The sequence below is a fragment of the Chiloscyllium plagiosum genome, unplaced genomic scaffold (genome assembly GCF_037043375.1).
Source record: "Chiloscyllium plagiosum isolate Xiang-an unplaced genomic scaffold, Cpla_swu_hap1 HiC_scaffold_7, whole genome shotgun sequence".
NCBI lineage: Eukaryota > Metazoa > Chordata > Chondrichthyes > Orectolobiformes > Hemiscylliidae > Chiloscyllium > Chiloscyllium plagiosum.
In genome coordinates this window covers 49,140,741-49,429,098 of record NW_028270145.1, presented here as the reverse complement: position 1 = coordinate 49,429,098, position 288,358 = coordinate 49,140,741, and the positions used below count along the sequence as shown (strand labels likewise).

General features: G+C 40.7%; 3 protein-coding genes and 3 non-coding genes across 13 annotated transcripts in view; 3 read left to right on the top strand and 3 right to left on the bottom strand.

Moving 5' to 3' along the window:
• hnrnpa3 (heterogeneous nuclear ribonucleoprotein A3) overlaps positions 1-21,622 on the top strand; it is a 41,507-nt gene extending 19,885 nt beyond the window's left edge. For 3 of the 5 annotated variants that reach the window (XR_006310950.2, XR_006310947.2, XM_087988996.1), the window contains one exon: positions 1-5,940. This exon is cut by the window's left edge. The gene's annotated coding sequence lies outside the window, so the exon portion shown is untranslated. Of the gene's footprint in view, positions 5,941-19,105 lie in introns of those variants that run through there. The other 2 variants (XR_015757664.1, XM_087988995.1) reach the window with 1 other exon arrangement.
• nfe2l2a (nfe2 like bZIP transcription factor 2a) lies at positions 21,566-76,339 on the bottom strand. Of its 3 annotated transcripts, none has more exons than XM_087988994.1 (5): positions 76,220-76,339; positions 25,473-25,742; positions 25,237-25,332; positions 24,597-24,773; positions 21,566-23,296 (listed from the first exon to the last, which is right to left on the bottom strand). In XM_087988994.1, exons 1-5 carry the CDS (start codon positions 76,232-76,234, stop codon positions 22,064-22,066), a joined length of 1,791 nt encoding a protein of 596 aa, XP_087845120.1. In that variant the 5' UTR covers positions 76,235-76,339; the 3' UTR covers positions 21,566-22,063. The 3 variants fall into 3 exon arrangements, with proteins under 3 accessions (XP_087845120.1, XP_087845119.1, XP_087845118.1); XM_087988993.1 differs by lacking the exon at positions 76,220-76,339 and adding an exon at positions 64,474-64,564; XM_087988992.1 differs by lacking the exon at positions 76,220-76,339 and adding an exon at positions 29,219-29,270.
• A 2,344-nt stretch (positions 76,340-78,683) lies between these two features.
• Positions 78,684-78,755, bottom strand: trnaa-cgc (transfer RNA alanine (anticodon CGC)). The gene has a single exon. It is a non-coding gene; the product is annotated as a tRNA-Ala (tRNA).
• A 434-nt stretch (positions 78,756-79,189) lies between these two features.
• On the bottom strand, positions 79,190-79,261 carry trnaa-ugc (transfer RNA alanine (anticodon UGC)). The gene has a single exon. It is a non-coding gene; the product is annotated as a tRNA-Ala (tRNA).
• A 55,049-nt stretch (positions 79,262-134,310) lies between these two features.
• Positions 134,311-288,057, top strand: agps (alkylglycerone phosphate synthase). Of its 2 annotated transcripts, XM_043693534.2 has the most exons (20): positions 134,311-134,513; positions 168,278-168,367; positions 173,808-173,898; positions 174,276-174,396; positions 174,484-174,558; positions 174,819-174,890; positions 192,219-192,298; positions 205,456-205,536; positions 214,884-215,009; positions 216,673-216,781; positions 222,025-222,152; positions 226,309-226,360; positions 238,612-238,688; positions 248,004-248,116; positions 253,396-253,465; positions 255,111-255,172; positions 257,933-258,022; positions 261,352-261,451; positions 270,069-270,126; positions 285,940-288,057. In XM_043693534.2, the coding sequence occupies exons 1-20, from the start codon at positions 134,326-134,328 to the stop codon at positions 286,059-286,061; spliced, it is 1,905 nt and encodes a 634-aa protein (XP_043549469.2). In that variant the 5' UTR covers positions 134,311-134,325; the 3' UTR covers positions 286,062-288,057. The 2 variants fall into 2 exon arrangements, with proteins under 2 accessions (XP_043549469.2, XP_043549470.1); XM_043693535.2 differs by lacking the exons at positions 134,311-134,513; positions 168,278-168,367 and adding an exon at positions 170,281-170,495.
• trnaa-ugc (transfer RNA alanine (anticodon UGC)) lies at positions 150,689-150,760 on the top strand. Its single transcript has one exon. It is a non-coding gene; the product is annotated as a tRNA-Ala (tRNA).
• Positions 288,058-288,358: the final 301 nt, after the last annotated feature.

The window sequence follows — 288,358 nt, the reverse complement described above, 5'->3', positions numbered from 1 at the left end:
ATGGCATTTGAGGTTGACTGTCACACCATAAATAAGGAGTGGGAGCAAAGACAAGATCTTCTGTTAGCAGTAACTGTCTGCTAAGGGTTCAGTTCATTGTTTTTTATTCCCTGAATTTTAACTTGTTTATTGCTACAGTGATTTTGTTTTGTTGAGAGTTTATTAAAGATTTTTATGTAACTGGCCTTTGTTTATCCCACTGCAAAGTATTCAGGCTTTCACGATGTAGTGTTAAACTTCAATTCCAGAATTATTTAATGAATTTGTTCATGTGTATGAACTAAAATGTTACTAAATTCAGCTGTGCACTTATTTAAGATAGTCTAGGAAGTAATTAAAACATCTTCTTTGATTTTAGTTATAAAATTCATTAAATAATTGCTTTCTTAGATTTTTGTCTCGACTAACTATATTTGCATACCTTTTTCTAGCTTTGAAAGATTACAGCCTTTTTTGGTCTAGTATAACAATTGTAAACTAATTACTTTTTCGTATTGCTGCAACAGAATGACTAAACATTTAAAGCAAAAGGGGACACTTTTGGAAATGAAAAAAATTTATTAAACTCAGCCTGAATATGTAGACAATTATTTTGTACAATATTCCTCCATGAAACATTTGTTTTAGTTGTTTGCAGGCAATGGCATTGTGGTAATGCTATTGGATTATTAATCCAAAGTTAATTAGTTCAGTCTCACTGTGGCAACTGGAAGAATTTAATTTCAATTAGTTAAAGTATGGAATAAAACATAGTGGAAACTACTGGATAGGGATTTAAATTACCTAGTTAACTATCCTCCTTACAGGGAGGAAATCTGCTCTTGTCCAGTCTGACCTGAATGAATCTTCCAACTTGTTAATTGGTTGGTGCTGCAATATTCATCTGTGTATGATTATATTTGTCATCGCTGAGCCTCTGCACTGTTCTGGTGATGGTGGATGAGTAACGCAGGCAGTTCACTCTTAGAATTAAAAGAAAAGGTTGATCTAAGTTCAAATTTTAATTGAGAACATGTGGTTGGAGAGAGAACATGAGTTGGCTCATTTTTAAGCAGTATACATTACTTTATTTGAATGTTGGAAAGAACTGGTGTTTAGGCAGATATCATCTACTGGTCCAAAGTATTTTGCAACCATAGAGTTACTTTGTCAACTTCATAAAGTAGGCTCAGTATTGAGGTAGGGTTAAATGTTGGTGGGAATCACTGAAGTTTCCCATTATTCATAGCAAATGGTGAATTGGATCTTTTGCATGAGTCCGTGGACTTTTTGGGTAGGGGGTTAGTCTCCTCTGAAAAATTGCGGATCCTGACAAAACCCCTTGTCCAGTATTGATATTAGCTAAGCTTGTGCATCCAGAGTGAGGCTTGACCCTATCCTTCGCTGTGCCTAGTGTTGAGATGTAAGTGACATCCAGGATTCAAATCGATTGAATTCTACGTTATGAAATGTGTTCTAATTTTCCTTCCATTTATCACCTGCATTATTTCAAATTCGGTGCTGTATACACTTTTGCTGGAAAGCTGTATTTCCAATTGAAAAGCAAGGTCAGGTTGTAGCAGTTCAAAAAAAAAGTAGCACATCACCACCACTTCAACAGCAAGTAGATGTGCTGAATAAATGCTGGCCAGGCCTGCAAAACCCACATCCTCTGACTGAATCAGAAAATCAATAATAGGGAGAATTCCCAATTTTCTAGGAATTGAATTAAATTTGGAACTTGGCATCATTAGCTGTTGTTCAGTCTGGTAATAAGCAATTGTGATATGTCCTATGATTAGCAGCCATCTGTTTAGGAATAAGATATAAAAGACAGGTATGTGATACACTGAATAGTAAAGACATTTAGTAATGTCACAGCTTTTAATGCATAGAATTTATTTTGTAGAAACAGACCATTCGTGAAATCTCTAGTCACAATGCTGTGCTCTTATTGAGTATGCTGCAAGGTTGATGGGCTGTCTGGTCTGTTTGTGCCCATCATAGGTTTGTGAGCCAGACAACAATATTCACAGTTCTATTTCCAATCTGTTGCTTCAACTTTATTGCATGAGAAGAGACTTTTGGGATCTAATGCATGTGAATAGCAATGTAGACCAATTGGGATGAGTTCTGATACTCTGCAGACGGTCGTGAACCCACTGATTTACTACTTGAATGCAGTTTTTATTGCTACTTCCACAAGTGTCCATTCCTCCTGTTTGATCATCATCCTCTCCCATTGTAGATGAGTAAGTATTCACCAGTCTACAGATCACTTTTTCCTTCATGATTTTGGACCTCTGTATTCACCAAAGGAAGTAGATTATGCAACATCTCTGAAAAAGTTTTAGTTTGCAGCATCACTGTCTTGAATAAATCTGCACTACTAGCGAAGCTTATGTGCTAAAGTGTCCAGAGTGTGTAGCTTTGACAAATCAGACTTGAACTGAGGAACCTTCCTTGGGTTGCTAAGTAAAACAACATGCATTCATAACATGGGTAGACTATAAGACTTCGGAGCAGAATCAAGCCGTTCATCTCATCAAAGCTGTTCTGCCAGTTGACCATGCCTAATATGCTTCTCAACCCCATTCTCCTGCCTTTTTCTTGTAACCCTTGATCATCTTACTAGTCAAGAAACTCTTTTAAAACTCAAGATTCTTAATGACTTGGCTTCCACGGCCGCCTTTGGCAATGAGTTCCACTCTGGCTGAAGGTGTTCCTCTTCATCTTTGTTCTGAAGGGTTGTCCTTTTACTCTGAGGCTATGGCCTCTGGCCTTAGTCTCTCCTACTAGCCATTACACCCTCCTTCAGGTATGGGTTCCAAAAGTGCTCACAATATTCCAAATCCAGATTCAGCAGTGCCTCAGCAGCATGTTCCATGCTCTTGTATTCTAGCCCTCTTGAAATGAATGCAAACATTGTATTTGCCTTTCTAACTGCCAACTGAACCTGCACGTTAACTAAGACTCCTTAATCCATTTGTGCTTCAGATTTCCAAAGTCTTTCCTTATTTAGAAAATTATCTTTGCCTTAGTTCATCCTATTTAAAGTGCATACTTTACACTTTTTCCCCCACATTGTATTCCATCAGCTACTTCTTTGCCCACTCTTGTTAGCCTGTCCTGCAGCCTCCCCACCACCTCAACAATACCTGACCCTCTGCCTATCTTTGTCACCTGCATACTTGGTAAAAATGCCCACCATACCTTTCTCCACATTTACTTCCAAATAAACCTATTGGACTATAACCTAGTGTTATGATTTTTAACTTTGTCCAGATTGTTAGTGTATAATGTGAATAGTTGTGATCCCAACACTGAACCCTGCAGCACTCCACGAGTCACTATCTGCCATCCTGAAAAAGATCCTATTCTGCCTTTAGCCAGTACCTTGCCCCTAACTGAGTTCTTGTTTAGCAGCCTCCTGTGCAACACCTTGTCAATGGCCTTTTAGAATTCAAGTAGATCACATCTGTTTTGTTTGTCTTACTTATTACCACTTGAGCCTAACAGATTCTATCCAGACTGACTTCCCTTGATAAAACTGTGCTGACTCGCCCTATTTACCATGCACTTCCAAGTGCTCATCTCCCTCATATTAGTTAATTATGACCACCTATTTCTGCATAAAATTTTGTTTCAGCATAATGCAAAATTGAAGAAAGACTATATAATCTGCATTGAGAACATTTTATGCTCTGTCATCATTTGTGGAGGAAACAAATATGCTTTTAAATTTGTCCCCCTCTCCTGAATTGGGTCACTTGCACAAAAGTCTGACATGTCGGGGTGTGGGTGTGGCTTAATGGTTTGCAGCTGAAATCAATGAAAATTCAAGAAAATTTTTGGTCATGTCAGTACATTACAATTACAACTTAATTCTGTTTGATCCAATGCTATGATCCATGGAACTGTTTATTTCCTAGGTATACTGATCATTTGGAGAAATTCAAAATTCTGTTTTAAATTTAGCATGGGGGTACGTTGTTGTCGTGAATGAAATTCAACTAATAATAGTTGAGTGTTAACCTGTCCCAAGATAACTACGTGATATGTAGACCTGGACTAGGCTACAAGAGATGCAATACCATATGTTGCTAATGCCTCTAAGGGAGTATGTTCAACTGACAAGGACACATGATAAATTTAATGCAACAGAATGAAGTTTAAAGATGTATTGCTAATTATATGATGGAGGAATTCATATGTGGATAACTGCAGTTTTCAGTTTGTGAACAGACTAGGGCAGGGCATGTGATCTTGATTTGCGCACACTATGAAGTATGGGTGTGACCTTTATAGTGCATGTATTGGTAAAGTAACCAGATTAAAATCTGAATTTTCTCTGTAGTTTGTTTACTTTGTTATAAAAATTCTGGACTTTGTCAGCATGAAATTATCAGTAGCATTGTTACAACAGCAAAATTCTGCAGATGCTGGAAATCTGAAATAATAAATTACTGGTACTACTCGGCCTGATTCTTCAGAGAAACAGGTAAAGTTGCAGGTCAACCATCCATCCAGTTATGCCTCAACTTTTGTATTGAGAGAATTACTGATCTGGGTCACTAGAAGTTAGTATTAATTGATTACTAGCAGTCACAATAGGGCATGAGAAGTACCACCCACCTATCTTCCAGACTACCGCATCTTGAGTATTATCAACAAATATGTTGATGTCCTGGATTCTCTTTTAAACCTTAAAGTTTCACCTAAGATGTACTGTGACTTTAAATTCATGCCAAATCTTGTAACTTATTTCTCCAAATAGGTATGGTCATTAAGTCTCACTTAACTCTGTATAGTGTGCATGTGTGCTTTTTTTTAATATTTGAATGTAGCCAAAATGATATCCCTGTACCTAATCAAGTAGTTTCTATTGGACATTGCTAAGAATACCTTAAAACATTGGGTTTCAGGCGCACAAGGTCTAATTTGTACATTTCTTAAATAAACATTTACACATTTAGATTGCTACATGATTATATATGACCAGTCCAGTGCAGAGAATCCAGGATTTTATCAATATCATGACTTTTGTGCCATAATTTTTAAAGTTTTGACATTATATTTTAAAGAGCAACAGTGCAAAGTTCAAACTATATTGTAATTTCCAAAGCTTTATAGATACTGTCAGTAGTTACATTGCGTACGTCTTTATCTCCTCCTTCCTATCCTGCCCATCTTTTTTTTTTTGCACAAGTTTTGGCACTTTTTTTTTAATCTTGGTCAGCCTAACCAGTGGTCCCAATATCATCCAGTATCTTACCAGCAATGGAACCTAGCTGTGTGCATTTTGAGCTCCTGGAGTTGCAGAGGTGAGATGACTTTTAATTGCTTTCCTTTTGAGGCACAGCAATGAACTAGACCAAGTTTGAACATTGAATTTCTTTCAACTAATAGCTGATTTTTTTCCTTTGATAACTATTTTAAGAAGCTACATAAAATACCTGTTTTGAAACTAGGTTTCCTGGTTGGAGACCACAAACTCAGTGACAAATGAATGGACTTGCACAGAACTGGTCATAGAAACTGGGCATTTCATAGAAGGTATCACTTGGGGAATATCAGCTGCAGGTGCAGTGTAATTTGCAGTTTTTAAAATTTGCATCACTTTTTATATTCCAGAATTTGTGTTCTCTGGATCTATAACCCCTCCTTTCATTGTTTTCTCCAGGACCGTTTTTGGAGGGGGTGGTGTGGAATAGCTTTTTTAACTTCCATTTTACATTTGTTTACAGTTTAGTTGTCAATAAGAGGGCTTTGCTAAATCGAATAGATTAGCTGATTTTACAAGTGGAGTACTTCTAAATCTGTAAGATTTTTGTTAAATGGACAAGTAAAATCCACATGGTGTCATATCTGCAGAAACTTACTTTATTTTATGGATTATTTATGCTGTAATCACTAGTGTACTTGTTTTTCATGCCTAATAAATGAAGTTGTAACATGAAATCTTCAGATGATTTAGTGTATTCTTTTCACTTCACTTATCCCTAATCTGCCTGTTTACTAAAAGTCTGAAAATTGTTAATCTGCAATTACCACCTCATAGCAATGAGCTTTTCCTTAAACAAGTGTTAAATCATCCTGTTATTCAGATGGTAATCAAGATTGAGGCATTTGTGATGAGAATGTTTTCACATTGAGTAGTTAGGGGTTTGGAGTGCATTGTTTGAAAGTTTGCTTGCTGACAAATTTGAGACTTCTAAATGCAGGGTTTAAGTAGCAAAAGCATGGGTATGGTAGTACGTTATCATTTTCATTCAGAGCAGGTACAATGAACCAAATGGCTGCTTGTGCTAATGATTCTGTACTGTGGGTAAGAATATTAGAAATATGAACTAAGATGCCATTATTTGACTTTTACATTGAGGGCACATAAATGAGTAAGGAAAGCAGTAGCACTTAATTTAACTGGGTTTGCGTAATATCAGATATTTTGACACACTGGAAGATTAAAGTACTGACACGTTGTAGAAAGGTAGTTTAATTCATGAGCAGGTGAGATACCCTGAGATCAGAAAGGTTAGTTGAACTATTCTAACTAAAGTAATATAATGCACAAGTATTTCAAGTTTGATCCAGGGTAATAGATATATCAACTTATTCAAGAAGTCACTAAGTGTGAGAAGCAAAATAATAAAATTATTTTCATTGAATATTTTGAAGTTGAAAATGAAAAGCAAAGCTCTTGCATTTGCAAGAAAACATTTTATTAATTTAATGATCATTGGCATCAACATTTGAAAAATGTTAAATGTTCGAGTCATAAGTTTGAAGTGATCATATTTGATTATTAATGTTGACAATTTTTAATCAACCTTTCTATTGTAGATTAAATACAGGTACTTGCTGAACATACAAAGTAGAAGCCGAAGTATATCACTTGTCCCATGGAGCCTGTTCCAACAGATCTGTGTGTTTTAACTGCACACTCTTCTACATTCAATAAGCTTATATTCTTGTTAGGCAAGGGAATAGTGCCTCAATTTTCAATGAACTTAGTATTAGATATTTTCTTTTGGTGATGTATTTGGTTTAGATCCTGATGTACACAAGACAATTTCAAAACTTGGAGGTATTGCAAGCAAGTTCTGAGACAGTTCCAAAATCTAAATTCTCTTGGGGTGGAGATTTCTGAACATGTCAAAGCACAACCCCTCTAAAACAATGTGCCCTAATTTTGGACTCTGAAAAAAGGAAATACCCTTTCTATATCTGGCTTTTAGGACTGTTCAGGAGTTTCAAGTCTTCCCTCAATCTAGATTGTAAACTTTAGTAGAAACAAACCCACTCTGCAACCACTTAAGGTAACCTGCTCATGCCAGGTGTCAATGTGGTAACTTTAACCTGCCTCGGATGTACTTAGATCCTGAAGGAAACCGAAAGTTAATAGTATTTGAGATATGGTTTTACCAATGCCCTGTATAACTGAAGCACAATATCCTTGCTATCTCTTAAAAAGGATAAACATTCTGCTCCTGTGTTAATTACTTGCTGTACCTGCATACAAACTGTCACTGAAGCATAACACCTAAATCCCTCTGCAACTCCAATTCTGCAGTTATACTGTTTTAAGTAACGCTGCCTTTATTCTTCCTATCAAAGTCAGCAACATCACGTTTTCCCACATTATACTTCTCATCTGCCAGACAGTTATAAGGTCCTGGAGAGTGTTGCTTAACAAAGAGACCTTGGAATGCAGGTTCATAGTTCCTTTAAATTGAGTTGTAGGTAGATAGGATAGCAAAGATGACATTTTGGTATGCTTCCCTTTATTGGTCCGTGCTTTTGAGTATAGGAGCTCAGAGGTCAAGGTGTGGCTATACAGGTTAGGCCACATTGTATTCCAAAATGTTTAATTCTGGTCTCCCAGGTATTGGAACGATGTGAACCTTAAGAGTTCAGAAAAAGGTTTTAGAAGTATATTGCCAGGGTTAGAGGGTTTGAGCTATAGACAGGCTGAATAGACTGTTTTCCCTAGAGCATCACAGGCTGAGGGATGACCTTTATAGAAGTTTGTAAAATTACAAGGGACATGGATAGGGTGAACAGCCAAGTTCTTTTCCCCAGAGAGGGGAGTCCAAAACTAGAGGGCATAAGTTTAAGATGAGCAGGGAAAAATTTAAGAAGGACTTAAGGGGCAACCTTTTCATGGAGAGGGTGGTGTGTATGGAATGGGCGGCCAGAGAAAGGGGTGGAGGCTGGTACAGTTACAACATCTAAAAGTCATCTGGATGGGTGCATGAATAGGAAGGATTCAGAGATTATGGGCCAAGTGCTGGTAAATGGGGCTAGATTTATTTAGGATATTTGGTCCTCATGGAAAAGTTGAACCCAATCTTCTATCCATACTTAGATTTACACCCTGCTCCCCTGCAATCCCTATTGTGTACAATCACTATTGTTGTGGAACCTTGTCAGATGCATTCTGGAAAACCAAGTACTATGCATCAATGTGCCTCCTTTGATTTATAGTGTATATTATTCCTCCAAAGATCTCCCAATGCATTAATTAATTGCTTACTTATAACATCATAGAGTCAGAGAGATGTACTGCATGGAAACAGACCCTTTGGTCCAACCTGTCCACGCTAACCACCTATTCCAACCCAATCTAGTCCCACCTGCCAGCATCCAGCCCATATCTCTTCCTATTCATATACCCATCCAAATGCCTCTTAAATGTTGCAATTGTACCAGCCTCCACCACTTCCTCTGACAGCTCATTCCATACACATACCACCCTCTGTGAAAAAGTTGCCACTTGGGTCTCTTTTATATCTTTCCCCTCTCACCCTACACCTATGCCCTCAAGTTCTGGACTCCCCGACCCCAGGGAAAAGACTTTGTCTATTTATCCTATCCATGTCCCTCGTAATTTTGTAAATCTCTATAAGGTCACTCCTCAGCCTACGACGCTCCAGGGAAAACAGCCCTCTCCCTATAGCTTAAATCCTCCAACCCTGGCAACATCCTTGTAAATCTTTTCTGAACCCTTTCAAGTTTCACAACATCTTTTTCCGATAATAAGGAGACCAGAATTGCACGCAATATTCCAATAGTGGCCTAACCAATGTCCTGTACAGCCACAACATGACCTCCCAACTCCTGTACTCATTAGTTGGACCAATAAAGGAAAGCATACCAAACGCCGCCTTCACTATTGTATCTACCTGCGACTCCACTTTCAAGGAGCTATGAACCTGCACTCCAAAATCTCTTCGGCAACACTCCCTAGGACCTTACCATTAAGTGTATAAGTCCTGCTAAGATTTGCTTTCCCAAAAATGCAGCACCTCACACTTATTTGAATTAAGTTCCATTTGTCACTTCTCAGCCATTGGCCCATCTGGTCAAGATCCAGTTGTAATCTGAGGTAACCCTCTTTGGTGTCCACTACACCTCCAATTTTGGTGTCATTTGCAAACTTACTAACTGTACCTCTTATGCTCGCATCCAAATCATTTATGTAAATGACAAAAAGTAGATGACTCAGCACCAGTCCTTGAGGCACTCCACTGGTCACAGGCCAACAGTTTGAAAAACAACCCTCCACCCCCAACACCTGTCTTATACCTTTGAGCAAGTTCTGTATCCAAATGGCTAGTTCTCCCTGGATTCCATGAGACCTAGGAGAAAGTGAGGACTGCAGATGCTGGAGATCAGAGCTGAAAATGTGTTGCTGGAAAAGCGCAGGAGAATCGACGTTTCGGGCATGAGCCCTTCTTCAGGAAAAGCCCTTCTTCCTGAAGAAGGGCTCATGCCTGAAACGTCTATTCTTCTGCCTCTTGGATGCTGCCTGACCTGCGCTTTTCCAGCAACACATTTTCAGCTTCCATGAGACCTAACCTTGCTAATCAATCACCCATGGGGAACCTTGTCAGAACGTCTTACTGATATCCATATAGATCACATCTACCGCTCTGCCCTCATCAATCGTCTTTGTTACTTCTTCAAAAAATCAAGTTTGTGAGCCATGATTTCGCCCACACACAGCCATGTTGACTATCCCTAATCAGTTCTTGCCTTTTCAAATACATGTACATCCTGTGCCTCACGATTCCCTCCAACAACTTGCTGACCACTGACGTCAGGCTCACTGGTCTATAGTTCCCTGGCTTGCCCTTGCTACCCCCCTTAAAGAGTGGCATCACGTTAGCCAACCTCCTGTGACTATCGATGGAACAAATATCTCAGCAAGAGGCATGTTGCGGCTGTACAGGACATTGGTTAGGTCACTATTGGTATACTGCGTGTAATTCTGGTGTTGTGAAACTTGAAAGGGTTCAGAAAAGATTTACAAGGATGTTGCCAGGGTTGGAGGATTTGAGCTGTAGGGAGAGGCTTCATGGACAGGTTGGACCGAAGGGCCTGTTTCAATGCTGTACACCTCTGACTCTCATAGTAGAATTGTACATACTCTGAAAATCCCTTAAAGGTTAGCTATGGTTTCCCTATTGATTTTAGTCTGTGGTCTAGTATGCAAGTTCACTTCAGCTTGCTCAGCTTTCATGCTTGCAATGTTGCCATTTAAGCTTGAAATGTAATTCATTGACCCATGCTTCTCCCTTTCAAAGAAGGTGTAGAATTCAGTCAACCTGTGGACACTGCTACTTAGGGCATTTTTTACATTTAAGATCACTAATCCTATCACATTTCACAACCCCCAGTCTAGTCACCAGTTTGAAGCTTTAGTGAGTGACTGTGATTGAGTTGGGGGTGAATGACTTGAGGAAGAACTGCAGTATCTGATGCCTGAGGCCACTCTGGAGAAAGAGGCTGGTCAGCTGGTTAGAAAGGTAGCAATAGTAGATTACTCTATTTCAAGGGGTAGACAGTCTAGTTTGTAGCCAAAATGTTGACTCCTTTTTAGTCTGTTGCCTCGTGACTGCAAGGTTTTGTGGAAAAAAAAATGAAACATCTGGATAACTTTCTGGAGAGGGAGGGTGATCAACTAGTGTTTCTGGTTCATGTGGGAATCAACAACATAGAGAGGTGTGGATTGGAGGACTTGTGGGATCAGTTTCAGCAGAAGCAGTTTAGGTAAAACACAGGACCTCCAGGGCAGTCACCTTAGAAATACAACCTGTGCCACAAATTTCTCCATTGGGCAAAGGCAGACCAGGGTGGTAAATGCATGGCTTGAGAGATGGTGTACAAGGGAGGGGGTTTAGATTTTTGGAACATTGGGATCACTTTTGGGAAAAGAAAACTGTTCAGAAGAAATGGACTTTATCTGAGCAGAAAAGAAATTAACGTATTTTTTACATAGTGTTGTGAGGGTGGATTTAACCTTGTGTGGCAGAGAGTGGTTGACAAATTGACCTAGACATGTGGAAGTACCAATGAGGGATAAAAGAGTAGATAGCGGAAAAGAAGTGAGGGAAGGCTTGAATGTTGACAATGAGCAAAGAAGTGTAACCTTCCAACAGACAAGAAAAAGATCCAGGCGTGTTAAATTTTATTTATGTAAATGCACTGAGTGTAGTAAACAAAACTGGTGAACTGGCAGCGGAAATTGCTCTGGGGAGATATGACCTGGTAGTATTAGAAATATGTTTCAAGCCAGACCAGGACAAAATGCTCAACATCCCAGGTTGGGGAACAACATAAGCTCAACGTAAGGCTATTCATAAAAAATAGGGTGGGTAAAAAGGAAAAGTGGTGTAGCAGTCTTGGTCAAAGATAGTTTAATTTGCCCCTGAGCGTGTTGCAGTTCCTGAATTAGAATCTGTGTGGTTGGAGGTGAGAAACTGGAAGGGAGCAGTGACCTTTATCGGATATATATTGTAGACCTCCAAATCATGGGGAAGAAGGAAAAGAGCATTTGCAGGCAAATGATGGAAATCCGCAGGCGCGTAGGATTATGATAGTTCATGATTTCAATTACACTAGGGGAAAAAAAATTGCGTGTGAAGCATGGAAGGGGAAAAATTCCTGCAGTGTGTGTTAGAGAGCTTTCTGGAACAATACATTTATTTAGAAGGGAGCTGGATGTGGTCCTAGAAAATGAGGTAGGCCAAGTAGAGGAAATCAGAGTGAGGGAATTGGGATATAGCAATCATAATAAGGTTTAATATAAAGTTGGAAGAAGATAACCCAGAGTGGAAAAGGGCAGATTTTAGGGGTCCCAACATTGACCTAGAGCAAGTTGATTGGAAAAGCATTTTTGTGGATAAAACTGGATGAAGGCGATTTACTAGAATAATACCAGGAATGAGGGATTTTAGATGCAAGGGAAAATTAGATAAATTGGGCTTATTCTCCTTGGAGCAGAGAAAGTTCAAAAAATAATTTTGTTGATGTGTTCAAAATTATTGATAATTTTGACAGGCTAAAGAATATTCTGTTTCCACTGATTGGAAAGTCAGTAAGTAGAGTCACAATTTCAAGATTGTCAGCAAGACAGCTAGGAGTGAGATAAGAAGCTAATTGTTACTCAATTGTTAGGATTTGGAAAGCACAGCCTGGGAGAGTGATGGAGGTGGATTCCATAGGAGACTTCAAAAGAGAGTGTATGTGTATATATATCTGATGAATTTAGAGGGCTACAGAGAATAGGACTAGCTGAGTAGCACTTTGAGAGCTGGTGAAAATACAATCAGTAGAATGGTCTCCTGGATTGTAAAGTTCTGTGATTCTAATGTAGTTTACTGTGGTTGGTTCCAGAATGTGCTGTTCTAAGAAATTATCTTAAAATCCTGAATTCCTCATCTCCGTTTCCATTATCAATTTGATTAAGTGCTACCCCTCCACCTCTCCTTGATGTTGAAGAAGAGGAAGTCATATATTGGTCAATATTCAACAGTCAATCCTTGTCATTATGAAGACACAGCTCTGTGATGACCTCCATTCATAATATTTGCTTAAATGTATGCTATCAATTGTTGGGAATGGTAAATTAATTCAGACATACAGCCTTCTAGGTTTTTTTGCTATCTTTTGTGATAACTAGTCTTATCCATTGGTGTATTCCTCTTTCTCTCTCTCTCTCTCGCCCTCTCTCTATCTCTTGCCTATCACATCAGCCAATCACATGATATAATGGAGTAGACTCAATGGGCTGAAATGTACACAACTAGACTAAGGTCTTAAAGGATAAAACACTAGATGCTGTGTATTTATGGTTGATCTACAAAACCTAAAACTAATCCTTTATTTGTACCTCTATACTTCTGTCAATATTTGAAGATGAAGTGTCTTTAAGTAGCTATTGCCATTTTTTTTTTTTGCTGTGTCTACTTCACTATCTCCAGGCATTCAAGATTGAACTGAACTATTTTACCCACATTTTAAGTTGGTACAATTGTTATTGCATTGAATAACTTCTCTTAAGCATTATTAACTGCCATAATTTAGTCATTGGAAGATTCACTTTGCATGTCTGTGTTCTATGGATATACTTCCCATCTGTAGGAAATCCAGGTTAATGAGAAGCTAGGACTTGAAAAATTTCTGAATGAGCCCTATCTCTCTCAGATTGCAGGAGAACTGTACTATGTGCAAATGCACGTACAATTTTTATGTCACACAAAAAAGAATAATGAAGCTTCATCCATCCATAATACTCTGGACTCCTGCATTCTATTTCAAGATATATGCTTGTGTTGCATTTAATTGGTTAATTAGTATTATCCTTACAATACTTGCCAAATTTCTCTGCTGCTTTTGCTTCTCAGTCAATCTTTTTTCAACATTTCCAAACTGTCTTGATTTTACTGCCTCCCACCTTGACATCAGTGGTCCTCGATTATGTTCCCTAACACTTAGAGAATTCAAAATCATGGAACTCTGATTCATGGCGAGAGACAGCATGGAAACAGACCCTTCGATCCAACCAGATATCCTAAATAAATCTGGTCCCGTTTGCCAGCACTTGGCTAATATCCCTGTAAACACTTCCTATTCATACCCATCCAGATGCCTTTAAAATGTTGTAATTGTACCAGACTCCACCACTTTCTCTGGCAGCTCATGCTATTCACTCAGCACCCTCTCTAAAAAAAGACTTAGCCCCTACATCCCTTTTAAATCTTTCTCCTCTCACCTTAAACCTATGCCCTCTAATTTTGGAGTCCCCTACCCTGGGAAAAAGATCTTGGCTGTTCACCCTATCCATGCCCCTCATGATTTTATAAGTCTCTGTAAACCTCAGCCTCTGACATTCTGAGGAAAATAGCCTCAACCTATGCAGCTTTTCCCAAGAGCTCAAACCCCCTCAGTCCCTGGCAATATTCTTGTAAATCTTTTCTGAACCCTGTTGTGGTTCTGTTCGCCGAGCTGGGAATTTGTGTTGCAGACGTTTCGTCCCCTGCTTAGATGACATCCTCAGTGTTTGGGAGCCTCCTGTGAAGCGCTTCTGTGATCGTTCCTCCGGCATTTGTAGTGGTTTGAATCTGTCGCTTCCGGTTGTCAGTTCCAGCTGTCCATTGCAGTGGCCGGTATATTGAGTCCAGATCGATGTGCTTATTGATTGAATCTGTGGATGAGTGCCATGCCTCTAGGAATTCCCTGGCTGTTCTCTGTTTGGCTTGTCCTATAACAGTAGTGTTGTCCCAGGAAGTTTTTCCTTTACACAGTGAGCAATCCGGAGAATGGATTTAAAAGTAGTAGAGGTAAAACTCTTGAACCATTTCACAACCAATTTAAAGCTGTAATGCATACAACATTATTGGTAGAAATTGGAACTTGTTCTTTTTTTATATAGGTGCCAACTGTGACTAATGAGAAATAATTGCAGAGTCTATTATCTTGCACCCTCCAGTAAGTGCAAGATTGTACAGAGTGCAAACCTAAAACAGGTGTTAGGCCCCTTGCATAAACTATCAAGTTGCTTTTGTACCCCACAGGTAAATTAAACAACAGAGTGAAGAAATCCTGACACCTGTTCTGGAGCAGCTAAACATGTGGTCATCACCAGAAACTAAGAGCTTTTTGAAAAATATTGATTATAGAGCTGGTTGGCCTTTGCAAACCTGTGATTAGACCATTGCATATTGTCCCCAGCCCCAACTAAGGCTTTCCTCTGGACAGCTGGTGGTGAAGTGAAGATGGAGCCATTGGTAGTTGGAAGCTATCATTTGGTACACCAAATAGGTAATAGCAGCTTACTCAAGTTCAGTCAAAATGTGTATTTCTCATTTAGGGTGTGCATTGTTTGTGGCATAATTACTCCTTTATGAAACCTGACAGATTACTGGTTGACTATTTTAACGATCATACAGCTGAGCCTTATCCTGTCCTTTTGCAATGCTGATATTCAACTTACAGCAGGAGTCGTGGACCATGGGCAGGACGAATCAAATCCCTTTTTCCAAAAATCAAAGCACAGAGACCAACTTTTTTTTTAATATTCATTCATAGGATGTGGGTGTAACACATATTGCCCATCCCTAATTGCTCCCAGGACAGTAAAGAGTTGGCTATGTTCCTGTGAGTCAAAAGCTGCAAGTAATGCAAGAATTAAAGCAGGATTACGCAATTCAGCTCCTTGAGCTTGCTTTGCCATTGAATACAATTATGGCTGATCTCACCTTGGCCTCAGCTCCTTTCCTGCCCACTCTCCATAATCCTTGAACCCATTTATTAAAAATCTGTCTAAGGATTGTGGAGAGTGGGCAGGAAAGTGGAGCTGAGGCCAAGATGAGATCAGCCATAATTGTATTCAAGAAAAGTAATTCCCCATCGTTTCCATTTTAAGTCTGTCTCTTTCTGCCCCCCCCCCCCCCCCCCCCAATCCTAAAACAATTATGCATTCTAGATTGCCCCACAAGGGGAAACATTACTCCACATTACTTTGCTAATCACCTTTAGCACCTGATTTGATTTATTTATTGTCATGTGTACCTAAGTACAGTGAAAAGCTTTGTTTATGAGCAGTACAGGTAGATCATAGTAAGCAAGGACATACAGATGAATGGATGAAAAAAAAACTAGACGGGCATACAGGTTGTGTTGCAAGATCAACATTAGCAAGACCAGCAATATTTGAAGCTAGAGTATCCATTCATCAGTCTGATAACGGCTAGGAAGAAGCTGTTCCTGAATGTACTAGTCCATGGGTTTAAGCCTCTGTATCCTCTATCTGATGAACAAGGTTGTAGGAAAGCATTACTGGGCTGCCTTGGGTCTTTGATGATATTGGCAGCCTTTCTGCAGCAACGTGGAGTCCATGGAGGGAAGGTTGGCTTCTGTGATGGTCTAGGCTCTGCAAACATCCTTTCCTTATTGTCTGGGTAGAAGAGTCAAACACATCAAATGGGTTTCCTGTTTTATCCTTCTAAACTCTAACAAGTGTAGGCCAAAACTGCTCAATCTCTCCTCATGTGACAAGTCTTTCATCTCTGGAATTAATCTAATGAACCTTCAATGCAGTCATATTCTTTCTCAAGGTGACGAAGTATTCCAAATGCAGTCCCACTAATAACTTGTATAATTGCAACAACACTTCCCTTATTTCATACTCTCTTCCTTCAGGAAGGTGTCAAAATTCCATGTTCCTTTCCTATCTACTGTATCTGCATGCTAGCTTTCAGCAAATTATGCACAAAGACACCCAGATTCCTCTGCACTGAAGCATTTTGAAATTTCAAGGCCATAAGAGGAAAGAATGGCAGATTTCCTTCCCTAAAGGAGATAAAGAGCTGAAAAGAACTAATTTACTATAGTCCAGCTTTAGAGCCTTGATCTCCTGCTTTGAAGTATAAGCAAAATACTCCGCTGACTCAGCAGGGTTGGTAGCATCAGTGGAGAAGGAAAATCGGGGCTAAATGTTTTGACTTGATCTTCGATGATCCTTCATTAGAACATACTCAGATCTAGAACATTAACCCCGAGTTTCTCGCTGCACAGGTGTGGCCTTATCTGAATGTTTACACTTCGGATCACCTGCAGATACTTTTTTTAAAACCTTTTCTGAGTGAGTCAACTTCTGACTTATTAAACACACTGACCAAAAAGGGGAGCAGAATTGTATTTTCATTTCGGAGTTGTGCAATGTAAATTTGTTTTCTTTCTAAAACATTGTAATAGGTCAATAAAATAGTATCTACTTTGATTGTGCCCACCCCACCCTCCTGTTTTTTATAGTGTTTACTTTGAGTTCTTGTCACCAAAATTGTTAGCTATCTGGCAATGTATTGCCTTTGTAATCAAGATAAAATATTTAAGAAACATACAAGTAAATAAGGAAATGAGTTTACTTTAGGTTTATTGACAATTAGATTAGATGAGCCAATATTTAAGTGAAATATTCTGTGCTGTTCCATTTACGTTTGCTTAATTGATACAATTATGTGCAAGAAAAGTTATACTGGAATCAAATTTAAAATTGCTAGTTACAATTTTGGAAATATCAAGGCCCAAAAAGGTCTGTGGTCCCAGTCTCCTATCTCAACACTGGCACAATATTGTTGCAAAAGCCAGTTGAGAGAGATCTCCATAGACTTCACAAGTCTCTTTTTCTCCTAAGGACAAATTCTCTGCCAAGGAGTTCTTCAAAAGGAATGCATGCTTCAAACTGGCTCTCTGTCAGCATCCTCTATCATTTGTTAGGAGGTAGTGTCGTGAAGGACATCGAGTGGCTGTATGGAATTTGGGCTCAGAAGTTGGGAGTGGAAATCTAGTAAGAGGTGTGGGAGGATATTTGGGAGAACTTAAGGAAGATTTGGATTTGTAACAGGATGCAGGTTATGCAATTGAAGGTACTCCACAGGGATTATTTGGCACCAGTGGCTTGCGGAATTTAAGACAGGAATGTCCCCGATATGCCCCAAATGTAAAATGGAACTCTTACTCACTGACCACAAGCTTTGTCAGTATTGAGGCGCTATAGCGAGTGTTTTGGAAGGGGTCTTGGGAACTGAAGTCAAGGTAGATCTGTTGTCTCTCCTCTTGGATTCGCTGAATCTTCCCTCTTTGGACACGCATGGGAAGAAATTGTTAATTATTCTTTCGTTTTGTGTGAGGAAGAACATTCTGATGAGCTGGGTGTCAGAAAATCCCTCAGAACTCTTCGGGTGGTGTGGGTTAGTTATGGAGCACGTCCCCCTGGACTTCCTTACAAATATGGTGCACCAGAAAACAGAACTTTTTCATAGGATGGGGACTTCTTGGCTATATTGGTTAAGGTCTTTGTGTAGCCTTGAGGGCAATATCTGGTTGCCTGGGGGCCCCTGGAGGAAGGAATCCTGAACAAATACAGGTTTGCCAACTGGTGCTCCCAGTGGTGGGGAGATTTGGTTGGATTGTGCTGTGCGGTAACTTAAGGTAATTTAATTTAATTTGTCTTGGTTCAGCTTGGTTTAATTTAGTTTCTTTTTGTTTTGATTTAGTTATTTATTGAATTGTAGTTTGTGTAGAGTTTTTTTTCTAAATTGTTTTGTGGAGTAGAGTACTTTGTTTACTGTTAATGTTATATTGCAAGATTGTTCTATTATTTTGTAGTAATTCTATATTTTTGTAAAAAATTCAATCTTAAAAATATTTATATTAAAAAACCTGGCATATTGAAGAAAAGTAAAGTCACTATAGTCCAAGCAAACCAACACTCTGCTCTCACATTTGAGAGAGATGACTGGTGGTGATTTGACCCAAGAGTCACCACACTTCAGGGAGAAGTTGATTAAACAGTTCTATGTGGTAATCTCAGATGGTGCAGGACTTGAACCCATACTTTTGGCATTACAAACCAGTCATCCAACTAACTGAGCTAAACAACTTACTTAAATTAATTGATGTATAAAAAAAACACAAAGGCTATTCGGATTCCTCAAGTAGGGTTCTTGTTTATTTCATAAAAAAAGTCAGTGGCTGGTGTTGGGCTATCGAGGAACAGGCAGCGAAGCACTGGTTTTTCCAATGGACATCAGCAACCAAGCACCAATGATTCACCCAAAGTGAAACTAGCACCTGCCTGCTTCATAGAAATGAGAGAATTTAGCACTGATCCTAACAAAAATCCTAATCAAGGAATTTCAAATTGAGAAATTAATCTGAAGGTTTTAATGTATTTTTTTCTTATTGACGGAATCTATTGCTGGCAATGTTTGAGTGCATAGGTGACTCCTTCTGTTTATTTCCTGTTTTCTTCTCTTTTGTCCACTTTTTCCCTTAGTGTTCTCTCCTGGAAACATGGAATGGAGTAGACTGGGGGCTTGAGTGGTGCTGGGAATCCAGTGGGCCCTGAGCAGAGTGGGGATGGCCAGCAGGCTGGGAGTCTGAGAGATGAGGACAACCAGGGAATGGACACCTGAGCAGAGCAGGGATAGCCACCAAGCCCAAGTGGAGCAGGACGGTTATTGGTCTGCCTGTGCTCACAAGCCACTGACCACCTGTGCTGGTTTCCAGTGTATGTATTGAAACTCCTGAAGGCCCTTTGTGGAAAGAGTGTGATGTCTATCTTTGTAACTTTATTCTCATTTTTCTAACTTATAGTTGTCATAGTATAACATTTTTCGTGTTTTGTTTCTAAGATTGTACCTAGGTACTTTGTACCGATGATGGCATCATATGGGTGACCTTGTAAATGTTTCACTGTACTCCTGTACATGAGTACATGTGACAATAAAGGAATTTCTATTCTAAAATAAAATGGTGCTGCACTGTTATTTGCCACTTAGCATGCATAGGCCTCAAGACTTCTGCTAATGGTTTTCAGTAAACTGTCATTACTAGGATGATGCAAATCCATGTTGTAAGTGAAACAATGTTACCCAGTGGCAGCAATACTTTTAGTTCTTGTACAAGTTCCTAATTGTTACATGGAGAAGTGCTATCTTTTGATATTTTATAACCAACCTGTTCAGAGATGCTATTACAGACCTGTGTCAGACAGCAGTCTAGTTTTATCCTCCCCCCTTTCTCACATTGACCATGTGGTATCTGCCTATCTTTTTCTCAAGGTGCTGTTGTTTTGATCTTTTTCCCCACCCCAAAGTTCCAAAATAATGCAACAGCTTATAAAACTGTAATTACCACTCCTGGAATTCAAGGAAATCCGCTCCAACATCTAAAATATTTCAAAAAAAAGGAGCAACTCTTAATTTTTTCCTGTCTTCAGTCTTTGATTACCCAGAATCCTTTTTAAAGTGTTATAATATATGCTTGTGCACAGCAACTCAAAAGGAAGTGTGACCATTAGAACATGGAAATGACTTGAGGTAATCATAGTTTGTGAACTTCAATGACCAATGTGATATTGTGATTAGGAACCAAGGTTTTTTTTGCAACTAATGACTTCTGTTCACCCATATGGGTGATCAAGTATTTATCCTTATATTTATCAATGGATACTGTTCCATGTAGGTTTTAAGGACTTTACACTATTTGGGACTTTGTTTTCAGTATGGAGTAGTGTACAAATTAATTTTTCCAAACATGCCTCTTTAATATATGAAACTATTCCATGCACTGTTTGCATCTAAGGAAACATTTCACTCCAACAAAATAGATTCATTCCAATCTGTCCCTGCACAGTGTACTCCTATTTAACCGCTGAACTGACACTAATTTACAGTAGTAGAGATCATTGCTAGGAATTGTCTCATCACTGATCCTAATTGACAATTCAGGTATGAGCAGGCAAGTTTCTTGCATCAAGAAACATCTCTCAAACATGAATGGGTTCAAACTATTTACATGGCTTTACAAGTGTCACTTGTAGTGTTTTACAAAATTAGTGGAAATTTAGGATCTAATTTCATTCATAACTTAAATTTCCCTCAACACTACTTGATGTTTTCTAAATTGAGTATTAAAACTTGCCTGATATTCATTCTCCCCTCTCAACCTGGTGAGAGAATGATTTTTATTGCTCACCCCTGTAAAATAGGCCCTACTTAGCTGGGTAAATGTTACCAGGCAAACAGCTTGCATCTTAGAATGGCTCCATGTGACAGGCTGTATCCCTGAAAGAGACAAAATTTCAGTGTACAAACTTTAAGATATCTTGGTCCAGACTAGGAAGTTTCAATCAACCTGTGCCTTTCATTTCTCCATGTAAATGGTGACAAGAGTTATCTTGTTACATTGTCATCTTAATCAAGGGAGTATAGGCTTGACTCAAATTACATTAGGAACTGCTGAAACTGGATTCACAATTTGCATTCATATCATGGGTGTTAACTCTTGTCTCATGATTAGGAGCATCAACTTCTCAATGGACCTATGCAGGTTCCCATCTTTTCTCCATCTCCCTGGGGTAGTGTGCGTTTTTAAACAGTTGAAATAAATGTCTCCCTTAAATACTAGAACTATACCTATGAATCTAGTGTTCTGTAGTTGCATTATTTTTCCCTTCAGTCACCTTATAGCATTTACACTTCCTATTAAGTGTGTTACATAGTTTATCAAGAATTATGGTGCAGTTGTGCTCTGCAGCACTACAGCAAATGATGCAGAGTCTCAAACATGGCAGACCAGAGAAGGAACTCAGATACTTGCAGGACTATTCATCTACAACAAATGGTATTCAGGAGTTCAGCTACTAATAGAAATTAACAAATAGATCATTTGTGTTGTATTATAGTTGTATAAATATTAAAGTTACATGCATAAAATCAACACTTGCACTGCATAAAGTGTTAAATTTTATTTTTCTATATATAAGCAAATAAAATGAAAAATCATGATACATTTCAATTCTCATTTATCCATTTCTAATAAAGTTATAAAACAAGTACTGTACTGCAACAGAAGAAACATTAGCTTACTAAAATACAATCTTTAATTCTATGAAATATTTTTATTAATAGCAAATGAGATCTGCATATATAAATAAAATGTGCAATATTTACAAATCTATACAGGCACACTAATAGAAAAAAGTGTGATAGGTATTAGAGAAATCATCAAAATAAAAGCACTGGCAAAATTAGGAGAATTTAGTCAATATGCAATCTTTGTCATTGTTTCACCTCTAAGCCACCAGTAGCAATTTAAAAAATAGCTTCAGTTAGTTTTCTTTTGCATAGGAAACTTAACATGAAAAAGGAAGATTCAATCTTGCAATTCGTAGCAGTTTGAGTTTCCGGTTTAAGAAAAAAAGTCCAACAAAAACAGATCCTTTGGAATTTCATTCTCTTTTTGTCTCAAGTTTCTTACTCCTGGGAACAAGGAATACACTGCCGTCACTAGTCTGCTGTAATGAGTATTCATTGGGAGAATACGAATTTCCATCTTCATCACGTATCATACTAAAAACCTCATGATATAGATTGTTCAGCTGTTGCTTGATCTGAAGCAGGTTTTTGGTATGTTCTCCCTTTTCTTGCAAAAGTTCCTCCTTCTCATCTTTAAGTTGATCCAAATCATGTTCGAGACCCACTATGTTATCTAGTTTGCGCTTGCGGCAATTCTGAGCAGCCACCTTGTTTTTGCCACGGCGACGGATGTCACGGATGAGAGCAAGCTGGGCCTCACCGAGCTGATACTTGGACACCATTTCATTGAAATCATCAACAGGAAGATTAACAATCTTTTTGACAGAGAAAGGAACATTCAATGCTTTAGCCCTCTGCTCATCTCGGCTGAGTCGTTTAGAATACTTGTCTTTGGTGAATGGGACTTTATTATGGCCAGGACTCACTGGCAGGTCATCCTTTGGTCCTTTGTTGTAAAGGTTCAGTCTAACATTTGTAAGACCGTGAAGAGAAGGTGCCTGATAGTTACAGTCATTTTGAAACTGCACTGGGTATAGCTCAGCAAACTCAGGTTGAACACTCGCAGAACAGCTTTCCATGTCATCTGTGTCAGAATCACTGTAACTATTAGAAGCATCTCCACAAAGAGAAGATTGCTTTGAATTACCTGGAGAGGCTCCACTAGGGCTTGAGCCCATAGACAAGCCAGAGTCAGAATCAGGAATCTCAGGCAAATTGTGTGGCAGTTTACAATCAAAATCTTTATTCACCTCCAACTGAGTGATGTTGATCTGTTCAAGAAGAGAATCATCTAGAATGCTAGTAAGTGAGTCATTCATATTGTTACTTTGGGAAATGTTGCCATTTCTCTGCATATTCAGAGATGTAGAGAAGAGGTTATTGAAATTATTATTGCTGAATGAAAGGTTCATGCTATCTGACAGATTTGTTTTGGGCTGAAAGAGCGTGGGGCTTTCAGATGGCATTACTTCCTCATATGGACTATCAAAGAGAGAGAGAAAACTGGTGTTGCTGCCTGAAACATGATCAGCTGGCAGAGTTGTACTGAGGCTGTAACTGTCATTTTGCATTTCAGAAGATTTACTCTTGGAAGAATATTCTGCAGATTCGATACTTGTAATATTGTCATTCTGCATGTACAAACACTGTTGAGAAAGAGCACAAAAATAAATACATTAGTACTTTTAGTTTTAAAAACAAAGTACTAAAGGGTCCAAGGGTTGAAAGGGTTAATAAGATAGACATGGAGAAACTTCCACGTAACCAAACCTTTTAGTTATGAATTCATCATTACTGTCTTGAATATAAGAGAAACTTCTTTACTGAGAGAGTTGGTAGATTATGCAACTCACATGGTTGAAAATGTAAATTGATGCAGAAGGTATACTGCATTAAAAGAAAGGAGAAAAGGCTAGATTTGCATCCTGATGGGGATGGAGGAAGAGTCATGGGAAGTAGCTCATAAGGAGCATTAAAATTATCACAGGACTGAATAACCTGTTTTTGTGCTGCCATTTCTATGCCAGATAGTGCAGAGAATGGTTTTAACTAGGTCAGGTTTTATTTATTCAAAATGTCAGCATTTGAAGGTTAATACATAGCCAGCTAAACTCAGTTCATGCAAAATGAAAACCTGATTAGCTCTTCATTTAAATGGTCATGCTAATTAAAAGCACCAGTGCAGTAAACAAAAACAAAATCATTCTCAAAAATTGCCCCATTAAAGATAGGAAGATACTGTGTTAAGACACGTGTTTGATGCTGTTGATGTAATGAAGGAGTGTAAAGTTTTCTACATAGTATGGTTTTTTTGACAGTGTATTTGCCAAGAAAAGAGCCTCTGAAAACTGGTGGCCAATGTTATTTTAGTGCTTGCAAATCACTTAACTATTGTAGAATTACCCAAGGACCCGCTTCTAACATTAGAAATTCATAAATTATGAAAGACTAAAAAATTCTGATAACATCTTACTTTCATACATTCCTTCCCTATAAGGAATTATACTTATTGTGCTGTCATTAACATGTATGACCTAGTCTATTTTCAAAATAAAATGTAGCTTCTGTAGATTAAAGAAAAATTTATATATAATTATTTCACTCCTACTCCTGCCCGCAACACATTATCTAAAATGCAATAATTGCACTCAAATAGTATGATATGCTATGATTAAATCCAGCAAATCAAATGCAGACACTCTGCAGGATGAAAGCTTTTATTGTTTAAAATATCCAGTTATCTGCATTTAAACACATGCACACACAAATTAAGGTCACATAATATGCATTTGAAGAAAAAAGTAAACGGAGTTGGATCTTGAATGTCAGATTAATATCCTGAGAGACAATGACCAGTTTGTTCTGTGAACAAATGGTAGTACAGGTCTGAATTCTTTGGGTGTTTGTTACATTCATGCTCCTTCTGAATTCAACTATTGTACTTACCTGAAGTTCTGGGATTGAGAGCAGCTCTTGCCAAGTTTGCTCCAAGTCCTCCAGAGGGTTTGATTCAGGTGCTGTGGATGGAAGGATTGCAGTAGTTCCTTGCTGTGGCTGCTGGGGAGACATTGGCTGTGGACTGGTCTGGGCTGGAACAGGAGGTTCAAGTGCAACCGGACGAGACTAAAAATAAATTTAAAACAAAATTTTTAAAAAAGAGCACTTTGCTGCTGCCTGGCCTTTACTGCATTTCCTGAGTTATGTTGCAAAAATCATAGAGAAACTGTTTAGGTCACCTGAATCAATATGGTCACATTTCCTTATAAAAGCTCCCGCTCTGCTTTTAGTTATGACAACTGAAACAGTTAACTATATGATAACACTGCCATTTATTCATGTTTTTAAACCATAAAACTAAGTCCTACATTTTTACAAAATCTAGATAGCCAAAATAGTAAATTTAACAAAATACAAATTGTAACTGAACATTTGTTCTTACAAGACATTGAAAACTCACGTGCCTCATAACTACAGGAAATGATATTTTCAAAATTTCAAATATAGTTTATAAATATTAGGAATCCAGCAAACAGTAACTTCCTAAGATTTTCAATTAGATGGTGGAACAAATAATAAAAGGGCTTACTTCTATATCATCTACAAATGGAAATGACTCTGCAAGAAGTTGCATGCATTCATCAAACGACAAAGCTCCATCATCTCTCTGGGCGGTCTTTACAGTCTACGTTGAAAATTGGTTGGCAACCAAATTTTTTGTAAAAAAAATTGGGAGAAAGAAGAGTAGATTTGTTAGTTTTCATAAAGCTTTAGCAGAACAGCAAAAAGTAGTTCCTCAGACTTCAGCTGTGCCTATCTTTGTACCTGTGTAGGCTCTGGAATTCTTCCTGGGATTTCAGCTTTACTGTGCTTTGCTGGCCGAAAGGCAACAAATTCACCCGTTTCTTCATCTAGCTGCAGCTGTGCCAGTAAAGCCTTCTCATGTTCTTTCTGCAACTGTTCCTGCTTTTCCTTCTCAAGTTTCTTCTGCTTCTCTAGCTCACATTCTTTTTGTCTGTAGTTATAATCAAAATCTTCACGGACAACACCAAGATCTACATCCTGCCTCCAGAGGATGTCAATTAAATCAATGTTCTGTTTTTAAAAAAAGCAAATTGCAAGTCAAATTAATAGCAAATATAAAATGTTAATAGTAATTTTTTTTTTTTACAAAGCATGTTGCCAGAAAAGGCGCCAATGCACTAGCAAAGATACAACACACAAATACACCAGGAGTTGGTTATAGAGATATCATTCTGATGGTTAGGTGGAAATGATTAACCACTTAATGTCACATCCACACTAAGTTCAAAATGCTACTAACAACTGTTTCAACTAAGGCAAGGAATTGGATGCTAGAAAAATTAAAAAACCTGAAAGTCTGTTATTTCTACCTGATAAAGTGCATTATTTTCAGCCTCAATCATCAATTCTGCACCAATACAGCTATTCACCTCCCATTCCCCGCACCCCCACCCCACCCTTCAAACTGCTGCACCAGGAAAGTCACAATTTGCTACTTATTGAAGTCATCAGAAAACTGCCACCCTATTTTCAAACATTTTAACAAGCCTGAAATTTTAATTCAGAATTCCACAACAAGGGCATACAGCACACTTTTGCCAGGAAAAAACCCCACTAATTTTAAGTTTCAATTGGAACAAGAAATCTCCATTCTTTTTGGGCAAAGAGATACATGCAATTGTGACAGCCACTGGAACTAATTGTTCTGCGCACAGAAACAAACTTGAAGGACCTTATAAACCTTCACATACATTTGTGAAGGTAACAGAAGGAAGTGGCATTTCACAAGATCTTGTATGTTTGAAGCATTATCTAATTTCTTCAGATGCTCAAGGCAACACACAGTCCGTCCGTCCCCCCCCACTAACATCAGTGACTGCAAGAAAACAACATTTCAAAGCTATTGGATTTCAAAACTGTCACAAACCAGACATAGTACCTGATTGCATAGATATTTACAGCAATTATTTACCCTTATTAAATATTAAGCAGCCACATTTTAGAAAAGAAAAGAAGCTAAGGCATATACAAAAGCTGCCTTTGTATTCTAAGAATGTTGTTGTCAGGTAGCTAAAAATACTCGTACTAAACAATCCTATGGGCACCGCAGTAATCAGTTCCGGTTTTAACTTCACTACAATGTATCAAAAATAAAGACCATCCTGTGTTGTGTCACATTGGAAATGTTAAAATGTGTATTAAATATAAATCTGGTATTTTAACATGAACAGAATCAAGCATATGAAAAACTCAAAATAGTTCACCTGCAAGTAATTCCTCATGAGGTAAGCTAATACTAATGCAAACTTTGCCATTTACAGTTAAAAGGAAACAGTAGACAATTCATGTATTATGAAAGCTTGAACAGAGGCATCTTCATTTCCTTGATTGCTCAATATATTGCATCATCTTACTGGAAGAGAAGCAGTGGTCTGACTGGATCTTAGTGAACTTGGGAAATTCCCACTCAACCCAGTAACCATAAAATTGCTTGATTTGCATACTGACCAGGAGGGAAGAATAAATGACAAAAACAAGCAAATACCTGTTCTGCACATCGCTGCTAACTCAAGCTGCAGCAATCAGGTTTGGGCTATTCCCGATTGAGCCGTTCCCTCTTGATTAAAGAGGTCAGGTGACCTTTCTCAGGGCCTCTAACATTGCAGTCTGTAAGCCAGTGTAAAATAGCAGATCCCAGGAAAACTGACCTCAAACTCGAGCACTGTCCCAGTGGGACAAAGAACCATGAAACAGCACAGATGTTTACAGTAACTTGTATTCCAGACAACTGTGTAAGGAGAACGTGAGGACTGCAGATGTTGGAGAGCAGAGTCAAAACGTGGGGTACTGGAAAAGCACAGCTGGTTAGGCAGCATCCGAGGAGCAGGAGTGTTGAAGTTTCGAGCGCTTATCAGGATGCGCTTATGTTTGAAACATGACTCTCTTGCCCTCAAATGCAGCCTGGCTGGCAGTGCTTTTCCAGCACCACTTGTTTTGACTCTGTTGTCCATAGAACATTAGTGCAGTACAGGCCCTTCGTACCTCGATGTTGTGCCGACTTGTCATACCAATCTGAAGCCTATCTAACCTACACTATTCCATGTACATCCATATGCTCGTCCAATGATGACTTAAATGCACTTAAAGTTGGCAAATCTACTACCGTTGCAGGCAAAGCATTCCATACCCTTACTACTCCGAGTAAAGAAACTACCTCTGACATCTGTCCTATATCTATCACCCCTCAATTTAAAGCTATGCCCCCTCATGCTCACTGTCACCATACTTGGAAAAACGTTCTCCCTATCCAACCCTCTGATTATCTTATGTCTCAATTAAGTCACCTCTCAACCTCCTTCTCTCCAATGAAAACAGCCTCAAGTCCCTCAGCCTTTCCTCTTAAGAACTTCCCTCCATACCAGGCAACATCCTAGTAAATCTTCTCTGCACCCTTTCCAAAGCTTCCACATCCTTCTTATAGGTGCAGTTCTGTACAGCTGTGGCATTACTTCAGGTTCTGGAACTCAATCCCTCTATTAATAAAAGCTAAAACACTGTATGCCTTCTTAACAACCCTGTCAACCTGGGTGACAACTTTCAATAATCTGTGTACCTGGACACAGAGATCTCTCTGCTCATCTACACTACCAAGAATCTTACCATTAGCCCAGTACTTTACATTCCGGTTACTCTGACCAAAGTGAATCACCTCACAGTTGTCCACATTAAGCTCCATTTGCCACCTCTCAGCCCAGCTCTGCAGCTTATCTATGTCTCTCTGTAACCTACAACTTCCTTCGTCACGATCCACAACTCCACCGACCTTAATGTCATCTGCAAATTTACTAACGCACCCTATGCCCTCATCCAGGTAGTTTATAAAAATGATGAACAGCAGTGGACCCAACACCGACCCTTGCGGTACACCACTAGTAACTGGACTCCAGGATTAACATTTCCCATTAACCACCACCCTCTGTCTTCTTTCAGCAAGCCAATTACTGATCTAAACTGCTATATCTCCCACAATCCCATTCCTCTGCATTTTGTACAATAGCCTACTGTGGGGAACCTTATCGAACGCCTTGCTGAAATCCATATACACCACAACCCGGTTTACTCTCATCTACCTGTTTGGCTACCTTCTCAAAGAACTCAATAAAGGTTTGTGAGGCACGACCTACCCTTCACAAAACCATGCTGACTATCCCTAAACAAATTATTCTTTTCTAGAGGATTATTAATCCTGTCTCTTATAACCTTTTCCAACACTTTACCAACAACTGAAGTAAGGCTCACTGGTCTATAATTACCAGGGTTGTCTCTACTCCCCTTCCTGAACAGGGGAACCACATTTGCTATCCTCCAGTCTTCTGGCACTATTCCTGTAGACAATGATGACTTAAAAATCAATGCCAAAGGCTCGGCAATCTCCTCCCTGGCTTCCCAGAGGATCCTAGGATAAATCCCATCTGGCCCTGGGGACTTACCTATTTTCAAACTCTGCAGGATTTCTAATACCTTTTCCTTGTGAACCTCAATCCTACCTCGTCTAGTAGCCTGTATCTCAGTATTCTCCTCGACAACATAGTATTCACTCTAGAAAATGACAGTAAAAAAAAAATGTTCATTTAGTGCTTCCCCGATCTCCTGACTCCACACACAACTTCCCACTACTATCCTTGATTGGCCCTAATCTTACTCTAGTCGTTCTTTTATTCCTTAAATACCTATCAAAAGCCTTAGGGTTTACCCTGATCCTATCCGCCAACAACTTCTCATGTCTCCTCCTGGCTCTTCTGAGCTCTCTTTAGGTCTTTCCTGGCTACCTTGTAACCCTCAAGCACCCTAACTGAGCCTTCACATCTCATCCTAACATAAGCCTTCTTCTTCCTCTTGGAGAGAGATTCCACTTCCTTCGTAAACCACGGCTCCCGCAGTCTACAGCTTCCTCCCTGCCTGACAGGTACATACTTATCTAGGACAGTCAGGAGCTTTTCCTCAAAAAAGCCCCACATTTCTAGTGTGTCCATCCCCTGCAGTTTCCTTCCCCATCCTATGCTTCCTAAATCTTGCCTAATCGCATCATAATTGCCTTTCCCCCAGCTGTAATTCTTGCCCAGTGGTATACACCTGTCCCTTTCTATTACGAAAGTAAACATAACAGAATTGTGATCGCTATCACCAAAGTGCTCACCTACTTCTAAGTCTAACACCTGGCCGGGCTCATTACCCAGTACCAAATCTAATGTAGCATTGCCCCTTGTTGGCCTGTCTACATACTATGTCAGGAAGTCTTCCTGCACACACTGGATAAAAACTGACCCATCTATAGTACTCGTACTATAGTGTTCCCAGTCAATATTTGGAAAGTTGAAGTCCCCCATGACAACTACCCGGTCTCTCACTCCTATCGAGAATCATCTTTGCTATCCTTTCCTCTACAGCTCTGGAACTATTCAGAGGCCTATAGAAAACTCCCAACAGGGTGACCTCTCCTTTCCCGTTTCTAACCTCAGCCCATACTACCTCAGTTGGTAAGTCCCCAAACATCCCTTCTGCAACTATAATACTGTCCTTGACCAACAATGCCACACCTCCCCCTCTTTTACCATCTTCTCTGTTCTTACTGAAACATCTAAATCCTGGAACCTGCAACAACCATTCCTGTCCCTGCTCTATCCATGTCTTCAAAATGACCACAACATCGAAGTTCATTTTTAAAAATGAAGAAATTATATATTACAAGTAACCACCCAAATAAGGCAGGAAATACCTGGGAATCATCCAATCCAATCCAGAGCAATTTAAATTCAAAACACCTGAAATTAAAAATTACAAGGAACAAAGAACATGTACAGCCCAGGGACAGGCCCTTCAGCCCTCCAAGCCTGATCAGGTCCAAATCCACTGTCTAAACCAGTCGCCCAATTCCTAAGCATCTGTATCCCTCTGCTCCCCACCAACTCATGCACCTGTGCAGATGCATCTTAAATGAATCTACCATGCCTGCCTCTACCACCTCTGCTGGCAATGTGTTCCAGGCACATACCACCCTACAGAAGATAACCATGAAAATTCAGGTTGGTTTTAGGAGTTCCAACTGGTTTACCACCAATTAATATCCTAATTGTACTCACTATCAATCATGCATTCATTGCTAAAGCCCCAAAATTCTGGAGTTTTTCCTAAACCTCACCTCCTTCAAAGATATTTTTAAAACCTACTTTGACCAAGTTTTGTCACCTAACTTAGTACCTTAGGATAGTTTATCAAAACATATAAAATGCCAATTATTGCAGTAATGTTGTTCAAGAGAATAATAGCTGCCATCCTTTGCTGTCCAGCTTAAATTGAACTCCACCTCCACACTATGGAGTTAGCTCCATGGCGAGACAGCAACTGGTAATGGGCAAAAAAACATGTAGAATCAGATGTACAGCACAGAAACAAACACTTCAGTCCAACTCGTCCATGCTTACCAGATATCTAGTCCTATTTGCCAGCACTTGGCCCATATTCCTCTAAACCCTTCCAATCCATACAACATTTAAAAGGCATCTGGATGGTTATAATTGTACCAGCCTCCATCACTTCCTCTGGCAGATCATCTATACACACGTGACCCTCTGCGTGAAAAAGTTGCCCCTTTAGATCTCAAATCTTTCCACTCTCACCCTAAACCTATGCCTTCTAGTTCTGGATTCCCCCACCCCAGGGAAAAGACCTTGTCTATTTACCTATCCATGCCCCTCATGATTTTACACCCCAGGAACAGGCCCTTCAGCCCTCCAAGCCTGAGCCAATCCAAATCCACTGTCTAAACCTATAAGGTCACCCCCTCAGCCTCAACGATCCAGGGAAAACAGCCCCAGCCCATTCAGCCTCTTCCCTAATAGCTCAAATCTTCCAACCCTGGCAACATTCCAGTAAATATTTTACGAACCCTTTCAAGTTTCACAACATCCTTCTGATAGGAGGGAGACCAGAACCATGAACAAATGCAATGATTTATTTACCTCTAATATTCATAGCAAACTTACTAAGCTAGTTTGTCTGAAATATGACATATCTTTCTTGCTCAATGTAAAAATTCAGATTTGGCCCCTGTATTGTCCTTTTCTAGATTCTGACATTGTTAACATTCAGATGGCAAGCTAACAACAGAACTTTAAACTAAGAAATGAGGAATTTCCAAGTGAAAACACTTGAATACTTTCATGGCATCTTTATAATCAAGCAACTGAATTTGCAAAAAGAATGGATTCAAAAGTAACAAAAAAAAAGCAATGAAAGCTTCCATCCAGTTTACTCAATTCACAGAAACATGAAAGGAAAAAAACTTGCATTGAAAAAAATGTTTTTCATATCTCAATGTGCTTTACAGCCAATGAAGAACTTTTGAAGTGCTGCCAATGCTATAATGTAGGAAATACTGGTCATCTGGCAAATAGCAAACTCAAAACAACAATATTTACCAACTTTTTTTTCTGCGATTTTGATTGCAGGATAAACATTGGCTAGGTTACCACGTTTAGCTTTCCCTATTCCCCAAAACAAGGCCAAGGGATCTTTTACATCTGAATAGACAGAAAGGGCCTCTGTTTAATGTCTCATTCCAAAATATGAGACCATAAATCAATGGAGCACTTCCCACTACTACATTGAAGTTTCTGCCCTTTTGTGTTCAAATCATGGAGAGGGAACTCAGAAGCAAACTTACCACGAATGTAAGCCAGGGTTGATACAGGTAAGGAAGAGCTTGCAAGTCCAGTAAAGTTTATCCTGTTTTCTGGGTGGACCAATCCTTGACCCTTGTCTTCCTCATCTGTATGCTGCACTTCATCATTGACACCATGAGTAGGGGATGTGGGGCAACCTAATTGTGTGTGCTGAAGACAGCCCAATATCCACAAACTTGCTTGGCTCATCCACTGTGTACTGTCAGACTCCTTGTCTGAACATTTTGGTTGAATTCTTCCCAGCTGAAGAGTGAGAAACAAAACCCAATGTCCTCAGCACTCATTACAAACGCTTTTCATGAGCATGTGAATTACTGATTTCTCTGGCTAAACCAGGCTACTCAACTGGTGTGTTCTGATGAGCTGTGTTTAAACCTCATTTTGGGCTGGGGAACATTTGCAATGGAATTCCTTAACAGTTAGTAATTGAATGCTTGGCTTGCCTGACATATACAAGTGACCTTGATCTTGGTGTGGGAAGTAATTTCAAACTTTGTGGATGATACAAAACCTGGGAGCATTCTAAACAACGAGGTGGGTGCTGTTTTGAGTTTACTATTTGCCAGATGACAAGTATTCAAAACGACAAAGACAATTGGTAGATGGGGCAGATGGGTGATAGATGAAGTTCAATGCAAAGAATTGTGAAGTAATGCACAAAGAACATGGACAGAGTATAAATCAAAGGGTAATAATCCTGGATACCTCATGATGTTACAACTTCAACATCTTAACTTTTCACTTTTAGGAAATCCAAAATCCTGGAATAAATACTAACTGGCCAACATTGAATAATCAAAATTTGCACAATAAATTCTATGGACTTTATCCAACTGTGTATTCTGATACCACATGGCCTGTTGTGCTGTAATTTATGATTTGATGATTGCTTTATACGATTTTGCCTTTCAATGCAATAGTCAGATCGCAAATGCAGAAACCTTTAATAATTATTGAAGGCTAAATCCCAGCTCAGAAAATCTTCCATGTTTCAAACAGAAGCAATGACAGAGATAGCAAAAGTAGTCATTTGGAGGATTGTTCATAGCAGGATCTGCCTCAATTGGAGAAGGCAAGCCAGAGTGATACAACAATTGAAATAGAGCAACAGGCAGCTGACCTTATGCGAACAGAAAATCACCCAAACACAACTCAAAGATGAGTAGCAGTAACAGGAACATATTATACTGTACATAATCTTTTAGAACAAAGTCTTTCTCCACTCAAACTCGGAAATGAGATTATTTAGAGGGTTTATTTTGACAAACTGATTATCTCAAAACTTAAACATTGGCCTTCAATTTAACAGCTCAAATTTGTCTCTTTTGAGACAGGAGTTCTCAACTGGAGTTAAACTGAGGTAAACAAACTATAATGATGTTCTACAATAATTGTACACAAGTTTCAGTCAACAGCACACAACTAGAACAAACATTTACAGATATCTTGGCTTAGTACTAGCTCACTTGTCTAAGTTCGAAGTTCGACAGTTCAAGACACTCCAGAGATCGACTGTAAGGTACTGTTATAAAATCATACAGCATGGAAACAGACCCTTTGATCCAAATTGTCCATGCTGACCAAGCTTCTCAAAACAAAAAACTGGTCTGCATTTGATCCATATCAATCTAAACCTTTGCTATTCACGTACCTGTCCAAATGTCTTTTAAATTTAACTGTACCTGCATCTACCACCACTTCGTCTGCTGATTCATTACACATACAAACCATTGAAAAGGTTACCTTTGAGATACCTTTTAAATCTTTTTCCTTAAAAATATGCAGCCTAGTTTTCAACTGCCCTACTTGAGGGAAAAGACCATTGCTATCCACCCTATTCATGCCCCTAGAAATCTAAGCTCACTCCTCAACCTCCTAAACTCCAGTGAAAATGTCCCAGCCTATCTACTTTCCCCTTATAACTCAAACCCTCCAGTCCTGGCAACATCCCAGTAAATCTATTCTGAATCCTTTCAATTTAATAAAATCCTTCCTATAGCAAGGGAACCTCAGTACCAGGGACCCAGGTTCAAATCAAGCCTTGGGTGACTAAGTTTGGACGTCATCCCGGTGTCTGCGTGGGTTTCCTCCCACAGTCCAAAGATGTGCAGGTCAGATGAATTGGCCATGCACCTAACAATATGGGTAATTTAGCATTAGTCAGAGGGAAATGGGTCTGGGTGGATTACTCAGAGGGTCAGCATGGACTTGTTGGGCTAAATGGCCTGTTTTCACACTGTAGGGAATCTAATCTAAAACAGTGCTCCAAAAGTGGCCTCAATGTCCCCTTTACAGCCTCAACATGATGTTCCAACTCAATGGTCTGAGCAATAAAGGCAGACATCTAAACGCCTGCTTAACCACCATGACAACTTTCAAAGAACTACGTATCTGGACCCCTAAGTCTCTGTTCAACAACACTACCTCCCAGGGCCCTATTAACTGCCCTTGTTCAATTTACCAAAACGCAACACCTCATTTATCCAAAAAGAATACCATCTGCCACTCCTCAGCTCATTAGCCCACTTAATCAAGATCCCTTTGTAATGTTAGATAACCTTATTTACTGTCAATTATACACCAATTTTGGTGACATCTGCAAACTTACTAAACATGCTTCCTAAATTATCATCCAAGTTGTTAATATAAAATGACGAACAATAGTAGACTGAGCACTGATCCCTGTAGAACACTGCTGGTCACAGGCCTTCAGTCTGAAAAACAGCTCACCATTACCACCTTCTAACTCCTACCATCAAACCAATTTTGAATTCAATTGACAAGCTCTCCCCAAATCCCATGCGACCTGACTTTAACTAGTATACCATACAGAACCTAGTCAGAGGCTTTACTCAAGTCAATGTGGACAATGTCTACTGTTCTACCAATCTTTTTGGTTACATCCTCAAAAAACTCAACTCAAGCTTGACAGACATGATGTTCCATGTACAAAGTTATGCTGACCATCCCTAATCAATCCCTGTCTCTACAAATGCTTGTAAATCCTACTTCTCAGAATCCCCTTTGACAACTTACCCACCACTGATGTCAGACTCACTGGTCTATCATTCCTTAGTACCATCTTTCAGATAGGATCAGTATTTAAAAGTGGGGAGGGGAGTTCTCCCAATGTCCCAAGTAATTTTCATCACTCAACCAAAACTAGCAAATAGTTTGGATTAATCAATCATCTTTAGGATTCTCCTGAGTAAATAGATTACTTTTTTTAAACATTCTAACACTGATGACATTTCAAAGATATACCATCCATGAAGCACTTTACATCATCCAGAGGGTACAAACGATGCAAGTTTTTTGCATAATCTGCAGTGACATCTGGCACATGAACAAATCATTGTACAAGAACAAAGCTAATGGTGTGGCCCACCTTCTATACCACGTGGTTGTGTAATGAGAAAACCACAATCACAAACACTCAGGGAAGATGATGGACCATGCATTTAAGATTATTCTGTAGTGCAAATATTCTTTTCAGGTTTAACATGGGATTGTCAGTTATTAAATGCCTTTGTAGACACGAATGAAAGGAATTACCACCCGAGTATAGCAGTCTTAAGACAAAGGAGACTTCTCTAGAAATACCTGGATGTGCACAGTGAGAATGATAAATGCAAACTCTCAATAACCCTCTCAGGTGACAGCAGTATATTAAACACTGCAGCTTGCAGGCAAGAAAAAAAAAAGTGTGCTGGACTGCTATTGAATATTTATTGTAAATCAGAAATAAACAGATACTCTCTCAGCTTAAACTTGCTGTGCAACTCAGAGCTGAAGGGACATAGGGAGTTCTTTTCATTCCCAGGAATAGATGGATTACTCAAGTGAAAAGCAAATGTATTTTAAATTTCAAATGCAACTCCAAACTCAGTCTGTTTGGTGCAAGTGACTGGCTGGCTCTCAGAAAAGGTGGATTGGACTTTAAATATGGCTAATGGAAAATGAGGCAGGTGTTTGGGGAGGGGGGGTGGGGTATAAGATTAGTGCAATGGGCAATTCTCTTTTTAGCACATTAATCCACCTTCCCTTTCTTTGTGGACTGTGGGAGGAAGCCAGAGCTCCCAGCGAAAACATATGCACAAACTGAGTGAACATGCAAACTCCAGGGGAGTTGCCCAAGACTGGAATTGAACCTGGATTCCCGGCATTGAAAGGCAACAATGCTAACCACCGGGCTACTCAAACAATCTGGCAGAGATATAGCTTGATACCATTCTCATTTACAATACCAGGACTCAGAGGTTACAACTAAGACAGACTGAACAAGTTGGTCTCTTTTCCTTACAAGAGATGGCCAGAGGTTAACCGAAGAGCAGCTTTTAAAAAATTATTTGCCAGTTTGACCAGGTCAATAAATCCAATAAAGGAATTCAGAAGTAACCTCTCTACCTGGAAGTTGGTTTGAAACTGGAATAGCAAGGATGGATTTAAGAGAAAGTAAAATAGGACATGAAATATTAAGTTATTACATAAATTAAGATGGGTAAAATTTACATGGAGGACTACCACTGATGCAGACCCTTTGGGCCAAACGTACTTCTGTGTTGTAGGTTCCATGTAATTTTATGTTTACAGTCACAGTTAGTGAAGATCATGTGTAATATACTATGTCTCTTCAAGATTATGCAAAAAAAGCTTCTACACTCAGAGCGTACGTCCACTGAAGTAAATATTTTCAAGTGAATTTCAGCTCAAGACAAATCATTTATTACAAAACTTGCCAAAGCCTGTCAAATTGAAACACCACACCTTACATTTAATAAAGATCAACTGCATACAAACGTTAGCTATGTAAAGCTAATTGAATCAGTAAAGCTGGTTGGACTCCAAATAGAGCCCAGAGACACAAATAGGACAGATGCAAAGATAAACATATTGCATGAGCCACACAACTTCATTCTAGAAACATGCAGGTCAATTGGTATCTACAATAACAGACAAATTAATTTTGTGGGTGGGGATCCTTGGTAAATTTAAACGGCATTACAGATAAACAGTGTAAAAACAGAATGAAAGGATGAGATAAAAAACACAGGAAAGAATAGTAAACAAGCTGTAAAATGTTACAAAGTAAAACAGGCTCCCTTTAAAATGGTTAACTGAGTTGTTTAAAAGAATAGGGTGCAAGGTCAGAAATTAAAAATTTGCAGTGAATTTTACAGGATAATTATAGGTAAAATAATCTATTTTTCATTTATTCCGAATTACCCTGGGTGGAGGTTAGGAGTCAGCCACATTGCTGAGAGTTTGGGAGCCACATGTGGACTAGACCAAGCAAGGACAACAGGAGGTTTTGATGACAATCAGCCATTATATTGCCACTACCTTAAAAAGGTGACTTTTTTTCCTCTCAGGTTTTTAATGATGCCATTAATCTGCCATTATGGCATCTGGTTCAATCATTATACTTAGAAGGAAATCTGCCCTCCTTATCCAGCCTGGCCTACATCTTGCTTCAGAACCACAGTAGTGTTTGTCTCAACCTCTGAAGTGACCTAACATGCCGCTCAGTTTAAGACCAATTAGGAATGGGCAACAAATGCTGTCCTTGCCAGGAAGGCTGATATCCAATAGAAAAACATCAAGTGTCAGGACAGGGATGAATGAGATTAACTAAGCCCATGCAAGCAAACAATAAGAAATCGGAATCTTCTTGGTTGCCAGGGCAGAGGAGGGGGTGTGGCCGCGTACAAAGTAATTAACTGCCAGATCTATTCCATAACTTGCCTTTGGGGATTTTCCCCTCCCAAAAATGTTGTGTTTCTCTTTAAAGGCATCTACTTTGAGGCAGCCAAGTTTCTTGTACAGTGGAGACATCCACATGGAGAAAGAACATTCAAGGCTCAACTACAGTTGTCTTAAATGCATTGTCAACCTGTAGGGTATTCCCACTTGCAATGTGAAAGACTTGAATCTTCTTGGCTGAGTTGGTTCTACTTAGCGCATAGATCAGCAAACCACCTATCATAAGATGACTAAGCTTGAAGAACCCATTCAAGCATGTACCTAGTTGACTAAAGTCTACCCAGCTCAGAGTGAGCAGTTGCTATCCAATGATACATAATCTTTTTCTCTTAAATGCAACCCCTGGTGCTCATATTGTAGACAAGCTGAATGAGGGCTTGTAACTAGCAACTGCTGCTCGAGTTGTGCCAAAAGTAGACCACATGGGCGGTGTCCTCCACAGGATCCAGGCCTGAACAAATGGTATAGAGGTCCTATATTGTTCAAGTATCTGGGTTCACATCTTTGTCTAATACTAAGAAAATTATGAAAATAATAATGCTCTGCTGCAGATGACAAAGCTGCATGATAATTGACTTTCCAAATCAAATCCAGGCTGGAGTCCTGAAGGATAGTCAGCATTTACTCCCTTAGCTTTTTCCCTCCACCAAGATACCCACAAGCAGACAATCTATTTACCACCAATTGGGGGGGGGGGGTCTGATTCACGAACACCAGGGTGTAACCACACACCAGCAGACTAAACGTGCCTTGTGCTCAGTTACAGCTCTAGATTTCTGCACCCATCTCTTTTCACAGTAGAGTAGTGTAGTACGATGGATCCTTACCACTGTTTAGCACATTGTACGAACTAGCTGGACACTTGGTTACCATAAGATAGGTTTGCAGGTACTATCCTTTGGGTTGGAATCAACAAAGTATGCTCTGTCAATCTCAAGTGTGTTGGAGGAATGCAACAAGGTGGACTAAAGACAGGCAGCTTTGGTCTTAAGATGTAGTTAATTACATAGAGAGAGAGTCATAGATTAGATTACTTACACAGTGTGGAAACAGGCCCTACGGCCCAACAAGTCCACACCGACCCGCAGAAGCACAACCCACCCAGACCCATTCCCCTACATTTACCCCTGCACCTAGCACTATAGGCAATTTAGCATGGCCAATTCACCTAACCTGCACATTTTGGGACTGTGGGAGGAAACCAGAGCACCCGGAGGAAACCCACGCAGACACGGGGAGAATGGGCAAACTCCACACAGTTGCCTGAGGCGGGAATTGAACAGGTGTCTCTGGTGCTGTGAGGAGCAGTGCTAACCACTGTGCCACCCACTGTGCTGTTCAGCATAGAAACAGACCCTTTGGTCCTACTTGTCCATGCTGACTGATATCCCAACCCAATCTAGTCCCACCTGCCAGCACCCAGCCCATATCCCTCCAAACCCTTCCTATTCATATACCCATCCAGATGCCTCTTAAATATTGCAATTGTACAGGCTCCACCACTTCCTCTGGTATCTCATCTATTAGGCACACATTTCATTGATATGATAGTTAGAATTTTAAGACTTGAAACCTACATGACAAAATCACCTTCTTTGAAATGCAGAGCTGTTTTTCCACCCAAATCATATGGCACCTTTTGGGTAAAGCTTAATAAAATTCCCAGCATTAGCCCTTTCAGAACTAAACAGCAGCCATCAGGAAACACTGAAAGCATGATGTGATGAACAGTTAATACTATCCTATGTTAACATGCTGGACATAAGACACTGAATTTGCTTCCAGTTGATGTGCTATAATTTTTCAAATTAGCTCAGGTTATCACCAATTGGTCATCTAACTAATTTGTTTTTCCACAACTATTCTTTCCCTGTGTTTGAACTATTAATATTTAGAAAACCAGTGTTAAATATCTAATTTACAGCTCTGATCAATGTTCATATCCGAAACATCTGCTCTCTCCAGAAAAGTGACCAACCTTTTTCTAGCACCTTCTCTTTTGACTGAATTTCTTGTATCTGTGGTACATCTTTATGGACAGGATACATCAGATTTTAGATGAATTAATTGCGAGCATAGTTTAAAAGAAAATAAGATTAAAATACATCTGCAAAGGTTTGGTTTTGTCAATGTCCTGAAATGTATGTATTATTCAAGTTAAAAAAATGAAGACAGTCCTGCAAGTGTAAATCCACTTTAGGATTTCAGACTGTATCAATCAAGTAATGCAATTCACACTGCTACCAGAGCATCTTGTTTTACATCAAAGTCTTTGTTTCTAAAATGAATCTGATTGTTATACAATCATGCATACACCATCAATGCACTGAGGTGGAAACCTTTCCTAATTGTTCATGAAGCTTTTCACGTGTTGTTCTATCTTATTTTGATGTCAAAGACAGTTCTTCAGCTGTGTTTTTAATTATCTCTGCATCTTGTGACATACTTACTAGCCAAATATTAAATAGGCTCTGCTACCAACGTGAATAAGATTGAGAACTACCAGAAGGAAAACTCCTGTGCAAGTCTAATCAACTGGTGGTGCCAGCAGTGACAGTTACTGTTCTCAGCAATCTTCTTAATCCTGAACGGTTGTGGTCAACTTGCACTCAAAAACAAATGCAAGGTGCTTCTCAGAAGTATTATAAAACAAAATTTGACACTATCATGCAAGGAGCTATTAGGGTAGATGCTTTCCAAATGTAAATATTTAATCTATATTTTTACAGAATGGATCTATTCCCATTCTCAGCATGAATTCAACTGATTTTTTAAAAATTCTTAGACCAACACCACTTGCAATGCCAACACAATGTCCAATCTCATTTATATAAATGTTTGGATGAGAACGTACAAAGCATGGTTAGTAAGTTTCTGGATGACAGCAAAACTGGTGGTATAGTGCACAGTGAAGGAAGTTGTCTAAGATTACAAAAGGATCGTGGTTAACTGGGCCAATGGGCCGAGGAGTGGCACAACACAATGCTGTGAAGAAACTGCGATATAGCTTCAAGTAAGGATACTGTTTGATTGACGTGGAAACCTGCAAGTATCGGTGTTCCTGTGCATTTGTTGTCCTCGTCTTTCATGGTGGTAGGGGTTGCAGGTTTGAAAAGGTGATATCAAAGAAGCTTTGGTGAATTGCTGAAGTCTGTCCTGTACACATGGGTTAAACTAATAATAATTTGCAACTAAGCCAATTTACAGACCAAGATCCATCTGCCGTTCATATGAAAGAGCAAAAGGCACTACAATTAAACTTCAATCTTACATTTAATAAAAACAGACAGTTTTCCCATAACCAGAGAGAATTTGCACCTTGTGAACTCAAGATGAGCACTGACCAACTTGTGACCAGGTAATGGCTCATTTTTTAATTTATTATTCTTGAAAAGAAAATTTAAAATTTTTTACAAAATTACAAAAGTAATACAAAGTATAAACATCAATGTAAAAAAAAAAAAACCAAAAAAGAAAAACCCAACTACCCATTAATCTATCCTACAAGCTAAAACATAAAATAGAATATCATTCATTAACTAGCAATAAACAAAATTATTAAATAACTATATACATGCTTTAAAATAGATTTACATCAAGTCATAATGAAACCTGTATTTATACGGAATTCCTCCTCCCGGGGGTCCTCGAACCAGCCTGAACCATTACCACAGCTAAACAAGAGCCCTGGACAGTATGGCCGAAATATCGGTGTCGATGTAGTTCAAAAAGGGCTGCCATGTTTTATAGAATAATTCCGTTTTTTGGCGCACCATATTTGTGAGGAAGTCAAGGAGGATATATTCCATGACTAACCTCTGCCACTTCGAAAATCCTGGAGGGCCTTCAGCTACTCAATTCATTAAACTTTTTTTCCTTGCACAGAAAGAAAGAATGGTAAATAATTTTCTCCCGTACACATCCAGGGAGGGAAAATCTGAAGAGCCCAAAATCAGGGACACTGGATCCAATCTAATCCCCGTAGCCAAGATCTCTGTCAAGGCATTCGCTACTCTGTCCCAATACCTACGGATCTTATGGAACATCCATAGACAATGCGTGAGTGTGCCAACTTCTATTTTACATTTAGGACACATTGGAAATGCTCTTACCTTGAATTTTGCAAGTCGTTCAGGTGCCACATTACCCCTATGAATATCTTTAATTGAATTGCCGGAGTTCCGTTACAGATAGAGATCTTTCGGGCATTTTCCCCAGATGTCCTCCCACATTTCTAATGAGACTTCCAGCCCTAATTCTTGATTCCAGGTTTTAAATAATCATTCATGTCCTTGGATACTTTATTATATAATGAGTGATAAAGAATACTAACCGAGGGGGGCCCCATTGGCCATAGCACTCTCCTTTCCCTATCAGATTTGTATGGGTTAATTATCAGTGTGGTCTTCTTTTGTATACAATCGCTTATTTGGAAATACCAAAAAAAGGTCCCTGATAGGCAGTCCAAACTTCTGGTGCAACTGCTCAAAGGACATCATAACCTCCCCATCGAACAGGTCTCCCAAGCAGGAGATACCTCTAGACTTCCAAGTTAAATGTAGCATCTGTCACCCCAGCTGAAATCCCGGTGCTCCCACTATAGGAGTATAAGGGGAGGTTTTTTTGAAGGTTACCCTCATCTTGCCACATTATCCTCCAGGCTTTAATTGTATTTAATACAATATGGTTTTTACAGTAGTCCATAATAGTTCTCATCTTGTCCATAAACAAAAGATTGATGAGGGGACATTTTGCTTGAGAGGTCTCAATATCTAACCAGATTGGGTCTCTTGTGACCCCCAATCAGCTACATAAGATAATAAGGAGCTCAATTGATACCTCGTAAAGTCTGGAAAGTCCAATCCTCCCCTTGCTTGAGGGAGCTGCAGCTTTTCTAATTTGATAAGGGGCAGTTTATGATTCCAAATAAAGGAGCCAAGCCAGCCATAATGCTAATGCAACGCCTGTCTCGGCAGCGTCAAGGGGAGCATTCTCATAGGATATAGAAGATAAAGTAGGACATTCATCTTAACTAGGCTACTTTGCCTAACCAGGATATTGGGAGATCTCCCCAGCGTTGAAGGTCCTGTCTTACTTTCTCTAATAAGTGCACAAAATTAGCTTTATACAGCTGACCAAATACTGGGGTGATAAAAATAATTAAGTACAGAAAACCTTTTTGTGACCACTGAAAGGGAAAGCAAGATCTGTCTGGTAAATTGGATACACTGACAAGACCTCCCAACGGCACATGCCTCAGATTTCACAAAATTAATTTTATAGCCCGAGAACATCCCAAATAAATTGATCACTTGGATTAGACGGGGCACCGTTATCAAAGGATCACTTAAGGGGAGGACGACATCATTGCATATAGAGTGATTTTATGTTTGCCCGATCCAACCCTCAGAGCTGCTACATTAGGGTCAGTTCGTATAGCTTCCTCCAGTGGTTCAATCGCTAGCGTGAACAATAATGGAGAAAGAAGAAATCCCTGCTGACAACTCCTGCTAACACTAAAACTATCCGAGCTTAAACCATTGGTGATCACCGCTGCTTTGGGATTATATAATACTGAAACCCATTTAGTAAATATCTCTCCAACACCGAACCTTTCCAGTGTATAGAAAAGATATGGCCATTCTACCCGATCAAATGCCTTCTCTGCATCCAAGGAGACAACTAAAGCCAGTATTGTTCCCTGTTGCAGGCTTGTATCATATTTAAGACACTTCTAGTGTTATTAGTTGACCTGCAGCCCTTTATAAACCCCGTCTGGTCCTCTTTTGATGTATGTTAAGACCCTCCCCAATCTTAATGCTAACATTTTGGAAAGAATTTTGAAATCCACATTTAGTAAGAATATGGGTCTATATGATGAGTAATCTTCTAGGGCCTTTCCCTTAAGAGTAAGAGGGGTGTTTGCTTCTCTCAACGAAGGCGGGAGACAGCCCTGACTGTGCGAGTAATTGTACATATTTATGAGTGACCCGGCCAGTTCCCCTATAAATTCTTTAAAAAACTCAACCTGGAATCCATCTGGTCCAGGCTCTTTGCCACTCTGAAGCTGCCTAATCGCATTGAATACCTCCTGGGTTGTCAGGGGGGCATTTAAGATCGACACCTGCTCAGAGGTTAAGCTTGGATGGGCCAAATTTTTAAAGAAGGATTCCATCTTCCCAGATCTATCCTCTCAGTCCTGTGATTTATATAGTTCAAAATAGAACTTTCTAAAGGCTGTATTGATCTTTTTATGATCACAAGTCAGAGTAACAGCACTTTCTCTAATGCACGTAATGGCTTGAAGAGCCTTTTTCTTTCTAGTAAGGTATGCTAGGTATCTGCCAGGCTTGTCGCCATATTCAAATAATCTCTGCTTTGCGAATAATGTTTCCCTCTTTGATGTTTGGTTAAGTGCGGTATTCAAGGCTGCCCTTAGGGCTGTGATCCTTTGTAGCTTAGTAATGGAGGACCTATCAACATACGCTGCCTTCAAGTGTGCCTTGAGCAGGTGCTGCTGCTTTCCTTTTGGTCTTTTCCAGGTCACAAAATATGAGATGACCAAACCTCACACATATGCCTTAGTGGTCTCCCACATCATCGATGGGTTACAGGCCATACCTGAATTAATTTCCCAGAAGGTTTTGAATTCCTGTGAAAAACACTTCATAAACTTGCTATCCTTCAATAAGAAGGGATCATTACGCCAATGTCAGGGGCCTATCCCATCATCCCTAATCTTGGCTTCCATATATACTGCAGCATGATCAGAAATAGCTATATTACCTATTTTACAAGACAGTATGGAATTCAAAAGGGTCAAGAGGTCAAGAAAACATCAATTCTGGTATGTTACTTGTGTGGGTTAGAGTAGAAAGTAAAGTCTTTGCCCTGGGGGTGAAGGCACCTCCGTACATCCACTAGCCCGAGCTCCTTATTCAGATCTGCCAGTTGTCTAGATGTCAAAGATATACCTGTCATGCTCTTAGGTATCCCATCTGTCTCAGTCCATAATATAGTTAAAATCTCCTCCTATAATTGTATGGCAGACTTCAAAAGTCATCAACTTAGAGAACGCTGTGTTACAAATTTAAAAGGGATGCACTGGGGGGCAATAAAGATTCAAAATTCCATATTCCTCTCCAAGAGGCATCTAGATGGCTATATGAATAGGAAGAGATTGGAAGGATATGGGCCGGGTGCTGTCAGGTGGGACTAGATTGGGTTGGGATATCTGGCTGGCATGGACGAGTTGGACTGAAGGGTCTGTTTCCATGCTGTGACTCTATGACTATGTATTAGGGCTTTGATCAAAATATTCCGTCCAGACTCATCTTTTATCTGGGTTAACATTTGGAAAGGAAGATTCTTCCGAATAAGAATGGCTACTCTCCTATTTTTTGAACTGAAAGATGAGAAAAAAGCCTGATCAAATCCACTCTGTTGTAGCTTTAAATGTTCTTTGTCAAGTAGATGTGTGTCCTGTAAGACCCTTTTTTTTTTTGAGACTTTATAATATATTTTTCCTTTTGATTGGTGAATTACTTCCCTTGACATTCCAGGTGCATCACCTAAGCAAATGGCTAGCCATGATCATCCAGGCAAGCCCAAGACTACCACTCAAAAAACCTTGAAGTAGGAAATTCACAAATACAAAAATTCTTTGTAACATTTAAACCAACATAACTAAAAGCTATTCCTAAGTAAAAAAAAACGCAAAACATATTTGGAAGGAGACTTTCAAATTATGGCATTGAAGAATCTAAAAGACATTCATTACAATTCACTATGTACAAACATTAATAAAAACATTGCTGGAAGAACTCAGGTCTGTCAGCATCTATGGAGAGAAAACAGGGTTAATGTTTGGGTCCACTGACCTTTCTTCAGAACTGACTGCAGCTAGGAAAAGTTTGGTGTGTATGCAGATGATGAGGTGGGGCAAGGGGAGGGAAGAAGAAATTATAAATTAAGATAGAGCCAGAGACCAGCAGTTGGACAGATAAGGGCCCTGCAGTCTTCAGGGCTCATTAGAGAGAGTTCAATTATTTAGGCACCTTCTCCCATCTCCTTACCTCAACCCTACACACTAGGTCTCATCATCACATGGGCTCCTAGCACAAGTGAAGTGCTAGGAGTTACAGCAGTTGGGATGTCATGTTGCAACTGTACAGGACATTGGTTAGGCCACTTTTAGAATACTGCGTTCATTTCTGGCCTCTGATGTAGGAAAGGTGTTGCGAAACTTGAAAGGGTTCAGAAAAGATTTACAAGGATTTTGGTGAGACTGGACGGTTTGACCTTTAAAGAGGCTGAATTGGTGGAGGCATTTTTCCCTGGAGTGAGGGCTGACCTTAAAGTTCGTAAATATTGAGGGGCACAGATAAGGTAAATAGCAACGGTCTTTCTCTCCCCCCTCAGGTAAGGGAGTCCAAAACTAGAGAGGGAAAAGATTTAAAGTAACTGAGGGATAACTTTTTCACACAAACAATTATGCACGTATGGAACAATCTGCCAGAGGTGGGGGTGGAGGTGATGATACGTACAATTACAACATTTAAAAGGCATTTGGATGGGTCCATGAATAAGGAGAAATATGGGCCAAATGCTGGCAAATGGGACTAGATAAGTTTAGGATAATTGGTCAGCATGGACGGGGTGGACCAAAGGGTCTGTTTCCATGTTGTCTCGCTGACTAGGACAGCCATTCATTGTCTGCCACAAATGGTCACAAATTCCCCAGGCTGAGGTTTACCTGGTCCTTTGTCTGCTAGCTGTTCTTGCTCTCTCTGGACTTCAATTCTATCTATTGTTTACTCTGCCCCAACCCTTTCCTAACTACAAATCAGTTAGGAAGAAAGATCACTGGATCCGAAACATTAACTTTGCTTTCTCCAAACCTGCTTAGTTTTCCTAGCAATTTCTGTATTGGTGTCTGATTTCCAGCATCCACAGTTCTGTGGCTTTTTATTATATTATTTTGCCACAAGTGTCTAGACTAACATTAAGCTATTAGGTTTCCATAGGAACTTCCAATAGAACACCGCACTTCAAGTGATCAGAGACAAGGTGGGATACAAAATCTGTGTTTACCTGTGGTATAGAGATGATATCACAAACGCAATTCGGATAATCACCTGTGAAAATATCCCTAACAGGCAGCCAACATCCACAGCATGAGGGAGGATGGAGAAGCTGAAAAAAAAAAATCCCTTGCAGTACAGTGATTTCCAGTATATTCCCTCATGCTGATTGTTGGATTGTACTAATGGAACTTTTGTCCCAACACTTTTGTTGTATGCTCATGATGAAAGAACAGACTCAGACTCAATATCTACTCCATGAGCAACATTTAGAACATAGAACATAGAAGAATACAGCGCAGTACAGGCCCTTTGGCCCTCGATGTTGCGCCGATCCAAGCCCACCTAACCTATACTAACCCACTATCCTCCATATACCTATCCAATGCCCGCTTAAATGCCCATAAAGAGGGAGAGTCCACCACTGCTACTGGCAGGGCATTCCATGAACTTACGACTCGCTGAGTGAAGAACCTACCCCTAACTTCAGTCCTATATCTACCCCCCCTTAATTTAAAGCTATTGCCCCTTGTAATACCCGACTCCATACGCGGGAAAAGGTTCACACTGTCAACCCTATCTAACCCCCTAATCATCTTGTACACCTCAATCAAGTCACCCCTAAACCTTCTTTTCTCTAATGAAAACAGCCCCAAGTGTCTCAGTCTTTCCTCATACGATCTTCCTTCCATACCAGGCAACATCCTGGTAAACCTCCTCTGCACCCGTTCCAGTGCCTCCACATCCTTCCTATAGTATGGCGACCAAAACTGCACACAATATTCCAGATGCGGCCGCACCAGAGTTTTATACAACTGCATCATGACCTCAGGACTCCGGAACTCAATTCCTCTACCAATAAAAGCCAGTACGCCATATGCCTTCCTCACCGCACTATTTACCTGGGTGGCAACTTTCAGAGATCTGTGTACATGGACACCAAGATCCCTCTGCTCATCCACACTACCAAGTATCCGACCATTAGCCCAGTACCCCATCTTTTTGTTATTCTTCCCAAAGTGAATCACCTCACATTTAGCTACATTGAATTCCATTTGCCACCTTTCTGCCCAGCTCTGCAGCTTCTCTATATCCTGCTGTAACCTGCCACATCCTTCCTCACTGTCAACAACTCCTCCGACTTTCGTATCATCCGCAAACTTGCTCACCCAACCTTCTAACCCCTCTTCCAGGTCATTTATAAAAATGACAAACAGCAATGGTCCCAAAACAGATCCTTGCGGAACACCGCTAGTGACGGCACTCCATGAAGAAACTTTGCCATCAACTACTACCCTCTGTCTTCTTCCATCCAGCCAATTCCTAATCCAAACCTCCAACTCACCCTCAATGCCATATCTCCGTATTTTCTGCAGTAGCCTACCATGGGGAACCTTATCAAACGCCTTACTAAAATCCATATATACCACATCTACCGCTTTCCCCTCATCAACCTCCTTCGTCACCTTTTCAAAGAATTCAATAAGGTTTGTGAGGCACGACCTGCCCTTCACAAAACCATGCTGACTATCCTTGATCACATTATTCCTATCCAGATGTGCATAAATCCTATCCCTTACAATCCTCTCTAAGACTTTGCCCACAACAGAAGTGAGACTCACCGGCCTATAGTTACTAGGGTTATCCCTACTCCCCTTTTTGAACAAGGGAACCACATTTGCTATCCTCCAGTCTTCTGGCACTACTCCTGTAGACAAAGAGGACATAAAAATCAAGGCCAATGGCTCTGCAATCTCCTCCCTTGCTTCCCAGAGAATCCTAGGATAAATGCCATCAGGCCCAGGGGACTTATCTATTTTCACCTTTTCCAGGATTTCCAACACCTCTTCTCTACATACCTCAAAGCCATCCATTCTACTTATTTGTGACTCAGTATTCACATCGACGACAATGCCCTGTTCCTGAGTAAATACTGAAGAAAAGTATTCATTCAGTGTCTCCCCAATCTCTTCCGCCTCCACACGCAACTTCCCACTACTATCCTTGACTGGACCTATTCCTACCCTAGTCATTCTTTTATTCCTAACATACCTATAGAAAGCCTTAGGGTTTTCCCTAATCCTACCGACTAAGGACCTTTCATGTCCCCTCCTTGCTGCTCTTAGCTCTCTCTTCAGGTCCTTCCTGGCTACCCTATAACTCTCAATCGCCCCAATTGAACCTTCACGTCTCATCTTGAGATAGGCCGCCCTCTTCCATTTAACAAGGGATTCCAATTCCTTATTAAACCACGGCTCCCTCGCACAACCCTTTCCTCCCTGCCTGACAGGTACATAATTATCAAGGACACTCAATAGTTGCTCCTTGAACAAGCTCCACATATCATTTACACTCTTGAAACTTTATTGCTGGAACAGCACAGCAGGTCAAGCAGCATCCAGGGAACAGGAGATTCGACGTTTCGGGCACAGGCCCTTCTTCAGGAATGAGCAGAGAGTGTTCAGCAGGAGAAGATAAAAGGTAGGGAGGAGGGACTTGGAGGAGGGGAGTTGGAAATGTGATAGGTGGAAAGAGGTCAAGGTGAGGGTGATAGGTCGGAGTAGGGTGGAGGCGGAGAGGTCAAGACGACGACTGCAGGTCAGGAAGGCGGTGCCGGGCTGGAAGGATCCGGCTGAGACAAGGTGGGGGGAGGGGGGATGAAGAAACTGGTGAAGTCCAAGTTCATCCCCTGCGGTTGGAGGGTTCCCAGTCGGAAGATAAGACGCTCCTCCTCCGACCGTCGGGTTGTTGTGGTTTGGCGGTGGATGAGTCCAATGACCTGCATATCCTCGGTGGAGTGGGGGGGGGGGGAGTTGAAATGCTGTGCCACAGGTTGGTTGGGTTGGTTCGTCCGGGTGGCCCAGAGGTGCTCCCTGAATCGCTCCGCAAGTAGGCGGCCTGTCTCCCCAATATAGAGGAGGCCACACCGGCTGCAGCGGATGCAGTAGATGATGTGGGTGGAGGTGCAGGTGAATCTGTGGCGGATATGGAAGTTTCCCTTGGGGCCTTGGAGAGAAGTGAGGGGGGAGGTGTGGGCGCAAGTGTTGCACCTCCTGCGGTTGCAAGGGAAGGTGCCGGGAGTGGTGGTTGGGTCGGTGGGGGGTGTGGATCTGACAAGGGAGTCGCGGAGGGAGTGGTCTCTACGGAAAGCTGATAGGGGAGGGGAGGTGCCACCACTCCCGGCACCTTCCCTTGCAACCGCAGGAGGTGCAACACTTGCGCCCACACCTCCCCCCTCACTTCTCTCCAAGGCCCCAAGGGAAACTTCCATATCCGCCACAGATTCACCTGCACCTCCACCCACATCATCTACTGCATCCGCTGCAGCCGGTGTGGCCTCCTCTATATTGGGGAGACAGGCCGCCTACTTGCGGAGCGATTCAGGGAGCACCTCTGGGCCACCCGGACGAACCAACCCAACCAACCTGTGGCACAGCATTTCAACTCCCCCCCCCACTCCACCGAGGATATGCAGGTCATTGGACTCATCCACCGCCAAACCACAACAACCCGACGGTCGGAGGAGGAGCGTCTTATCTTCCGACTGGGAACCCTCCAACCGCAGGGGATGAACTTGGACTTCACCAGTTTCTTCATCCCCCCTCCCCCCACCTTGTCTCAGCCGGATCCTTCCAGCCCGGCACCGCCTTCCTGACCTGCAGTCTTCTTCTTGACCTCTCCGCCTCCACCCTACTCCGACCTATCACCCTCACCTTGACCTCTTTCCACCTATCACATTTCCAACTCCCCTCCTCCAAGTCCCTCCTCCCTACCTTTTATCTTCTCCTGCTGAACACTCTCTGCTCATTCCTGAAGAAGGGCCTGTGCCCGAAACGTCGAATCTCCTGTTCCCTGGATGCTGCTTGACCTGCTGTGCTGTTCCAGCAATAAAGTTTCAACTTTGATCTCCAGCATCTGCAGACCTCACTTTCTCCTCATTTACACTCTTGCCTTGGAGTCTACTTTTCCAAGCCACACATCCTAAGTCATGCCTCACCGCATCATAATTTCCCTGACCCCAGCTATAACTGAATTTCTGAAATAACATCCTGAAAAACAGTAACATCTTGCTGATTGCAGGTGAGCTCCAATAGTTACATCAATGCCCATGGCTCTGATTATGAAAAATACGTTGCTATCAATGTACAGACTAAAGCTAAAAAAACAGATTTGTTTATAGGTGCACAGAAGCACTGAGAATAGTGAGCATAACAACAGAAATTAGCAAGTTTTTAAACTTTATTAAAAACAAAACATTTACCTAATACAGTCAAAAGTACTGCCATTAACATCCATATATTGTAGGAGGCACAAATGTTGCTTTTGGTCACCTTGAATTTCATACCTAATGGGTTCATGTGTATGACGATATCTGGCCTTCTATATTAGCATAATCTCTCTCAAACATACCATTGTCTGATTTGTCATATTTCTGACATCCAATCCTATGAGGCAAAATTTCTTCTGATTAAATATTAAGAGATTAGGAATCATTACTTTCAGCCTCTGCTCTATTCACTAGCTACCAATGACTCCATCCCTCTCCCTGGCTACTGTTTTAAGACTGTAACATTTTACTACATGCTGAGTGAAGCTTCCAACCTCAGATGGTTTATACCACAATAGGCTACTTCCACTTATGAAACATTACCGGCATTTAATCCTGGCCTCAACTGAGCTGCTATTGAAACCTTCATGGGAACTTGTTGTACACGGATTCAACTCCCTAACACTCTCCTGGCTAGACCTGCACAATAAACACTTGGGTATCCAAAATTCTGCTGCCAATTTCCTAATCACCAAGTCCTGTTTATCAATCACCCCTATACTGACTTACAATAGTTCCTGCTCTGGCTATGCTATTAAGCTTTCAAATACTACTAGGTCCTCATTCTCTCCCTACTTTTGTGACCTCCTTCAATGCTACAGCAACACTCGTATACACTTCTCCCTTCTTCCACACCCTTCATTCTCCTCTGTCCACCATTAGTGGCCGTGTTCAGCAGTCTAATCTCCCAAACCCCATTTTCCTTTCCTCTTGAAATGTTGTTAAAGCCTATGACCAATATTTCATGCGTCTCTGTTTATGACTAACTGTCCTTGTGAAGTTCAGAACTTTTGTCTAATTTAAAGTTGTTGGTTTACATTACACAGCGACAGCTCCCCATTTCACTAAAATCAAATAGATTCAGGTTCAACTATAGGTTTAAGCTTGTATAACTGCAATCCTTGTCTGCTTAGATGCATCTCTAAGGCAACCTACAAACAAACCCAGTCAGGTTTTGTGTACACAAAATCACTGAATTAAAAAAACGTTCCTTTCCGGTACAATGCGTTCTGCTCTATTTGCTGAGATTAGATACATGGTAAAGCACAGATAAGAACCATCCTAGCATTTCTTTGCCAAACAGTTAACTGGTCTAATATTTTCTGTATCTATTTAAGTTAAAACATCAGTTGGCATTTAGAAGTGGAGTTATATACACGAGTAAAACAAACCAGACAGTAAAACATTTTGAGCAGGCATCATGCAATTTCAGATGGAGCATGAAGCAGGCGACACCAGATTAGCCAACTGCTGAATACCCCTAAATGCCCTTCCTGTTGGAAAGGAATAGATCAGGTGGGACATGTAGCTGCTGCCATCTATTCCACACAGTCACTGGAATTGAACATAACCACCTGCACAATCAAACAAATGCCTCGAATCAAACAAGCTTTGAGAATGCGCTCTAAACATGGAGGATAGAGTAAGCATCTGCTTAAGGGATGGGATGAGACAAGTCAATACAAACAGCTGTTTGCAACCTGCCATCTGGAGTTCTCCATCATACATTAAACTAACCACATTTCTAATCCTAATTTTTAAAAAAAATTGCTTGCAAAAAACAACTAACAGCTTCATTGTGAAAAAGGCCAGGAGAGCAAAGCCCAAAACAAGTGCAAGTATTAGGTTATCAATTTAAGAGTTTGGCTAATAATTAAACTCACCTGAAAGCAAGCAAAGCAAACACCATTATCTCCACTGATTTCCCTACACCACATAAGATCTGTATGTTTCTTTCAATGAACTGGAACAGCTCATGTCGCAAGAATAACCTTCACTTGTATTCAATAGCTTGCAATAATACAAGAGATTTATAGCACGTTTAGCCTCAATATGCCAAGATTAGTACATGCAGAAACTTTATGCATGTATTCCTGGAAGCTTCCAATCATGAACATACTCTCATCATTCCAGCAACCTTTACTGGAGTCTAATGCAAATGTATTCTTTTCCCCTAAATGTGGATACCACTTCATATGTGGTCTCAAAAACCCTACAAATTTCTATCAAGATTTCTCTCCTGCTATGACGTTATAGCAGTTGTCTTCCTACTGGTTTGCTATACCTGCATTTCTAACTTTCACCATACCTTGTATACGTATACTCACATCTGAATTTCAACACAAGTTTCACATTTTTAAAACATTCTGCTTTTGTATTGTTCTCAGCAAGGCGAATAATCCATCCGCCATCATGTTGTCCACTTCCAAACAATGTAATATCTCCGTCATCCCCACAACTTACCTTCCCAACTGGGACATTAATGAATTGGTGAGAGCGTAATGTAGACCGTAAATGGCCAAGACACCAGCACTGACTCTTCACTACCTGCCAACTAGAAAATGCATGAAGTATGGTCATTCTGTTTCTGTCCATCAACCAATACTGTATTGTTCATAAATTACCTCAAACCCATGAGCTATTACCCTTCCTATTAACCTGTGTGGAATTTTATCAAATACTTTTTTTGGAAATCTTAGTACACATGTGACATCTACTTATTCCTGTTAACTGCTTTATTAGGTAAATCCTCAAAAAGTTGTCAAACAGGGCTTTTCTTTTAGTAAAACCACAGACTTACTTTAATTGCAGTTTTTTTTTTTAAGTGCATAAAAATTTCCTTAAATCGTTGCCATAATTTTCCCAATAATTAGTGTTAGGCTAACTGGCCTGTAGTTTCCAGTTTTGCTCAACGCCTCCTTTTCTGAAAAAAAAGCAACACCTTCCAACTTCCAAATCAATGGGACCACTCATGATTGTATCGACGTTTGGACCTCACTACTAGCACATCCACTATCAATGCATCTCAGAACCCTAGGATGGAGGTGTCAGGTCTCAACAGACTTGTTGGACAATATTCAAAACATGGTCAACATTGAAAAATGAAACTTCCTCCTGCTCACCACATATCCTCCCACACAGTTGACAAGCCACTTGGAAGTAAAAAAAAAAAGAGTTACAGAACATACTCTGGGTGGGAGGTAGCTAAATTGCACCACCCAGCCAGAAAGACTAATCTTCCAAACTGGGCCTGTGGCAAGGGAAAAACTTCACTGACCTCATTCTCACTGATCAACATCTTGCCAGGAGGGGAATTCCACACACATCTCCATCTTCAACACTGGCCAAGCCCAATAAGTGACAGAATGCTCAAATCATCCAATCTATTCTCAGCCAAAGTTGCTCAGTTGACTATATATATATATATCAGCCTCCTCCGGAGATTCCCGTTTAATCTTTTAACATTACAGTGGGAATCTCTGAACATGTAATATAATATTAAAAGGGTCAAACTGCACTGTCTGTCTTTGGGTAGGGACGACAATTATGAAGAATGCGGATGACCATCCATTATAATTTACACTTCATTTAGACAGTTACTTGCTATTACTCCCCTGCTACTGTCAAGTTAAACTATAATTCAATCTCTTCCATCCAGAAACGCTTTCTGGCCAGAGGTATGTTGCACCTGCATGGTCTTGAGGAATCACTGAGTCAGGAAATTGTCTGCATAACAATTCCCCAGAATTAGGGCATTAGCATTATCTCAGAAGATGATCGCATCCTGCCATAGTCACATGTTACTCTCTACCTGAGATAACTGGAGTGGCATGTGACTTGGGGGCATGGCCAGAGCATCTGTAGGCGCGGCCAACTGACCTGTATAAAAGGGATGTGTTTCCTTTGTTCAGGGCCTCAATTTGACTCAATCTCACATGCCTGTAATGTGGGGGGGTGGGTGGGTGGGTCAAAAGGGGTCACCTAACTTATACGAGCTTTAATAAACTAACTGTTCACAGAGGTTGGTGTGCCCGAAACCTTGAGAAAAATAAACCTAACACCCACCATCACCAACTTTTAAGTTAATTCATTCACTCCATCTAACATCAAGAAAAAGCTGAAAGCTCTGGATGCAGCAAAGATTATGGGCTCTGACAATACTCTAGTTTTAGTGCCTCAAAATGTATGCTCCGAAGTAGCAGTCCTTCAGGAAACATTCTCAATACAACTACAAGGCCAACTATAACAAATTAAAAGTCACCCAGGACTCAACTCCACAGAGGTATAAGGATGCATCTCAATTCTGCCCCAGGTTACACACCATCTGATTTGCAAGAAGGCAGAATGAGTCACTTTTTCAGAGGTCGTTGCGTGTATGGAATGAGCTGTTAGAAGTAGGGGAGGCTGGCATAATTACAACAACATTTGAAAGGCATCTGAAATGGGTATGTGAGTAGAAAGAGTTGAGAAAAACTGACCAACTGCTGACAAATGGGACTAGATTCATTTAGGATATTTGGTCAGCATGGACAAGTTGGACCAAAGGGTCTGTTTCCATGCTGTACATCTGTGATGAGCACTGTGCCAGCAATCTATTCTTTAAAAAAAGTGTCACCGATAGTGCTTCAAATACCACTTAACAAGAACCTGCTTTCTGAAAGTCAGTTTGGGTTCTGCTAGAACCGCTTGGTCCTAGACTGGATTGCAGCCTTAGTTTATGGACAAAAAGCCAGATTTCAGGTAATGTAAGGAAGAATGGCTGACCTTGACAAAGGTAACAGTTGACCATGTTTGCCTCCAAGGAGCCTTCTTAATAATGGCCAGGTTAGGGGAAATCACCCTTGTGCCTGGAGTTCACAGCTAGCAAAGATATTCTTGCTCTCCAAAAGCTATCACTGTACTGTTTGTCAGGACATTTATATAATAAAATTACCAGGTGATGACCATCTCCAACTAAACAATTTCCCCTTGATGTTCAATAGCATTATCAGATGTTAGGTGGCATTGATAAGTTGCCACTGACCAGAATTTAAAGTAGACCAACCACAGACATGCTGTTACCCTCAACAGCAGGCTGGGTATTCTGTGAGAAGTAACTCACTTCATGTCCTAAAAGCCTTTACACCATCCACAAGACCCAAGTCAGGAGTGTGATGGAAAACCCTCCATTTCCTAAATAGAGTACAGCTCCAATAAAACAGGGTTGACATAATCCAGGACAAACTAGTTTGATTGACACCTTAAACATCCACTCACTCCACAACCAGTGCACAATGGCTGCAGACTGTCCCAGTTTCAAGATGCACTGCAGAAAAATCACTCAGGCCATTTTAACAGCATCTTGTAAATCCACAACCAGCTTTCAATACGAGAATAGGGTAGGAGATGCACAAGCACCACTACCTCCTAGTTACCCTCCAAATCAGACCATCCAACATGGAAATATCACATCTTCATTTGTCAACAGAAGTAAATCTTGGAACACTATTCTAGCAGCACCATGGGAATAGCTTAACCACATGGACCGCAGGGGATCAAGAAGATAGTTCAGTGTCAAAAAGTTAGGAATGAGCAATAAAATGTCAGCTGAATGAACACCCACATCCCATTAATGAACTTTAAAAATGCAGGGTTGGAAGTGCTTGGAGAAACCAATAATTTTGAAACAATTATAATTTAAGGTGACATCTGGAACAGCTGGCAAGTGGTATAACATGCTCACAGGTATAAAAACATAGGAACGAGGAGCAAGGGGAGGTCATCTGGCCCCTCACCATTCAATAAGCTCATGGCTGATTTTTTCATGACCTCAGCTCCTCTTACTCACCCTCTAACCATAACCCTTAATTCCTTTCAGAATTAAGTTTGAACAAAAGCATTCGCCTCTCACCGTATCATGATCTTATTGTTGAAATGATTCTATATTAACGTAACTATTTGGCACAGTTACTTAAAAAATGTATAAGCTAACAATTTATTTTAAAGAAACACAATATCACAGCTTCTGCATTAAATCCCAACGGAAAACAAAAAGCACTGTTCTTAGGTCAGTCACCCATGTAATTAAACTGCATAACTTTATATCTTCGCAACCAATCTGTAGGTGAAAGTTGATAGTGCAACACAAAGTGATTACATGAAAAAATGTTAAATACAGAAAAGTAGCTAGCATTTAGAAATACTATTTTCAAATTAATTCATGGAATGTGGGCATTGCTTGCAAAGTGGTATTTGTTGATAATTCCTAATTACCTTTGAAGATGATGAGCTGCTTTCTGGAACAACTGTAGTCCATGCTGAAAATTAATTCATTCCTTTGGGAAATAATTTTTGTTCTTTCACAATTTGTTGGATTTTCCTGAAAATGTATCACCTACAAATGGCAAGGACTCTCTCCATCTGCCGCCCTTGACCTGCTAGGTGGTAAAGGTTGTGTTTAGAAAATGCAAATAAAACAACTTTAGTGAGTTGCTGTAGTGCATCTTGCAGATGGTATAAACTGTTGCCACTGTATTAGTGGAGGAAGCAATAAATTCCAAACATATTAGATGGGGTGCCATCAAGTAGGCTTTGTCCTTCATAGTGTCAAGCCTCTCAGATGCGGTTGGTCATTCAGACACGTAAACAGTATTCTTTCATACTTGACTTGTGCCTTATAGATGGTGGGCAGGTTTTTCCAAGTCAGGTGGTGTTTTAAAAAATTCTCAAGGTCAGGTTCGTAGGAGAGTAGTCTGACACAGAACAAACGACCAAGAGGCGAGTCTGCTAGAATATGAGCATTTTATTCCCCGCAGCGTCGCCACAACCAGGTCTCATACTTACAACGGGTCTGGCTTATACTCACTCTACATGTTACCGGAACTGGGAGCCGTCAGTTCTCGTAGAGCGGTTGCCAACAACCCACGCTCGGCGGTTAAACGCAACCCCGGAGCAGACTCACCGAACTGGAGACTTTTCCAGCTGATATACTCTTTTCCAGATATAAACATTCATGTGAACAGCAGAGCAAGGCTAAAAAACACATTCCATTCTGGTTACATACAGATAAGAAGATTCACACGGGGAGGTGTGTAATAAGATTCACACAGGACTAAGCAACACCTCCATTCCGGTTAGATTCACACATGTATTGGGACATAATTTTTAACCGTTTCACCACAGGTGGTAAGCTAAGCACTGCACAATTCCCAGCCTGACCCGATCTTGTAAAGATGGCATCTAAGTTTAGCCTAGTTCAGTTTCTAGTCAATGGTGACCCAGAAGATGTTGATATCCAGTGTATGACATCAAAATTAGATGACTGATTTAGCTGGCAAAGGTCTGTTTGCATGAAGATTGTCATTAACTTTGCGAGAACAGGTTCAGAACATGAATATTTTTCTTAATCATTTACAATGTATGGTCATAAATCTACCAGCATACTTCAACCATAAGTATTTTATCCACAAATTTCATACTTAATTTGATAAACTGATATGGTAATGAATGAAGAGGTTGAGTTTATTAAAAACATTAAAAGTGCAATGAAACAAAACCATATTCGTACAATCAGGATAGAAGCAAGGTGGTATAGCAATAATAGTAGTAACTGGCACAGTTCACAGACTCAGTACACACGCTTTCACTAGAGTTCACCAAGAATCACTTCACCACACTATAGATAATTTTATAATCAATTTCAAACATCAATCGAATTACAATGAATGTTAGCACACGGGAGTAGAACAAATACGTTGAATTGAAGGATATATCTTTCTAAATAGAAAGATAAATCTCTCATTTATGATGAATTGCAGAGTCAAGAAAAGTAAAATCTACAGTTCTAGACATCAAATAGAAGTGCAAGCAATAACACAGACAGCAGTAAATAGTTAACATTTCAAGTAGACCTTTCTTCAAAATTTTCAGTCACTTTCAAACCAGCCATTTCTTGTTTTTTAATCTTCTGTTTTCAATACTTAAATGCTTACTTTTACTAACTACATATCTTTGTTGCTCAGTAGTATTTCTAACAAAAATGTGTAGCTGAAGAAAATAATGAAAATAGGAAGCCAACTGTATTATACCAAAATGTTTTTATTCACTCCCCTGTTCTTTCCCTTAGCCTAGTATTTATTTTCCCACATTAAGCATTTATTCAATTCCATACAAAATATTTTGGACTCAGATTTCACCAAAGCTTCAGGCAGTGTACTCCAGTTCACAATATCTTCTATTTAAAAAAATTGTCAGATTCATTTTTTAATTACTTTAAACTGGTGTCTTCTGTTTATCAAGCCTCCTACTATTAGAAGCAGATTCTCATTTACTCTAATAAAATGCTTCAATGTTTTGTACACTTGAGTCTACCCTTAAATCTTCCAGAAAGAAGAATTCCTGGATCAATTTTATGGACAAATCCTATTAAATCTCATCATCGCCCTCCAAGGTCTTCAAAAGAAAACATGACATCCAGAATTGGCTATGATACTCCAGTTGGGCCCTCACCAGGGTTGATAAAGATTTTGCATAGCCTCCTTGTTGTGCTCCAAGTCTCTAATTAATTACAAGATTCCATATGTTTTTAACAAAGGCAAAGGCAGTCTTCTCAATTCATGCTATCACCTTTAAAAAGGCTTGCATACATTACTTCACAGGCCCTCTAATTGTGTTCGGTTTTTTAAAAAAATGTTCCACACTCTAGAAATAGATTATTTCATTTTCTTAATGACAGGAAACTGTAGACCAATTAGCCCAATGTCTACATTCAGTCTTCCTCCTTTTTTTTCCCTGAAGTGTATTACATTTGCTTTTTTCCACTCCACTAGTTTGCTAAATTCAAGCAAACACTAAGTTAAGAACAAATGAGTATTATATCTGTGTCCATTACAGAAGCAGTCCATAGGTCCAGGTACATATGTCCTACATTACTCTTGTCTGCCTTGTTATTTTTAAAGAACCCAAATTATTCAAAAATGATTTAAATTTAGCAAATGCTGGTTTTCATTTAAAACCCATATTTTTTCAAATACCAACTTTGTCCTGAATTAATCAGATTTTTCTGCAATTGATGTAGAGCTGATTGGTCTGCTTATCCTCAGCCCCATCCTTTTGATAAAAGGTTGTAATATTTGCAGCCTTCTGCACAGTTCCCATTTCTCAGGAGGATTAAAATACTGTAGCCATTGCTTACCTACTTTTACATTATTCTTTAACTTATGATGCATCTCAAGAGATTCCAAAGCATTTTTACTGCCAATTAAGTGCTTCTGACAATCATTGTCTTTATGTGCTCATTAACAAAACCTTAAGCACAGAAATGGGACATTCAGCCCATCTAGTCCAGGTGGACACCACTAGAGCAAGACAAAACCAGCTTGTCTTGTACTGCTTTGACTGGATGTTTGATGTCACGAAAGAGGCAAAGATACCTCAACCAGCCCCTGTGGCAAAGCACACAATTTCCAACATTCCTGCAGAGAAATATCCCTGGCCCTCTTGTCAAAGTTCTAAGTGTTGATCCTAGTAATTTCCACAAATGAAGCCTTTCCCCTACAAAACGTCACCCCAGATTCCTTGGTTATTTAAAATAAGGCTAGAGAAAGTTGGGAGAAAATTTAAATGAGTCTGTCACAACGCCTTAATTCTAGCCACAAGTGTAGTTTTCCATAGGTATAACTGACTTCAACGTGGTGCTTCTACGCTGTAACCTCTCCACAGATTAAGTTTGTGTAATGGGGTACCAAAAGTGCTTGGAGTAATCTAACATGTAACTATGGCCCAACTTAGCCTCATTCTGGTTATGAACTCCTTGCTTGTATCTTAGTCATAGCTGACCATGACAATTCCAGTGCTCCTTGGTCAACCTCACATTCCCCACAAATAGTAGAAAAAGTGAGGACTGCAGATACTGGAGATCAGAGTAGAGAGCACGGTGCAGGTTAGGCAGCATGCGAGGGGCAGGAGAATTGCATTTTGGACAGAAGCCCTTCATCCTGATGAGAAATGTCAATTCTCCTGGTCCTCAGATGCTGCCATTTCCCACAAATGTCAGTTGAACCAAAACTCTACAGTTCATTTCAACCCAATGTCTGCTCAATTATCTCTAGGCTCATTTCCCTATATTGGATCATGGTTCTGCACAGCTCAAATTTCAAATAGTTATCCTTGTGCTTAAAAGCCCTTTGACTTATCCCTTTCACAGTATTATGAAATCTTTCAGCTCCCTAAAAACATTACAATGTTCTCACCTAGGCTTCTTGTGCATTATCCCACTAGTGGAAGTGTAAAATGGGAAACATCCCTTTAACTGTGTGGAAGCTATTGCTCCAGTTCCCTCTTCAAACCGGTCCTTTCTCAGGTTCCTTAAAACCAGCTTTTTGACCAATCATTTAGTCACCACTTCTTGTGCTCATCAGGTGGCAGGTACTCGAATAATCAATTCTGAAAATAACAAAGGATTAGGATTTCAGCAGCAGTGGGACATTATAAGCAGGTAGTCTGTGTGATAGCAAGTATGAGAGATTTATTATCCATGTCAGGGTCAAGTGGAATACTGGCAAATTCTGATTCAGACAGAGCTAGCTGTCAGAATGGAATGAAGTTGGTAGCTAGGTGCAAATGCAATAGCTTTGTTCTTTCCAAATTTTAATTTGTGAGCATGTCAGATAAATAAATCAGACAATATGTAAAGATAGTGGTTAAGTGAAGAGAGTTGGTGGGAAGGTAAAGCCAGGTGTCATGATACATTTGGAATATGTTTACAACATATGTCAGCAAATGCAGCATCTACCTCAAAGAGAGTTGAGGGGATAAATCCTTGGCTAACTCCAGAATTCATTGATATGGAAATGGTCTTAGTGTTGATCCAACCATTCATTTGCATCAGCTTTAAAGGCAGCTGCATCAACTATCCTGCTGCTAGTTCAAAAATGTGATTGGCTTATGATTGGAATTATGAACGGATTTGCAGAGATTCACTCAGATGCAGATTCTTACAATGATAGGATGAACTAATGAGTGACTATGTGTTGTTAAGATTGTGGTTTCTCAGCCAAAAAGAAAAAAGCTACTACAATTTTGAAAGCTCGTGTATAAAGTTAAGGAACTCTAATAGACACTATCAATCCACTGGCAACAAATACAAATAGGTACTCAAGTCAACAAATCCAGATTTACCTCCAACTCTCTTTCCATTTCCAAGCAGACTATTGCTTTTGCCTTTTCATTGCCTTAACTGCCAGGCTCCAGTCACAGACTACAATTATTTAGCTGGCAGCCATCATGGCTAAAACTAGTGCACTACGTAAAACATGCAAGCTGGTCTTTTGCACATGTGAAGCAACAAAGTAAACTCTTATTCCACAAATCTCTGCTTCCTCAAAGAAAGACTTGAAATCTACATTTTTGACCAGGCAGTCATATGCCTGAATATCGCACATGGTTTAGTGTTGTTTGATAATGCTCCTATGAATCACCCAAAGATATTTTACCCCAAAAGATGCTATATAAAAATGTCAACTGTTAGTGATGCACAAGTGGACAAAGGAACTTTTGACACAACTAGGCACAGTTTTTTTAAGATGACTCTAGTAAACTGAGATTTTTTGTAATGTTCTTAATGCACCCCAATTTGAATACAGGATTTAAAGAAAACACGTCCTTAGAGGAGGAAACTAAACATTTAAAATAACAATTAAAGTATGAAACAATAGCTATGCAAAAGGCAATTAGATTTTAAGTAAAAACTTAGCAAAGGCACCCAGACGCAACAGCTTGACACAGCTGTGAACCTTTCAAATGATAAAATGAGGATGGTTGCAGATTTCAGAGAAATAGAAATTAAAATATTTCCTTATCAGAGCTCACTGTTCTTTAATTTTTTTATTGTTCACATATCTGTTTTTGTCCATTTTCATCCTTTAACTATATACAACACAGTCAGGAAATTGATTGTTATTAATCTGACCAGAATTTGATCCGAAATCTGTCGATCCAGCCGGAACAAACGGAGGGAGAAGAAACGACATGTGCTGCAACAATTGAGATTCTTTCTGCAGCTAATGACCTTCACCGTACAGTAAATATTTCACAACATCACGCAAAGCAGTCAAACCACCTATTAATCATTTACTACCAGAAGAAAAATGCTGTTCTACAATCGCTGTAACTCGTACTAAAGGTCAGGAATCCAGCCAAACACGAATGGAAGGCACGTGACAATACACCGAATTGAAATATCAGGACAAATAAAGGAGGAACAATCGATTTGGCAGGTTAGTGAGGAAAAGCAAGAGTTTAAAGTTTAGAGAAGAAACTATAGATTTTTTTCCCCTAATCCCCATGTTTGCTGAACGTCCGATAAACAGAGCCAAACCCTATAGGACCAGCTTGTCTTTCACCTGCCATTCAGTTACTGTAAAGGCTGGTGGGTGGGGACAAGATCACACCCCAGTATCAGCTGGAAAACTCAAGGGGTCAGACGACAACCGACCTCAACAGCTTTTGAGAAAAATCAAAAAGATTGGGAAACATTGCACTGGCTCACGCACGAAAGTTATCGTTATGGGGAGCAGCAAGATAACAGACAAACCTCCCTGTGGCCAACCTTTTTTTCAGACCCTTCCTTCAAGTACTATTCAGTACAATAGAATGACTTGGCACTGTGCAATAAGTTTGACGCAGAATCTGAAATAACGCTTTTGGCGAACGCCCAGGTTTCAACGTTTGCGCTTCATATCATCAGAAGCTTCGAAAATATGTCGTGGGAGTAGACGGATGAGGAAATCCAATCCAAAGATGAGCATTAAGACTGCGGGGTAAAAGGGAAAGGGAGCTGATGGACAAATGACCCGATCTTAAAGTAGTCACCCCAATTTACTTTAACCATAAGAACCTGCACATTTATACGTAAATAATTCTTCAGCACATTGAAAACGTTTTCGTGTCACACGCTCAGATAGAACTATCTTGAAAGTTGAACTAGTTTGCCTCCCTTTGCTAAATGTTTTCTCTACCCCCCTACCCCGGGTCGCCTGCGATCTAATTGCACCGAAACCTTACCCTGCTCTCTGCACCGAAACTGTCGCTGAGAGACAGAGAGAGGTAGTTACTACTGTTATCTGTACCTGCTGCTGTGCCAGTGGCGCCTCGATCTCCATCACCACTACCTATCGCCCTTCGATCACGCGCAACCACACTGACTCTTCCAGCTCTTGTGACGCACGCTGGCCAGAGCAGCGCGAGACACGGCTCGAGCCCCGCCCACAACCACCCGGACCACTCAACTGGCCGCGCAACCCTGTCAATCAAACTACACGTCCCGCCCCCACCGATACGATTCGCTCTCGTGCTGTCAATCATCATGCCGTCACACCCCGCCCTATCGTCATCGTCGGTCCGGTCTGCCGAACATGATGGGCCAGATATAATTTGATTGTCGGTAAAGGAGCGGTGCAGACCCGCACACTGAGTGTCATACATTGCACTAATAGGAATGTCTGACCTTTTCATTGATCTCCAATGTAAAGAGACTTCATAATCCCAGGATCAGCAGTGCCGTGTAAATGAGTGCAGTTTATTTCAAAAAATATTGTCATAGGAGCATATCCTCCCTGTATACATCTAAATATTTACATGTATTTAAAAAAGAATATAGGTTATTATAGACTTAAAGGATAAAGAAGGTATATTGACACTTAAAAGACGAATTGACCATGAACACGATCAGCCTCCATAATATGGCTTAAATCCCTCCTCCAGGAAGTTTGATACTTGCACCGTATTTATACTGAAATCACTGGATATAAGCATTTTTGAAAATAAGTTTAGAATTGGTCACGTATTTAATCGAAATACGATTAGAAAATATTTCTACTTTTAAAACTCTATATCGAAAAAAACCCTAAAATCAACAGAGTAAAGGCACTTCATTCAGGGTTAAAGTCTATATATATATATATATATACACACACACACAATTGTTCGAATTTGAAGCTGACATCAATATTTATTCAAAGAGCTTTTTCACAAACACTCACACGAAATACAATCCATCACAATGTCTGGCCCGCCTCCGCAGTTGGTCTCAGAACCTTCCTGAGGAACTGGAAAACATTCTCGGCAAAAAGTCCCCTTTTAAATGACGTCCCTGAAATTGCGCAATGGTGCTGCTTGCACCATAGAACAGCAGGGCCCCATGTGAGGCAATGTGTATTAAACGGCAACTAGACTTTTTAATTTCATTTAGTTTACACTGTTATTTTATAACTGTTTAGGTCTGTACTGTGCATTTTAAATCCGTGTGTGCATATTGTGCCTAAGGTGAAATAAATAGTTATACGAAGTTTTACCTATCTCTATGCACCGAAGTGAAACGTGTTTAACATCAAAGCCGATCAATAAAAGTGGAAATACTGTTTCACTCATATCAGTATAAAATACACAATGTGTTTAGGAAAATCTATCAAAATGTAAGATTTCGTGGTTATTTAGCCACAATTCCAGAACAATTAAACAAGAACTACTGTACTTTTTCCACTTACGTATCTTTTGAGGAAGTGAAATTACTGTACTTCAAAACTAAAACCAGAGAATACTGGAAATTCGCAGCAAATCGCAGAGAAAAGACTATCTTACCGACGGACACAGTACATTTTCTAAGTTTATTCTGTTTCAAACATTCAATGTTCCCTAACGCAAATTTGGATTTTTTTTAGTTCGGATAGTTATCAATGGGGAGGGACGGCAACATTGGTAGTCTGCTGATCTCCTGGGTACAAGTACAAAAAGATGGAGGTACGTACAGCCAACATTATTGTACAACACAAAGTCACACAGCACAAGAAACAAGCCCTTCAGTTCAATTGGTCTATGCCGACCAGTTTTCCCAGATTCAACAAGTTGCATTTGCCTGCATTTGGCCCATATCCCTCTCAACCTTTCCTGTCCATATGACTGTCCAAATGTCTTTTAAATACTGTAAGCTGTATGTGCACCCACCACTTCCTCATGGGAGACTGGTTAGCATGGTTAGATCACATGGAATACAGGGAGAACTAGTCATTTGGATGTAGAACTTCTCAAAGTAGAAGACAGAAGGTGATGGTGAGGGTTGCTTTTCAGGCTGCAGACCTGTGATCTGCAGTGTGTCACAAGAATCGGTGCTGGGTCCCCTGCTGTTTGTCATTTATATAAATGATTTAGATGTGAACATAGGGGGTATGGTTAATAAATTTGCAGATGACACCAAAAGGTGTAGTGGACAGCGAAGAAGGTTACCTCAGATTACAACAAGATCTTGATCAGATAGGTGCGGGGAGTGGGGTTGGGGGGCGGAGGGTGGAGTTGGACAGGGTTGGGGGCCGGGGCAGGGTTGTGGGGCGGTGTTGGATGGGGGCAGGGGCAGGCAGGGGCGGGGTTGGACTAGTTTCAGGGTGGGTTGGACGGACTGGGGGTGGGGTTTGAAGTTTTGGGGGGGCGGGGTTGGATGGGGCTGGGGGCAGTATTGGGCGGAATTGGGGGCGGGGGCTCACGTGTTGTGTGCAGCTGCAGTCTCCTGAACAGGGAGCATACTTTAAAAACTCCAAACCTCAGAGGAAAGGCATTTAATTGATTAACTGAATAATTGATTATCTGAACGAAATAGTGCCTGCCCATCTCATTCAGATAATTGAGGTTCCTCTGTAAATAGAAACAAGGATTTACCAGCAGTGCTTCGCCCGGAAGCCCACTGAAGATGTTACCTAGTAGGGTGACGAAACGTTTGGAAATGAACCTTGCAGCTCAGCGAGCAAACTTACATCCAGAGCCTCAACCTGAGCTACAAATCTTCTCAGAACTCGCTAAGATATCCCAACCCAATCTAGTCCAAACTGCCAGCCCCTGGCCCATAGGCCTCCAAACCCTTCCTATTCATATATCAATCCAGATGCCTTTTAAATGTTGCAATTTTACTAGCTTCCACCACTTCCTCTGGCAGCTCATTCCATAAACACACTACCCTCTGCATGAAAAAGTTGCCCTTAGGTCTTTTGTATATCTTTCTCCTCTCACCCCAAACCTATGCCCTCTAGTTCTGGACTCCCCCACCCCAGGGAAGAGACTTTGTCTATTTATCCTATCCATGCCCCTCATGATTTTATAAACCTCTATAAGGTCACCCCGCAGCCTCCGATGCTCCAGGAAAAATAGCTCTAGCCTATTCAACCTCTCCCTATAGCTCAAATCCTTCAACCCTGGCAACATCTTTGTAAATCTTTTCTGAACCCTTTCATGTTTCAGTACATCCTTCCATAGGAAGGAGACCAGAATTACACACAATATTCCAAAAGTGGCCTAACCTATGTCCTGTACAGCCGCAACATGATCTCCCAATTCCTGTACTCAATACTCTAACCAATAAAGGAAAGCATACCAAACACCACCTTCACTATTGTATCTACCTGCAACTCCACTTTCAAGGAGCTATGCACCTGCAGTCCAAGGTCTCTTTGTTCAGAAACATTCCCTAGGACCTTACCATTAAGTGTGTAAGTTCTGCTAAGATTTGCTTTCCCAAAATGCAGCACCTCACATTTATCTAAATTAAACTCCATCTGCCACCCCTCAGCCTATTGGCCCATTTGATCAAGTTCCTGTTGTAATCGGAGGTAACCTTCTTCACTGTCCACTACACCTCTGCAAACTTACAAACTCTTATGCTCACATCCAAATCATTTATATAAATGATGAAATGTAGTGGACCCAGCACTGATCCTTGTGGCACTCCACTGGTCACAGGCCTCCAGTCTGAAAAACAACCCTCCACCACTACCCTCGAGCAGTTCTGTATCCAAATGGCTAGTTCTCCCTGTATTCCATGAGATCTAACCTTGCTAACCAGTCTCCCATGGGGAACCTTGTCAAACGCCTTACTGAAGTCCATATAGATCACATCTACTGCCTCTGCCCTCATCAATCTTCTTTGTTACTTCTTCAAAAAACTCAATCAAGTTTGTGAGACATGATTTCCCATGTACAAAGCCATGTTGACTGTCCCTAATCAGTCCTTGCCTTTCCAAATACATGTACATCCTGTCCCTCAGGATTCCCTCCAAAAATGTACCTACCACCAATATTAGGATTGCTGGTCTATAGTCCCCAACCTTTCTTCAATAGGGACACCACGTTAGCCAACCTCCAGTCTTCCAGCACTAACCTGTGACTATCAATTATACAAATATCTCAGCAAGGGGCCCAGCAATCACTTCCCTAGCTTCCCACAGAGTTCTAGGATATACCTGATCAGGATGTGGGGATTTAATACCTGATCAGGTCCTGGGGATTTATCCACTTTTATGTGTTTCAAGACATCCAGCACTTCCTTCTCTGTAATATGGACATTTTTCAAAATGTCACCATCTATTTCCCTACATTCTATATCTTCCATGTCCTTCTCCACAGTAAACACTGATGCAAAATACTCGTTTAGTATCTCCCTCTTCTCCTGCGGCTCCACACAAAGGCCGCCTTCCTGATCTTTGAGGGGCCCTATTCTCTCCCTAGTTACCCTTTTGTCCTTAAACTTTTTGCAAAAATCCTTTGGATTCGCCTTAACCCTATTTGCCAAAGCTATCTCATGTCCCCTTTTTGCCCTTCTGATTTCCCTCTTAAACATACTCTTACTGCCTTTATACTCTAAGGATTCATTCGATCTATCCTGTCTATACCTGACATATGCTTCCTTCTTTTTCTTAACCAAACCCTCAATTTCTTTAGTCATGTAGCATTCTCTGTACATACCAGCCTTTCCTTTCACCCTGACTGCAATATACTGTCTCTGGACTCCTCATTATCTCAATTCTGAGGCTTCCCATTTTCCAGTCGTCCCTTTACCTTTGAACATCTGCCCCCAATCAGCTTTTGAAAGTTCTTGCCGAATACCATCAAAATTAGCCTTCCTCCAATTTAGAACTTCAACTTTTAGATCTGGTCTAACCTTTTCCATCACTATTTTAAAACTAATAGAATTATGGCCCCAAAGTGCTCCCCCACTGACACCTCAGTCACCTGCCCTGCCTTATTTCCCAAGAGTAGGCCAAGTTTTGCACTTCTCTAATAGGTACATGTTGAATCAAAAAAATTTCCTGTACACACTTAACAAATTCCTCTCCTCTCCCTTAGCACTATGGCAGTCCCAGTCTATGTTTGGAAAGTTAAAATCCCCTACCATAACCACTCTATTATTCTTACACATAACTGAGATCTCCTTACAAATTTGCTTCCCAATTTCCCTCTGACTATTAGGGGGTCTATAACACAATCCCAATAAGGAGATTATCCCTTTCTTATTTCTCAGTTCCACCCAAATAACTTCCCTGGATGTATTTCTGGGAATATCCTCCCTCAGTATAGCTGTAATGCAATCTCTTATCAAAATCAAACATATGATGCAGTTAGAGAAATTATTACTTTGGAGGAATAAAAAAATTCATTTCCTGAGGTAGTGAGAACTCATGTGGAAGAGCAGAGAGTGAAAGCGCCAAGATTAGCAGCTGAGATGGCTGATGGTTATGAGTTATTTCATAAACCAAAGTTAGGCTTCCGACATCAATTTCAATCGTGAGGGCGAGAAATTGGGGAAAAACAGAAATCCTGAGGTGGTAAGGGAAAAGTAGATCTCATTGAAGATAATAAAGATTGCTTCTCATATGTAAAAAGGAAACCCATGATGGAGAAATAGAAGTTAAAAGGCTCAGATGTTTTCACTACAATAAAGTAGGCCACATGACGTCACAATGTTGGTGGATTAGAAAAAGCACTGGGAAGGCAGATGTAGGAAAACAGAATAAACCTGTGAATTTTGTTAAAGTGGTAAGGGAAAGTACAGTGGAGGCTAAAAAGCTGCACCAGAATGCACAACTTTGTCAGAGTTTGGTTGAGAAGGGAATGCCAGATCTTTTTAAATCATTTACTTGCTGAAGTAAGGTGTACTCACATAGTCCAGAAGCAGCAGGTAAAGAAACAGGCTTAACAGCTATGGCATTATATCAATCTTTAATGTTGAGAAATGAGGAGATATGTGACTCAGAAGGACTATTGCCAGAAAAGGTTCTCGTATGTTGAATTCATGAAGAGACAAAAAGTGCTCCATTTTGTAGAGTGAGGTTGAAGTGTCCAGTGAAAAGTGGAGAAGTGGTGATAGGAGTACAGGAGAAACTCATGAATTCAGAAATACAATTTGTCCTTGGTAACAGTTTAGCTGGATCACAATAGAACTGCTGACCAGTGGTTAAAAAGCCAGTGGAGAATCAGCAACTGAGATATTACAGGACCTAAATTGAAAGGGCACTAATATACTGGCAGGGAAATTTGCTAGAGATGCTCAGGAGGATTTAAACTAGTAAGGTGGGGGGGGGGGGGGGAGGTGGTGGGACCCAGAGAGATAGTGAGGAAAGAGATCAATCTGAGACTGGTACAGTTGAGAACAGAAGCGAGTCAAACAGTTAGGGCAGACAGGGACAAGGTAGGACTAATAAATTAAACTGCATTTATTTCAAGGCAAGGGGCCTAACAGGGAAGGCAGATGAACTCAGGGCATGGTTAGGAACATGGGACTGGGATATCATAGCAACTACAGAAACATGGCTCATATTTGTATCATCGATAGTCACAGGTGAGGTGCCGGAAGACTGGAGGTTGGCAAATGTGGTGCCACTGTTTAAAAAGGGTAGTAAGGACAAGCCAGGAAACTATAGACCAGTGAACCTGACCTCGATGGTGGGCAAGTCGTTGGAGGGAATCCTGAAGGACAGGATGTACATGTATTTTGAAAGGCAAGGACTGATTAGGGATGGTCAACATGGCTTTGTGTGTGGGAAATCATGTCTCACAAACTTGATTGAAGAAGTAACAAAAAAGATTGATGAGGGCAGACCGGTAGATGTGATCTATATGGACTTCAGTAAGGCGTTTGACAAGGTTCCCCATGGGAGACTGGTTAGCAAGGTTAGATCTCATGAAATACAGGGAGAACTAGCCATTTGGATACAGAACTGGCTCAAAGATAGAAGACAGAGGGTGGTGGTGGAGGGTTGTTTTTCAGACTGGAGGCCTGTAACCACTGGAGTGCCACAAGGATAGGTGCTGGGTCCTCTACTTTTTGTCATTTACATAAATGATTTGGATGCGGGCATAAGAGGTACAGTTAGTAAGTTTGCAGATGACTCCAAAATTGGAGGTGTAGTGGACAGCGAAGAGGGTTACCTCAGATCACAACAGGATCTTGATCAGATGGGCCAATGGGCTGAGAAGAGACAGATGGAGTTTAATTCAGATAAATGCGAGGTGCTGCATTTTGGGAAAGCAAATCTTAGCAGGACTTATACACTTAATGGTAAGGTCCTAGGGAGTGTTGCTGAACAAAGAGACCTTGGAGTGCAGGTGCATAGCTCCTTGAATGTGGAGTCGCAGGTAGATAGGATAGTGAAGAAGGCGTTTGGTATGCTTTCTTTTATTGGTCAGAGTATTGAGTACAGGAGTTGGGAGGTCATGTACAGGACATTGGTTAGGCCATTTTTGGAATATTGCGTGCAATTCTGGTCTCCTTCCTATCGGAAAGATGTTGTGAAACTTGAAAGGGTTCAGAAAATACTTACAAGGATGTTGCCAGGGTTGGAGAATTTGAGCTATAGGGAGAGGCTGGATAGATTGGGACTGTTTTCCCTGGAGTGTCGGAGGCTGATGGGTGACCTTATAGAGGTTTACAAATTTTGAGGGGCATGGATAGGGTAAATAGGCAAAGTCTTTTCCCAGGGTTGGGGAGTCCAGAACTGGAGGGCATAGGTTTAGGGTGAGAGGGGAAAGATATAAAAGAGACCTAAGGGGCAGCTTTTACACACAGAGCATGGTACGGGTATGGAATGAGCTGCCAGAGGAAGTGGTGGAGGCTGGTACGATTGCAACATTTAAGAGGCATTTGGATGAGTATATGATAGGAAGGGTTTGGAGGGATATGAGCCAGGTGCTGGCAGGTGGGACTAGATTGGGTTGGGATATCTGGTCGGCATGGATGGATTGGACCGAAGGGTCTGTTTCCATGCTGTATATCTCTCTGACTCTATGACTCTAACAAGGGAGTTTGTCCTCCGCATCGTAACAGTACCACCCAGAATCGCAAAGAGCATTAGAAAGCTGGCATCGAACGTTAAAAACTATATTAAGATCATATAGTCAAGACTATCCAGAAAATTGAGATAAAGGAATTCTGTTTGTTCTTTTTGCCATTAGGAATGCACAAAATGAATTTATCAAATTCAGTCCATTTGAATTCATTTTTGGGCATGAGTGAGAGGACCACTGAAATAATTAAGGAGAAATTAGTGAATCAGAATTCAGAGATCCCATGCTTGGACTATGTATCAAATTTTAGGGAATGGTTCAATAGAATGGGGGTGTTGGCTAGACAGTGTTTAAAAATATCACAGCATATGATGAAACAGGAAGCAGGCAAAAAGTCAAGATCTCATAGTTTTGGTAATGAATATGACGTATTAGCGTTACATCCAGTGATAGGTGAATCTTTAAAAGCAAGGTTTAATGGACCTTATCAAATCGAAAGGAGATTGAACGAGATGAACTATTTGATAAGGACTCCAGATATAAAGAAATCTCATAGAGTGTGTCATGTGAATATGCTGAAATGGTATTTTGATAGGGAAGGAAAGCAAAAGGAGAATGTGTTACTGATTATAACAGTAAGAATCAGGTTAAGAGGATTCTGAATTCAAGATTCCTCAAATTAAATTGAACAGTGATGTAGGTCTCAAAAAATGGGATAAATTATTGAGTTACCTTCTAGAGGAAAATTAAAATGACCTGAAGGAGTTATTACTATTGCATGGGAGATATTTGGGAATAAGCTGGGAAGTACTAATCTAATTATGCATGACGAAGTGCAGAAAACTTCAATGAACGGAGAAATGTCAGAAAGCATTTGACAGATTAAAATCTGTGTTAACTGCTGTCCCAGTATGAGCCACACCTAATTATGCAAAGCCATTCAAGGTGGCTATGGGTATGAAAATGTGGATGTCAGTGCTATACTCTTACAAGAAGACCACAAGAAGATAGAATGGCCTATTGGATACTTCACCAGGAAATTGAATATTCATCAAGAGAAATATTCCAGAATTGAGAAGGAGACCGTGAGTTTGGTGTTGGTGTTTCAAAATTTTAACATCTATATTGCCCGTATTGTGTCTGAGACAATTGTAATACTGATCATAACCCATTAAAGTTTTTAGAGCAATTTAGGGAGAACAATTCCAGACTGTTTAGATGGAGCTTATTATTGCAGCCATTGAAAATTACACATATGGCCGGACAAGAAAATGTGATTGCCAATGTGTTGTCGAGATTTGGATGAAGAAAGATGGAAGCGTTCAGCGGTAGGAGTAAATGGACTGAAATAGAATGTAGTAGTGGATGTTTGCATGCTTACAGTCAATGTAATTTATATGTGAGGTAGTGTACTAAAGGCATAAGACTAAGGGGTTTAAAATGAAGCCGTCTTTGTATATTGACAGTTCACTTTTTTAATGAGGGGGAGGTGTGATGATGCTGTCATTTTAAAAAGGTTATTTTGTCCTTGATTTATTTGAAGAGAGGTCGTAAAGATAGGGGTGACAAAGAGTCTAGTTTAACAAAGGAAGGGGAGTGGCCAGTTCTCCCAGCTCAGGTTTTTTCCTAGTTTGTTTTAACTGTAGCAGTCACAAGATGTGAGAGTCCAGTCGATGCAAGCTTCAATAAATGATTCATCTGACTTTCTCTGAAATCTCTCTCTGGATGTTGTTCCCTCCTGCCTGTAAGGATCTGTGTTTGAATTTACCTTTTTGCCAAGGGGTGTGTTTATGGGAAGTTATTGTATTGGAACAGTTAATTAGTAATAGTTACTGTATCAGGTCCATTAAGTTTTCCAATCGTTAGTTATTCTAAATTCCACTTTCTTTTATTTGTGTTTCAACTGTAGTGTTTAAATAAATTCTGTTTTGCTTAAAGATGGGTGATTTGACCAGTTACATCTCACCCAGAATACCCACTTCACATTTGCCATTAAAATAAGAAAAAGTTAGAGTCTAGGCTACCTTCTTAAAATAATTTGAGGGGGTCTGGCCTGGTCCAGAACAATGTTGATCAAGAGGGATTCAGTGATGTAACACCATTGAATGTGAAGGGAGGGTGTTTAGATCGTCTCTTATTGGTGAAGGTCTAGCCTGGCATTTGTTACTTGAATGTTACTTGCCACTTGTCAGCCAAAGCTTGCATATTGTCTAGGTCTTGTTGCATTTGGACATGAGTTACTTCAGTGTCTGAGGAATCACAAATGGTGCTAAACATTGTGCAATAATCAGCAAACCTTCTTACCTTATGATGGAGGGAAGCAGCTGAAGGTGGTTGGACCTAGAACACTACCCTGATGAACTCCTCAGATTAATTTAGGATATCTGGTCAGCATGGACGAGTTGGACTGAACAATCTGTTTCTGTGCTGTACAACTCTATGACTCTATACAAACCATCTTCTGTTTGAAAAAAATTGCCAAAGTCTCTTTTAAATTTTTCACCTCATTCCTTAAAATTATACCCTCTAGTTTTGAGCTCTCCTGCCCTAAGGAAAAGACATTTGCTATTCACCTTATCTCTGCCCCTCATGGTTTGATAAAGCCCTATAAGGTCACCTTTCAACCTTCCGGGGAAAAAAAGAGTCCCAATTTCTATCCAGCCTCTCCTAACTATAACCCTCTAGTCCCTGTCACATCCTTCTAAATCTTTTCTGCACCCTCTCAAAATTAATAAGATACCTCCTATAACAGGGTGGACCAGAACCATACATAGTACTCCAGAAGTAGCGAAACCAATATCCTGTGCAACTGCAACATGACATCCCAATTCCGATACTTAATAGTATGAGCAATGAAGGAAAACAAGTCAAATGCCTTCTTTAGCACTTCAGGTTTCCTTATTATTATGGATATTTCTCCACTACTTTCCTCCAAGTTTCTTGCTTAACCACTCCCTCAGCTTTAGTCTCAATGTTTTTGTTCACTATAAATCCTAACTGGCATAAATCTGTTTAGGCCATTGGCTACTGACTAGACCACAGTTACAACTGCATAATCAACTGTACATTTCACAGCAGTACATGTTATAAATTGTCAACAATACACTGAAGATTTGGGATCATTCAAAGCTTTCAATTTAATATTCTCACCCTCATCCCTCATCCCTTCTCTCGACTCCTCTAATGCCCCAGAGCTCTCTCTTCCTCTGACTCTGGCTGCTTGAACATCCTCCATAAATTTAGCAGGTTGGCAGTGAGGGAAATTTGATTCAGGGAAATGATAAATTAACAAAAGTTATGACATTGGATCCTCAATTTTCTGGAGCATACACCTTCCTGTGGAGAGTCAAGGATTTAGGCAAAACCTCCAAAACTAACAAACTTATAAAGTAGAAATATGTGAGTGATGGAATAAATTCTAAACCAAGACAAAGATTTAGATGGCATTTGCTCCATTTCCATCAACAGAAAATGACTACAGAATGATTTAGTTTTGAATATCTATACTTTCTAAAGATTTCACAGTGGAAATTATTGTTCAAGAAATACTTTATAAAATGCATGACATTATGAGTCATTCAATTATTTGACAAAAAAAAATGAAAGATATAAAATATTAGAAAAGTCAAAAACAGGTAAAACTCAGTGTTTCATCCATACAATGTGAGGTGATTTATTTTGGTAGGGACAACCATGGAATGTTTATAGGAAAGAAAAAAAAGGCCACTTGGCTCATGCCAAGTGTCTGTGCCAATCAAAAATCAAAAAACCCACCTTAAACTTATTCATAGCTTCTTATTCATAGCTCTGCATTTACTGTACTCATGATGGTTATCCCAGACATCTTTGAAATGAGTCCAGTGTTTCTGCCTCTACTACCATTCCAGGAAGCCTCCATCCTGTGAATAAAAAAATACATTCCTATTCAGCCTTATAATCTTTCCACCAATCAGTTTAAGCATATGCTCCCTTATCTTTGACATATCTTAATTTTATAGACTTCAGAATGACCTTTGCCAGCATACGTGCTATCTGTGTTAACCTTTTATGCGACATTAGTTATAAGCAAGGCAGCGCTGTGGTCAACTCAAAGAATGTTTTGCAGTTTAGCTGTCTGTGATTCACCGAGGCATGCTGACTGTCCTGATTGCACTAATGTTGTTTGATATTAATTTTATTACATTTCAAATTCTCTATCTGTTAATTAATATTGCTGAATGATATAAAATTAAATTTATTTAAGACGGAAAAAAAATCTTTGACATATCTACCAAGACAAACCGGTCTTCTCCATAAGTCATTATTCAGGCCCCTAACAATTTTGGGCATCTCAATTAAATCTTCCCTCAACTTCTTCTGTTGCAAGGAGAACAAACACGGCCTACCTAATGTTCCTTTATAGCTAAAGTTTTTCAGTCCTGGCAACATTCACACATATCTCACCTATATCCTTTCTTGTCAAATTACATCCTTTCTGTAATGAACTGCACACAGAACTCAAGTTATAGTCTAACTAATAATTTATACACTTCCAACATCCACCCTGCTCTTAAACTCTATCCTGAGGAAAAGATTCCACATTCCTTCCTTTTTACTAATCAAGCTTTCCTGTTAGGATTTATGGACAATAATTCCAGAGTCCCTCACTTCATCTACTCTTTTTTTAGTATTCTCCCATGTATTGCATATTCTTTTGATCAGCTTAGTTAGTGTCCCCAAAATACATCACACTTCTTCATTTGCCTCTTCTCTGCCCATCCAACCAATCCATTGATATCTTAATTGATTAAGTCAGAAGTCACGTGACACCAGTTAATAGTCCAATAGGTTTATCTGAAACCACAAGTTTTCAGTTTGCTGCTCCTTCATCAGAGGATCATGGAAAATCAATACATATTAAAGAATACAACTTTAAAATGGAGCAGAGGGACCTGGGTGTATATTTATATATGTCATCAGCAGTGGAAGGAAATGTTGAGAACATAGTTAATAAAGCAAGCAGAGTACCAGGCATTCTTATCAAGGACACAGAGGACAAGAGAAGGAAGCTATGATGAATTTGTATATGACGCTAGTTTGACTTCAGCTGTAGTATTGCGTCCAGTTGTGGGTACCACAATTTAGGAAGGATGTGGAAGCGTTGTTACGACTACAGAAGACATTTACAAAAATAGTTCCAAGAATGAGGAACTTGGGTTGTGAAGATTAGAGAAGTTACTGTTTTCCTTAGATTAGAAGACGTAGGAAGGGATCAGATAGAACTTTCCAAAATCATGAAGATTTTGGACAGACTAAACAAAAAGAAACTGTTTTCTCTTGTGAAAGGATTGAGGACAAGTGACGTAAATTTAAAATAATCAGCAAAAGTCACAAAACAAAACTAAAAGAAAACAAAAATGATATGAGAAAGAAGCTTTTTCAGGTAGCTAGCCGTTAGTATCTGAAATTCACTGCCTGACAGTGTGAAAAGTAAGTTAAATGAATACATTTAAAAGAGAGTCGTCTAATTTGAAAAGAATAACGTGCAGGATTCCGATGAGCAGGCAGGGGAATGGTAGAAGTGAATGGTCATTTGGACAGCAAGTGCAGGCTTAATGGCCTCCCGCTGCGCTGTAAAAATTCTGTAATTCTGCGTCGTAATATTTCTATGATTCGATTATATCTCGCACCTTTTGCTTCTTTTTCAATTTCCAGCATCTGCAGCATTTTTACTTTCGTGTTGTGACGGAACAGCAGCTAGAGTGGCGATAGATAGAGGGTGAGTTGTTTGAAGAGGCCGGTGAGCCATTTCAAATGTAAAGGAGACAATAAACGAACCAACAAAGAAAAAACAATAACAGTGATATTGGTAAACAATAAGGGGATTATGACATAAGTACACTTGCAGAGAGCCTTTAACCCTCTTGTGTTAGTTCTGTCCAACAGATACTCTATTAAATCAACTAATATCCCGTATATCCAAAATATAAATATATTCGTTATTGTTTTAAGTAATTAGTAACTAAAAGAAACTCAACTCCACCTTGCAAAGGACTCATCAAAGATGTGAACTGTTTCCTTTCAATGTTTATACGTGTTAACCAATCACTATTTCCATTCCGAACTTAAAGATATCCCAAAGAGAAAGGTGTGTGTATTGGTCAGAATGAAGTAATAACTTTCACGTAACATCAGTCGTGAAATATCATTCTTCAACACAATATTGACTCAAGTGCTGCGGAATGGTAAGCAAAATCTGTGGAGATGCCGGGGATTGAACCCGGGACCTCATACATGCGAAGCATGCGCTCTACCACTGAGCTACATCCCCTCCTACTGTAGCGCTTCTGCAAACGCTTCTTTGAAAACTGCTTCCGGTCAAATTTTTAACTTTGTGAAAATGATGCTTTCTAAATTTTAGATATGATAACTTTAAACCGCTCTAGTTTGTAATAAGAAAAATACATTAGTGCTGACTGCAAAGGAAACGATGCTACCGCATACAGTGTGAAGTGGCTTCTTTCAGATTGCTCATTCAGATTGCTCCGGTTTCCTCTCACAGTCCAAAAATGTGCAGGTTAGGTGAATTGGCCATGCTAAATTGCCTATAGTGTTAGGTGCAGGGGTAAACGTAGGGGAATGGGTCTGGGTGAGTGCGCTTCGGCGGGTCGGTGTGGACTTGTTGGGCCGAAGGCCCTGTTTCCACACTGTAAGTAATCTAAATCTAATCTAAAAATGTTTCAACACAACCCACTGCAAATAAAATGGAGATGCCGGGGATTGAACCCGGGGCCTCATACATGCAAAGCATGCGCTCTACCACTGAGCTACATCCCCTACAAGTTGAAATGACGAACAGTTAATATTTCTCGGTGGTCATATGTGTTATATGAATTTTATGTATTCGTTCGATTTTGATTTAGTGCACATCGAGGACAATTAAAGGGCATCAAAAAGATCTTTGAATATTGTTCCAGAATGGGACAGGATTTTTTTCAGTCCCTCGGTTGAGAACGCTCCTACCAATGTAGGGTTATAACTTTGTTACTGGAATATGCCAATAGTCATGTGCCCAACTATCGAAGTAAGAAAGAAAATAACATAATTGGAAAAATTATGAATTGCGCGTAAAAGCAGAAAATGCGAGAAAAAAAACACTCAGAAAGTATTATCCTGCGAATTTTACTTGGTGTTTCCCTTGACTATTTCCTTTGAGCGGCTTGTAGTTGAAATGTTAGATCTGGGTAATAAAGTGAATTCTGTACGTGGCCAAATCTTGAATGTCCGAGGCTAAAATCAAGATCAGAGTGGTACTGGAAAAAAACAGCAGGTCAGGCATAATCCGAGGAGCAGAAAAATCAATATTTCGGGCAAAAGCCCTTCATCAGGAATGAAGCTGGGAGCTTCCAGGGTGGAGAGAGAAATGGGAGGGTGGGGCTGGGGAGAAGGTAGGCCAAGAGTCCAATAGGTGAATGGGGGTGGGGATGGAGGTAATAGGTCAGAGAGGAATGTGGAGCAAATAGGTGGGAAAGAAGATTGACAGGTGGGTCATGTCATGGGGATGGTGCTGAGCTGGACAGTTTAAAATCACATAACACCAGGTTATAGTCCAATAGGTTTATTCTGTGTCTTTCAATTGTGTCCTCCACAACCGATGAAGGAGCAGTGCTCCGAAAGCTAGTGCTTCCAATTAAACCAGGTTGACTATAACCTGGTGTTGTGTGATTTTTAACTTTGTACCACCCCAGTCCAACATCGGCATCTCCAAATCAGGTGCTGAGCTGGGACATTGGAACTGGGGTAAGGTGGGCGGAGGGGAAATGAGGAAACTGGTGAAGCCCATATTGATGCCTTGGGATTGAAGGGTCCCGAGGCGGAACATACTGCATTTTTCCTCCAGGTGTCAAGTGGTGAGGGAGTGGCAGTGGAAGAGGCCCAGGTCTTGCATGTCCTTGGCAGAGTGGGAGGGGGAATTGAAATGTTCGGCCACGGGGTGGTGGGGTTGATTGGAGCGGGTGTCCCAGAGATGTTCCCTAAAGCACTCTGCAAGAAGGCATCCAGTCTCCCCAATGTAACGGAGACCGCATCAGGAGCAACAGATACAATCAATGACATTTATGGAGGTGAAACCAGGGATATATTTCCCTCCCCATCCCTATCCATTTTCCAGAAAGACCGTTCCCTCCTGTTCAGGTCCACGCCCCCTAACAACCCACTCTCCCTTCCTGGCATCTTCCCCTGCCACCACAGGAATTGCAAAACCTGCGCCCACACCTCCCCCCTCACCTCCATCCAAGGCCCCAAAGAAGCCTTCTTTGGGGCCTTGGATGGAGGTGAGGGGGGAGGTGTGGGCGCAGGTTTTGCAATTCCTGTGGTGGCAGGGGAAGATGCCAGGAAGGGAGAGTGGGTTGTTAGGGGGCGTGGACCTGAACAGGAGGGAACGGTCTTTCTGGAAAATGGATAGGGATGGGGAGGGAAATATATCCCTGGTGGGGGGGTCCATTTGTAGGTGGTGGAAATGTTGGCAGATGATGTGGTTTGTTGCGGAGGTTGGTGGGGTGGAAAGTGAGGACCGGGGGTTCTGTCCATGTTGCGGTTGGACGGGTGGGGTTTCAGGGCAGAGGTGCGAGACATGGTTGAGATGCGTTGGAGGGCACCTTCAACCACGTAGAAGGGGAAATTAAGGTCTTTAAGGAAGGTAAAGGTTAAAGTTGAGAATGTAGTGCTGGAAATGCACAGCAAGTTAGGCAGCATCCGAGGAGCAGGAGAATCAACATTTCAGGAATGAGGCTTGTATGTCCAGGCTGAGAGATAAATGGGGGTGGGCAGGGTGGGTTGGAGGTAAGGTAGCTGGGAAAGCAATAGGTGGATGAAGATGGGGAAGAAGGTGATAAGTCAGAGAGGGGAGTGATGGACAGTTCCAGAGGGTGGTGCCAAGTTGGAGGCTTGGGACTGACATAATGTGGGGGGGGAGAGGAAATGAGGAAGCTGTTGAAATCCACATTTATCCCATGTGGTTGCAGGGTCCCAAGGCGAAATATGAGGCATTCCTCCACCAGGCGTCGGGTGGTAACAGTTCGGTGGCGGAGGAGGCCCAGGACCTGCATGTCCTTGACGGAGTGGGAGGGGGAGTTGAAGTGTTCAGTCGTGGCCGGTGGGGTTGGTGGGTCCCAGAGATGTTCTCTGAAACAATCAGCAAGAAGGTGTCCTCTCTCCCCGATTTAGAGGAACCGCACCAGGTGCAACGGATGCAGTAGATGATATTGGTAGAAGTACAAGTAAATTTCTGACGGATGTGGAAAGATCCCTCGGACAGAGGTGAGGGGAGTGGTGTCCCTGTCCATGACTAAATGAGTGTCATACATCTGATGAAGAGTCACCGGAATTGAAATGTTAAATCTGCTTTCTTCCCATAGGTGCTGTCTGAGTTTCCCCAGCAATTTCTGTTTTTGTGTCAGTTGTCAGTGGTGCCCTTCCAATATCAATAGGTGCAAATTATGGCCCCTCGGGTATGCTGTAAATATATCTGAATTGTTTGGATACGTCTCAAATTACTGATATAAACAGACTGTTTTCTTCCAAGTTAAAATTTGTATAAATGACAAGAAACACCTTTCTCAAACCCCCAGTCTGATAAAGTTCAAACAAAAGACGCCACTAAACTAACATGTGGGCCAGGAATGGATAGAAGAAAAATTACATAAGATTGCAGTAAGACAAAAATATTAAGTAATTACTTTGCTTCATTATTTGCCAGGGAGACAGCGAAATTTAGGATATGTGATTGGAAACAATACAGTATCACAGAATGGTTATAACATAGCAAGCCTATTGGCCCATGCCACCCTGCAAGGAAAATTCAGCTAGAACCATTCACCTGTCACCTTTCTGCAAATCTTTATGGAGTTAGAGAGTCAAGGAAATGTACAGCATGGAAACAGACCCTTTGGTCCAACTCATCCATGCCAATCAGATATCCCACCTGTCAGCACCTGGCCCATATCCCTCCAAACCCTTCCTATTCATATACCCATTCAGATGCCTTTTAAATGTTGCAATTGTACTAGCCTCCACCACTTTCTCTGGCAGCTCATTCCATACTCGTGCCACCCTCAGCGTGAAAATGTTGCCCCTTAGGTCTCTTTTATATCTTTCCTCTCTCAACCTAAACCTATGCCCTCTAATTCTGGACTCTCTGACCCCAGGGAAACGATTTTGTCTATTTATCCTATCCATGCCGCTCATGGTTTTATAAACCTCTATAAGGTCACCCCTCAGCATCCAACACTCCAGGGAAAACAGCCCTAGCCTATTCAGCATCTCCCTGTAGCTCAAATCCTCCAACCCTGTCAACATCCTCGTAAATCTTTTCTGAACCCTTTCAGGTTTCACAACATCTTTCCGATAGGAAGGAGACCTTATCTTCAGATTCTGCATCAGTGCTCAAATTAAATACAAGGATGGGAGGCTCGAAAAAACCCAAAAAATCTTGAAAATCTCAATGATGGGGTAGCAAATGAGATAAAGATCATCGTCATATGTGGGAAAGATAGAGTTACGACAGAGCCTGCATAAGGCCCAGCTTCCAGGAGATATGCTGGCAAACACCTCAAGCCTGACCTTGAGCCACCGTCATTATGTCCAGGAAGAAGTTACCATCATTGTTTTTTAACAATAGCCCTATTTTAATGCTGTCAACATGTTATCTGTGCTTACATTTGGTTTCATCATGGTTTGGATTAGGAACAGTATTCCCATGGGGACATATTCAGTTTCTTTGGTATTATTTTTCTTTTCTGAATAAGAAGACAATGTGTTCTGATCTCATTCTAGAGACTGTCTTTATTCACTCGTGTGACATGACTACTGCTGACTGGGCCCAACATATATTGCCTGTTCCTGACCTCCCCTTGAGAAGGTGGTGATGAGCCATGTTTTGAATTGCTGTCGTCCCATATGGTGTGGGAACACTCCAGTAGAGAGGGAACTCCAGAACTTTGACCCTAACAGCAATGAAGGAACAGTTGTTCCAAGTCAGGATGGTTTTGAGGACTCAAAGGGAAACTTGCAGGGGGTGGTGTTCCCCTTGCATCTGCAACACTTGTCCTTCCAGTTGGTAGAGGTCATGGGTTTGGAATTTACCATCTGACGAGTTTTAGTGAATTTTTGCAGTGCATCTTGTAGATAGTACACACTGCTGCTGTTGTGTTTCAGGTGAAGGGAGTGGACATTTGTGAATGTGGTGCCAACCATTTGGGCTGCTTTGTCCTGAATGTTGTTAAGCTTCAAACATTGGTGGAGCTGCACTCATATGCAGGCATGTGAAAAGTAATTCATCACAATCCTGACTTGTGCCTTGTCGATGGTGGACAGGCGTTGGGGAATTGAAAGTGAATTACTTGCTGCAGGATTCCCAGCCTCTGAACTGCTCATCACCTCAGTATTGATCTGATTGGTGTAGTTTGGTTTCCTCTGAAAAATCGCCTCCCACATCATCTTCCACCTTTGTCCATTTGGCTGATGTCTGCAGACAACAATCAATTCAACCTCCTGACTGTGTCTCAAATCCAGTATCCGCCAGGATCACCATCTGAAGCGGCCGTTTAGGTGGCTCTTTCTGGCTGTCCGTCATTTGGAATATATAATATCTAGGCTGGCAATACTGAGGGAGTTCAGCATTCCAAGAAATGTTTTCAGATGTGATATTGGAAAAGAAACCTCACCTAATTTCTCAATTGGACTTACATGATCTCAGAGCAGTTTTCAAGGTAGAGTATGGAACTTCTTCCAGTGTCCCAGCCAATATCCATCAATCAATATGTCTTTACAGTCTATGACACTTGTATTATCTATAGAACAAAATCCGAAATTCAAAATGAAATCACCAATAACACAGAAGTTAATGTGACTTCATGACTAATAAAAAAGAAAATATAGAAAAAGCCCCTAAAGTCCTTCAACCCAAAAGGTGGGCTTTGAGAAAATCTAAAAAAGTGTCTTTGAAAATTAAAACAAAATTTTTCCTATGTCACATGTTTTCCACTTTCTCAACCTACTCTGCCATCTTCAGTAATTTGTGCACATACATCCTGTAGGTCCATCTGCTGTTGTACCCCTTTCAGATCCATATCCTTTATGCTATATTACTGTTTCTAGTCCTCCCTATCAAAATGCATTTCTTCAGGCTTCTCTACATTCTCCATTTTTAATTTTAGATTAGCCTATGTCCTTTTCTAACCTAAATCTTATGACCAAAAGGATCATTTTTCCCTACAAGTTCTTTTACTGACACTTACTAACTTCAACATGCTTCAGAAAACTTTTTCAAAGATTAAAATTATGGATCAACTTCTTTTAGTTTCTTTAATAGCAGGCATGATTTGGAGATGCCGGTGTTGGACTCGGGTGTACAAAGTTAAAAATCACACAACAACAGGTTATAGTCCAACAGGTTTATTTTGAAGCGTTAGCTTTCGCAACACTCTACAACCACTTTGTCAGGTGGTTGTAGAGTATAAGATCATAAGACACAGAATTTATAGCAAAAGTTTACAGTGTGATGCAACTGAAATTATATATTAAAAAAGACCTGGATTGTTTGTTAAGTCTCTCCTCTTTTAGAATGGGCATGTTGGTTTCAGTTCTTTCCTATGTAAATACCAGAACTTTTTTAAAGTTACATTCTCAAGTGAACTTTAACAATTGGTGTCATGTCGGCCCAGATAATGCATTTAAGGTGTGATGTGCCTCTTGTGAGATTGTCTGTGCCATAATGTTCAGACTGGTTCTAATCTAAAAAACGGATTTACAGAATCTTAAATGGATTCGTGCAGTTTTTGAGTAAAATAAAATGGAATTCTGCAAGTGCAAATTCACTCCACAAACCTATGTGTGTGTGTGCATGTGGGTGTGTGTGTGGGCACGGGGTGATGAGTGTCTGTGAAAGATTATGTGTGTGTGTGTGAGTGTGAGTGTAAATGGGTGTAAAGTCTGTGAGAGGGTGCATGTGTGCATGTGATTGTGGGAATGTATGTGTGAACAAATGAGAGAGAGCTTGTGTATGAGAAAGGGTTTGCCTGTCCCAAAGTCCGCCTTGGAGGACGGTCAACCAAAGGTCCAAGATCAAATGTCCTGAAGTGTTGTCCGACTGAGAGGGAACACTCCTGTCTGTTGATTGATGAGCGATATCCATTCATCCAACGCTGTAGCCTGTGCTCAGTCTCACCAATGTACCATGCCTCAGGTCATCCTTGCCTACAGCATATGAGATAGACAACGTTGGCTGAATCACATGAGTACCTGCCATGTACATGGTGGGTGGTGTCCCCACGCGTATTGGTGGTATCCCTATTGACACTCTGACACGTCTTGCAGAATCCGCCATGACAAGGTTGTATGGTGTTGTCCTGAAAGCTGGGCAATTTGCTGTGAACAATGATCTGTTTGAGGTTTGGTGGTTGTTCAAAGGCGAGAAGTGGACATGTGGGGAAGGTCTTAGCGAGGTGCTCATCCTCATTGATAATGTGTTGCAAGCTGTGAAGAACATGGCATCATTTTTTTGGAAATACTGGACAATGAAGGGTACCCTGTCGGTTGCAGCTCGTGTCTGTCTCCTGAGGAGGTCATTACGATTTCTCGCTGTGGCACGTTGGAACTGGCGGTTGATGAGTTCAGCATTGTACCCCATTCTTATGAGGGCATCCTTGAGTACTTCCAGGTGCCTGTCACATTCCTCCTCATCTGAACAGATTCTATGTATGCGCAGGACTTGTCCAGAGGGGATGGGTTTTAATATGTTTCGGGTAGAAGCTGGAGATGTGTAGCGTCGTGAGGTTATCCGTGGGTTTGTGGTAGAGTGAGGTGCTGAGGTGCCCATCCTTGATGGAGATGCATGTATCCAAGAGTGAGACAGATAGTAGAGATAGTCTACGGTGAGTTTGATGGTGGGATGAAACTCATTGATATCATTATGCAGTTTTATTTCAGTGACTCCTCGCCATGGGTCCAGTGGAAGAAAATGTCATCAGCGTAGTATTGGTTGGAGGTCCTGTGTAGAGAAGAAGTCTTGTTCGAACTTGTGCATGAAAATGTTGGCATATTGGGGTACAAATGTGGTCCCCATGGCTGTTCTGTGTGTCTGGATGAAGAACTGTCTCAAGCAACTGTCTGTGTGGAGTTTGTACTTTCTCCCCGTGTCTGCATGGGTTTCCTCTGGGTGCTCCGGTTTCCTCCCACAGTCCAAAAAAAAATGTGCAGGTTAGGTGAATTGGCCATGCTAAATTGCCCGTAGTGTTAGGTGAAGGGGTAAATGTAGGGGAATGGGTGGGTTACGCTTAGGCAGGTCGGTGTGAACTTGTTGGGCCGAAGGGCCTGTTTCCACACTGTAAGTAATCTAATCTAATCTAAAAGTAATCTAATCTAATCTAAACTGGTTGTCAAAGGTGAAAATGTTGTGGTCGAGGATAAAGCAGATGAGTTGTAGGATGGTGCTCGGAGATTGGCAGTTGTTGGTGTTGAATACCAAGGTTGTTGCTGCAATGCCGTCATTGAGGGGGACGCTGGTGTAGAGTGCTGAAACGTTCATTGTGACGACAAAGGGTGCCGGTTTAACTGGTCTGTGGGTGCTGAGTTTCTGTAAGAAATCTGTGGTGTCGTGACAAAAGCTGGGGGTCCACTGTACAACGTCTTCGACATAGGCAGAGAGGGTCCCATTGCCTGATACGATGGGACGTTCTGGTGTATTGGCCTTGTGTATCTTCAGAAGGCAGTAGAAGTTGCCTACGCGAGAAGTATGTGGGATGAGGGTGCGTAGGCAACTCTGAAGAACTGGATCCAAAGTCCTGATCAATGTGTTTGTTCACAGGCATGCTCTTTGGCCCGGATCGGATGGTAGTTATTTGTAGTGTTCCTAGTTGTTCAGTTGCAGTAATCTGTTCTATTCTGAATGACAATGGCTCCTCATTTATCTGCTGGTTTGATGACAATGTTGATTGGTTTTAAGAGCACGGATGGCATTGCATTGTGATCGGGTGATGTTTCTCCCTATCTTGTGGGTGCGGCTGAAGAATCTGGCATTTATATATTTCCTGATGGTTTGAGCATACATGTCAAGGCCAGGGCAGCGGCTTGGGGTCCAAGTTGACTCTTTGTTTGGTCGCTCCTCGGAAGACCATCCTCCAAGGCAGACTTCAGGACAGGTAACAATGCAGAGGCTGATCGCCAAGTTCGGTGCCCATGGGGATGGCCTCAACTGGGACCTTGGGTTCACATCACACTACAGGTGACCCCACTGCACTACAAACACACACAGACATAGACACAGAGACAAAGACACAGATGCACACACACACAGACAGAAGCACACTCACAGACAGACAGAAACACACACATGCACAGACACTCCTACACATACACATTCCTGCAAACACACATATTCCTACAGACCCATACACTCACACAGACCCTCTCTCATATGCTCATACACACACACTCACACGCTCACACACACACATGCACCGTCTCACAGACCTATACTCCTTTACACTCACACTCATACACATACACACACTCTCTCACAGACACTCATAACCAGCTCTCTCTCACCCCCCACCCACACACAAATACATAAGTTTGTGGGGTGAATTTGTATTTGCAGAATTACATTTTATTTTGCTCAAAAACTGCATGAATCCATGTACGATTCTGTAAATCCCTTTTTTAGATTAGAATCAGTCTGAACATTGTGGCACCGAGTCTCACACAGGGCACCTCACACCTTCAATTCATTATCTCGGCTGACATGGCACCAATTGCTAAAGTTCACTTGAGAATGTAACTCCAAAGAAGTTCTACGGTTTACATATGAAAGAACTGAAACCAACATGTTCATTCTAAAAGATGAGAGACTTAACAAACAATCCAGGTCTTTTTCAATATATAATTTCAGTTACATCACACTATAAACTTTTGATATAAATTCTGAGTCCTATGATCTTATACTCCACAACCACCTGATGAAGGAGCAGTGCTCCAAAAGCTAGTGCTTCCAAATAAACCTACTGGAATATAACCTAGTGTTGTGTGATTATTAACTTTAATAGCAGGGGTTTGGAGGGGTGCGAGAGGTGGCAGATGTTCAGGCAAGACAGATCCAGATTCTAGGCAACATCTTTAAAGCAATGTACTTCTCCAAACCTACTTCCTGCAGTTGGCACCCAGGATATATATGATTTAATTGCAAATAATCCCTGTCAAAAAATCCCAAGAGTAGAGAATCTACTTACAAGGTAGTGAGTTAGGTTTATTTATCTTATTATTATAACGTCATAGGAGTGGTATGTTTGCATTTCATAGAAATACTCTATTTTTGTACATTCTGTTTGTAATCTTTAATCAGGTCCATACTGAAAAACTTGATTCAGCTTTCCATTATTAGTTTTTAGAAGGAAGTACTACAATGCTATTGATTTCTGCAATCGATTATCAGGTGAGAAACTGGATGTGTTATTAGATAGGCCAAAAGTGACCAATATTTAGGAGCTCTAGCCTGCATCTTCCACTCTGAACAGCTTCTATTCTGAGCAGAGTTTTGAGGCATTCTTAGTCGCTGCCTGAAACAGGCATTAGGGGTTTTACATTTGTTAATTAAAGGCCTAAAGCATGTGTTGGTTACAAAAGTTAATTGCCCCTTGATCTACATAAGACCTACACAGTTGTCCTGAAAAAGACTTGTAGGCCACCACAAGAAAGATGAATTTTCAAAAACATTTGCTCAATATTGTGGAGCTCATGGGACAGAACAATAGGTGTATTCTTTAGGACTAATACTGGTCACTCTCCATAAAACCACCCCAACGACACCTTGTTTACTGAAAACCTGTTGCCAGTAAAGCACCAGGACAAAATTAGAGGACAGCAAAACAACAATCTACCTCTGGAATATAAGCAGAATGTGCTGTAAGTATTCTGGAAGCATCAGTAGAAGAAAAATAGAGTTAATGTTACCAGATATTAGACCTTTGTCGAAACTCTTCAGGTGGAACAGGCACAAATAACTGGCTTGAATTATTAAGATTGAGGTCTGAGCCACAATTTCCTCAAGCTGCCATCTTCTGGCACATTTTAAAAATGTATTCTTTCAGGTGATGTGGCCATTTCAGGCAGGGTCAGTATTTCTTACCCCTCAGTAAGTGCCCTTGAGAAGGTAATGTTAAGCTGCCTCCTTGAACTGCTGCAGACCATTTGGTGTTGATATGTTGACCACAAAAAGGAAGTCTCGGACCACACAAAAATTTCAATTTTAAAACTTACTTTATTTTGGTTTAAGCCGGCGGGAGTATCAATCAAGATATCCCTGGTTGGACTGATGAGAGAGCTCTGGTTTTTTTCAGCAAAAAGGCAACATATTTTATAGCCCTTATGTGCATAACAATTTTGAATTTTTCATTTCTCACAATATAATGTTTCTACCTCTAATTAAATTCACATAATTACAATTAGATGATTAATATATTTTAGTCTTGTTCTCATAGATCGAAAACAAAGCGATTGATTTAAAATGTTTCTTCATCGGGTGCCATTCTCTTGCATCAAAGCAGATAAAGCTAAACATTTAGCAGTATTCTATTCATTGGCATTGCCTGGAAAAGCAGAACTATAAGGATATGTCAAGAGCCTCACATTCCTTAATTCATTCTCATTTTCACTGTGACTTCCATTTTAAATTTGTAAACAAATTATTATTGCAAGATGGAGATTTAAAATGGAGGCTTATAACTATTGATTCCCCAATACTTTATCATTCCCTCCTTTTGATCATTTTTATTAATGATTAGATTAGATTAGATTCCCTGTTCGGCCCAACAAGTCCACACTGACCCTTCAAAGAATAACCCACCGAAATTTATGACGATAGCAACTAGATATTATTGACTACAAGCATTTGAATGCGAGAATGCAGGCAAGTAAGTAATGTAGCATGAAAATGTAAAAACATGACCCCAATATTCCCGAAGACACCCTTAAATAGCCACCATCCTGTAGTACTACTGAATTCACCAAAACCTATATCCTTGAGTTTCTGAACCTCCTGGGTAATGTGCCTGGACAGATCAGTAATATTGGAGGATCTGTCAGGAATGTAGGTACAACATTCCTTTCTTACAATGGCATTAGTTCCACCTTCTCCTTAGCTCGTAGGAAGTCCAAGGCCAAACGATTCTGAAGCTCACTGTCCTGATTGTGACCATTTCAGCTTTGATGTTAGTCAGAGCATTGGCAGTATTATTGGCAACAATTTCCAGTATTATCCTAAATCTCGCGAATCCAATGGGAGGTGGGGGGAAGTGCAGCAGCATCCCCATAAAGGAAAGGAGACCAGGGAGGTACCTCTTGGTCCTCAGCGTTAAAGGTAACTTGTTTAAAACCCGAATGAGAGGAACTACATACCCTATATAACATGATCCCCACAAGTCTGAGGGGAGCTACAGATAGGCTTTGAGTTCATAAATAAAATAGGTGCCGATATAGGTGGCTAGGCTAGAATATCCGTCTCTCCATGGCTTGGGAGTAGGGCCATTCCAGAGGGACCCTGATGTCTTATGAAGGATGGCGGACCAATCAAACAAAAAGTAATTGAATTTAGTCAAATTTTGGCTAGGTTCAATCCATGTGACAGTGTAGCAACATCGACTAGATCCCATCTATAACCCACTGGAGAAGTTCCCATTTTAACTAAAGCAAATAGTGTCATTAATAGTATTATTAAAGACCACCAGGAAAGGGGGTATATGGGATCTATTGAAGCCAGGTTGGCTGACTGCCATTCTTACACTTCCTTAATTTTATCAGAATCATCAGAAGAGTTCTGGCATATTAGCCATTTGGCCACCTCGGGCCAGCCAAAGGAAACAGTCCATAAAGGAATGTCCACAGTGAATAGGAACGGCACATGAGCACATACCTAAGAATCAGTTACTTTTCCCGTCATTTGGGCACTTTGATAAGCCAAATACAAAAAGGCATTCTGATGTATAATTGTAGTTGCCCTCCCAGGCACAAAGAGGTGTCAGTCTGAAATCCTCCTGCCTCCAAAGTAAATCCCCCCAAAGTCATCAAAGTCACCAGTGTCCAGTACATTTTTCTTAGTCCTTGTCTGTTTGTTCACTGACTCATTTGCAGTCATGATTTGGAGATGCCGGTGTTGGACTGGGGTGTACAAAGTTAAAAATCATACAACACTAGGTTATAGTCCAACAGGTTTAATTGGAAGCACACTAGCTTTCGGAGCGATGCTCCTTCATCAGGTGATTGTGGAGGGCTCGATCGTAACACAGAATTTATAGCAAAAATTTGCAGTGTGATGTAACTGAAATTATACATTGAAAAATTGATTGTTTGTTAAGCCTTTCATCTGTTAGGATACAGTGATAGTTTCACTTCTTTCATGTGTAAATCACAAAACCCTTTTTTTTTAAAGTTGCATTCTCGGGTTAGCTGTTAACAATGGTGATAGCGAGACAATATGTTGAAGGTGTTAGCCCGCTGTGTTCTCTGTCTATGACCTGATGTTTAGATTGATTCTAATCTAAAAAGTGAGATAACAGAGTTTTACATAAATTCATGCAGTTTTTGAGCTCAGAGTTCTACATGAATGTATGCAGTTTTTGAGCAAAGTGCAATGTAATTCTGCAAGTACAAATTCACCACACAAAATATATGTGTCCATGTGGGTCTTTGTCTGTCTGTGTGTGTGTCTGTCTGGGGTGGGGGTTGTGAGTGTGAGAAAGTGTGTGTGTGTGTAGTGAGTGCAGAGTGTCTTAAGTCTGTGAGGGGGTGCATGTGTGAGTGTGGGAGTGTGTGTGTCTATAAGGGTGTGTGTGGGTGTCTGTGTGCGCGTCTGTGTGTACCTGTGTCCATGTGTATGTGAGAGTGTGTGTGTGTAGGAATATCTGTGTGTGTGTGTGTAGTGCAATGGTGATCACCTGTTATGTGACATGAACCAAGGTCCCGGTTGAGGCCCTCCCTATGGGTACCGAACTTAGCTATCAGCCTCTGCTCGGCCACTTTCCTCTGCTGCCTGTCCCGAAGTCCACCTTGGAGGATGGTCACCCGAAGGTCCGAGGCTGAATGTCCTGGACCATTTGCAGTCGGTTGTATGCATCCAGGAGATTAGATTCGATTAGATTAGATTTCCTACAGTATGGAAACAGGCCCTTCAGCCCAACAAGTCCACACCAACCCTCCAAAGAGTAACCCACCTAGACCCATTTTCCCTCTGACTAATGCACCTAACACTATGGGCACTATGGGATTTGTCCTTGCACTTGTATGGCCGTGGGTGTAGTCAGCAACACTTAAAATGGACCTTTCCATGTTGGCTCCAATGTGCCCCGGTTCCAGTTCTTAATCAGGATGAAATCTCCAGGTTCTACAATAGGGTAGTGTCCCTCAAAGAATTATCACCTTCTCAATAGGCTTGGCATACCTGTGAGTGTAAACCTTGCAGAGTTATGGATAGCTTATTCCGATATTTTCCACTTTTTGACCATTGTTGTAGCAGTATTATCAGTTGTTGGGATGGCTTCGATCAATCTATTAAAAAGCATCTACTATTACTAAACAATACTTATAACATTGTACCCTAGGCAAATCGATAAAATCAAGCTGTAGACAAATAAAAAGCCCACGAGGCAAGGGGGTGTTTCCAGAACTGCAGGGTCTCCATTTTCCAGCAATTAGGGCTTTTTCAAATTAAACGTGCTTCAGCTCTCTTTTTAGCTGCTTTCTGAAAAACAGAGTGCCACCAAGACTATAATAAAGTATTAACCATTCCCTCCTTGCCAAGTGTGTGTGCAATTATACATATAATGAACTAAAATAGGTAGGAGCAAGGATGAAACACAAACTTGTCCCTCAGAGGTCAGCCATAGCTTGGTTTGAGTATCAAGGGAACACCCCATTTGAGTCCATAGTTTGTGCTCCTCAGCAGGGGGCGTCCCCCTGTAATTTCTGTATCTCACTCTGGTCTGGCACACCCCTCCTCATACTGCTTCTAACCAGGTTTTGCTAGGAACCCCCTGGAACCAGATATATGGGGTGTAAGGCCGCCTGCTTGGCATCAGCATCTATCTGCTCATTGCCTTTGGAGACTGTAGCCGTTGCACCAGTGTGGGCCGAACATTTGTTTAGCGCTGGACTGGCTGGCAGTTGCAAATCCTGTAGGGGGTTATGCACAAAAACAGCATTACTGATAGCTTGTCCTGTGGAAGTTAAAAATCTTCCACGTTCCCACAGGGCTCCGTAATCATGGTCATGCCAAAAGCGTAATGAAAGTCAGTAGATATATTTGCTGATATTCCTTTGCTAATATGCAAGCACAAGTGAGGGCAAACAAACTCAGTTTTCTGTGCCGATAGTGGAGTTTCGAAAGCTGCTTGCTCAATAATCCAGAATCGGTGGCAAACTGAATATTCTGAATAACGTTGTCCTATCCTAAGGAGGGCAAGAAATTTAGTAGAAGTGCGGTTTTGGTTTCGCAGCTGGACACACCATTGCTGACAACAAGCAAATCACCCACATATTGTACTACTATCAATCCCTGCGATAGTTCCACGGTCATGATAAGGATGCTTCGCTCTGGATATAGATTTGCTCGCTGAGCTGGAAGGTTCGTTTTCAGATGTTTCACCACTATACTAGGTAACATCTTCAGTGAGCCTCTTGATGAAGCATTGGTGGTGTAGCCTGCTTTCTATTTATGGATTTGGGTTTCCTTGGGTTGGTGATGCCATTTCCTGTGGTGATGTCATTTCTTATGGTGATGTCATTTCCTGTTCTTCCATGGCCATTTCTCCCACAATTAAAACAAGGGCCTGCCATTCATTCCTGATGGGATTTTGCTGTCTTATTCCCAGTTCCACAGGTGTAGTATTGTGGCCTGCATGTCCCCATTTCCAGGGTCCGCTCGAGAAACGGTTACTCAGTGGTGGTTGATGGGTGGGCATCTGAGGTAGGGTCTGCCCTCAGTGGGCATTCTGGTCCCAATGAACCTCATCGGGTTTGGCACACAGGGTATAGGGATTGCGAGGTCGCTGGACATATTTGGTTTTTACCTGTAACCTGGTTCGTGATTTGGGATCATTCTGGCCATCCCAGTAGAAGACTGTAGTTCACCTCATTTGTGACCGTGAATTATTGGATCAGTTCGTATTGGTTGTCCAGATCATGTCAGCGATACCAAAAGGAATACACTGCAAAAGCATAATGTTAAACAAAGGTGAGTCATCTTCTGTACTCCAGTACTTCACTAATGTTTACAGGTTATTATAGGGTTATAGAGATGTACAGCACGGAAACAGACCCTTCAGTCCAACTCATCTATGCAGACCAGATATCCTAAAATAATCTAGTCCCATTTGCCTGCATTTGACCCAAATCCCTCTAAATCCTTCTGGTTCATATACCCATCCAGATGCCTTTGAAATGTTATTGTACCAGCCTCCACCATTTTCTCTGGCAGTTAATTCCATACACAAACCACCCTCTGCGTGAACAAGTTGCCCCTGAGGTCCCTTTTAAATCTTTCTGTTCTCACCATGGTCCTATGGCACCTAATTTTGGACTCCCCAGCCCTGGGGAAAAGGCCTTTACTATTCATCCTATCTATGCCCCTCATGATTTTATAAACCTCTATAGGTTCAGTGTTCAGCCTCCAATACTCCAGGGAAAATAGCCCCAGCCTATTCAACCTCTTCCCATAGATCAAACCCTCCAATCCTGGCAACATCCTTGTACATCTTTTCTGAACCCTTTCAAGTTTAACAGCGTCTTTCCTGTATCAAGAAGACCAGAACTGAATGCAGTATTCCAAAAATGGCCAAACTAATGTTGTGTACAGCTGCAAAATACCTCCCAATCAATGCAACAACCAATAAAGGCAGCATATCAAATGCCTTCTTCATTACCCTGTCTACTGGTGACTCTACTTTCAAGAAACTATGAATCTGTTGAAGGAGACTTGGTAATTTGCTGCAAGGCACCTAATGGATGCTATCAATGTGCATCAGTGGTGGTGGAAATTAATGTTTAAGGTGGTGGATTTGGTGCCAGTCAAACAAATAGTGTCAAGCTTCTTGAGTGTTGTTGGAGCTACACTCATCCGGGCAGGCGGAGAGTATTAAATCACTTTCCTGATTTGCACCCTGTAGATGGTGGACATGCGATGAGTTAGTTACTGCAGGATTCCTAGCTTCTAACCTGTTCTTGGTGTCCAGTTCAGTTTATAGTCAATCGTAACCCCTAGGATGTTGATAGTGGACTCAGTGATGGTATTGCTGTTGAATGTCAAGCGGTGATAGTTGCATTCTTTCTTTTTGAAGATGGTCATTTCCTGACACGTATGAAATGTAAATATGGCTTGTCACTTATCAGCCCAAGCCTGGATGTTAGGTAGGTCTTGCTGCAGATACACATGGTCTGCTTCAGTAACTGAGAAGATGTAAATGGTACTGAATGTAATGCAACCATTAGCAAACATCCTCACTTCTGACCAAATTTTCACATTGTTAAGTAGATGCCAGTGTTTTAGTCATACCAGAACAGCTTGATTACGTGTGTGGTACATTCTGGAGCGCACATCTTCAGTGCTATTACCGGAATGTTGTCACCACCTAGAGTTTTGTAGTATCAGAAACAGTGTGCACACCACATACATCAGCTGAAAATGAGTACAAATGTTTTTTGAACATCATGGTATTTGCTATGAAACCACCTCTGACCTTTAGTAGAAACTTACTTTGGAGTTATTTAAGGCATTTCTTCTTCAAATAAATATTAGAAAATAAAAATGTTATTATTCCTGAGTTAAAGCATTTCATATTATCTCTCATTCACAGGTATGCATTTCATCAGATCTCCTGTAGTATTTTGCCACAATATGGCAAAGAATCATAGGCATCAGTTTTTACCAATTAATTATAGCCCAGACTAATATTTTTATATGGACTAAATAGGCATTAAAGTAAATGACAGATTTCAGCCGTAAAAACACTAGGTTGTAAAATGATCAATTGGGCAAGCAGTAAAACCCAAAATATTAAAATTAGGCATAGGCTCTCAACTGAAAGTTCAACCAACTCATTTGGACTCTGATTATTACAAGTCATTGCATCATCAGATCTTGTTTGCAAAGTTTCTGTACGAGTTATTGGCAAGCAATCACGGGCCACAACTGATATTGTGTCTGATTTATCAATCAGCTTGAAAAGTAAATTCTTTTACTTTAAATGCGTTCGTTTGAAGCATTTTTCAGTACAGCTCATTGCTGAAACCAGGGTATGCAAATTTGTTTTTGAAGAAAAAAGAAGTTTGATTTTGATTTGATGTGCATCAGTATTGGTGAAGAGCTGAAATACTTCCAAATAAGTGGTGTTACAACACAGGGTAAACCTCTCTGCTAGTTTAAACCCAACACACAGAGAAGCTCACCTCACACTGTGATCTGTTAAATTTTGAGAGGCAAAGGACTATTCCAGAGGTGACTATTTAAAGTAAAAATTAACAATTTTATTCTCTATGTCCAACAGAGAACATTAGAACCACATTTACAACTCCTTTTTCTTAAACCTATTTTTACCTCCCACTCTACCATACTGGTCCGATAAAAAACCCTAATTAAAATTGACAAAAAAAATCACATTTCAAAACCAGTCAGCTTTATAGATTTTCCTCTGTAGATTTGCCTCTAGGTTTTCCTGGGTCATCTCTTTTTCTGCTGCTACACACCTTTTCTTACAGGTACCTTTCAGAGAATTATTTGGCTAGCAGTCTACAATTGTAGGTTTTCCTGGCAGTTCTCCCCAGAACTGTTCAAAATGTTTGGTTTTATATCACAAAAAATTGGATCATTTCATTGCTTTGATGTTATTAAAACATTATATTTCAAATTTGATAGGATTTTGGTGTCTTGGGGCATAATTTAAACTGATTGGCTGAATTTGAATTTGTTTTTGTTCCATAGCAACTCATCTGCACTATTGGTTTCACAGTCAAATGTTACATTTTAAATTATTTCAGCACACTCTGTGCCTCTCTAAGTATGGGCCAGCTTCCAGTCTCTCTTAAAGGTACAGTACATACCTACACCTTCAAACCCCCTCCCCCTTAAGAAAAAAATGAACCATCATAATGAAAAGATGGCTTCTTTTTTTTCTATTCTTTAAACACATTACCATAACATACAGATAACTTTAATCTAAGTTCATCGTAACCTCTCCCCACACATATATATGACATTGGAAAACACCAACTTCATCTAAACTTTATCAGTTAAATCTACAGTTACACATCTGTGATTACATTCTTACAATCCGCAACATGTACAATTTGTAAATTAGAAGTCTGTAACATAAGACTTCAACAAAATAGTCTCATATTCCTGTCTTTAAAGTGTTCCAAGAATGTAAGACGATTGTGATCTGTGTACACAACCATCTCCAACACATTGTTTGTGATGTGCAAATTAAAATGTTGTAAGGCCAGTACCAAACTCAATAGTTATTTTTCCATCATGGAGTATTTCCTCTGGTGGATGTTGAGTTTCTTTGAAAAGTAACCAACTGGCAGTTCAATCCCATACTGCTTCCTGTAGCAGTACAGCTCCAACTCCTGTGTCACTAGCATTGATGGCAACTTTGAAAGGCTTTGAAAAGTTTGGTGTAGCTAAAACTGGTTTGGTGGTTAATATTGCTTTTAAATGGTCGAATGCCTCCTGGCATTGTTCTGTCCATTGAAACTTTGTGTTCTTCTTCAGCAAATTGTTTAACGGTGCCACTACACTGCTGAAGTTTGGAACAAACTTCCAATAGAATCCGCTTGGTCCCAAGGATTGAAGACCCTCTGTCTTCAAGGTTGGTCATGGAAATTCCTCAATGGCCTTTGTCTTTGTGTTCCATGGGGTCAACCTTCGAGAACCAATGTTATGACCTAAGAATGTCACCTCTCCTTTCGTGAATTCAATTTTGATTAAATTGCTACTAGTTTTGCTTCTGATAGGTGTTCAAAGAGCTCTGCCAACTGTACCATGTGATCTTTCCAGGACTTACTAAAGACCACTACATCATCCAAATAGACTGCACAGTTTGTTAACCCAGCCACAAGTCTGTTCATGAGTACCTGGAATGTTACGGGTGCATTTTTCATTCTAAAAGGCATCACTTTAAACTGATATAGCTCATTTGGGCTTACAAATGCAGAAATTTCTTTTGCCATCTATGATAAAGGTACCTGCCAGTAACCACATATTAAGTACACTTTGGTGATGTAACTGGCTTGTCCACCTTTCTCAATACAGTCCTCCAATCTCGGTATTGGACATGAGTCCAATTTTGTAATGGTGTTGACCTTCCGATAATCCACACAAAATCGTTGAGTCCCGAACTGTTTGGGAACTAAGATGAGTGGCGAACTCCAGTGATATCCTCGTTGAGCATGGCCCCCAACTCCTTCTGGACCTGTCTGGCTTTGAAAGGATTAAGCTGAATGGGGTGTTGTTTTATTGGAACGGTATTCCCTATGTCTACTTCATGTACAATCACATTAGTCCTCCCCATCAGATTCTTCCATACGTCCTCACATTGCAGTAACAAATCTTTCAACTGTGTTCTTTGCTCCTGAGACAGATAGTTTACTAACCTAGCCCACTCCTCAAGGACTTGTTCATTTTTTTAAACATATTTTGAGGCACATTTGAAATCCACAACATCTGGATTTGATTTCTCACTCTGTGCATCAGTAGCTAACACCTGTTTCTCCAGTTCTTTCTCTCTAGTATAATACGGTTTCAACATGTTCACATGTCATACCTGATACTGTTTTTTCCTATGACTCAACTTTTTCTCAATTTGATAGGGACCGCTCAACCTGACTTTGAAGGGATCTCCTATCACTGGTAACAGTACGAACACGTTATCCCCTCGGGAAAACGTCCAAGTCTCAGAGGTTTTATCTGCCACCCGCTTCATTCTATTCTGTGCCCTGTTTAGGTGCTGATTAGCCAACTCACCCACTCAATTTAATCTCTCCCTCACCTCCGATCCATAATTTAAGAGTGAGATCCCTGACTTTGGTTGTGTCAATTTCTCTTTAATTAATTTCAAAGGGATTCTCACTTGATGCCCAAATCTTAACTCGAAGGGAGTAAACTGAGTAGATTCATTTGGGGCATCTCCAATGGCAAACAATACGAATGGGATACCTTTAACCCTATCATTTACATAATCCTGACAGTGTGCTCTCAACATGGTCTTCAAAGTCTGATGCCACCTTTCTAAGGCTCCCTGGGATTCAGGATGATATGTACTGGATTTAAAGTGCTGTGTACCTAATCTATCCATAACCTCCTTAAACAGCCCAGCAGTAAAATTAGACGCTGGGTCCAACCGAATCTCTCTGGGTAGCCTATACTATGTGAAGAAAGCTACTAATGCCCCTACTACCCTTTTTGCCTTGATACTCTGTAATGGAATTGCCTCCGGAAATCTGGTAGATACATCCATTATGGTTAACAAGTACTGGTTCCCACTTTTAGTTCTCTGGAGGGGACTGACACAACAAGTTGTAACCCACATGAAAGGTTCTTCGAATGCGGTAACTGGCAACAAAGGTGCTGGTTTTATTACTGCCTGTGGCTTACCTACCATTTGGCAGGTATAGCACATGTGGCAAAAGTTAACCGCATCCTTGTGCATTCCAGGCCAATACAAATATTTTTGTACCTTAGCCTGAGTGTTTCGTACACCTTGGTGACCTCCTATAAGTAGTTTGTGTGCTACTCGTAATAACTTTCTATCTGTATGCTATCGGCAACACAAGCTGGTGCACTTTGACCCATTTCTCCTCTGCACTAACCTGCCATTGTCTCCATTTCTGTCTTAGGATTCTATCTTTCAGATAATAACCTTCAGGAATATTGTCTGCCTCCTTTTTGGAGTATGCATCCACATATATATCTTTTATTGTCTTGTCTTTCTGTTGCAAGTCCCTTATCTTTTCAGCACTAAACACTTTTGTCTGACCCTCTGCCTGTTCAAGTTTTTTCCTGCACCATTACATCAAACACAGTGTTCGTGAATTGAAGCTCAACTCCTTCACCTTTCTCTTTAGTTTTTGCTTCATGCTGTGACTTATGATAGTGGGATCTTGTGACTATACAGTCTGGGAAAATACCAGGATACTTTTCTTTTAATTCTTTGGTTTCTTGGTCTTCCTTGGGTTTTTCCACAACAGTGGATGTCAGTCCCACCTTGGACCCTGCTAAATCATTCCCAAGAACAAACTGGATTCCAGGAATTGATACTCTGTCAATCACTCCCACTGTTACTTCCCCAGTTTTAAGTTGGTGCTCCAGCCTGATCTTACATAGGGGAATGCTAAATTTCTGTCCATCAATCCCACAAATTACCACACTCTCAGGTAACAGTTCAGAAAAAGTGCAAATTCATTCAGCCCTTACTATCAGTGGATGTGGATGAGCAGAGGGATCTTGGTGTCCATGTACACAGATCTCTGAAAGTTGCCACCCAGGTAAATAGTGCGGTGAGGAAGGCATATGGCGTACTGGCTTTTATTGGTAGAGGAATTGAGTTCCGGAGTCCTGAGGTCATGATGCAGTTGTGTAAGACTCTGGTGCGGCCGCATCTGGAATATTGTGTGCAGTTTTGGTCGCCATACTATAGGAAGGATGTGGAGGCACTGGAACGGGTGCAGAGGAGGTTTACCAGGATGTTGCCTGGTATGGAAGGAAGATCGTATGAGGAAAGACTGAGACACTTGGGGCTGTTTTCATTAGAGAAAAGAAGGTTTAGGGGTGACTTGATTGAGGTGTACAAGATGATTAGGGGGTTAGATAGGGTTGACAGTGTGAACCTTTTCCCGCGTATGGAGTCGGGTATTACAAGGGGGCATAGCTTTAAATTAAGGGGGGGTAGATATAGGACTGAAGTTAGGGGTAGGTTCTTCACTCAGCGAGTCGTAAGTTCATGGAATGCCCTGCCAGTAGCAGTGGTGGACTCTCCCTCTTTATGGGCATTTAAGCGGGCATTGGATAGGTATATGGAGGATACTGGGTTAGTATAGGTTAGGTGGGCTTGGATCGGCGCAACATCGAGGGCCAAAGGGCCTGTACTGCGCTGTATTCTTCTATGTTCTATGGTTAGATTCTGTATCTCTCAAAATTATAATTTCTTGTCCTTTTCCCAATGTTTTTTCTGAGTAAACTTTACCCACAGAGGTGAATTCTTTATAGAGATCAGGCACTAACTCCATACCCAGCCCCTGCCTCGGCTATGCACTGTCCTGCAGCTACTCGGCTCTTTTTGGGGTCTCCTTTACTTTCACTAATGCCACTGGCTTAGCTTCTTTTAGCACATCTTTTCCCACAGTGCCTTTCTTTAACAACCAGCACTGTGACTTTACGTGTCCCACTTTACCACAGTTGAAATACCTGAGGCCTTTCACCTCTTTCCCACCCACTTGGGCTTCTTTTTAACCTGTGGTAAACCTTTACCAGTGTTCTCGACTCTTTGTTTCATAGTGTAGGATCTCCCTTCTCCCAACTTCTATCCCTCACAGGACGAAATTCTGGCCGGATGCTTGTCTTATGCACCAACAAATATTCATCTGCTAATTTTGCTACTCTTCTCATATCCTGAAATTTTGTTCCTCCACATGAATTCTTATCATCTCTGGAAGTGAGTTTTTAAATTCCTCCAGCAGAATAATCTCTCTTAGAGCCTCATAGGTCTTAAATATTTTTAAGGCCCGCACCCATCTCTCAAAATGACTTCTTTTGAACTCAACTAAGCTTGACCTGGTTCCTTCTTTTTGTTTCTGAATTGCTGTCTGTACACTTCTGGTACCAACTCATAAACACTTAAAATAGTCTGTTTGACCTCTTCATAATCTCTTGGCCCCTCATCTGACAATGTGGTAAATACCTCTTCAGCTTTGCCTATCAGTTTAGTCTGAACTAGCATTACCCATAAATCCACCCCATCTGCCTAGCCAATTTTTCAAATGAAATAAAGAAGGCTTTGACATCTTTCTCATCAAAATGTGGCAAGGTTTTGATGTATTTGTATATGTCACTACCTTCTCTTTTAATCTCCATCCTGTTAACTTGACTTTGCTGTCTAAGTTGCAACTTCTCAAGTTGAAATCTCTGTCTTTTTGCTCAGCTGAGAACCTTGTTTTTCCTCTCTCTCTCTCTCTTCTCTCTCCTTTTGTTTATCTTCTAACTCCATTTTCCTCATTTGTAATTTAAGTGTTTCTAACTCTACTGCACTTGTCTGTTTCTCTGACACACCACCAGTGTTTGAGAGATTCCTTTACAATTTCAGCTTTACTTTTGTCCTTGGTTAAACCCAATCCTGATCTCTTTGCTAATTCTAAGGGTATGGACTTTTCTTTTCTTTCTAAACTTTCTTGCCAAATTTGGAAATCATCTTCAAACCCCAGAACCTCTTTAACACTTTTAAGAGCCATTTTTTCCACTTTTAATTTAACCAATCACAAGTAATCAAAATTAAACTAATTGTCTCACCTATGTTTTCTTTAAGGATCGAGGGCATTAACCTGCAAGTGTTTAAATCTACTGGCCTTTTTTTCCTTACCCCAAATCTATTCAAATGTGTCCAAATCTCAGACTGGATCTGTTCAAACCTGTTCAAATCATGGATGAAAGCCCGGAAACTGTTATGATATGGGGTAAACCCCTCTGCTAACGTAAATAGAGAGAAGCTCACCTTGCGCCGTAATCTGTTAAATTTTGAGAGGCAAAGACCTATCCCAGAGGTCATTATTTAAAGTAAAACTGAACAATTTTGTACTTTAAGTCCAACAGAGAACATTAGAACCACTCACAAGTTTTTACAACTCCTTTCTCTGACACCTCTCCTTTACCTCCCACTCTACAATACTAGTCCAATAAAAAGCCCCAATTAAGATTTACAAAAAGAAATCACATTTTGAAACCAGTTAGCTTTGATGATTTTTCTCTGTAAAATTTCCATTAGGTTTTCCTGAGTCATCTCTTCTTCTTCTGCTGCTGCACAACTTTTCTTATAGTCAGGTACCTTTCAGGGAGTTATTTGGCTAGTAGACTCTACTTGTTGGTTTTCTCCCCCTGACTGTTCAAAATGTCCGGTTTTATACCCCAAAACGTCGGATCATTTCATTGGTTTGATGTCATCAAAATATTATATTTCAAATTTAATTGGATTTCCGTATCTTGAGGCATAATTTAAACTGATTGGCTGAATTTGAATTTGTTTCTGTTCCATGGCAACTCAGCTGCACTATTGGTTTCACAGTCATAGAGTCATTGAGATGTACAGCATGGAAACAGACCTTTCAGTCCAAAACGTCCATGCCGACCAGATATCCCAACCTAATCTAGTCCCACCTGTCAGCACCTAGCCCATATCCCTCCAAACCCCCCTATTCATATACCCATCCAAATGCCTCTTAAATGTTGCAATTGTACCAGCCTCCACCACTTCCTCTGGCAGCTCATTCCATACCCGTACTACCCTCTGTGTGAAAAGGTTGCCCCTTAGGTCTCTTTTATATCTTTCCCCTCTCACCCTAAACCTATGCCCTCTAGTTCTGGACTCCCTGACCCCAGGGAAAGACTTTGCCTTTTACCCTATCTGAACCCTTTCAAGTTTCACAACATCTTTCCGATAGGAAGGAGACCAGAATTGCACGCAGTATTCCAACAGTGGCCTAACCAATGTCCTGTACAGCCTCAACATGACCTCCCAACTCGTGTACTCAATACTCTGACCAATAAAGGAAAGCATACCAAACACCTTCTTCACTATCCTATCTACCTACGACTCCACATTCAAGGAGCTATGAACCTGCACTCCAAGGTCTCTTTGTTCAGCAGCACTCCCTCAGACCTTACCATTAAGTGTATAAGTCCTGCTAAGATTTGCTTTCCCGAAATGCAGCACCTTGCAATTATCTGAATTAAACTCCATCTGCCACTTCTCAGCCCATTGGCCCATCTGGTCAAGATCTTGTTGTAATCTGAGGTAACCTTCTTCGCTGTCCACTACCCTCCAATTTTGGTGTCATCTGCAAACTTACTAACTGTACCTCTTATGCTCGCATCCAAATCATTTACGTAAATGACAAAAAGTAGAGGACCCAGCACCGATCCTTGTGGCACTCCACCGGTCACAGGCCTCCAGTCTGAAAAACAACCCTCCACCACCACCCTCTGTCTTCTACCTTTGAGCCAGATCTGTATCCAAATTCTCCCTGTATTCCATGAGATCTAAACTCGCTAATCAGTGTCCCATGGGGAACCTTGTCGAATGCCTTACTGAAGTCAATATAGATCACATCTACCGCTCTGTCCTCATCAATCTTCTTTGCTACTTCTTCAAAAAACTCAATCAAGTTTGTGAGACATGATTTCCCACACACAAAGCCATGTTGACTATCCCTAATCAGTCCTTGCCTTTCCAAATACATGTAAATCCTGTCCCTCAGGATTCCCTCCAACAACTTGCCCACCACCGAGGTCAGGCTCACTGGTCTATAGTGCCCTGGCGTGTCCTTACCACCCTTCTTAAACAGTGGCACCATGTTTGCCAACCTCCAGTCTTTCGGCTCCTCACCTGTAACTTTCGCTGATACAAATATCTCAGCAAGAGGCCCAGCAATCACTTCTCTAGCTTCCCACAGAGTTCTTGGGTACACCTGAGCAGGTCCTGGAGATTTATCCATCTTTACTCGTTTCAAGACATCCAGCACTTCCTCCTCTGTAATCTGGACCATCTATTTCCATACAGTCTATATCTTCCATATCCTTTTCCACAATAAATACTGATGCAAAATACCCATTTAGTATCTCCCACATTTTCTGTGGCTCCACACAAAGGCCGCCTTGCTGATTTTGAGGGGCCCTATTCTCTCCCTAGTTACCCTTTTGTCCTTAATGTATTTGTAAAAACCCTTTGGATTCTCCTTAACTCTATTTGCCAAAGCTACCTCATGTACCCTTTTTGCCTTCCTGATTTCTCTCTTAAGTATAGTCCTATTTCCTTTATACTCTTCTAAGGATTCACTCGCTGAAAATGTGTTGCTGGAAAAGCGCAGCAGGTCAGGCAGCATCCAAGGAGCAGGAGAATTGACGTTTTGGGCATGAGCCCTTCTTCCTGAAGAACGTCGATTCTCCTGCTCCTTGGATGCTACCTGACCTGCTGCACTTTTCCAGCAACACATTTTCAGCTCTGATCTCCAGCATCTGCAGTCCCCACTTTCTCCCTTAAGTATTCACTCAATCTATCCTGTCTATACCTTACATATGCTTCCTTCTTTTTCTGAACCAAACCCTCAATTTCTTTAGTCATCCATCATTCCCTATAACTTCCAGCCTTTCCTTTCACCCTGACAGGAATATACTTTTTCTGGATTCTCGTTATCTCATTTCTGAAGTCTTCCCATTTTCCAGCCGTCCTTTTACCTGCGAACATCTGCTCCCAATCAGCTTTCGAAAGTTCTTGCCTAATACCATCAAAATTAGATCCGGTTTATCCTTTTCCATCACTATTTTAAATATAATAGAATTATTGTCGCTAGCCCCAAAGTGCTCCCCCACTGACACCTCAGTCACCTGCCCTGCCTTATTCCCAAGAATAGGTCAAGTTTTGCACCTTCTCTAGTAGGTACATCCACATACTGAATCAGAAAATTGTCTTGTACGCACTTAACAAATTCCTCTCCATCTAAACCTTTAACACTATGGCAGTCCCAGTCTAGTTTGGAAAGTTAAAATCCCCTACCATAACCACACTATTATTCTTACAGATAGCTGAGATCTCCTTACAAGTTTGTTTCTCAATTTCCCTCTGACTATTAGGGGGTCTATAATACAATCCCAATAAGGTTGTCATCCCTTTCTTATTTCTCAGTTCCACCCAAATAACTTCCCTGGATGTATTTCCGGGAATATCCTTCCTCAGCACAGCTGTAATGCTATCCCTTATCAAAAATGACACTCCCCCTCCTCTCTTGCCTCCCTTTCTGTCCTTCCTGTAGCATTTGTATCCTGGAACATTAAGCTGCCAATCCTGCACATCCCTGAGCCATGTTTCTGTAATTGCTATGATATCCCAGTCCCATGTTCCTAAACCATGCCCTGAGTTCATCTGCCTTCCCTGTTAGGCCCCTTGCATTGAAATAAATGCAGTTTAACTTATTAGTCCTACCTTGTCCCTGCCTGCCCTGACTGTTTGACTTGCTTCTGTTCTCAACTGTACCAGTCTCAGATTGATCGCTTTCCTCACTATCTTCCTGGGTCCCACCCCACAACCTTACTAGTTTAAATCCTCCTGAGAGGTTCTAGCAAATTTCCCTACCAGTATATTAGTCCCCTTCCAATTTCGGTGCAATCCGTCCTTCTTGTACAGGTCACTTCTATCCCAAAAGAGTTTCCAATGATCCAAAAATATGAATCCTTCTCCCATACACCAGCTCCTCAGCCATGCTTTCATCTGCTCTATCCTCCTATTCCTGCTCTCACTAGCTCATAGCACTGGGAGTAATCCAGATATTACTACTCTCGAGGACCTCCTTTTTAAATTTCTGCCTAACTCTCTGTAATCTCCCTTCAGAATCTCAACCTTTTCCCTTCCTATGTCGTTGTATCCAATGTGGACAATAACCTCTTGCTGGCCCCTCTCCACCGTGAGAATATTCTGCACCCTCTCTGAGACATCCTTGATCCTGGCACCAGGGAAACAACACACCATTCTGCCTTTTCGTTGCTGGCCACAGAAACATCTGTCTGTACCTCTGACTACAGAATCCCCTAACACAATTGATCTCTTGGAAGCCAACAAACTCCTCGTTGCATTGGAGCCAGTCTCAATACCAAAAACATGTCTGTTCGTGCTACGTTCCCCTGAGAATCCGTCACCCCCTACATTTTCCAAAACAGCAAACCTGTTGGAAATGGGAAAATCCACAAAAGACTCCTGCACTATCTGCCTACCTCTTTTACCTTTCCTGGAGTTAACCCATCTATGTGACTGTATCTGAGACTTTCCCCCTTCCTATAATTGCCATCCATCACATACTGTTGCTGTTGCAAATTCCTAATTGCTTCTAACTGTCTCTCCAACTGATCATTTCAATCTGATACGATTCGTATCCAACAGCATTTTTGGCAGATATAATCCGCAGTAACCCTTAAACTCTCTTTAAACGCCCACATCTAACAAGAAGTACATGTCACTGTACTAAAGGCCAATGTTACATTTTAAATTCTTTCTGTACACTCCATGTCTACCTAAGTCTGTGCCAGCTTCCAGTCTCTCTTAAAGGTACAGTAAACACCTACACCTTCATAACAATGGCACAAGAAAATGGCATGCTTTATTTTCAGACAGTACTATGTTTTGGGAATATAAGTCACAATGAAGGAGAAAAGAGCTAGTAAGATAATGAATATTTTTCGACAGTATTCACTCTAGAAAACGACAATGTTGTCAAGGAGAATACTGAGATACAGGCTACGAGACGAGGTGGAATTGAGGTTCACAAGGAAGTGGTATTAGAAATCCTGCAGAATGTGAAAATAGATAAGTCCCCTGGGCTGGTTGGGATTTATGCTAGGATCCTCTGGGAAGCCAGGGAGGAGATTGCCGAGCCTTTGGCATTGATCTTTAAATCGTCATTGTCTACAGGAATAGTGCCAGAAGACTGGAGGATAGCAAATGTGGTTCCCCTGTTCAAGAAGGGGAGTAGAGACAACCCTGGTAATTATGGACCAGTGAGCCTTACTTCAGTTGTTGGTAAAGCATTGGAAAAGGTTATAAGAGATAGGATTTATAATCCTCTAGAAAAGAATAATTTGATTAGGGATAGTCAGCACAGTTTTGTGAAAGGTAGGTCGTGCCTCACAAACCTTATTGAGTTCTTTGAGAAGGTGACCAAACAGGTAGATGAGAGTAAACCAGTTGATGTGGTGTATATGGATTTCAGCAAGGCGTTCGATAAGGTTCCCCACAGTAGGCTATTGTACAAAATGCGGAGGAATGGGATTGTGGGAAATATAGCAGTTTGGATCAGTAATTGGCTTGCTGAAAGAAGACAGAGGATGGTGGTTGATGGGAAATGTTCATCCTGGAGTCCAGTTACCAGTGGTGTACCGCAAGGGTCGGTGTTGTGTCCACTGCTGTTCGTCATTTTTATAAACGACCTGGATGAGGGCGTAGAAAGGTGGGTTAGTAAATTTGCAGATGACACTAAGGTCGGTGAGTTGTGGATAGTGATGAAGGAAGTTGTAGGTTACAGAGAGACATAGATAAGCTGCAGAGCTGGGCTGAAAGGTGGCAAACGGAGTTTAATGTGGACAAGTGTGAGGTGATTCACTTTGGTCGGAGTAACCAGAATGCAAAGTACTGGGCTAATGGTAAGATTCTTGGTAGTGTAGATGAGCAGAGAGATCTCGGTGTCCAGGTACACAGATCCTTGAAAGTTGCCACCCAGGTTTACAGGGTTGTTAAGAAGGCATACAGTGTTTTAGCTTTTATTAATAGAGGGATAGAGTTCTGGAACCATGAAGTTATGCTACAGCTATACAAAATTCTGGTGCGGCCGCACTTGGAGTATTGTATACAGTTCTGGTCACTGCATTATAAGAAGGATGTGGAAGCTTTGGAAAGGGTGCAGAGGAGATTTACTAGAATGTTGCCTGGTATGGAGGGAGGGTCTTACGAGGAAAGGGACTTGAGGCTGTTTTTGTTGGAGAGAAGAAGGTTGAGAGGTGATTTAAAATAGACATAGAAGATAATCAGAAGGTTAGATAGGGTGGACAGGGAGAGCCTTTTTCCAAGTATGTTGACGGCGAGCATATGGGGGCATAGCTTTAAATTGAGGAGTGATAGATATAGGACAGATGTCAGAGGTAGTTTCTTTACTCAGAGAGTAGTAAGGGTATGGAATGCTTTGCCTGCAACGGTAGTAGATTCGCCAACTTTAAGTACATTTAAGTCGTCATTGGACAAGCATATGGATGTACATGGAATAGTGTAGGTTAGATGGGCTTCAGATTGGTATGACAGGTCGGTGCAACATCAAGGGCCGAAGGGCCTGTACTGTGCTGTAACGTTCTATGTTCTATGTTCTATAATGGCTTGAACAGAATATGTTGTTCAAGTATTCGATCCTTCTTCCCTTTTTTAAGTTCTTCATAACTTTTACATTCCTGGAAAGACCTTGCTTAAATTAATTTAATTTGGATACTAGACAGATGCATAATTTCAATATTACATAAAACCAGCAGCTATTTTGGTGACAAATAATCCATTGGATTTCTGCCCAAATCAATCCACTCCCACGGCTTAATGCCAAAGGTTTGTTCTCGTCATTAAATTTTACAAATTGCTGGAAAATCTGTTTTTTTTTAATCTCACAGAAAACAGATTAAAATGTTTTGCAGTTTCTATAATGTTCATAATTTATTTGATTTTAATTTTCACTGAATAGTAAATATTGCAAACCTGAATGACAATAGATTCTGCTTTCAATCACCAAAATCATAATTTCTGTAACGAGTACATTTTCGGCTTATCAAAAATAATTACTTGTTTATTTATACACTGATGTTATTATGTTCTGTGGTTCCAATAAGTTGCAAATAGTCACGTCAGACTCAAAATTCTGGAACTTCACATTTATTTCCTCGAGTTACCCATATGGCTGCTAGACTGATAGTCTAATATGTTATTATTCAGTTCATAATTCCTCCATGCTAGTAATGTGGCAGCTCGGGTTATAAATTCATATATCAATGTAACAAGCAGGATAGAAAAAGGTGAAGCATTGGGTGCAATATTTGAATTTTCAGAAGGTGTTAGATAAGGTATCAGACATTAACAACTTAATAAGAGCCCATGAGTTTGGACATTGTATATTTGCATGAATAGAGGATTGGCTAACCTAATAGAAGACACAGTTGGGGGGTGGTGAGGAGGAATCTATAATAAGTGGACAGCTGCAAGTTTGCAGATGACGCAAAAATAGGTGGAAACACAAGTGGTGAGCATGACACAATTTGCAGAGTGATACAATCAAGTCAAGTTAGTGCCAAAAACTTGGCAAATGGAATATAATTTGGGAAAATGTGAGGTTATGTATTTTGGCAGAAAAAAATAGAAAGAATTACTAAATGGAGAAAGACTGCAGAAAGCTACAGCACCCTTGTGCATGAATCACAAAAAGCTAGCATCCAAGTTTAGCATGTAATAGGGAAGACAAATGGAATGTTGGCCTGTATGTCAAAGGGAATGGAGTATAAAAGTAGGGAGGTTTTGCTAAAAATGAGACAAATCCACAGCTAGAATTCTGTTATCTAAGAAGAATTATACCTGAACTGGAGACAGTCCAGAGGTTCACTAAGTTGGCATGGGGTATGAAGAGACTACAATATAAGAAGATGTTAAGTAGGTTGCCTGTACTTATTGGAATTAGAGGCAACTCTAGTGAAAGATACTGGACTCTTAGGGGATCTGACATCGTAGATGTGGAAAGATCAACTGATCTTGTAGGAATGTAGAGGACAAGAGGGCATAAGCTCAGAATAAGGGGTCCCATGTTTAAGAGATAAAGGGGAATTTATTTTCTAAGAGGGTTGTGAATCTATGGACTTCTTTACCATATATGGCTGTTGAGCCTGGGTCAAGACTGAGATAGACTGAGTTTTAATCAGTAAGGGAATCAAGGGTTGTAGGGAAAAAGCAAAGGAAGTGGATCATCAGATCTGTCAAGGCCTCATTGAATGGCGAAATATATTCAATGGACTGAATGGCCTCTACCTGTTAATATGTTTTAAAATAAAATAGGATAGAATAGAATGGAATATAGAATCTCTACAGTATGCAAAATAAGCCATTAGGCCCAACAAGTCATGCTGTAATTAGTTACCAGCTCCTTAAAAAGAGGATAAGAATTAATATGACATCCGTGTTGTTCCTCTATATGTTCCTATATGTATATGTTATATTTTTACATTAACATAACTATTCCATACATGTTCTTCAGTGTATAAAGTAAAGGTTAACAATTGAAGTTTATAAGTAAAACAAATCACTTAACATTAATTTATAGTTTGTTTTCTTCTCTTAGAAAAGCACTATCCACAACATCATTTAGACGTTAAGATTTTGTGCCTCCTCATTTATACTCAGTATTCTTTGTTCTCAGTGGTGAGTTAGCATACTGCACAGGCAATGTTATATGTGTTTTGCCTATGTTTGTATGGAGTCATGCTTGCTGTTGCTAATGTGGTGTTACTTCCTGGTGGTGTTGTTGATTAAACTGCTTCTTGGAAGATCTGAGGTGGTGGCGGTCTGAGTGGTCTGTTGTGTTGGGCTCTGTGCCATACCCCTGGGTGAGGTGGACCTTTACCTGCATCACCAACCACCCCCAGGAGAAAAAAATGTGAATTTAAACTTGCTGATCATCTGGAGCTGCTGAAATCGCGTGTGACAGCTTCAAGGCCAGGATGAAATCGAATAAAGGAAAGGGACCTAAAGGAGTACAGCAGACAGAGCCCTCCCTATGACATTGGGGGTGCCTGCAGCCAGTGCTCAAACTCCTGTGGCGGCCCCTTTGGATCCAGCAGGACAGCAGCATTTACTCTCAGAGTTTGTCACACTCCGAGAGTGGATTCAAGCAGCAGTTGAGCCACTATCTGCTGTGCTAAAAAAGCATGAGCAGGAAATCCAACTACTGGACCGAAGAATGGAGGCAGTAGAGGAGAAGACCGCGGCATTGGAGACATTGGTGAAGGTCTTGAGAGGAAAGATCCGAATGTTGGAAGACCAGGTTCGGGTCCTTCAGGAACAAGTCAATGACCTGGAGAATAAAAATAGTAGAAAAAACTTACAACTCGTTGGTCTTTTGGAATGCAAGGAAGGCTTCTTGGAGGGGTGGCTCCTAAATTTCCTGGGGCTGGAGTTGGAGTCAGACCTGGTGAGCATGGAGTGGGCCCACCGGATCGTAATAAGAAAGTCCTGGTCGGACCTGCACCCCCGCACGGTCCTAGTGCAGCTCCTGTATCATAAAGAAAAACAGCTAATAGTTAAAACAGCACGGGTGGCACAGTGGTTAGCACTGCTGCCTCACAGCGCCAGAGACCCGGGTTCAATTCCCGGCTCAGGCGACTGACTGTGTGGAGTTTGCACGTTCTCCCTGTGTCTGCGTGGGTTTCCTCTGGGTGCTCCGGTTTCCTCCCATAGTCCAAAGATGTGCAGGTCAGGTGAATTAGCCATGCTAAATTGCCCGTAGTGTTAGGTAAGGGGTAAATGTAGGGGTCTGGGTGGGTTGCGCTTCGGCAGGGTGGTGTGGACTTGTTGGGCCGAAGGGCCTGTTTCCACACTGTAAGTAATCTAATCTAATCTAATCTAAAAAAAGATTGGGAAGAAATTCAAAGGATTTAATGTGAAAGACTCAAAGATAATGTTTTTTCAGGATTTCTGAGGAGCCCTAGTTAAGAAGAGAAGGCCATTTGATGAAGTCAAGAAAGAATTAAGGGACTTGAACATTCAATACTCTTTGAGGTACCCGGCCATGTTGCGTTTCGCCCATGGGGGACGGTATATAACTTTGACTACGCAGAAAAGGTGAAGGACTTTGTGAATTCTTTGAATTGAAGGACTTGAGTCGGGGTAGGAGGAAAGGGGGCATCTTTGCAGACAATGGTATAGTTTCTTTTATTGCCCCTTTTTTCACCTCTCTCCCCATTTCTTTTTTGTGGTTATTGGCTTTATACTTACAGCCATGTTGTAAAATTGGAATTATTTTATGTATCGGTCAGTTGGGTATTATCTGGGGCCCCATTTTTTTACTGCTGTCCGTTTGATTTTGTATCTGTGGTTAAGCTGAGTGGAGGGGGGGATGGTTATCCATTGTTAACTCTCAGAATGTAAATAACAGATTTTCCTCATTTGTGAATTGCCTCGGGCTAGGGCACAGTCTCAGCTAGAGGGAGTTAAGATGGTAGTAAGGATTGGAAGGAGTGTCCTCTGTGGGCAAGGGGGAAGATGTCTCGTGAATTAGGGGTTATTTGGGTGTTTACTTTAGTTAAATGTAATGACTAGTTTTTTTTTAGTTGAAGTAATTTTTATAGGAGTTTTTAGACTACATAGAGTTAACGTCTTTGTCACTCATCACACCGGAGATAAGCTTCCTCCTGTTGGGAAACCACGGGCTGCCCGGGACAGCCATGGCTAGTGATTGTTCGGATGGTGCTCCTGGAATATAAAAGGGAGCCATTCTCCAATTAAAAGAAAGAAGGTGATGTCAAGCCTTAGGAAGGAAAGGGTGGACATTGCCTTACTGAAAGAGACGCATCTAACTGATAAGGAGCATCTGAAACTGCAGCAGGAGGGGTTGTGACAGGGTATTCTTTTCCCCCTTCAGCTCTAAGAGTAGAGGAGAGGCTGTACTGGTAAGAATGAACCTCCCATTCCAGGTAACGGAGCAGATTAAGGACAAACATGGACATTTATCATTCTTAAAGCTGTAATACATGGAGAAGAGTATGGCATCTTGAATGTTTATTGTCCCCGGCGCACCCTCTTAAATTTCTAATTGCTGCAGTGGCTAAATTAATGAATCTTAGGGGGGTATTTTAATCACCTAATAGCTCCTGAAGTTGACAGAGTACCAAGGGGATTGGCAGGTATGCCCATGCAATGTAAGCAGTTGGTGGACATGTGTGAAGAGTTGGTACTAGTGGAAGAGACTTTGCGTTCTACTCCAACCCACACAAGTGCCATACGAGAATTGACATGTTTTTTATGCCAACTGATGGGTTGGACAGAACATTGGCATGCAAAATTGGGAATATAGCTTTCTCGGATCATAAGACCATAGGAGCAGATGTAAGGCCATTCAGCCCATCGAGTCCACTCCGCCATGCGGCAGTGTATTTAGATGTTAAAATCAAGGGTAGTGGAATGGATACACAGCTCTGGCGCATGGACTATTTCTGTTAAGGGATAGCAAATTTGTTGAGTACATCAGAAAAGAGTTCAGGGCCTTCTGGGATATCAACTCAGGTACGGCCAGTAATTGAACAATACTTTGGGAGGCCACTAAGGCATATTTATGAGGCCTGATCATTTTGTATTCTGCAACTAGAAGGAGGCAGAGGGAGAAGCAACAACAGTTGCTGGAGGTCTGGCTGCAGATAGCGGAGGAAACATATTATAATAAGCCCTCTCTGGTTAAGTTTTAGTGGGTCATGGCCCTCCGGGCGGCTCTCGACTCATTGCACACATAAGTGGCTAAAAAAGAGGTCTCCTTTGCTAAACAAAGACTGTTTGAATTTGGAAATAAGCCAGGTAGATATCTGGCATATTTGGTAAGGAGGAGAAAAACTTCCAAATCTAATACGTTTGTTAGGGAGAAGGTTGGTATGATTACCCATGAGCAGAGTGATATTGGTCGGTTGGTTGAGGGTGGGGGGAGGTGAACATGGTGCAGTGAGAATACAGTCCTTTTTTGAGAATCTGGACCTCCCCAGTATAAACACAGAACAGGCTTCCCTATTGAATGTGCCTATAACAGTACAGGAAGTGCAGGAAGCAATAAGGCATCTCCAGGGTGGCAAGGCACCAGGGCCAGATGGATTCCCAAGTGAATTCCATAAGGAATTCATAAACATGTTAGTGGAGCCACTTCTGGGAATATATAGCTATTCATTGGCACAGGATTGTCTGCCACCTTCTCTCAGGGAGGCTAATATCTCCCTCATTTTAAAGAAGGAGAAAGATCCTGAAGAATGTGCTTCGTACAGACTCATTTCACTATTGAATGTAGATTTTAAAATTCGATCCAAGCTGCAGGCTCTGAGCTTGGAAAAGGTCCTGCCCCATATTATAAAAGAAGATGGGTTTTGTTAAGGGCCGTAGCTCTTCCAACAATATCAGGAGGGTACTGGACATAGTGCAGGTATGCCAGCAAAGATTGATCCCGGGTTTGGTGGTCTCCCTAGAAGCAGAAAAGACGTTTGATCGGATAGAATGGCCATATTTGTTTGGACTCCTAGAGCACTTTGGTCTGGGAGGATCTTTTGCTAGATGGGTGGCAATATTGTATAATGATCCTAAGATGGCAGTCATTATAAATGGTGCTAAGTCAGATAACTTTAACTTTGGGAGAGGTAGTCAACAGAGGTGTCCTCTCTCACCGCTGTTAATTTGGCTTGACATTGAAGCCTCGCAGTCGAGATGCCCTCTCGTTAATTTATTATTTATGGATAAGATGAAATCCGTGACCGTGCAGTGTAAGAATCCAATCATTATAAATATGGTGAAAGCCTGGAGGATAATGAGGCAAGACAAGGGGAATTGGTCTAAGACCTACCGTTTACCCCATTGGTGGGAGCCCAAGGATTTAAACCTGTGTCAATGGACTACAGCTTTAAGTTATGGGAGAATAAGGGAATCTCATGCTTTGGAGATTTGTTTGAGGGGGAGGTCCTGATGTCATGAAGTCAGTTAAGCCAGAAATATGGATTGTCTAATAGGGCTCTTTTCCAGTACTTTCAGATAAGGGATTATATACAAAGGTAGACCACGCTCCTGGCTCAGTGTTACAAGTCAGATATGGAGAAAAGAGTGCTCCGGTTTCAGTCAGTACTTTGTATCATTTACAGAAAGGTTGTGCCCTGGGGGACGTGGAATCGAGAGCTAGGAGAGGATATTACGTCGGAGGTATGGGAAGATATATAGGGAAAAATAAGGAAATTTCACTATGTAACAGAGCGCAGGCCATACAATTGAAGATCTTACAGAGGGCTCATATGACACCAGAGAGGCTAGCTCACTTCAAGAGAGGAGTGTTATTACGGTGTCCCAAATCTAAAATTAGTATAGGCATTCTTACACACTGCTACTGGTCACATTGTAAGATCCAGAGATACTGGAGTGCTATAATGAGGGAGCTAAAGGACATCCTGGGAATTGAAATTAATGTGGATCTGGTTTTCTTCTTCTGGGGTTGCCAAATTTGTCCTCGCTGGGGGAACATGGGAAGAGATTGCGTAACATTCTTACCCACGGTGCGAGGAAGAGCATTCTAGTGAATTGGATGTCGGAAAAACCACCAGGTCTTATGGGGTGGCGTAGGCTGGTGATGGAGCATCTTCCCCAAGATTACCTCACAAATATGGTGCACCACAAAATGGAGCAGTTTTACAAGACGTGGCGGCCCTTTTTAAATTATATTGATGCAGATTTATCAGTGACATTAATTAGGTCTGTGCTATAGCCGTGAGAATCAGTACGGTTGCCCGTGGGGCCCTTGGATGGGGAGCCTAGCAGAAAAAGAATATGGGTACTATAACTAGTGCTCCCAGGGATGGGAGCCTCAGTGGAGGTGTGATGAGTGAAATAGAAGTGAGATATAATTTAAGTTACTTGAATTTAGTTTAAGTTAATATTTATTTAATTTGTTTGTCATTTAGTTTAAATAGATATGTTTGTTCTGGTAGAATAGGAGGTCGTTCACTAATAATATTATCACATTATGACTTGTTTTACTGACTACTTTTCTGTTTTTTGGTGTTATTCTTTTTTTGTATATAGATGTTTTGTAAAAGATTTAAAAATATCTTTAAAAACTGCTTTTTACCTCTGTTGGTATTCTTGCCTGCTCTTCCTGCTCAAGCGTGCTGCTAACATATAAAGTTAAAAATCACACAACACCAGGTTATAGTCCAACTGGTTTGTTTCCTGGTGTTGTGTGATTTTTAACTTTGTACACTCCAGACCAAGACCAGCACCTCCAAGTCATGCTAAAATATAGAGTCTGTTCTTTCCCAAGTGTTTGTCAGCTTTGGCTTCAATCCTTGTCTCACCAACAGGTTTTTGGTGGATCCCAAGTACGGCCTACTCATACACACGCATCATGCCCTACTTAAATTTAAGGAGGAGGGGAATGTGGAAGGTGGGGAGCGTGGGAGGGACAGTTAAAAGGGAGCGGTGGGGTGAAGTAACGACGACAGCGGTTGGATGTGTTGAACTATGACAGGGGAGGGAGGAGTCAGAGTGTGGGGAAGAGAAGGAAGTCGAGAAACGACAGGATGGTGGAAGGGGTAGAGAGCCTGAATGCACAGATGATACCCCCTTCCCCTTCCCCTTCCCCGGTCAAATTGAGTTTCAATGGGACATGCGCGCTCTGTTTTGGGCACATGCGTAGTTCCTTTACTTACGACATCGAACTACGTAATGACGTTTTTCTGGATGCATGCACGGGTTTCCAGTTCGGTACGCATGCGTAATTATAAACAACATCAGGTGTCAGTGAACAATGACTCCGGATTTTAATGATCCAATTCTGTATCAGTTCTATCAACAGCTGGGTATCTGCCTCGATCCAAGCTGGTTGGTGAAACAGAAACCAAGAAACTTTCCTTTCTGATAGAGTTTATTTACAGTCAGTTTTACACTCCTTCCATTTTCTACTATTCCATGAGTTCTCTGCATACGTTCTCATAGCAATACACATAAATAAATATATTTTAAATAGTAATAATGTCATTAACTAGACCTTAACAGATCCCCTTTTTTAATTCAAATGTTTGATGACAATCTTTCCATAACCAATCAAAGAAATAAAATACTTTTCCTTTCTACATTGAATGTGATAATATAGCCAATTGTTAATAAGTCCAACAATCCCTGTTTTTTAAAAAAAATCCATATGTAGGAAATAATTACAAAACAATGAAAGAAAACATATTAATTATGGAAAGCGTGAAAATAGGTAAGTCCCCTAGGCTGGATGGGATTTATTTTAGGATTCTCTGGTAAGCAGTGGAGGAGATTGCAGAGCCTTTGGTTTTGATCTTTATGTCGTCATTATCTACAGGAATAGTGCCAGAGGACTGGAGGATAGCAAATGTTGTCCCCTTGTTCAAGAAGGGGAGTACAGATAACCCTGGCAACTAAAGACCAGTGAGCCTTTGGTTGTGGTTAAAGTGGTGGAAAAGATTATAAGAGATAGGATTTATAATCATCTAGAAAGGATACGTTGATCAGGGATAGTCAACATAGTTTTGTGACGGGTAGGTCCTGCCTCACAAATCTTACTAAGTTCTTTGAGAAGGTGACCAAACAGGTAGATGAGGGTAAAGTGGTTGATTTGGTGTATATGGATTTCAGTCAGGTGTTTGATAAAGTACCCCATGATAGATTATTGCACAAAATACAGAGGCATGGGATTTAGTAGTTTGGATCAGGAATTGGCTAGCTGAAAAAAGACAGAGGGTGGTGGTTGATGGGAAATGTTCATCCTTGAGTTCAGTTACTAATGGTGTACTGCAAGGATCTGTATTGGGTCCATTGCTGTTTGTCATTTTTATAAATGACCTGGATGAGGACGTAGAAGGATGGGTTCGTAAACTTGCGGACAACTCTAAGGTCGGTACAATTGTGGATAGTGCCAAAGTATGTTGCAGGTTACAGAGGGACATTGATAAGCTCCAGAGCTGAGCTGAGATGTGGCAAATGGAGTTTAATGTGGAGAAGTGTGAGGTGATTCACTTTGGAAGGAACAACAGGAATAAAGAAGACTGGGCTAATGTTAAGATTCTTGGCAGTGTAGATGAGCAGAGATCTTGGTGTCCATGTACATAGATCCCTGAAAGTTGCCACCCAAGTTGAGAGGGTTGTTAAGAGGCATACGGTGTGTTAGCTTTATTGGTAATGGGATTGAGTTTTGGAGCTACGAGGTCATGTTGCAGCTGTACAAAACTCTGGTGCGGCCATATTTGGAGTATTGTGTACAGTTCTGGTCACTGCATTATAGAAAAGATGTGGAAGTTTTGGAAAAGGTTCAGAGGTGATTTACTCGGATGTTGCCTGGTATGGAGGGAAGGTTTTATGAGGAAAGGCTGAGGGACTTGAGGCTGTTTTCATTAGAGAGAAGGTTGAGATCTGACTTAATTGAGACATATAAGATAATCAGAGGTTTAGATAGGGTGGACAGTGAGAGCCTTTTTCCTTGGATGGCAATGGCTAGCACAAAGGGGCATAGCTTTAAGTTGAGGGGTGATAGATATAGGACAGATGTCAGACATAGTTTCTTTACCCAGAGAATAGTAGGGGTTTGGAACACCCTGCCTGCAACAGTTGTAGACTTGCCAACTTGAAGGGCATTTAAATGGTCATTGGATAGGCATCTGGATAAAAGTGGAATAGTGTAGGATAGATAGGCTTCAAATTGGTTCCACAGGTCAGTGCAACATCGAGGGGTGAAGGGCCTGTACTGTGATGTAATGTTCTATATTTTATTATCCATTTTTTATAATTCCACATTCCGTACTCTCAGTATAACACACAACATTCCTCTTCAAGGACATCTGATAATTTCTTAGGCAAATGTCTCTTTGCATAACCCATTCTATTTTTGAAAGCTCCTGTCTTTCTAAAATTTCCTTCACCATAACAAAGTAATTTCTCCACATTTTCTCTGCACCAAATACTTTAATGAAACCATAATAGTGGACCTCCAAGTATCTTATGAAGACAAAAATATTTTTCTTCAACCTTTTGTTGACATGGTGATGAGATTTGTTTTGTTAACTGTAATTTAGAGTAAAACAGAAAAAAACTCACTGATTAGCTCCTTTCTCAATAAAATAATGGAAAGATGGATATGAGTGAATATGGAAGCACTGGCAAAATTTCTCATGGACGATGTTGGCAGATTTGTCAATGAGGAATCAAAGAGTATGTGTGAGAATGTGAGTACAGTAGCAATGCACACAGCAGCAGAAAGTCCGTTTATTTATGGAGGCTGTAGAGGAACTTACACTGATTAAAGAAATGCACCAAAGAAATTCTAACTGACCAACCGAATTGTAAACTGAAAACTGCTTTAGCTTGGGCAGTATACGCAAAAAACATGCTTCAGATGAATGGGGGCTGTAGCCAATATCAATTATTTTATGGCAGGAATCTGAAATATTTTGAATAATGTGGGATTATTCCTCAGCTTTGGAAGAGACTTCAATTCGTTCAATTTTTGTAGAACACTTGTATGCCATTTGGACAGCACACTAGTAGAAGAGTATTTGTTACGGAGGATGTTTCAGAAATGATGAGGAGGTATCATTTTAGACCATTAGATAAGTACTTTAATCCTAGTAACATAGTATATTACAAGAGGGAAAGGCAAAATTAATGGAAAAACAATACTTGTGCAAGATAGTAACCAAGCCACTAAAGTACAGACAGCTTCCTGGTACTGATTGCACAGATTGCTTTTTTTTTATATTTCTTTATGGGATGTGGTGGTCTCTGACAGGCCAGCATTCTAACACATCTCTTAGTGATGTGGAAAAGGTGGTTATGTATTGTATCATTGCAGTCCTTTGGGTGTAAAGACGCCTACCATGCTATTAAGAAGTGAGTTATGGATTTTGACACAGACAGTGAAGGAATGGTAAAATAATTCCCAGTCAGGAGGGTGCATGGTTTGGAGGAGAATTTGCAGCTGGTGATTTTCCCATTGCATCTGCTGTCCTTGTCCATTCAGGTGTAGAGGTTGTGTGTTTGAAAGATACTGCTGAAGGATCTATAGTGCTTTATTGAATTGTGTGTCAGTGGTAAGGGGACACATTGTTGAATGTGGTGACAATCAGGCCAGCTGCTTTATCCTGGATGATGTCAAGCTTCTTGAGTGTTGTTAGAGCTGCACTCATCCAGGCAAGAGAGGAATATTCTATCATATTCTTCACTTGTGCCTTGTAGATGGTGGACTGGCTTTGGAGAGACAGGAGGTGAATTACTTGCTGCAGGGTTCCTATCCCCTCACCTGCTGTTGTAACCATGGTTTTTATATAGCAGACCAGTTCAGTTTCTGCTCACTGGTAACCCTCAGGATGTATAGAGTTTGGACATTGGTGATAGTATTACCATTGAATATAAAGTGATGATAGTTAGATTCTCTCTTCTTGGAAATGATAATTGCCCAGGCTCTTGTGTAGCTTGAATGTCACTTGTCATTTGACAGACAAAGCCTGGATATTGAGAATAGATTAGAGTGGTGCTGGAAAAGCACAGCAGGTCAGGCAGCATCCAAGGAGCAGGAATATCGATGTTTTGAGCAAAAGCCCTTCATCAGGAATTGAGAAGTCTAGCTTCATTTGGACTGCTTCAGTATCTGAGGAGTCACGAATGGTGCTGAACGTAGGGAATCATCAGGAAACATCACCATTGGGGGCAGCTATTTGAAGGGAAGTCCAGATTTGATATGTGGGAGGCTTTCAAAGATAGGCTGAAGATAGTGCAGGATAGGCATGTCCCTTTGAAAACAAGGGATAGGAAAGGCAACATTCATGAACCATGGATGATGGGAGAAATCATGCGACTAGCCAAGAAGAAAAGGGTACATAAGGTCTCGGCAGCTAAGAACAGAACGGGCCTTGGAGGAATATTGGGAGAATAGGACCAATATTTAACAAGGAATCAAGCAGGCTAAAAGGGGTCATGAAATAACTTTAGCGAGCAGAATTAAGGAGAATCCCAAGGCCTTTTATTCATATATAAGAAGCAAGAAGGTAACTAGAGCAAGGGTTGGTCCACTAAAGGATAAGGAAAGAAGATTATGTGTCAAACCTAAGAAAATGGATGAGATTCTCAATGATTACTTTGCATCAGTGCTCATTGAAAGGGACATGATGAATGTTGAGATCAGAGATAGAAGTTTGTTTAGTCTGGATCATATTGATATAAGGAGGAAGGATGTGTTGGGTAGGCTAAAGAATATTAAGGTGGACAAATCCCCAGGACCGCGGATCTATCCCAGATTGCTGAGGGAGGCGAAAGAGGAAATAACTGGGGCCCTGACAGATATCTTTGTAGTAGCCTTAAACACAGGTGAAGGGCTGGAGGACTGGAGAGTTCCTAATGTTGTTCCCCTGTACAGAAGGGTAGTAGGGATATTCCAGGTAACTACAGACCAGTGAGCTTGATGTCAATGGTGGGAACGTTGCTGGAGAAGGTACTGAGGGATAGAATCTATTTATATTTGGAAGAGTATGGGCTTATCAGTGATAGACAACGTGGTTTAGTGTGGCGGAGATCATGCCTTACCAAATTAATAGAGTTCTTTGAGGAAGTGACCAAGTTGATAGATGAAGGAAGGGCTGTAGATGTCATATACATGGACTTTAGTAAGGCATTTTGATAGGGTTCCCCGTGGTAAACCAATAGAGAAAGTGAAGTCACATGATGTGCAGGATCAGTGCTGGGGCAGCTGTTGTTGTCATATACATAATGATCTGGAAGAGGTCTGATCAGTAAGTTTACAGATGACACGAAGATTGGTGGAGTTGCAAAAAGCACAGGGGTCTGTCAAAGAATGCAGGAAAATATAGATGGAATGGAGAGTTGGGCAGAGAAATGGCAGATAGAGTTCAATCTGGGCAAATGTGAGGTGATGCATTTTGGAAGGTCTAATTCTAGAGCGAACTATACTATAAATGGAAGAGCCTTGGGAAAAGTTGATGAGCAGAGAGATCTGGGAGTTCAGGTCCATTATACCCTGAAGGTGGCTGGAGGATAGAGTGGTCAAGAAGGCATATGGTATGCTTGCCTTCATCGGAGCGGGTATTGAGTATAAGAGCTGGCAGGCCATGTTAAAATTGTACAATATTTTGGTTCGGCCGCATTTAAAATACTGTGTACAGTTCTGCTTGTCACACTACCAAAAGGATGTGGATGATTTGGAGAGGGTGCAGAGGAGCTTTATGAGGATGTTGCCTGGTATGGAAGATTCTAGCTATGAAGAGAGGTTGAGTAGGTTAGGATTGTTTTAATTAGAAAAAAGGAGATTGGGGGGGACCTGATTAACGTCTACAAAATCATGAAGTGTATAGACAGGGTGGATTGAGATAAGGGATTCAATAACGAGAGGTCATGCGTTCAAGTTGAGAGGAGAAAAGTTGAAGGGGGATACACGCAGAAAGTACTTTACACAGAGGGTGGTAGGTGCCTGGAATGCATTGCCAGCAGAGGTAGTAGAGGCAGACATGGTAGATTCATTTAAGGTGCAGCTGGACAGATGCATGAGTAGGTGGGGTACAGCGAGTTACAGATCCTTAGGAATTGGGTGATAGGTTTTGACAGTGGATTGGGATCGGCACAGGCTTGGAGGGCCGAAGGGCCTTTTCCTGGGCTGTAAATTTTCTTTCTTTGTTCTCTTTATCACTAATTCAGACCTTATAATGGAGGGAAGGTCAATGCTAAAGCAGCTGAAGATGTTTTGGCCTAGAACACTATCCTGAGGAACTCCTGCAGGAGCTGAGGCAGTTAACCTCCAATAAACATAACCATCTTACTTTGGGCTTGGTATGATTTCAACTATCAGAGAGTAGGAAGAATAGAGGGGCTGAATATTATTTAGCTGAAGAATAGCTACAGTACAGAAGGATTTGGGAGTCATGCATAATTTACAAAAAGCTAGCACATAAATTCAGCAGGTAATTGAGGAAGGAAACAAAATGTTGACCTTCATTTCAAAGGAAATGGAATATAAAAATAGAGAGGTCTTGATAAAACTATACAAGGCAGTAGTTAGAACACACCTGAAGTATTATGTAGTTTTGGTCCCCTTATCTAAGGAAAGATATTCTGGCATTGGAAGTAGTCCAGAAAACGTAAACTAGGTTGATCCTGGTTATTGAGGGATTGTCTTATGAGTAGGTTGGGCTTATCCTTATTGACAGGGTAGAGGCAAAGAACTTGTTTCCCCTTGGGAGAGCATCTAGGATGAGAGGCATGACCTCAGAATAAGGGGTCTCCCATTTAAGACAGATGAGGAGGAATTTCTTCCCTCAGAGAGTAGTAAATCTGTGGAATTCTTTACCACAGAGGACTCTAGAGGCTTGGTCCTTAAGTATATTCAAGGGTGTGAAAGACAGATTTTTAATTTGTAAAGGAATCAAGGGTTATGAAGAAAAGGCAGTAAAATGGTGTTGAGGGTTGTCAGATCAGCAGTGATCTCATTGAATGGCAAAGCAGATTTGATAGACTGTATGGCCTATTTTTACACTTCATTGTATGTTTTTATGGTCTTTCCTGATTCCAATTGATTTTATTTTTTTTCACACTCCTTTTTGCCACACTTTAGCCTAGGTGTCAAGGGCAGTAAATCTTACCTCTCTTATGGAATTCAACTCTTTTGTCCATGTGTGAACCAAGGCTATAATGAGGTCAGGAGCTGAATGACCTTGGCTAAATCCAAATTGAGAGTCAAAGCAATTATTGTTAAGTAAATCATGCTTGATAGCATGTTTGATGACATCTTCCATTGCTGAAAATGTGTTGCTGGAAAAGCGCAGCAGGTCAGGCAGCATCCAGGGAACAGGAGAATCGACATTTCTGAAGAAGGACTGAAGAAGGGCTTATGCCCGAAACGTCGATTCTCCTGTTCCCTGACCTGCTGCGCTTTTCCAGCAACACATTTTCAGCTCTGATCTCCAGCATCTGCAGTCCTCACTTTCTCCTCAAAGACATCTTCCATTGCTTTACCAATGACGCTATGTTGACCAATGGGCTGGTAACTCACAGGGTTGGATTTGTAATGCTTTTTGTGCACAGGACATATGCAGATAATTTCCACATTGTTGGGGGAGATGTCAACTTTCTAGTTTTAATGGAATAAGTTGGCTGGGCACTTGGCAAGTTGTGGAGCACAACCCTTCAATACTATTATAGAAATGTTGTCAGGGCAAAAGCCTATCTAGTATCCTGTGTAATCAGCCCTTTGTTGATATCACATGGAGTGAATTGAATTGGGTGAATACTGGTTTTGTGATGCTGGCTGAAACCAAGGTGGTTATCCATTCGGTACTTCCGGCTGAAGGTTGGTACAAATGCTTTAGCCTTATCTTTTGCATCAATTTGTTGGCTTCTCCGTTATTGAGGGTCGGTATATCTGTGGACTCTTCTCCTCCAGTGAACGCTTAATTGTCCACCACAATCATGACTAGATGTGGCAGGACTGCAGACATTATAAAATTATTTAGCTCTTTCAATCAGTTCCTGCTTATGCAATTTGGCATCCAAATAGTCCTGTGTTGTAGTTTATCCAGGTTGATCTCACTTTTTTGGTTACCTGGTGCTGCTCACCTCATTCCCTTCTGCATTCTTCATTGAATCAGGATTGATCCCCTGGTTTAATGATAGTAGAATAAGGAGATGCCGGGCCATTAAAATATAGATTGTGTTGAAGTATACTTCTGCCACTCCTGATGGCTGATGATAACACAAGTCTTGAGTTGCTAAATCTGTTTAAAATCTATTCCATTTACCACAGTGTTGGTGCCACAGAACACAATGAAGTGCATCCTCAGTGTGCAGTTAGGACTCTGTCTCCACAGATGTGCAGTTGTCATACCTACTAACATTGTCACAGACTGATGCACCTGCAGCAGGCAGATTGCTGAGAATGAAGTCAAGTCTAATTTTCCATCTTACTGGCTCCCTCACCATCACCCAAAGATCCAGCCTAATAGCTATGTTAATTAGGACTTGACTGATTGGTCAGGTGTGGTGCTGCTGAGCATTGAAGTTCCCCATGTAGACTACGTCCTATCCCCTTGCCTTCCACAGTGCTTCATCCAAAGGTTGTTCAACATGGAATAGTACTTATTTATCAGCCGAGGGAGTAGATGATGGCAGTCAGCAAAAGTTTCCTTGTCCATGTTTGATCTGAACAAATGCACCACGTAGTTTACACAAACATATGATGGACTTTTACAGATAACTGATTGCAGCAGATAATGTACTGACTGAATGTAGATCAAGTGATAATGAAGATTAGGATGAGATCATTTCTCACAAAGATCAAGTCCAGACTGGTATATATTGCCAGAGGGGCTACTGTGTGAGGGAAGCCACCATAATAGGAAGGGCAGGAACGTCGACAGGAATACAAGACAGATTAAATTGGGAATAACCTTGAATCACAGTCTTACCTGGAGAATGCTAATAAGATCCCAAAAAAATCAGGTCAGACTCACAAAAAAGTAAGATTCTACAATCAAGGAAGAAACAGATTAGTTGAGAACTTTAATTGGGTAATTAAACTGGTTGTGCATATAAATTAAACTGGATACTTGCTATAATGTATTAGAATTAAGGATTGTGCTGAATTATACTATTGTTAGGGAAATGCTGAAAACAAGACTTTGAAGAAATTGAGTTGAGAACAGTTCAGAAGAGAAAGCTTTATTGATGACTTTCATTATGGAACAATGTCTTATCAAAAGCGAATGTCTCAAAAAAAATTTGAGGAATGATCTGACGAGTCTAAAAATGACATTGGAAAGGAAAGAAACTTCTTAAAGTAGTTTGTGCAAGTCACCAGCTAATGGACTGTTTTGCAAAAAGAACCATTTGCCAAAATAAATTGCATGTCCTTGAAGAGAGACACCTTGTTTTATTATGAATTTTGAGAACACAGAAATATTTATGTTCTAATCTTACAGCAATTTTATTGTTTTTAAAACTGGGGGTACTGTAGAATATGTTAAAGATTGTGTAATAAACAATAAAATACAACATTCAAGAAGCTTGACTCCATTGGATCAAAGCAGTGTGTTTGATTGGCTCTGCATCCACAAATTTTAAACCCCTCTACCACCGATTGTCAGTAAAGGAAGTGTTTACCATCCACAAGATGCAATACAGAAATTCATGAAGGCTCCTTAGACAGTAGCTTCCAGTCTCATGACCACCATCATCCAGAAGGACAAGGGCAGCAGACACATGGGAAAACCACGAGACCCATCCAAGCCACTCACCATCCTGATTAGGAAATATTAGGGTGTACCTTCAGCTGGGTAAGAGTCCTGGAACTCCCATGCTAGTGGCATTGCCAGCATTGCAACGGTTCAAGAAGACAACTTGCCATCACCTTCTCAAGGGCAGTCAGGGATGGACAATAAATGTTGGCCCAACAACACCCATATCCTGAGTGATTTTTTAAAAAAAGTAGTATCATTTTATATTTTTTCTCATTAATTTCTTTGTTAATTTAGAGAAATAATAGATACTCTTAGTATCTATTAGTAATGCTGATGGATGTTCAATATCTAGTAAGCAATTAGGAAAGCAAATTGTAAATTGACCTCCTTTGCAAGAAAATTTGACTTTAGAAGTAGGGATGCCTTAATACAGTTATACAGGGGCTTGATGAGACCACATCGAGAGTATTGCATGCATATGTGGTCTCCTACCTAAGAAAGATATATTTGCCATAGAGAGGGTATAGTGGAGTTTCACAAGGCTGATACTGGAGATGGCAGGACTGCCCTATGAGGGAAAAGTGATTCAACAGGGTCTCTCGTTCCCCTCCCCACTTTCCCCCTCTCCCCTCTTCCCCTCCCTGTCTCCCCCTCCCCCGCTTTCCTTGCACCCTCCTTCCTTCCCATACTACCCCTTTACCCCTCCCCTCCTTTCCCTTCCCGCTCTTCCTTCCCCTTTACCCCTCCCCCTTTACCCCTCCCCTCCTTTCCCTTCCCTCTCTTCCTCCCCCTTTATCCCTCCCCTCCTTTCCCTTCCCTCTCTTCCTCCCTTTACCCCTCCCCTCCTTTCTCTTCCCTCTCTTCCTCCCCCTTTACCCCTCCCCTCCTTTCCCTATCTCCCCTTCTCTCGCTCCCTACTTCCTTCCCTCCCTCCCCCCCTTGCCTGTCCCCTCCCACTGTGCCACACTGTCCCCTCCCTCCCTGAACCACCTCACTCTTTGCCTGCTCCCCGATCCCGCATCCCTGCCCCCTCCATCTCCCCCATCTCCATCCCCGTCTGTCTACCCCCTTCCACCCAACCGCCTCCCTCACCGTCTGCCTCCTCCCTGCCTCCACCCTCCCACCTTCCTCCCCTTCTTACTCCCAGCCTCCCTTCCTCCTTCGATCCCTCTCTGCCTCCTCCCTCACTCCTTCCTCCTTCCCCATACCCTTCTTCCCTACTTTCCTCCCTCTCTCCTCCCTTCCCTCCCTTCTTCCTTCCCTTCCCACCTTCCTTCCCTCCCACTCTCTTTCCTCCCATCCCCTCCATCCCTCCCTGTCTGCCTCACCCCTCTCTGTCCGTCTCCCTGTCTTCCTCCACCCTCTCTCACTCCTGCCCTCCCTCCCACCTTACTTCCCTCCTTCCTCCCAGCCTCCCCACACCCCATCCCTCCCCTCCCCTCCCTCCCTCCTTCCTTCCCTCCCTCCTTTTCTCCCTGCCTCCTCCTTCCCTCCCTCCCTACTTCCCTCATTCTCTCCCCTCCTTCCTTTCCTCTCCTTCCTCGCCCCTTCCTCCCTCCTTGCGGTAAGGATAAATTATACAAGAAAGAGGGGTTGCACCTTAATAGGTGGGGGACCAGCATTCTGGTAGGCAGATTTGCCACTGCAACACAGTGCAACACTGGAAATTTAAGAAGGAAGTTAAAGGGAAAGTGAGAATAAGAGAAGTTAAGAAAGACAACAGAATCAATGGAGCAGAAAACTCAAGAAGGGATCATGCAGTATGGTCAAGTGAAATAGGGATTGATAGGAAAGGTGAAGGGAGTAACAAATTAAGAATATTATATATGAATGCATGAAGCATAAGAAATAAGGTGGTGAGCTTGAGGCTCAGTTGGAAATTGGCAGGTACATTGTTGTGGGGATAACTGAGACATGGCTTCAAGTGGTCAGTGCCTGGGAAATGAATATTCAAGACTATACATGCTATCGAAAGGACAGACTGATAGGCAGAGGGGGGTGGGGTGGCCCTGTTGGTGAGGAATGATATTCAGTCCCTTTCGAGCGGGACATAGAATCCGGAGATATAGAGTCAGTATGGATAGAGCTGAGAAATTCTAAGGGTAGAAAGACGCTAATGGGAGTTATCTACAGGCCACCAAACAGTAGTCTGGATGTGGGGTGTAAGTTGAATAAGGAGTTGAAATTGGCCTGTCGCAAAGATATTACTCCAGTTGTTTTGGGAGATTTCAACATGCAGGTAGACTGGGAGAATCAGGATGGTACTGGACCCCAAGAAAGGGAGTTTGAGAAGTGCCTCCAAGATGGATTCTTAGAACAGCTTGTACTGGAGCCTACCATGGAGAAGGCAATTCTGGATCTGGTGTTGTGCAATGAACCGGATTTGATCAGGGACCTCGAAGGGAGCCTTTAGGAAGTAGTGACCATAATATGAAAAGTTTTAATCTGCAATTTGAGAGGGAGAAGGGAGAATCAGGAGTGTCAGACTTTAGTTGAACAAAGGGAACTATGGAGCTATGAGGGAAGAACTGGCCAAAGTTCAATGGTTCAATACCCTAGCAGGAATGGCAGTGGAACAACAATGGCAGGTATTTCTGGATATAATGCAGAAGGTGCAGGATCGTTTCATTCCAAAGAGGAAGAAAGATCCTAAAGTGAGGCAGGGTGGCTGTGGCTGATGAGGTAAGTTAAGGACTTTATAAAGATAAAAGAGAAGTATAACATAGCAAAGATGAGCTGGAAGCTGGAGGATTGGGAAACTTTTAAAGAGCAACACAGGATAACTAAAAAGGCACAGAGAAAAAAATGAGGTATGAAGGCAAACTGACCAAAAATATCAAGGAGGATAGTAAAAGTTTTTTTAGGTATGTGAAAAGAAATAAAATGGTTAAGACTAAAATTGGGCTCTTGAATACAGAAATGGGTGAATTTATTATGGGGAACAAGGAAATGGCAGAAGAGTTGAATAGGTACTTTGGATCTGTCTTCACTGGGGAAGACACAAGCAATTTCCCAGATGTAATAGTGGCTGAAGGACCTAGAGTAATGGATGAACTGAAGGGAATTTATGTTCGGCAGGAAATAGTGTTGCATAGACTGTTAGGTCTGAAGGCTGATAAGTTTCTGGAACCTGATGGTCAGCATCCCAGGGTACTTAAGGAAGTGGCTCTAGAAATCATGGATGCATTGATAATCATTTTCCAATGTTCTATCGATTAAGGATCAGTTCCTGGGGATTGGAAGGTGGCTAATGTTGTCCCACTTTTCAAGAAGGAAGGGAGAGAGAAAACAGAGAATTATAGACCGGTTAGCCTGATGTCAGTGGTGGGAAAGATGCTGGAGTCAATAATATAAGATGAAATTAGGACACATTTGGATAGCAGTAACAGGATAGGTCAGAGTCAACATGGATTTACGAAGGGGAAACCGTACTTGACTAATCTTCTGGAAGTTTTTGAGGGTGTAACTATGAAGATGGACAAGGGAGAACAAATGGATGTACTGTACCTGGACTTTCAGAGAGCCTTTGATAAAGTCCCACATAGGAGATTAGTGAGCAAAATTAGCGCACATGGTATTGGAGCAAGGTACTGACTTGGATTGAAAATTGGCTGACTGACAGGAAGCAAAGAGTAGTGATAAACGGGTCCCTTTCAGATTGGCAGGCAGTGACCAGTGGGATACCACAAGGTTTTGTGCTGGGACTGCAGCTGTTTACAATATACATCAATGATATAGATGAAGGCATTAAAAGTAATGTTAACAAATTTGCTGATGACACAAAGCTGGGTGGCGGGGTGAAATGTGAGGAAGATGTTATGAGAATGCAGGGTGACTTGGACAGGCTAGGTGAGTCGACGGATGCATGGCAGATGCAGTTTAATATGGATAAGTATGTGGTTATCGCTTTGGTGGCAAAAACAGGAAGGCAGATTACTATCTAAATAGAGTCAAGTTAGGTAAAGGGGCAGAACAACGAGATCTAGGTTTTCTTGTACATCAGTCAATGAAAGCAAACATGTAGGTACAGCAGGCAGTGAAGAAGCTAATGGCATGCTGGTCTTCATAACAAGAGGAATTGAGTATAGAAGCAAAGAGTTCCCTCTGCAGCTTTACAGGGCCCTAGTGACACCACACCTGGAGTAATGTGTGCAGTTTTGGTTTCCAAATTTGAGGAAGGACATTCTGGCTATTGAGGAAGTGCAGTGTAGGTTCACGAGGTCAAGTCTCGGAATGGCGGGACTATCATATGTTGAAAGCTTGGAGTGACTGGCTTGTATACACAAGTTTAGAACGATGAGAGGGGATCTGATTAAGATGTATAAAATTATTAAAGGATTGGACACTCTGGAGGCAGGAAGCATGTTTCTGCTGATGGGTGAGTCCAGAACCAAAGGACACAGTTTAAAAATAAGGGGTAGGCCATTCAGAACAGAGTTGAGGAGAAACTTCTTCATCCAGAGAGTAGTGGATATATGGAATGCTCTGCCCCAGAAGGCAGTGGAGGCCAAGTCTCTGGATACTTCCAAGAAAGGGGTGGATAGAGCTCTTAAAGGTAGTGGAATCAAGGGTTATGGGGATAAGGCAGGAACAGGATATGGATTGTGCATGATCATAATGTATGGTGATGCCGTCTCAAAGGGCCGAATGGCCTACTCCTGCACCTATTGTCTATTGTCCTCACTTCCTCCTTCCCTCCCTTCCTCCCTCCTTCCACCCTCCCTCCTTCCCATTTCCCTCCTCCTCCCCTCCTATTTCCATCCCTTCCATCCCTTCCTCCCTCCTTCCCCTCTTCCATTGTTCTTACCCCCACCCCACCCCCTCCCCCTTTTCCTTCCTTCCTCCTTCCCCTCCCTGTCTCTCTCACTCCCTCTTCCCCCCGGCTCCCTCCCTTCCCCCCCCCCACCCGTCTCCTCCTCATCATTTCCATCCCTGCCTCCCTTCTTCCCCTTCCCTGTCTCACTCCTGCCCTGTCTAGCTCCCTCCTTCCCTTTCCCTCCCTCCCCCTCCCTCCGTGTCTCCCCCTTCCATCCTCCTCACCGCCCCTCCCCCTCCCCCTCCATCTCCCCCTCCCTATGTCCCTCCCACCCTGTTTCCCCCTCCTCCGTGTCCCTCCCTCCACGTCTCTCTCCCTCCTTGGTTCCGTCCTCCCTCCGTGTCTCTGTTCCTACATCTCCCTCCGCTGTCTCCCTCCCTCCCTGTCTCATTCTCTCCATCTCCCTCTGTGTCTCCCTCTTCCTCTCTCCCTTCTTCCCACTTCCTGTCTCGCTCACTTCCTCCCCTTCTCCCTCCCTCACCCTCTCTGCCTGTCTCCCTCCCTCACCGTCTGCCCTCCTCACTATTTCCCTCCCTCTGTCTCCCTCCCTCCTTCCCCTTCCTGTATCGCTCTCATCCTCCTCTCTCCATTCCCCTCTGTCTCCCCCACTTTGTCCGTCCCCTCCTTTTTTGACACCCTCCCCTTTCTCCACTCTCCCCTCTCTCTGACCCCCTGTCTCCTCCCCCTCCTCTCTCTCTCTCCCCCTCCCCTCTCTCTCTCTCCCCCTCCCCTCTCTCTCTCCCCCTCCCCTCTCTCTCTCCCCCTCCCTTCTCTCTCCCCCTCCCCTCTCTCTCCCCTCCCTCTGTCCCTGTCTCCTCCCCCTGTCCCCTCCCCTCTGTCCCCACCCCGTCTCTCCCTGTCTCCTCCCCTCCCCCGTCTCCTCCCCGTGTCTCTTCGTCCCCCGTCCCCTCCCCTCCCCTCCCCTGTCTCCTCCCCCTCCCCTGTCTCCTCCCCCTGTCTCTCCCCCCTCTCCTGTCTCCTCCAGTCCGCTCCCCCCCACCCCCGTCCCCCCTCCGTCTCCCCTCCCCCTCATCTCCTCCCCAGTCTCTCCCCCTGTCTCTCTCCCTTCCCTCGTCCCTTCCCCCTGTCTCTCCCCCTCCCCTCCCCTCCCCTGTCCCCTCCCCCTCCCCTCCCCTGTCCCCTCCCCTGTCCCCTCCCCCTGTCTCCCCTCCCCTGTCCACTCCCCTATCCCCTCCCCTGTCCGCTCCCCTATCCCCTCCCCTGTCCGCTCCCCGTCCTCTCCCCCCTCCCCCTGTCCCCTCCCCCTCCCCCTGTCCCCTCCCCTGTCCCCCTCCCCCTCCCCCGCCCCCCTCCCCCGTCCCCCTCCCCCTCCCCCGTCCCCCTCCCCCGTCCCCTCCCCCTCCCCTCTCCCCCTCCCCCTCCCCCTCCCCTCTCCCCCTCCCCTCTCCCCCTCCCCCTCCCCTCCTCTCCCCCTCTCCCCCTCTCCCCCTCCCCCTCCCCTCCCCCCCTCCCCCTCCCCTCCCCTCCCCTCCCCCTCCCCTTCCCCCTCCCCCTCCCCCTCCCCCCTCCCCCCTCCCCCTCCCCGTCCCCCGTCCCCCTCCCCCGTCCCCCTCCCCCGTCCCCCTCCCCCGTCCCCCTCCCCCGTCCCCCGTCCCCCTCCCCCGTCCCCCTCCCCCGTCCCCCTCCCCCTCCCCCGTCCCCCTCCCCCTCCCCCGTCCCCCTCCCCCTCCCCCGTCCCCCTCCCCCGTCCCCCTCCCCCGTCCCCCTCCCCCGTCCCCCTCCCCCTCCCCCGTCCCCCTCCCCCGTCCCCCTCCCCCTCCCCGTCCCCTCCCCCGTCCCCTCCCCCTCCCCCGTCCCCTCCCCCTCCCCCGTCCCCTCCCCCTCCCCCGTCCCCTCCCCCTCCCCCTCCCCCTCCCCCTCCCCCGTCCCCTCCCCCTCCCCCGTCCCCTCCTCCTCCCCCGTCCCCTCCTCCTCCCCCTCCCCTGTCTCCTCCTCCCCCTCCCCTGTCCCCTCCCCCTCCCCTGTCCCCTCCTCCTCCCCCTCCCCTGTCCCCGCCTCCTCCCCTTCCCTGTCCACTCCCCCTCCCCCTCCCCCTCCCACTCCCCCTCCCCCTCCCCCTCCCCCTCCCACTCCCCCTCCCCTGTCCCCTCCCCCTCCCCTGTCCCCTCCCCCTCCCCCTCCCCTGTCCCCTCCCCCTCCCGCCTGTAAAGCGCGCTGAGGTTGCCGGGAGCAGTCTCAGCTCTGACCTCTGACCCGGGCTTGCAGCCACAATACGGAAGAATGGCGGCGGTGGCGGAGGAGGAGGAGGAGCGCAGGCAACTCCGTGCTCGGCAACGGCTGCGAGTGTTGGTGGGGCATCTGCGGAGTGCCGAGCCCGCCGCAGCACCGGCTCTGAGCCAGTGCCGAGGCATTGAGCCTGGGAGCACGGACCGTGCAGCGAAGACCGCGGGGAGCATTCCCAGGCGGAGGTGGGTTGGCGGTTTGAATGGGCGGCGGCGGCGGGACAGGGGAAGGGAGGCCGGAGCATCCTCCTCTCTGTGTCCGGGCTGTCTTCCCGTTTTCAAGGAGCGAGCCTTGTTTATCTGCTGGAGTGGTTATGCTCAGAGTTTTATAGCTCGGGCCCTGGATGGTGTTACTCGGTTTCAATAACATTTCTAAATAATAAATACACAGAGATGGGGCGTGAGCTGCTCTCTGCCGAAGTTCAGAATTAATTGTTGACTGAGAAAGCCAGTAGTAAAAACTATATCAGTTTGTGCATTTACTCGTTTACTTTGTTGCCAGATCTGAAACTGGAGACTATGCAGTAAAACAAATTAATAAAAGTTTTCAATCGGTCATATAACTAAGAATTTTAGGTCAGTATTTTGAACTGTTCAAAAATGGAAAAGTGTCACTTGAATGCTAGTTCGTGCTGATTTGTAGCGATAGGATGGGATGATTGGTGGTCTGATCTTCAGTCTACGTAACTTTTTCTCTGACAGTACGGTGTGACATCTAGTGGTACGTTCTCTGGGCACTTTGTTTTCTTTAAAACAATAGAACGCTTCAGCTTTTCCCTAGTGAATCTAATCACAATTGGCAAATGGCACCAATGCTTTCTTAAGATGCATACTTATAAAACTTTTTTCTTTTAATAAGCAAATCCACAACTATCGAACGGGTATGACTGTTGAATGCATTTTACGAAAGCAGACGATTTTAACGTAGAATGTCATATTGACAGTGTGCATAGTTACGAATAGTTAGATCAATGCAGTGATTGGACTCCCAAGTTGTAGGTTTGTCAGAATGTCAAAACACAAGCTAGTTAGATTTCTGGTATAAACTGCAGGAGTGAGCTTCACCTTTTCAATCGTGGACTTAATGTTTATTTGGTATATGTGTGTTAATAAATGTAAGTTGTCCTATGCCTTGTCATTGACCAGTAAAATTTAAGTGCTACTTGTGGCCTAATGTTAGGCAAGCAGGCGTCAGACCACTAAGCAAGCAGTGCATGTTGCAAGGTTTCTATTTTCAATTATGTTATAGACTATCACTTAACTTAATTTTCATTTCAAGACACCAATGTCTTTCAAGGTTCAAATGTTTGTTGACATTGAGGGTTATTTTGTGGATCAGATTAATCTTTCATTTCCCTATTACTAAGTACACTAGAATTTTGTTTGAGATTAATTGTTGTTGTTTGCAGAGAATATGCTGTACTTTGTAATTAATGTGTGAGGGATAAAGAATTCTAACATAATGATGGGTAATTATTGAAATGATACTCCAAAGTTGATTGCAAAAAATACAGCATATATTATCAGCCATTATAGGTGACATGCAACTGACTGGTGAAGATTGCATGTTTTTTTTAACTAAATCCTGATATTAAATTATCGTCTGGTGTGTCAAAAATCTAAATTGCATTTTGAGCTTTTGTATAAGACTGGTGGTTCAGTTCAATATTACTGTTAGTTATATATTAGTTAACAATTATGAGAACATTCCTGGAATTCCAGAGAATTAACAACAGCTGTCTAATAGATTCATTGTGAAATCTTTTCATGTTAATCAACATTATATATGTTTATTTTTCATTGTCTGAAGTACCATGATTCTCTGAATGTATTTTCCTGCATTTTAAGTGCATGTAAAGCAATGTAAGTCTGACTTGAACAAAAGTGGTCCCATCAACTTACTTTAGTCTTTTTAGCAAAGTGATTTAAGGAGTTAGCATGAATGTCTTCATAAATGTATGTAACCGTTTGCCATTGCTCACTTTGAGATTCACCAGGAATATTTCTGATCCAGAATTTATTACAGAAGGTTCAACAGAGTCACCTCCCAAGTCAATTTGCCTAGCATCAAGGCACAAGTCAACTAATGGATCCGATCATATGTCAAAGATTGGACTGCCAATTCAGGTGTTCTATTCAAACTTATTTGTGGTAAGAGACACCCAGAAGGACAGCAGAAATGCATTTGGGGATGTTCTCAAAGTATCCCTGCAAAGGTCAATTGTCCACATTGTTCCAAGTCCGTAAGTTGTGCCTAACCAAGATGAAAAATGTTTATTTTGGAAGATGCTGAACCCATGGAGAGATTTTGGGACAATGCAGAATAAGATTAAAGCATGTGAGAGCATGCATAAACTTCCAAATACTTAGTCTACCCAACCCTTCAAACCCACCTGCCAACTCGTGTAGACATCTCGGAGACTAATACTTGGGAGTGGCGGTAGATTAGATTAGATTACTTGCAGTGTGGAAACAGGCCCTTCGGCCCAACAAGTCCACATCGACCTGTCAAAGCGCACCCAACCAGACCCATTCCCCGACGTTTACCCCTGCACCTAGCACTATATGCAATTTAACATGGCCAATTCACCTGATCTGCACATCTTTGGACTGTGGGAGGAAACCGGAGCACCCGGAGGAAACCCACGCAGACACTGGGAGAATGGGCAAACTCCACACAGTTGCCTGAGGTGGGAATTGAACCCGGGTCTCTGGTGCTGTGAGGCAGCAGTGCTTGCCACCGTGCCGCCCACAAGGTAAGTCATCCTTAATCCTCAGCAATTGCCCCACATGAGGTCAGTAGTTGGAAATGAGTGCTTGACTCCTCTCCCACCTACAAGACACAGGTCATGTGTATGTAATACTTTCATTTGCCTGAAAGAATGCAGTTGTAACAACACTGAGGAAGCATCAACACTATGTAAGACAAAATAGTCTGCTTGATCATAATCAGGCATCGAACATCCACTATCATAATCTTTGGAATAGTGTAATACATAAGTGTAGCTGTCTTGAATGCATTGCTACAATTCACCAAGGCAACTGTTGGAGCACCTTCCAAACCCCAAACTCTGACTCCTCGAGGAACAATTGGTGTTTGGGAGCACAATCATCCCAAAACCTGCCTGTCTTTGATCAGCCTCTTTTTGGCTTTAAGTTTTCATTGTAGCTGAGCCAAAATCCTGAAAGATCCTATCTAACTATTGTCATGGAAGCATCTTCACACTTTAAGCCAAGTTATCATCATCTTACTGAGATAACCCATTCAACACCTTGAACCATTTAATAAGGCAATGGCTGTTTCTGTTTATCCCTTTTCACTTTTGTCTCACCTGTCAGTCAAGAATCTGAAGCCCAATATGTATGATTATGCCAGAGTAGACTAGGAACAGATCCTTTTAGGTTAATCTGTCAGCAAAATGAAATAGGGAGAGTGTATACTTGGGAAAGGGTCCTTTTAAGAATCATAGTGATTTGTGCATGGAGCCAGAGGCTGAAGGGAGGGTTCTAAGTGAATCCGTGGTTTGGTGTTCACTAGTGAGAGGGATGGTTATGGGTATAGAAATCAGGGAGAAAGATTGTGTGCAAAGAAATTAGCATTGACAGAGAGGAGATTGAGTGGTCTCGTTGGCTTAAAGTAGATAAATCTCCAGGGCTTGATGAAATGTATCCCAGGCAGTTGAATAGGGCAAGGAAAGAAATGGGAGTACTAGTAATAATGTTCCATTTCTCTCTGGCCATGAAGGAATCAGAGAACTGAAGGACTGTCAATGTGATATTTTTCAATAAGGGAGCAAGGGATAAATCGGGAAACTACAGGCCACTCTGTCTAGCCTCTGAGGAAACTTAGAAGCAATTCTGAGGGACAGATATATTCTGCACTTGAAAAGGCCAGGCTTTATCAAGAAAAGTGAACATAGTTTTGTGAAGGAGAGGTTATGTCTAACTAACTTGATGTAATTTTTTGAAGAAGTAACGAGGTGTGTAGATAAGGGAAATGCATTCTGTGTTCTTGTTGAACATCAGCAAGGCTTTTGATAAGGTCTCGCATGGAAGATTGATAGCAATGGTACAAGTCCATGTGATCGAAGGAAATTTGACAAATTGGATCCACGATTAGCTGAATGGCAGGAAGCAGAAGCTGATGGTTTTCAGGGGGGGTTGGTGGTTTGTGACTGGAAGCCTGTGTCAAGTGGGGCTTCCATCGGAATCAGTGTTGATACCCTTATTGGAGCATACTTTTAAAGATTTAGAACTTGGATCTTGAACTTTGGTAAATTTGCAGATGACACAAAAATCAGTGGGGTGGCAAATAATGAGGAGGAAACCTTAGATTACAGGGGAATATGGATGGGCTAATCAGTTGCATGGAGAATTCTATCTGAATGTGATATCTGGGCAGGACAGACAAGGTAAGGGAAACACCAAGCATCAGAGGGACTTCGGTGTGTATGTTTACTTGTCTCTTAAAGTAGTGGGCGATACTTTAAAAGTAGGTGAAGTGGTTAAGAAGGCATATGAGAAACTTCCCTTGATTAGCTGAGGCTTATAGTATAGAAGCAGAGAGGTTATGTTGGAGCTGTATACCAAGTTAGATAGAGCACAGCTGCAGTATTGCGTGCATTTCTGGAATCCACATTAAAGGAGGGATGTGATTGCACTGGAGAGGATGCAGAGGAGACTTACCAGGATGTTGCCTGGGCTGGAGAGTTGGCTGTACAGGACATTGGTTAGGCCACTGTTAGAATATTGCGTGCAATTCTGGTCTCCATCCTATTGGAAATATGTGAAACTTGAAAGGGTTCAGAAAAGATTTACAAGGACGTTGCCAGGGTTGGAGGATTTGAGCTCTAGGAAGAGGTTGAATAAGCTGGGGCTGTTTTTCCCTGGAGCGTTGGAGGCTGAGGGGTGACCTTATAGAGGTCTACAAAATCATGAGGGGCATGGGCTCGGGGAGTGGTGGAGGCTAGTGCAATTGCAACATTGAAAAGGCATCTGAATGGGTATATGAATAGGAAGGGTTTAGAGGTATATGGGCCAGGTGCTGGCAGGTGGGACGAGATTGAGTTGGGATATCTGTTCGGCATGGATGAGTTGGACCGAAAGGTCTGTTTCTGTGCTGTACATCTCTATGACTATTTTCCTTGAAGCAAAGGAATCTGAGGGGGTACGTGTATAAAATTGAAGGTCTTAGACAGGAAGAGACTAGGCCCCTTGCTGGAGGGATCAATGACTGAGGAAGTAGATTTAAGGTAAGGGGATGTGAGGAAAATCTTTGTCACCCAGAGGGCTGTGGGAATCTGGAACTCACTACCTATAAGAGTGGTAGAAGTAGAAACCCTCAACATTTTAAGTATTTAGATGGATATTTGTGTGCTAAGGCAATGGGCCAAGTGCTGGAAATTAGGAAGAGAATAGTTAAGTGGTTGTTTTTGATTGGCAGATAGGCCTCTTTCTGTCCTGTAGACCTCTGATTCTGTTTCTGCTTGGAGCTGGTTTTCTTGGTTGAAGAGATCACGTCATTTGTGGAATAAAACTAATTCTGATCTTTGATTGCATTTTTTGTCACATTTACCCATTCAAAAGGTAAGAAGTTTAAAAAAACATTTTATTCACCGTCACTTGGTTTGTGCAAAGTGCCTTCCTCTAATTACTGTTTTATTGATGACTGATAATGAAAAATAAATGCAAAGTAATGGTTTTAAATTACTGAGTTACAAACAGTAAGAACTGAACAGGATCATGTTCTGTCACATGTAGAGTGTAAGGAAGCTTCTTACAGAAGCATAAGAATATTAATTTTCTATTTTCAAGCATAGTTGCATTTGTGCCATATGCTGCAAGTAATAGAACAACTGGGTGTTAATTGATAACCAAAGTGAAATTTCCTTGAGAATATGCATCTCAAGCTTTTTATCCTGAGTGAAATGGGATATCAAGCAAGGTTTTTGAGATGATTTGGAGATGCCGGTGTTGGACTGGGGTGTACAAAGTTAAAAATCTCAGCACCAGCGGTGCTTTGAAATCTAGTGCTTCCAAGTAAACTTGTTGGACTATAACCCGGTGTTGTGATTTTTAAGGTTTTTGAGGGGGGTGAAATATGTAGTTGTACATTTAGCATCTGTCTGTCATTGTATTAACCATTTTCTTGTCCCTTACATGAGAAACCCTGTTTAAGTTGACCAGCATATTGTCGAATCCTCTGAAATGTCTATTTCGTTTATTGGTTTACTCTTCATTTTACCAGGACTATTCTATGCAATATTACATCTCTCTTGTGGATGTTGTGTTTATGTCTTGGTAGATTTTATTTTACTTTGTCACTTAAGGTAGTTATTGGACTTTAATTAAGTGTCTCTTTAATGTGAGGTTTCTTGAAGTACATCCTGGCATAATTTTCATTGTTTTCTATTGTTAGTGACTGTTCAAAATAGGTGAGTCTGTCCTCTCACAAAGAACAATTAATCCTGTTATTTTACTCATTGCATGGAAGACAGCCTTGGCTCAGTCCCTGTCTGTTTGAAGTTTGAATTCAAGTCTTAATCCAGAAAATGAGATTGGCAGACTCTGACTAATGACACTGCAAGGGTTGGTCACAATCTATTTCAATAATTTGGATGTAGGGACCAAATGTAATGTCTGCAAATTGGTAGCCTATAGGCTTTGTGTGTTGTAAGAAAGACATCAGGTGGCTTCATAGTGTTCTACAGGAGATTTTTGACAGATGTACTGAATGGGCTAGAATGACAGGTTGAATATAATGTGGAAAATGTGAGATGATCTATTTTAGTGGGAAAAATTATGTGGAGTATTTCTTAAATGGCAAGAGATATTTGTACAAAGGACCTCTGTTTTTGTTGAAATTTCACGGAAGGCTAACGTGCAGATGGAGCAGGCTATTAGGAAAGCAAATGGAATGCTAGCCTTTATTGCAGGACAATTTGAGTGCAGAAGTTGTGAAATCTTGTTTTTATTGTGTACAAGCTTGGTTAAACTGAAGTTGGAGTACAATGTGCAGTTTTGGTTATCTTACCTCAAAGATATTACTACCATAGAGGGAGTGCAGCAATCGTTCACCAGACTCATTCCTGGATGGTGTGACTGACTGATCAAGGAAGATTGACAAATTGGGCTTGAATTTGCAAGAAAAAAAACAAAAGAATTGTGGATGCTGTAAATCAGAAACAAAAAGGGAAAACACTGGTAAAAGCTGAGCAGGTCTGGCAGCATCTGGGGCTGTTTTCCCTGAACTGACGGAGGCTGAGGGATGACCTTATAAAAGTCTATAAAATCATGAGGGGCATGGATAAGGTAAATAGACAAGTCTTTTCCCTGGGGTGTGGGAGTCCAGAACTAGAGGGCACAGGTTTAGGGTGAGGAAGGGGAAAATTTGATAGGAATCTAAGGGGCAACCTCTTCATGCAGAGTTTGGTGTATCTATGGGGTGAGCTGCCAGAGGAAGTGGGTGGAGGTTGGTGCAACTACAACATTTACAAGGCATCTGGATATGTATATGATTGGGAAGGGTTGAGAGGGATATGGGCCAATTGCTGATGATGGGACTAGATGAGGCCAGCATGGTGGCTTAGTAGTTAGCACTGTTGCCTCTCAGTGCCAGGGACCCGGGTTTGATTCCAGCCTCAGGAGTGGAGATTGCACATTCTACCCGTGTCTAGAGGGTTTCCAGTTGGTGTTCTGGTTTCCTCCCACAATCCAAAGATATGCAGGTTGGGTGAATTGGATACTAAATTGCTCATGGTATTCAGGGATGTGTAGGTTAGGTGCATTAGTCAGGATAAATGTAGAGTAGTAGGGAATGGGCCTGGGTGGTTTGCTCTTTGGAGAGTCGATGTGGATCATGTTTGTAAACTAATATTCAGAATAGGTCTGTGCTGCCTTTACCGGGTTTATTTTTCCCAGCAGCCCTTTTATTATGCACTTTGGCTTCTAAGATGATCTTTGCAAGTTTGCAAGAAATCTTTTTGGCAATATTTATGTAAATAATAATTGTCTGAAATACAAGTTTCAGTGGATTGGTGTTCTGGATGTTTCTCAATCCCTTCCCAAACCTGCAATCTTTATGTCCTATAGCACAGAAACAGACCCTTCGGTCTACTCAATCCCTGCCAAACATAATCCAAACAAAACTCGTCCCACCTGCTCCTGGCCCTTCAAACATGTCCTAGCCATATACCCATCAAATGTCTTTTAAATGTTGTAATTTCCTAAGGAAGTTAGTTCCACACGCAAACCACCCTCTGCAAAGATTTGCTGTTTGTCTTTTGTAAATCTCCCACCTTAAAAATGTTGTTCCTAGTCTTCAAATCCCCCATGAGAAAAGACAGCTACCATTAACCCTATCTATACCCCTTATTATTTTATAAACTTCTATTTTAGGTTTCACCTCAACCTCGTAAGCTCCAGTGGAAAAAATCCAAACCCATCCAGCCTTTCTTTTTACCTCAAACCTTCCATTCCAAGCAACATCCTGGTAAATTTTTTTTCTGAACCCTCTCCAGCTTAATAATCTCCTCCTTTATAAAGGAGTGACCCGAACTGGACACGGTATTCCATAAAAGGCCTCCCCAATGCCCTGCACAACTTCAGCATAAATCTTCCAAACTCCTATACTCGGTCTTAGTAAGAGTGCAAATTTCGGCGTAAATAAGACCTGAATTTATATGAAACAAATGCACCATAAGCGCAAATTTAAGACAAATGTTACATTTACTGTCTGTTTGCTTTTCAAAATAATCAGTAGGTTCTCTGTTTTTGGATGCTCATTTTTTTTTAGAGGAAAGTGGTTCTGCATTAATAATGCAAAGAAGGTATTTCCTTTTATAACCAAAATAACCCTGGAGATACACCCAAATCCATTGACTACTGTCGCTACTGATATTCATTGCTACCAAACCAGGCATATATTTGTTATGACTATTCCCTTATTTATAGATCATTTTGTGACTTGTTCAAAATACTATTTTAAAAATGAGTGAAATAAAGGTTATAGCCACAGAAAAAACAAAAATCTAATAAACATGAAAAACTTTCCTTTTCTTTTTGAAGTTCGCTGATACATTTACCTAAAGTGGATAAACTTGTTAGTCTTGTCATTTAAATTCCTGTAATTCAATATAAAACAATGGATGGCAGGTCAGTGTTTTAGACTGGGGTAAAGCAAAGTCTGATGATTCATAGACCATGAACAATCCTTAATTTCTGAATGGTGTTTGACTGTGTTTTCTCCCTTTCCTCTCTTCTTCCCCCCCCCCCCCCCCCCCCCCACCATGTGCTCCAAACTAAGTGTCATTATATAACACACAACTGTATATCAAAACATATTTTGTATTTTTGTCAGGTCTGCTGTACATTGTTTCTGATAGTAGTACAGAAAACAATGCCTTCAGTTATAGTACGCCACCCTGCTGAAGTTCCTTAACCTTTTTAAAATTTGTTAAATTTTAATTGTTAGATCACCTTGACTAACCTTGTATTTATTTCCATGACACTCACTGTAGGATGTTACGTCTTAACCATATGTATGTACAAAATTCAGGTGAAGGCATTTCAATGCACAAATTACAGTTTTGTGTTTTTATTAATGAGTGTCGGTGTATGAACACTGCATTATTATGAACCAACCAGGTTTGTGACTACTATACATTTAAACTTTTCTCATACCACCTCTACTGTTGCACCATTGCATCATCATCTTACTCCTCCACTGTCCCAAACAAGTTAAACTGCTTGTCTGCCACTCAGTGGTGGATGCTCAAAACTTTTTTCACAACTAAAAGTTGTGATTGAAGGAATCCATTTTCTTTTTGATACTTAGCACAAAATCTGTTCACAACTTGCTAACTGTCTTGCCCTGGCAACTATTTAAGACATGACCAAGTGACCTTGTCATATTTAACTTGTGATAAGTATCTGACCACACCTCAGTGCCATTATGCAAATCGAATATTTCCGCCTGTGTAATAATGTCCATCTAATCTTCGAAATGCCTCATCCATGCATTTGTTAGGTGTGGACTGGATTATTCTGATGCATTCCAGGCTGGCCTCCCACATTCTATGGTAAACAAAATTAGAGCATATCGGATTGGGCGTGGCCACGGTGGTGGTGGAGGAGAGACATGCTGACATATATGAAGAATTGATTAATAGAGAGAAGGAAGAAATAAGTCATTTCAAGATTGGCCAGCTCTGATTAGTTGGGTGCAGCAAAGATCAATGCTCAGGTCCCAGCTTTTGACTATCTGTTTCATTGATTTGTGTGCGCCGATTTCCAAATTTGCAGATGACACAAAACTATTTGGCAGTGGGAGTTTTGAGGGGAATGTAGTGCCACTTCAGGGGGATTTGGGTAGGCTATGTGTGAGGGGCAAACATTTGGCATGCAGAACACTATCTGGAGAAATGAGATTATCTAGTTAGGCAAGAAAAACAAATCCTAAGTAGTTTGTAAATAATGGGAAGTTGGAAAGTGTTGAAATTTCAAATGGATTTGAAAATTTCTAAATGTTAAGGTCAGGGATATGGGATAATGCAAGAAAAATGTATTCAAGTTCGTGATGTCTCTGATCGTGCTTTTGGGGTTCTTGCGGGGGTAATGGAACAGCCCCAAGTCATGGTCCACATAAGCACCAATGGTATAAGTAGGAAGAGAGATGGGATTTAAGGCAGAAATTACTTCAACCACAGGGCATCAATGTGGACTTCTCCAATTTCCTCATTTCCCCCCCCCCTTACCTCTGTTCCAATCTTCCATTCAGCACTGTCCTCATGATCTATCCTACCTGCCAATCTCCCCTCTCACCTATCCACTCCACCCTTCCCTCTGACCTATTGCCTCCATCCCCACCCCCATTCACACATTGTACTTCCTGCTCCTTGGATGCTGCCTGACCTGCTTTGCTTTTCCAGCACCGAATGGAATTTAGCCTAGGATTCTCTGGGAAGCCATGGAGGAGATTGCAGAGCCTTTGGCTTTGATTTTTATGTTGTCATTGTCTACAGGAATAGTGCCAGAAGACTGGAAGATAATAAATGTTGTTCCCTTGTTCAAGAAGGGGAATAGAGGCAACCCTGGAAATTATGGACCTGTGAGCCTTCCTTTGATTGTGAGTCAAGTGTTGGAAAGGGTTATAAGAGATAGGATTTATAACCATCTAGAGAGGAATAAGTTGATTAGGGATAGTCGACCTGGCCAAACAGGTGGATGAGGGTAATGCCATTGATGTGATGTATGTGGATTTCAGTAAGGCATTTGATAAGGTTCCTCATGATAAGCTATTGCACAAAATAAGGAGGCATGGGGTTAAGGTTGATTTAGCAGTTTGGATCAGAAATTGGCGAGCAGGGGGCGGTGATTGATGGGAAATATTCATCCTGGTGTTCAGTTACTCGTGTTGTACTGCAAAGATGTGTTTTGATTAGATTAGATTCCCTACAGTATGGAAACAGGCCATTTGGCCCAACAAGTCCACACTGACCCTCTGAAAAGTAACACACCCAGACCCATTCCCCTACCTAATATTTACCTTTACCTCATGCACCTAACACTATGGGCAACTTAGTTCACCTGACCTGTACATCTTTGGATTGTGGGAGGAAACTGGAAGCCTGAAGGAAACCTACGCAGAGACGGGGAGAATGTGCAAACTTCACACAGACAGTCGCCCGAGATGGGAATCAAACCCTGGTCCCTGGTGCTGTGAGGTAGCAGTGCTAACCACCCAGCCACCGTGCCGCCCTGGTACAACTGCTGTTTGTCATTTTTATAAACTACCTAGATAAGGGTGTGGAAGGATGGGTTAGTAAGTTTGTGGACTACACTAAGGTTGGTACAGTTGTGGATAGTGCCAAAGGATGTTGTGACTACAGAGGGACTTGATAAGCTGTAGAGTTGGGCTGAGATGTGGAAATAGGAGTTTAAAGCAGAAAATTGTGAGATGATTCATTTTGGAAGGAGTAACAGGAATGCAGAGTACTGGGCTAATGGTAAGATTCTTGGTAATGTTAGATGAGCAGAGAAATCTGTGTCCAGGTACTTGGATCCCTGAAAGTTGCCACCCAGGCTGTCAGGGCTGTTAAGAAGGCATAAGGTGTGTTAGCTTTTATTAGTAGAGGGATTGAGTTTCAGAGCCATGAGAATATGCTGAAGCTGTACAAAACGCTCTATACAATACTGCTATATGTGATTTTACTTATATCTCTGTCCCAGATTATTCACTGAAACAAAATCTAGTTTTCATTTGAATCCATTATCTACTTCCACCGCTTCCTAGTCAGCATCTTCCTGTCCTCCTGTTCATGTTTAAAAAATGGACAACTTCACACTTGGTTATATCAAATTCCATTTGCAAGAGATTTTTCTAAGAGTAGACAAATCCAGTTGTAAAGAATGCTCTCCAAATCTGATTGTGCCAGTAGGAAGCTCCATTTCATGCATTTTATACTTTTTGTCACAACTGTTAATATATCTAATTGTACTTTGGGATTTTGATCTCAAATAGAAGCAGATGGATGTGGGTCAATTCTGTGAAGAATTTTTTAAAAATAGGTCAAATTAATTTGGAACAGTAACTCTAAGTACATGATTTCCAAACAAGCATGTAACTGTAGTCGTGTGCCAGGCAGGAATCCCTGTAGTGTTAATAGATAAATGTTCATACTGATGAGCCTATTTGCAAACCTTACCAGAAATGAGCTTCCAATCTAAATCATGCCATCATGAAGGAAGACTGTCTATTTCTCATTCAAACATTAGCTCTGTATCAGTTCATCTGTTGTTGTTCATTTGTCTTTTTGTTCTAGACTTGACTATTTCAACAATTTTGGCTGGCTTTCTCCACTGTACACTTTTTGAGGCTATACAAAATGCTGCAACATGTGACTTAACTTGCACCAGATCTCATTCACCTAACTGCTTGCTGACCACCTACCTTGTCTCCCAGTGAAACATCTTGATTTGAAAAATCTTATCCTTGTTCACATCATTTGATTTGATCCCACTTTGCGGCTCTTTGTTCTGAACATATGGCTCTTCTGATGAAAATCTAATTTTGTCTGTATCATGGGCATTTCTGCTCCTACTAATCTTTCAGGCAATGAAAGTCATGCCTTTCATTAAAGGAAGGAGCAGATGATAGTCCTTCTATTGTGTTGCGTAACTGAAGACTTGCCAATGGAAAGGTTGTACACTGACTGGGAGAGACATATACATTGACTCTTTCTTTTGGACTGAGAGTTGGTGGTGTAGTTTGTGAACAAGAAGCAAGGTAACACACCACAGCTGGCTCTCTGCATTCGACAAATCATGTTGACCTGTTGAAAATATGTCATGGAACAGCTGAATGTTGATCCCACATGGCTGAACTCACCATAGCTACTGACCTGCCACCATGATCAAATTTCCAGCTGCTCATATTATAGTGGCTGATATGGTCAAGTGTAGGAATTTGTCATATCTGCACTTTGCTGCCTCTGCACGAGACTGGAGGAGTTTCAATCTCATAGACAAGCTGAATAGACCATTCTGAACCCACCCACAATGCTACAAATGAAACATGTTTAAGTTGTATCTAACTTTTAATCACTTGCTTTGTTTAGAAATCAGATTTATATTCTGAATACTAATTAAAGGAATCTCAATGTTTTGCCTGATCTACTTGATGTTTATGTACTGAATAAAATTTCTAGCTTTCTGGAACTTTACTCAATAAGTCAGTAATTATTCTACATTGTTCACGATTACAGGCTAGCACAATAAATAGGCTTGAGATTGGATATTTACTCCAGCATTTGAGTGCGCAGCAATAAACTGGGACCTTGAATAGGGGGGGAAAAAAGCTAGGGCATTTACTGCCATATCTGGCTGCTGTTGCATTGTCAGCTAGGTGAAGAACTGAGAGAGATTTGCCTCACTCTGCTGCTGGGTATATGTGAGCTCAATCTTTACTGCACATGTATGCTGACTGGCATTTTTGGCAGTTTGCTTACATAAAGTAGTGATGTTATATAAGTATGATGATGGATATATCTAACAAAATCACAATTGTTATGATGTAGGAGGCCTTTCAGCCCCTTGGTGCCTACACTAGCTCTTGTGCATGTTGACATCATGAAGCAGTGTCACGATGTGAGATCTGAAACGGTTATAATAACAACTCATTCACGAGTTCCATAAAAACTTGGCATATTTTCTTTTTAAAAAAAGTGGATATGAAAATGTAGATAGCATGCCTCTGTACTTTCTTCCTCGGAGCCAAAGAGAAATACGAAAGCAGCTTTATACTGGGTTATTCATTTTTTAGAAAAAATGCTTTTCTTATTTCAGGAAAATGATTTTCGGATGACACTGTAAATGTTTGATTGCTTTCTAAAGTTTAATTGTCTGGACTGTGATTCAGATCTGAGTAGTGAGTATAAACTGTATACCACTTTGGATGGAACCTGTAAATCTCTGAGTAAATCTGCTGTGGTCCTCATTAATACTATTGCAACGTTTGAAGTAAAAAGTTTGTTCCGTGCTCAGTACTATCATAAATCATTCCTAACTCAGAGGCATGTGCTCTGTTACCGGCCCTCTACAAGTGACCAAGTATGGGCATAGTTAAAAATCACACAACACCAGGTTATAGTCCAACAGGTTAATTGGAAGCACACTAGCTTTCGGAGTGACAATCACCTGATGAAGGAGCGTCGCTCCGAAAGCTAGTGTGCTTCCAATTAAACCTGTTGGACTATAACCTGGTGTTGTGATTTTTAACTTTGTACACCCCAGTCCAACACCGGCATCTCCGAAGTATGGGCATGTATTTGTCTCAGTTCCAATATTCTCTAATTAGTGAATTTCCCTATGATTGGGTACTTCACTTTCAGAAATGTCTTTTCTATGAAAAGCTCATGTTAGCATCAAGTGCTGTGGAGTTTAGATTAGATTAGATTAGATTACTTTACAGTGTGGAAACAGGCCCAACAAGTCCACACCGCCCCGCCAAAGCGCAAACCACCCATAACCGTACATTTACCCCTTACCTAACACTACGGGCAATTTAGCATGGCCAATTTGGACTGTGGGAGGAAACCGGAGCACCTGGAAGAAACCCACGCAGACACGGGGAGAATGTGCAAACTCCACACAGTCAGTCGCCTGAGGTGGGAATTGAACCCGGGTCTCTGGCGCTGTGAGGCAGCAGTGCTAACCAATGTGCCACTGTGCCGCCCACAAGTTCTGGGCAAGGTAGAGTTCCCATGATCTTGCACTCATTGTAGCTCTTCTCCCCTATTGGATTGAGCTAAGTTTTTCAAAACTGTGGGTTTTGTGTGCACAGAAAAATTGCTTTTCATTTTGTGTAAAATACTTGTGTAATAGTTGGTTTCAATATTTATATTCATGTCAATTTCATTCATTGCTTGTTTGACAAATGCATAGTATAATCTTGATTTTAATCAGTTTAGATTGCTATTGGGTTATTGTTTAGAAGCTGTCCTAAACAGCTGTGTTGGTCCAATATTATTTTTTTTCCAAAATAAATTTGGTAATCTTGTGTCCTGTCAGTGTGATTATTGAATTTAGATAGTCTTTCAAACTAATTGTTTGTTTTTTACGTTTGTGTAGTGACTTATTTTGCATGCTTTTGCAAGCTTTTTAAACTAAATGCTGTGCTATACTTTAAACCATTAACCAACTATAATTTCTAAAGTACTAAGTAATATATTTTAACTTTACCCTTTAGTAAACTTCACACTAGAAATATTGGGGTAAATCTGAATTTTGTAAGCCCTTTCAGTTTAAGTTTAGATCTATAGGTGTAAAGCTTTCAGTTTATTTAAACTGGCATTTTTGTCTGGGAAAGTTACATTGGTCAATTTTTTTTTCATCATGATGTTACAGTGAAACTGAGAACTGAGGTGTGTTTAACAGTGCAACAGTGCCACCATCTGGATGAAGAGAAGAACATGCATGTACCATTGTGACGTAATGCTAATGATATAACAGTGGTACAGGTATGTAGCTTCAGCTTAGTGAACACTGATTCCACAGTGATCAGAAATTTATAGTGACTGCATACTTGACATTTGAGGAAAAACAGTCCTTGGGAATTGAAAAATAACTTCTGTCCGTAAAAAGGAAGTTGGATTTGAGTTTTATCGTAGAATTGTTGCATCGTGATTTCTGATTTAAAAGGCCTTGGTGAATAATTATCGCTGTTAGAAACTTAGATAAATTGTTTACGGGGAGTAGGAAGATGAGAAAGGAGTGTTTCACGCTGTAGTGCACGATGCATTATTCTACTGCTAAAGTGGAATTACACTTAAACTAAAACAATGAACTGCAGGAGCTGGAGATCTGGGGATGCAGCTCAGTGGTAGAGCGCATGCTTTGCATGTATGAGGCCCCGGGTTCAATCCCCGGCATCTCCATTGGCGGTGCAGGCTCGAAGGGCTGAATGGCCTACTCCTGCACCTATTGTCTATCTGAAATAAAACCAGAAACTAATGAGAAGCTCCGATGTTGTGAAGCATCCCTTCCAAGAGTCACTGGCCTGGAAACAGTGACCTGTTTTTCTCCCCACAGATGCAACCAGACCTGCTGAATTTCTCCAACAATTTCTGTTTTTGCTACATTTTAACAGCAAAGAGATAACTTAGTTTATGGCCAATCCTGAGAACAGTTAGAAGATAATTGCCTTTTCACATAACTGACCACTGGCATGCTTTCTGAGGGTTTGTGCCCCCCCACCCCATGTGCACATACTGAATGGCCACAACAACTTTCAAGCTTTGAAAGAGGTCATAGTTGGAAAATATTTGGAAACCACTATTAAAGGACCTCTTATTAGTCTATATATATAACACACACTCTAGCTCACCTATGATGACAATATAGCCCATGCAAAGTGTTATACAGCTGAACATACTGCAAAGTTGCCATAGTCTCACCAGACCATAGGGCTGCTGACTCATTCCAGAGAGATGACTGGTGCTGGTTTAACCTGAGGTGCCTCAGGTGTCAGTTAAGGCTGAGAGGGAGATCCTTCATGGTAGCCCCAGCCAATGCAGAAATTAAACCTATGCAGTTGACATAATTCTGTATTGCACGCCAGCTATCAAGCCAATTGAGCAAAATGATTTTGGTAAAAAATGCGCTTGCATGGTTTAAGTAGAATGGAAGGCATGTCACTCTTGTATCTGACCAAAACTCCTATTGTACTACTTTCATTTGTTCTTCAAAAATTTGCTGCCATCTTTACCTCTCCCCTCTTAAACCTAGATATTGTTTTCCAGTGCACTTGAACATTGTATCTGGCCCATAATTATCATTCTCCCATACCTTTTACATCCTTGTCCAGTGTTTCTACACCTGACATCACTCAAACCCAGTACCATCTTACTCATTACATTATCCAATACTCCATTGGTATTAATTAAACTAGGATCCTAATTGCTTTGGAGCACTTTTAAAAGAAAAGGACAGTTGAAAGTTTAACTATGTATTTAATTTAATCAAAGCTGCTGGCTTCTAGTTTTTGTTTTCAAGCATGTTCAGCTTCAACTTATCTACTGTAGTATATGATATTTGTATACCTTGACATACTCCATTATGGCAGAAAGTACCTCTAATCTTTATACTTTACTGTGCACCATTAAACAAGGTACAGTATCTTCAGACTTGGATTGGATACTGTTCTCAGGAGATCAGATAGCAATGTATCAGTTTTCCTGTTAGTCGCAGCAATGTATGGTTTCTGCAGTTGTAACATTTATGTTTGATATGTTGTCACATTTGTCTCTCAAATTTAATTTATTATTTACTTTCAATCCTTTTTGTGTACAAGCAGGAGGGATGCAATTTTATCTTCATTCGCAAGGCAGCTCAACATTTCTTCCTAATCCTTAACTGCCCTCAAAAGTGGTGCTGCTTTAAGTGCTGCCATCCATGTGGGGAAAGCACCCCTGGAGTGCTGTTGAACAGGGAATTCAAAGATTTTGATCCAGTGACAATGGAGGAATTGATATATTTAAATTCAGTGTGGTGTGTGACATGGGTGACTTTGGGCTGATGGTGTTCAGCTTTTCAAATACTTATTGGTGGGTGCCAATCGAGTGGCTAGTTTGTCCTGGTTGGTTTGGCTTCGAGTTTTTTTTTTGAGATGGGTTATTCCAAGCAGTGGCAAATGTCATCATGCTCTTGACAAGTTTGTAGAGGGGAGGGCTAGTACTCCAGAACTCCCAGCTAATGTTTGGGGGGGGGGGGGGATGATATGGATTCAAAGCCAAGGCAGATGGTGAATTTGAATTTAATAATAATCGAGCAAACAGCTGACCCAGTTGTCACTGTGCAACCATTGTCAATAGATGTAAACACCCAGTTGGTTCACTAATGTCCTTGAAGGAAGGCAATCTGCCATTCCTACCTGATCTGCATTTAAGTTCAGTCCCCCACCAAATGGCTAACTCTTAATTGGAATGGGCAATTCATGCTGGCCCCTGCTACACTGCCCACATTTAGTGAATGAACAAAATAAAGTTATAATGGCTTGGTGGGAGGACTTGAAGTGTATAGTCAGTAGGTGAATTACTTTCTCTAGAATATCCAATATTTGGCTTTTACTTTTAACCTGTGTATACATGTTGATGGTCTAGTAAGTTTCAGTAGTGACCCTGATGTTAATGATTGGGTTTTAATGTCACAAACGTTCCAAGTATGAAGGTTTGACATTTTTGGATCTGGTTGTTGCTTGACACTTGTGGTCTGAACTTTACTTGCTGATATGAATTAAATCATCTGAACTCTGCAAAACTTGTCTTTTGTATTTCTTGGGTATCTTTTCGGCAGCCAACTCCAAACACTCACCTATCCATGAGACAAAGTGAAGACTGCAGATGCTGGAGATAGTCAAAAAGTGTGGTGCTGGAAAAGAGCAGCAGACCAGGCAGCACTCTCCTGCTCCTTGGATGCTGCCTGATCTGCTATGCTTTTCCAGCACCCCACTATTTGACACTAAGCTGCCCACATTTGGGGTTTGGCAGTTTGCAGCTCTGGAATATATGGGCATGTGATAAAGGAAGAGGGGTAGGCTATTCTCTCTCCTCCCCCCCCCCCCCCCCCCCCAGCAGCCTGTACCACTAGTCAATAAGGAAGATCATTGCTAATCTGATTGTAACTTCAAGCTCACCTTCTATCCTCCCCTGTTAACCTTTCACCCTCTTGCTCAATAAGAATCTATCTACCTCTGTCTTAAAAGAAAATTTAAGGACTTTGCTTCCACCACTGTTTTCAGGAATAAAACTTCCAAAACTTCAAGACACTCAAGAAATTACACCTGATCTCTTGTTTTAAATTGTGAACCCTTCGGTTGCGATATCTGGTTGGCATGGATGAGTTGGACCAAAGAGTCTGTTTCTGTGTTGTACATCTCTGACTAATTACTTAAAAAGTGACTCCTTGTTTTTAGTTATCCCATCAGAGGAACTGTCTTATCAACATCTACCATGTTGCTCCCAAATTGGAAAATTTCACATTTTACCATATTGTACCCTATTGGAGTGCCGCATTGTTGACCAGTTACTTAAACTATCCATATCTTTTTAATAACCTCCCTGTGTCCTTGTCACAACTAGATTTATTATTTATCTTTGTTGTCAGCAACTTTGGCATATAAATTGTAAACGGTTGCTCCCCAGCATCATTCCCTGTGGCCCACCACTCATTGCATTTTGCCCACCTGAAAAAGACTCATTCATGCCAATCTTCAATCCATGTCAATACGTGACCCCTGTTTTCTGCAATAACCTTTGTGGTAGCTTCTCAAATGTCTTCTATAAGATGAATGCAACCACCAGCTTCTCTGTATGCACACTAGATGTTACCTTTTCAAAGAATTCTTGTAAATTAGTCAAATTTGATTTTCTTTTCACAACCTTGTTGACTCTGCCTTGATTACCCTAAGCAAGTGCTCTGCTACAACTTCTTCAGTAATAGCTTCTAACATTTTCTTAATGGCAGATGTTTCTTGCTTTCTGTCCCCTCCCTTTTTGCATGAAGGTTTACATTTGCTATATTCCAAATACATGGCATCTTTTCTGAATCGAGGGAGGTTTGGAAAATGAAAAGCAATGCAGAATACAATGCGACCTTGATCAGATGGGCCAATGGACCGAAGAATGTCAGGTGGAATTTTAATTTTAAATAAATGGTGAGGTGCTGCATTTTGGTAAGGCAAATCAGGGCAGGTTCTGGGGAGTGTTGCTGAACAGAGAGATGTTGGATTGCAGGTTCATAATTCCTTGAAAGTGGAGTCACAGGTAGACAGGGAAATGAAGACTTGTTTGGTATGCATGCCTTTATTGGTTAGTACATTGAGTCTGGGAGTTGGGGAAGTTATGTTGCGGCTATACAGGACATTGTTTAGGCTATGTTTGGAATACTGTATGCAATTCTGGTCTCCCTGCGAGAGGAAGGATGTTGTGAAACTTGAAAGGGTTCAGAAAAGATTTACAAGGGTGTTGCCAGGGTTGGACGGATTGAGCTATAGGGAGAGGCTGAATCTCGACAGTTTGATTCCCTACAGTGTGGAAAAAGGCCCCGGCCCAACAAGTCCATACTGACCCATTTCCCTCTGACTGATGCACCTAACACTACGGGCAATTTAGCATGGCCAATTCACCTGACCTGCACATCTTTGGACTGTGGGAGGAAAACCGGAGCACCCGGAGGAAACCCACACAGACACAGGGAGAATGTGCAAACTCCACACAGTCGTCTGCGGCTGGAATTGAACCTGGGACCCTGGTGCATTGTGGCAGCAGTGCTAACCACTGTGCCACCCTATTTTATTTTATTTTTATTTGCGAGGGGGAATATTGACATATAGAGTAGAAGGATCAAAGGTTACCTCCTGACCTATGTTAATTTAGCTGATTGTAGATGGACCTGCCACCATTGATTCAAATGCTGCTGGCTGCATTATCATCACAATTCAATTATTTCATATTGATATAAGGGTGAAACATTTATTGGGATCATAAAAGTTTCTGTATGTAAATTCAGCACTTCAGTGAAATTCCAGAGGATTGTAACCAGCTGTGTAATTATAATCAATATTGGCCAATTACAAGGGCTTGACATACGAAGGGTAGTGTCTTTGCCCTGAGGTAGAAGCACCAGGTTTGATTTCTAGCTGATTATCAAGCTGTGGAAAAGGACATGGAAGATATAGAATGTAGGCAAATAGATGGTGACATCTTGAAAAATGTCCATAATACAGAAGAGGAACTGGTGGATGTCTTGAAACGCATAAATGTGGATAAATCCCCAGGACCTGATCAGGTGTACCCTAGAACTCTGGGAGGCTACGGAAGTGATTGCTGGGCCTTTTACTGAAATATTTGTATCATCGATAGGGACAGGTGAGGTGCCAGAAGACTGGAGGTTGGCTAACATGGTGCCACTGTATAAGAAAGGTGGTAAGGACAAGCCAGGGAACTATAGACCGGTGAGCCTGATGTCGGCGGTGGGCAAGTTGTTGGAGGGAATCCTGAGGGACAGGATGTACATGTATTTGGAAAGGCAAAGACTGATTAGGGATAGTCAACATGGCTTTGTGCGTGGGAAATCATGTCTCTCAAACTTGATTTGAGTTTTTTGAAGAAGTAACACAGAGGATTGATGAGGGCAGACCGGTAGATGTGATCTTTACGAATATAAAGCGTTCGACCAAGGTTTCCTATGGGAGACTGGTTAGCAAGGTTAGATCTAACAGAATATAGGGAGAGCTAGCCATTTGGATACAGAACTGGTTCAAAGTTAGACAGAGGATGGTGATGGAGGGTTGTTTTTCAGACTGGAGGCCTGTGATCAGTGGAGTGCCACAAGGATCGGTGCTGGTTCCACTATTTTTCTTCATTTATATAAATGATGTGAGCATTAGAGGTATAGTTAGTAAGTTTACAGATGACGCCAAAATTGGACAACGAAGGAGGTTATCTCAGATTACAACATTATCGTGATCAGATGGGCCGAGGGGCTGAGAAGTGGCAGATGGAGTTTAATTTGGATAAATGCGAGGTGCTGCATTTTGGAAAAGCAAATCTTAACAGGACTTATACACTTAATGGTAAGATCCTGGAGAGTATTGCTGAACAATATTGAGTATTGCAGTGCAGGTTCATAGCTCCTTGAAAGTGGAGTTGCAGGTAGAGAGGATAGTGAAGGCGGCGTTTGGTATGCTTTCCTTTATTGATCAGAGTATTGAATACAGGAGTTGGGAGGTCATGTTGCGGCTGTACATGACATTGGTTAGGCCACTGTTGGAATATTGCTGCTGGGGTTATTTTCCTTGGAGCTGAGGGGTGACTTTAGAGGTTTATAAAATCATGAGGGGCATGGATAGGATGATAGACAAGGTCTTTTCTCCAAGGGTAGGGAACTCCAAAACTACATGTGGGTGGCATGGTGGCACAGTGGTTAGCACTGCTGCCTCACAGCACCAGAGACCCGGGTTCAATTCCCGCCTTGGGCAACTGTCTGTGTGGAGTTTGCACATTCTCCCAATGTCTGCATGGATTTCCTCTAGGTGCTCCAGTTTCCACCCACAGTCTAAAAATGTACAGGTTAGGTGAATTGACCATGCTAAATTGCCCGTAGTGTGAGATGATGGGGTAAATGAAGGGGAATGGGTCTGGGTGGGTTGCTCTTCGGAGGGTCGGTGTGGACTTGTTGGGCCGAAGGGCCTGTTCCCACACTAAGTAATCTAATCTACACAGCATACGTTTAAGGTGAGACAAGAAATATTTAAAAAGTTTTCACGCAGAGGGTGATGTGTGTGTGGGACAAGCTGGCAGAGGAAGTGGTAGAGGCTGGTACAGTTACAACGTTTAAAAGGCATCTGGATGGGTATATTAATGGGAAGGGTTTGGAGGGATATGGGCCAAGTGCTGGCAAATGGGACTAGATTAGGTTAGGATATCTGGTCAGTGTGGATAAGTTGGACTAAAGGGTCTATTTCCATGCTGTACATCACTGATTCTTATGACTCTGTCAACTATCTTTTTTGCCACTTCTTTTAAAATCCTAGGATAAATCCATCGGGATCCGAACACTAGTTAGCCTGCTGCTTCAACAATGCACTCAGTACTGCTACTCTGGTGATTGTGATTTTTCTGGATTTCTCCCCACCTCCTTTTCCTGGTTTATTGCTGCTTCTGGAATGTTGTTTAATCCTCTGGTGAAGACTGATCCAAAATACCATTTTGCCATTTGCTTGTTTTCCATTATTAATTCTCCAGTCTCCATCTTTATAGGATGAACACTCAGTTGGTTAATTGTTTCTTTTTTAAAGTATTTATTGAACCTCTTCATAACTATTTTTCTATTTTGGGACAGCTTTCTCTAAAACTCTAATTTTTCCCCTAATTTTTGGTCATGCTTTGTTTCTAATTCTACTTAATCTTCTGAGCTGCTGCCGTATCTTTGCACCTGTGTATGCTCTTTCTTTAAGTTAGTCTGTTTATTGTTTCCTGTTATGCAAAGAAGGTGGGTCTGTCTCTTGGAAGTTTGTACAATCTACAGAGGAACTGCGAATATCCGGTATTCAATTAACTGAATGTAAGATTGTCTGAACAAGATCGGAAGGTCCCAATGCGTGGCTAGCTATGTTATCTGGCATTCGAATAACCAAACGAAATACTCACCGCCCGTGTCCTTCGGATAATCGAGTTTCCTCCGTATTTTCACTCTGTGTTCATCTGGTTTGTTCTGAATGCCAAATTAATTCAGCTACAGAGCCTGCACCTCTTATCCTTTTTTTTTCTTTTGTAAATTCTAGTCTTATCCGCTGGTTTGCTCTTGGCTTTGTACTCTCTACCCCTTCCTGTCATAATACATTTAGCATTTTCCATATTAAAACCTTTCTTTTTGGCTTGACACTGATTTTACCATGTTCCCAAATTTGATTCTCCCCCCACCCCTCTCTTATTAGTTTAAAATCCTCTCTTTCCCAGTTTATACATTTGCCAGAACCCCAGCCCTGGCATGGTCAGGTGAAGATTGTCCAATTGGTACAGATCCTACTTTGCCCAGAACTGGTGCCAGTGTCCCATAAATCCTACATTCAGATGGAGGTTTTATCTCCGACAGTATGCATCCAATGGCTTCACTGCCGCTATCAACTCCCTGTTGTGTCACTTATAGGCTCATAAAGCACTGCTTTCGCATGTTAATTGGTAAGTGAATAGACTTTAGCTGAATTGTGATTTTTGATGGTCACTACCTGTCTGTTCCTTTAATATTTATGCAACTGAAACAAATGTCCAAAAAAATTTAAAAAGATCTTTACTTTAAAAACATTCTCCAATGACATACTCTCAAGTTGATCTGAGTGATTGTTCATGAATTTTTGGAGACTTCAGGAAATCCTGGATGGTGGCAATTCTAGATATCAAATAAAATATGTCTCATTCCACTTCAACCATTCATCTATTTAAGCAGTGTAAAAAAGACCAGTATGAAAGACAGTTGTTTCTTGCGCCAGCCTATGGTCATTAATTTTGTATAAATTGTGGTGTTGATTTGTTTCCAGTAGGAACTGGATTGAGATTACTAAATATTTTTTCTCTCTCTCAACCATAAGAAAACTTTTTAATTTGATAATTTTGGGATACATTCAGATCAGATAGAAGTGGTTATTGCTTGGAACTCAATGGGCTATTCAGTTTTATGCTTTTTTTTCCAAAATAAAAAAACTACCTGCACCAAGTTTCTCAAATTTTATTTTTCATGCATATTTTTATCTTGACAAGGTAATGTTTCCCAGGACTGACTTCAATTTAAAACAATGTTTAGAATCAACAGGCTGGACAACAAATGTATTTGTTGGCATTTTTTCCACCATGAGTTAAGGAATGCTGCTTTTTAATGTGCATCATATCCACTTGTAGCTCAAGCATATGTGGGTGAAACAATATTAAGTCCCAGCAGTGTTGGTCAAAACACCTGAGAATAATTCCAGTTGTACCAGTCAGTTCTCCTGGTCACTCTAGTCTTCTGGATTAGATTAGTTGTTGGCATTGTGCAGCTGACAGTTTTATTTTGTCCAATTGTGTCTGAGTCTTATTACAAGTTGAGACCTGTAATAACCAAACTTTCGGAAGCCTTTAACCACTGGTTGAATGTCCCGGAAGAGAAACTTAAGGTCATCATAGAAGTCAAACAAATCGAACAAAGCCTCTGGGGATTGGTTTTTAATCTGTGACCAGTTGGTGAATGGAGTGTGCCATTCAATTCCACTGGGTGGCAGTCTATTCCACACAAACACTGACAGCCAATAAACTAACAAGTGCAAGCAAAATAAAACCTATGAACTTTGCATTTCTGAATTTCCTAAAAAAAATCCATATCAATCTCAGATAAAACCTTTGCTTTTGCAAAAGTCTGCGATTAGTTTACAAAACTAATCAACCAAGAGTTTGATTAGATGATGTGATGGGCATAGTTGCTAATACAGATGTGTAATTGGAATTCACTTTTGCATCTTTCTGTGAGTAATGAAACCAACTTATGATCTTGAAGGTTATGTTTTTAAGATTTATATTGAAGTGGACAAAGATGAAGGGCTTATGTGTTTACCAAGTCTACAGCATAGAAATAGACCATTCATCTCAACTGGAATCTGCTCACATTCTGTATCTCATTTCAGTCATCTCCTAACCCTTAGAAACAATTCCTTTATGCCTTTTTCTTTTTTTTGTTTATCTACCTTTCCAATTATGCATCTATGCTATTTTCATCAAAGACTCCTGGTGGTAACTAGTTCCGTATTCCATCCACTCCATAAACAAATTCTCCAGAATTCCTCTTTAACTTAAGTATGCATTGAATTCTGGAAACCTATTCTCTCTGTCTACCCTATTAAACTGATGGTTATTTTAGAGACCTCTATTAGATCACCGCTCAGCTTTTTTAGAGGACAAAACCCTTATTCCTTTTCTGGTAGTTATAACTCCTAAGCTTTGATGTCATCCTTAAATTTATTTCAGCTTCTCTACTGTCTGATCGTTTTTATTATGTGGAGACGAGGGTGATGTAATTATGATTTGAAATTTGTTTCATGCAACATCTGCTTTTCAACTTGGCTTTTTAGCAATGAAATAGATACTTTTTGTCCTTAACCCATTTCTGTTCTTCTCCAATGTGATCTCTTTCTTTTGACGAAAATAAACAACCTCTCATTCTTCTGTACGAATTCGCCACCAATTTAGATGCAATTGTATTAGTATTGTAATATTTTCTTGAATGTTGTTGCATCCTTCCTTCATGTTTCCTACACTAACTTTGGCATTATCAATGACATTTGACCTTGCACTTTCAATTCCTGAATGTTCCCTCATCAGTGTTTGATTTTGTTATGTATGCCTTTTTGGAGTACCCGGAATACTTTTGTTAAAGTGCAATGCTATTGTAATTAGTTATCAAGTAACATGAATCACCCAAATCTTAAAAAGGAAGGAAATAATAGTTTGATTTATAATTTTGGCTAGATATTCGAGCATAAGCACGCACCATCTTAATCAGATGGATTATTTTAACAAATAATGTGAATTTCCTGAAGCGATCATGAAAATGTGGACTTTTCAAATGATTCAAAGGAAAAGTTTCTTACAGGTTATTAACTCGAAATTGTTTATATTCTACCAGAAATGCTACTCTGATGCCAAACAACTTTCTTTGTTTTGGCATAATACGTGTAGCTTTATATGTGGTTATTTTTAAATTAACTGACAGTTTCAAAGAATAAGGGCTAGTTATATATTTATGGGCAGTAACAAATTGCTGTTGGATGGTAGAATATTGAATTGCACCATCAAAACTCTGCCTGCTGACCACTGATTATTATGTATTTACAAAGTTTATATATGGATACTTTTTTTTCATGTTTTGTGGTATGTGTTCCAAGCATAGATTTGCAGTATCTTGAGTAGTAGCTTAAGGATACATGTTGTTTTCTTTGAAATTAGGCACAAATGATGCAATAATTTTGAGCACAGTGCCCTCTGTCACTTTTTTTTTTAAAGAAATGTTTCAAACTTTTAGGTTGAAAAATTTCATTTTCTTCTATGCCAATTTTCTTTCCAAACTTCGTAAAAGTTTATCCATGCTGGTTTTATTGTCTAGTACAAAATAACCAATGGAAGGGTGTACAGTAATAATCTTAAGACTGTGTGCCCAAATGGAACAGAATAAATCATGGATGACCTGAATCATAGAGTTAAGCAGGCCATTTGACCCATTGAGCCCACACTGACCCCTCTAAAGAACATCCCACCCTGACCCACCCCCCATCTACCCTGTCTCTGTTACCCTGCATAGTAGAATCAAGCCTGGGTCCCTGGCAGTGAGGCAGCGGTACTAACCACTGAGACACCATGCTTCCTAGGCGATGGGTAACTGGTCATGACTCCCATTTCAGATTTGATAGAAAAATGTAATTGTTGTAGTGACAGTACCACTACTTAACTATCAACCTCTGCTTTGTTCCTCTTCTTGTCCAGCATCGGATCCTAGATTAGCCACAATTTTGCCCAAATAAATGTTAAATAAAAGCTGACAGAACTGCAAATGCTATGAATCTGGAATCGTTTTGCTGTGGAGTTTTACATCTGAGGTGTTTAGTTTTAATTTAATATAAGGAAGTTAACTAGAACAACTGTGCTAAAATTAAAGTTGATTTTTTTTACCATGTTCAAAGCTAAAACTCATCAGCAGAAGATCAGAGTTAATGAATTTAAAGGTACATAAAGGCAAAGATCCAGAGATGAGACTAAAGTTCCATCTATAACTTAAACTCCTCCCCTTTAGTTTGGTTACTTTGGTGTGTGTCTGAAGTTATCAACCCGGGACATACTTTCTTTTGACAAGCATGCTTCATCCTTTGTTAAACAACTTTTCAGCCAGATTGTGGGAGATTCATAATTCATTCTGAATATATTAGTTAAAATAGAGTATGGAGTGTAGTAGTTAAGTGAAAATAGAAAAAGCAAAGGGTAAACTCTCGGTGGCGCTGCTGCTTCCACAGCGCCAGGGACCCAGGTTTGATTCTACCCTTGGGTGACCCATCTGTGTGGAGTTTGCACATTCTCCCTCTGTGTGGGTTTCCTCCAGGTGTTCTAGTTTCCTCCCACAGTGCAAAGATCTCCAGATTAGGTGGATTGGCCATGGCCTATAGTGTTTAGTTATGTGCAGGCTAGGTAGATTTGCCATGTGGAATGCAGGATTGTGGGGATAGGCTGGGATGCTCTTCAGAGATTCGGTGTGGACTTGATGGGCCAAATTGCCCCCTTCCACACTGGGGATTCTATAGTGATTTGTAGGTGACCTGATTTTGAACTTGGGAGCATCGTCATAGAATGTTACTTTCAAAAAAAAAAGTTAAATATTGTATTGCTGTTCACAGTGTTATGTGGAAAAGATTGTTTTGGTCATTATGCTCCTTGTAAAGAGATGCTTGGACTGGAGGGCATGTCTTATGAAGAAAGATTGAGGGAGTTAGAGCTTTTCTCACTGGAGTGAAGAAGGATGAGAGGTGATTTGATAGAGGTATACAAGATGATGAGAGGTATAGATAGAGTGGATAGTCAGACTTTATCCCAGGGTGGAAATGGCTGTCATGAGGGGGAATAATTTTAAGGTGATTGGAGGAAGGTTTAGGGGAGATATCAGAGGTAGGTTCTTTACACAGAGTGTTGGTTGTGTGGAATGCACTGCCAGCAGTGGTAATAGAGTTAGGTACATGAGGGACGTTTCAGCGACTCTTGGGTAGGCACATGGATGATAGTAAAATGTAGGGTGTGTAGGTTAGTTTGATCTTAGAGTAGGATAAAACGTTGGCATAACCACAAGGGCCAAAGGGCCTGTACTGTGCTGTACAGTTCAATGTTACAATTCTTGGTTTCTGCATTGGTGTTTTAAAGTTTTTCATGGAATGTGGGCTTTGCTAGCAAGGTGAGCTCTCATTCTCTGATGCTAATTGACTATAAATGGAGTGACTTAGCTATCTCGGGAGGCAGTCAAGACACAACTGCATACCTGTGGGTCTGGAGTTGCACAGTAAGGTTGCCAAATTTTCTTCCCTGAAGGGCATTTATGAACAAGTTAAGCTGATAATTTCATGGTCGACATTACTATGATTTGCTTTGAGATCCCAAATTTTTATTCTTTTGGATTTAAATTCCCCAGCTGCTATGATGGAATCTGACTCCATGTTCCCAAAACATATTCTGGGGCATCTGGATTCCTGGCCCAGTGACGTCAACCACAATGTCATCATCTCCTAAATATATGTTATGACGTATTTGTATTTCCTGTCCACTCAATCTTTAGTCAAAAGTGACCCTAAAGTTTTTCAGTTCAATGTTGGTGTAATGTTTGGGGTGCCAACATTTCGTGGAATATATGATGGGTATTGGTGGCAAGGCAGTGGAGAAGAGGGGCTTGTTAAAACATTTAACAGGTGCAAATATTCTTCAGTGGTAGTGAGAGTTGAACAGTATTCTCTTCCAATTCCATTTTGATTTAGGCCCCTCACCCTCCATTTGCATTGCCCTTCAGGGTCTTTGCACGTCAATTTTCAATTGGATTTAGATTCAGTTATTCAAGTGATATACTGGTCATGGTTAATAGATGGAGGAAACAAAGTAGGTAATTTGATGGGGAGAAAAACAATTCAGTTGTCCATGAGAGCTCTACTAGATAATGGAAAAAGAGACTTGGATTAACAACGTACAAATAATCAGAGGTCTTTCTTTTCATTGTTTTCATTATCTAGTTTTTTAAACAATTTTTTGAGGTTTTCTTTTCCAATGTGTTTTTTTTGGTCCTCTCTTTCATTCTTTGAAGCTTATTAAGGTGAAGAGTGGAATGGTCAAGCTTGCTTCTTAACGCTAGATCACTGGATTATAGAATGAATGCCAAACATCCAAATTGCCCTGGTGTTCTCAGAGCTATAGCTGTTTAGATGATGATCATATTGGAAGCATCCAAACTGTCCGAGTAATAAATATTTGTAAAATAGGTGCCAAGTCATATATTATGAATACAATAAGGCCAATAATTTAATGAAAATTAAAACACTATGGTTGACATAAATCACTGTTACTCACTGGCGTGTTTTCAGTAATCCATTACTGTACTTACTAGCGCATACCCTGTCCAGCTGTGAAACAGCTGTTTAAAGTATGTTCAAGAATGGCAATCAAATATTAAAAAATAGTTAGATTTTTAGCTATTATCTTGTATAGGTGTTGCATGTGTGCATGCATCAATATACGTGTAATATTGCTATTCAGTAAATGTGAACAAGATGGAACAATATGATAAGCTGAGCTTTCCATATGCTGTGTAGTTATGAGCTCAATGTCATTGTGTCTGTATGATTCAATGCAGTTAAATGTGTGGATCAAGTGAAACTAATTTCTGATAGCTGCTATATTTTGACATTCCTAACGCCATGCAAGTATGCATGGCTTTGGCCATAACCTTGGAAAGCAAATCTGCCAAACCTATATAATTTCTGTTGGGGTAATGGATCAGGCCAGACCTCCCTCAAAACATTTCCAGGAAGTAGCCCAGACCCTAACTTTGCTAGTCGTTTTAAGCAGGTGTAACATGGGTATTCTAGGAGGGATGCAGTTGGTCAAACCACGTAGTTTTAAATAAAACAGAATTTATTTACAAGATTACTGAATGAAACAAACAAAAGAGAACAGAATACAGAATAAGTTAACCTATCCAAAAACCCAACAGATTATCCAACTTAATGATGCTGTTCCCAATACTTGCAACAATCCCCATAAGCAACCTTTGGCACGAAACGATAAATCAAACCCAGGGTCTTAAAGGAGAGAAGCCAGAGAGCGAGGGAGGAGGATTAGCCTGGTCCTACTTCTTTGGGGTCCAGCAGCTTTTTTCAACTCTAATGTGCTCAAACCAAACCAGAGAAACACTGATCTCGGAGCACTGGCCACCTTTTTTTTTCAAAGCTTAAAAGCTTTTTGCCTGAGGCAGTATCTGTTAGCTATAATCAAATTGGCCCTGAAACCCTTGAACCCCAGATTTTCCAGAATCTGTCTTTTATGACCTCTCTGAAAGAAAAGCCAAGGACACAGTGGCTCACTGGTTAGCACTCCTGCCTCTCAGTGCCTGGGATCCGGGTTCAATTTCAGCCTCGGGTGACTGACTGTGCAAACTCCACACATTCTCCCCTGTGTCTGCATGGATTTCCTCCCACAATCCAAAGATGTGCAGTTTAGGTGAATTGGCCATGCTAAATTGCCCATAGTGTTCAGGGATGTGGGGGTTAGGTGTATTAGTCAGGGTAAATGTAGAGTAAAAGAGTAGGGGAATGGGTCTGGGTGGGTTACTCTTCAGAGGGTCGGTGTGGACTTGTTGGGCCAAGTAGCCTGTTTGCACACTGTAGGCATCCTATGGTTCGATGATAACCTTGTTAAAAGAGCAGCATCATCATAAGGGGGGAAGACCCATTACTAATAACTTCACCGGAAGTTTTCTAGTGCAGTTGTTTTCTTGAGAAAACGTGTCTATTACCAAATATATGAAGTTTTCATTAGCTTCATAGTTGTGTTTTTCTAATTTGTGCAGTGCAACAAATGATAGCTGATTATGACTAAAATTATACTGTAAAATATTTGCAAACAAAAGCAAATTGAATTCTTGGTGTTACTTCAAAAGGATTGTTCAAAGCAACTAACAAAAATGATAAAAGAAAAAAGCTATGACTGCTACGTTTAGATCTTTGGCTTTGAATTGACGTCTTTCTTTTTCCTCATTTTCCATCTCCATACCAGAAGCTGCAATCAAAACACTAGTCACAATTGGCAGGAAATAAGTCATGTTTTGGTAAACTAAAAGTTTGACCTGGGAAGGAATTGTGGATTGGACTTGTCAGGATCAGAAGATAAATTGTTTGTTCGAACAAGAATGACATAACATAATGCCTAAATGAGTTTCTCTTTGTTTAAAAAATATGTAGCTTTCATTTGCCAAGCTTTTTTCCCTTTTTTTGCCATATTGCAATGTGCATCAAACTTTGTGACCTGCTTGCTTCATTTGCCAAACTGGAACCTAAAGATCAGCGAAAATAATTTTGTGGTAGATTTTTTTAAGTCATTAACAAGATGAGGGTGTCACAGGCTCAACCAGCATTTATTGTCTATTCCTAATTGTTCAGTGAGTAATTGAGTCAATATGTACTGTCAATACATACTTTGCTGTGGGTCCGGAGTTACATGTAAGCCAGATCAGGTAAAGATGGCAGTTTCCTTCCCTAAAGGACACTAATGAACCAGATTGTTTTTTCCCAAAAATGGGCAGTGGATTCATGGTCATCATTTAGATTTTTAATTCCAGATATTTGTAGGTGAGTAATGGTTGGTTGTGTGAAGGGTTTTGAACTAACAACGTTAGAGAATTTTACACTGTTAGCTTGAGTTGGACAGTTTGGTGTTTTGGCATCTTCAGCACAAGATTGTGCTATTTTGGATGAATATGGAGTACATTGTGAACCACACCATTATTTCACTGTCCATGACTATTACATTTGAATCGGTTTATAAAACCCAAATTCTCTTTGTAACTGTTTACCAATATGCATATTCAATGTAATCAATTGTAACTTTTTGTAAAATAATGCAGTCTATTAATAGAACTGATGATTTGTATTTTTAACCAGTAACAGCAATGATTTATGCAAGACTTTTCTTTCTTGACCTTCACAATTAAATACATTGATGTGAAGGTGTTGCTTCTTGTCCTTCCCAAGGATCTATCCTTAGACTTTTCCTGGTCTCATCAACAAGCTGCCACTTGATATCATCTAAAAGCATTAGTGTAAGTCTTCATGTGTATGCTGATGCTAACCAGTTCTACCTTTACCACCCATTCCCGATTCATCCGTTGCAAACTTACTGGCTGCGTATCTCACATCCAGTAGGGATGAGCAGAAATTTGCTCCAATCAAATGGGTTGAAACCATTGTTTCTGATTTCATCTTCAAACTCAGTTTCCTTGATACAGTTGTTGGGAGGGGATGGGCTCAGTATGATGTTGAGCCTGTCAACCTTAGTTCACCTTTGACCCCAAGATGAGCTTCCAATTGTAAATTTGTTCAATTGTCATGTCTACCTATTTCCATCTCCTCCTTTATTAATACTGGATTTCAGTCCTGTCCAAGTTCATATGCTGAAATGTTGATTGATGTCTTGGCTATTGATCAATGTGGTCTGCTTTCTCACATTGTACACTGCTTTATCAGCCAGAATTCTACTGCACATGCCTTATTTCAAACCAAGCTCTTTGCTTGTTGACGTATGTTGGCTACTGGTCAAACAATGTTCAAAATTCTTAATGTTTTCAACCCCTTCGAAGGGCTTCTCCCTTTCCTATTGCTGAAATCTTCTCAATTCTCACAGCTATCCATGTTTTTTGCTCTTATTCTGGTTCTTGAGTGTCTCTGATTTATAATGACTGCATTGTGACAACTTGGCTAGGCCTTAAGCTATTGAATTTCCTTCTGATACGTCGTGAACTGTCTACTTTGCTTGGTCCTTTAATGGGCTCTTGTTTTAAAACACACTTCAAACCAAGCTTTTGGTCATTTCTTTTCATATATCCTTATATAGCATGGAGTTTGCTCCTGTGAAGTGCCTTGAGACATTACCATCAAAGATACATAAGATCAGCTGTTAATTGAACCATTTTAAATGTCTTGTTTATGTTGCTTATTTATTTTTAGTGCACTAAAGTATGCTATATGCTGCACTACTTAATCTGCAAAGGCATTTATATTTTTAAATATCTAATGAATTTAGCTTCATGAGCTCTTGAATATTTCAGTTTTTGCACATTGAAGTTGTTTTTATTTTAAGGCAGGAGATCCTTAAGTGGAATGGATGGGGATACAATGACTCCAAGTTTACATTTAACAAGAAAGGGCAAGGTGAATTTACAGGCAAAAGGTAAGGATTCTATTTTACATTTGACAATACTTAGAAATGCTCTTTGTCATGCTTGACTTGTTTTTCCGCATTAACTACTAACTGCGATGAGAACTGCACATATTTCACGTAAGAATGCTATTGAAGGCAATACATTTTCGAGTCCAAGATAAACAAGAAAACCCAGAAGAACAGCAATATATCTTGTGTTTCTGCAGTTTTTTGCAAGGTTAAAATGAAAAATATGAATCACAGTATTGCCTACTATTTCAAACATCTACGCAGATTTTCAAAATAATGATGATTATTCTATTTAAAATTAACCGACTATAGTACTTCAGAGCTATATGATAAGGTTTAACAGCATCCTCTTATTTTATGATATTTAATCTTTAGCATGTTCACAAAGTGAATTCCTTACATGTGTTTTAAGCAAATCTAATATATTCAAATCTTAAAAAGACCCACGTTGTCCCTCAGGTGGTCATTACTGATTCAGTCATATTTCATAAACATGCCTGATTACATACAATATAACCTCCTCGTTCTACACAGTTGGTGTATATTTTTATAATATAGCTTTATGTAATCTTTCCAAAAAAATTTGAATGTTGAGAATAATGCTGCCTAACTGAAATTCATGTAATTTAGAACTTTTTATTAAACTACTAAAAGTAATCTTTTATCTTTAATAAGAAACATTGTTGCAAATTTCCTTCTCTGATTTTTTTTTTGCATCTTCATCAAAGAGTTTCTGGCAGAAACTCACTAGAATCGGGTATAGGATTTAAAACCTTGTTCCCAATGTGTTTTTAAAAATAAATTTCATCAAGAAGGATGTGAAATTGGCATGGAAAGAGTAGACTCTTTCTCATCCCCAGTCCCACAAATAGCATGCATGAAATCTGGAACTTGATGCATATCTAATACGGCAATTTCCATATTGATATCTAATACGGCAATTTCCATATTGCCAATGAGTTCCATTCTCGAGTCCGTTCGCAAGTCATTTTGTACGGAAGTCAGAATACAATGCAGAGCAATGTAAAATAGCTGTTTGTAAGTACAGAAAACTTCGGATTTTTAAAATGACAGCGCTGTATGGGAATGCATTTGTAAGTGCAAGCATTGATCAGTCGAATGCTAATAAATCTGTGACACCCTGCTAACTTATCGTAGCATTCATTGTTGCATAGAATTGTTGTGTTAGTACCATCCAGTTTATGGTTTTCATCTTCAAACTGTGTTGCAAGTGTTTGAATCCATGTTCATTCTCCTGTTCTTCAGTGGTTTGAAAAGATAATTACATTTTTATAGCTTTGGAAGAATTACCTCCTTAACCCCCACCCCACTCATCAAATCTCTCAATTGTTTTAAAGTTGAAATTCTGTAGAAGGTTACCTTTTACTTTTGAGCTGGAATAGAAAATCTTTTCCAAAAGAGAATTGTATGTTTGACAACCATCTTCCTCAACAGAGACCAGGCACTTGTTGTCTAATAACCTGAGGACATTGATTTTTGCAATGCAAATATGTCTTAAATAAAAAGAAATACTGTTTGTTGGAGCCTTTGAGCTGTGGCAGAAATGGCTGCAGTGCTGTTTAGCTGGAGAGTTAGTGATTAATTAGTGTTTAGAAGTATGATATAAAAAGTACACAAACAAAAGTCAAAATACGCAAGAGGGTAAGGCATTTTTTTCCATCCTTTACACTCAGTTGACTTTGACTACAGCAGAAAAACTTTATTTTTGTTGTAGAAATTAGGTCAAAGGGCTGCCCTACCCAAAACATTTGGCTAATTTAGAAAGCAGATGACCTGCAATCATGTGCAGATTGCAAGGACTGAAAGGGATTCTTTGCTTTAGAATCTATCTATGGGTCAGACTATTGCTTTATCACCAATCCTCAGTGCTGACCAGTTAATAGTATTCACAGGAAAAGCTTGATTTCCAGACCATAGGTGCTTGGGTAGTACCCTGGAGTTTTTTTAAAACTAAAAAGGTTTAAACTCCATTGTATGATTAATCAAGCAAAAGGCTATCAAACACTCCAGTCCAGGAATTGAAAGAAACATTTTAAGTCAGCCTTCCAGATGTGAGCGAGAGAAATAATGATGTTGGGGCAGATTAGTTGTATTTCTACTGTTTCATGTAAGTAGCTTGGTTTATCCTATTTATCTCCCTTTTTTTTGTGTCATAAACTTCTGTTTTAAAACCAAATCTGCGGTATTGTGCTTGAGTTTCAGTGAAGGACCATCTTATTACTTAGATCATACTTTGTTTTGATTTTATCAAGCCAACTTTTATTTTGGGATCTGACTTAACTTGTAATATCAGCTAAGATCATAACCACCTTTAGTAACTAGTCCTGAGCTATTTTCAGTTTCCATTTGCTTGATTCCTCTTTGCTTTCCCAGCCAGATACTTGCAATCACATTTTCATAGTAATCTGTCTAGTAGCTGTCTTTCCTGGAGAATCTTTTTTCCAGCCAAAGCTAGAACCTTTGTGCTATGTTTAAATGCTTGCAAATTTCATCTTTTCAATCTGAGCGTGAGCACTCATTTGCACTCTGTGTGGATGATAATAGAGCATAGCTGCCTCTGTTTCTGTACTCTGGTCATCAATAAATATTTGACAAAATCTTTCAGATTCAGTAATATCTTGGGAGAAGACTGCAACCCAATCCTACAGTGAGTTTGTATGCACTCTTGCCTTCTTAAAGTCCATTCACGTGGAATTTGAAGCTCATTGGCTTTTGTATCCAGGTAGATATGCTAATTAGGTATTTTTTGGATTCCCCAACTCCATTAAATCATGTAATTAAGTGCATTTTAAGTAATTTAACATACAACTATTGCTAAAACCTTGCATTCCTAATTGTGTATCAAACCTGCAATCTGTCCATTGTGGACTCATTTGCTTTGGTCATTCTTTACTGGTGTAATAGCTCTTGCCGCCTTCCCAGTTAGACAACCGAGACCTGCCTTGAACAATCAAGTCGCCCAAGCTTATTGTGGAATTCAGCAAAGGTCACATGACCCTCCTCTCTGCTTCATGTTCCCCTAGGGAGTCCCAAATATAATAAATCCTGCAAACTTCATATTTGTAGCATCTACCTTTTATAAAAGATAAGTGGTCACTGATTTCAAAAAACATTCTTCATACTTAACTTGAAAAATTCTGCAAGTTTTAACAACCCGATTGCCACATTGTATGTTTATCAATCTCTTCCCTTCTCATTTCACCAGTGTACAACCCACATTAACACGTGGACTAAGATATTACCATCAATCATAGTTGGTAGGATTTAAAGTGGAATGTGCATGAATTGGGACCCTTTTTTAGAGATGAAGACTTACTCTATTTGTAGTGACTTCTGTTATGCTTTGAATATCACTTCTCAGTTTGCACAATTTATATGCTTTCTTGGTATATTTGATTAAATGCTGGCACATTTAGTTCAGTTTGGGTAACATTTTCAAGAACCACAGTGTTGCTTGCAGACAATTCCCGTGATTTTCAAATTTTATTAGATCTACCTATAAATGGAGATGAAATCTTCTCTCAATCTCTTGGTGGTTTTATTATGTCCTTTGTTCTTTTAGAATCATAATTTAGTGTTTGCTTTAAATCGGTCTTTGAATTACTTTGAGTGTAACTCTGAACATTCTTTGCAATGGCTGTTTTTGCTTATTGTCCAGATCTTTTTAACTAGTTTCAAACAACATGAATCATTCTCCTCCTGCTTAAATGCAGGATATATTTTTCCTCTGATACTTGAAGAATTCCCTTAAGTCCATGTTGATCAATCCGAAAATCCTGGTATGTTTCTAGCCAATTTATGGGTTATTTAAACTTCTTGTCCTCACTCAGCATGAACCTTTGCTTGGTTCTTCCCTCATGAACAACTGTTCAATTACTCTGAAGTTTGAATTTATGTTTTTGAACTGAATTTTTTCCTTCTTCTACTGTATCAGCACTAATTACAGACCAGTCATTTTGTTTTAGATAACTGTCTTCCTTTGTTTCTCCATTTACCCTGGAGTGCTGCTGTCAAATTTTGCTTTGACACCTGTGACTTGTGTTCTACCAGCAAACTTCATTCAGAGTGAAAATTCAATTGTTGCAATTTTTTGTGATTTAGTCTATGGTTTTAGTAACATTTTAAGCTAAAGTCTGAACTCTTGAATCTTTTGGTCCTTCGTGAGTGAATCTAATGTCTTTTTTTCCAACAGATTCAAGAACAAGCATATATTCAAGTCCATTGCTCTTGCTGATCTGTCCTGACCTTTACAACTTCAGTTAATTTTGTGGAAACATCTGGAGGGGGCACCGTTTTCAGCTAGATTATTTTTCCAAGAGAAAGTGAACAACAAGTTAATAGGCAATTTTGATACCACCGCCAGAATAATAGAACAAAACACAATTTAAAAATTCATTTAGTGTATAAACATTGTAAACCTATTCCATCATTGCCTTACATCATTGTGCTTCCAGCTTTGGGAATTTTCTGGAGATTAAATCCATGTCATTTGTGACTGAACTAAAATAAAGAGTAATCGTTGTTATATAAGATTTATTTTACTTTTTGTCCCTTTTATAAGAAATCTACAAATCTCAAGCAGATTATAAACGTGTTTACTCTTGAAACCTTTTTTTAATTTCATAATAAACTTGAAAGCAACAATTATTAAAAATAAGGCTGACGACTTTCTGAACCTTGGAACAAACTGAAATGGCCATTTTGCTTTTCCAAATAAGTGACTGTTTTCTAGCTTTCTCTCAGAATTGTTTTCCTATTGAAGGTAATTGTGAGAAATGCTGCAACAAAATTCAATTTACACCTTAATAACAAATAACTGATCAACCCGGTCCATTAACAACTTGAGAATGAACAGAAGAAGGATGCCAATATCATTTTTCAATTGAATTATTCTGACACTTCACCACTCTGACCATTACAGTTTAAATCCTCAATATGAATGTGGCCAAGAATTAAATTTAAATTTATTTAATTTTTTTCAACATTTTCAAATTTATTTAATATCTGTACTCTTGCAAACTGGAATGTTTTTGAGATAGAAAATAGTGAAATTTGACCTTCAGTAATGAGTGTTTCAATTTGTGAACTGTTAATTTACTTTTGCAGCAGACCAAATAGTTTCTAAATTCAAGGTACATTTTTTTTTTCAGTTTTATGATGCTTTATTTCTCTCTCTAGAGTAAGTAGGAATTAGAATTTTCAGTGTTTTGCAGAGCTTAGAAGTACAACTTTTTAAACAATATCAAAGTGTTGTAAGCTTGCAAGCATTATTGCATTTACCACTAAATTACCATGCAGCAATTTTCTTTTCATTGCACCAGGATTCTTTGACTGAACAAAGTTTTGAGTAGAGATAGTGACCTCTAAAAATACCCACCCCATGTTCAGGGTAGCTGATAAATGATACTTTCTTGTTCAGGTATCGACTTAGTGGTATGGTGCTGCCAGCTTTGAAGGAGTGGATGGAAAAATCTTTTGGAGCAAGTTTGGAGCACAGAACTACCCCAAAGGTATGAAACATATAGGCAATAGTTCTTTGACATTCCTTTGATATTTTGTTTCCTTTAGTGTAAATGGCAAATTCTACATAATTTGCTTAAACTGAGAAAGTGAGACAAATGCCCAGCTCAGGTTCTAGTTTCCTTTTTTTCTGAACAAAATATTAGTGCTCCTATGACAGTCTAATTTATTCCAGTTAACTTATTTTCTTACTCAAGCATTTAAATTAAAAAAGCAAATTTTGGCCCATAAATTTGCAGATAAAAATTGCATTCATTCTTGTTCTGGCATCCTCACATTTTGGTAAGGCTACTAACTTAATAGACTGTTCTTATCCAATTGGGCAATGATTTGTAGACGCTAATGACCTTTTTTTTCAACATTGAAGACCACACCAAACTTGGAAGATCTTCCAGTGCCCATTCTAAATGAAGAATGTTTGAAGGAAATAAAAGACTTGGGTATTCCATTTTCACATGATCCAGAGGACAGGTTAATAAGGTCGCATGGTAAGAAATCTGAACCTTTTTAAATACAGGTTATGTAACATTCAAAATTATTTTGTGATCAACTGATGCACTTTGTTTTAAATGCAGGCCATTGCTTACACGAGATTTTTGCTTTACGTGAAGGCAAAGTTGAACGAATTCCAGATGTTGTAATCTGGCCGAGTAAGTGTAATTATTTATTTCTTTTGGCAATGCATTTTTAAACTGGCATTTGGTTCACTAAATATATAGTAAACATACTTTCTTTTAGAGAATTCAATGTTTTTGTCTAAAGTGTAATTCTGTTCAAATTATATGGGAAACTGTTGCAGATGTATTCTTGCCTTATTTCATATTGTCTGAATAATTGATTACAGTCAGAAGTGTTGCATCTTCTACCGTGGATAGCACATTCTTGCAACAAAAATTATTTTGTTTTCCAGATTGTCATTCTGATGTTGTTAAGATAGTACAGCTGGCTTCCAAGCATAATATTTGCATCATTCCGTTTGGTGGTAAGTATTTTTAATTGTATGAGTTGGTTTTAAATACACACTTATAAATTCAAGTTGTATTCTGCTCAATTTTACTTCATTGCTTTGCATTCACTGAGCCATAATAGAATCACACTTGCAAAATTTTCATTTACTGAAGAGAAATTTCCACCTTTTTTTTTGAGGTCTATTCCCATCAGGCTTTTCAACATGTAACTATAGAACCTGAAGAAAATTTGAACTAGAATGTGTTTTCCAAATATCTAACTTAAATGTTATTTTTACAAAATAAAATGTCAGAGGCAGAAAAAAAATCAATCAAATTTTAGAGAGACACATAGTGGTCACGTCAGTGCAGTACTTGCCTAGATGCCCAGGCTAATGCTCGGAGGGTGAGAGTTCAAATTGCAGAACAGTGGCCAGTAGAATTTAGGAAATTAAGTGGATTTGAAAATTAGTCTCAGTTATAGTAACCACAAATCTATAACCCAGTTTGTTGTAAAGCCCCATCTGGTTCACTAATTTCCCTTGTAACAAAGGAGGTCTACTGTCCTTACAGGTCTGACCTATATGTAACTCGAGACTCACAGCAATGTGGTCGACTCTTAGCTGACCCAGCAAGCCACATGGGTCAAAGTGCAACCAATGATCTTGGCAGCATTTTCCATATCCCAGGAAAGAATAAAGGGAGAAAAAAATGATTTTATACTCTTAACTCCATTTTTCAAATGCAGCTATTCATTGGTTGGTCTAAGCATGCCTATGTAAACACTTTCCATTCACATTCTGAGAGGCTGGTGAGTTCATATAATTAAACACTTGGAGAAGTTTCAATACTTTAAAGGTACTATATTTATATATGTAGTTGTACATAGAAATACAACAGTGGTTTGCAAAAATTTGAGATTTCCTGTATTTTAATAAGTTTGAAATGAATCCTCCAGCTAATGCTGTAAATTCATTTGCATTCTTCATGATTGTCATATGTTTCCTACTGGAAAGGCACATTTTAAATTGTCAATATATTTCAAAGGTAACCAAAATTAACTTTGTTTTCTTCACTGTTCATGTTGCAGCATAGTGTGTGATTTTTTTTTTAAAAAGTCTGCTCAGGACTTCATGTTCTAAATAAGAACAATATTCTTGTCTGAACTTTTATTTTGTATTCCAATGTCAAAGAGCTTAATACTTTTGTATTCTTTGTTTTGATATTCTTTACTTACGCTTAGTGATTGTATTCACCCAACTGTAAAATTTGACTTGGAGGAAATTGAAGGATATGTACTTTGGTTTAAAAAAATACAAGACATTGGCTACTTGAGCTGTACTGGATGTAATATAATACAAAAAATTGTAGATGCTGGAAATCTGAAACGAAGTGCTGGTGAAACTCAACAGATCTGGCAGCACCTTTGGGCAAGAGTTGATAATGAGTCTAGTGACCCTTTTTCAGAACATGTAATGTTGGTAGCTCCACAGATTATTTTTCAGAGCTTGTGTTGTGCTATTCACATTATAAATGCTTTAGATGAGGAAACTAAATGTCATATCTCTGTTTGCAGAAGAGGCTGGGCTGAGTGGGAGAGTGAACTATGAGGAGGATGCAGTGTGATTTGGGCAAATGATGTATAATGTAGATTAATGTGAGGTTATCTACTTTGATAACAAAAACTGAAGGACAGTTTATTATCTGAAAGGCACAGCTTGGGAAAGAGGGTAGTGCAACTAGACTTAGGTGTCCTTGTACACCAATCACTGAAGGTAAGCATGCCAGTGCAGCAAGCAGTCAAGAAGGCGACTGGTATGTAACTTTGATCGTGAAAGGATCAGTACAGGAAAAGAGATGTTTTGCTGCAGTTGTACAGTGCTTTGGTGAAACCACACATGGAGTATTCTGTGCAGTTTTTAACCTTATTTGAGGAGGGATGCTTTGGCTACAGGGGGAGTGTAGCAAAGGTTTGTCAGATTGACTCTTGGGATGGCAAGACTGATGTATGGAGAGAGATTGGATCAGTTAGGACTACGTTCACTGACATTCAGAAGAATGAGGGAGGATCTCACAGAAATGTGTCAGATTTTAACAGGGTAAACACAGGAAGGATATTCCTGATGACTGAAGTTTGGAACCAGCGATCACAGTTGAGGATGGAGATGACAACTTCTTCATCCATACAGTGGTGAGCCTGTGGGATTCTCTGCTACATATTGTCAAGGAGGAATTATATGTGGTTCCTGGGGCTATGGGGACAAAGCACGAGGCTCTTGAGTTGGATGACAACCAATGATCACTTTGAACAGCAGAGCAGGGTTGAATGGTCCAATCCTGCTCCTGTTCTTTTCTATGTTTGACACGTTTTGTGCAATATAACTTGTTGTGTTAAAGTGTACATGTTATGCAAGTGGCTGTAAGTTTTATGCTATTAATGCTGCAAACATGCAAGTCTGTTCACAATGTAAATCATACTATCCATGGGGAACTGTAAAGAAAAGATGAAGTGGAAAGCTGTATTGGTAGAAGATAGCTAGGGAAGAAAACAGAATTAGAGAGGCGTTTACTTGGGGAGAAATGGAATAGAAAAAGAATGAAAAGAAAAATTCAGGCGCATTATGGAGATCAAAGTTGGAATGTGAGACTGTGCTAATATTCTTAAAGCAGTGACTTGTTATGCCATAAACCTACACAGTAATGTGGATTTATTTTAAAACACTGATCAAGATTTTTCTTTAAAGGACAGTTTAAGATTCTAAGTTAATTTTGAATTGCATCTTTGCTGTTACGTTCCTATGGAATTCATGCTGCTGGCTGCAAGACAAATACAAAACAGCCAGCCCTCGTTAAAACCAGCAGACACTTTGAGAGACTACTAAAATGGGTCTTCCTGGCAGTCATTCTTGGTGAGTCCCCTGTGGCTTTCCATTTTGTGTTAAATAGTTTTATCTGCTGTATATTGGCACTTGGGTTATTGGTAAGCATTTAATTATAAAACTTCTCTGTGTGAGCTCTGCGCTTCAGGAAACCAACAGTGTTATTGCACACCTTACCCAACACTAAATTTGTTAAATTCATGACTTCACAATTCAGAAGGATAAACATGATACCTTTTTTGTGTGTATCAGACCCATAGTTGCATGTATTAGGCCCTGCACTAAAGTATCATGTTTCCTCTTGCAACAGCCAGATAAAGTGCAGGTTCAGATCTCTGCTTTTGGTCATAAATGACTACTTACCAAGTTTTTACTTTAACTTTTGTCCCTAGGCTGTGTGTTACTTAGGAAATACCACATTAATTACAAGTTATCATGAGAATAAAATAATATGCTGTCTTGTAATGTTGTATTCCTTGTGAGTTCATGATGCTCAAATGTTGTTGGGATGGTAGAAATGTAATCTAGTAGAGCTGAAGGTATGGTGGGATTTAGCCCAGTTAGAGAAGTGTATTGTAGTAATTTGTGGCTTTTAACTCTTGGAGCTAACCAACATCATGAGTGTTTTGTTTCTGTTTGCAAAATTCAAGCTCACCAATTCCATGAATCCTTGGGGGCTTGGAGTCTGTAGGATTTATATTAATGTTGCACAGGAAAAGAAGCTGCCTGAAAACATTAGCTTCCTCCACATAGTCTGCTTAATTTTAATCATTAGCTCTGCTATAAATATCACAGGAATTTTGAGTCAGGATTTCTGTCTTCAGAAAATATGCTCCCCACCTTAAACAAAATGTGCAAGATATTAAGATTTGTTTCAGTTGTAACAAAGACTTAAAGGAGACACTTTATTATTTTTACTGACAGATTAACAATTAATACAATTTAAGTGGAATAGTATACTTCTGTGGCAAATACTATCAACATATTAAATCTAATAGAATACAGGTTGATATTATTTAAACTATTCAAGAATAGTTAGAACAAAATATCGAAGTGTTTAAGGATAGGATATTTGTCAATATTTAAAGTTTTACATTAAAGCTCTGAGTCAGAACATATCTTCTCCTAGTGGGAAGAAGGACATTGAAAATAATGATTTGTGTCCCCAACACTTCTGAAATTTCAGTTGAAGTGTTTTATTTTTATTATTTGGACTATTCCTGCTATGCAAATGTGGATTATTTATTGGTTCCTCTCATTTTTGTGATGTTATGCCATTTAGCGTTATATAGAATCGTTAGTGTGGAAGCAGGCCATTTAGCCCATAGAGTCCACACCAACCCTCCTGAAGAGCATCCAACCAAGACCCACCCTATCCCACCTAGCCTGAACATCCATGGACACTATTGACAACTTAGCATGGCCAATCCATCTAACCTGCACATCTTTGGATGGTGGAAGGAAACTCTCAAACATGGAGAGTGTGCAAGCTCCACACAAACGGTTGCCAGAGGGCGGAATTGAACCTGGGTCCGTTGCACTGTGAGGTGGCAGTGCTACCCACTGTGCCACCCTTCATTCCTTCATGATTTGGTGAAGGTTCACTTGTGAAGTAGTGAGCTTTTTACTGTCAATTTATTTGAGATTTTGAACTTGGATCTAGATGTTCATTGCAACCCTTACATATTCTTTCACTGTTAAAATAATCCTTTGTCAGTAAAGATGTTTCATTTCTCTGCCTTCGAGTGTTGTCTTGACCTGACTTTTGTTGGTATTCATGTCTTAACTGATAAGAATGGCAAAGATCCTTGACAGTTTTAGTATTTCTCTTGTATTTTAACATTTTATTTGCATATCCAGGTGTGCTGTTGCCATGTTTTTTTTGTCTTGATTTTTTTGTTTTAATTAAATTAACTAATTTAAATCAATAGCATGTTTTCACCATGTCCCCTTGGGATAATCTTTTCCTTCTAGCTGCGATAGTCTTTCATGGTCAGCTTTTACATGAGTATTTATATTTAGATACATTTTAATATTGATTTGTGTCTTACCTATTTAGTTATGCTTATTTCTCAAGCAGACACATTTTTTGAGCTTGATATTGTTACAGTATGATGTTCAGTCGATCTACATTTGGATGTAATGATATCATGGTATTCCTGATCTTGCCCTCCTTCGTAGAGATCATGGAGACAAGATTTTGTTGAAGAATACTTGTGTTGCAGCAATGCAGGGTGTAAATTATTGAAATGTGCACAGTGACTGTAGTGCAAATGCTGTGCACCACAGTCAGTGTGCTTTTCAATAATGAGGTGGTTACTGATTGCAGTTCCTTTCATTTGAGGATACTCACTATGTTTTGTGGCATCATCAGCATGCTACGCAGGACAGGCTTCAAATAGACCTAGCAACTAAACTGGACATCCATGAGGTGCTCTGGGCCATCAGCAGCATGATATTTAGTCACAATTGATAACCTCCTGGTCCCACAAATAATTCCAGTTTGCCATTTCCATTAAACTGGGAGATCAACCATGGTTAAACAGAGTGCATTAGGGAATACCAGGAATAACTCCAGGCACATCTGAAAATGAGATCAGGATTACTTGCATACCAAACAGCTGAAGCAGCGTGCAACTGACAACCAAACAATCCCACAACCAAGTGATCAGATCTAAACTCTGCAGTTCTGTCATATCCAATCAGAATGATGGTGGACAATCAAACAGGTACTAGGAGGAGGAGGAGGCTTCTAAATATTCCCATTCTCCACAACGTGGGCCTCAACATCAGTGCAAAAAACAGGGCTGAAGCATTTGCACCCATATTTAGCTTGCAATGGTGTATTATGTATCAGTTTTTTTTCCTGAGGTGCCCAACTTTGAAAATGCCAGTCTTCAGCAATTGTATTCACTCTGCTTGACATCAAGAAAAGGGTGAAGGTACTGAATACTGCAATAGCTATAGATCTTGGCAATATTCCAGCAATAGTACTGACACATTGTGCTGCAGACTTAGCTACATCCCCAGCCTAGCTGTTCCAATATTGCTACTATACTCACATTCCTCTTACAATGTATAACATTGCCCAGATATGTCCTGCTGACAGAGGTTAAATCCAACCCAATTAATTATTGCAGTTTCAGTCTACTCTCAATCATGAGCAAAATGATGAAAAGGGTCCTCAGCAGTACTGGCAAGTGGCAATAATAAAGGACTAACTTGCTCACTGACACTCGGTTGGAGTTCTGCCAGGGCCATTCATCTCCTGTCCTTATGGCCTTGATCCAAACATCTACGAAAGAGCTAAATGTCAGCGATGAAGTGAGAGTCTTGCCCATTACATCAAGGTAGCAGTTAATGCATTTATGGTATTGTGGAGCCTAAGCAAAATTGAAGTCAATGGGTATCTGGAGAGGTCATCACTTAAGGAAATCTTCAGGGAAGTATCATTGGCTCAATCTGCATCTGCTTCTATGATCTTCATTCATCACGAGGATAGAAGTCAGGAAGTTCTCTCATCATTTTACCAATGTTTAACATTTGTACCTAATCAACATGACTCCCTCTAAGTAGTTCTTCAGTTTGTGGCTCTTTTGAGGTCTATTTGCAGTAGCAACTTCCGAAAGTCAATACACCAACACACGTTTCAGCTGTGCGCAGAACCTCTGGCTGCATAGCCACGCAGTTTAGAGGGAACACTGCATCCCAGATGCTGAATGTTTTTTTTCAGGAAGTCCTGGCCAATATCTTGTGTGCGCTTGTTGGCATGTTTTACTGATGCCATTGAAGGTTAGGGATGTGGTTCTGTCTTGTTGGAGATGTTTGTTGCCTAGTACATCAGCCCAAATTACTAGCCACCCATCAACCTAACAGCAATATTAACCCAACTCCTGTTGCATTATTTGTCTGAGGCATTTTCACTGAGGCTCAGCTGCTGTCTTACTGCATTAAGGTAATTAAAGCAATTGAAGATGGTTAGGAGCTTGATGGATTCCAGCAATGATATTCTGAAATTTTGATTATTGACTGTAAAGCTTGACAGTCATCTTCCATGTCAAGTTTTACTCCCTTTATAGCATAGCTTTTTGAGGTTATACTTGGTTGAATCCTGTATTAATGTTGAGGCAGCTACACTGGTCTTTCCTCTGGCACTTGTCTTCTGCGCATGTCTGGATGAAGTCTAAGTAGAATCTGAACTTTGTTGGCAAACAGGCTATTGGATTTGAGTTGGCACTGTTGTTCAATACTTTCTTGTAAAAGCAGATCATTTATATTGTGTCTTTCACAATCACAAGATATTCATGAGTACTGTGTAGCTCGGAAAGTACTTTTGAAAATTAGTTGTGATGTAGGAAGCATTATGTAAGTGGCTATCATTTTCACCTGGATTTGGTACATCTGCTGTACTTGAGTTTAATCAATTTGGATTATGGACCATTTGGCTCTGCCCATCACATTTTGATATTTATGTAGATAATCTTGCATTGCTTCATTAGATTGGTACCTTGTTTTGAATAATGCTGGCTTCTGCTCTGTATGTGCCTTTCTAAACTTTCTCATTTGAAGTGAAAGTGATTTTCCTGGTTAGATGGATCCAGCAGAGTGAAGGATAGCAGCCTAGGAGGTAACAGATTGTGGTAGTTCATAATTCTACTGATATTCCTAGAATGCTCTATTTTGGGTATATTACCTGAGATTTGGTGTGATGGTGTCACATTACTGAGGGAGTGAGATTTCACTTCCGAACATATGAAAATGAAACTTCATTCTTGAGGATTATGTAGTGGTCAGTTCTGCTAGCTGATTTGAGGACTGAGTATAGTTGTTCCTCATTGACTTTTATCGCCTGATATATGTCCACTCTCTCATCTTAGAGGTTTAGAACATGATGTGTTGAGTCACTAGTGGGTGGTGGTACTGATTTGTTTATTGATAGTGAACACTCAATTTTCCATAATTTGTTTTCTACTTCTCGCAGCACTACCAACTTGTGTTTATAAAGGAGGAATACTGACGTTAGAAGTGTAAGCCAGTCATAATCAACAGTGTTCTTTGGCATTGTTTAAGTTGGTACTATTGACTCTCCACTTTCACAACTATCCAATGTGTGCCACAAAGCCTCCACCTCTTGTTTATCTTGGTGTTAGAACATGATAAAACTGAGGGATAGTGATTTATCAGCTTGTGAAATTGGCAGACATTCATTGAAACAATCACTTGATCATCCCTCCCAATGAACCTAATGTCCACCAGTGAACAAGTTACCAAGTTAACTATAATTGAGATGGGTTTTCTGAGGTAAATTGTGACGTCACTGTGACCTCAGTGGTCATGAGTTTGTGTTCTACAAAAAGGTTGCACTCTACACAGCTTGGAGTATGCTGCTATATAACCTTACCAGTTACAGTGTATCAACAAACATTGTTTAATAATTACTGAGAAGTTTGACCTGAGTTTGTATTAAGACACAAGGATCCTGTGCGAGAACCTGAAGCACAAGGTGTACTACAGCAATTTATAATTATAGCAGAAGCTGTAATGTAAAGATTAGAACAAACAGTCTTACCGCAAATTCAACCAAACTCTGGGTCAGATATGTAGATGGCACCTTTTTGTAATCATTAAAAACACAGAAATAGAAAGCGCACACCAGATCATCAATGCCACACTCGCAGGAATCAGATTCACTAGAGAGGAAGAAAAGGACAACCAACTCCCATTCCTAGATGTGATGGTACAGAGAACACCGAACAGAGAATTCACCACAAAGGTATACAGGAAAGCCACACACACAGACCAAGTCCTGAACTATGAAAGCAACCACCCCAACACAAACAAAAGAAGTTGCATCAAGACACTGTTCAAAAGGGCCACAGTACACCTGAACTGCAAAAAGAAGAAGAACACCTCTACAATGTATTCGCCAAAAACGGATACCCCTGCAATTTCATCAACAGATGCCTGAGAGAAAGACAATGGAATGAGGGCATGCCACAACCCAAAGGACTAGCCGCGTTACCATACATAAAGAACATCTCTGAACTGGCAGCCAGACTACTACGACCACTAGGACTCATAACAGCACACAAACCAACAGCCACTCTCAGACAACAACTCACCAGGACGAAGGACCCGATACCCAGCATGAGCAAAACTAACGTAGTGTACAAAATCCCATGCAAGGACTGCACAAAACACTACATAGGACAAACTGGAAGACAGCTAACGATCCGCATCCATGAACACCAACTAGCCACGAAACGACATGACCAGCTATCCTTAGTAGCCACACGCAGATGACAAGCAACATGAGGTCAACTGGGGCAATACTACTATTATAGGACAAGCCAAACAGAGAACAGCCAGGGAATTCCTGGAGGCATGGCACTCATCCACAGATTCTATCAACAAACACATCGACCTGGACCCAATATACCTGCCACTGCAGCGGACAGCTGGAACTGACAACCGGAAGCGGCAGAGACAAACCACTATAAATGCTGGAGGAAACAACACAGAAGCGCTTCACAGGAGGCTCCCAAGCACTGAGGATGTCACCTAGACAGGGGGCGAAATGTCTGCAACACAAATTTCCAGCTCGGCGAACAGAGCCATAACAACAATTTATAAGTTTACTTCTCTAATACAGAGGAAGATGAGAGCAACAAAAATTGTGGGCATGCCCATCATTTCTTATGTTAACTTTAATGTGTCCTGCCACTCGTTTAGCACAATGGATACAAATCCTACAATGTCCTCCCTTGATTGCTATGAAAACTTGATCATAAGGTTTTTCAACAATTTAGAGGGTCAGTGCCATTGCCAGTAAGAAAGGGTTAAAAAAAAAAAGCTTTAATTAACTTTCATCTGTGAATAACTGGGATGAGAGTTTTCTTTATTGCGATTGGTGAATCCTTGGAATTGTCTACTCCAGAGGGCTATGGAAATGCAATAATTGAGTATGCTTCAGATGGAAGTCAAGGTTTGTCCAAAGAGGGGTGAAAAAATCCATGGCTCAGCAGGGAAGTTAAAGATAACATAACATAAAAGCAAAACCTAAGTCACAGCATGTTGCAAATGTTGGTGGATTGGGAAATTGTTAAAAAAATCAATGAATGGTTACTAAAAAAAAGTAACAAAAAGTATAAGGTAAATTATGAAAGACTACTAGCAAAAGCTTCTATAAGTTGAAAAAGGTTTCCAAAGTAAATGTTGGTCCTTAGAGGCTGAGACTGGGGAATACAAAGTTAAAAATCACACAACACCAGGTTATAGTCCAACAGGTTTAATTGGAAGCACACTAGCTTTCAGAGCGACGCTCCTTCATCAGGTGTAGGAGCGTCGCTCTGAAAGCTAGTGTGCTTCCAATTAAACCTGTTGGTGATTTTTAACTTTGTACACCCCAGTCCAGCACCGGCATCTCCGAATCGAGACTGGGGAATTAATAATGGGGCAGAGACAAAAGTTAAATGAATATTTTGCCTCACTTTTCATACTGGAGGATACTGAAACCATCCCCAAGTACAGGTAATGCAGAGGTTATAGAAAGTGCAACTTAATATGATCACCATCACCAGGGAAAAAGTACTGAGCCAACCTTTATGATTAAAGGCAGAGAAGTACCGCAGAGCCTGATAAACTGCATCATAGGGTCTTAAAGGGTGGGAGCACAGATGGTAGATGGATTGGTTCCCTGACATCTGGAAAAGTCCCAGTGGATTGAAAAAATGGTAATATAATACCTTGTTCCAAAAGGGAAGGAAACACAGTAGAAAATAACAGGTTACCGAAGTTTCTAACTATAGAATATATAGTTTACCATGTGACATTGGAAGATTGTTGGAATCCATTTTAAAGGAAGTAGTAACTGGTTAGTTGGCAAGTCAACACTGGCAATCCATCAGAGTCAGTATAGCTTTCTGACTAATTTCCTAGAGGTCTTCAAAGACATACCAGCAAAGTGGATAATGGGGTCCTGTAGATGTAGTATATTTAAACTTCCAGAAGGCACTTGATAAGGTAACACACAAAGTAAGATCACAGAACAAAGAATTAAGAACTAGACTTTATTGTCACGTACTCAAGTAAACAAATGCATCAGTACAGTGAAAAGTGTGCAAAGTTGCCATTTTCCAGTGCTATCATGGTTATAATTGGACAAAGGATTAATTAACTGACAGAAATCAGTGTGTTGGGATAAATGGGCCCTTTCCTGCTAAGCAAACTGTAACCAGTGGTGTGCTTTGAGGTTCAGCACTTGGGTCCCAGCTATTTAAAATCCATAGTAATAACTTAGATGCAGGAGTAAAATGAACTATAGCCAGGTTTGCAGATGACACTACAATAGGTGGGAGAAAAAAGTTGCAATAAACAAATAAGAAATTTAGCAAATGGATATGGGTAGGTTAGGTGAATTGATGAAAACTTGGCAAATGGAGTAAAGTTGATAAGTAAAAGGTTATGTCGATTTGTCAGAAGACATTATTGAGATTGCATCTGGAATATTGCATATAATTTTGATCCCCTTGCTTGAGGAAGGATGTAATTGCTTTAGAGGCAGTTCAGAGAAGATTCATTAGATTAATTCTGGTATTAAAAGGTCACTTTATGAAGAGCAACTGAGCAGTTTAGGCCTAAGTTTATTAGAATGAGGTGATCCGATTGAGATATACAATATGCTAAAGGATATTTACAAAGTATACATGGAGTGGATGTTTCCCCTTGTTGGGTAATCATGAAGGAGATGGGAAGGAATGAGTTCTCTTAATGGGTTGTGAATCTGTGACATTCACTACCCAGAGCCCGGTGAATGCTGGGGCACCATATATATTTGAGAAGATAGACAGACAGATTTTTCATTAGCAAGGAATTAAAAGGTGTGGGGAATGGACAGGAAAGTGAAATTTTAGCAGAGATGAGATCAATCATTATTGTATTAATGGTGGAGCAGGGTCATTGGGCTAAATTGCGTCCTCGTCCTCGTTACGAGCAGCACAGTGGTTCAGCGGCTAGCACAGCTGCCTCACAGTGCCAAGGACCCAGGTTCACCCCCAGCCTCTGGTGACTGTGTGGAGTTTGCACATCCTTCCCTGTATCTGTGTGGGTTTCCTCTGCGTGCTCCGATTTCCTCCCACAACCCAAAGATGTGCAGATCAGGTGAACTGGCCATGCTAAATTGCCCATCGTCTTCAGGAGTGTGTAGTTTAGCTGCATTAGTCGAGGTAGACGTAGAATAATAGGGAAAGAGAATGGGTCTGGGTGGGTTATTCTTCAGAAGGTGGGTGTGGACTTATTGGGCCAAAGGGCCTGTTTCCACAGTCTTGGGGTGCTATGATTCTTATTTCTGGATCATAATGAAATCAAGGGATATGTTGGGTTTGCATAACAAACTATGATTTGATGTTGATTATCAGCTATAATTTAATTATACAACAGAGCAGGCTTGTTGGCTGAATGGCCTATGCCTGTTCCTATGTTCCAATGAATACATCCTCAAAATGAGAGCAAAGTGTAGGACTTCAGTTTATCAACTTGAGTGGAAAAGATGAGTTGAATGGTGCTTCATACTTCAGGACCCAGAACTTCACTCCATTGATTTGTTGACTAAATATAATTTCAATAATTTTCACTAACTCTAGATTACAGGAATCAAGCAAGAAATCTGACTATACAGTTTATTGGGAGGTTTCTTGAGCTGTTTGTAGTAATGTCTTATGCTGAGTGTTCACTAAGTTTTAGTTACTGTAATCATTCTGCCTTTAACATGTTCTATCCTCAGTAGCTTTTTTAAACATACTAGAAGGAAAAGCTAGAAAATCCACCTCTGGATGAATTTAAATGTACAGATCCAATTCAAATTCCCATTGACCCACAGCATGGAAGTTATGGTCCAACCACAAACTAGAAATAGTGTTTTTAATGCGTGCATGTGAGCTTCAGCTGATTTCTTTTTTGTTTTACAATTCTCAGCTACACATTACTTATTAAAATGGTCATGAGATTAGTATTTTATCTCTTTGATAGGAATTGTGTTGTGTGAATAATCTGAAGTTAAGGTTAAATTAGTGAACCTGCAATTTAAGCTAAAAGATTGGCCCTTGAACTATATTAACTGGAAATTGCTGTTTTCTAAACTTTTGCTATCACTGGGTAATATTGCAAAACTTGGCAAGTGTAGGTTTTGGAGAGATTTATGATAACTCCTGGAGTTCTGGGCACCAACAACAGGGGAGTTGTGCTTTCCTGCTTCTGAGTTTGAAAGTAAACTTGAGTAAGCACAAGTCACCTACAAAGATTTGTCAATTGAAAGGTAGCTTGTTTAGAAATCAGCAAATAAAGAATAGCACTGTCTGCCCTATGGAGTTAGCTATTTTCGGAAATAGTAATAAAAGAAGGCAACAGATTTCAAAAAGAAATGTGGGTTTATAGCATTTTTTTTATTGATTTCAGTCTTGAACTTGGATCAGTAAATTGCTGCTGTTGGTTACTTTTTCTGAGATTTTATTTCAGCTACTTGGACTAATGAGCATATCAGCGCAACCCATGATGAAACTGGGCTACATTGAAAGTTGCTGTCAGTTGAGTTCTTAGTGTTGGAACCTGAAAATAGGTGAAGTTAATGCAGGTTTGTAAGGAACCCAGCTTTTGGACCGATTTAAGAATTGTAAATTTTTCAGATTTTGTGGACTCCGTAAATTATGGGAACACTGATTTTTCAACTGGAACATGTTGATTGCTTAGACACGTGGATTAGTCTCCATTCTGTCTTAGTATGAAATCTTTTGTGTTCACATGAGAAGACAGATTGGCCTTGATTTTAACCCCTCAACTGAAAAAAATTGCCTCTAACAAAGCATTCCTTTGCGCACTGACAACCTAGATTATGCACTTCAGCCACTAGAGTGGGACTTGGACCCTGGACACACTGACTCTGAAGTGAGGAAACTACAATTAAGCCAAGGCTAACACCAAATATAAATTTAAAAAGTTTGATGTTTAGTCACTGCTTCGGCAAAGACTTTACCCAGACTAATTGGGTAGACAAGATAACCACATCTATAAAAGCAGATGAGAACAGCATTGAGTTTGACTGTGTTACCCTTTTAAATGAGTAGCCAGGCTAAGGTGACATGAAAGATGGTCACATGATTAGACTGGAAGCTGACTTGTCATCAGGCCTCCTCAAAATTGTGCATAAGTGAAGGAATAGCCTTTACTAGGGGAGAACAAAACAAACTGAGAAAGCAAGCTATGCTCTTATTTCAAAGAATAACATTTACAATTTTTTTTCAAATGCATCTAATGTCCCAATCAAAAATACTGTTCAAATTTATACAAAATTGGTACTGATCTGTTTTCTCTCTCTACTGGGCATTAAAGTAACTATTCTGCTTCCTGGAGGCAATTCAAAATCTGGTTCTCATTAACTGTTCGATGTTTTTTGCCTTGTATATTTTGTTAACTCTTCTGCATTACATAACTAGTTATGGTTGGCTTATTCATGTGCCATACCCATGAATCATTGTGGTGTGTGGAAGGGTAAAATCTAATTTGATTTTTTTTTTCAAACATTTTTTTCTTTTGACTGCTAGTGAAACTTGCTGGTTTGTCTCCATGCCCTTCAACTTATTCAATATGAAGGCAGGAATCTTAACATTCTGAAGCATTTCTATTGCTGCACATAATGTAGGCTTTACCTATGATTATTGTTATACATATTAATCTTTTTACTGGTTTAGATTTATAGAAGCATAAAAGCTTGCTTGCATGATGTGACTGCAGAACTGTTGGAGCATTTGTCTCTCAACCAGTTAAATATGGATCGGAGTTTAAAGTTTCCTAACATTCAAATGTCAGACAGACTAACATGATATACCATGACTGCAAATTTCCCAATAGAAATATGCACAAGCAGCAACTGCAGCGTTCAAGCTTAGTACACCCAAGACTCTTTTTGGTGATCAGTTAGTATAATGATGCACAAAGAAGTGCAGAACTGACAAAAAAAAAACTTTAGCTCATCACTGCATAGATAGCCAAATCTAAAGGCATACACAAGTTAACAAAGACCCACAAAACATTTGATGTTCAACTAGTATTGCTGCAATATTTCTTCAGATACAATGTTTCTTGTTCTTTCAGTAAAGTCTCAAAATTGAAATGTCTCATTTCAGAAAACACATTACATAAGTTCTCCATTTATAAGCACTAACTGAGGAGTATAAATCCTACCAAGAGTCTAGCCTTGTGATGTGTATATTATTGTACAATATGAAAGTTATCTAAATTGAAAAAGGAAGTTTTACACCAGATGGGTTCAGTATAAATCTAACTCTTTTTACAATTTCAACATCTATTATTGAACAAACCAGTCTTGTTGGTGACAAAGTCATTGCTTGCTATTCAAGTTTTGTAGCAATTTTACAGCTGCTTCCTTGAGTCAAGTTTTATGCATGCCCATTGGAATTAGGCTGCCTTTTGGAAATTCTGGAGATGTCGACTTCTTTGGTAGAGTCAATTCTCATGTATTCATTTTGTTCACCTGACAGCTTTTCCAAAATGATTTAATTCAAGTATAGTGATCCTAATCTTTTACGCCCAGAATGATTTTGAAGTAATGGCTCATCATAATAATTGTCGTCACCATTTTAATAAATTTAACCAATCTCATAATCATCCCCCCCCCCTCGCATACCATCCCCCCCCCCTCGCATACCATCCCCATCCTATTCCTCTAATACCATCCTGATCCCTCATTTAGCACTCTTATTCTTGCTATCAACATGGCCTATTCCTCTAGGAGCAATCTTTCCATGAGGGTAATTTTTGCTGTTGAACTTTCCTCATCTTCTGCTATCTTTTTTTCTCCTTCAGCTTTTGGTAGCTGAATGCATCATGCACCCCTGTCCTCCAAACGCCTCTCTACACAGTAGATAATTGCTATCACATAAAGTGATCAAACAAAATAGTTTGGATAGACAAGATATTTGTGCTGCTGAGTGTGACTGATTTTCAAAGTACAGTAGAACTTCCTAGCTGAAGTAATTGCAATTAAACTAATGATATTGGGCATCTTGTTTAATAGAAATCTGCAGATATGTTTTCACTGCTTGAGCTTCAATGAAAGTATGCAAAAGGAATCAACGATTGGTAATTTACCTTTTACTTTGAACTAAAAAGCCAAAGTTAGTCCAAGCCTAGGTAGGGTACATTAAGTCTCTCTGACGTTACGCACTGTGGAATTTTCAGAAAATCTTCTACCCAAGAATATCTAGGATTAATGTAGTCTCTCAATTTCAAAGCAATCTAATTTCTTGCAGAACTCTACTACTATTACATCTATCTCCCCTCCGTTCAGGCAGTAGAAACTTTGCTCTTTGTGGCATTCCTAGATTAGGCAGGGGAAAAATTGATCGATTCTCATTCCTTCTCCTTATCCAGCGACTCTGGCTGACAAGGTGTCATATAGGTATGAGGGTAGGACTCTATTGTAAAGACATTTTTGATGTATAAGTAATGACAGTTCGGTTTCAAAGGCCTCTTATCCATTCTGCAGCAAAATAAAGTTTTTTGGTCAGCTGGATGTCAACATAGAATGCAATCATCATGTTCAAGCAGCTCCAAAACAACAAATATTCATATTTGAGAACTTTTCTTTATCTTATGTGGAATACACAATCGTTTTCCATAGGCAAATGTCATTAGTTACTGCTCACTAAGAGTTGAGACTTGGCACTCTTAAATATTGGCATGGGGCTCTGCTGACATTTAACAAGCCCAAAATTATACAATCTAATATGTTAAAGAACATTGATAGATACTCTGCATTCTGGACATTGATCTACACAATTCTCTGGTCAGATGATAAAGAGCCAAATGTTTTGTAAGACAATGTTTATTTCTTTTGGGATACTATACCATATCTTCAAAGTAAAATGGGATGGGGTTGCGTGAGATAAGCTTGTGTCTCTATAGAATTGCCAGTGGAGTTCATGAAACCTTTTGCTGCTTGTTTTAGCAAAACTGTTTTGTTTCCATTGTTGCTGAGTAGAGGTGAGTAGCTTGAGAGTGGTGATTGACTATGGCCTACTGACTAGCACATTTTGGTCTTCTAACACCCACCACATTTGTGCTCAAATAATGAGAGTTTATTTTTGTAGTTAATGTTGTTTTGAGTTGAATGTTATAGACTGACATAAATTGACAATTCACTGTCTTTCACATACTTGACAGCATTTGTTCTTTGTGGTGAATTCTTTTTATTAAATGTTGAATAGCACCAATGTTTGGCATATATCAGAAGTAATTCAACTTGCAGTTCTGTCAACACTTTCCTAATATTATCACAGTCTAAATGGCAGTCCATGTCCTGCTGAGTACATCTGTGCTGAGTTGTCTGGAGACCATCAGTGTTAAGTGTTTGTAAAACAAAGAAAAGCAAAGCCACTATAAAATCAGTCGTTTAATTTCCTTTACTTGCAGGAGGGACAAGTGTTTCCGATGCTCTGGAGTGTCCCACAGATGAAAAACGAACCATACTTTCTTTGGATACTTCACAGATGGTATGTAATAAAGATTTTGGAAAGACTCCTGATGGTAATAAAAGTAAAAATTTAATTTAAACCGTACCAAGTCCAACTCTCTTGTCATGCTTATTTTAACCAAAGCATCCTCAAGGAGCTTTGTACCTTCCACATGTAGTTAAGAATGTATCTTGTGTTCTGTGGGAAGTGATTAAAGGTATTCAGTTGATTATGAAGTTTGACTTTTATATTGGATTATGCTGGTTTATTTGAATTTTTCTTTTGAAGTATTTTAATTTGAGGTCTACAGGGGTTTAAAGGATTTGCCTTCTCCTTGTTGTTTTAGTTAAAATTATCCTTCCAAGTACCAATTTAAAAGAAATACAAGCTTTTGAGAAAGAATGGGTGTTGTTCATTTTTTCCTTGTATTCTCAGCATCAACATGCTTTATATAGCACAAGAAAATAAGTAGGAATAAAATGTTAAACTTTATATGTTAAATTTTAAATTTATTACATATCTTAAATTATCCTTGCATGAAGTTGAGTTATGTGGTATTCCGTGTTTGAAGGTTTCTTCCCATAAAGAAGAACTTGCATTTGTATTGTACCTTTCATGACCACTGGTTATCACACAGCACTTCCCAGAAGTGAAGTACATGTTGGGTGTAGTTGCTGTTGTAATGTGGAAAATGTCGCAGCCACTTTGCACACAGTAAGTTCTCTCAAATATAAATGTGATAATGACCAAATAATTTTGTGTTCGTTTATGGATAAATATTGGCCAGGACATTAGGGACAACTCCCCTGCTTTTCCAAGTAAAATCTTTGGATCTTTTATGTTCACCCAAGGGAAGGACATAGTACCTTCATGACTTTGCAAAAGGTGGAATCCCGACCAGTGCAGCATTCCCTCAATACAGCATTGAAGTGTCAGCCTAAATTGTCATGTGGATAAATCCTCATGGTACTTGAACCACAACCATCTCTGGAAAATGTTTTATGAACTGACATGACTGTGTAGATTACGGAATATTGCATTTGAGATTATTTTGATTGAGGAATTTGTTCACAAGCTAAAACTAAATTGAGCGCACTGAAATTTGTTGGATGCAGCAGGGGATGCCACTCCCTTTTAGAGCCTTTCCTGTTTCATTCAAGCACATTCTAGCTCCAGTAGGTGCACTAACCCTGAGCAGACACTGATGCAAAACTATATGAAACACGTCTTCCAACAGGTTATGCCAGCTTAAATGCATTTATTAAACTAATGTCACTTAGTGTTTTACATTGGTGAATTTTAATCTATTATACAATTCCAAACAAGAATAATGTTTTTAACTTTTGAGAAAAAATCAAAATAATTTGATTTGCTTCATCACTTAAGATGGGAAAACCTCCTTGACTAGATTGATGAGAGCCCATAAAAGGGTTATGGTAGTTGAACATGCTTTTCTTAAATAATTGTATTTTAGAAATGCTTAAACTGCTCCCAGAACTCTGCTATGTGAATGCTGTCACTTTTACATTCCAGCCCATAAATCTTGTTTTTTTTAAAACATCCAGCATGCGATGCGGTTTGGTGAACAGTTTCCAAAGTTAATTAAACAACCTGAAATGTACAGCAGGGTCACATGTATTCTGTCTGAAATGTCAGAGTATACAAAAGAATACTAGCATTTTGTATTTCTGTAACTTGTAACATAGGCTTGAATTTCAGCAAAATGTAATCTACCTGAACAGGAATTCTCTTTGGCAAAATTTGAGTGGAAAGATTTCATGATTTTTTAAAAAATGAAGTTAGCCCAATCTCATTCTTGAGTAAAACTTCCACTGCTTTCCAACATAAGTTGAAATGGTGCGGTAGAAATTTTTTTTAGTTCTGTCCACATTTTTGTTCTGTATAGACGATGAAAGTTAAGTTCCCTTAAATGGGTCAGATTCTTAAACAGCTTTCTTTGTTTCAGATTTTTTTTTGAGTTAAAGAATTGCGGTTAGTTATTCTTTTCACCACTGGAGATCAAATGGCATGTCCACCATTTTTGTTCAGTTCTTTAAAAAATGGAAACCGGGTAACTGCACAAGATTAGAATAGAAAACTGTATTTATTGACTGAATAATGCAGTCAAAAAAGTCTGGTACTGTAAAACATTTTAACACCATTCCTAAAAATAAAAATACAATCTTTTGAGTTTTTAAAAAAACTTTCTCTCTCAATCTGGCTGGGTCTTTGGGTGCAGACTTCTAATGTGAATTTCCAAAATACTCAGTTTAAGTATCCAGCAGAACAAAACTTGAGTAACCCAAGTAGTGATTCACACCATTGGAATTCTTTTACGTTCAACATGAAATGAAACAGATCCTACATGCTGCGATGTGAGGGTTCCGATATCTGGATATTGCTAACTTGCTCCCAACAGTTTCCCTACTCGTTTAGCCCCTAGATTAATTTTGGCAATTATATGGTCTGTCAGATTGCCTAAGTTAATGTTTCAAATGGTTCTGGCTAGAAACAACATCCTTTCAACTTGATTTCTGAACAAATGTGTGCCGACAAATGATAAATATCTATCCTGACACTGCTTTCTCGTAGAAAACATTTGGCAGTCATTTAGGAGAACAGAAAATCATTGGCACTGAAATCACAAGTTTTTCGGAATGACATAGCCCATTTAAAGTCTTAAAATACAGAATTCAGAAGTGTATCTATTTATGCCAAGTTCCAGAATAATCTAAAATATTATACTTGTGATTTTTGAGTAGAAGTACTAAATCAGCAATTTTAAAGACCATAAGACCAAAATATAGAAGCATAAAATAAGCCATTCGGCCCATCAAGTCTGCTCCATTATTCATTCATGGTTGATAGCTTTCTCAACCCTATTTTCCTGCCTACTCCCCATAACCTTTGATTGCCTTGACAGTCAAGAATCTGTCTATCTCTGTCTTAAATATACTCAAATGATCTGGTTTCCAACAGCCTTCTGTGACAATGAATTCCATAGATTTACCACTCTCTGGTTGAAGGAGTTTCTCTTCATCTTCATTCTAAAGGAGCTTCTTTTATTCTAAAGCTGTGCGCTCTGGTCCGAGTCTCATGCTAATAGAGACATCTCCCAACGTCCACTCTGTCCAGGTTGTTCCGCGTTCTGTAAGTTTCAATTAGATTCCCCTCATCCTTCTAAATTTCAAGTATAGACCTAGCATCCTCAAACATTTTAAAGTTTTAATATCTTAGGCATTGCTATTTGGTTCTGGAACCTCTTCAAATTTGACTATCATAAATTCTGGTCGTTTGATTGGAATCAGGCAGTAAATTGTCCATAATATGGATTAGTTTGATTGGGACTTTATAATTCCATGTTTGAGAGTTGTCGTCATTAATTTGATTTGAGATACTAGATATTGAGCATATTATTGAGAGACAATTTGTTCCATGTGGTTTGGATTTCTGTTGGTTTATTGAATTGAATTTGTTGTCACATGTACCGAGGCACAATGAAAAGATTTGTTTACTCACCTATTGATTGACAATAGAAATGTATAGGAGCAAGTCTGCATTAGGGAAATGTGCTCTTGTTGGTGCACCCAAATGCAATGTAGGTTTAGTATCCTGTTAGCTTGGTTACTGTTGCACAGTAAGAAGATTTTTCTTCAGATTATTTTTCAAACCAAGCATATGATCATAAACCTGCTTCCAAAATGCATTTGTTTGCACATCCTATTTGTCATTAGTTTTATTGATTTTGAAGGGTGTGCCTCTAGGATTTGTGCATTATCAATGTATTTAAATCACATCATATTTTGTTTTTCAAAATAAAACACAACTCCATTGAACAATATTCTGGGTGCACAATGTTGTTTTTCAGTTCTATTTTAAATCTCTAGAATAAAAGTTAAGTCTAATTTCTCTAGAATTTGGAAGGTCAACAGGTGATCTGGTCTGACTGGAGTCTTCAAAGTTTTAATGGAAAAGGTACGGTAGATAAAAATCATTTCCAGTGTTTTTCCTGGCAGATGGCCATTAACCTTTATTTTCAAATTGTTGTGCTTAACATTTTGAAGCAGTTGCTTTCACTAAATATTCCATGACATTTCAATTCACTAATTGTTTTGTACTTGTGAACATGACTGGTATCTTTGTAACCACTAACCACCTTCATTTGAGCAGTTAAAATATAAAAACCCTTTATTGGATGACATGGCCTGATAAATTTGTCATGGTGCTGGGGAATTGCAGCATGAGCAAAAAGATAATGGCTTTCAGGCTCATGGATTCTTCAGTTTGACTCCGTTCTGCTGATACATATATCAATCACCTACAGATTGCCTTTAGGTTTTGTTACATTGACACATCTGGAAGTGCAGCAAAAGACCTTTGATCTGTCTGATTGCTTGTGTCAGCTCCTAACTGCAGGGCATTAGAGGTCTTTGGTCTGCTGGGTGAAAGTGCTGCGATCAGACAGCATGTTGGAGTCATGAGGTCTGTCAGTACTCTGGATTGGTGGGTGGGTGGGGGGGAGCAGTTGCAGGAAAGCAAATCAGACGTAGGGAGGTCTTGTACCTGGTTACAAAAACTGAAAGACTAATGGTATCAGAGCACAGGGCATAGCTATTTCTGATTTTATGATGTGTGAAAGCATTAAAACTACCAATCTAGTGATAATTATGTCAATAAATTTGAGTGCTCATCTGAATACATATGAGATTAAAGCTAATCAGAATGAAGACATCTAAAGCATAATGAGAGATGCATTTTGTTTTGTTAACTTTATAGACACTTGTAAAAATTAAATCAAATATCATTGTTCTGTGGTGTGAAGCTTGGTTAGATGCATTAAATGAAAACAAACAGAGATCCAACATTGTGTATTTGTAAATGTTGTTGGCTTTGTATTGTTTTCTCAAAATTCAAGCAAAAAGCCCCACTTACTTATGAAACGTGTTAATTTGGCGAATCCTGTCCAAAACTATCAATAGAAATGATTTTATGATGAAGTATAAGGGTGGAGAGGCTGAGGGTTGAGAGTTTGAAAACAAATGAGCAAAGATCTGCTAAACCATAACATACAAGGATAATAAAATTAATTATGGTTAATATAGCAAATTCTTCGTGATGGAGGCGAATCAAAATTGTGCATCAAATAATTGTTTATTCTGCAGGGTGCATCCTCTACCACTGCAGTGAACCTGTACTATTGTAGAGTAGGAAGAAAATTTTAAAGGGAGCAACATCCCATTAAGAGTTTTTATTAAGTCATTGGCCTAGAACTGCTTTGTTAGACTTCATCCGCTTTTTGTACTAGGAAGTACTCAGTGCAAACTGCTTGGCATTTTACATGTCTGAGACCTGGTGAAGCATGTTCTCTCAGCCAGTGAGATTTAACGATTGCAAAAGGAATGATAAGCAAATGGGGTGACTTAGTCAAATCATGTGCAGAACAAAACTAGCTGGGCATGAGATTTAGTGAAGAGACAAAAGTCAGTTGTTTTGTTACGTATATGCTTGCAGTTTCAGTTGTTTCCTTCCTGGTGAGAGTAGCTGAATGAGTTAAGTAGCTACCCTAACTTTCTGTCACTAGTTTGATTAAAAATTAATGTGCAACTGAATAATAACTTGAGAAGGATGATGGCTAGTTTCAGTTTTCACCACAATTTGTGGGAATGCTAATCTCATGGGGCATTTCTTATGATTTGTACATAAATAATGATTTGCACAGTTATTTTGTTAGCAAATTTTGAACCTGTCATGCTTGCATTAATTATTTAATTGTACAATAGCAGTGATCAGTAAGGAATATTAAGATCAGTATTGTAGGATACTGAGAAAGCTAGAGAATGCTGTTGGATAGTATCTGCCTCTACCATGTAAAGATCATAGCAAACACAAATGGCTGCTAATTTTCAGTTTCTGTAATATTCACTTAAATGTTGTGATGATCACTAATTCACACAAGTTTATTAATATCCTGTCCTGTCTAAAGGTGGCAAAAGTGAGTGCAGTGCCTTTAGAGATTTCCAATTCTCATTTGCTTCTTCATTGCAGTGGAAAATCATTTGGTGTCTGGGTTAAGTGAAATGAGCTGAGCTTTTGTGTCACTACTTTGCATCTTGTTTGACTATCTCTAAAATGATTATAAATCTAACAAGTTAATTTGGTAGGTTTTTTGTGTAACTATTGTGGATAAGTTTTTTTTAATAAAAAGGGTCAGTGTGGTGGTGCTGCATCTGTACCTCTTGCACATGTTGTCGAATTGTTTGATGTCAAATTCAATGACTGTAGAGCTTTTGCTGAAATACAAAACTTTTTTTTAAAGTGCAATGATTTACAAAATTCCAGATTACAATGCCGTGAAAATCCCAGAACGAATAATCCAATTGGCAATCTATAAATTCTACTTTCAAAGCCCAACTTTGCTGGACATGATTTTCCAATTTACAAACTTGTTTGCACATTTATACTTAAAAAAAAAATGATTGTTGTTTAAAAGATATCAATTCTGCCATCTAGCGAGATGCACTTTTACGTTTGGTAATGTAACTGAAAATTCATGAGTACCATTGACCAGATGCTGGAGAGTCAATGTTTGTAAGGCAATAGTGATAAATATTGTGATGCCCAATAACAATAGTGACTAGGTAAGATCGTATGAATAGGTTGCATAGTTAAAATACCAACAAATGGGAAAACAAAGTTGCATAGGTTTTCTCATTAGAAATGGTTTTACACCCTACCTGGAGCAGGTTTGGCCTTGAGGCCAGGCCTCCAGGTTCAGAGGTAGGGCCACTACCATTGTGCCTCAGAGTCCTAGACACAACGTTATATGCTGTAGCTTGCAACACCAGGGATTAGAGTGTGGGGGACAGAGATGGAGTGGGCCACTGTTAGGTTGCTCACTGAAAAGAACAGCTGAACAAGTGTCATCACTGGAATAAAGATCACACACTACTGGCACCAGTTGATTGTTAGTGATGGGAGAAACCAAAAATGTGCTAACAAATTCATTGCAAGCCAAGTGCAGTGCTCAATTGATTTTAGTGTTTAACCGATTGGTATCAGGAGTAAGTGCTTTTTAAAAAATGCTTTGAAGTTCCAGAGATTCAGCAGAGGCCAAGTTCTATCAGCCATTCCTGACATGGACAATTTACATTGCCCTTTAAAAAGTTCATAAATGACACATTGAAAATTAGCAAAACAACTTCAATGCTGTCTCCTCTCCTCTGAAGCAGACCCGCTACCATAGCCACATCTTCCTCAGTGCCTGCCTACGGAGCCAACCGATCCCGCGTGGACTCCGCACGACATTCAGGCCATCACAATTTGGACCTGACCAGGACAACCACTTCCTACAACAAATCCAAAGCTCCAGAAACAGTTATCCCTCTGGATCCTCCGCTCCACACTCGCAGCCATGTGCCGTCACCTATTCTCCCTGAAGTCAGCCCTGCCCCAGGTCAGGGCCACACTCTCCCAGATCTGCAAAGTACATTGTCGTTCTTCATCCTTAGAAGAATCCACATGCTCAACAAATGCTTTTTCTCCACCATATTGGACATCAAGGAATGTAAGTATATCAAACTTTCACGTACTTACCTCCAAACTCAGGATTCCTCAATCATCCCAAACGTTTCTCCTGGCCTCCAGAGCCTCTTTGACGCCAGTAGCATGTGGCCGCTCCAGCTATTACCATCGTGGCAAACAATGAGGTCACTTCCACCCCTGAAGTCCCACAGATCGCAGCTGTCACTGACTATACCGCCACTCCAATCGCCGCCAACTGCCCCTGCGACCATCTCAAGATCCACCGCCACCGCATTGCTGATCAAGAGCTCATGCTCAAAACTTCGACTCCTGCTGCTCGGATGCTGCCAGACCAACTCTGCTTTTCCATCATCACATCTTTCAACTTTTCAAAATGGTACTGTTGAAGTTTTTCACTGTATTTTGCTGTGCTATTTATTGTAAAATGTAAGTGCCAATAAATAAACTATTTCTTCATTCGTTCATTAAAGGAAAGGTTGAATTAGAAAATGAGTAGTTTAATTATTACAGAATTTGAAAAGCTCATGTTTGTGAGAAATTCTCCAAAAATATTTAATTTTCCATTTAAAAGGTTTTTTTTTGAAGTTAATATTCATTATAATAAATTGTATTACCTATTTTTTGAAAGAGAAATATTATATAGATTTGAATTTTCATACATCAACTAGATAATCTTTTTTCCCCAAAGATTGCTTCTGTAGCCATTATGGCCCTTTAAACTCCATTGAGACTTTGAGCTGAGATGTTTTAGTAGTAGCAACCTTATGTGTCTGAAAGTTACAGGCTTAACCTCCACTTCAGAGACAGGAGCAAAAGATCTTGGCTGACAATCCAGTGCTTGCAATGTTGGGTGTGCCACCTTTTTGGATGAAATGTTGAACAGAGGCTTTTTCTATCCTCTTAGAATCTCTCATGTCCATCCATGGCATATTTTGAAAATAGGTTATCTCTACTTGGTCCCTGCCCAATATTGTCTTATTTTGTTGTCACTGCTAGCTGTGGGACCTGATGTGATCAAACTTGTGCTGTTGCAGAGCTAAAACTAAAATATTGAATTAAACATTTAGCAACCCATGTAAATCAATTTTTTTTAAAAAAATGATTTACATTCATTTAGACCTTTCAAGCTAGACTTTAATGTTGGCCTCTCTCCATGCCAACGTGGGTCATATAAAATGTAAAATTGTTTCCTGTTTTCTGGTTCATTAAAACTATTTTACTGTTCCAAAAATGTAACCATTCAAGAGTTTCAACATTGTACTTAATGTATATGCAAAAGAAGGATTGACTTGATTAAATCTGCCACTTGACTTTGGTTCTTGAACTGGCAGAATGCATTCAACATTCAGCTGTAATGAACAATTGACTTGCAACTGTTGAATCATTTAGTGTTCCACTTGCATGAGTGAAAGATTCACATTGGTAATCCAGAACATTTTGAGGCTGGCATTCATTTTATCTTCTGAGAAGCATTTTTCGCATATTCAAGTCTAGGCATAGGAAGCTGGATGAAGTATTTTACTGTGTTTACTGTAAGTTTTAACTTGGCCAAAATAGCTGTTAGAACTCGTGATTTTAAGATGGTGAGAGTGTGCTTGCTGATCCTAGAGGGCGAACAGACTGATTAATGCAGAGTACATTGATGAATTGTGTAGCTTTTGGCAGCAGCTGAAGTTTTAGGAAATTCTTTTCCCTGTATTCTTCCATTGTCTTTATCCATCCAATGTCTGATGACAGCTGTTTCCTGCTCCTGTGTATACATTACTTTTGTACATTTCCAGGGACTTGTCAATTACTTAGTGAAAAAGCTCTGGCCAATGACACTGGTCAGGCATCGTCTAAATCATCTGACTGCATTAAAGATGGCTCTTCCGATCGATTGCAAGGGTACAGAATGTACTCTGGGTGGGGTACTTCAATATCCATCACCAAGATTGGCTGTGCAGCACCATTAATGATTGACCCAGTTGAATCCTTAAGGATATAGTTACTGCATGGGGTCTGCTTCAGGTGCTGAGGGAACCAACGGGAGAGAAAACCATACTTGACTTACATCAAGGCATGCCAGAGCAGCACCAGGTATACCAAAGTGAGCTGTCAATCTGGTAAAGCAATAAAACATGGCTACTTGGGTGACAAACTAGATTGGGCAGCAAGTGATAGACAGCTGTGGATTCCACAGCCAGCAGATCAGATCTAAGCTCTGCTGTCCTGTTATTTCATTTCACAAACTGTTAGACGATGAGACAACTCATTAGTACAGGAGTCTCCACAAATATGCGCATCTTTGATAGTGGGAGAACCCAGCACATTCATGCAAAAAATAAGGCTGAAACGTTTGTAACAATCTTTAGCCAGAAGATGACACGACAGTCTTCAGTCAATTCAGTACATTTCGCATGATATCAGAAATGACTGGAGGCCCTGGATACAGCATAGGCCATGGGTCCTGACAAAGTTCTGGCAATAGTACTGAGAAGTTATGCTCCAGAGCTTGTACTCCTAGCTGAACTATTCCAGTACAGCCACAAAACTGGCATCTTCCCAACAGTGTGGAAAAGTGCCCAGGTATTTCTATACTCAAAAAGCAGGAAAAATCTAACCCAGCCAATGACCACCCATTGATCTACATCTGTCATCTGTAAAGTGATGGACGGTCTTAGCAAGCTGCATTTGCTTTGTGATTCGTGGGTTAGGTTCTGCCAGGGCCGCTCAGCTCCTGACCTCCCAACAGCCTTAGTTTAAACATAGGCAAAAGAGCTAAATTCCAGAGGTGAGGGTGAAAATGACTGCCCTTGAAATCAAGGTAATGTCCCTAGCAGAACTCAACTCGAGTATGACAGAGAATTTAAAAAACAACTAGGAAAGCATTGAGGTACTATGAAGGAATATATCAACAAAACATCAAAAAAGTGAAAGTTATAATGGGAATAAGCCCATTATGGCATACACAAGGTAATACCATGGGTAGTAATAGAGTAATTGTTTCATTTAATATTTACCAGAGAGAGAGACTGGGTAGACATAACCTGAAATGATAAGATGAGGGAGCAGGTCAGTTCTTTCAAAATAAAAAGGGATGTGTTGAATAACTGTGCAAGCCACAGAGGTTGAAGCCCTTCTTCCATGGATTACATCCACATTCCTTAAAATGCAATAGTACCCCCCGGTACCCATGCAGGAATATATTCTAAGACCTACCGCAGAAGCTTGAAGCAGTGGAAAGTAGTGAATCCATTCATTTAAATGGGAAATATACCTTCCCGGCAGCCCCCCGGTCCCTGGTTCTACAATGTTCTTTGTAATATGTTCGGGCCACAATAAATTGTGGGTAACTGAAACCGTGGTAAAAGTACCTGTGGATATGGGGATTGCCCTGTACCTTAGAAAAGAAGTAGCAAAAGCATTACTCTGCAAATGTAATAATTGATTGTAAAAAATGCTTTGTGCGTGCGGACTATAATGGCTAACGTAATGTCTTTATTTAAAAAGGAGGACAGAAATTGTTTTAGGAATTAAAGAGCAACATGGATTTGAAATGAAACCTTTTCTTGATTGACTTTTATTGAATTTCTTGAGATACCAGGATAGACAATAATGCAGTAGATACAATTTAATAGAGTAATTAATAAGGTCAGAGAGTAGAGTTGCATGCCAAAATGAATGGAGGACAGAAGAGTGTGGGAATCCAGATTCATGATTTGGAGTAGCGGAAGGTAGGAGGGATGGGTGACTTAATTGGTGCCATGAACATGATAAAGTTGCTGGGTAGTTTGCTATATGTTAACGCATGCCGTGCTTTGTCCCCTTGAATCTCCTCCACAGTATCACAAGAGTGCATCTATACACCATAACCTACTTCAATGTGGACAAATCAATTCCTTACCATACTGAAAGTGCAAATCTAGAATTGTGTGGCTGGTAGATGGACAGAGGTGGATATCTCATGTAAATGTGCTCAGTGGAAGTAGCATCAAAATACTAAACAAGGTTCATGCACTCCCATTGTTAGAAGCACAGCTTGGGTAGGGGAAATGTGTAGTAAATGATAAACCTGGATTCAGATTTATAACAACAGAGGCAATGAACTGTCGAGCCATTGTTAATGGCATTTTATTGAAAAATATTTTATCATATCTATTCTGTGTTTTCAAATTTCAAATCTTCTGTTGCTACAGAGAAGCTTCAAAAAATGCCCGAATGCCTGATGCGTGAGTGGTAGTTGGTAGGTAGTAATCTTACCATGCACTCTTCTGTACATGTACAAACTGGTACTAACTCCAGCAGGGGTTGGTTGGCATGTTTTGTTGACATTACGAGTTGGTGTAAACTGCAAACATGGATGGATGTAATAAGGATTAATGTGCATAGACAGTCTCCTCAGAGTCGGAGCTGCTTAGTTCTGGAAAGACTCCTTTTGGGACAGCCCTGCTATTGTGACTTCATGATTTGACAAAAACATTTAAAGAGAGGTGATTTAATAGGTTTTCAGTTCAGGACTGATTCTTTGAACAGCAACGAAATTCTTGCAAAACCATAAATCTGTGTTTGCTGTTCAGGTATCAAGTACTGAATGACATACAACAGTTAAATTTTGTTTTTGTCCGTGACCAAGTTAATGCATCACTATATATTTCAAATGCAGATGTCTAAAAGTCTAATGCATGTAATGTTAGCTATCCTATGAGTCTTTGCCCCGACTAAATTAGTAATGACGATACCAGTGTTGACATGAATAAAACTACTATTCCCAGGTTTGTTTTGTGGTCTGTGCTGAGTCAGCTGATTTTGGCCAAGGGTAGTGTTGGTTACTACAGTTAACCCTGGCACCTCTATATTGATGAGTGGTTCCAACTCCTGATTGGTTTATCCAGTAGACCCTGCTGGAAGTGTGCTCTTTCAGATCTTGGGTGGGATCAAAATCTTCTGTTGCTACAGAGAAGCTTCAAAAAAGTGCCCCTGAGTGCCTGAGGAGTGAGTGGTAGTTGATGGTAGGTAATAATGTTACCATGCATGCTTGGTATTTAGATGTGGCATGCCCTGTTCTCCCGAAGGAAAATCTACCAGGTTGGAGATGGAGAGATTGCAGATGCTGGAAAGTCAGAGTTGAAGAAGTGTGGAGCTGGTAAAAGCACATTAGAGGATTGGCGGGGTTGACATTTCAGGTTGGGATCTTTGATCAAGACTGGGGAGTGGGAATGGGGATGAAAAATTTAATGCGTGTAATGTTAGCTCTCCTGTGAGGCTTTACCATGACCGTGTCGGGGAAAGGTAGGTGGGTTGGCAATAAGTGGATGGGAAGGAAACTGCTACCTGGCCTGCATGTGACTCCAGATTTTAACTACCCTTCCGAATACTTAGAGACCGGTAATAAATGCTGACCTAGCCAGCAACATCCTCATCCCCTGAATGAATAGAAAGGTTTTTTTTAAATCTGCTTAGAATTTCTGCAAAGGATAAAGAATGAATTAGTACTTTAAGGTATTCAAGATTGTCATGCACACATGGAACCTTACCCACTAAGAAAAGAACCGGCAATAGTTATGTATCGTATATTGTTTAATTGCAAGAATTGATAGATGATGCAAGTGAACAGAGGCTTTTAATGGGATAAAGTAGATACAATTACTTTATTTAAATTCTTTCAAAAACAGAATCGAATATTGTGGGTTGATGAAAAGAACTTGACAGCTCATGTGGAGTCTGGCATTACTGGGCAAGATCTTGAAAGACAGGTAAGATTAACTTTATTATATGTTGGACAGCAGTTATGGAATGAAAATTCACATTAGTAAAGCTAGCTTTTTGTGTTCAAGGTAAAGGGGTTCTAAGTTGGGAAAAGTGTGTTGCTTTCGAGTTTTCTTTTCATAAAATATGATGGACTATTATAAAATATTTGCCTATTGTCCTTTCTGAGAAGATGATTTTTACCCAATATCTCCACTGACTTGACAAACCATTTAATTATATGTTAGACTTGACAGCCAATATTACCTGGCGGGACTTCACATTTATCACAATATCATTTACAGGTCATTGAAGAAGTGCAAGTAAATGTTGAATTTTGAACATTTACCCAGTCATTGATTATTAATGCACATGTTGCTGCACATCGATGTTTATAACCAGATGTCTTAAAATAGAAGTAATATGCAATGGAAAAAAAAAATTGAACAAGTACTTGAAGGGTGGAGTACTAGATGAGGAAGTGACAGGAGAGAAGAAAAAATGGTTAAGAGAGCCTGATGGTACTTTAGAATAAAGAAAATGTAGAGGTTGAGAAGCCAGCAGGGCAAAGTTGAAAATCTGCATGGGCAAATGCTAAAGAAAGAAGGATGTTAGCATAGCTTAATCTATGTACCTCCTCTCTCCAGTGAAGTGTTATTCCCAGACCTTTAGCAAGATACCCTTATTTGTTACAGATCAGAGATCTCAAATTGTTAAGCTTCTGGATAAGAGGGATGAACTAGTTCCCATTCTTCATTCACTGGCCCTTTCCTTGGTGACTACAAGGTTAATTTAGAAATTGATTCCTTCCCTTGTGAATACCTATCTCCCAGAACTAAATGAACTTATCTTTCAAAATGAACCAGTTTAACTGGGCTTTGAGTGAACAATAAAGAAGTTTATTAATAAAGACAGGCGAGGAGTATAATGGGCAGTAGGGTTGGTGGTGTGAGCAAAGCAAGAGTAAAGGTGCCACAGTCCAGATGACCATAAAGTTTCTCTTATTAGAGGAAAATGGAGACACGTGACGGTGGTGGTTTAACCTCAGGGTCACCAACCTTAGGTGAAGGGTGAATTTGAGAAGGCAGGACCTTCATGGTAACCTGTGGTAATAGACGTCACTGTGCATCACAAATGCTTCAACCAGCTAAGTGACCCCAGAGAATAGTATAAGGAAGTCAAAAATCAATTCCAAAGTACATTTAAATTCAGGAACTGCCTATTTAAAGAGCTCTATACAGAATGATGCCAAAACGACATGAAATAAATTATTTGGCACTATTGCAGCTAAACATATTAAATGCTTTGGAAAGTTGATATGTTTTAACTAAATAAAGATGTGAGTATATTAAATTGTAAAGACCCTGACACATCGCTTTAAACAAAAGTCTAAGTTTTGAAGAATAATAATTCAAGATTGGATAATTTGTAAGTGGAGTGTGGGATGGTGAATTAGATAGTTATTAAATTAAATTTCAGGCTTCACTCAGTAAAACTAATTACAAAATGGTCTACAAGCTAATTGACAGGGAGTGGGTGCAGAAGCACCATTAACTGTTACCACTCTGGATTGCAACAGGGCTATTTGGGGTAGCAACTGAGTGATGTTTCTATAAGGCAAAGAACCAGGCAGTAATATGTCATTTGAAGTGGTGGATGCATTGGTGACATCCAGTAACCAAGACTTTGAAGGAATACTGGGGCGAGGAGGTACATTGATGAAGCTATAATATTCTAAATTGAAATAGATTGGCAAGCCACATGTCAAAAAAACATTAAAAGAACATGAGAATGAATGTTTTGCATTCTAGTTTGGAACGTTGAATTTGCCCTTAGGAAAACCTCTCCATTCTTGTCAAGATGCTTTGTCTTAGCACCACTCTGTGGTCAATGTCAAGTACGACAGTTACAATTGATTTAAGTTCAGTTGACTAAATTTCGTCCTACAGCATCACCTCCTGGGTCTAGTATTATTAACATTTGAGGCAACTTTTTGTGTTAAATGTGTGATAAATTTGTAAATCATAGCCAGCTTATATTTAAGCAAACTTTTCTATAATTTTCGAAATCTTGAATTGTGGTATTTAAATCTGGAAAATCTGAAGTTAATGAAGGATTCTTGAGTTAGTCCTCGAACCAAATCACAAATCACAAATTTAAATTTCAGATGGGCGGCACGGTGGCACAGTGGCTAGCACTGCTGCCTCACAGCGCCAGAGACCTGGGTTCAGTTCCTGCCTCAGGTGACTGACTGTGTGGAGTTTGCATGTTCTCCCTGTGTCTGCGTGGGTTTCCTCCGGGTGCTCCGGTTTCGTCCCACAGTCCAAAGATGTGCAGGTCAGGTGAATTGGCCATGCTAAATTGTCCGTAGTGTTAGGTAAGGGGTAAATGTAGGGGTATGGGTAGGTTGCGCTTCGGCGGGTCGGTGTGGACTTGTTGGGCCGAAGGGTCTGTTTCCACACTGTAATCTAATCTAATTTAAATACTTTTATTAAATTGTACAGCTTTGCCAATTTGATTATTATGGATTAAGTTCCAACTGTACTGTTCGTGTTTGTTATTTTACTAGGGATACAATGGGACACAATGTTTGGAAAAATGAAAATAAGCATTTTGAGTTTTGATAAGGCATCCAGGTGATATTGAGGTGATGAAATATGCTATTAATTGTCCCAGACCAATTGATTACCAATTACATGAAGATTTGTCCAATGCAACATTATATTTCTAAAAGCATCAATTGATGAAAATAAATATTGATAGTGCGGCTCATGTTTAATACTGAGTGGGTTGTAAATCTGAAAATGTTTGTGTCATAAGATATTTCCAGAATGCAAGCATTGGCAAGACATCAAGATTTTTAAACAACCTTTGTGGAAATGCTCGTGTTCCTTTTTGTTTCTGAGGTGATTAAACTCCGGTGTTGAGCAGATGGAACAAGAAAGTAAATTCTGAAAATTAGGTATTAGTAATCAGTTAATGAGTTGGAGTACATGTGCTGCATCTCAAATAGATGCTGATGTGTTCCACAAAGGATCAGTGTTTTTCCTGGCAGATGGTTTCAAGATATATAATTTCTTAAGGGGTTTTACTGCAGGCAGTTCCCGAATGATTTTTTCCAATTGCCATTACATTTTACTAACAAAATGTAGACTTGTTATGTGCAAAATAATTTCAAGGTCTATTTTCTTCTAAATATTTCTTCTGGAAGTAGTTTAGGAGACTTTGCAAGTCAGAGCAAGCATTTTTATCTTTGTGTGATGTGATATCTCTAATACAATTTTAAATGGGAGAGCCATATACATTTGGCTTGATTACCTGTTTTGCATGCATTGTTGTTTTTGTATTTTTTGGGGGGAGTTTCCAACAAATGGTGATGTGAATCTGATAGTATTTATAAATAGATACTTAGTGAATGCTAATTTGCTACAATGGTGATTAAGCTATAGCTCTATGATGTTAAATTCTTCTTGTTCTGAATGTAGATTTCATTTTGTGTGCAATTTATAACTCTTATTTAGGAGTAAGATGATAATGTAACAAGCTCAGCTTGACACTATTAACTTTTAATTTAGAATGTTGGAATTTTTCCAGTCCTTCCATTGAGAACATATTGTACCTTGCTCCTCCACCGATTGTAATAATATCGCGTGCTAATATTTAACAGAAACTCGATTTAGTATTTATGATATTGAATGGTCTTTAGAAGTGGAATTGAATGTATGGGTGAGCCAAAATAAGGCAAACTGTTTTGAAATTAGGGGTTGCCCTTTTAGGACGGAAAAGGGACATTTTACTTATCCTGTTGTGAAACTTGGGAACACTGCCTTTGGAGGCGGAGTAGATAGATTTTTGTAAGGCAATGGAATCAATGGTTATTAGAGAAGATGGGAATATATAACTTGAAACACAAACAGATCAGTCATGACTGAATAACTGACTTATCCTAAATGATATGTATCACAAAGACATGTTGACTCCCTGATTCTGTAATTTTCTAAATGTCTTCCTACTTTTTGTTTTAGGAATGGATTCAAACATTTTCCTAATGCAAATATATGCTAACTGGCTAATTATTTTCCTGTTTCCTGTCTGCCTCATTTCTTGAATGCAGGTGTAACATTTAATGTTTTTCAATCTGCTGGGATTTTTCAAGTATCTAGTGAAATGTTTGGATAATTACAGCCAATTCATCCACTATCTCCGCAGCAAGTTCATTTAAGAGACAGGAGCAGGCCATGAGATCCAGGGAACATGTCAATCTTATTCATTTTCCTAATACATTTTCTCTTGGGATAGTAACACCATAAGATGTAGGAGCAGAAGTAGGCTATTCGTCTGAGTCTGCTCCACCATTCGATGAGACTAGAGCTGATCTGATAAACTTCAACTCCATTTTCCTGTCGTCTTCCTACTGAAGAAAAATCTATATTCAGTATTGAATATACTTATTGATCCAGCCTTGACAGCACTCTGTGGTAAAGAAGTCTACCGATTCACAAATTCCTCTTTATCCGTGTCTTAAATATGTGACTCCTTATTCTAAGCTTATGCCCTTCACTCTATAGTTCCCTATCTTGTCCTTACCACCCTTCTTAAACAGTGGCATCACGTTAGCCAACCTCCTGTCTTCCAGCACCTCACCTGTGACTATCGATGATACAAATATCTCAGCAAGAGGCCCAGCAATCACTTCTCTAGCTTCCCACGGGGTTCTAGGGTACACCTGATCAGGTCCTGGGGATTTCTCCACCTGTATGTGTTTCAAGACATCCAGCACTTTCTCCTCTGTAATATGGACAATTTGCAAGGTGTCACCATCCATTTCCCAACAATCTATATCTTTCATATCCTCTTCCACAATAAATACCGATTCACGAGAGAGGAAGAAAAGGACAACCAACTCCCATTCCTAGACGTGAGGGTACAGAGAACACCAAATGGAGAATTCACCACTAAGGTACACAGGAAAGCCACACATACAGACTAAGTCCTGAACTATGAAAGCAACCACCCCAATACACACACAAACGAAGTTGCATCAAGACACTACTATTCAAAAGGGCCACAACACACTGCAGTACACCAGAACTGCAAAAAGAGGAAGAGGAATACCTATACAAGGTATTCGCAAAAAACGGATATCCGCGCAATTTCATCAACAGATGCCTAAGGGAAAGACAACAGAACGAGGACATGCCGCAACCCAAAGGTCTAGCCACACTACCATACATCAAGAACATCTCTGAAATGACAGCCAGACTACTGCGACCACTAGGACTTATAACAGCACACAAACCAACAGCTACTCTCAGACAACAACTCACCAAAACGAAGGACCCGATACCCAGCATGAGCAAAACTAACGTAGTGTACAAAATCCCATGCAAGGACTGCACAAAACACTATATAGGACAAACAGGAAGATAGCTAACGATCCGCATCCACGAACATCAACTAGCCACGAAACGACACGACCAGCTATCCCTCGTAGCCACACACGCAGACGACAAGCAACATGAATTTGACTGGGACAACACTACCATTATAGGGCAAGCGAAACAAAGAACAACCAGGGAATTCCTAGAAGCTTGGCACTCATCCACAAACTCCATCAACAAACACATAGACCTGGACCCAATATACCGGCCACTACAGCGGACAGCTGAAACTGACAACCAGAGGCGGCAGGGACAGGCCACTATAAATGCCGGAGGAAACACCACAGAAGCGCTTCACAGGAGGCTCCCAAGCACTGAGGATGTCACCTAGACAGGGGACGAAACGTTTGCAACAAAAACTTCCAGCTCGGCGAACAGAACCACAGCAACGAGCACCTGAGCTACAAATCTTCTCACAAATACTGATGCAAATTATTCATTTACTATCTCTCCCATTTTCTGTGGCTCCACACAAAGGTCGCCTTGCTGATCTTTGGGGGGCCCTATTCTCTCCCTAGTTACCCTTTTGTCCTTAATGTATTTGTAAAAACCCTTTGGATTCTCCTTAACTCAAAGCTATCTCATGTCCCCTTTTTGCCCTCCCGATTTCCCTCTTAACTATACTCCTACTGCCATTATAATCTTAAGGATTCACTCGATCTATCCTGTCTATAGCTTACGTAAGATTCCTTCTTTTTCTTAACCCTCAATTTCTTTAGTCATCCAGCATTCCCTATACCTACCAGCCTTCCTTTTCACCCTAACAGGAATATACTTTCTCTGGACACTTGTTATCTCATTTCTGAAGGCTTCCCATTTTCCAGCCGTCCCTTTACCTCCGAACATCTGCCCCCAGTCAGCTTTTCAAAGCTCTTGCCTAATACCGTCAAAATTGGCCTTCCTCCGATTTAGAACTTCAACTTTTAGATCTGGTCTATCTTTTTCCATTACTATTTTAAATCTAATAGAATTATGGTTGCTGGCCCCAAAGTGCTCCCACACTGACACCTCGGTCACCTGCCCTGCCTTATTTCTCAAGAGCAGGTCAAGTTTTGCACCACCTTTAGTAGGTACATCCACATACTGAATCAGAAATTTTTCTTGTACGCACTTAAGAAATTCCTCTTCATCTAAACCCTTAACACTATGGCAGTCCCAGTCTATGTTTGGAAAGTTAAAATCCCCTACCATAACTACCCTATTATTCTTACAGATAACTGAGATCTCCTTACAAGTTTGATTCTCAATTTCCCTCTGACTATTAGGGGGTCTATCATACAATCCCAATAAGGTGATCATCCCTTTCTTATTTCTCAGGTCCACCCAACTAACTTCCCTGGATGTATTTCCATTTGTGAATTCAAATGATAGGCAGTGCACATTGATCTGATGAGGAAAACTTTGTCCCAGAGGATAGTTTTGACGCAGACAGAATGCGCACACACTCTATCTGCATCAAGCATGCAAGGTCAGCGAATGGCTAAAGCCTTATTTACAGTCTTGCTGTTGAGGCCAGTCTTTTGAGCTTTGTGAATCCTAATATGTATGTTTACCAGGTAAAGAAGCCTTTTGATAGATGGAAGTGGAGAAGTCAGTACTTTCAAACCAAATTCAAAAATGTCAGTAACAGTTAAACAGGCCATTTCGCACTGTTAATATGCAGTAGCAGCACATGTGGTATTTCCCACTGAGATGGATCTTCCACAATTCCAAGAAGATGCTCCACCAGCCAGCTCTTGAACATTGTGATTTTTATAAATGACTTGGATGGGGAAGGGGAAGGATGGGTTAGTAAGTTTGTCGGTAACACGAAGGTTGGTGAAGTGGTAGATAGTGTTGGAGGGCTGCTGTAGGTTGCAACAGGCCATTGACAGGATGCAGAACTGGGCTGATAAGTGGCAGATGGTGTTCAACCTGGAAAGTATGAAGTGATTCACTTTGGAAGGTCAAATTTGAGTGCAGAATTAGAGGGTTAAAGGCAGGATTCTTGGCAATGTAGAGGAACAGAGGGATCTTGGGGTCCATGTCCATAGATCTCTCAAAGTTGCCACCCAAGTTGATAGGGCTGTCAAGAAGGCATATGGTCTGTTGGCTTTCATTAGCAGGGGGAGTGAGTTTAAGAGACACAAGGTTATGCTGCAGCTCTATTGAGTCCTAGTTAGACCACACTTGGAACACTGTTCAGTTCTGGGAGCCTCATTATAAGAAGGATATGGAAGCTTCAGAGAGGGTGCAGAAGAGATTTACCAGGATGCTGCCTGGACTGGAGGGCATTCCTAATGAAGTAAGGTTTGAGGAAGCTAGGGCTTTTCTCATTGGAGCGAAGAAGGATGAGAACTGACTTGATAGAGGTGTACAAGCTGATGAGAAGCATAGACAGAGTGGATAGCCAGAGACTTTTTCCCCAGGGTGGATATGGCTGTCATGAAGGGGTTTTAAGGTTATGGGGAGATAGATTCTTTACGTAGAGAGTGGTCGGTGTGTAGATTGCACTGCCAGCAGTGGTGGTAGTGTTGGATGCATTAGGGACATTTAAGCGACTCTTGGATAGGGGCATGGAAGATAGTACAGGTAGACAATCCTTTATCCGAAATTCCAAAATCCGAAGTTTTTTTTCTCCGTAACAAGGTTGTTTGGCATGCAAACGGTTAACTCAATTCCACGCCCACACGACCCATGCCACTCAGATGTGATGTGGCGGTGTGGCCCAGGACTGGCAGGCGTCAGTTCTGTCTCAGTGCTCGTAGTAGTACACTTGCGTCTGCTGCTCAGTAAGTTTTTTTTTATTTCACTGTGAAAATGTAATTTATTCTGAAAAAATACAAAAGCCAGCTGGCCTCTAAGGTTTTGGATTAAGGATTGTGTACCTGTACAATGAAGGGTATGTAAATTAATCTGATCTTAGAGTAAGATAAAAGGTCAGTGCAACATTGAGCTGCAGGGCCTGTACTGTGCTGTACTGTTCGATGTTTTAGTGTTGTTTGAATTTCAGTACTGGTGTGCTGCCATGTACGTAGGCCATATGTCCCAATGGTTGGCTGGTGGAATCAAAGAATAATATTCATTCAGCTCTGTGTACTAGGCAGAGTGTCGACCATACTAAACCAACCCACATTTGCAAACTGAGCCTGAAGCATCTACAGTTGTTATGATTCTGTGGCTGGGCAACACTTGAGCAATCCTGAGTACTCTAAGTAAACAGCCATAGAATGATACAGTACAGAAGAGGCTCTCCAACTCAAATCTGCATGAACAAAAAAACGACACTAAATCTGCACTAGTCAATTTAAGATAATCTTTTATGGTTACTGGACATGACATTCGTTAATATGCAGAGGTCATATTTCTACTAATAAGAATAATATATTTGAGCCTTCCACACTTTTTGAATGACTGAGAAGCCTAGGAATCTTGTAGTTCCCTGTTGCTCTTTCCATGGCAACAATGGAGATAATCTGTGCCAAATTGCCAACTAATCAGCACTCCCTTCTCCCCTGACATAAATTGAGTTGTTTGAAGTTTAGCTTTGTTGCATTTGTCCTAATGAGTGCAAAGTGAAAAACTTCGCCAACATGTCTCTTTGCAGTGATTTACAAACTTGAGTTAGATCTAGCACCTTCAGATAGCAGCCATTTTCTTGGTACGAAAAAATATCTGTGACAAATTCTGGACCTTTCTCAGTTGGAATGTTAAGTAGCAATTAACAGAATCATTGGAAGAACTTATTTTTGAAAACAAACATTTGAATAATTGTGGTTAGCTGAGTGTATTGCTATATTCTTCCATTCTCTTATAAAAACAATGATTGGTATAATGTTCATTGTTTTACTTATATTAAAATTGCTTCTAGGCAGCATCATTTGAAAAATATGTTTCATTATTTTTGCAATTCCAATAATTTCTTTTTGTTGAAGCTTAGTGAACATGGCTACTGTACAGGACATGAACCAGATTCAATGGAGTTCAGCAGTCTTGGAGGCTGGGTTGCTACACGGGCTTCAGGCATGAAAAAAAATATCTACGGTAACATTGAAGATCTGGTAAGTATTTGAAAACATGCATTTACCTTGCATTTGATTGGATTCAGTGTAGTCATCAAGCCTTAATAATTTTATTACTTATCTGGGAGCTACATTTACTGTCCATCTCCATTTACCACAAAAAGGTCCATAAACCATTTCAGTTCTTCTGTTGCTGATGCTACCCACTGCCATTGAGAGAACAGCAATTTGGCCCAGTAATGAAGAAAAAATAGTGACAGATGTCTTGTTCAGAAAAGTATCCAGTTGCAAGAGAATGATAGCTGTTCTACATCTGGATGTTTCCAAATTGTGGCTCCAAAACTCACTTGATTACCTCTGTGCTCTGTCTTAAAAAATCGAACAGGTCAGGATACAAAATATTATGTTCCATAAGTCTTTTCAAAATATCCAAGTCAACAAATTGAAAAGAAACTTGATTCTGAATAGTTACTTGGTAGTACAAGATTTCCGTATTAATGAGAAGAGCAACATGTTGCTGAAATGTTGTTTAGCACTCATCAGGTCAAACACACAAATGACGAGTTTTAAACAATCAAAACAGTTTACTGCAAAGGAGAAAAGGGATCCTGATTGTTTGACAAGCTGACTGTGGTTGAGATATTTTCTAATCAACTTTTTTTAGAGATGTTATGATATAGCCATAGAGCAGGTGGGAGTTGAACCCAGGTCTTCTGGCCCAGAATTAGGGACATTACCATTCCTCCACATGAGTCTAACAGTCTCCTCTCGTTGAGGTATACCATGAAATAAGCAACAGTTCTTTATATGCAAGTACAAACCATCACTTTACCAACCTATGCTAGCAAAGCTCAACAAACTCCTATTGGTGGAAGTGATTCAGGAATTGGGCAGTACTTGCCCACCAACTGAGTCTGCTTAAAGCCACAGTAACAGCCAATTTAAGCTACTGTCTATTTACTCGAGTAAAAGTCGATCTCATGTAAAAGTCAACCCCCTACTTTTGGCCAACAAATCGGAAATTTTTGACATACCTTGTGTAAAAGTAGACCTGAATTCTTCACAGCACTCAGCATTTGAGAGTCAAGTTGTTATCCTGTACTAAATGTTACAATGAGGAAAATAATTTTTGTTTTTGTGCTATCATGTGTGTTGATGTACAATTCACACCAATTTTGTGTGCAAATTTAAGACCTATCAGGTCAGAGTCAACCTCCATTTGAGTTCACCTTAATTTGTGTTTTCTTTCTTTATTTGTTGAGAAATCAATCAGGCTTCTGTTAGTAATATGGTATTTTGGATTGTAGCATGAATTTCACCCCTCAAGTGTAGTATCCATGTAATAGTCAACCCTATAAATTTAACCATAAAAATGTCTTAAAAATTTGATTTTTACATGAGTATATGCGGTAATCAGTTTGCTGGAAGTAACATGCAAGCAAAAGGGATGTCTTCAAGTCTTGAGACTTTTGAATTATATGGAATCTTAGGGAGTGTTTAGCGACATTATTGCTTTGACCAATCAGTCATTTGCCAAATTTTCAGCTTCCCCTATTTCCAGTGGTATGAATGGTTGTGATCATTTAGATTTTTGCATTTGTTCTGCTGACTTTAAGCAATGATAGTCATACAAAATGTACAACTTGCGTTTTTTCACAAATGTGGTAATGCACATAATTTGAGACTTCCATTATTTTAACAGGTTGTGTACATAAAAATGGTTACGCCAAGAGGCATAGTAGAAAAAAGTTGTCAAGGTCCAAGAATGTCCACAGGCCCTGACATTTACCATTTCATTATGGGATCTGAAGGTACCATTGCAGTTTTTCATGTTTTGCTCAGGTTTTCAATTTCAATACAATAGGAAAAACCAAATACATTACATTGGTGAAGCCACTTTTGGAGTATTGTTACAGTTCTGGTCACCCTGTTGTAGGAAGGATATTATTAAATTGGAAGGGGTGCAGAAAAGATTTACAAGGATGTTATCAGGATTGGAGGGTTTGAGTCATAAGAAGACACTGAATCGGATGGGACTTTTACCCTGGAATGCAAGATGTTGAGAGGTTTTCAAGGTTTATATAATCATGAGGGGCATAGATAAGGTGAATAGCTACGGTCTTTTCCCGAGGATAGGCGAGCTCAGAACTAGAGAGCATAGGTTTAATGTGAGGGGGGGAAAGACTTAAAGGGAACCAAAGGGGCACTTTTTTTTAATGCAGTGTGGTTTGTGTGTGAAATGAACTGCCAGAGGAAGTGGTGGATGCAGGTACATTTAAAAGACATTTCGACAGGTACGTGAATAGGAAGGGTTTAGAGGGATATGGATCAAACACAGGCAAATGGGACTAGTTTAGTTTGGGAAATCTGGTCAGCATGGATGAGTTAGACCCAGGGGGCTGTTTTAGTGCTGTGTGACTCTATTACTCTCTAAATAAGTACACGTCCGTGAAGGATTAGAAGGATATGGTAATGGGGTGAGATGAATTAAGGTGGCAGGAGGCGTCAGCAGCCTAAGCAGTGGAATAGGCTTGTTGGGCCTGTTTGTGCTAAAAATGTAACAACTAGAAATTAGGAGGATGCTTTTGCACAAAAAATAGTTTTTAACAATGTAACCCAACTTTTTCACTTTGGGGACCGCTTCCCCGGGCCCCAATGCCTCATCTTCACCATGGACATCCAGTCCCTGTACACCTCCATCCCCCATCACGAAGGACTCAAAGCACTCCGCTTCTTCCTTTCCCGCCGTACCACCCAGTACCCTTCCACCAACACCCTCCTTCGACTGACCGAACTGGTCCTCACCCTGAACAACTTTTCTTTCCAATCCTCCCACTTTCTCCAAACAAAAGGAGTAGCCATGGGCACCCGCATGGGCCCCAGCTATGCCTGCCTCTTCGTAGGGTATGTGGAACAATCCATCTTCCGCAACTACACTGGCCCCACCCCCCATCTTTTCCTTCGCTACATTGATGACTGTATCGGCGCTACCTCGTGCTCCCACGAGGAGGTTGAACAGTTCATCCACTACACTAACACCTTCCACCCCAACCTCAAATTCACCTGGACAGTCTCGGACTCCTCCCTCCCCTTCCTAGACCTTTCTGTTTCTATCTCAGGCGACCGAATCAACACGGACATCTACTACAAACCAACCGACTCCCACAGCTAACTGGACTACACCTCCTCCCATCCTGCCCCCTGTAAAAACGCCATCCCATTCTCCCAATTCCTTCGTCTCCGCCGCATCTGCTCCCAGGAGGACCAGTTCAAAATACGTACAACACAGATGGCCTCCTTCTTCAAGGACCGCAATTTCCCCCCCGACGTGGTCGACGGTGCCCTCCACCGCATCTCCTCCACTTCCCGCTCCTCCGCCCTTGAGCCCCGCCCCTCCAACCGCCACCAGGACAGAACCCCACTGGTCCTCACCTACCACCCCACCAATTTCCATGTACAGCGCATCATCCGCCGTCACTTCCGCCACCTCCAAACAGACCCCAGCACCAAGGATATATTTCCCTCCCCTCCCCTATCAGCTTTCCGTAGAGACCACTCCCTCCGTGACTCCCTTGTCAGATCCACACCCCCCACCGACCCAACCTCCACTCCCGGCACCTTCCCTTGCAACCGCAGGAGGTGCAACACTTGCGCCCACACCTCCCCCCTCACTTCTCTCCAAGGCCCCAAAGGAAACTTCCATATCCGCCACAGATTCACCTGCACCTCCACCCACATCATCTACTGCATCCGCTGCAGCCGGTGTGGCCTCCTCTATATTGGGGAGACAGGCCGCCTACTTGCGGAGCGATTCAGAGAGCACCTCTGGGCCACCTGGACGAACCAACCCAACCAACCTGTGGCACAGCATTTCAACTCCCCCTCCCACTCCACCGAGGATATGCAGGTCATTGGACTCATCCACCGCCAAACCACAACAACCCGACGGTCGGAGGAGGAGCGTCTTATCTTCCGACTGGGAACCCTCCAACCGCAGGGAATGAACTTGGACTTCACCAGTTTCTTCATCCCCCCTCCCCCCACCTTGTCTCAGCCGGATCCCTCCAGCCCGGCACCGCCTTCCTGACCTGCAGTCTTCTTCTTGACCTCTCCGCCTCCATCCTACTCCGACCTATCACCCTCACCTTGACCTCTTTCCACCTATCACATTTCCAATGCCCCTCCTCCAAGTCCCTCCTCCCTACCTTTTATCTTCTCCTGCTGAACACTCTCTGCTCATTCCTGAAGAAGGGCCTGTGCCCGAAACGTCGAATCTCCTGTTCCCTGGATGCTGCCTGACCTGCTGTGCTGTTCCAGCAATAAAGTTTCAACTGCTGATGGTTTAGGTTACTTGATCTTTTGCCAAAGATTTCAACTTCTAGTTGCTTTGCAGAGAGCAAGTGTTGCAGTCAAGCGCGAGTGTCAATGTTAATTTGGCATGTGGAACTAATTTTTGAGCAAGTGTGGAAATACAGGCTTCAAAGTCGAAATAGCCTATGTTTGCTTCTAAGTCCTATGTTGCTATTGTAAGTTTTGGGTGCTACTTATTTAGAGAAGAGCTGATTTAATTCAGTTTCTTGAAAATATCAATTGTCTTATGCAGCTTCTTGTGAACTGTAGGACATGACTCAACTGATGCAGATACATGTCAATATTTTTCATGTTTTTAATGTTGCAGTTGAGTTGACTTTTTGCTTAAAAAACTAATTTGCATTTTGAGTTAGGTAAGTAGCAATCATTGAACATTGACTGTGTGCTCTAAGTAGGTAGCAGTCCCAAAAGGTGAAAGTATTGAATGATATTTGGTACAAATTGCTTCATTTCTGAGATGCTGCTTCCACAGCTTTCAGCCTCTCCATTCCCCAACCACAAATGGTCGTCTTTTACCGCCTGCTCAAAATCTATAAACTGGACTGCCTTCACTTGCCTATTGTTCAACTTGTCCCTGTCCCAATTAATGTATTTTATTTTGTCTCGACTCATATTTTCTCTCCCTGTCTATATCTGTAACTCTTCCAGTGCCAAGACTGCATGCAAAAGATCTCCCCCCCCCCCCCCAAACTGGATCCTTAAACGTATGCCCTCTAGTTTTACACTCCTCCACCCTGGGGGAGAAAAAGACCTTGGCTTTTCACCCGATGCTCCATGGAAAATCGCCCAGTCTCTCCTTAGAACTCAAACCCTCCAGCCCTGGCAACATTTTTGTAAATCGCTTCTGCACCCTGACAAGTTTAACAACATATTTCCTATGAAATGGCGACCAGGATTGCAAGCAGTATTTTAAAAGTGATGACTAACCAGTATTGTTTTCCGTTCTCACCATGAAATGAAATGTTTTATTGACTTTGTTGCCAATTTCTGCCTTTCTCTCTCTTTAACCTACGGTTTCTTGATCTCTCTCTCCATTTCTGACCTTGTGCTATCAACTGGAAGAAGACCACGATTTTAGATTTTATTGTCAGGTGTACTTGTACAGGAGTACAGTGAAAAGTGTATAATATCACCACACATGGTGCTATCTTACTTGGGTACCAAAAAAGCTTAGGAACAAAGTAGCAAGAGAAACAAGAGTTAAAAAGTTAAACATTTACTTCATAGAATAGTAGAAAAATAAAGAAATAGATAATAGTTTGCATTAAAGTCTTTTGCAGTTTAAACTGCAAAAATAAAGAAGTTAAAAGTTCAACAGACTTTTGAGTCCACTGCTTATCTTGCTCTGCTGTTTTCGACACCACCACTGCAGACACTGTCGCTGCTGTTGAAACTGCCATTTCTCCAATCTCCCCTGGTGCCTTGGGAACAAGCCCGGGCAGAATCCACTCTCCTGCCGAGCTGAAACACTGCCATGAGCTGCCGAGAGACCAGACAGGGACACAGCAGAAGCCACTGGGAGACTAGGTTGAGAGCTGCCAGAAGCCACCAAGAGACCAAAGGAGGAGAAATAAAGGAGCAAAGGAGCTTTGGTTGGAGTGTCCTACTCTGCTGCCATCTTGACCAGAAGTGGGATTTTAGTTGTGCTGATTATTCTTCCTTGCATTGTATTTTCTGTAAAGGCTGTACAGTATTCTACCACTTTCTGTCTTTGTCATTATCTGTTCAGACCGTGCAACCTACCATACAAACACATCCATGTGTCTTCCTTTTTACTCACTTAATTCTGTTTGCTGTTACTTTTTTTACATAATCCAGGGAGTTGATTTTTTTTAATCAATTGAATTGAGTTGAATTTATTGTCATGTGTACCGAGGCACAGTGAAAAGCTTTGTCTTGTAAGCAATACAAGCAGATCACATAGTTAAATAGCATAGATAAGTAAATAATAGGTAAACAGCAGCAAAACAAAAACAAAGGTACAGGCGAATGCTAAGCGTTTGAGTTCATTCATTATTCTAACAACAGTAGGGTAAAACTGTTTCAAAACCGGCTGGTGCATGTGCTTAGGCTTCTGTTCCTTCTCCCCAATGGCAGAGGTTGTAGAAAAGCATTGCCAGGGTAGGATGGACCTTTGAGAATGCTGGCAGCCTTTCCTTGACAGCGGGCCTAATAGATGGGATGTTGGCCTTAGTGATTGTCCGGGCCAAATTCACCACTCTTTGTAACCGTCTGCGATCTTGAATGGTACAGTTGCTATATCAGGTAGTGATACAGTTTAGCAGTTGGGATTCTGGTATGATATTGTGCTGTCAGAGACAATATGCTTGTGTTGTGTTACAATACTTCACTTTCATAACCATTGAATACTAAATTATCCCAAAAGGCTAGTTGTGTTATACAAGTTTAAATGCTAATTCTATTAATTTTAAAATTATTGATAAACATTTATTAGAATAAAATTCTGTTTTTATAGTCAAAGCACTCAAATATAATGAGTCAATTAACAAATTACATACTGGGATACTTTATACCCTATATGACTTAAACCAGAAAAAGGAATAGTGCATTTATTTTAGAGCCGACTGAGTTGTAGGATGATATGAAGGTTGTTTTAACTGCTGAAAATATTGCAATTCCATTCTGCATTCAACTATTTCAGATTTGTTTTCTGTCATTTCAGGAACACTTGGTGTAGTCACGGAGGTCACAATAAAGATCAGGTCTTTGCCTGAATATCAGAAATACGGCTCAATTGTGTTTCCGGACTTTGAGCATGGTGTGGCCTGTTTACGAGAAGTAGCACGACAGGTAATTCATTCTTGCATTTATGGCTCTTGGATGGCCTTTCTAGCACGCAGGCTATGTTTATTTCCAGTACCAAATTGCTGACTCTGTGGTATTTGCAGTTCAGTTTTGAGGGATTAGAAATCATGCTATTTAACAACCAAAAGCAGAAATTCTTAACATGCACAATGGCTGAGAGAGCAGTTCCTTCCTAATGATTTCAATTGTTCCACGTGACAATTTATGATCTGCCTCATTATTTTTGTAACTGTGTAAAATTTCACTGTTGTGCTGAAGACTATAATCTTGTCCATAACTGGAGACAGTTGAAACTTTATTGCTGGAACAGCACAGCAGGTCAGGCAGCATCCAGGGAACAGGAGATTCGACGTTTCGGGCACAGGCCCTTCTTCAGAAGAAGGGCCTGTGCCCGAAACGTCGAATCTCCTGTTCCCTGGATGCTGCCTGACCTGCTGTGCTGTTCCAGCAATAAAGTTTCAACTTTGATCTCCAGCATCTGCAGACTCACTTTCTCCATAACTGGAGACAGTCTAGTTGCATTCAAATTCCCAATTGGAGGCAGTTATTAAATCAGACTTAAAAGGTGACGTCATGCTTATTAATAAATTCATTTTTCTTTATTCCTTTGTGCAAGCCATACAGTGTTAATCATGCCTGTTCATGTTGCATTTTTGCTATCTTGTAATTGTATTTATTCAATACTGTCTCTCATATCTAACTATTTCAGGGTTCACAACGAAATTGGATGTTATGTTCCATTTAACAATAAATTGTCTTTACTTTGCGCTTTCATTGGAAAGCATCCTATTGATGATAGAAATAGGTGTAAGTGCTTTGAGGCTATTCCACTATGTGAGTTGATAATGGTTGATGTAATGTAATTTTATTTGTCCACTTTATTGCATTTTTGATAGGCAAGAGTGTAAAGACACTAGTCTCAGTTTTGTTATTTTTTATTCATGGGATGAATGTGCTGCCAACTTGGCCAGCATTTACTGCCCATTCCAGATGTCGATGAGAAAGGGTGGTGAGTTACCGCCTTGAACTGCTGTAGTCTATTTTCTATGGGTAACCCTACAATGCCATTGGGGAGTGAATTCCAGTACTTTGATCCAACAACACAGGAGGCATGGTGATATATTTCCAGGGCAGTATGGTGAGTGGCACTAGTGGATCTTAGAGGTTCCCTTGTCATTTTAGATGCTAATAGATAAGGGTTTTAAAGATTAGGTCTAAAGGGGCCTGGGAGAATTTCTGCAGTGTGTTTTACAGATGGTATACACTGCAGTGATTGAGGGTCAGTGGTGGAGCGAATGAATATTTTTTAAATGAGATGCCAATCAAGCAGACTGCTCTGTCCTGGATGGTGTTGAGTTGTTGCACTCATAGGTAAATAGGGAGCATTCCAGCAAACTCCAGCTTATGCCTTGAATGTCAAACAGCAATGGCTAGATTGCCTGTCATTGGAGATGGTCATTGCCTGGCTCCTTTGTGGCGTGATTTTACTTCCTACTTGACAGCCCAAGCCTGGATATTGTCATTGTCTCCTTCGATGTTTGAGATCACAATGATATTGAGCATTGTCCGTCTATCGCAAACATTCCCATTTCTGGTGACCATTGTTGGACCAGGACACTACCGTAAGGAACTCGTACAGAGAGAGCTTGGAACTCGGATGACTGATTTTCAACAACCACTTCCTTGGCAATAGGTGTGACTCCATTATGGGGTGTTTGCCCCCAATTCCTATTGACTCCAGTTTTTGCACCACTTAGTCAAATACAGTCTTAATGTAATCGCTCTCATTTTCCTTCTGGAATTCCAGTGTTTTGTCCATGTTTGAAACAAAGCTGCAGTGAGGTCAGGAGTTGAGTGACCCTGGTGGAACCCAGACTGGTGTTCACTGAGCAGTACTGTTTGATAGCACTTGACATTTTGTCACTTTAGTGATGATTCAGAGTGGACTGATGGGTCAGTAATTGTCCAGGTTGAATTTGTCCTGCCTCTTTTGTAGAAGACACACCTGCACAATTTTTTACATGGTTAGGTAGATACAATTGTAATAGCAAAGCTGGAAAAATTTGGCACTATTGCTAGAATGTTGTCTGGCCCATAGTCTTTGCAGCATCCAGTACCTCCAACAATTTCTTGGTATTATGTGCAGTGAAATGAATTGGCTGGAGACTGTCATTTGTGATGCTGGAGACCACTGTAGATGCTAAGCTTGATCATCTCCTTGGTGTTTTTGGCTGAAGATTGTTGTAAATATTTCCGTCTCATCCTTTGCATTGATGTGCTGGACTCTCCCATCACTGAGGAAGCAGGTGTTTGTGGAGCCTCCTCTAGTGAGTTGTTTAGTTGTCTTCAAACACACATAGATGTGGCATGACTAGATCTGAACTGTTGGCTGTGGATTCATTTGGCTCTGTCTAGCACTTGGTGTTCATTCTGTTTTGGTAGCAAGTAGCCCTATATTGTACCTTCACCAGGTTGACACCTACTTTTTAAGATAGCCTGTATTGCTGTTGGTATGCCCATCTGCATTTTTCATTGAGTTAACTTGAGTTCGAAGATTAGAATCTGAGGAATAGAGGCTTGTATGGGGTGACAAATTCAAGGTATAGGGTGAGGCTGAGGCATTAAGAGTTGAAGATGATGATGACTACTTGAGATACAGAGGAAATGTGAGACAGCAGGATTACTATTGAGTGAATGGAGCCTGATACGATGTAGATTATGCAGTTTATGACAAATGCCATAGGTTTGGTTTCAACCTTTCAGTTATTCAGCTTTTGGAACCTGTGAATATTTAAAGTGCAAATATTGATGAAGCAGTTTAATATTGGAAAAATAATGGAAAAATCAAGGAACATTGTATAGTTCGGATTTGCTGGCATACATTTGAATGCTGACTCCAGATCTGCAGGTGCCATTGCCAAAGGGAGTGGTAGGTAAGAGACAGGACTAGTATTTGACTGAGGTTTTGGGGCAAAAAGAAACCATTCCTGTAGATGCTAGGGCTATATAATTGAGAGTGGAACTAAACAAGAGCAATCCAATTATTAGAAATGCTGGGCAAAAGCATGTTGTGGTAGACTAAATTTTAATGTAGAGTTATGATTAGATTCATTTTGGTCGGAAGAACAATGAAAGACAGCACAAAATAACTTATAAAGAGGTGCAGGTACACAGAGACCTCAGGGTCTATATGTCTCATAAAAAGTGACAAGGCAAGTTCAGAAAACAATAAAAACCCAGAATCCTGAGCTTTTTAAGTAGAGGCAGGAGTGCTGAAGCCAGATGTAATATGAACTTATGCAGCACTGATTTGGTTTCATTTGGAGGATTAAGTCAATTTCTGGGCAGCACACTTTAGGAGGGAAGGTGAAGGTTTTAGAGAGGGTGCAGAAAGAATTTGAGAATGCTTCAAGGAATGAAAGACTAAAGTTGTGTGAATAGCTTGACAAAACTGGCCGTCTCTGTTCAGAGAGGCGATATGATAAAGATGCTGAAAACCATAAGGGACCTTGGCAGAGTATTTAGTTATAAGGTGCTTGATAAGAACCAAAAAAGACCATGAAGAAAAGATTTATGCAGCAAATGATGTATGAGCTGGTATAAATATTTTGAGTATGGTGAAGGTAGATTTAACATTTTTTAAAGAAAATTAGGTAACTATTTGAAGAGAGAAGATTTGCAGAGCTAGGGTGTGAAGTCCATGGATTGGCTGAGTAGCTTTTGAAAGAGCCTAACACAACAGGCCAAAATGGTTGTCTCCTGTGTTATTACCATTCTGTGGTTTTAGGCTTTTTTAGTAAACCTGATTATTTCCATAGCTCTGCCCATCTGCTGCTGAAACTTTGATCTGCACTTTTCCCATCTCCAAAGTTAACAGCTCCATTGTTCTGGGGCTTCTATATCTTCCCTATACCTCAACAAATTCAGAAGTCTGCCACCGGTATCGTACCAAGCTGGATTTCACCTAAGACAGAAGGCTTTTAGAAATTATTTACAAAGTCCAAAGTGAAGTTTGTGCTTTTAAGAAAAGTATAATAAGCTATTGTGACAAACTTGACAGGAATAAATTCCTTCCCCTCAATTTCTAATTTATGTTTCTGAAAGCTAATTTATGATTTGTTATATATTTTAATCACCGCAGAGATGTGCTCCTGCATCAATCCGTCTAATGGACAATACACAGTTCCAATTTGGTAAGCAAACACCAATTCTTGAAAGAGATGTTTTATTATCAATGATGTATGTTTGCTTGGAAGTTTGAATTTTAGTTTCTTTTATGACTTACTTTATTACATCCTTGGCTGTTGTAAGAATATAGTACTCTTCTGTCAAATGTTTTTGCTTTGCACTCATCAAGGCAATTTTCTTATTTAAACTGTATGCGAAGAGAGTGCTGATTGCCTCCGATGTACATCTGCCACGCAGTGTTGCCATGGAAAATGTAGCAGTTGAAAATGACTGCTGGTAAACTTAAATGTTAAACCAGGAAAGTTAATCCTGATTGGTCAGAGAATGTGATCTACTCTAAGTTGCAACAGGCACAGAATGTGTACATGTTCTTTGTGTCTGCAGAAAACAGGGGCCTGTGCATTATTATATGTGGCTTTCATTTCACACAATGTTGTGAACTTGACAGTTGATCCAAAATTAGTTTGTCAGTTCAATTCTTTGCGCACTCAGGATTATTCAGCAAATATTGTTCAATTGCAGAACAACATCTAATGTTGACACTTATGAATTTTACAAACAAGGGTTGCTTAGGTGTGGTTGTGATCTTGCTGCTTATGAACAGCTGAAGTGACATCTGTTTGGTATGATTTGCATTTGATGTATAGTTAACATGCCTGGCATTGCACTGGCACCGAAATTCATGTACCACAACTCTTATTTGTGTGATAGGCAAAGTGTGATTTTTGGCTTGACTACAGCATCTGTTAGTGGTGAATGTGATTTATGTCTTGACTGTATGATAGCAGTATAAAACAGCTAACTAGAATGAGTTAGCTAGCTTTATCTGTTATAGAGTCAGAGATGTACAGCATGGAAACAGACCCTTCGGTCCAACCCATCCATGCTGACCAGATATCCCAAGCCAATCTAGTCCCACCTGCCAGCACCCGAACCATATCCCTTCAAACCTTTCCTATTCATATACCCATCCAAATGCCTCTTAAATGTTGCAATTGTACCAGCCTCCACCACTTCCTCTGGCAGCTCATTCCATACACGTACCACCCTCTGTGAGAAAAAGTTGCCCCTTAGGTCTCTTTTATATCTTTCCCCTCTCACCCTAAACCTATGCCCTCTATTTCTGGACTCCCCGACCCCAGCTTTCAAGAAACCTTACCCTTCCAGGATAATCAGAGGTATTCAGGGTGCTTTTTAGGACTATAAATGACTGACAGTCTTGGGCCTGGGAAGTGATCTGATCACTATAACCAGTATTCAGCAGAGTGGCTTTTCAGCAGCAAGTCTGCATGGTGAACAAATGGTCCAGGCCCTATTTGAGTTTGCTACTCAGATCAATCTTAAAGCATATGCACCTAAAGGAAACCCAACACGTAGACTGAACAGTGCTGGACATGTGTAGTGAACCACTTCTGATTTCTCAACTAGGACATGAAGGAATGAGAACTCATTTGATGACAGTCTTGTAAAGGTAAATTTGAGCATGGGATGGAGTACATTAAGACTTATAAGGAACTTCTTATCTGCAACTACGGATTTAAATACAGCAAATGTGTCATCTACATATTGGAAATATGCAAGGGTAGATTGTGATTCCATTAAATAAATGTTTCTCATATGACCCAACAAAAATGTTTTTAAGGGCTAGACTTCAAGAATGCCATGCAATGCCATCTATGTCTATGGAAAACTTGCTCAAAATTAGTTCTAGCAGTCTGTTTCACCTGATTGCCTTTCTTTTGTATGGACCTCAGAGGTCTGTGTGGGGTGCAACTTGTGAAACCAGAAGTCACTGCAGGTAAGAGTGAATGCTGCTTTGTGTATGTGGACTCTCCAAAACAAAGTTGAAACTTTATTGCTGGAACAGCACAGCAGGTCAGGCAGCATCCAGGGAACAGGAGATTCGACGTTTCGGGCACAGGCCCTTCTTCAGGAATGAGCAGAGAGTGTTCAGCAGGAGAAGATAAAAGGTAGGGAGGAGGGACTTGGAGGAGGGGAGTTGGAAATGTGATAGGTGGAAAGAGGTCAAGGTGAGGGTGATAGGTCGGAGTAGGGTGGAGGCGGAGAGGTCAAGAAGAAGACTGCAGGTCAGGAAGGCGGTGCCGGGCTGGAAGGATCCGGCTGAGACAAGGTGGGGGGAGGGGGGATGAAGAAACTGGTGAAGTCCAAGTTCATCCCCTGCGGTTGGAGGGTTCCCAGTCGGAAGATAAGACGCTCCTCCTCCGACCGTCGGGTTGTTGTGGTTTGGCGGTGGATGAGTCCAATGACCTGCATATCCTCGGTGGAGTGGGAGGGGGAGTTGAAATGCTGTGCCACAGGTTGGTTGGGTTGGTTCGTCCGGGTGGCCCAGAGGTGCTCCCTGAATCGCTCCGCAAGTAGGCGGCCTGTCTCCCCAATATAGAGGAGGCCACACCGGCTGCAGCGGATGCAGTAGATGATGTGGGTGGAGGTGCAGGTGAATCTGTGGCGGATATGGAAGTTTCCCTTGGGGCCTTGGAGAGAAGTGAGGGGGGAGGTGTGGGCGCAAGTGTTGCACCTCCTGCGGTTGCAAGGGAAGGTGCCGGGAGTGGTGGTTGGGTCGGTGGGGGGTGTGGATCTGACAAGGGAGTCGCGGAGGGAGTGGTCTCTACGGAAAGCTGATAGGGGAGGGGAGGGAAATATATCCTTGGTGCTGGGGTCTGTTTGGAGGTGGCGGAAGTGACGGCGGATGATGCGCTGTACATGGAGATTGGTGGGGTGGTAGGTGAGGACCAGTGGGGTTCTGTCCTGGTGGCGGTTGGAGGGGCGGGGCTCAAGGGCGGAGGAGCGGGAAGTGGAGGAGATGCGGTGGAGGGCACCGTCGACCACGTCGGGGGGGAAATTGCGGTCCTTGAAGAAGGAGGCCATCTGTGTTGTACGTATTTTGAACTGGTCCTCCTGGGAGCAGATGCGGCGGAGACGAAGGAATTGGGAGAATGGGATGGCGTTTTTACAGGGGGCAGGATGGGAGGAGGTGTAGTCCAGGTAGCTGTGGGAGTCGGTAGGTTTGTAGTAGATGTCCGTGTTGATTCGGTCGCCTGAGATAGAAACAGAAAGGTCTAGGAAGGGGAGGGAGGAGTCCGAGACTGTCCAGGTGAATTTGAGGTCGGGGTGGAAGGTGTTGGTGTAGTGGATGAACTGTTCAACCTCCTCGTGGGAGCACGAGGTAGCGCCGATACAGTCATCAATGTAGCGAAGAAAAAGATGGGGGGTGGGGCCAGTGTAGTTGCGGAAGATGGATTGTTCCACATACCCTACGAAGAGGCAGGCATAGCTGGGGCCCATGCGGGTGCCCATGGCTACTCCTTTTGTTTGGAGAAAGTGGGAGGATTGGAAAGAAAAGTTGTTCAGGATGAGGACCAGTTCGGTCAGTCGAAGGAGGGTGTCGGTGGAAGGGTACTGGGTGGTACGGCGGGAAAGGAAGAAGCGGAGTGCTTTGAGTCCTTCGTGATGGGGGATGGAGGTGTATAGGGACTGGATGTCCATCGTGAAGATAAGGCGTTGGGGACCGGGGAAGCGGAAATCCTGGAGGAGGTGGAGGGCGTGGGTGGTGTCACGAACGTAGGTGGGGAGTTCTTGACCGTCCCCTTGACCATGACCCCACCCCCCACCACCAAACCATCATCTCCCAGACCGTCCATAACCTCATCACCTCAGGGGACCTCCCATCCACCGCCTCCAACCTCATAGTCCCACAACCCCGAACCGCCCGTTTCTACCTCCTGCCCAAAATCCACAAACCTGACTGCCCCGGACGACCCATCGTCTCAGCCTGCTCCTGCCCAACCGAACTCATCTCGGCATACCTCGACACGGTCCTGTCCCCATTAGTCCAAGAACTCCCCACCTACGTTCGTGACACCACCCACGCCCTCCACCTCCTCCAGGATTTCCGCTTCCCCGGTCCCCAACGCCTTATCTTCACGATGGACATCCAGTCCCTATACACCTCCATCCCCCATCACGAAGGACTCAAAGCACTCCGCTTCTTCCTTTCCCGCCGTACCACCCAGTACCTTTCCACCGACACCCTCCTTCGACTGACCGAACTGGTCCTCACCCTGAACAACTTTTCTTTCCAATCCTCCCACTTTCTCCAAACAAAAGGAGTAGCCATGGGCACCCGCATGGGCCCCAGCTATGCCTGCCTCTTCGTAGGGTATGTGGAACAATCCATCTTCCGCAACTACACTGGCCCCACCCCCCATCTTTTTCTTCGCTACATTGATGACTATATCGGCGCTACCTCGTGCTCCCACGAGGAGGTTGAACAGTTCATCCACTACACCAACACCTTCCACCCCGACCTCAAATTCACCTGGACAGTCTCGGACTCCTCCCTCCCCTTCCTAGACCTTTCTGTTTCTATCTCAGGCGACCGAATCAACACGGACATCTACTACAAACCTACCGACTCCCACAGCTACCTGGACTACACCTCCTCCCATCCTGCCCCCTGTAAAAACGCCATCCCATTCTCCCAATTCCTTCGTCTCCGCCGCATCTGCTCCCAGGAGGACCAGTTCAAAATACGTACAACACAGATGGCCTCCTTCTTCAAGGACCGCAATTTCCCCCCCGACGTGGTCGACGGTGCCCTCCACCGCATCTCCTCCACTTCCCGCTCCTCCGCCCTTGAGCCCCGCCCCTCCAACCGCCACCAGGACAGAACCCCACTGGTCCTCACCTACCACCCCACCAATCTCCATGTACAGCGCATCATCCGCCGTCACTTCCGCCACCTCCAAACAGACCCCAGCACCAAGGATATATTTCCCTCCCCTCCCCTATCAGCTTTCCGTAGAGACCACTCCCTCCGCGACTCCCTTGTCAGATCCACACCCCCCACCGACCCAACCACCACTCCCGGCACCTTCCCTTGCAACCGCAGGAGGTGCAACACTTGCGCCCACACCTCCCCCCTCACTTCTCTCCAAGGCCCCAAGGGAAACTTCCATATCCGCCACAGATTCACCTGCACCTCCACCCACATCATCTACTGCATCCGCTGCAGCCGGTGTGGCCTCCTCTATATTGGGGAGACAGGCCGCCTACTTGCGGAGCGATTCAGGGAGCACCTCTGGGCCACCCGGACGAACCAACCCAACCAACCTGTGGCACAGCATTTCAACTCCCCCTCCCACTCCACCGAGGATATGCAGGTCATTGGACTCATCCACCGCCAAACCACAACAACCCGACGGTCGGAGGAGGAGCGTCTTATCTTCCGACTGGGAACCCTCCAACCGCAGGGGATGAACTTGGACTTCACCAGTTTCTTCATCCCCCCTCCCCCCACCTTGTCTCAGCCGGATCCTTCCAGCCCGGCACCGCCTTCCTGACCTGCAGTCTTCTTCTTGACCTCTCCGCCTCCACCCTACTCCGACCTATCACCCTCACCTTGACCTCTTTCCACCTATCACATTTCCAACTCCCCTCCTCCAAGTCCCTCCTCCCTACCTTTTATCTTCTCCTGCTGAACACTCTCTGCTCATTCCTGAAGAAGGGCCTGTGCCCGAAACGTCGAATCTCCTGTTCCCTGGATGCTGCCTGACCTGCTGTGCTGTTCCAGCAATAAAGTTTCAACTTTGATCTCCAGCATCTGCAGACCTCACTTTCACTCTCCAAAACAAATCCATGCAACTTGGGGGAATTCTCCAAACCATTTGATTCATGGTATGGAGAACTGGCCACAGCTCGGATGAAGTATGAAGGGACATCACTTCAGCATGTCTACGACTAGCTAATAATGAGGAAGTGAACTGAAAATATATTACATGTATCACCCAGCAATTCATTGTTCTTGTACAACGCAACAAGCATTTGTTTAAGCTTGCTTTTGAGTAAGGCAGCCAACTGGACCAGTGAATACCAATTTGACATCAAATGGTGGAGATGGCTACTTTGATCAGATCGTTTCCCATGAATAGGTCTGAAATGTTTAGTTCTGTAAAGTGCCTAATCAACCTCATGTTACAGTCAAAGAATGAGATAGCTCAAAGGTTTGAGCAGCAGGTGAATCTGGTAGCTTGATGTTATAACTATACAATAGCTACCTAAATGGTGTTTGCCACTAACTGTTGTCAAAATGACATTCTGCCTGTCACAAAAGCGAGTAATGTGAATGTATGAATTTCAGTGCCAGTGTATATGTAGGCCATTCATTTCAGTAACTTATTGTTCAGATGTTTTTTTGCAAATTGTTCTGATTAGAACAAGATGTAAAGCTTTTTTCAGTGTTGGACTTCTGTACCACCAAACTACTTGATTAGTACACTTGACAGTGTTATTTATGTCATTAGGTGTTGGGGCTCTTTTTATTCCTTCTCAGTTCAGGCATGAATATTCAACCTATGGCTGAATATTCAGTAAGTTACTTTGGAAAGAGAAAGGAACCAAAAGCCTGACTTCTAAAATCCTGTTAGGGTCTTTTAATTCATTTTGAATAAAAAATAAACTTCTTGATCTTTGCTCTCCCTTCTACATTTCAGCTTTCAATCCCAAAATATAAGGCCAGTTGAGTAATTTTACAATAAATATCTTCTTTGAATGGTAGATGATACTCTATTAAATCCTGTCTTTTATGGAAGTTACTCTGCCAGTTATGTAGTTAACTTAGTGTTGTAATGCATGCCCGGGATCATGTTACAGGGCGCCACTAACAGATAATGGTAGTGCATTGTGATAGGTTAGTAAATTCATTGGTGATGGTGGGATAATGTGATGGGTTAAGTGTAATGTGGCAGACGATGATTAGTTTAGAAAGTCAAAGCAAGCCAGCATGATTTGGTGTACAAAAATGTTATCTGATAAGTGTGGGAAGAACAACTGTATAAATTGCAGAAGAACAAAGAGCTTGTGGGGAGTCAGGGAAGACATTTTGCAAGATTAAAGTTTAATTTCGTGAAAGATTTTCTGCATCTCCTGGTAATATTTTTATAGAACATTGATTCTTCCACAATATCTTCAAGTCTCCTGAGTGGCTCGTGGCAATCCTGCCTGGGTTTTATTAATTATAATTTGAATTCATGTTGAAACGACCCAAGGTCAGATCCAACACTAGTTATAGAATATTCTTAAGGGATCCTCCGAAAGAAGATTGTTGAATATATATGTTAAAGCACTGGCCATTTATCAAATTTGGTTTTACAGGGTGACACGGTAGCTCAGTGGTGAGCAGTGCTACATCACAGCACCAGGGACCTGGGTTCAATTCCCGCCTCAGGCAACTGACTGTGTGGAATTTGCACATTCTCCCCGCGTCAGTGTGGGTTTCCTCTGATATGCAGGTCAGGTGAATTGGCTGTGCTAAATTGCCCAGAGTGTTAAGTGCATTAGTCAGGGGTAAATATAGGGTAGGGGAATGGGTCTGGGTGGGATACTCCTTTGGAGGGACAATGTGGACTGGTTGGGCCAAGTAGCCTGTTTTTGTACTCAAGGGAATCTAATCTAAGTTATTTAACTGATTTTTTTATGGTATGTAAATTTATACTTCCAGTTTAATGCAATATTCTAAATAACTGTGATTGACTGACTGAGATCTCTGAAAAGCTTGTGACATTTTTCACATCACCACAAAGCAATAAAGTTATGTACAGAAGTCTGTGAAATGTTACCAACATGCACAAGTGGGAAAGGAAGCAATGACAATTTGGGCAATCAGTGCTCGGTTTCTTCATTTGATTCTGCGACCAAATGATTGCATTCCCCAGGAGTCACATTAGTATTACCTGGAGAGTTACCACAAAAGTCGATTGAAAATGTTTGAGTGCTAGTGTGAATAGCTGTATCTCCTGAATAAAGTCTTTGCAGGTGTAATACAAAGTGGTAAATTCATCAAACCATTTAGTAGCTATTGAATACTACATTTGAGTTACTAAGTTTTAATTTCACAATCAAGTTTTGTCTTGATAGTTTCATCTTGTGCATAGTATATTAACTGTATAATGACAAGCTAATTAGTCTTGTTACTTAGAGAGTTATGGAGTCATAGGAATGTACAGCATGGAAACAGCCCCTTCTGTCTAACTTGTCCATGCCGACCAGATATCCCAACCCAATCTACTCCCACCTGCCAGCACCTGGCCCATATCCCTCCAAACACTTCCCATTCATGTACCCATCCAGATGCCTTTTAAATATTTCAATTGCACTAGCCTCCACCACTACTTATGGCACTCATTCCATACGCGTACCACTCTCTGCATGAAAACGTTGCCCCTCTGGTCTCTTTTATATCTTTCCCCTCTCACCCTAAACCTATGTCCTCTAGTTCTAGACTCCCCGACTCCAGGGAAAAAGACTTTGCCTCTTTATCCTATCCATGCCCCTCATGATTTTGTAAACCTCTCTAAGGTCACCCCTCAGCCTCTGACGCTCCAGGGAATACAGCCCGAGCCTATTCTACCTCTCCCATAAGTTCAAATCCTCCAACCCTGGCAACACTCTTGTAAATCTTTTCTGAACCCTTTCAAGTTTCACAACATCTTTCCGATAGGAAGGAGACCAGAATTGCACGCAATATTCCAACAGTGGCCTAATCAATGTCCTGTACAGCCGCAACATAACCTCCAAACTCCTGTACTCAATACTCTGACCAATAAAGGAAAGCATATCAAATGCCTCCTTCACTATCCTATCTACCTGTGACTCTACTTTGAAGGAGCTATGAACCTGTATTCCAAGATCTTTGTTCAGCAATACTCCTTAAGACCTTGCCATTAAGTGTATAAGTCCTGCTGAGATTTGCTTTCCCAAAATACAGCAGCTCATGCTTATCTAAACTAAACTCCATCTGCCACTCCTCAGCCCATTGACCCATCTGATCAAGATCCCGTTGTAATCTGAGGTAACCTTGTTTGCTGTCCACTACACCTCCAATTTTGGTGTCATCTGCAAACTTACTAACTGTACCTCTTGTGCTCGTATCCAAATCATTTATGTAAATGACAAAAAGTAGAAGACCCAGCACCGATCCTTACCACCTTTCTTAAATCACTTCTCTAGCTTCCCGCAGAGTTCTCAGGTACACCTGATCAGGTCCTGGGGGTTTATCCATCTTTACCTGTTTCAAGACATCCAGCACATCCTCCTCTGTAAAATGGACATTTTTCAAGATGTCACCATCTATTCCCCTACATTCTATATCTTCCATGTCCTCTTCCACAGTAAACACTGATGCAAAATACCCATTTAGTATTTGACCCCCCTCCTGCGGCTCCACGCAAAGGCCACCTTGCTGATCTTTGAGGGGGCCTATTCTCTCCCTCGTTACCCTTTTGTCCTTAATGTATTTGTAAAATCCCTTTGGATTCTCTTTAACTCTATTTGCAAAGCTATCTCGTATCCCCTTTTTGCCCTCCTGATTTCTCTCGAGGATACTGCTTTTATACTCAGGATTTACTTGATCTATCTTGTCTATACCTGACATATGCTTCCTTCTTTTTCTTAACCAAACCCTCAATTTCTTGAGTCATCCAGCATTCCCTATACCTACCAACCTTTCCTTTCACCCTAACAGGAATATACTTTCTCTGGACTCTTGTTATCTCATTTCTGAAGGCTTCCCATTTTCCAGCCGTCCTTTTACCTGCGAACATCTGCCTCCAATCAGCTTTCAAAAGTTCTTGCCTAATACCGTCAAAATTGGCCTTTCTCCAATTTAGAACTTCTACTTTTAGATCTGGTCTATCACAATTTTAAAACTAATAGAATTATGGTCGCTGGCCCCAAAGTGCTCCCCCACTGACACCTCAGTTACCTGCCCTGCCTTATTTCTCAAGAGTAGGTCAAGTTTTGCACCTTCTCTAGTAGGTACATCCACATACTGAATCATAAAATTGTCTTGTACACACTTAACAAATTCCTCTCCATCTAAACCTTTAACACTATGGCAGTCCCAGTCTATGTTTGGAAAGTTAAAATCCCCTACCATAGCCACCCTATTATTCTAACAGATAACTGAGATCTCCTTACAAATTTGTTTCTCAATTTCCCTCTTACTACTTTTTATTTTTCTAAGTGTAGTGATGGAAACTTTGGTTTACCCTCCATTACAGCTTTTTAAAAATGTCATTTTTAATGAGGTACTGATTACTGAATTTTAGGAAGAATTGAAATAACTAGGCCTGAACTGTGCACAGCTCCCAAGTGACCACATGCTGCTTTGAATAGCATTAAGGATTTGATTCCAGCCACCGCCACTCCCCACAAAAAAATATATAATTTTAGATCAAGCTAAGATACAACTCTCATTCTGAATGCTTCTTGTGTAGCGAATGTTATTTCAAATACGACTCTTGGCAGTTTGCATGGCGGTGTAGTATCTACATAATCACTGGAAAGTATGGAGTTTAGCTTAGTGGTGACCCTCCCATTCTAGAAAATGGTTTTCCAACAGCTGTTTTTTTTTAAAAAAAACTTGCATTTATGTAGCAATTTCCACAGCCTCTGGACAGAAATTAATCATAATCAGATAACCTGTTTTTATAATATTTAAGGGATAAATATTGGCCAGGCCACCAGGGATAATCCCTGCTGTTCTTTGACAGTGTTCCATGGGATCTCCTATATCCACTTAATGGTGCAGATACACCTTTGGCCTAACGTGTTGTCCGACATTGCATTCATCTAGCATTCCCTCAGTTTGCATTGCAATGTTAGCCTAAATATTTGAGCTTAAATTTGGAGTGGGGCCAGACTAAATATAAAGTCATTCAGACTCGGCACTAACTCTATTTCTGTCTCCACAGATGCTGCCAGAGCTGCTGAATTTCTTCAACATTTGCTGTTTGTTTTAGATTCCCAGCATCTGCCGTGTGTTGCTTTTGTGCAAACATGTATATATATTTTGACCACATGTTGGAGCTAGAACTGCTGTTTCTCTTATGCACATTAATGATTTGCACTTAGATGTGACAACATGATTTCAAAATTAGTAGATGACAAAATTTTGAAACATAATGAACTGTGAGATTGCTAAGGACATAGGCTGGTAGAATAGGAAAACGTGACAATGAAATTTAATAAATTTTGGTTGGAGGGACCAGGAGAGACAACGTAAAGGGTTGGAAGGACAAGGAGAGACCTATGAGCACAGATCATTGTAGATGACAGGGCAGATTGGGGAAAGTATTTAAAAAGGCATAAGGATCCTGGGTTTTATGTTTAAGGCATATTGCTGAAAAGCATGTATGTTACTGTGAAACACTGATTTAAATTCAGCTGTGCCAATCCAATTTAGCATGGTGATGTCTGTGGCACACATGCAGATGCTTTCCTGTGGCTTGTCATGGCCAGATGACATCACAGACTGCAACTGTGCATGTATGAGGACCGTTTTGGTGTTGTGTATAATCACACCAGTGTGCTGAAAATAAGTTGAAACTCCAGACAAAAGGCTTTCAATCTACTGAAAGGTAGGTTAATGTCTGTTTGCTGTGCTATAATATTTCAGGTTCACATAAACAAAGTTCAGCTCTGAATACTGAATTGATCTTTTCAGTCACTGGTGTAGCACTATATAAATTGCAAACGCCTGACCTAGTCCTGGCGTGGAGGAGCTGGTGTTGGACCAGCATGGACAAAGTTAAAAATCTCGCAGCATCAGTTTATGGTGCAACAGGTTTATTTGGAAGTACAAGCTTTCAGAGCACTGTTCCTTCATCAGGTAGCTAGGCCTGACGAAGGAGCAACACTATAATCTGGTTTTGAGATTTTTAACTTTTGACCTAGTCCTGTTAGTACTAATGAACATGTATATTATTTTCAATTTTTTGGAATGGCTCTCAGGAGTGCAATTAAGCAGGAAATGAAAATTGATTTTACACTTAAAGGTGCCTATTGTACCTAGGAATGATCATCCTTTTAAAGGTTGCTGTATTTGCATCTTCTGGACACTGCCAAGATGTATAATACATGATAAAGTAGTTATGTTAAGGAGAGCTTAAAGACTAATATCCAAATCAAATAATATGAAGTCGCAGATTGGGTCTACTTCCAATTTATCATTTTCCATATTTCCTTGACGAGATAGTGAAATTTTCTTTTATGATGATATGAGTATTTTTGTGTCATATTCCTACATATTATCAGTTTAATCGCCTTCTAGTGTACTGTCTGTAATTGTCAAAATCCATTCAGTGCTGAATATGTTGATCAAGTATCAGCCTATATAAATTGATTGATTATTTCAAGTACAAAGAATGCTGAAATCCCAAATATGCTTTTTCAAAAATAGGACACGCACTAAAACCACAAGTGGCCTCAATTTTTACTTCATTTTTGGATGGACTGAAGAAATTTTACATTACTAAGGTATGTTCAGTTTTTCACTTTGTTTCTACTTTAGCAATGTTAAAAGTTGTATAAACTACGAATAACTTTCACAAAGCCAAAATGTCAGCATGAATTTTGAAGTCGTATAAATTATCACTCTGCTTCTGTCAAAATTGTTATGATATTTATAAATTGCATTTATGAAGAGCAATTTATGGCATGTCACGGTGTCCGCTTTTATCCATGGTTGACCATGTTAAAAGGAAATGATTTCATTCCAACAATGTTGTATCTTAACTACCTATTTTGCCAAAATAAATCCCAGGAAAAACTGGCCCAGGTTTATGTTGCTGTGGTGTATGTGGACTTCCAAAAGGCACTTGATATAGTGGCACACAACAAACTTGAGCAAAATTTGAATTAATAGTATAAAAGGGTAATAGCAATGTGGATACAAGATTGGCTGACTGACAGAAAACACAATAGTTCTCAGATTGAAGTGAGGCTTACTGTGGCATATTCCAGGAATAGGTATTGGGACCACTCCTACTCCCGATACGTCAATGATTTTGTATAATTTCAAAATTTCAGTTTCAAAAATAATACAAAACTTGGGTGTACTATGAAACATGAGAATAGTACAGAATTTCAAAAGTATGTTAGGTTGGTGGTGTGACAACTGGCATATTAAATTTATTGTGGAAAAATGTGAAGTGATTCACTTTGGTAGAAAGTATACAGGAAGACCAATGAAAATGAAAGTTTATATATCTAAAGGGGTGAAGGAACAGAACATCTAGGGTGAACTTTTATATAAATCTTTGAAGGTCATAGGACAGTTGAGAGCACGGTCCGTCAAGTATACATGTTATGGACTTCTCCTTTATCGCTGCTACATGTAATCGTGTGTGGGGTGTATTTGGATTTTCAGAAGGCTTATGAGAAGGCCGAACAGAGGATACCAGTAAATAAAATTAGGGTGCATGGGATTGAGAACGTGTGCTAGTAAGAATTGAGAATTTGTTAACTTACAGAAAGTAGAGAGTAGGAATAAACAGATCATTCTCAGGTCACAGGCTGTTACTAGTGGGCCACCACAAGAATCAGTGCTTGGTCCACAGCTGTTCGCTACATACAAGTAAGTAATGATTTGGTTGTGTGGTCCATCTAGGGTATTTCCAAGTTTATTGATGCTATCAAGCTAGATGAGAACTCAGGTTATGGGGAGGATGTAAGGAGGCGTCAAGATGACTTGTACAGGTTAAATGAATGGACAAGAGCATGGTAGATGGAATATCGTGTGAATTATGTGAGAATTATTTTGGTAGGGAAAAAGGCAGTTTTTTTTTCAGATGGCAAGAAGTTGGATAGTCTGGGTATCCAAAAGAATGCGGGTCTCTTTGTTCATGAGTCACTACCAGTGATAATGCAGATGCAGCATACAATGTGGATCCTAAACAGAATGTTGGTCTTAATTGCAGAGGGTTTGAATTCACGGGTCAAGATGTCAGGCTGCAGCTGTTTTGTGCCTTGATGTGCTCATCTGGAGTGTTGCAGTTTTGGTCCCCTTACCTAAGGAGTGATTTACCTGCCACGGAGTGAGTGCAGTGGAGGTTCTGGGAGAGCAGGATTGTTTTAATATGAGAGATTGTGAAGACTAGGTCTGTATTCCCAGGTGTTGTGAAAAATGAAACTTGATATTGTTGAAACCTCCAAAATCCTTTGCGTGAGATATTTTGGATGTAAATAAGATGTTTTCCCTGTTTTGGGAGTCTATAACTAAGGGACATAAATCTCCAGATAAGAGCGAGGTCATTTCAGACTGAGATGAGGAAGAATGTCTTTACTCAGAGGGTGGTGAATCTTTGAAATGTGAAAGCTGAAGCATTGAGCATGTTCAAGACAAAAATCACTACATTTCTGGACTCTACAAATATCAAGGGATAGAAGACCATAAGACATAGGGACAGAAGTGGCTATTCAGCCTATTGTGTTACCTCCATCATTCAGACATTGTGGCTGATCTGGTAATCCTTGGATCTATCAGTTTCTGCCTTTGCCGAAGAAAGCCAACTTTTAATTTTATAAATTTTGCATACTTGGCAAGGTAGTAAATTACAAATTTCATCTATCCAATTAAAAAGCATGAGAAAAAATTGTTAACTACTTCATCTAGCTATTGCTTATAATCCCTGTTTAGTTTATATAATTTTAAACACCGTATCCAAATCAAAGCAGCTTTAGGCTAGTCGAGCAGAGCATCCAATACAACAATGAAATGTGTGCTTTCTAAACAGCTATTTTAATTTCTAAATATGAGTGAATCTATTTTGAGTATTCAGAATAAAAATAGATGAACAGGATTTTTCGAACAGCTAACAGCAATGTTGTTCTGTTAAAGACATTGAATCACTTTGCAACTCTAATTATAAACTACCAGAGGTAAATGTAATCCAAATTATTCAGATTTTAATTGATATTTTTCTGGAGGTTTTCAGTTTAGAGTGTGTATAATCAGATCCAGCAAATGAAACTGAGAGTTTGAGATTCCATGGGTCATCCGGTCCTATACCCTTGCAAATCCGTCTTTTTCATTATTACCATTAAACCATAGGGACATGATGTGATTGAGTGGGCGAGTGTAGTAGAGTAAGCCAAGAACATGAGCAGGCAATCTTAAAACTGAGATGCTAACCTGGTGAATCTACTACAAAAATTATGTGTACTCTAGACAGCAGAAACTGCATGTGAGACAGCTGTGTGATCCCAACGCCAATAGATCAGATCAAAGCTCTGCAGTTCTTCCACATGAGTTGTGAATGGTGTTGGGTAATTAAACAATAGGTCACAGATGTCAGGTAGATGCAAATTGTCAGCATCCACCTCTGGATCACCACCCACTGTTCAGCTAAATACTTTTTATTGCATGTGATGTCATAAAACAACTAAGCACACTGGTAGAAAAAAAACTACAAGTTTCAGCAATATTTTTACTATAATTTTGAAGATTTCTGTTCTCGACTAGCCATGCTCCCTGCCAAATTATTCCAGTATAAGTGAAACATTCCGTGCTTTGCAACGACTCTCTTCTCCCCACCAACACTGTTGTTGCAGCTTCCTTCTGTACATATCCCCACCTAGCTTTTCTATTCCCCCAGGCTCTTCGCAGCCACCTTCTCCACCTGCCCCTCTCCTCGCTACTGCCTTCTCCACCTGCCCCTTGCCTTGAAAGTTCCTCTCCAAGTCTTGACTTGGATGCATAATTCCCTTTGTTCAACAACTTTGGATTAATATCTTGCATCTCCTACCCTGTGACTGAGAATGCCGCAGTTACGGAAGGTGGCTTACTGCTCTCTTGTAGGCTACTGAGAATGGTCAACAAATGTTGGTCTTGTAAGTAACACCCACATGCCCACAAACTGATGAAAAAGAAATCCAATCCCAGACTGACATAAGGGGTGATACCAGGCAACAATTCAATGTAGCTGGTAGTGTTATTTCCTAACATTTGCAGCACAATGGAGAAACTCAAAGGGTAATATCTTGACATTTCCATAGTATGACTCTGAATCTAAAGTTATTCTGTTGACAAAAAAAATGATTTTGCAGGGCAACAATTAATGAAGTATGTGTATTGTCAGCATGTAGTGGAAGGAATTCTTATTTCAAGCTCAGCAATAGAAGTCTCACTAGTTCAGTTGAGCTGAATTCATTCAAAGAATTCCTAGCCTGAACTGCATAAACTTGATTCCAGCTCTGACTGGCATCTACTTGACAATGTGGGAAAATTGTCCAGATATGTCCTGTATTCATAAAGCAGTACAAATCCAACTCAACCAATTACTGCACCATCCGTTTCCCCTCGATCATCACTAAAGTGATGGACATTGTCATCAACTATGCTATCAAGCAGCACCAGCTCAGCAATAACCTGGTCAGTTAATTGAATTGAACTAGCCTTATTGTCACATGTACTCGACTGTTGTGAAAGGTTTGCAGTCGCCACCTACAGTGCCATCTCAGGTACAAGTTACCTAGGTTATTTTTCTCAGATTCTTCAGTTCAAGTTCTTAAATGAAACCCAAAAATTAGAAAATTAAGAAATCAATAGTTCAGCATTAAAGATCGTAGGAATAAATTAGAGAAATAAAAAGTTCAGAACCACACTCTTTCAACCCAGTCCATGCTGGCACTTGGCCTGCAGTCAAATTGGGCTTTGAATCACCTCGAGGCCAGAGATCCATGCTGAGGCCACGCCAAGCTGAAAGGCTGCTATGCTGGGCTGGGAGATCACCATGCCCAGCTGGGAGGATGCCACTCCTGGCTGAGAGGACACAGAGGCCAGGAGTTCAGTATGTTCTCCTAGAAGAAAGAGGAGAAAAAATATCCTAAAGAGGAGAAACCGATAAAAGGTAAGACAGAAGAGAAGAGCTTTGGCTGAAGTGTCCTACTCTGTCGCCATCCACTTTGGGTTCCACCAGCGTTGCTCAGCTACTGACTTCATTACAGTCTTGGTGCAAACATGGAAAAATAGCTGTTTTCCAGAGCTGAGATGAGTGTGGAAGCCTTTGACATCAAGGCTGCATTTGCCTGTGTGGCATCAAGGAGCTATAGCAAAATTGGAATCAGTGGGAATTAGGGCAAACTCCCTGCTGGTTGGAGTCATACCTAGCACAAAGGAAGATGGCTGTGGTTGTTGGAAGACCGTTATCTCAGTTCCAGGACATCTCTGGTTGCTCAGTGGTTAACACAGCTGCCTTAGTGTCAGGGACCCAGGTTCGATTCCAACCTCTGGCAACTGTGTGGAGTTTGCACATTCTCCCGGTGTCTGCATGTTTCCTCCGGGTGCTCCAGTTTCTTCCCACAGTCCAAAGATCTGCAGGTTAGGTAAATTGGCTGTGCTAAATTGCCTACAGTGTTCAGGGATGTGTTGGTTAGGTTCCTTAGTCAGGGGTGAATATGGGGTTAGTTAATGGGTCTGGGTGGGTTACTCTTCAGAGGGTTGGTGTGGACTTGTTGGGCAGAAGGGTCTGTTTCCACACTATAGGGATTCTGGAAGAGTTCCTCAGGGCAATGTCCTGGGCCCAACCACCTTCAGCTGCTTCATCAATGACCTTACCTCCATCATAAGATCAGAAGTGGGGATGTTCGCTGATGATTGCACAATGTTTAGCATCATTTGCAACACATCGGATACAAAAGCAATCTATGTCAAGGTGCAAGATGATCTGGACAATATCCCCCCAGGTTTGGGCTGACAAGTGGCAAGTAATATTCATGCCACTCAAATGAGCATCTCCGATGAGACAGCCTAACCATCACCCTTGACATTAACTAGAGCTGCCATCACTGAATCCCCCAGTATCAACATTCTTTGGTTACCATTGGTTGAAATTCAACTGGATTTGCCATATCAATACAGTGGCTACAAGAGCACATCAGAGGCTAGGAACACTGCAGCAAATGACTCCCCACCTGATTCTCCAAAGAATGTTCACCATTTAAAAGGCACAAGTCATGAGTGTGATGCAATAATCCCCACTTGCCTGGATGGGTGCAGCTCCAACAAACACTGAAGAAGTTTGACACCATCCAGAATAAAGCAGCATGCTTGATTGGCACTCCATCCACAAGCATTCACTCTCTCTAGCATTGATGGTCAGTAGCAGCATGGTATAATCTGCAAGATGCACTGCAGAAATTCACCAATAATCCTTAGACTGCATCTTCCAAACTTACAACCTCTTCTACCTAGAAGGAACAAGCACAGAAATTGATGGAAAAGCTAGCAGGCTTGGCAGCATCTCTAGGCTGAAATCAGTAGTTGATGTTTCTGGTCCAGTGACCCTTCCTCAGAACTGATGGTAGTGATGAAAATATCGGTTTATGTGCAAAACTCCTGGTGGGGGGGATGGGGGAAGGGGTAAGGAGTAAACGATGTGTGAGGTTAAAGCCCAAGGTGAGGGAGGAATAGTTGGGCAGACAAAGGACTGGATAACGATCTGGCTTGGAGGGTGAATAGCTGTTAGTGAAGACTTAATGGTGAGCAATGGATTGTGTGTAATAGCAGACTGTGATAACAACATCTGGTCTGAGAGGGTAGGGGCACGAATATGGGAGCGTTCAAGCCCTAAAATTATTCAACTCGATATTGAGTCCAGAAAGCCGCAGGGTCCCCAAGCGGAAAAAGGGGTGTTTTTCCAGCTTGTGCTGAGGGTGATGCATATTTGGAATGAGTTGCAAGTGGAAATAGTGGAGGCTGGTACACATACATCCCTGAGTCAGAGATATTGGCCAGGGAATGGCGGGGGGTGGTTATTGAAGTGACAGGCAACTGGAAGTTCAAGGCAGCAGAAAAGAATGGAAAGGGTGAGAACTACTACACAGTCTTGATTTTAGTGAGCCTGAAACCAAGATTCCTTGGAGTAATTTGATATTGATTAAGCTTCAGGTGGAGCTTGCTTCCTGGAATTGGAAAATTTTATTGGTGCATTTTGTTCTTTGTTTCCCCTTCATTGATTTTGCATTTTAGATTAGATTAGATTACTTAGTGTGGAAACAGGCCCTTCGGCCCAACAAGTCCACACTGACCCGCCGAAGCGCAACCCACCCATACCCCTACATTTACCCCTTTAACCTAACACTACGGGCAATTTAGCATGGCCAATTCACCTGACCTGCACATCTTTGGACTGTGGGAGGAAACCGGAGCACCCGGAGGAAACCCACGCAGACACGGGGAGAATGTGCAAACTCCACACAGTCAGTCGCCTGAGTCGGGAATTGAACCCGGGTCTCTGGCGCTGTGAGGCAGCAGTGCTAACCACTGTGCCACCGTGCCGCCTATGTCATCGTTTTTGACATTTACAGAATGGCCATCAAAATGGACAAATATGTTTGAATACTTCTGTTAACTACATATCTTTAATGAGCCTACTGACTGTGTACTTTTGAAGTCATAGTTTCTACACTTTGCTTCACTTTAATTTGTACATTACTCAAAGGTTGAATTATGAATGAAATTATAAAACCGAGCTCAGCTGGAGTCTATTGCTTTTCCTTTTGTAATAAGAAGACACAAGTGGCCTTTAAACTTGACATGCTACAATTCAGTGCTAATGTTTGATCGCTGACATCATGACGTGTCAAGAATCAAATACAATATGTTTGTGCCTTTCAAACCACCTGTGCCACAAAGGGCAACAGTGGTATTCCTGCTTTTCTGTCCTAACATTGTTTTACAATTTAGAAATAAGTTATCCTGTACCCCTGCATGCCAATTAATTATGCAAAAATTTAGAATGGACTGATCTACCTTTTTTTAAAATTAGTACTGACTTTTTACTATTTCAAACATGCAACTATTGCTGCTCACCAAACCTTCATTTTTGCTTCAAAATCTGTCAAAGAATCTAAGCTCCCTGATTAACCGGACACAGGCATGCGTGGAAGTTATTTCCCAATGGATGAAAATGTTGTTTACACCAATTGTTTCAGAATAGTATTCATGTGTGCACATAGTCATAGAGCTGTACAGGAAAGAAACATACCCTTTGATCCAATTCGCTCATGTTGACCAGATATCCGAAACTAATCTAGTCCCGTTTGCCAGCTTTTGGCCCATATCCCTCTAAACCTTTCTGATTCATATACCCATCCAGATGACTTTTAAATGATGTAATTGTACCAGCCTCCACCACTTCCTCTGGCAACTCATTCCAAACACACACCATCCTCTGCATGAAAACTGGTCCCTTTTGGTCCCTTTAAATATTTCCCTTCTCACCTTAAACCTATGGCCTCTAATTTTGGAGTATCCTACTTTGCAGAAAACACCTTGACTATTCACTCCTCATGAGGCCTCAGCCTCTGACGCTTCAGGGAAAACTGCCTCAACCTTTTCAGCATCTCCCTGTAGCTCAAACCCGCCAATCCTAGCAACATTCTTGTAAATATTTTCTGAAGCCTTTCAAGTTTCACAACATCTTTTCTATAGCAGGGAGATCAGAATTGAATGCAGCATTCTAGAAATGGGCTAACTAATGTCCTATACAGTTACAACATGACCTCCCCAAACTCCTTTACTCCATTCACTGACCAAAAAAGGAAAGTGTACCAAATGCCTCCTTCACTGCCTTTCAAAGATCTATGAACATGCACTCCAAGGTTTCTTTGTTTATCAATGCTCCCTAGGGCCTTACCATTAAGTGTTTAAGTCCGGCCCTGATTTGTGTTACACCTCATTTATCAAAATTAAACTCCATCTGCCACTCAGCCCATTTACCAATCTGATCAGTCTTATTTATCATGTATTGCCAGCAGTTAAGCAGCAAATCAGCTATAGTTTTTTTAAGTTTTGTTATCTTGATCACAGTGGCTCAGTGGTTAGCACTGCTGCCTCGCAGCGCCAGGGACCCAGGTTCGATTCCAGCCTTGGGTGACTGCCTGCATGAAGTTTGCACTTTCTCCGTGTCTGCGTGGGTTTTCTGAGTGCTCTGGTTTCCTCCCACCTTCCAAAGATGTGCGGGTCTGGTGAATTGGCCATGCTAAATTACCCATAGTGTTAGGTGCATTAGTAGGGAGTAGGTGGATAGGTCTGGATGGGTTACTCTTTGGAGGGTCGGTGTGGACTTGTTGGGCCAAAGGGCCTGTTTCCGCACTGTAGGGAATCTAACTAATCTAATCAATCAAATAGTCCAAAACATTTTTTTTCTTTTTTTTCATTACCTTCAGTATGTATTCAGTATATTTTACAATTTGACCTCTTATTTTGATTATTTTGTCTGTGTGACGTTATTTAATATCAGTTGAGTGATTTGATTTTAAATTGACTTCTGTTTCCGGATTGTTACTCATGACTAACATTGTAATGGCCCTGCTCAATACTGCTGTTTGTGGGCTAGTTAAGTGACACCTAGAGATGCTAGAGCTGTAGTTCTGGCCATCTGGACAGGAAATTGAAAGATGTCTAGAAGGGGAAATTTGTAGAGTTAAACTACATAGGGTGTGGGGAAGAAAGGTGGCTGGGAACCAAGCAAAGTTATCTGCACAGTAATGGCTCCAGAAGAATTTGTGCAATTAAGAGCAAGATAACCAGAACATACAGATTTATGCACCTAATGCATTTTTATGGTTCTATTTAGGTAAGAGATCAATTATGATTGAAGGTGGTCCAAACTTGAAAATATTGAATTGAACAATGTAATTATGGATTATATATTTGCCATTAAAACTTGGTGGTTATTCTAAGATGCATTCAGTTAAACTCTTCAAGTGTAAATATCTCTGGTTTCAGATACAACATCCTCACACCTTCAAATTCTGTTTAATATTCTCATACTTTTATTTCCACAGTTCAAGGGATTTGATCCCAATGACTTATGCGTAGCAACCCTACTTTTTGAAGGTAGCAGAGAAAAGGTTCTTCAACAGGAAAAGCATGTTTATGATATTGCTGCTAAAGTTGGGTAAGACTTGGAAAAAAAAATCTAGACCATGTAGTGAGATATAAAGATGACTTTTCTAGTTCCAGTTGCATAAATTATATTTACATATTCCCAACAGAAAGACATTAAAATCCTGTAACAAATTCTATAATGGTTGGCATCAGTGTAAAGTTGCCATTGTATATGATTTTTAGATAGAGAATAAAGTCTATAACCCTTAAAGCTACCCTCCACCATTCCATTAGGGATTTCTACATTGGCATTTTAAAAGTATTTTGATCCTGAATGTTTGATTTTTGAAATTTAAAAACCAAAAGAAAAATGGATGCCGAAGTGTACAATGAATCTCCTTGAGCCTGCTCATTATTCCAGTAGGTCATGGCTGATCTAATATTGGACTTAACTGCATTTTCCTATTTCTCCCTATAATCAATTTTGTAATGGTTCAAGGGTCTACGTTGGCCTTAAATATGTTCAACGACCTAACCTCCACAGTTCTCGAGATAGAGAAACCCAAAGATTCACGACTTGTGGGGAAAAAAAAAATCCTCATTTTAAATGGGCACCCATTGCCACATCATTCCAGGAATCAACTTAGTGAACCTTCACTACCTATCTCTGCAGTTTGTTTATCTCTCCTTACATAGGGACCAAAACTGTACACAGTACCCTTGAGTGTGATATCATAAAGGCCCTATAAAGACTTTGCTACTTTGATACTCCACGTCCCTTGCATTAAAGCAAACTGACCATTTGCTTTCCTAATGACTTGCTGTACCTGCATGTTTACCTTCTCATTCGTGAATGTGCACATTCAAATGCCTTTTCCACTAAGTTAATCACACAACGCCAGGTTATATTCCAACAGGCAGTGCTCCAAAAGCTTGTACTTCTAAATAAACCTGTCTGACTATAACCTGGTTTGCATGATTTTTAACTTTGCCCACCCCACCCCTGTCCAACACCGGCACCTCCACATCTTTCTCTAAAGTATTCATAGCCTCAAAATACAAATGGAATTTGGTTTTTCTCTTCCTCTACCAAACCTCATTTTCTAATTTATGCTCTTCCAGCACTCATTTTGTCAACTCTGTGCCCAACCCACAACTTCCTTTCTACATAGAACATTACAGCACATTACAGGCCCTTCGGCCCTTGCGCTGACCTGTGGAACCAATCTGAAGCCCTATCTCAATGACCATTTAAATGCCCTTAAAGTTCTGTCCTACCTTTTATTGACAGCAGATTTGGCTACAATACATTTGACCCCATCATCCAGGTCATGAAAGTGAGTTGTAAATAATTTCTGTTTCTGAACTGATCTCTGTGGGGCACCTTTAGTTGCAGCTTATCAATGTAAAAATACCCATTTATTCCAATAGTTTTCTGATACTTATCCAGTTCTCTGTCCGTGCTGGTATATTATCCCTACCATTGTGATTTATTTTTGTACAATATAATTTATATGGGAACTTATCAAGTGTCTTTTGGAAATCCAAATACACTACCTCTGTTGGTTCTCATTTATCTACCTTGCTTCTTGCATCCTCAAAGAATCCTAATGTATTTCCAATTCATACAATCAAGCAGAATTAGCATGGTTTTAATGATTTTCTCTGAATGTCCTGCTACTACTACTTGTCTGATGGATTCCAGCATTTTTCCAAAGTTGGGCTAACTGACCTATAGTTTCCTGCTTTCAATCTCCCTTCTTTCTTAAATAGAGGTGTTGCCTTTTGCTTTTTCAATTAAGCCTTTCCAGAATCTAGAACCTCTGGCTGATTACAACAATCTGCCATCTCTATAGGTTCCTTTTAAAATTTGACCGAGCTTTCAGATCCAAGGGATGTCAGCCTTGAGTTTATAAATTTTGTATTATGTATTTTTCTCTCATCATGATTTATGTTTCTCCTCCCTTTTGCCATGTAATTTTTTACTATTATTTATATGGTTTTAAATTTGTTTTTCTGTGGAGCCAAATATAACACATTTGTTCAGTCTCTGCATTGTCTCAATAACCCATTATTAACTCACCGGTCTTGTCGTCTGAGGGGCCACCATTATACTTTGTTACTTTTTTAATTTACTTGTAGAATCTCTTCTATTTCTTGCTAGTTTACTCTATTTTCTCCCTTCTATTATTTAGTTGTTCATTACTAAGTTTCTAAGATCTTTCATTTTTTTTTGGCCAACAATGAAATTTCACAATGATTGCTTTTTCTTCAATCGGATTCCATCTTTAATTTCCTTAATTAACTAAGGGTTATTCATCTTTCTGTAGAGGCTTTTTTTAAACTGAATTGTATCTTTAAAAATTATGAATTATTCCCTTAAATGCCTATCCAAAACTGATCTACCATCTTACCAGTCTGCTTTAACTAACTTTGTCTTTATACTTTGTTATTTCTTTTATTTCAAATTAAGGCAGTAGTTTCAGACCCAAGTTTCTCTCTTCTTCCCCCCCCCCCCCCCCCCCCCAACTGAATGCGAAATTTGCTAAGTTATGATTATTCTTTCCTAGAAGGTCCTTTACTATCAGGTCATCAGTTAATCTTGTTTCAATACACTGTACCAGATGTAAAATGTTTGTTCCACAATGTATAGTTCTAAGAAACTGTCCTGAGTAGTTCTGGGAACTCAGTCTTCAGGATATGTTCAGTGAATTGATTTGTCAATCTAAATGAAGGTTAATGTTACAATATCTACTCCAGTGCTTTTTCTTTAACCAGCACAGTTATGTCTTGATTTATGTACTGTAGCGTAGCTACTTTTAAATGGCCTATAGACTAACTCCCACCAGTTCCTTCTTTCCTTTGCCATTCTGTATTTTTTACCCAAAATGATTTTCACTTATGCTGAGGTAATTTGTCACTACGGCTCAGACTTTGACCTTTATGGTCAGAGCAACTCCACCTCCTTATCCATTTTAACTATTCTTCCAAAATGCCAAGCCTTTCTTAATAGTTTAGATCCCAATCTTGCAACCACAGCTCTCGATTACAATCAATCCAACTTATATATGTCCAGTTGTGCTTTCATTTATCTTGTTACGAATACTACTGCAGTCAGTTAAAAATCCTTTATTTCTGTGTCCTCACCCTTCTCTCCTCCTTTGATTGTGTTTGCTGGCACACTTATCCTTGTATATTATTTCCTTCCATGTCATATTCTGATTATCACTGCCTACACTATTGCCTCATTCTTTCTCTTGAATTTTCTGTATTCTCCCCTCACCTGTACATTTAAAATTGCTGCCCTACCCACCCCCCATTATGCCGTTTAATGCTTATCTGCTGATTTATTTAATTCACCAGGATGCTCGTCCCAGCGAGATGAACATACAATCAATCCTATCAGAAGAGCTCCCTCTTTCCCAATGCTGTTGCCAGGGCCCCTGAATTAAAACTCATTTCTCCCCTAACAAAATTCATGTCATACATTTACTTTTTGACCTTCTCCTTTGCCTGTTCTCCCTTTGCAGTCTTTCCCTCTGGGTTTTATTCATGTCTTAAGTACTTGTATGGAATGTCATATGTGGATTTTTTTCCCCCCCTTCTAGCAAGTTGCTATCAAAACCACATTGAAAATATTCTTCTTCTTGATACCTGGCCAGCAGCACAGCCTTCATGCTTTATATTCTTGGGTGCACACCTGTAGTTCCCTATTATTACAGCTGTACTTTTACTCTCCAAGCTTAAGTGACACTTATACAACAGATGTTGTGGTCTGTTTGCTCATCCTCCTTGTGGGTCCCTCTCTTGTTCATGTAAGGTGCAAGAACCTCATATCTGCTAAGTTGGTGCAAACTGTGAGGTTATGCCATTGCTACATTCTGGATTCCAATATTCATGAGTAGTCAGATCTTTCATTGTCCCGACAACAACCATATCTGAAGTATTTTCATCTACAGTGGTGCCTACTCCCTGGAATTAAGTGTCCAGAATACTCTGTCTCCCTGATGCATCAGTGGCTCAGACTCCAGCTTATCAATTCTTAAGTTCAAATTACTTGAGCTGCTGCTGTTTAATATAGGTGTGGTTGTTGGTAACACTTGTTACCTGTTCCCATAGACCAGAGCAGCAGGATATACCCCTCCCATCTTTATTACTTTATAAGAAATATCACTCCGTTGTCAATTTGTTTTTGACCTCAATTTTAACCTTGTTTGATTTCATGTAGTTAGATGCTAAAGTTTCCACTGTATCATAGCATCTAATCCTAACATGTTCCTTTTAGTTTAGGTTTACTATTTACATATCCATGTAAATTCTTACTCCCATTCCACCAATTTTATTACAGTCTGGTGAAGTCTGTACTTGGGAGAAGCTTAGTTATGGAGATGTACAGCATGGAAACAGATCCTTCGGTCCAACTCGTCCATGCCGACCAGATATCCAAACCTAATCTGGTACAATTTGTCGACACTTGGTCCGTATCCCTCTAAACCCTTCCTATTCATATACCCATCCAGATGACTTTTAAATTTTCTAATTGTACCAGCCTCCACCACTTCCTCTGGCAGTTCATGTATAACGCACAACCCTCTGCGTGAAAACATTGCCCCTTATGTCCCTTTTATCTCTTTCCCCTCTCACCCTAAATGTATGCCCTCTATTTCTGCACTCCCCCACACAAGGGAAAATACTTTATCTATTTACCGTATCTATTCCCCTCATGATTTTACAGACCACGAAAAGGTCCCCCATAGCCTCTGAGGCTCCAGGGAAAAGGTCCCAGCCTATCCAGCCTCTCCCGAAAGCTCAAATCGTCTAACCTTGGCAATATCCTTGTATTCTCAGTGCTAATGTTCTTATTAATTAATTAACTGTTTGACTTAGCCAAATTTGGGATTTTTAATTCCCTGGCAATGGGTAAGATTGCTGCCCACTCAGTCCTTCAGTTCATTCTGAGTGGCTGATAATTCTTGGTAGATGATGAAAGTTTCCACAAAATATTTTAAAGTTAACAAATTAAAATGAGGATTAGGTATGAATGTTTTATATGTAGAAGAAAAGAATTCCTGTAAATCCCAATTCTGTTCAGTCTCAAATTGTTGTAAATTGTTGTGCATCAACCAACCTATCTTTTCATTTTTAAATGTCTTCCAGTCTGTATTGTCAGTGCACAAACGTTAAGTACAGAAAAACAGAAACCAATGCATACATTTTGACTTGCAAAAAGAGTGCTGATTACTGGCCACTTTTAAGATAGTAAACTTATCAAACATTCCAGTAAATAACATTTTGGATTTCTGTGAACAACTGCTTTGTCTCTGCTGAGTTGAATATTTTCAATTGCAGAGGCTTGGCTGCAGGAGAAGATAATGGACAACGGGGCTACATGCTGACATTTGTTATCGCTTATATTCGGGTATGTTGCTTATGAATGTATTAAGTTTTCAGTTTAATTTCTAATTGAGTAACTTTTATGCATTTTCCATCTTGCATAACAAAATCTTTTGAAGAAGAATTTGAGGGAAAATTGAAAATTTAGTTAGCTGATAGCCCTAAACCTGATGAAAGCATTCAACACAGAACTATTATTAACAGTTTTGCATTAAAATGTTTCTAGCTAGCAATATTTAGATGCCGAGGTTAATTTTAACTTAATTCAAATCTTCTCAATTCTGTAATTTTCATTAGTATTCAATGTAATGAAAAAGTTTAAATTTCTGTTGTAACTAGCAGCTAATTATTCATGATCGAGGATGATAGGCTGGCAATTTCTATTTATGTAACAAGCAGTCATTTTATTTCATATTGACATAATGTCCTATGTAGTGTCAAGACTGAAATTTAGTTTGGATTATTGGTTGAAATATTGATCATGGAAAAACAAATACCGCTATTACATGCTACCAGGCTTACTGAGAGCTAATCACTGAACGAAAATTGTTACGCTTCCCTTGCCAGAAGAATGTATTCATTGGAAATGGGTGAGCACAGTATAGGCTTCACTGTAATGAACCCTGTCTTATCTTCTCCTCAACTCAGAGGGCCAGTTAACATTTTGAGTATCTCTGCTCCAGTGCTGTGCTTCATTACAGATTCTGTGGTAAACTTGGCACTACTATCAACAGAATCCCTACTCAAGACATCTTTACTTGGAGATTTCAATTACACAGTGGATTGTGGATCATGAGGCATGGCCCTCCTGCTTCAGACGGCATGGCTTACAAAAGATAAATGAGAACAGTCAAAGACTACTTGAGCTTTGATATTGTGGCCTTTTGTCTAACTACCATCTTTTGAAGCAAACCAGGCCACAAGGTGCCCTAGACACATCTGAGATCAGAGATCAGGACATTACCTGGATTTGATCATGTGATGTCACTCAGGATCTTATTCTTAACACAGTAACACCTGTGTTACTGTGTTACCGTGTTACAGGTCATCCATTGTGAGTGTTAGAGTGAGGATGCAATCCTTAGTTTTTTTTATATTCAAAGCGCCAGTGTCATCCTTATATCAACATCGGTTGCAGACTCCTTCACATACAAAATGTTTAGGTTCAAGCATTACTTACGTTACAATTAACTGGCCATTGTGTCAAGGTCTCAGGGCATTCATAACTCTCTAAACATCTGCATGCAAGCAAGATATGAAGAAGGCAGATATTGATACTGACAAACTGGGAGATGATTGCTAACTGCTTTTACTGCATGAAGGTGACTGGAAGAGGCAAGCAAAATCTGTAAGCTCAACCGACCCAAGGAGATGGCCCAGAGAAAACAGAGTGCAACAAAGCATGCAACTTCTCAGCCATCTGCTTTCCTTTACAACAAGATCAAAGTGGAGTATCTGAGTCAAACCAGGCACTGTGTAACATAAAGTTGGACGACTGTGGTGCAAACCATTGTTGTGCTAGATGGAACGCTGCCACTATTTTTATTTCTCACTATAGCAAATTGAATAGCATGCCAAATTTTAATAATTTTTAAAGTTATATTTTAGATTTAAGATGGCTGTTTAGTGTAGGGAATAACCTTTTGAACATTGTACTATATTTTTTTTAGGACTTGGGCATGGACTATTACATCATCGGAGAGTCATTTGAAACCTCTGTTCCTTGGGACCGGTAAAAATATTTTGTAAACAATTATTAATAAATGCATTTTTATTCTGCACTGTAGCATTTATACCTAAATTAAACAGATAATCTTCTCTATAGTTGTAATTTCGAGTCTGTGCAGCTCTGCTACTGTTCATTTTTGAAACCTGCAACACTGCAGACATCTTTTCATTTGTGTACAGTCAGAAGCCACGTGACACCAGATTATAAACCAACAAGTTTATTTGAAATCACATGCTTCGAGTGCTGCTCCGTCATCAGGTAAAATACACTTTTGGAATATAACCTGGTGTTGTGTGACCTCTGATTTTGTCCAACACCGGCACCTCCCCATCATGTTGTATACAGCCCAGAAGAAACAGTGCTGATAGTAACTGGAATGGGCTCAATCCCAATTTTGAGTTACTGTGACATTCTGCTAATACGGAGTCCCTCAAAGAATAGACATCAAAACAACTTCTGCAATCATTGTGCACTATTATTGATTACAACACAACACAAACTTAAATGTAAAATTACTGTGAATTGTTAAACAGATTATAGATTTGCAATGTTCCTATCCCTATTAAAAGAGCCCCAACATACATGATTCAGTACAATGACACTTCTAGCTCAACCAGTTGTGGTGTGCGAAATTGTTAGCTATTCTTATGCAAATTTTAAAGGTTGTTACTTTTTAAAAACTAGCTGTTTATAATTTATTCCTCTCCAGGAAGGGAGGTGAGAGTTGGGGTTATGTTTTAACTAATGGAAAGCCACTTTTGCAAAATTGGCTCTCTACACTTGTTGCTCAAAATATTGTATAAATGGCTCAGTTTCCCAGTGACCTAAAGTAAGACCATATTCAAGCCCATCTATCAAATTCAATTACCAAAGGTTGGTAAACTTCTATACATATATAGGTGCTAATTGAAAGTTATCCACTTAATAACTTTTCTTTAAAGTACTGGTGTGGTCTGTTCCAGTTGGTGCCATCAAAAATAATTTATTTTGTACATTTGTTGAGGCATTTGTTTTTGTTTAGACCTATATTTGAAAATATTCCAAGTTTTAGTCTGATTTAGTTATGACCATGCTTGCTTGTGGTTGGGTTCAAAACCTACTATGAACTTTAGTATACTGTGTCCTGACAGTTCCATCAAATATTCAAATATTGTTGCATTGTTTTGGTTCTTGTCTTCCATATGCATTACTATTATTGGCTCAGGTGGACATAAAAGCTCCTGTGGCACTACAGAGAATGCAGTGTTCTCTCAATCTCTCTCACTTTCCTGAAGTAACACTTTTTTTAAATACAAAGCTGTTATTTGTGGAGCTTTGCAGTTTTTGTACTAGCTGACACATTTGTCTACATAACAATGACTGACCTTCAGGAGTATTTGGAGAACTTGCCAAGAGTTTGACTAGATATCTGAGGAGGAAAAAAATACTTCATTCCCTCTTTCTCTTTAAATTTGACTTAATTTTTTCAGTATTAACTGTAGATCTTGACACCTGTGGTCTCAAAGATGCAATCTAATTTGGCAGACTTTCTCATGATCTGGAGAATTCCTGAAATTTTGTGCCCTTAAAACTGAATTGTCTATCTCTATTTGTATCTGCTGAATTTATTCAGTTAGGACTTAGCAATCATATTTTTACAGTTTATAATACAGTTGCATTGTGAAATAAAAGTGGAAATTTATGCAATACAAAGTCATCGACATCTAAAATGCATTAAAACACTTCTGCAAGTGCACTCCCTGAATGCATAACAATAGGCTGACGACAAAAGGTACCGTTAAATCTTTTTGTTTGCTGCCTTTAAGGGCGATGATGATATGGCACCTAATGGAATTATTTCTAGACTATTAATCCAGAGATTCAAGTATTATCCTGGGTACCAGGATTCAAACCCCTCCATGGAATTGAATTCAATAATTTTAAAAATTTGGAATTACGAGTCTAATAGTAATAATGAGTGGTTGTTGGGGTGGATGGGGGGGAATATTTTTGATTTTTGGCTCACAAAATAGCTTTCCTTTGGGGAAGGAAACTGTCATTCTTACGGGTCTGGCCTACATGTGACTCCAGACCCTTGACTGATAACTGCTGTCTTGGCAGTTAGGGATGAGAAATAAATGATGGCCCTGTCAGCAATGGTCACATCCCATGAATGAATATAAAAGCGACTCCTGTGTCCAAACTATATTGAAAAGTTCCCAAGTAAGTTTCTGTGCTGTAATTACACATTACCAATAGTAGTAAGGTGTGCCTTCAAGTTTCTTGGCTAGTTCAGTAAATTCCTGTGATTCCCACTTTCTCTTGAAATTGCAACATTTTTAGCTAATTCAAATATAAATTTAAAGAAACAAAAGATGTCTGGTTTTAAAATGTGAATTTATTCAATTTTGCTTGCCCTCATCCAATTATTCACTACTGTTTCACCCAACAAGACCTCAATCTTCAGTCCCTCTGTATATAAGGCATCAATTAGTAATCTTAATTATTCAGCATTGTTGACAATCTACATGATTGCACAATGATCAATATATAATTCACGGATGTAAAATATGCTGCTGAATTACTTGAATGCAAAATGAATGTACATGATTCATTATTTTCATTTTTAAAAATTGTTCATTGCTGGTACTTTTATTCTTTTGCATTTCAGAAAACTGGTTCTGAAATCGATTTTTAAATGCCCTTGTATAAGCATCTGTTTTTAGTAGGCAAACTATTTCCAACTAAAAATAGGCCCATCAGTCTATTCTGAATGTTTTTTAGGGTGATTGATCTCTGCAGGAATGTGAAAGAGAAACTAATAAGAGAATGTAAAGAAAGAGGTGTTCAATTTCCTCCTCTTGCTACATGCAGGTAAGTAGTTCTTAAAATGTTGTTCTCAAAATTGTCAGTTCTTGTAATTTTTCATATTTAGGACATATAGGAAGAATTACTTTACCTGTTGGTTGTGTGAATGTTTTGTATTTTTTCCTGGGAATAGCTTGCTGGTCAATACTTTTGCAATTGACCTTGCAAAACCATATATGTTGAAATGTGATTATTAATCCTTGATAACTTACTCCCCAAGCACTTATTTGGGTGATTAGTCAAGATATCTCTGCAAATGTTGATGAGAAAGAAGGAGAGACTGTGTTTCTAATTTTTATTTTAGCCTAGTTCTGAACAGACATTTGTAGATTTAGTTCAGAACAGTTTATTCTTCATCTTGAGTTGAGAAGCTGTTTTTGCAATAAACATTTTCTTGGATATATTTATTTTTAAGTTATTCAATAAGTAAGGAAGCAATCAAAGTATCTTTAATTCACAGTTCTGTTGTAAGGAGCCCTCAGACTTGCTGTCAGGACACAGTAGTATGCTACTGGTCCATCAAATCTGTTCTATTTGATAAAATGTCTACCTAATGGTCTCAGCTCCATTTGCCCACTTGCCACCCCCACCCCACCATAACCCCAGACTTCCATGTCAATCAAAGATCTATGTGACTCTGCCTTAAAAAATCTATTACCCACCATCCAGTATTTTCTGGAGGTGAGATTTACACAGAATAACCAAACTTCAGAGATCTTTTAAAAGGGAGACCTGTATTTTTAAATTCCATTCTTTAGTTCTGGTGTCTCCAGTTGTCTGTGGAGTTCTATTCAGAGTAGGAAACAGCATTGTTGACCTGGAATGAACAAGTTGAGTGTTCTGCACATCTTTGAACAGAACAAAATGGCTACTTGCATCTCCAGGATGGCTGTTAGTTTTCTTTTTACTCCTGCTACTTCCATAGGTGACTAGGGAAAGCACATCTTGGACTGCATTTAGATTTCTCTGAAGGCTGTAATGATGTACTTTAACTTTATAATACTATGTTGCAAGGTTAATGCAGCCTTACTGCAGTACTTTTAAAAATGCTAACCTCCATTCCAAGAGTATCAGTAAGATGAGACAAGTAGAAACGAGTAGTAGTACTAAAAATGTGTATTCCAGAACTAGTTTTTCACAAGCCAAACTGTTCCAATATAAGCAATGTGGAAAATTGGCCAAGATTATTAAAAACGGAAAATTAAATTCCTGTCTATAAAAGCAGGATACATTCAATCCAGCCAATTACTGACTGAACAGTCCACTCTCGATCATCAGCAAAATGATGGAAATGGTCATGGACAGTACTATCAAGTGGCACTTCCTCAGCAATAATCTGCTCCATTTAAGTTCCACTAAGGCCACTCAGTTCGTTCCTTCATTACAGTGTTGGTCCATATATGGGCAGACAAATTGAACTCCAGAGCTGAGAGTATCTGCCCTTGATATCAGGGCAGCAATTGAATGAGCATAGCATAAAGAAGTTCCTGCAAAGCTGGAATCAGTGGGAATTAAGTGATGGAAGATGCCATCCTATGGTTTGGATCACAGCTAGCATGAAAGGAAGATGGATGTGGTTGTTGAAGGTCAATTGTCTCAGACCTGTGATATAATTGAAGCAGTTTGTCAGGGTTGCATCTGAGCGACCATCTTTAGCTGTTTCATCAAGACCTCTTTTCCCCTATTAGGTCAGAATTCAGGATGCTCGGTGGTGATTGCGCAAAGTTCAGCACTAATCATGATTCCCCAGATAATGAAATAATCCATGAAGCAAGATCTGGGCAATATCTGGTTTTGGACTGATAAATGTGGCAAATAACATTAGTGCTGAACACATGTCAGGCAATGGCCAACCCCAACAAGGGGGAATTTCGCCATCACTCCTTACATTGGATGGCAAAACATTGTTAAAGAGAGTTGGTGGTGTTGGTCGGTTAGTGGTGGTGGTGTTGGAGGGGTTGTTTACAAGAGATAGGGGCAGCAAAGAGGGTCATCCATCGTAAGCTAGGGAGGCTTGATTATGGGGAGTAGTTTGTATGTAGTTAGATGGGGTGTAGGGATTGCAAGGACGGTGAGAGAGTGGGAAAGAATACACAGATAAAGATAAACAAGGGGACATCTAGCCATCACTCCTTCACATTGAATGGCAAAACATTGATGAATCCCCTGCTGTGAACATCCTGGAGGTAACAATTAACCTGAAACTGAACTGGAATAGCCATGTGAATACTATGGCTACAAGAGCAAGTCAGATGCTAGGAACTCAGCAGTGAATAATATCCCAATGACTGTCCACATTTACAAAAACAAGCCAGGAATGTGATGGCAAACACTTGTCTTTTCTGGATGAGTACAGCTCCAACAACACTCCCAGAAGCTCCTCTTTATTCATGACAAAGCAGCTTGCTTGATTGGCTCCCCATTTTCACCTTAAACATTCACTCACTGCTTTCACCAGCAACACATAGTAGTGTATACCATCTACTAGGTGCACTGCGTGCATACTTTGATCCAAACTCTCAAAAAACAAGTGATTAACGTTCTCTGGTTTGAATACAGAAAAATCCAGAACAGGAACTCAACCAGTTCAAACCTGATTTTTATCTGAAATGGGACAAGGAATAGGTGATCAAGTCAAGTATGAAAGTGGCTTAGTCATTAACTATTATAATGACGCAGCATGTCTTCACTTTTAATTGTAGGCCTATTCCTCTGGAAACTCCGTGTCCTATAAGCAGCAAGAAGGACACAATCCATGAGATTAATGCCTTTAAGCACAGCCTTTGGGCAAAAAGGAACTCCAAAATGCTACCCTCACCTTCAATTCCAGTTTATCTTGATCTGTTTATTCTTTTCTACTCTCACCCGTCCTTGCAATCCCTACACCCATCTAACTACATACAGCCTACTCCCCATAATCAGGCCTCCCTGGCTTACACGGATGACTCTCTTTGCTGCCCCTATCTCTTGTAAACAAGCCCCCCAGCTACCCACCAGCACAACCAACTTTCTTTAAAGGTCAAACGTACTCCTGTGTTTTGAGCATGTGATACAGGCTTCCTGTCTGAAAGGCCTTCAACCTATCATTTTAACTGGCTTTGATGGGAACTCCATAGAAAAATAAATTCAGTTATTTATAAACTCATTGTTTTGGGTTTCACCTCAGTGGCACATCTTGCACAGAATCAGGTTTTAGGCTGAAATCTAGACCATATGTTTCAATCAGTGCAATTGTACTAAAATATATTAAATGTAAGAACAATGCAATAATTGGTCATTGAACAATTTAGTTGTGTAATTCTCAAACAAAGCTGGACTTTTTCTTTCTCTTCCAGAGTTACGCAAACTTACGATGCTGGAGCCTGTGTCTATTTCTACTTTGCTTTTAATTATCGGGGTATAAGTGACCCAATTTCTGTTTTTGAGCAAATTGAGGTAATTTCGTTCAAGTATCCTTGGTGTCTTCCTGTTCTTATTGTGAATTTTGTTTTCAAGATGAGTGTAATGTAAAACGTAAAACTTTTCTTTGAATGTAATTTGAGATAATGATAAAGTTTGACAAATTTGCCAAAAAAAGTAATATGGTGATTGGTTGCTATTTTGTGCAATTGATCCATGTCTTTTCAATGAAGTTTCCAAAACACCTGATTACCTAAATTCATGGTTAGTTATGTAAGCTACTGTTAGGACAAGGAGACACACAGCTAAGACAAATCTGCCCCCCTGTCCATGTATTTGCAACACAGTAAAATTAAAATACTCATTGACTCTCAAAATTAATCCCAGTGGCTCCTAACCAAACACTTTGAATAACTGATATGAAACTTTGTAAATAATCAATACTAGATACTGGGTTTAAAGCTGAAACAAAAGACTTAATTCATTATTAAGACAGTTACTTCCTTGGTGCAAAGGTGAACAACAAAGTAATCTAATTTTGAGAGAAGATTTGTAGCTTGGGTGCTTGTTGTTGTGGTTCTGTTCGCCAAGCTGGGAATTTGTGTTGCAGACGTTTCGTCCCCTGTCTAGGTGACATTCTCAGTGCTTGGGAGCCTCCTGTGAAGCACCTCTGTGATCTTTCCTCCGGCATTTGTAGTGGTTTGAATCTGTCGCTTCCGGTTGTCAGTTCCAGCTGTCAGTTGCAGTGGCCGGTATATTGGGTCCAGATCGATGTGCTTATTGATTGAATCTGTGGATGAGTGCCATGCCTCTAAGAATTCCCTGGCTGTTCTTTGTTTGGCTTGTCCTATAATAGTAGTGTTGTCCCAGTCGAATTCATGTTGCTTGTCATCTGCGTGTGTGGCTACTAAGGATAGCTGGTCATGTCGTTTTGTGGCTAGTTGGTGTTCATGGATAAACAGGACAAATAGGATGACAGCTAACGATCCGCATCCATGAACACCAACTAGCAGATGACACCCGCAGATGACAAGCAACATGAATTCGACTGGGACAATACCACTATTATAGGACAAGCCAAACAGAACAGCCAGGGAATTCCTAGAGGCATGGCACTCATCCACAGATTCAATCAATAGGCACATCGATCTGGACCCAATATACTGGCGCTGGAACTGACAACCGGAAGCAACAGATTCAAACCACTACAAATGCCGGAGGAAAGATCACAGAAGTGCTTCACAGGAGGCTCCCAAGCACTGAGGATATCACCTAGACAGGGGACGAAACGTTTGCAACACAAATTCCCAGCTTGGCGAACAGAACCACAACAAAGTAATCTAATTAATGTCTAAAATTCCAACCCAATCTCTTCAATTCTAGTCCCTATTCTCTCAAAGACAGACAAACAGTCACAGCTAAGAGGTAGGTCAAATGGAAAAGTAATGAGATATAACTGGCCAGTAGAGTGTCCATGATCACTGGCATATGGCGTTCTGATGACCTGATGCATGCAAATATCTCTCTGTGGGCTCTGATAACTTCATTTAATTCTCATAACTAAGATTCTGTTCTTCAACTTTTCAAGAAGTTGATAGAGAGGATAACCAGAGACCAATTAAATCTACATCCTGTAACATTTTACAGGCACAGTCCTCCTTCCCCTGCCAGACTGACCATGAGGTCCCAGTGAACATTTGACATCTGCTTGATAGTAAGGTTCCATCAGGAAGTGGTCAGCATGTAGTGTCCTTGAAACCCTTCGGGGGAAAAGGAGAGGGCAGATCCTGTCGGGCAGTTCCCTGCACAGACTATCAAAATCATTTGGCAGAATGCCTCATTGCCAGAACTTTCAAACAAGCACCAAGACATGGCTTGGCTGGTGATGAGAAGGGCTCTGCCTGAGAAATCTTTGTGCATGCCCAGACTCTCTGTGCCACCGCATGCTGCCCTCGAAGCAGCTTTGGAGAGGACCTTTCAGAGTCACACACCTTTCTGGAATGTGCCTATGCAAAGGAAGTCTGGAGAGGAATGTTTGTCGAGGTTTGTCCCGAGCAGCTCTGTAACATGGGACACTGTTCTCTACAGTCTGTTCCTTGTGACACACACCGAAATGAACATCAATGGTACCTGAAGGATCATCAACTTGGTAAAAGATGCTCTTTGGTCTGCCTGAAATTTGCTGGTCTTCCAGTTGAAGGAGTTAACCCTGACTGAGTGTTGCAGACTGGCATATTCCAAGGTCCAGGACTATGTGTTGAGGGACTCGCTGAAGCTTGGGGCAGCTGCTGCCAAGGCACAGTATGGAAGCTGCAGCTCATAGTCCAAAGGTCACATTCAGCTTTCAGCTCACAATTCATGGGTCCAAACCACAAATGATGCAAAGAATAAAATAAAATAATGAAAAATCAGCAAGGGTTCTAACACCATGAAGTTTGCTATGCCTGTACAATGTTGATGTTTTATTGTTGGATCATAATCTAATTATGAAAATGATCATGTTGGTATACCCTGATAATCATCTTAGTCTATATTAAACAAGGTTACCGTTGAACAATTGAAATGTTCTGCTGTCCTGTTTGAAATGAACTCTGCTGAAGGAAATAAACTCCAGTAAACAAACAGTTGCCTGAAAGTGCAAGACTTGAATATTGCTGAAAATAGATATTTGCAGAAGTGTTTTGCCTTGCATTTGTAAGCATTAGAATTCCAAATATCAAGGAGCCACAAGAATTTATACTGCAGATGAAAAGAGTGCTGATTATCTGGCAAGTCATCTCTAGCTGAGTTATGCCATCGAAAAAGCAGTGGAAAGCTATTGGCTCTCCAAACTTCTATGTATTTCAGAAAAAGAATCAAAACTTTGACCCATTCTTGGCAAACAAGAATATGTTCATGTGCCTAAGCGTTTGTTAGTTCATTTACGATTGCTAGAACCAAGTTATGAACTTGCTTTATCATAAATTGTTATAGCTATGAACACACTCAGAAGAATTGTTCAGCCAATCTTGCCACATTACAGAACCATACCTAATTGTGTGGACTTCTTTTAATCTTTTGCAAACACTGACTGCTTGAGTATATCTATTGCAAACACCCACAGGGAACTTGAGCAGCCAGTCATTTGGATATATAGCCTAAATAGCTGTCATTTGCCTGAATGAATTTCATTGCCAAGGCATCCCTTAATTATGTGGTAGGCATTTATTTTTGGACAGACCATGACATCCTGTTAGTGGAAAATACTGTTTGGACAGCCATTGCACAGTAGCACCATTTAGAGGTTTTTGAGTTACTTGCCTTGTCTGGAGTAAATTGATGCAGACCAAACAATTTACATGTCACAATGTTGTGGGTGGTGGTCTGCTTGTAAGTTTAAGTGATGCACAGTGTACGATCATAGCTTGGATGCTCTTACTTCCTGTGTGTGTAAATGGCAAGGGCTCTATTTACAAGATGAGACTAATCCTATAGTGCATGGAATTATACAAATCCCAACATGCATATTGACAGGTAATTACCATGGTTAATAGTTGCGAATGATCTCAACAACTATGTAAAGGAAAAGGAGTGAGTTAGATTGCTCCATCTCCAAAGTCAGTTGAGTGAGGGATGGAGGGTGCTGAACTGAGTAAGGAAATGTTTGCATGTAGCTGTAGATTCAAAGATCCTGAACGTGTCATCTATGCGTGAGAAATTTATGGAATATAGGAGGTTAGAATGCCTTCCATTAACGTTTTTTTCTGAAATTCATTGCACATGCTAGCTAGTACAGAACTTAAAGGGATTCACATGACTATACCATCCATTTGGGTATATATGGTGTTGGTAAAATTGAACTTGGTGCATATTGCTAACCTCAAAGTCTGTTGAACACAAATTTAGAAAAGCAAAGTGGGCCTATAATGCTGTGATGATCTGAGCCTGTTACCTGTAGCATCTCTCTATGAAGGTGTACTCTCTTGTTCTTTCCCGGTGAACGGTGAAGCGAAAGAATTAGCATGCTGTCAGCAGACACTGAGATTGCTAGTGTGAAGCTGGTTTCCACCCCTTATAATAAGCTGGAGGGGAAAAAAAAAAGGGTCACCCATAACACAGGAACTCGGGGCTAATCTCAAGACTTTCCCAATAGAATCTCTGCCATCACATCTGTCATTATGGCCTCTGAGCTTACAGCGCAAAAACCCTGTTTTGGGAACCCTGAGCTGTGCTTACCAGTAAAATATAAACTAATGTTTACACTTATTAGAAATGATCTATGTTCATTTGCACGACCCATTCACTGTAAGCAACATGAATACGTTCGAACCATATTTTTTGAATTATACTGGGACCTTTAGGAGCCTGTTACTCCTTGCTGCATTCTCCATGGCAATGATTTGGCCAATCAGGATTGTCTTGCTAACAAATTAAACACCCCCTTTGTCTTGTGGCTTAAATTGTTATTATTGTTTGGAATTTGGCATTTTTGTCTTTTGTTTGCCATTCTGTTTGTCATGTTTATTACACTAAAAGTTCTTCAACAATATTGAAACTCTAATCAGTTGCACCCTGTCAAAGGTAATGTTTTAAAAACCTCTGCTGAATTATAGTCTATATTTGGAATATATTCTGCTCCATATAACAATGAAAATGGCTAAGAGATCTTGCTTCGGCTTGCATCAATGATATTGTAGTTTAAGTTAAAGAAATTTTAAAAGGAATGTTTGCTGCCACGTTCATTCCCTTTTGGCGCAAACTTGCTTTGCAACAGTTGCAAAAGGATCCCTTTTGCAAATTATTGTTTCTTCGGAGTAAAGTGATGAACTCATGGATTTCATAATAATTGTGTTCCACCCCACTGAAAGCAGAAAATGCTGGTCCATTAGCTTCTTGCGTGTTGACATTTACTTCTGTAAGAGAATATTTAGAGTAGAGAAGACCTGTCTTTTTTTGCTCTCTGGTGATATACCTTACGTGCAATTCTAGAGTTTTTGTTCTTTTTGATTTCTGACTTTGTTTTTAGCTGAAAGGTTCAATAACAGTTTTTCTTTCTCCCAATGGAGAAATCCTTGCCTGAAGATTTTTGCCTCACTGACACCATGTTTGAAATCTGAAATCTTCAATGTGTGCATCATTAGATGGTCAGCACTACACAAATCTATCTGGTGCAGGCTACAATAAAGGATTGCGAGGAAGTTTAAGTTTTAAAAAAAACTTAAGCATGGAATAAGTTTATTCTGCTTTATTAAAGTTTGTCTGACATTAAAAAAGCTTAGCAATTTTAAGAATCTTTCAATCTTTCCCGTTGTTGTTTCAAGGAACATTAGGGTCAAAGAGATATAGAGTGCACAAACAGACCTTTCGGTCCAACTCATCCATGCTGACTAGATACCCTAAATAAATCTAATCTCATTTGCCAGCACTAGGCCCGTATCCCCCTCAGCCCTTCCTGTACCAGCCTCCACCGCCGCCTCTGGCAGCTCGTTCCTTGTATTTACCACCCTCTGCGTGAAAGAGTTGCCCCTTAAGTCCCTTTTTAAATCTTTCCCCTCTCACCTTAAACCTATGCCCTCCTATCTCTTGACTCCCCTACCCAAGGGGGGAAAAAAACCTTTTCTGTTTACCTTTATCCAGGCCTCTCATGATTTTATAAACCCCTGATGCTCCAGGGAAAATAACGCCAGTCTGGTCAGCCTCTCCCTGTAGCTCAAACTCTCCAACCTTGACAACATGCTTGTAAATCTTTTTCATGACATCCTTTCTTGAGCAAGGAGACCAGAATTGCACACACTATTCCAATAGTGGGCTAACCAATGTCCTGTACAGCAACAACGTAACCTCCCAACTCCAAAACTATTTCAATTACTAGGGGGTCAAGAGTTCAAAGTGAAAGGGGAAAACTTTAGGGGAGATATGCTTGGCAAGTCTTTTTACGCAGAGTGGTGCGTGCCTGGGATGCATTGCCAGCGGAGGTAGTAGGGGTGAGAACTACATCATGTAAGATGGATCGAGACAGATACATGAATGGGTGGGGAGCAAAAGAATACAGATCCTTAGAAAATAAATGGCAGATTTAGATAGATGATATAGATTGGTGCAGGTTTGGAGGGCTGAAGGGCCTGTTCCTGCACTGTAATGTACTTTGTTCTTTGTTTACGCAATGCACTGATCAATAAAGGCAAGCATACCAAATGCTGAATTCACTATTCGATCCACCTGCAACCCCACTTTCAAGGAACTAGGAACCTGTACTCTAAGGCCTGTTTGTTCAGCAACACTCCCCAGAACTGTACCATTAAGTACCCTGATTTGTCTTTCCAAAATGTAGCCCCTCATATTTATCTAAATTAAACTCCATCTGCCATTCTTGGCCCACTGGCTCATCTGATCAAGATCCCATTGTAATCTGAAGTAACCTCCTTTGCTGTCCACTACACCACCAACGTTGGTGCCATCTGCAAAATTACTAACTGTACCTCCTATGTGCACTTCCAAATAATTTACATAAATGACAAAAAGCAGTGGACCCACCACTGATTCTTGTGGCACACCACTGGTCACAGGCCGCCAGTCTGAAAAGTAACCCTCCACCACCACCACCACCACCCTCTGTCTTCTACATTTGAGCTAGTTCTGTATCCAAATAGCTTGTTCTCCCTCTTCGTTGTGATTTAACCTTACTAACGAGTATACCATGAGGAACCTTGTCAAATGCCTTGCTGAAGTCCATATAGATTACATCCATTACTCTGACCTCATCAATCCTCTTTGTTACTTCTTCAAAAAAACTCGATCAAGTTAATGAGACATGACTTCCCATGCACAAAGCCATGTTGACTATCCCTGATCAGTCTTTGCCTTTCCAAATGCATATAAATCCTGTCCCTCAGGATTCCCCTAGCAACTTGCCCAACACTGATGTCAGGCTCACCAGTCTATAGTTCCCTGGCAACCTCCAGTCTTCCATCGCCTCACCTATGACTATCGATGATACAAATATCTCAGCAATCACTTCCCTAGCTTCCGACAAAGTTCCCACAGATTTATCCACCTTTATGCATTTTAAGATGTCCAGCACCACCACCTCTGTAATATGGACATTTTCAAGATGTCGCTATTTATTTCCCCACATTCTGTCTTCCATACCTTCTCCACAGTAAACACTGATGCAAAATATTCGTTTAGTACCTCCCTCATCTCTCGCTGTTCCACCCATTGCTGATCTTTAAAGGGCCTTATTCTGTCCAGAGTCCACCTTTTGTCATTGTATTTGTAGAATCCCTTTGGACTCTCCTTAACCCTATTTTCAAAAGTGATCTCATGTCCCCTTTTTGCAGTCCTGATTTCCCTCAAGTATACACCTACTGCTTTTATATTCTTCTCGGGATTCACTCGATCTCTGCTGTTGGTACTTGCCATATGCTTCCTTTTTATTCGTAACCAAAACCTAAATTTCTCTAGTCATGCAGCATTCCCTACACCTTCCAGCCTTGTCTTTCATCCAAACAGGAACATATTGCCTCTGGACTCTCGTTATCTTATTTTTGAAGGCTTCCGATTTTCCAGCTGTCCCTGCATATATCCTTCCCCCAATCAGTTTTTCACTTGCCCAAAATCATCAAAGTTCACCTCCTTCCAGTTTAGAACTTTTAACTTTTAGATCCGGTCTATGCTTTTCCATTGCTATTTTAACGCTATGGACATTGTCCCTAGAGTGCTCCTCCACCATCACCTCCTTCACCTGCCCTGCCTTATTTCCCAAGTTAGGTCAAGTTTGGCACCTTCTGTAGTAAGTACATCCACATACTGAACCACAATTTTCTTGTACACACTTACAAATTCCTCTTCATTCAAGCCCTTAACACTATGGTAGTCCCATTCTGTGTTTGGAAAGTTAAAATCAACTACCATAACCACCATATTTTGCTTACAGATAACTGAGATCTTACAATATTTTTTCTCAATTTGGCTCTGACGATTGTGGAGGCTACAGTACAATCACAATAAGGTGATCATCCCAATCTTTTTTCTCAGTTTATCCCAAATAACATCCCTGGACGTATTCCCTGGATTTTCGTCCAAGTGCAGCTGTTACATTATCCCTAATGAAAAATGCACTGCCTAATCTCTCTTGTCCCCCTTTCTATCCTCCTCATAGTATTTGTATTCTGGAACGTTAAGCTGCCAGTCCTATCCATTTCTGAACATCTCTGTAATTGCTATGATCTCCCAGTCCCGTGTCCCCAACCATGCCCTGAGTTCATCTGCCTTCCCTGTTAGGCCTCTTGCATTAAAATAAATGCAGCTTAATTTATCAGTCCTACCTTGTTCCCTGCTTTGCTCCTGTCTGCCCTGACTATTTGACCCACCTCTTTTCCCAATTATCAGCCTCAAACTGATCCCTTCCCTCACTATCTCCCTTTGTATGACCAATCCCTGATTTTTGTTTGGAATCTAAATATGTTTTGAAACTTCTGAAAATGCCCAAGTATTAATAGAAAAGAGTAGAAGTATAATTTATGGTTAAAGCTGATACTAAATTGTGCAGGGAAATCTTTCTAGATAGCATTTTAATGGCTTCATTCTACACACAATCAAAAATGTTTGAACTTGAGGTATGTGTTGATGAATGTATTTAACTAATAATTTTGATTTGTTTTTATTAAATTAGGCTTCAGCCAGAGAAGAGATACTTGAAAATGGAGGAAGTCTTTCTCACCATCATGGAGGTGATTACAATTTCTCATGTGTTTTTCTCCTTCCTTTCTCAGACTTGTACTGTACAATAATGTTCTCTTCACTTCTGATGCTTTATGCAAGTGGCTTCTCTCACATTGCGAATTGGGACTGAGTAGTTAGTGATGCCTGGAGTCTGGCTTATCATTGGTCAGCCCCCTTCTATAACTTATTTACATTTCCCCACCAGCCAAGACCAGCCCACAGCACAGACCAGGGAGTTCAAATTTGCAAAGGTTTATTGCTCAGTACTGAGCACAATACATTTATAGGCAACCTTTATTTAAATATACTAACTTTGGCTCTTAGGATCAGATAGTCATACGGCATGGGAACAGATCCTTTGGTCCAACTAGTCCACACTGACCATGTTCCCAAATCAAACCATTCCCACATGCCTGCATTTGGTCCATATCCCTCCAAACCTTTCCTATTCATGTACTTACCCAAATGTCTTTTATCTGTTGTAACTATCTGCAACCACCACTTCCTCTGGCAGTTCATTCCACACATGAACCACTCTGTATAAAACAGAAAAGGTTGCCTCCTCATATCCTTTTTTTAAAAAAAAGTTATCTCCTCTCACTTAAAATATACCCCCTAGTTTTGAACTCATCCACTGTCAAGAAACATTCCTCGCTATTCACCCTATCTGTACCCCTCATGATTTATAAACCTCTAGAAGGTCACCCCTCAATGTCCTCCACTCCAATGAAAAAGTCCCAGCCTATCTTTATAACTCAAACCTTCCATTCCCGGCAATAGCCTGGTAAATCTTTTCAGAACCCTCTTCAATTTAATAATATCCTTCCCAATAGCAGGGCAACCAGAACTCTGAACGTACTCCAGAAGAGGCCACACCAATGCCCTTTACAACTTTAACATGACATCCCAACCCCTATACTGAAAGGTCTGAGCAATCAAGACAAGCATGCTAAACGTTGTCTTAACCACCCTGTCTACATGTGATGCAAATTTCAAAGAATAACGTACCTGAACCCCTAGATCTTTCTGTTCTGCAATATTACAAACACTCTACTATTAATTGTATAAGTCTGACCCTTGTTTGTTGTACCAATATGCAATATTTCACACTTATCCAAATTAAGCTCCAACTCCCACTCCTCAGCCCATTGACCCAATTAATCAAGAGCTCTTTGTAATCTTAGATAACCTTCTTCACTGTCCGCAATAGGGGAGCGCAAAAATAAATATCCATCACGTTTAGAGAGTCTGCAGAAGGTATTTACTAGAATGGGTCCAAGAATGAAGAATTGGCTTCAGATGGATAGTCTGCATAATGTCCACTCGATTTCCTAGGAGCAGAGAAAGCCAAGAGAAGATTTGATAGATATTTAAGATTATGTATGAATGAATTAAATAAAATAAATAAAGAAAAATGTTTCCAGGTTTAAAATGATAGGGAAAAGAGGCAGAGCTGATATGAAAAAAGATCTTTCTGTAGTGAACAGTTAGGATTCGGGATGCAGTGCTTGACAATGTGGTGGATACAGACTCAAAAGTTACCTTCACAAAGGAATGGGTAAATATTTAAATGAGAATAAATTATCGGGATATGGGGGTGCATCTTAAGGGATTTGGCACTGTCTCAGTAGTCTGAGTGGCCTCATACTGTGCTGTATTACTCAGCTTCTCTCTATTCTCCTGCTAGCTGTGCGGACCTCCAAGGTCCATGTGTAGCAGTGATGTCCGGAACTGATAGTCAATATTCTTAACATCAATCACTGTGTGCAGAACCTCGGACAGCCACACAGTTTAAAATGAACATGGGTATTGATCTATAATTCTAACCAATAAGCCAGTGAGCCTGACATCTGATGTACATTAATATTTAAATTCACCCAGATAGTGGTAAATGAAATCTGCATGTATATAATACAAAGAAGTTGACATGACATTATGTCAACAAGGTCTCACCTAATGGGGAGATCTTCAAAGAGATAACAGGCCTGGCTCATAGTATATTTAAATTTTAGCTTTTCATATACTATATCAGCAATTAATTCACAAATTTGAAAGGTATGAATATCAACCAAGCTTCTGTGATGGATTGAAAATTCATAAAATAAATGAGTACCGGAACAAGAATGTTCTTCTGTAATTATACAGGGCATTGTTGAGGCCACACCTGGAATATTGTGTACAGTTTAAGTCTCCTTATCTGAAGAAAGATGCTCTTGCTGCAGAGGGAGAGCAGCAAAGGTTTACTAAATTAATTCCTGGGATGGTAGGACCGATGTATGAGGAGAGATTGAGCCAGTTAGGATTGTATTCACTGGAGTGCAGAAGAATAAGGGCATTCTCTTAAAAACCTATAAAATTCTAACAGGTTAGATAGATGCAGGAAGGGTGTTGGAGTCCAGATCCAGAAGTCATAGTTTAAAGATAAGCACTAAAGGACTGAAATGAAAAGTTTCTTCCCCCAAAGAGTCGTGAGCCTGTGGAATTCACTACCACACAGTGGTTGAAGCCAAAACGTGTTTTCAAGATGGAGATAGACATGGTTCTTGGGGCTAAACAGATCAAGGGATATTGGGGGGGGGGGGGGGGGGGGCATGATTAGGGTATTGAGCTTGATGATCAGCCATGATCATAATGAATGATGGAACAGGCTTGAAGGGTCAAATGCCTGCTACTATCTTCAATGTTTCTGTATGTTTAAAGTCAAGAAATATCAGCTAAATTGTGAATGGACCTTCATCAACATGACAATGAATTCAATGAGCATTTTTTTTTTCCGAATCAGAAATTGATAAGGAAATTAATTTGATCAGAATTCTATAATGCTCAGAGGCTCTTATGAGACTGGTCTTTAAAAGTCTTTAAATTGTTATTGCTCAAATTCAAGACTGGTTTCACAAGTATTTAAAATCAATTGTACAAATGTGATTAAACAATGTTATTGCTTTATGATCAATATTATTGTTTGCTATACTTGTGTATAATATGAATAACTTGGAACTGATAAAACTATAATTTTTACAAATGTTACCAAGTCATGGAAGATAATATTTTGAATATTAGTGATCAGATAAACTAAACACAAAAGGCATTGAGGTTGATTGAGGAAATGAGATACTGAATGGAAAATTACATCAAATGGAGGCAGCTTCATTTTTATTAGGTAGAAAAATGGTGTTAAAACTCAACAGCTGTAGACTAGAGGAAACCATTTGAACAAAATCTGGTATTATTGGTATATGGTTGATAGAAATAATTGGTGGTACGTTTTGATTTTGAATGTCTAGCCTATGAGATAAAGCATTAATTCCAGGCAGTGAAAGGTTTGTATGAGACTCTGGTACATTTGTGCATGTACACTTCTGGTTGGTGTCAACGATATCATAACCTAAACTTGCTGTCATATCTTCCTTAAAGCATCTGAAATGTGAGAATTTGAAGAGGCTCAGATTGCTTACTCTGTTTAATATTTGGATAATATTTCCCCATTCTTAAATGAACATGTGAAACATGTTCCCTCATTCTCCAGTGGGAACAAGCCCAGCCTCTCCGACCTATCTTCCTCGTAAAACAGATCACTGATCCCGGTATCAACCTAGTAAAGTGTTCCGAAGTTATTCCATTTTGCTTTTTGTATACTTCCTGCCAAAATGAAGAACTTCACACTTTCCTACATGATGCTTCATCTGCCAGAGTTTATGTCTACTTCAGCTCTCCAGATCTCAAAACTCCATGCTGCTTCCTTGTTTGGAAACTCTATCAGTTGTCCTCCACCTGGCGGAGTTTGTTTTCATTCTGGTGAAGTTCTCCACAGTGTTACTGTGCATAGCTTTGCAGAGTGTGATTAATTGAAGTAGCCAGTGCTGATTTCCAAATGGGAAGTGGTGCTCAGCAGACCCTATAAATGGATGGGCGAACCAGGGGAGAGGATAAATTAATGTGGATTAACAGAAAATCTTTCAGTGCCAGATGAATACTGTTAGAAAACATTGACGCATATGGAATTAAGGAATGTTAGCAATTTTAATATGTAAAAACTGGTTGGGAGAGGAAAGAGATTTGGGTGGTGGTGGTTTGGGAGTTCCTGGTTAAAAGTATTTACATGGTGTTTCATGAATTTCTGTTCTGGAATTGTGTATGTTAATGATTTGGAGGTAACCCTAAAGGGAGTGGTGTCTGTTTCTGGAGGCAAAGCTAAAACAGGAATTCCTATCCAGGTGCCTGGAAAGCTGCAAGGGCATATTGATGGAATGTAGAAAAAATGTGCCAAATAGAATTGGCTGTTAGTAAATGCTAGGGGATACATTTTAGTTTATCAAAGAAAGCAATTACATTTTGGAGGAAAGCCAAAATTGAGATTTTCAAATTCGTATCAAAAGCAGCACTTCAACTGCACAAGGCCCGAAATAAAAATAATAAAATTACAGGACTTTGTGGTAAAAGGCATGAAATATATGTCAAGTCATAATTGAGAGTCTATGTAAAGACTTTGAGAAAACCACCAATGAAGTAACAAACAGCTCTGCACTGCACATAGTTTACAAGGTGTTGAGGCAGTAGAACTGGAATGATGTTGATTCATTAGGATGCTGCCTGGTATATGCAAAGAAAACCTGACCAAAATTTGCACTGTTTGGAACAGAGATTAAATAAAGAAGATTGGTAGCAGTTTTAAAATTATGAAGGACATGTAAATGCTTGGTAGAAACAGTCTGTCACCAATGATTGAGGTATTTAGAAATATTTATAAGAAATCTAGGAAGCAATTCAAGCAGAAGCATTATCAATGTTTCAAGAATAAAGTCAGGTAGCTAGTCAGAAATGGGATTAAACAGATATGAGGGCAGGCATGGGTTTGGGAAGACTTGACACTTTGAAAAACATAATCTATTTCAGTGATATTGTGCATTTGGTACTTTAATTGGTCATCTAAATCATTGTAAGTGGGGAGTTATGATCAAATGGAATAATTGCATAATGTCGAGGGAGAGGTGATGTATCGGAGAGTGAGGAAGAGGTGAGGATGCAGTAGTTGCATTCAGCAGAGAGGGAACTTAGGTAAACTCTATGGGGAGGCAAAATAGAACCATTTTTTATTCATTCACAAGATGTGTGCACTGCTGGCCAGGCCAGCATTTATTCCCCATTTCTAATTACCCAGAGGGCAGTTTAGAGTAAACTACATTGCTGTGGGACTGGATGCACATATAGGCCAGAAAGGGTAAGAACAGCAGATTCCCTTCCTTAAACAACATTAGTGAACCAGATGTATTTTTCCAACAATCAGCAATGGTTTTGTGGTCACATCAAACCTCGTAATTACAGATTTTTATTGGATTCAAGTTTCACCATCTGTCATAGCAGATTCAAACCTGGATTGCCAGAACATTACTTTGGTCTCTGGATTAATAATCTAGCAATAATACCACTGGGCTTTTGTCTCCTCTGAAAATTTCTTCAATGGGCTGAAGAGACCCTAATGTGTTGAGGAAAGGCAGGCATTGAAGCTGTTAGCTGGAAGAAAAATCTTGCATGGTGTGGGGCAGACTCCTTTAAAGCCTAGATATCTTGATGTTCCTTCAAGAAACAAGAAACATTCACTGGTCTAACTTTTTCTGGTTTGGTTAATTTATTAGTGTTACTAAGTGAGTTCAGTTTCTAAAATTGTTGGGGTTACTGCACTTCAAGCAATACCTTCTTGACATTGTGACAGTTTTAGACTCTGCCATTAATCCATTTGATGCCATCTCTTACATAAGTGCTATCCCTCAGTGACATCAGCACTTTTCTTCTTTATGCTAATAGAAGTTTTACTACTTCTCCCTCTATGCTTAACACTGAGAACTTGCAAGCGTGCCTGATATCTTGGATAAGTAGCAACCTCTTCAATCTGAACATTGGGAAAATATAACTCCTATCCCCTGCCTTAAGTTTCACACCCTTATGCTGAAACCAGTTCACTTCCTTGTCATTTGCAAACTGCATTAGCACGTACAAAACCTTATTGCAAAGGTGAGCTTTAATCCTATTCATCTCCGTCCATAAAATGGATTATTTTTACTACTCCTTTTCTTCCATGTTTTGCCATTTGAATACAAAGATGACAATAGCCTTTGCTAATTTTCCACCATCTTCTGTCTATAAATTGCAGCATCTCTGTGTTACATCATGTATTGCACTAAATCCCATAACCCATCACTGCCATCATAGAATCATAGAGCTGTATAACATGGAAACAGACCCTGCGATCCAACTCATCCATGCCGACCAGATATCTTAAATTAATCTAGTCATTTGGCCCATATCCCTCTAAATCCTTTCCAGTCATGTACCCATCCAAGTACCTCTTAAATGTTGTAATTGTACCAGCCTCCACCACTTCCTCCGGCAGCTCACTCCATATACCTATGGCCCTCAGTGTGAAAATGTTGTCCCTTAGATCCCTTTGAAATCCTACCCTCTCACCCTAAACCTTTGCCCCCTCGTCCTGGACTCCCCCACCCTGGGGAAAAGACCGTGTCTATTTACCCTATCCATGGCCCTCATGATTTTATAAGCTTCTGTAAGGTCACTCCTCAGCCTCCCATGCTCCAGGAAAAATAGCTGCAGTATATTCAGCCTCTCCCTATAGCAGGAACCCTCTAACACTGGCAATGTTCTTGTAAACCTTTTCTGAACCCTTTCAAGTTTCACAATATCCTTCCCAAGCAGAGAGACCAGAATTGAATGCAGTATTCCAAAAGTGGCTTAACTAATGTACTGTACAGCTGCAACATAACCTCCCAACTCCTGTACTTAATGTACCAACCAATAAAGGCAAGCACATCAAACGCCTTCTTCACTATCATGTCTACATCATCAATTTGTATTAATTTTTCACCTCCCAACATGTTACAGTTCACAACAGCTCTTCAAATCCATTTAGAGCCTTGCTAAACACTCCTGCAACCATCCCAGCCACGTCTTTTCTCACATCATTTAGACCTCTGAATCTAAACTTTTTGCACTTTCATTCTCTTTTCTACACCCACAAAAGCTTCCCATGCCAACTCCAGTTGCCAAAGGCTTATATTGTCTGTGCAATATTCAACTGATGCACCAAGCTTTCAAGCCCATTTTACCAAAATGAAAAGTTTCCAAACATTATTTAATCCTTGAATTAAGAAAAATACAGTCAATTAAAAGAAGTTCGACAAAGTTCCCCATGGGAGACTGATTAGTAAGGTTAGATCTCTTGGAATACAGGGAGAACTAGCCATTTGGATACAGAACTGGCTCAAAGGTACAAGACAGAGGGTGGTGGTGGACGGTTGTTTTTCAGACTGGAGGCCTGTGACCAATGGAGTACCACAAGGATTGGTGCTGGGTCCTCCACTTTTTGTCATTTACATAAATGATTTGGATATGAGCATAAGAGGTACAGTTAGCAAGTTTGCAGATGACACCAAAATTGGAGGTGTGGTGGGCAGCGAAGAGGGTTACCTCAGATTACAACGGGATCTGGACCAGATGGGCCAATGGGCTGAGAAGTGGCAGATGGAGTTTAATTCCGATAAATGCAAGGTGCTGCATTTTGGGAAAGCAAATCTTAGCAGGACTTATACACTTAATGGTAAGGTCCTAGGGAGTGTTGCTGAACAAAGAGACCTTGGAGTGCAAGTTCATAGCTCCTTGAAAGTGGAGTCGCAGGTCGATAGGATAGTGAAGAAGGCGTTTGGTATGCTTTTCTTTATTGGTCAGAGTATTGAGTACAGGAGTTGGGAGGTCATGTTGCGGACATTGGTTAGGCCACTGTTGGAATATTGCGTGCAATTCTGGTCTCCTTTCTATCGGAAAGATGTTGTGAAACTTGAAAAGGTTCAGAAAAGATTTTCAAGGATGTTGCCAGCGTTGGAGGATTTGAGCTATAGGGAGAGGCTGAACAGGCTAGGGCTGTTTTCCCTGGAGCGTTGGAGGGTGAGGGGTGACCTTAGAGAGGTTTACAAAATTGAGGGGCATGGATAGGGTAAATAGACAAAGTCTTTTCCCTGGGATCGGGGAATCCAGAACTAGAGGGCATAGGTTTAGGGTGAGAGGGGAAAGATATAAAAGAGACCTAAGGGGCAAGTTTTCTACAGGGGGTGGTACGTGTACGGAATGAGCTGCCAGAGGATGTGGTGGAGGCTGGTACAATTGCAATATTTAAGAGGCATTTGGATGGGTATATGAATAGGAAGGGTTTGGAGGGATATGGGTCGGGTGCTGATAGGTGGAACTAGATTGGGTTGGGATATCTAGTCGGGATGGACAGGTTGGACCAAAGGGTCTGTTTCCATGCTGTACATCTCTATGACTCTAACATATATACCATAGATCATTCAGCATTTATTCGATGAAATGCATTGCAGCGACAAAATTGAATGTTGAACTTGAGGGCTTATTTTGAGAACACGGTATGACAAATTATAACAGTACAATTATATCAGGTATAATACATTATTGTGGAAGTTGTTCTGTGCTGAATTTTCTTATTATTATCCGTTTCATTTACTGACCTTGAGGTCCTGCCCTTGTATTCTCTGTTGAGAATTTAGTGTCATCGAAAAAATTGATTGTTTCTCTTGCACAGTCTCAGCTATAATTGTGATTAATAATAGTTAGCTGGAAAGAGGCAGACTAGTTTGTCTGCTTGCAATTACTTTGTGATAAATGGAGTTCTTCTTACTTCATTGGTGCATTGAAGAAAACTGGCGTAATCTAAGAAACATGAACTTCACGTAAGTTCTTATACTGAGAATTGTTGAAAGAAGGAAAGGTTGAAATTACAAAAACACCATCAAATCTCTTTCCATGTTAAATGTTTGATTTTGGCATTATTATATGGACACGGTCATTTTGTGTACAACTAATGTGGCATACTGCAAAGAAGTGAATGCTTAATCTGTCTTTGTGCAGTGTCAGTGTCACTACCAAATCAGTCTGCTCTTCACATAAATGTATTAAATGCACACTTAAATTAACAAGTGGATCTTGGGTTGCTCATGTCTCATCTGAGTGACAGCAGCTCTGGTAATGCAGAATTTAACTTAAAGTACTAATGTATTACTTTGAATTCTGGCCTTTTGTTCTTTTATACAGTTTCAACTCTCATTACTTAGAACTTAGAAGCAAACTCGATGTTGATTCATTTTTATCAAGCTAATTTTTAGTGCCAATTGATGAGTAATTGATCAGCAATTATTTAGATCTTAAGATTACTACACTTAATGGTGGTGGTTGCTTGAGGTCAATTATTTCAGTCCACTCCCCTCCGGTTAGTGTGCTAGGACCAACTATCTTCAGCTGCTTCATCAATTACCTCCTCTCCATTATGAGACGAGAAATGGGGATGTTAACTGATGAATGTATAACATTCAACTTCATTTGCTGGTTCTCAGATAATGAAATAGTCTGTGTCCATATCAATATTCTGTCAAAGCAACTCTTGAGGTTTTATGCACACTGATCAACATGCCAGTGTGCTGACTTCTGGTTTCAGAAATCAATGCTGCACAAAGCTTGGAGATCTATTCATCCAAAAACAAAATTAAAGTCTATATGCTGCAAGATGTGAACAGCATGAAAACTTGGACAGGTAATTGGTAATTAACACTCATGCCATGTAAGTGCCATGCAGTAACCCATTTCCAACAAGGGATAATCAACCCATTATCTTTTGCAATGGTAATGCCATTGAACAGGCTCAAAGGACCAGTTAGGTAGGTTAAAAACAATGAATGCAGATGCTGGAAACCAGATTCTGGATTAGTGGTGCTGTTCAGACCGCATCCAAGGAGCAGCAAAATCGACGTTTCGGGCAAAAGCCCTTCATCAGGAATAAAGGCAGAGAGCCTGAAGGGTGGAGAGATAAGCTAGAGTGGGGGTGGGGAGAAAGTAGCATAGAGTACAATAGGTGAGTGGGGGAGGGTGTGAAGGTGATAGGTCAGGGAGGAGAGGGTGGAGTGGATAGGTGGAAAAGGAGATAGGCAGGTAGGACAAGTCATGGGGACAGTGCTGAGCTGGAAGTTTAGAATTAGGGTGAGGTGGGGGAAGGGGAAATGAGGAAACTGTTGAAGTCCACATTGATGCCCGGGGGTTGAAGTGTTCCGAGGCGGAAGATGAGACGTTCTTCCTCCTGGCGTCTGGTGATGAGGGATCGGCGGTGAAGGAGGCCCAGGACCTCCATGTACTCGGCAGAGTGGGAGGGGGAGTTGATAGGGGCGGTGTGGTTGATAGGTGGGGGTGTCCTGGAGATGTTCCCTAAAGCGCTCTGCTGGGAGGTGCCCAGTCTCCCCAATGTAGAGGAGACCGCATCGGGAGCAACGGATACAATAAATGATATTAGTGGATGTGCAGGTAAAACTTTGATGGATGTGGAAGGTTCCTTTAGGGCCTTGGATAGAGGTGAGGGAGGAGGTGTGGGCACAGGTTTTATAGTTCCTGCGGTGGCAGGGGAAGGTGCCAGGATGGGAAGGTGGGTTGTAGTGGGGCGTGGACCTGACCAGGTAGTCACGGAGGGAACGGTCTTTGCGGAAGGCGGAGAGGGGTGGGGAGGGAAATATATCCCTGGTGGTGGGGTCTTTTTGGAGGTGGCGGAAATGTTGGTGGATGATTTGGTGTAGGCGAAGGTTGGTAGGGTGGAAGGTGAGCACCAGGGGCGTTTTGTCCTTGTTACGGTCTGCCCTGAAGCTCTTCAACCATGTCCTGAAACAAACTCGCTACCACAGCCACATTTGCTTCCTCAGTGCCTGCCTATGTAACCAACTCATCCCACACGCACTCCGGACCACCTTTAAACCAGCAGAGTCGGACCCGAACAAGACAAACAGTACAGACTACAGATTTAAAAACACCAGCAACGGTTCTCCTTCAAGATCCTCTGCTCCACGCTCGCAGCAATGCACCGGTACCTAACCGCTCTACAGTCAGCCCTGCCTCAGCTGAGGGCCACACTTTCTCAGAATTGCAAAGGACCCACTCTGCACTACATCCTCAGGAGAATTCATACTCTCAACAAACAGTATTTCAATTCCATCTTAAACATCAAAAACTGTAAGTACAACAAACGTTTATCTACCCACCTCCATAACCAGCGCTCCTCAAACATTCCAGAAGATATCCCCAGCCTCGGAAACTACTCAAACGCCATTAGCCATGCGGCTGATGCAGCTGCCACCCCCCACGCTGATTGATGTCACTTCCGCCCCCATCACGGCCAGTCCCACAGCCACTTGCGCCCCTCACAATTCCTCATGCATCACACGTGACATCACTTCCACCCCTCACATCATCGCTGATGCCACACGCTCAGTGACTTCCGCCACCTCTACTGCTGTGGTCACCACCACTTACGCCCCCATCAGCGCCACTCACCTGCATTCTGCTGACACGCGCCCCCCCCCCCCCCCCCCCACAGACTCCACTGTCACTATCCCACCCCCAGAACCCTGAGGGGAACACTACCCCTGCTCATGACTCCACCCCCATTCCCCCCACCATCACACCCACTCCAGTTACAGGTTCCGCCCCCACTCCCAGCTCCACACCCACACCAGATCCCAGCTCCCAGCCCTGCCGAGTTTTCTTCATCCCTCCAGACCTTCCCCTCACTGAGGACGAATGTTCAGTCCTCAGCAAAGGACTCACCTTCATCCCCCTCCGCCCACACATCAATGAATTTAATACACGCCGTGACGTCGAACAATTTTTCCGTCGCCTCCGCCTCCGAGCTTACTTTCACAATCAGGACTCCAGCCCACCTTCCGAGGACCCCTTCGCCCACCTCCAACACACTGCATCCACCTGGACACCCCGCGCTGGCCTATTACCTGTCCTCGACTCTTCATTTACAACTGCTGCCGGGGCATTAACCGCCTCAACCTGTCTACCCCGCTCCCCCACTCCAACCTCTCACCCTCACAACGCGCAGCCCTCCAATCCCAACCTCACCATCAAGCCAGCGGATAAAGGGGGCGCAGTGGTAGTCTGGCGCACTGACCTCTACACCGCTGAAGCCAAACGTCAACTCAAGGACACCTCTTCCTACTGCCCCCTCGACCATGACCCCATGCCACATCACCAAACCATCATCTCCCAGACCATACAGAACCTCATCACCTCAGGAGATCTTCCAACCTCAGTCCGGGAACCCCGCACTGTCCGGTTCTACCTCCTTCCCAAGATCCACAAGCCTGACCACCCTGGCCGACCCATTGTCTCAGCATGCTCCTGCCCCACTGAACTCATATCTACCTACCTCGACACTGTCCTATCCCCCCTAGTCCAGGAACTCCCCACATACGTTCGAGACACCACCCATGCCCTCCACCTCCTCCAAGACTTCCGTTTCCCCGGCCCCCAACGCCTCATCTTCACCATGGATATCCAATCCCTCTACACCTCCATCCGCCATGACCAGGGCCTCCAAGCCCTCAGTTTTTTCCTCTCCAGACGTCCCCAACTGTACCCTTCCACCGACACTCTCATTCGTTTGGCCGAACTGGTCCTCACCCTTAACAATTTCTCCTTCGAATCCTCCCACTTCCTCCAGACCAAAGAGGTAGCCGTGGGCACACGTATGGGCCCCAGCTATGCCTGTCTCTTTGTTGGCTACGTAGAACAGTTGATCTTCCGTAATTACAACGGCAACACTCCCCACCTCTTCCTCCGCTACATTGATGACTGCATTGGTGCCACCTCATGCTCCCGCGAGGAGGTTGAGCAATTCATCAACTTCACCAACACATTCCACCCTGACCTTAAATTTACCTGGACCATCTCTGACTCCTCCCTCCCCTTCCTGGACACCTCCATCTCCATTAACGACGACCGACTTGACACTGACATTTTTTACAAACCCACCGACTCCCACAGCTACCTGGATTACACCTCTTCCCACCCCACCTCTTGCAAAAATGCCATCCCGTATTCCCAATTCCTCCGCCTCTGCCGTATCTGCTCCCAGGAGGACCAGTTCCACCACAGAACATACCAGATGGCTTCCTCCTTTAGAGACCACAATTTCCCTTCCCACGTGGTTAAAGATGCCGTTCAACGCATTTCGTCCACATCCTGCACCTCCGCCCTCAGACCCCACCCCTCCAACCGTAACAAGGACAGAACGCCCCTGGTGCTCACCTTCCACCCTACCAACCTTCGCATACACCAAATCATCTGCCAACATTTCCGCCACCTCCAAAAAGACCCCACCACCAGGGATATATTCCCCTCACCACCCCTTTCCGCCTTCCGCAAAGACCGTTTCCTCCGTGACTACCTGGTCAGGCCCACGCCCCACTACAACCCACCCTCCCATCCTGGCACCTTCCCCCGCCACCACAGGAATTGCAAAACCTGTGCCCACACCACCTCCCTCACCTCTATCCAAGGCCCTAAAGGAGTCTTCCACATCCATCAAAGTTTTACCTGCACATCCACCAATATCATTTATTGTATCCGTTGCTCCCGATGCGGTCTCCTCTACATTGGGGAGCCTGGGCGCCTCCTAGCAGAGCGCTTTAGGGAACATCTCCAGGACACCCGCACCTATCAACCACACCGCCCCGTGGCCCAACATTTCAACTCCCCCTCCCACTCTGCCGAGGACATGGAGGTCCTGGGCCTCCTTCACCGCCGATCCCTCACCACCAGACGCCAGGAGGAAGAACGCCTCATCTTCCGCCTCGGAACACTTCAACCCCCGGGCATCAATGTGGACTTCAACAGTTTCCTCATTTCCCCTTCCCCCACCTCACCCCAGTTCCAAACTTCCAGCTCAGCACTGTCCCCATGACTTGTCCTACCTGCCTATCTCCTTTTCCACCTATCCACTCCACCTTCTCCTCCCTGACCTATCACCTTCACACCCTCCCCTACTCAGCTATTGTACTCTCTGCTACTTTCTCCCCCCCCCCCCCCCCCCCACTCTAGCTTATCTCTCCACGCTTCAGGTTCTCTGCCTTTATTCCTGATGAAGGGCTTTTGCCCGAAACGTCGATTTCGCTGCTCCTTGGATGCTGCCTGAACTGCTGTGCTCTTCCAGCACCACTAATCCAGAAACAAAGGACTAGTTAGTATACTCTTACTTTCTGTGATTCATGTGTAGATCCTTCACTGTCAGCATCCTAGAGATTACCATTTATCAGCAACTGAATTGGACCAGTTTCTATAAATACTGTTTTACAATAATTTTGCAGCAAGTAACTCCCTCCCTGACTCTTGAGTGACTGTATGCTGTCTATAAGGTGCACATCAGGAGTGCAATGGAAGGTGGGGGGAGGGGAGGGGCGGGGCGGGGCAGAGATAATAAAATGACTAAGGCCAAATAATGAAAGTTCTAACCTTTCAATAATATTCACTGTATTCTTGAGTTTTAAGTGTTGGTGCGTACATTTTTGCTTCATCATGCTATGTAGCAAGTAATTAATTTTTCTAGGAGCTCTTGTCATGTAGTTGGTGTGAGGTTTTATGCTTTCAAGTATTCAAATCATTTTATTTGCTTTTGGCCAGTGGTCACTTCTGTTTAACATTTAAGATGCCTCAAAATTTATGTTCAACTTGAGTTGATAGTGTTGGGTTTAATTTTGTTCTTGTGACAATAAAGTTAAAAATTAGTTTCACTACTTATTTGGCTACTTCAATCAAGCAACCCTCTGCTCCAACTTACTTAACGAAGGCCAAAGCATTTTCAGTGTTGAAAACCTGTTTATTTTCTTGTCTTTGACTTGAGATAAAAAGTGAACATACTTTACTCCAACAGAGAAAATTAATTTTAAACAGTATTGCAAATAAAACAGCCCGTGGTCTGCAGGTTTTCAGCTCACTAGTCAAATGAATATTCAATTTACTTTGATAAAAATATAAACTGAGGAAATATGACAAGATGGATGTGCAAATTAACATTCTGACAAAGCTAATGATGCACTCCAAGTGCCTTCTGCTTTTGGAGCTCTGAGTAGCTTCATTTTCTATGCAGGGATGTTTGTTTTCTAGCTGTTCAAAAGTCAGTGCAATTCCATATGGGTTTACAATTGTGTTGGAAGTGTGCATTCAAGCATGTGTTAGTTTCTACACCCTAGTGGCAATAATATGTTCCGTCCAGTCAACTGCTGCATGTGTCCTTTTCTGGGCAATTACATTTGTAACTGCAGTAGCTGTTTGGTTGTATATATGTGTGTGGACTTGACTGGAATAATGCTTATCTTCCACCTGTACTGTATTGTGTTGAGCTGTTTTTGGACAGGCTTATGTAGTAATATTGTAAGATTTGTTAAGAATGTCATTCATGAATTATTATGCTACACAAATGAATATAGACAATTGTCAAATTATATTTATCTGATAAAAATGGCAGTGTGATTCACATTAGCTATTCAGTATTTTGAGAGACCAAGATGATTCAGCTAAATTGCACAATGTGCTTATTTAAAGATGCAGTAAGAAATAAACCACTTCTCATAATTTATAAATTTTGTTGGATCTATTGGCCCTGTTACCAAGGAATGCATTTTACTGGAAAACAATTGAAGCCACTGCTTTAAGTGTTAATAGCTTCAGTAAAATCTACAAATCTTTATGTATCTTATATTGGTTCTCCGTTTTGCATTGAACCTGACCGTGCAGCTCCTTTTTTGGGGAGCACTGAGTTTAATGAGCCTGATAGTCAGTGAAGCTCAATAAATCATATGACACTGTATTTCTCCTCTTCTAAATAAAATCATTTATCATACAGTATTTATTTGCCATGTTCAAAAGATTGATCTCTCAACATAAAGTGTGTACTCAAGCATTTTCTGTCTGTCTTCTAGTGGGTAAGTTACGAAAACGATGGCTGAAGGACAGTATCTCGGATGTTGGTATTGGGATGCTGAAATCTGTTAAGCAATATGTGGATCCCAACAATATCTTTGGAAATCGAAATCTTCTGTAAATCAGATGTGCTCAGCAGCTAAAGTTCGAATTCTTCGAAAGGAAGTGGATCCCACCATCAAAGATGAAATCTCCAAACTATAAAAAAAATTAACAACTTACACATTGTAAACAAAATATTTGCAGTAGAATTTGTCAGCTAAAATTTCTCTAATATGGGACACAGCAAGTGTTTGCAGCTGTGAAACTTGTATTGCGTGCAATTCCCTGTTACAGTAAAGCTGAGAACGTTTGACAAGTGTATTCAAGCAACAAGCAGGATATGCAGTTGACAGTTTAAAAAAATGCTTGGAAGTCACTTAAATAATTATCTGGTAACTTTTTTTAAAGGCATGGACGGTCAGCTCTGATTTACAATTGCTGCCTATTTATGTCCTTCAAAACCTTTTGCACCAATCACACAGCCATACCTGCTTGTTACTGGTAACTTTTTTTTTTTGCATGTTAATTCAGTACTATAAGCAAATGTTACTCAATGTTAAACTTTGTACAATGTTCTCTCTATTTCCATGACCTTTCTGTAAGCTTCTTCCTAAAGGGAAAAATATCATTGTACAGAATCCACACTGTATTTCACTTCCTTTGTGAATTATGGGTTTTTGATTACATTCAAATGTTGCAATTGTTAACTTCCAGGAATATTCTCAATAGTGTCCTGGGGACTAAAGAATGACATTTAAATTTACAAAATAGGGATACATGGATAATGTTATTTACATCATCCATACTAATTAAAGTATTTTTTGAATTCTTTCAATACTGGATACTTTTTCAGTTTTCTTTGTATGAGTGTGTTCTATTCCGAGTTATGCTGAGCATTAAACAGGTTTCTGTAAATTAAAATCTGAAATCACAGCCACAAGATGCTTTTTTTTTTACTTGCATGAGGTACTGGAAATGGTTACATTTAATATATAACATTAACGCTGTGTGTGATTACTCACTTTGCAATTCAAGGCGTCTATATTTTGCTTGAAAGAATATCAAGATTGTGTGATAATATTTAATTTAGCAGTGTGCAGTTATCCAGATTACATTTGAAAATATGTTTACAGTTCTTCTAGAAACTGTGTCCATTTTTACTAAGCATCTACTGTTAATCTGAGTTTCTGGCATTTCACTTGTGAAAGAACTAGCATGACTTGGATATTGGTGGACCAATGGCTGTGTAATCAATACTCTTAGCTCCCTCAAGTGGTTATGTATATGGTGTGCCTTTTACCGGTGCTACTGCTTGATGTAAAGTTGAATGTGAAGTTTGCTCTCTTCCCTCTTCATCTGACTCCAGCAGAGATGCCTATTTTTCAGGCATGGTTTTTTAGAACAAAATATTTTATGAGCAATTCAAATGTCCAGTTTACACATCCATAAGTAGTAATTCCGTTTGTAACCTAAAGTTTATTATTAATGTACTTTTACCCAGAGACGAAACAGGAACACATTTAATCGCCAGTCTGACAGAGATAATATTACATGGACATGAGTACACTGCCAGTTTGCAAGAATCAGGTGAGAGAGCAAACTAGAGAAAAACTTTGGAAGGGGGAAATTCCTCTTCCTTCAGTTAAAGCCTAGGAACTAACTGTTCACATATTTTATCTACAGTTAAGAGGCAAAAGAGGAAGAGGATGATAAATTACAAATAAAAGGTACATTTGGCCGAAGTCCACTCTAAAAGTTTGGCTAAGTGTTTATTTTATTTGAAGTAAAGTTTAGAAAGAAACACTTATTTTGTATCTTCCACCAATTTGCCAAGTTCAATTTTTCTGGAGGTAATTTATAAAATGTGTGCCAGAAACCCATTGATTTGTAACTCATTTGTAAACATTCTGTAGCTGAACATTATTCTGTCATCCTAGTTTACAAAGTTTTCATATTCTCAACAAACTTGATGAGCACTTTCCTGTCTGAAGTCTGTTGGCTCCTTCATTGTATTGGTAAGGTACTTGTGTGATTTAATTTGGATTTTATTTTAAATAAACTTGTAAGGAATTGTTCATCAGATATTTGAAATTCTTTATAAGCCATAGGCACTTTATTTCTAACTACGCATTTGTGGGATGCTAAAGCCAAGTATTTATTAAGTAAAAAGCAAATCATATGCATGGAATTAATTTGTCAAGAAATGTTAAAATAATTGTATGAATACCTCTTAAGTTCCTCCTTGCCAATTATTCTTTGGTTTCCAAGCACATTACTCATCATAATGTCTTTCTTTCTACTATAGGATCGATTTCTGCACTGAAGTAACTTTGGCCTTTGCTTGAATGCATCTTGACTATTTTTTCCACCTTCACC

Coding starts and splice junctions, on each gene's coding strand:
- agps (XM_043693534.2), top strand. CDS start 134,326: ATGGCGGCGGTGGCGGAGGAGGAGGAGGAGCGCAGGCAACTCCGTGCT. Junction 215,010..216,672: donor ACGGTAACATTGAAGATCTG/GTAAGTATTTGA, acceptor TTATTTTAACAG/GTTGTGTACATAAAAATGGT. Junction 270,127..285,939: donor TCTTTCTCACCATCATGGAG/GTGATTACAATT, acceptor TCTGTCTTCTAG/TGGGTAAGTTACGAAAACGA.
- nfe2l2a (XM_087988992.1), bottom strand. CDS start 29,260: ATGTTGTCGAGGAGAATACTGAGATACAGGCTACTAGACGAG. Junction 25,333..25,472: donor GAATTCCAGAGCCTACACAG/GTACAAAGATAG, acceptor TTTTCAACGTAG/ACTGTAAAGACCGCCCAGAG. Junction 24,774..25,236: donor CATTTGTAGATGATATAGAA/GTAAGCCCTTTT, acceptor ATTTATTTTTAG/TCTCGTCCGGTTGCACTTGA.